Below are 210,620 nucleotides of genomic sequence, written 5' to 3'. Positions count from 1 at the left end.
AGATAAATATGAAGGCATGCCGGCTCGGACGTCGCCCGGATCAACAAGGTCCGCGTCAGGTGTTGAGGAACCAGGGCACCCTGACGAAAAGTGGGCTACTGGAACAAGAAGGCATCGGTGGGCAAGGGACGAAAACAGGGCGTTGTTGGAATGCTACTACGCAAGTAACCCCGGCGGAAGGGGCTACATGAATAGGATGAGGGACCTATGGATTCTTCGATACCCAACATCCACAATGACGGCGAAACAACTAGTAGCTCAGTGTTCCAACATTCGAAAGAAGGGACTGCTCTCACAGCTAGAGATTGACGAGGTACAACACAAATGCTACGGCAAGGAGGAGTCAGGACGCCAGGTCAGGGGGGAGATATCATCACCCCCACCCGAGATTGGGTACATAGCCCCAAGTGCGATAGGAGAAGGATCGTTGAGTGCGAGAGGAACTGACCTGAAAAATAGGATCATGGCCAAGCTTGAAACCTGGATCCCCCGTAGCCGGTTACCAAGATTACGTGAAGTACCCTCAGAAGGTCTGCTAGATGATGTTAATGCAGCACTACGGGCAATACCTACAACCACGATTACCGACACTAACAAGCTGATCTACAATACGGCAGCAGTGATCAGTGAGATGCTTGGCTACAAGTTGAACAGCCACAAGGGGCAGTACCCTCCATGGAGAAGGAGGCTAGAGGGCAAGATCAAAGTAGCACGGAGGGAGGTTAGCCAACTAACGGAGTTGCAGAAAGGTGCGACAAATAAGGTGCCTAAGAAATACAGCAAGTTGTCCATACCTGAGGCCTTGGAAACTGCCAAGCAAAGACTCACAGCCTTGGCCAGCCGCTTGAGGAGGTACACCAGAGAGATAGAAGGCAGGAGAATAAATGAGCTGTTCTCCACAGAACCAGCAAAGGTGTACTCTCAGTGGCAAGGGAACAATAAGAGAACAGCACCACCAAGGCTGGAGACGGAGCAATACTGGAAGAGCATATGGGAGAAGGATGCAACCCATAACGGCAATGCTCAGTGGCTAGAGGATCTGAGGGCAGACCACAGCGACCTCCCTGAACAGGGTCCAGTAACCATCACAGTGGCAGATATCCAAGAAAGGGTCTCCAGTATGAAGAGTTGGACAGCACCAGGGCCCGACATGGTTCACGCCTACTGGCTGAAGAAGCTGACTGCACTCCACGAGCGTCTGGCAGCACAAATGAACCAGCTGCTAGTTAACGAAAGACACCCGGAATGGCTAACTGAAGGCCGGACGGTCCTGATCCCCAAGGACCCCAAGAAGGGACCGGTCCCCTCCAACTACCGACCAATAACCTGCCTCAGTACTACATGGAAGCTCCTGTCAGGCATCATATCGGCTAAGATGAACAGGCACATGGGTCAATACATGAGCGGGACACAGAAAGGAATTGGCAAGAATACCAGAGGTGCAAAACACCAGCTACTGGTAGACAGAACAATCAGCCGAGACTGCAAGACCAGACTGACCAACCTGTGCACTGCCTGGATTGATTACAAGAAGGCCTATGACTCAATGCCCCACAGCTGGATACTGGAATGCCTAGAATTGTACAAGATCAATGGGACCCTAAGAGCCTTCATCAGGAACTCAATGGGGATGTGGCGTACAACACTAGAGGCCAACTCCAAGCCCATAGCACAAGTTACCATCAAGTGCGGGATCTACCAAGGAGATGCTCTGTCCCCACTGCTGTTCTGCATAGGCCTGAACCCCCTCAGTGAGATCATTAACAAGACTGGCTACGGATACCGACTACGGAACGGAGCAGTTGTCAGCCACCTCCTGTACATGGATGACATCAAGCTGTATGCCAAGAGTGAACGAGACATCGATTCACTGATCCACACTACCAGGCTATACAGCAATGACATTGGAATGTCGTTCGGACTGGAGAAGTGTAGTCGGATGGTAACAAAGAGAGGGAAGGTAGTCAGAACTGAGGGGATTGAACTACCAGAAGGCAACATTGCAGACATAGAGGACAGTTACAAGTACCTGGGGATCCCGCAGGCAAATGGGAACCATGAAGAGGCCGCTAGAAAGGCTGCAACCACCAAGTACCTGCAGAGGGTCAGGCAAGTCCTGAGGAGTCAGCTGAATGGTAAGAACAAGATCCGGGCCATCAACACATACGCCCTGCCCGTGATCAGGTACCCTGCTGGGGTAATAAGCTGGCCAAAGGAGGAGATAGAAGCCACTGACATAAAGACAAGAAAGCTCCTGACCATGCATGGAGGGTTTCACCCCAAGTCCAGCACCCTGAGGCTGTACGCTAAGCGGAAGGAAGGGGGCCGGGGACTGGTGAGTGTCAGCACCACAGTCCAGGATGAGACAAGGAACATCCAAGAATACATTGGGAAGATGGCCCCAACTGACCGAGTGCTCAGTGAATACCTCAGGCAGCAGAAACCCAAGAAAGAGGAGGGAGACGAGGAACCATCATGGAAGGACAGGCCCCTGCACGGTATGTACCACCGGCAGATAGAGGAGGTGGCTGATATCCAGAAATCCTACCAGTGGCTGGACAAAGCTGGACTGAAAGACAGCACAGAGGCACTAATCATGGCAGCACAAGAACAAGCTCTGAGTACAAGATCCATAGAGGCTGGGGTCTATCACACCAGGCAAGACCCCAGGTGCAGGCTGTGTAAAGATGCCCCAGAGACTATCCAGCACATAACAGCAGGGTGCAAGATGCTAGCAGGCAAGGCATACATGGAACGCCATAACCAAGTGGCCGGCATAGTGTACAGGAACATCTGTGCCGAGTATAACCTAGAAGTCCCGAGGTCAAAATGGGAGATGCCCCCAAGGGTGGTGGAGAATGACCGAGCTAAGATCCTGTGGGACTTCCAGATACAGACGGACAAAATGGTGGTGGCTAACCAACCGGACATAGTGGTGGTAGACAAACAGAAGAAGACGGCCGTAGTGATCGATGTAGCGGTTCCCAATGACAGCAATATCAGGAAGAAGGAACACGAGAAGCTGGAGAAATACCAAGGGCTCAGAGAAGAGCTCGAGAGGATGTGGAGGGTGAAGGTAACGGTGGTCCCCGTGGTAATCGGAGCACTAGGTGCGGTGACTCCCAAGCTAGGCGAGTGGCTCCAGCAGATCCCGGGAACAACATCGGAGATCTCTGTCCAGAAGAGCGCAGTCCTGGGAACAGCTAAGATACTGCGCAGGACCCTCAAGCTCCCAGGCCTCTGGTAGAGGACCCGAGCTTGAAGGATAAACCGCCCGCAGGGGCGTGCTGGGTGTTTTTATATATATATATATATTTTTTTTTTTTTTTTAGAAAGGACTGACTGTGACCACAGTTCACCATGCCATCCACAAATCTATCATTCATTACATATTTCATCAATAAAGTGCTAAACAGCCTGCTGCATATATTACAGTAGTGTAGATTGTAGTTGAAGAACTAGCCTTACCAACTACTGCCAACTACTAAAAAGAATTTCATGTATCATGAAACAATGAATGAAAAAGAAAGATGACACAGGACTGTTGAGCAGCTAGAATCCTACACCTGGTGAAAATGGGAGAACACTGCTCTTTAAAAGGTCTAGAAACTAATTTCCTCAGAATCCAGATGTTTATGGACTGTTGTTAAAAGAAGAGGTGGGGCTACGTAGTGGTAAACATGGAGATGCGTACGTTTTCTCAGTTTATAAATTTAATGTTTTCTTTTGAATAAACTATAAGCTTTTGAGATTTGTGAATGATTACTATACGTCTTAACATTTTCAGAATTTGTCATTTGTAATTTAAAAGGTATACTGAGTTGTGCTCTACTACTATCAAAAGTTCAAAGCTTTTCCTACTTTCTAACCAACATTTAAATGTAGGTGTGTAAAAATGTGTTTTTGATGTCTCAAATGAAAAAGAATATTCTACTTATCAAATACACAATTTCGTTTTCAGCAGGTACCTTTAAATCATGCCAATTTCAAAACTCTCTGACCCTACCCATAGCCAGAGGGTGTTGACCTACAATCTCCTTGTCTGAAGATTTCTAAACAGCTCTAATCCATGTACCAATCCAACAATCTTTGGAATTCCACTTGACCACTTAATGATAAATGATTTTGTTCATTCAGTCTGACCTTGATAACTTAAGGTAAAGGTTTTCCACTGAAGGCCTGATGGGAGGTCAACGGTTGCTTTGTGTGTTTGAGTAAGTATAACTCAGGCACGATGGAGGTATTTGTTCAAAAATGACCAAAGGTTTTATTGACATTAAGAAGTACCATACTCCAATCTGTGTAAGGTAGGTAAAAACAAGCATGTACTCAAACACGGGTCATCCATGACTAAAGGCTGGCAACTGGAAAAAGAGAATGCATTGAAACATTCAGAGTATTGCCAACACCAAATGCTGGATATTAATAAAGGCTTTAAAGCAAGACCTGGTAGCAATATTAAGACATACTTTTGCACTTTTTCTCAACGGGTTATTATCTGTGGGTAAACTTCATTTCTTATTCATTTAAAAATTGCAAAATGTGAACATGTCTAAATACCTTCTACAGAAACTTTTTGTGAAACATTTAAACTATAACTAACATGTGCATAATTAACTCGTTCAAAATGTTCTCGTTCTCTTAACTGGGACTAGTAGGTTTGAGTCTATTACTCCAGTTCTTTCCGACCTGCACTGGCTCCCCATTAAATATCATATTGATTTTAAAATCTTATTGCTCGCTTTTAAAATCATAAATAATACCGCACCCAGCTATCTTACTGATCTCCTCAGCTTAGATCAGCAGGCCAAATGCTCCTGGTGCGACCTAGATCTCGGCTTAAGACCAGAGGTGACTGTGCATTAGCCTCTGTTGCACCCTACCTCTGGAATAATCTCCCTCAAGCTATTTGCGCGTCTGATTCAACTAAATCTTTTAAATCTCAATTAAAAAGTTATTTATTTAGCCTATCCTTCCCGGCTTCCTAGAGCTCGCATGCTGTAATTTATCTTTTTGCTCTGATTAATGTTTATAATGATTTCATTTCATTTCATTGCCTTTTGGCTTGTGTCTACTGTATTCTTGGTTAGTTATGTCTCCCTCCTGTCAATATATTTGTATCTTTTATTGCTTTTATTTGATTCTGTGAAGCACTTTGGCATACCTCTGGTTTTTAAATGTGCTATATAAATAAAATTGTATTGTATAATTTTTAAAAAATACACTGAGACAAATGGGTAGGAATCGTGATGAAGTTTATTATGGAGTTTTTACATTCAAGAAAACAGAGAATACATGCCTTCATAATAGCAAATCATTCACTTTATTTGATATAAAACTGATTCAGCATTTACTTTATATAAGGAACAACATTTTAATACATTTAGTTTTCATGTGACAGTCTAATGGATAATTCTTTCTTTCATCTGAGTTTTATTTTTCAGCTTGAGCCGGAAGATCTACAAGCACAGCTGGTGATGTGCTTGTAGTAGTATTGTCTCGTACTGAGGTCAGAGCAAAGCAGAGTCACGGGCCTCCTCTCTGATATCCAGTCCAGACAGCATGTGTTGCGCTGCTCCAACAGGTCACCATGTAACTCCACCCTGTTGCAGAGGAGAATGGGAGTGGGTGAAAGTGGGATAGAAGAGAGAAACAAAAAATCTAAATTTCAGAAAAATATCCAAAGTTCGCACAGAATTCATACAACGAATCTAGATGCACTTTTCTTTGGTTAGTGATTATGAAGTGAATAACAAGGGCCTCAAATGCATTAATTTGCATCATCACTATTGCTCATCTCACCTTGGCTGAGATTCACATTTCCCCTGACACACAGGCATCTGCATGACAGTGGTGCAGTTATCTACGGTGATGTTGAGGGTGGACATCCTAGCAGCACAGCCCTGGTTACCTGAAGTTTGAAGTAACAAAGTAGAGGTGGAACAATGTAAAGAGTGTGAAATTAAAATAAATAAATTATAGCTTTCATTTCTATGTGAAATGTTAGATTTAGGGTCTGACTTACATGTAAAGCAGCAGTGTTGGTCATCCCAGATTCTGTCCTCCTAGAGAAAAAGCCCCACAAGTTGTAGACTTTAATTCTTGCGCTTGTTCACACAGTATTTAATTGTAGTTTCTAAGCATCTTTTAAGGGTAAGTCTTTCTTTCTCACAGTGCTTGTTCTGACAGTGTTATTCTATTGTTATTATTTGACATTTAAATATTGAATATACATGAATTCTAACACTTTAGCTTTGAAAAGCTCTGCAAATAAATGTAAGTACTGTGTAAAGCTTCACCGATATGAGCTTATTATTGTAGAAAATCAATCTAAGATTTTACAGTTTACTTGAACATTTTTACCTCAGAGCAGCTTTCATTGGAGCAGACTTTGGTCTCAGTCTGAATGCCGTCTTTACTGCACTTCAGTGACCTGCAGGGATGGGCAGGATCTGTCCACTGATCTCCCACCTACATACACAAAGAACATTTTTAATTTAAAATGAAGAATCAGACAATGGTTGACAATGATTAACAATTTCAATCAATTTAGTACAAAGAGACATTACAATAAAATTCAATGCAGCATACCTTGTATATCTTCTCATTATAACTGCAGGTCTTGTCAACTGAAAAAAAAAGACACGTTTTTGTGTGTGTGTTTGACTTTGCTATGTTTTTAACAGCAGACATTTTGATATGAAACACAAGTGTTATTAAGGTTTAACCTAACATTAGTTAATGTGATTTGCAATAAATGTGTGTGCCTAATATTTCATGTCAAAATGTTTCCTAAATGATTAATTAATTAAGAAGAGGCCACTTTAGGCTTCTCCCTCGATACAAGGGGTCACCACAGCAGGTAGCTGCGTTTGAGTTTATGCTGGATGCCCAAATGAGATTTGTGGATGTGAACTACAAACCTTTTACATTCAAATGCATAAATCATTACAATATGGAGCCATCTATTAAACAAATCACCCAAACAAACAAATTAAAAAAACGACAACAAGTAACTGACTCTTCAAATATATTCTGGGTCACTAACAACATCAAAGATGCAGCTTCACACAACTAAAATATATCTGCTAATAGATATGGTGTTGTTCTACATGTATTTGTGTATTTGTTACTTGCTCTTCTGCGATGCATTATCACATAATTGCCAGTTGAGATTTGGAAGTATGAACATGTATGCCAAGATATCAGCAGGAATCTCTTATCTCGTATATATGATATTTTTGAAGCATTACCAACAACAAAGTTTGTGAAAACTACTCCAGAACTACTTCTTAATGAATGATGATAGCGATAGGTATGGAAACTGGTATTGGCGGAATCATTCTACCATGCCTATTTTTTAAAACTTTTTGCTGGTAAACTGGTAAAAATGAAGCTTTGGCTTCTAGTTTGGAGTAATCATTGCTGAGAACTAGAGATCACACTTGTTGAGATTAGACTGTATCTAGAGTCAGGGTTAGTTTGTCTATGCCAATTTTTCCCTTTCACTGTCATATTTTCATCATTTTGTGCAACAAATTCCAACTAATTAAAAGCTGAATATTGTGCTGACATTTTGTCCTCGCTTGGAGATAATTTAAATAAAATGGCAATTTATGAAAAAAATCAAAATTTGCAGTCCTGTTTGACCTTATAGTTATGGAATATAATAATTAATTGTTTGTTTTGTGGGGAGGTTTGCAATCATACACTGCAAAATCTCCAGTGTTAAATTGACACTAGAAAGTGTCTATATGTGTCCACTCTTTTGAGTGTTAAATTAACACTTTTGACAGTGTTATATTTCTAACAGGAAGCTAGTCAGTGTTGAAGATTAACAATGACTAACACTGAGCAGTGCTGATTTGCTATCATTTGCAGTGTACTTCAAATATAACTTCCAAATTGAGTGTACAGGAAAGGAAAATACCTGGAGGTTAGACAATGTTAAGCCAGTTCATAATATACCCAACCCCTGAAAAGTAAGTTTACTTACCAGGTAATATTGGAAAATATTGTTTGTCTTTCTACAAAATTACCAAAAAATTATGCAGTGCTTTAAATTACTTATGAAGTACTTAAATTGACTTATAATACAATCATTTGTTTTCTGTAAAAATCTGATTTGTTACCCTCTTGTTCCACTTTACCTACTTTTAAGTATTTGTACTTTATTTAAATATATTGTCATTTATTTTAAATACATTGAAAATCTGATTAATTACAAGTGAATTGCACCTTTAATCATGGGCCATATTAAAGATTGTTACCCAACATACTTATTTGATAAGTACGGCTAATGTGATTACCAATTTTAGGAACAGCGCATTACCTTACTTTGTTGCAAATACATTTGACTAAAGCACATGTCATTACGCAAAAAAAAAAAAAAAAAATACAGAAATTCTATAATTCTAAAAGATACTGAAAACTTTAAAAAATCAATCATTAACTGAACTAGAAAATATGAAACACCTTTACTTACCACAAATCGCATCACCACAGCAGGAAGTGTTTATCAAAACTGCATTGGGGCCACAGAGGGGAGCTGGCTTAGGAGGTGGTGGAAAGCACTCTTCAGTCATAGTCTGGTTGTTACATCTACACAGTTTGCAGTTGGACTGCCAGACTTCACCAGGCTGAAACACACATACAGAAATATTTGTAAATCTACACTCAGATCTAATACTAATACGCTTAAATTATTTGAGCTAAACTGTTGATTACAGAATGTGTCACATAACAGCAGCATCCCTGTGGAAATTTGTAGCTTTTACTTACAAGTTTAGGTTCTCCACTTGGTCCTTTGCAATCTTTAGGGAAAAAAGAAAGAAAATCCTTTATTTATCTTCCTGTAAAAGACTTCAAACAAAAATTGTCTAGGTGTCATTGTCATCATCTTAGGCTATACAACTTACAGGAACAAACAGGCAAACAGATGTTTGAGTGATTTCCTGCTCTGGTCAGGTTGCTGGGACAGAAACAACCTGTGCTTTTTTTTTCAAGCAAAGCTCCTGGATAGCGCACGCTAAAAAGCCGGAGAAAAGCATGAAAATGGTGTAAATCTTCAGAATAGTATATGAAGGAAAAACATGTGGAAATTACAAGGTGCAATCAGAAAACAGCTTCCCCAATAAAAATCGAAACATATCTAATTTCAGATATGGGATGGCCAACAAACACATTGTTTCAATGCACCAGACGTGAAGCTGCCAGACACACCAAATTTCATAAGGTATCCCTTAAATGAGATTCCTCAGAAAATTATAGTAAAACTCAGCCTTGAAAATCTTACGTTGATTAAATTCATGGTGCGAAACTCCACTGATTGTCAAACAAGACAGTGAGGTCACATTCAGAACCCAGTGCATTCAAGCATTTACACTCTGGACTCTTAAAAAGTGCTGTTTGGCTCCTTGACATAAAAGTTATTCCAGTTTGACACAGAAGTTGATGCAAGTGGTAAAACTAGTCTAAACCTAGCCTCCCAGGAGGCTTTCCTAATGTGCCTTGGAGAAGACCACAAAGAGATCAGTCTTATATGACCAAGCTGATTAACTTTTTATCTGCATCACACCAAAAGTAAAGTTTCCTAACCCTCCATAGCAGAAGTCATCCAACTTTGTGCTGCATTCTCTGTAAACCAATCCTTCTGGACATGGCACATCTGAAACACGATCAAGGACACTGACGTTAATAATACATCAATTTAAATTAGAACTTGCAAAGAAAGCAAATTTATTCATAAATCACTTAATTTCTAGCTTTACTGGTTTGCCATGTTAATTGTAAGACAAAAAAAAGACGATGCATACCACAGGTTCCATTAGTCAGTCCTCTCCAGTCAATACAGAAACCAAAGCTTTTACATTCTCCTGCAGCTTGCTCCAGAGATGAGCAAGAACCATTTAGGTTCCTGCATGAATCAAACTCACAGTTCTTCTTTTTAAGGTTTAGATCCACGTAGTTGCTGCAGTTTTCAAAGACACTGGAGAAATTGAAACAAAGTGAATTTAAGAATATTTGCTGAAATTATACACAAAGAGACAGAGAGCCACACACTATTACAATTAATAATCAAAATAAAGCAGTATATAACATGTACATTTATCATGAAGTACACTTGAAGCAGTTTTAACACAACAAATCCATGATTAGTAGGCTACATTCATGTGTGGACCTTACGGGTGGAGTAGAAGTTCACATAATGGGTTTGGAGGGCAGGGAGGCGGAGGTGGGGGAGGAGGTACTGAGGTTGGCCCAGGAAGACAGGGTACATCCCTTGGTGCAGAATTACAGGCAGGCTTCAGAGGATCTGGATACACCCAGTCATAGGCCGTCTTATCACAGCAGCTGTCATCCTCAATCTGCCCTCCTTTACGAATACACGATGCTCCACCACACACACCTGGAGGGAGAATTGATAAGTGAGCTCTGATAAGCTTATACTTCTAACACACTTCTAGCACTCCATCCAGTACTCACCGCATTGTCCCTGGGTGTTATTGACGAAATGCTCCATGGCCAGGTTCACAACCAGGGTATAGGATGGAGTGAGGGAGACATAAGAACGAATCTCTGGGAGATGAATTGACACCATGTACCCCGTGGTCTCAAATCTGAAACCATTCTCCTCATATGGTGGTTGGACTGTCACATTGTTCAGTGTAGCCTAAAGTATAATAACATTATCATCAAAATTAGCTGTCTTTCCAGTGAGTATTCTCAGTTACAAACTGCTGTATAATTACTGAATATGGATGCATGATGAAATCCTACCTGTACTACAAACAATTGTGTGTTGATGTTGAGCGCAGCTACATTGTTTTGATATTTCAGAATGAGTCCTTTGGCACAGGAGCCTTGCAGGCCCGGCACGCAATAAAAGTTGTCCACAGCAATGGTCAGATTATGACGTGGTGACTGCTCCTCCACCAAGACGTAGGAGCACTGATCCAAGAAATCAAAGGGTATTCCTTGGAAAGAAACATAGTGGGGATCCCCAAACAGCTCACAGTGACCTGGGAATGGATAAAAACACAATTTGGATTTCAGCTAAAAATAAGAATCTGTCAAAATGCCAACCTGAGCCAGCTGCACAACTCTAATAATGACATTCTGGGTTAGTCAGTCAGTGGTATGGTCACTTACAGTCACATTTCCATGTTTCACAGCATCCATCCGAGACCTTTACGGCCCGTTCTCTGGGACAGGGCAGAGCTGTAGACTTTGGGCAAACCACTGGGGTCAACTCTATCTTTCCACCAACACAGTGCTTATCAAAGCAGTCCTCTGACCATGTCTCCCCACAAATCCAGCTTTTTTTACTCTTCAGGTCTACACATCTACAGACTGGTGCTGTGGCAGAAAACAGGGAACACAAAAATACAGAAACATTGATTAGGTTATTCTCGTGAATGACTACTATGATCATAAATGAAAATGTCTAGTTGGTAGTTAGTTAGGTGGTTGTAGACATAGTAAATATTGTGGGAGCTTCTGTGCTGGTAGCAGTCATACCTGACGTTACAGTAGTTGTTGCATTGGTTGCAAACGTGCTTGTTGGCCGAAGTGTTCCAAATGTTGTGGGAAATACTGCCAGAGATATAATATCGTTTAGGTTACTCACATAAACGACTGCTATGATGATGAATGAAGAGTGCAAAACAGATACATAACATTTACCTTGGGAGTTGTTCTGAGGTGGTGTTGTTGTGATTGGGGGTCCTGTATTAATTTCGGGTGTGGATTCTGTATTAATAGATGAAAATGTTGTGGTGCCTACTGAAGTGCTATGGTTTCCCATTGTTGTAGCACCTGTTTCTGTTATTTCTGTTTGTCCAGACGTTGTCACAGTATTAGTTATCAGTGGCGACGTAGATTTAGATGTTGTTGATTCAGAGTGGGAGGTAGTAGGTTGGGTGGTTGTAGTAAATACAGTGGGAACTTCTGTGCTTATTGCTGTCAGACCTGAGGTTACAGCAGATGTAGAATTGGTTGCAAAGGTGCTGGTGGACTGAAGTGTAGTGACTGTTGGCTGCGTATGTTTTGTCGATGGTGGAGGTGTTGAGACATATGTTGATATAACTGTGTTTGTCGGCTCTGATTCTGTGGCCCGTGTTGTTGAAGCATTAAGGAATGAAGTACTTGTAGGTAGGTAAGAGGTTGAAAGTACTGTACTAGCAGATTCAGTGGGAGTCTCTGTTATAGACTCTGTTACTGTTGTAGGGTGTGTCGAGTGAGTTGTGGATGTTGAAGAAGTTGACAGTGATGTGGAGAGTGTGCTGATAGTAGCTGTAGTTGTGTTAGCTTCTGTAGGGGCTATTGAGGTAATGGTGGTAGGTAAAGTAGTTGTTGGTTTAGTGGTGTAAAATTCAAATGACCGATTGTTACCGGTCACTGGATCACTGGTAAAAGTCGCCATTGTTGTAGCAGTGGTGGTGGACCCTGTGGTTCCAGTTGTAGTTTTAGTAGTTGCTGCAGATGTAGTAGTGGGCGTTATTAACCATGTTTCGCTGGTACTTGAAGTAGTCGTAGTGTTTGGTTCAGAGGTGGTGGGGGACCATGTTACAGTAGTAGTTGAAGTAGCTGTAGTTGTTGGCACAGGAGTTGTTAATATAGCAGAAGTGGAGGGCATTGTTGACCATGTTTTTCTAGTAGATGAAGTTAGTAGAGAGGTAGCAGTGGGTGTCGACCATGTTTCAGGGGTAGTTGAGACTGTGGTAGTGGTAATCACTGGTGTAGTAGTAGTAGTAGTTGTTTCACTTGTAGTTGAAGCAGTTGTTTTGAGAGATGTTATTAGTGTGGTGGTAGTTGTGGGCGGAAGTGCTGTTGAATTAAAATTGATAATAAGTGCAATTATTAAAAGAAGGATCCATAAAAGCACATATTATTTAAAAATAATAATAAATTTCAATAATATTTCCTTGTATTCTCTATCATTACATTACATATGTTTGCCTTCACTAACGTTTTTTACCCATTATCACTCCCAACTCCTCACATGTAGACACAATTGATCCCATACACATCACATTTTAACATGCTGGGTATTACTTTGTATTTCAGCATAGAAGATAATTTGATAGATTTAAATAGTAGTCGCACAATGTCTGAAATAGAGACAAATTTTCTCTGCTGGTTTGTAATGTAATGTCACTCATGGTTACCAAGGAAATGGTGACAAATCTAGTTGAAGATGAAAATCCAAATTCTCTTTTCAAAATGTGGATAACATGTTTTTCTACAACTAGCCAAGTTATGTTGCTCCCTGTGCTTTTACTATCTCATAGCCCTGATTGGTCAGGAGTCCTGAACAAGCACCAATATGTTGTGAGTTAGAATTGAAAATGAATTGTTTTATCGGCCACGTATAGTACACACATGAATGTATTTTTTATACTTACGGCATTTAATTGTTCCATTTTCACAGGAGCTGAATAAAATAGGAGAGTAAGAAATAACCAGCCGTCAGTGTAACTAACAACACAACTTCATGACAATTGCATGGAAAATGTAGATATTTGCATGCCATATATATTGTGAATGTGTCAACTTACCATTCAAAAGAGTTTATTTTCACCACTTGTCCAGGTCGTACAGTCGTGTCATTAAAATAACAAGAGCAGTTCCTCAATGTGGTACAATCACCAGTATTCTCATCATAGTATGGCTTTTCCTTTGGACATCTGGGGTAGCAGCCTTTTCCAAAAAGTAAATATACTCAGTTGTTTGTGCAAGCTGAACTTTAACATGTTAGACTATAACTGAGAAACATTGGTTACCTTCCAGCTTCTGAGTGAAGTCTTTGCCACAGGTCAGAATCCTACCACAGGCTTCATAATGCCAGCTACACTGGCCCTTTTCATTGTAGTAGTCACAGTAGACGGCTAAGATGTAAATGTTCACAGTTTATGTTTTGTTGTATTCAGTGTTTTGTAACCTTCAAAAAACATTGATCGCATCATGCAGATTGTTGTACATATCCTTTGATAGTGCCATATCTATTGTCGCTCATGAGTATATTGACAATAACTAAAATACAATAAAATAAAACTGAATTTAACATTAAGCAATGCAGGGTGTGTGTTGGCAAGAACTGAAGCACAGAAAAGAATTTATATAAGCTGGACTGATGATTGGCTGACGACATGCACACCTTATGTGGGGAAAAAGCTTAAAACTTACGGCACATATCAGGTGTCCTCCAATCTATGCAGACGTCCTGGTCACTGCAGGCCTCTGCATAAGCTGCCACAGCTGTGCAGAAACCCAGGAATTTCCCTTCAAACTCACAAGAGCAGGATTCCTGCACACAGGCATGGTAGTAGGGCTCTGGATCCACCTGAGGATCAGTAAACATCAGAGTTGGGAAGTACCTGACTGCAAGTTGTACTTCAATCACAACAAAAATGCAGATGTAATGTTTAACTTTTACCGGCATTAAAATCAGCACAAAAACTTTCATCATGTGGCTTTCCATGGTTGTTGTAATGTGTGGGTGGCTCAGAACCTTTATCCACAAAGTATATTATAAATTCTCGTGAAAAGTTTATGTGCATAATAACATGCCTTTTTAAGGGGCATGTTTTGGAACAAATTTCAATGCAACACCATCAAAGGCTGGATGTTGATGCCTTAAAGGTCTCGACAAGCTCCTTTTTGTTCACAGTTTGTTGATGTTGAGCATTGTTTTTTTAATTTGTGCTCCCTTTCATCTACTAGTTTTCATTGCCCTAAGCAGTGCTTCTGGATATCCATGTGCACCAAAGTGGTTTTCCTTGCTGCACCTAGAAATGCCTTTTAAGTCTAGGAACTCAAAAATTATTATAATGTTTGCATTACAATTGTTATCAAAAAGCTGTGGAGGAGGGTTTTTTCTCCTTTTTTGCCCAGTTTAAAGATATTTGTTAGGAAAGTAAAAGCAAGAAATGTTATTTAGTTTAATCAAATTAGCTGCAATGCTTATTAAATTTAAAAGAGAAACTGTAATCTAATACATTTTGACAGCAACACTGGTATCAAATTTTCACCGTATACAAAATAAAAGTCCCAATCCTCTCTTTGCGACTCTGCTTAAAAAGTAGTTATTTTTAAGCAAGCACAAGCAACTTGTGTGCAATGTGAAGAACATACTTTCAAGTGACAGTCTTTGAAGGTGCCTCCTTTAAGGATCATACAGCGCCTCTGGGCCCAGGCCGAGCAGTAGGAATTGCGTTCACATGGAAATATCTCAGTGGTCACATCAGTACAAGGGGGAGTTGCTGCCTTCCAGCTGTTGCCAAAGGCCATTGGACTAGAAACCACTAAGAACAGAGTTTTGTTTTTAGTTTGAGTGTCACAGGTAAAGTGTTGGTGTCACTGCAAAGACACCACCCCTAGCAAAAAAGGAGAAAAAACTGACTGGTTTACCTGCTGAGCCACTGATCTGCAAGTCATTCAGCTCATTGGAGTCAAAATTCCCACAGAGGCCACACACTCTGTTCTGCAGGTGAGACGGTTTGAAAAAGAAAATGAGTATAAAAAGTACACAGTGGATATGTTATTAATTCAGTTCTGCATTTTTGAATTCTACTTCTCTCCTTTTCAAGCTTTATAGTGAGGATAACAGTATTCTACTACACAAGAATGGTCACGTTTAAAATCCTTCTTAGCATTTTTATTACTCACCCTCCAGTCTGGATGAAGTTCTACGGTGATCCGGGTGTGTTTGTCCCATATTAGAGTTAGACCTTTGCTGGGTACTGAGATTATGATATAGAGTCCCACTGTGTGTATTGTGTAAAGTGGATCTTGCTGCAAAGTCCAGCCTTTTTGGATTTGCTTGGTCACTCTCATGTCATTCAGGATAAGGGTGACTTTGCTCTGGAAGAGCAAGATAGAAGAACAAGATAAGGGATTATTTTACTGGTATATGGGCAGCTACCTCATAATGCACACCATTAATTCTGCAGCAAGTTATGTTCCATGATTCATGAACGACTTGAGTAAATAACCATCCTTTGACTGAGGTTGATCATTTCCAAGTAAGACAAAAAATACACTAATAAAAACTAGTATAACATGACCACCAAATAAAGGTCAAGGAATATTTAGGGATAGAGCCACTTACCTGTAAGTCCAGTATGATGGAGCGTGAACAGGTGAGTGCCTCATCACAGCAGGGCACACTCTCCACTCGGAGAGAAAAGGTGCCGTTTTGACTTCTGCAGTAATCCTGAAATCGAAAAGCATGGTTAAAACTTCCTTATTATATATCAAAAATCATGCATTTTGTTGTAGTTATGAACAAATGGTTACCACCATGACTGAAAGTCAACAGCTACAGTTTTTGTAATAGATAGAGAGAGAGAGAGAGAGAGAGAGAGAGACCTGGACTTTGTGAAAGTGTATGACTTATATCTCCTACATCATGAATCTGCAACTTTAAAAATAGAATTTACATATCTACATTATATATAAATTTTATATCATGCATGTGAACACATTCATGTTTTGTGATTTTTCTGGCTCTCACCTCTACAAGTGTATACTGGCAGTGACCACCAAAGCGATACCATTTAGCGTCAAAGGTCTGATAATGTCCATTTCCATAGACTTGACATGTCCCGGGACACGGCTCATCTGTGCAGTCCCACTGACCCTGACCACAGACACTGCAAGATAAAGTCATAACACTGAGTTTACAGAAAAACAAAACTTTGCGACTGAACCGGTAAAGTAGCGTTACCATTTTTTACAGTTGGTTTTAACAGTCTCTCCTGCCCTGAAGACTTTACCACTGTAGACACAGGTGCAGTTGTCCCTTGATACACAGTTTCCATGGTGATCTTCATATTGATCATGAGGACAATAACAGCCACTCTCACAAGTCACACTGGCAACCTGAAAATCACACCAACCTGAAAATTACACCTTTGTGAGGAGCAAACGTGTTTATTCTAATAACTAGTCACCCTTTAAAAAAAAAAAAAAACTAAAGATGAAGCCACATTTACATACAAATGGTAATAATTATAAATATACATACCAGTGGTTTGCTGAGACTGTCGCAAGTTTTCTGAGCTGTGTTAACTGGGTATTCTGAGCAGTGCACGCACACCTTTCCATTCCTGCAGCCTGATGCGAACAAATTCATGTATTAAATATATTTCTGAAAGTTTGATATAATAATATGTTTACTGCCGTGACTCTTGCTCATATAGCAATGTATGTCTAGTACAAAAATATAATATATTTACCACAGTCCTTGGAGCACTGCAGTTCTCCATTCTTACAGTTGCTTTTGAAAACACAACATAAGATTAATAAAACTGGAACCATTGTATTTATCATACACCATCAGTTTCATGCTAATACAAAATGTATTTGATCAATTTGAAATTCCTTAAAAAAATCTTTAATGATCAACTCACCACTGTCGTCCATCGATAACAACAGGCCCTGGTGGCGTTATACCGCCGTGATGATGGCATACACATTCAGTCTTTGGTGTACAGATTTGTCCTTGGTTCAGGTGGGTTCCTTCTGGGCAGCCACAGCCCTCCACGGGAGCGTCTTCCTGCCCACAGCGAGGATCAGGAGCAGACAGGGAGCGGCATGTATGGTTGCAAGCTCGCACATTGTAGGAGAACTCTTGGTTCTTTTCACATGTCAGTGCTGTGACAAAAATATTTTGATTCACATTTAATAATCTGCTTATACAATGCATCCTGCAAAAACAAGGCAGAAACTGCCTACATAAGACTATAAGTCGTGTGCAGTAAAAGGAAAACATATTTGCATTTTTAAATGCTTACAGCAGTTGGTAGCCTTCCTCCAGTCACCAAGTTCAACTCCAAGACTGGCACATGCTTTGGCATAGTTGCCCAGAGCAACACACAAGCACTGGACCAAATTGGTACCACAGTTACAAGTTCTTAGGATGCAAGCCTGTAAAAATATAGTCGAAGAGTGGAGTAGAAATATATGCACCGGGGTAATGAGTCAAACAAAAATGTATGCATCTGTATGATCAACATGTTCGCCTTAAACTGGTTTAATTTTATATGCATAATGCAGGTTTAAGTTTTCAACTTGTTATAAAGTTATAAATCAATATGTCAGCACGAGTTAGCTTCAGCAGTTTCTTCAGATTTGGTTGAGTAGTAAAACAATCTTACCGTATGGAACTGATCAGTTGGGATGTAGCCATGGCACTTTGCAAATATCCCAGCTGGGTTGTTCAAGACCGAACACTTTTCATCAGCAAATATTTCTGCAGAAATACATCAAATGCTAAAATAAGTAATGATTTTGCAAAACAATTTAGTATAAAACAGTTTTCTGTGTGTTAAAGACAAAATATAAAAGCATCTTCTCATCTGTGAATTTATAGGACAGTCTACTTTATATGACTGATTGATACCGTTGTCGGTATTAATGCAGGTTGGCGGTATGTTCGGTGTACAACGGCCCACGCTCCAGGACAGCGCAAAAGGTTCAGGTGAGTTCTCGATGATCCCGCTGCTGCTGGTGAAGTCATCTGTGGTGTCCTTGTTGTTGTTGCCACAGAGACCTGAAAGACAGACTTATTATTTTGTCTCAGATTTTTAGAACATTTCCTGCTCGGCAGCCTCCAGTTTGCATAAATACATTTTTATGGTAGAAAATTTGAACATTTATAATGTTTGCTGTGAAAACTGCACATATTTAACAACTTGTAATTTAAGTGCCATTTCTAGAATTCTGTTATATTTGGGTTTTTGTGGTACGGCTTGAGAATTTAAGTGAAAATAGCATTTTCTTTACTTTTGTGACTGAGAATTAAAAAGTATTCTGTATGTCAAAATTTCTGCTGTGAAATCTTTACACAAATTGGAAGAACTGAGCAGAAGGCTTGGTTGTTTCAAGACAGAATAAAATGCTTGTTAAGCTACAAAGATCACATAAAGTTTAAAGTTTGAACTAGAACATTTTTCTGTTTTACCAATAATTTGACAGTTCATAAAATAAATCATGATAAAAGTAATTCCAGGTTTAGTGTGTATTTGTAGACTAATGTACTAACCTGAAATCGTGCCTGTGTGTTTTCCTGGTGGTGTAATGTAAAGTTGGATTTCAGGAGACACCTGGACTTGGATCTTCATACCAAAGGATGTATGGACTTCAACATACATAGAGGACTGCCAGAAAACCAGGGCATGATCTAAAAAGTGAGAGAAATTAGTAAGAGATTTGGTGTTTATGTATCGAAACCATTCAGTATATATTATGAGGCTAGCAGACTAACTAGCATTCTTTTACCTACCAGACTGATGAAGTTCAGTAATTTCTTGGTCTTCAAATTTAACCATGCTGCGTGTGAATGTGTACATTTCCTGCAAATTCCAAATGATGTGCATAATCAGGCTCATTTTTCCTCACTATTAATTGATTTGATAGTTTGTATAGTGTGTGGGATATATACCTGGAAAATCTGGAGAACGACTGTTTGTATAGATGCATGCTTCCCAGAAAATCCAACATTTATTGTCCAGTTTAAGCCCTGCATGTGGTCATGAAAACAACATAGCATCACAATCATGCACAGTCGTCCTAATGTCACATATTTGTGCTGTAGGCTGTGTGTTTACCTGTGAGGCCACATATGTGCATTTACCAGGAACAACATATTTTTTGCCATCGAATGTTGTTACAAATTGCCCTTCAATGTCACATCTGCCTAGGCAAGAATTCTCTGAGCAATTCCATCCTCCACCATCACATATACTAAGGACAAAAGTTTAAAATGTGTTTTAAAAACTTCTAAACACTTTTATGATTCTAAAGTTAAGGGTTTTTATGTATTAAAATTCCAGTATCATTTTATTTTATTTTTTGGCCACTTACCATGCCTGACACTTAGTGTTACGTCTGTCTCCAGTTAAGTAAGTCCTACCAGAGAAGACACAGGGGCAGCTAGGCACACTCACGCAGCGGAAGTCTTCTGCGTGATCATCAAGCACCTTACCTACAATATAATTCAGTAAATTTTTGATGATGAGTTCTGATTAGTTTCATGTGACTTACCAAGGCAAAAAACAAAATACAGTTCATAGTATTCACCCTTTGGACAGACACAAGTGCTGGTGATAGCCTGGCTGGAAAAGCTGGGGTTAGGGTTGGAGCAGCTGGGAATAAATGCATTACCCTCTTCTTTATAAACCAGGTCTCCAGGACACGTCGGCTCAGCTGCATTCATAAAAACAGAAAGGTAAATCCATCATGAAACTAAATGAAATGTCAGTTAGAATTCATCCTTTATCCGTAAAAGCTTAAAAATCCATAAACAAACAACTTTGCGACTACTATTATGAAGCTTTTAACCCTCTTTAAGACTTTAAGAATGATGATAAATGATCACCTACCACATTTGGTTATAGCTCTCCATTTCTGCCACACATAGCTTTTGTTTCCACAGTGCAGGGCAATCTCTTTGAAGAAAGCACAGCGAACGTATTTGCTGTTTTCAAAGCTGTAAATGTTCTCTTCACAGAGTTGGATATAAAATGGTGTTTTAACTTGCAGACACTCCATAGTGTAAGAAAAGAACTCTCTGCATACCTGCAAATATCATTGGAGGAACATTAACATTTTAGACTAACATCTTTTGTACGGCAACATTTATACAATATGATTATATAACTGATCGATTCCTGAAAACATGAAAACAAAAACAAACGAATAAAGAAAAGTGGATTTAAACTATGAAAATGATTGAAAAAAAACTATTGTAACATCAGCTTACTTGGTTAGTGACAAAGACAGGATCTCGCGTTTGACACGTTTCCTGGGTAAGCTTGCTCTCTGTTATCAGCTGCTGCTTGTTGCCTGTTTTCACAAATAAAATGTGCATTCAACTTTGAACAAAATATGCAAAAACAAATGTTTTATATTCCTAGAGATTGTATTTATCTTTTTTCATGAAAGTATGATACATAGAATTTTTAGAGCAACATACTGTGCTGGAAGAAACGGATGACAGCAGTTAGGTAGGGTCTTGTGCATGTCAGTAAATTAATACCAAATTACTTTCTGTACCAATTACAACATTGCTGCAGACTGAAACAGCCAGAGTGCTGGCCAGACTAGAGCCCAGAACACTGAACAAACAAGTGCATATGGCAACAAAGGCCCAAAGTTGAGCAACTGAAAACTACTTAAAGCAAGAATGAGAAAGTATTTCACTTTTAGAAGTTTTCTTCTTTTTCTTCTTTTGAAATGGCCTTCCCAAAGACTCAACCTCAATCCGACTGAATATGTCTGGACTATGCTTAAAAGTCCATACCAGGAAACCAGAGACGAGGTTGTATAATGTATGTAAAACTGTCCTAATTTTCCTCTTATTTACATCTAGCATAACCGATACTATATATTAATTATAATTACTATTGAATTAAGGCCTATATTAACCGCTATTTCAATTATTTCTGCTACCACCAACATTACCATACCAGCTTTATTTATAAAGCACTTTAACATAAAACCAGGGTTCACAAAGATCTGTACATATACAACAACAACAACAAAAACCTTTATTTATAGAGCACATTAAAAGCCTTAGGCATACCAAAGTGCTTTACAAAAAACAATAAAATAATACAGTTAAGAGCATTAATATCAAATATAATAAGAACAGCAGACAATGTTCACAGTAGAAAGCCACTAATAAAATGGACTGCAGCACATAGATTATAGCAGACCCAGTGCCGCATGATAGAGAACACCAAGAATGAAGGAATAGTAAAAAGTTAATGTAATAGGTCGCAGTTAACAGTCAGCATTTAACGGGTAGAGAAGGCAAGTTCAAAAAGATAAGTTTTAAGGCGTGCTTTAAAAGAAAAAATAGAATCAGACTCCCGAATGCCAATCGGGAGGCTGTTCCATAACTCAGGTGCAGCAAAGGCAAACGATCGATTGCCTCTAGATTTCAACCGAGATCTGGGCTGAACTAACAATAACTGCGAGGATGACCTTAAAGCCCTGGCAGGGACATAAGGGTTTAAAAGTTCCTTAAGATAGGTTGGTGCAGTATTATTGATAATTTTAAACGTAAGCAGCAAAATTTTAAATTGAATACGGTATTTGATAGGCAGCCAATGCAGCTCAGCAAGAACCGGAGTAATATGGTCAAACTTCTTGGTTTTAGTTAGAATACGTGCCGCAGCATTCTGAACTGTCTGTAATCTATGTAGAAGGGTAACATGGAGACCAGAATAGAGTGAGTTACAGTAATCTAGTCTTGACGTTACAAAAGCATGAATGAGCTTTTCTAAGTCATTATACGGGATATAGTGTCTGGCCCTGGAGATGAGACGAAGCTGATAAAAACTAGATCTGACAACAGCAGACACCTGTTTATCAAGTTTAAAGGAGCTGTCAAACAAGACACCCAGATTCCTGACAGTATCAGAGATATACAAATAGCATAAACAAACACACAAACAAACAAACAAACAAACAAACAAATAAATAAATAAATAAATAAATAAATAAATAAATAAATGAAATCAAACATGTTAAAATAAATTGAGTCAACCTCTTAAAAGAGTGCCAAAGGCTTCAGCAAATAAATATGTTTTAAGAAGCGTAGCTTTATTAAGATGGGCTTTGTTTTGACTAATTGCCTCAAAGGACAAAAGCTAGATAGATCTTACACAGCTCTGACCTGGCTTTCAAGTTTAAGATCTGCCTTCATTTTAACTCCCGGATTAGTGATGATTGGTTTAACATACTGTGCCAGGGAACCAAGATCCGTTTAGTGGTCTCAGAAGTGCCACAAAAAAACCATCACTACTGTTTTATGCTCAATAAAATGCAAAAAGTTCAAAGCCATCCAGGCCCTTATTTCATCAAGACATTTAAGCAAAGGGTCTACGGAGAAACCATTTATCTTTTTAGGAGGGAAATAAATCTGCGAGTCATCGGCATAACAGTGGAAAGAAATCCCATGTTTCCTGAAAATAGAGCCAAGGGGTAGGAGATATAGGGAGAAAAGAAGGAGGCCTAAAACTGACCCCTGTGGTATCCCACATTGAAGAGAAGCAGCAGAGGACACAAACTCCCCAAGTTTCAAAGAGAAAGTTCGCTTTGCCAAATAGGATCTGAACCACTGCAGTACAGCACTCATAACACTGCTCCAAACGGGAAATTAACATTTATGATCCACTGTATCAAAACCAGCCGTTAAATCTAAAAGCACGATAATAAACCACAGTCACCTGAGTCAGTTGCTAAAGACAAATCATTAAAAACTCTTAAAAGGGAAGATTCAGTAGTATGTAAAGCTTTAAAACCAGCCTTTTCTTCACTTGTGTACAATATTGTGCTGTTGCTTATGTTATTAGACTTATACTACAGCTATTAGTTGTTAGTTTATTTGTGCTGTAGGTGACATACTTGTTACGTTGTGTTTTCCACACAGTCCAGTCATGTCAGTGCTCAGCTCTTGCTGCAGCTCCACCTGAACAGCAAATCACATAGAAGCTTCAGGAATTCTTCTTAGGGATTTATAGATTCTGTACATTTGACTTTGTTTAGGCTTTCATACATTATGTATCCTCTTACCCACAAACTGTCTATTCCTCCAGGTACACTATGCCAGGTGACAGAAAGTGGAAGCAATGAGCTCCTCAGTCTAGTGTAGATGCCGTACTGAAAAATATGCTGGTAGGTGTGATCGTATGGAAGGGAGACACTGTAAGAAAATACACAAGGGACACCTGCTCAGAAATGATCGGAGGTCTCACTTCTTCAGTTTTGGAAAATAAGTGAAAAACAGGAAATAATAATACAAAACAGCCTTTGCAGAGAGTGAGAGTATCTAGCGAATAGAATATCGTGTGTTTTTTCATTAAACTCAACCACAAAGACAAACACTTAATAATGCACAGTGTCCCAGGGCCAGCGCTAATAATGAACTAGCACTGATGGTAGAAGTGCTGAAATACCTGCGAGCATGATCGGCTTGGTTAGGTGGTTGAGTATGAGTGACATTTGAGTTAATGAACTAAAGTGTCTTTGGACAAAACACTTTGCTGGTGCCTCACATGCTTACGCTAACTGGTGTTCTGGAGCCAAAAAATGAGTAATTTAAGATCAGATGTTAAGAAACAAGGATCAGATTGTGTCTCGTGCAAATGGTATTAGGTTTCAAAGTCAAGCAGTTTTCTTCAAATGAAGCACTAACTTAGTGGATCCATATTTGAGGACAAACCTTTTCTTCTCCACCAGGATGCTTCCATTCTGCAGAACAGTCCGGACTTTGTTCATTGTGATCTCGACTTGAACCAGCAGCCCGCTGTCTCCTCGCCGTATGGTTATGTCGTATTCCACACGATTGTGGGTGAAGCGGGTGAGAGTGAACGGGCAATTGGACCTCACGTAGTAACCCAGGCCTTTGAAGGGCTGGACGACTCCACTGCCATACGTCCTGCAAGTAACTGATCATGGCAAAGTTAAGTTGCTTACAAATTTATCGTTCAGAGATGGACAAGGGACCAAGTAAAGTAATGAAGACTGTGTAATTACTGTAAAAAGGATTGACTCTCTAAAATTAAGTTATCAAGCGACGACACTGACTTATACTCACATTTCTGAGTTTCTTTTGTTGTCACTGATCCACCGGTCCCAAAAACTGAGAGGTAAGGAAAAAAGACAATGTAATAACACTTTAACAACAACATTCAATTACAAGGAAAACTCCTTGTAAATATGAAAATACAGTGCATCATACTGTAGACAGGACAGTATACATCAACATTTTTTCTCTAATGTTTTTCTAAGATAAGAAGGAAAACCATAGTAATGCATGAAATCAATATATAACAAATATTTACACTGCTTTGATTTGTTACTTATTCTGCTTAAAATAATTAATTAATATTCAAAATATATAAATAAATGCATGGTACCTGAGACCAGTAAAAAACAGACAGACAGCATCCGTTGCTGAGGGGTCATTTTCTTCTTTCTGTGCAAGTGCAACCAGGAGGATGTGCCCAACCACCCCACTCCGTCCCTTATATATGCAACGACCATACATACACACACACTGCATGAATCACCACCACCACAGGGATGTGTGAACTAACATGCACACACCTGCTTCTTTACCAGGAAACTAAAAATTTCAAAGAAAATATGGTCATTATGTGATAACAAGGAAATTAATACACAATGCTGAAAAAACAGCTCATTTAAAGCATGCCATTATTCTATAATATAAGGTTACATCAAGAATTCAACAATTCCCTGTACTGATATATATTCCTGTGGGAAATTGCTAGTGTTGCGTATCAAAGAATTTGGCAAAGGAACCCAAAAAGCAATTGGTTCACAAACAAGCTAAAAAGCAGAAACTTAAGACTTTAGATCTTGTGTTTCCTTGTTGAGCAGGTGCCACAAATTAGAAGTGCACAAATCCGTGGGTTTTTTTTTTACATTTCCTAAACTGGAAACCGGTAATTTTGTCATGATTCATTCCTTCAGCAAAAAATAAGGTACTTTCTTAAATAATAGCAATATGTCAACTCCATCCTTAATAGGTGAGATATTAAGTATTGCATTATGTACAAAGAGGGATGCCTACTTTTGGCAAACTTCACCAGTGTTGAAGGTCAATACACGACAAACAGAATAGAATGAAAAGTGAGCGCTGGTAACTGATGAGAGTGCATGAACCAGGATGTAGTTAATTATTTTTCATTGCTAGATCGGAGGGAAAGCACCACAGAATCACAGAGATGTCCATCAGATCACGCATCAGATGACCTCAATAGGTCACGTAATAGGGTGAGGCAAGGTCCCACAGTGGTTTTAACCTGATACCTCTAGTGGTAATGACCCACACGTTTTTTCACTGCTTGGGTCATGTGGACTTAAAGAAGTCTAGTCACTTTCTTATCCCAGCAGGTAGAATGTGAAAGGCAGTGCACACTCTTAAAAGGTTGCCAGTGTTTTGCAGGGATGCAAAACTATTCAGTGGTAAATATATTTTTCTTTTAGTTACTTCCTGTTGTACTTAGTGAGTCAGTTAGAACTGCAGAAGTTGTTTGTTTTGGGGTTTTTTTTTGAATGTGCACTCTTCTCCATTAAGTGCTTTAGCCAAGTTAACATATGCACAGCATACTCATCACAGGTGGAACCAGGAACACTGACTAGCTTTGTTCCTTTGAAAACCAAACACAGCCACTACGTATTAGACCTGTGCTTTCATGTAATGACAAGTCACAATGCCTCATCTGCACATGATCCTGGAACTTGGTAATCTGGATTTAAATGTATTCTTGATTGCTTATAATTGCTGTTAATAACACCTCTGCTGTTTGCAGGTACCCAGGCCACTTGGCTTAAAAGGTTGTTCAAAATACTACGGTCTCTTTCCTGTTTTACTCTTTTTGAAAATTCTTCACACAAAGACTGGGGATAGAGTTCTCTTCATTCTTTCCTTTTGTTCCTGTAATTCTATAACTTTACTTGAGCTAGCCTATCCATTCTAGTGCAAATACCATATACAGTGGTGTGAAAAAGTGTTTGCCCCCTTCCTGATTTCTATATTCTTTGCATGTTTGTCACACTTAAATGTTTCAGATCATCAAACAGAATTAAATAGTAGACAAAAATAATACAAGTAAGCACAAAATGTAGTTTGTAAATGAAGGTGTTTATTACTAAAAGGAGAAAGACTGACACAGCTGGTCTCAGTCAAGAAATCTCTTAAACACGACCTGCCTGACAAAGTGGAATAGATGAAAAGATCCTCAAAAGCCAGACATCAAGCAATGAAAATTCAGTAGCACTGAATCTTAACGTGGCTGAGTGAATGTACGGAAACCAGCTTGGACTTTCCCACCAACTGAGTTCAGCGAAAGTGGGAAACAGCATCTCCAGTTCCATCTCCCTGTTCATCAGCTTCCCTCAGGGCTGTGTCCTGAGCCCACTGCTGTTCACGTTGCTGACACGTGCATCACATCATCAGATGACATAACAGTGGGACAATAACGACCTGTCCTACAGAGAGGAGGTGAATTAATTGGTGGACTGGTGCAGTGTTATGAAATTGTTCCTGAATGCCGAGAAGACCAAGTCCTCACCATCAGACCTGAACTCTTCAAAACACAGTGCTACCTGTGTGAAAAAACGGTAATTTTTTCACATAGGGCCATATAGGTTTGATTTTTTTTTCACTTTCATGATAAACACATTTATTTAGAAAATGCATTTTGTGTTTATTTGTGTTATCTTTGTCAAACACCTTTTTACTCTTTGCTGTTTGTATTTTTGATCTCACCAGTTAAACTTTTTAATTAAGACTTGGTCAAAGAAGGAAATTTCTCAATTATACTAAAGAAATAAATAAATACCCAGAGAAAAGATACTTTAAATCAGGACATGTGTCTCCATTTTCTGCTGCCACCTGAGGCTTGGCAATGTGACAGCCTATCGCGATTTGTCATCTGCATTTCTTGCTGCTGGAAGCAAACAGTGCACTGGTTAGATCAAATGGAAACACAGTGAAGAAACAGGAGAAGCAGAGTTGTAAACAATGAAAGGAAGGTGCACAACTCAGGGTACTCGTTTGTGCACATCTTAATCTAATATTTTCTCCTTAATAACCATTACCAAAACAAATCTTTCTGGTATTTAAATAATAAGATTGATGGTGTTGAGTACGGTTTGTTTTCATGGTTTCTTTGTCTCCATTCTTAAGTCATTATGACACGTTACAATGTGTAGGGTTTTGTCCATATAATATTAAATTGCTTAGCTAATTATAGGCCAATCTCCAAACTTCCTTTCATGTCAAAAATTATAGAAAGAGTAGTTGTCAAACAGATTGTCTGCAGAGAAATGCCTTATTTGAAGAGTTTCAGTCAGGTTTCAGAGCTCATCAAAGTACAGATTTAGTGAAGGTTACAAAAGATCTTCATGTGGCCTCTGACAGTGGACTCATCTCTGTGCTTGTCCTGTTAGACCTCAGTGCACCTTTCAATGCTGTTGACCATAAAATTCTATTAGAATGGTTAGAGGATTACAGGTACTGCGCTGCAGTGGTTTGTATCATATCTATCTAATACAGAGGTTCCCAAAGTGTGGGGCCCACTGAGCCATTGCAGGGGGGGAACAGTGCTTGGACACTGCTAGCATAATTGACAGGTTTTTGACGGGGCTCCCACGCAAACGCAAAGCAAGAGATGAAGCATCGCCAAATATGTTTCTAAACCAACTTCATTTCAAAGCCAAAGACTAGAAAATATGGTGAAGCATGTCTTCCCTTTGGCTTCACCTCATCAGAAGACATAGCATACATTTTCACTGCTATGCTGATGACACCCAACTCTATCTATCCATGAAGCCAGATAACACACACCAATTAGTTCAACTGCAGGAATGTCTTAAAGACATAAAGACCCGGATGGCCGCTAACTTTCTGCTTCTAAATTCAGATAAAACTGAGGTTAGTGTACTCGGCCCTGAAAATCTTAGAAATATGGTATCTAAGCAGATTCTTACTCTGGATGGCATTACCTTGGCCTCCAGTAATAGTTTGAGGAACCTTGGAGTCATTTTTGACCAGGATATGTCCTTCAATGCACATATTAAACAAATATGTAAGACTGCTTTCTTCTATTTGCACAACATCTCAAAATTAGAAATATCCTGTCTCAGAGTGACGCTGAAAAACTAGTTCATGCTTTTAGTACTTCCTGTTGAATCCAGAATTCAAAATCCTGCTCTTCACATACAAGGTCTTAAATAATCAGGCCCCATCTTATCTTAATGACCTTGTAGTACCATATCACCCTATTAGAGCACTTCGCTCTCACACTGCAGGCCTACTTGTTGTTCCTAGAGTATTTAAAAGTAGAATGGGAGGCAGAGCCTTCAGTTTTCAGGCCCCTCTTCTGTGGAACCAGCTTCTAGTTTGGATTCAGGAGACAGACACTATCTCTACTTTTAAGATGTGGCTTAAAACTTTCCGTTTTGCTAAAGCATATAGTTAGGGCTGGATCAGGTGACCCTGAATCCTCCCTTAGTTATGCTGCAATAGGTGTAGGCTGCCGGGGGATTCCCATGATGCATTGAGTATTTCTTCTTCAGTCACCTTTCTCACTCATTGCATAGACCTCTCTGCACTGAATCATATCTGTTATTAACCTCTGTCTCTCTTCCACAGCATGTCTTTTATCCTGTCCTCCTTCTCTCTCCCCAACCAGTCGCAGCAGATGGCCCCGCCCCTCCCTGAGCCTGGTTCTGCCGGAGGTTTCTTCCTGTTAAAAGGGAGTTTTTCCTTCCCGATGTCGCCAAAGTGCTTGCTCATAGGGGGTCATACGATTGTTGGGTTTTTCTCTGTATGTATTATTTTGGGGTCTACTGTTCTTGTGATTTGGTGCTGAATTCAAAATTGGTATTACTTATGGTGCTTCTTTTGAGTTTCCGATTAGTCATGCTAATTATTTTAACTTTCAGAGAAAATGTGCTCATTAAATATTCTTTCACTAGAAGGTAATTGCTTAATTTGATATGATGTAGCCTAACTATTCTATAAAGTGGCATCATCTATGGCAGGGGTCAGCAACCTAATTCAGCTCTGAGATTAATTGAGCCTCAAGGCTCAATTAGCTGGGGACAAAAAGGTAAATTCCCTAAAAGACACATTTCTTGGTTTGTTCTATGTAACTATTGTATATGCATGGAAACCCTGTCTCATTATTGATCTTCTTCTGTAATCGGTTCAATCACAAGTCATTTTCAGGCCATGTTAATTCTTCAGGGACACCGTTGTCCACGTATTGATCCTCTGAACTCATGAATGCTTTAACTGCTATGCCATTCTGTGCACTGCAGCTATGTTTCATCAGTGGTGAAGGACAATTATAGGGTTTGAGTGTATGGAGAAGATAAACTGGTTGGTATGGGTCACTGATAAACCTTTTTTTTTAGCTTCAAGCAGACAGATTATGACACATGTATTGCCAAAATAGATTAATTTAGATCAATCAAATTGTTTTTAAACAACAATCAACATTTAAAGTGAATCAGAAATTGTGCAAATGTAAATATTTTAATAGTTACAGAGTTGATTCATTAAAAATCAGCTGATCCTACTTAATTTCAAGAGCACTGAAATATACTCTGCTTGCTTTGTGGCGGTGTTAAAGCTAATCAGCAGTACAGATACTATAATCCATAAAAGTGGATAGCAGCTGACATGTACAACATCATTGTACGACTGTCTGCGCTTGGAGTTCTTCCACCTGTAATACAAAGCTACTGCCAGTAGGGGGAAGCCGTTTTTCAGTTTTGCCAGAGGCTGCCTGTCGTAAGAGTAAAACGTGTTGAAAATGTTTAAAGCAACAACATTCCGGTTTTTATATCTTTTAGTTAACAAAGGTTTTTCTTATTTTTATGATTTTATGCTTTAGCCCCACAAAAAAAGTGTTTTTTCACGAGGCTTAAGCATCATCATCAAATGAAATTATACAGCAGACATTTACACATCTTTGATGTGTATTAACGAGCATATTAATCCGCCTGATTTGGTCAGTTAACAACTGCAGACCGCATATTCCCCATAAAAGATGGTGCTGATAAGTCTTCGCTCCACGCTTCCAAAACAACATTTCTTTGCGTCACGCCGACGCTGGTAGTGACGATGTGATCCACTACACTCCTCCTATCTCACCTTTCCTACCCTACTCTTCTCCAACTCTCCCATCAGGACCACAGGGATGTCATGCGCGGATAAACAAGGCTGGAGCACAACTTTACTCAGCAGCGGGCTTCTTTTTTTTATTTGGAAGTGTCTTAGGACAGTCAGCGTGACTTTAAGTCTAAGCTGAGTGTAGTGGGGGGTAGGCCTGTTAGTTGGGTGGGCGTGTGTGTTTGTTTTGTTGTCAGACGCTTCAAATACAACTCAGCAGCCCTGTCCTGTGTTGTAGTTCCCATATGTCGCGAAGGCAGGCCGACCATGACTACAACCTCCGGAGTATGAACAACCTGATGGGCGAGAGGTGGAAGAAAGTGAACGACGGAGGTGAGCGCAGTCTCATCAAGGCTCCGTCCAACGCCAGCATCAGCAGCCAGGGCGCCTCCACTGGAGCTTCCGCCGCCGCTGGTGCCCCATCAGCCCCCTCCTCCTCGTCCACTGGAGACCTGGAGAGAGCTGCCCGCAAGCAGTTTCAGCAGGATGTTACACCTGGTTTCGTCTACGTCCTGGCCATCTTCTCCGCCCTGGGGGGCTTCCTTTTCGGCTATGACACCGGGGTGATCTCCGGGGCGATGCTCCTATTGAAGCGGGAGCTGGACCTGAGCGCCCTGTGGCAGGAGGTGCTCATATCAAGTACTGTGGCCGCAGCCGCCCTCTCCGCCCTGCTGGGCGGCTTTCTCAACGGGGTGTTCGGGCGCAGAGTGTGCATACTGCTCGCCAGCTTCTTCTTCGCCGTCGGGGGGATCGTCCTTAGCAGCGCTCCCGGTAAAGAGGTGCTCCTGGCGGGTAGGCTCATCGTTGGATTGGGGCTCGGTAGGTTTCAGGGGCGTTTTCAGGTTTTTGAAATAAGGGGGCGCAAAAGGGGTGGGTGGGGTCTCAGAAATTTCAATAAAAAAAATTCTGAATTAAGAAAATTAAAAAAAAAATGTGGAGGGAATGGAGCTAACAAAATCAGTGTAGATACGGATATAAATCAATTTCATTCTACCAAGTAGCAAAACTATAGATGTCGAACATACTTTGTTCTAAGTTCAACTTTGAAAAGTAAAGCACCTGAGTAACTGTAAGCCATTATATTTCTTTTAAGTCTCCTTGTAGTCGGCTACCTAGAGTTCATGTATAGTTTGTGCCTTGTAGTGGAGATTTTCCACGGTGTCACAAAAAAACTGGCAGACACACGGACAGCCATGGACCCTTAAAGCCATTAAATATTTACCTCGTGAACAGCACCATACTACAAAATTGACATCATGGGCGTTATTGGTAGCTAGCTGCTTTTCTGCAGGTGGTGCACCTCTGGGTTTTTGTAACCTGGCATGCCGTGCTGCCGCCACCACAGCTGGGTTGAACACACGAGTGTTGGGTTTAATAGCTCCTTTTACAGAATTCCTGAAAAAGTTTTGATTTCTCCTTCTGCATCATGGCTGATGTGGCAGTATTGCCTGAGTGGCGACGCCTATGATTAAGGAGAATATTGCAGCGGCTACCTGAGCCATAACAGTGAGCATAAATGGATTTGACTGTGTGAAAATGATACTACCGGCATTGTACAAAGCCACCAACACACCAGGGCCTTCACACTCACTGCCTGGTGATCAGTATTCATTTTGACAGCAAGTTTTCTGATTGCATCTCGTCTCTCCACAATATTTACCTTTAAAAGATTTTGTCTTGTATTTGGAAGGCTCATCATTCCACTTTATAATATTATCTAATATTAAATATTCGTATTTATATACCATGAGGAGAAAAGCCCTGCTCCTAATTAAACACCCTGAGCATGCTCCCAGAGTCTTTGTTTAAGAAAAGTTTTTTTTTACCAGTCCAGAGCAAGAAACAAAGCCAACTGTAGCTTTAGACAAATTGCTATTCCAATGAAATTACTTCAGCCTGCCCGGCGCTAATGATAATGTGATTTATTGATTTCTTCTTCAACACTTCCCCTCGCTCGCTCGCCATTAGAAAGAACAGAGGTGGCACTCGGCTTAAGTGCCCCTTGAAGTCAAAGATCTTAAAGCTTTTGGTGGTTTTGGTGATGCATTGCTGCTGTAGCTCCTCCTCCCCCACCACAGGCCTGAGGTTTGCAATTACTCGCAGCGTCTAATTACGCAGCGTGGCCCTCTGCTTCCTTTATCTGCATGCCACTGGCTGTTAGACAATTTGCAGTCCCCATTATCATCATCATCGTTCTCATTATTAGATTTGGTTGGGTATCATTAGGTGATAAAGGGGAAACTCATTCTGAATGATAAATATCACCCCATCAAAGGAAGCCCAGATAAACCTACAAAGCACACAGGAGACACATAGTGCCTCTGATTTTGCCTTTATTATTGAGTTGCACTCGTCTTATTGGCTGCCTCGTCCCTGCTTCCTTCCCTGCAGCCCACCTTTGCACATTGCCTTTCTCCTACTTCCTTCCGTGCATGAATATTTTTGCATTCTGAGCTTTCTCCCCTCTTGAATCATCCATCTCTCTGCGTGGTCTTCCTTCCACTCTGCGTGCCTTTCCACGCAACGCTTCTTTTGATCACAATTCAATATGCCTCACATTATTTATAGCAGCTGCTGTTACTCATGAGTCGCATCTCTGCTGTTAAAAGTGGCTTTCAAGGCTCGGTACTCGTCCATCACCTCTTTTGAGACCAGTAAGCGCTCCTTTCAGTGATACATGGAGGACTTGCACACCATTTTTATCATCTTCGGTCAGGGATCCTTACTAAGCTCTACCCGCCTTAAAGAGCTCGGTGTGTACCCCTTTAACAAACTAAAGTCGTTTATTAATTTGCTCCCCTTTTCCTGCATTTCTTTTGCTTCCTGTGAGAAGCAACTCGAACTTGGATTCTTTTTGTGTGATTAAAGACCAGTCGTACTCCAATTTGCATGTTTGTCTGGCACTGGAAATGTGCAGATGATGACAGCTTCTTGGTTAAATTTGCACTACTGTAAGTGGAATGATGTAAGACAATTTTATAATGAATGAATGGAAGTTTTAAAGGTTATGCTGGAAACCCTTGTATTTATTTCAGATTTACATTTTTGCAATACATGCATGTTTAGGCTCTTTTCCAATGAACTGCTCTCATAGATAACAGTCTAACCAACTTAAAGTGTGAATCTTCTGAAACAAGGTGCCACCAGCAGCATTATAGTGCAATAATAGTGACACAGCAATATAATAAGTGACTGAGCATAAGGGAATATATATATATATATATATATATATATATATATATATATATATATATATATATATATATATATATATATATATTTACAAAAAGTGGCCTGGGCAATATTTTACCAGGAAAATCTAAATAAAAGATTCATCAGAATCAGAATACTTTATTGATCCCTGGGGGAAATTATTTAAAATAGCTGCTTAAAATTTTAATCTAACGATAGCTAAAGTAACTGAACTATGCTACTCTGCAGAAGTTGTGGAATATTGTCATGTGATAGAACTGAAAAATATTTTTCAACTTTTTAACCAGTTGCTTAAAACCATGCCTTTCCATCATGCATCAGTAATTTCCATCCACCATTTGCTCTTCCTGTTACGTGGAGCACAACTGGAGTGCTCCGGCGACACTCGGCAGAGTATTTGTTTGCATTTGGGTCGCTCGTCTCCACCTGCTAGTGTCCCCACCTTGTTGTACTCAACAGTGTTTTTGCCTCAAGTAGTGAAGCAAGTTTGTTGTTTGCACATTTAGTGAGTAGTGTGGAAGTAGTTCCCTTTCAGATACTAAATCACCATCAGACACTGACAACAACTCTGACTCTTAGACACGTGCACTAGGACCACGCACATGCGTTGTGTTGCTATAGCCATGATATCCTGATAAGATACTTTCATATCGTGCAAACATTTATAATGATATTATTGTGGACAATATGATGTAGCACAGCCCTAGTTTGTAAAGCTATAATGTGTATGTAAAGGTGGATGGAACGTGTTGGTCTGAAAAGTAAAGACCAATCCTGAATTTATTTTTATTGTCCATCAGGGGGCGACTACTCTGATCAGTGTAATCGGGATAGGCTTTAGCACAAGCCTACCTAGAGATATCGCTGTCTTATCTGTATACAGTGTCTTTGGCTTTGCTGTCAGATCCAGATGGGATGGGATAATACATTGATATGCCAATATACAGTATTGTATCACAAATATCAAGAACTTGTACTAAGTAATAATACATTTTTGCTTTTATTCTCTTTAGAGTTATTTTTTGCGTTCAATGAAACATATATAATGATTTGACACAGGTGATTGTCTTGCAACATATTGTTTCGCAGGTATCATGATACCATGGGTATAGTGATGTTAACTTAACATTAGTACGATGCTGTATTGTATTTGATATCTCGCAGCTGACTGAAACGTTTGTCCTACAGTGGCCACTAGGGCTGCACGATTTTGCATAAAATGAGAATCACGATTTTTTTTGCTTAGAATTGAGATCACGATTCTCTCACGATTTTCTTTTCCAATATAAATATTTATTGCACTTATTAACTGCACATCAACTTCGTAACAGTTGAGACTGAACATAAAAACAATAAATAAACATAAAAACAACAAATGTCTCACATTTTGTCGGTGCTGCAAAATGTTGTACTGCTTGAAATTCCATCTCCACCGTTGCTCGACACTGCGTGTATAGAGCAGTTAGTGCAACAATAGAAAAGTAGTTGCGGGACGGCACTGTGTAGCGTTTGTCTACGGTGTTGATCATTTTCCTAAATCCCTCGTTTTGCACAGTGTTGATGGGAGCCATATCTTTGGTCAGGTGATAAGTAATAGCCTCTGTAATTTCTTTGTGCCTGTGGGAGTTCGACGGGTATAGGGAAGCGCTGTATAAGGTTCCCGTTATTGATGTTTGGGTGGTTGACCGGGACGGATTTTCTCCTGTCACTTTCACTTTCACTTTTGAATTTTTTTGTAAATGTCACTTTCCAGAAGTGTTTTTTTTCTTCTTTTTTTCTCGTCATTTATTTAGACTGCTTACGGGGAATTTTACACAAACAAACCTGACACTTGATAGAGAAAGGGTTTCTTTAATGGCAGCAAATAGCTGCCACTTTGTCTGATTAAAATAAATTGAATGTGTACTTCTAATTAGCTAGCATGGTAAATTAGACAGGTGGCTCTGATGATCTAATTGCATACACAGTGTGAAAGTGTTGAGAAAACTCTTCAGTCTCAGTCGTTGTGCCCTGTCGAACCTCCATCCACCCATTTTAGGCATGTTTTGAGTTTGTGCTTGACTCCCTGCTTCAAATGTGGAAAGGTTTCTAAATGATTTCTATGATTACTTCATCTGAATTGTAGAGGATTTGATTTCTAAAGTATTGTTAAAGCATGGCCATTATTAAGTTAGAGAAAGTTGGATTAAGAACCTCTATTTAAGTACAGTAAATACACTGTTTGACATTTAAAAGTACAGGGTGGGACACAAGGTTTACAATGTTCATATCAGTAGGCCTGAAAGAAAGAAAACTCGAATAACTGATTAGATCATGACGAGAAAAAGTGTTTTATGCAAATATTTTTTCTGTTTTTCTGTTGTAGACATGTAAATGGAACATATTTATGCATTGTACTGCTAGTTGATCAAAATAAGATGCTGGAAAAATTTTAATTTATTGACTTCTTGTAAAAAAATAATATACAGATTAATTAAAAATGAATAAATGACAAATTATGTATTTTGTTTGCAGCTCTGTGTGGAAATTACAATATGAGAAGAAAATAGATTAAATGGGTAGCTTATGCCAAAGATCCCGGAGGGTTTGTGTCAGGAAGGCCATCTCATTTAGAAATCTGCCAAATCAAAGATGATTGGCGCAATGGAGCAACCTGCTGTGGTGATCATTTTTGAATAAGGGAGCAGCTGAAAGTATCTTATTCCACTTAATAAACTGATGATGTAGTCTTGTTGTTCTCTCCATATTGTGTCACTCTGAAGCGCACATAGGCCTGAGATACCCATACTAATGTTAACATGTGTATATGTGTGTGTATGTATATGTATATATACTAGGGGTGCAACGATACACAAAATTGACGGTTCGGTTCGATACTTTGGTGTCACAGTTCGATATTTTTTCGATACAAAAAATGTTCATGCCTTTTTAATTTGTCATTTATTAAAATTATGAATATATATTTTAACTCAAAAGTACAGTTTTTAAATTCAATGTTGCTGAAACATCAAAATAATAAAAAAATAAATCCATATGATCGAGGAATCACTCATCTTTGGAAAAGAGAGTTTATTACAGAGAAATGGCTCTTTCCAAAATAAAAGCTATACTATACGCTTCTTCTGGGGTATACTCTCAGCAGCATATTAAACATATCAGGTCCCCATAAGGAGCATCATGTGCTAACGGCTGTCTAAATGACTCGGGTAAAGTTTGTAGCATGCGTGCTTGTTGTTTTTGTCTGCTTCCACTTGTCTTTGCACTAGGATGATGTCGGCGTAAATGTGCAGTCATATTCGTTGTGTTCCCACTAGTGCTTTCAGGTTAATTTCGTTAAAATGACATTAACGCCATAACGCCGCAAATCTCCGTTAACGGATCGCCCCGTGTGTGGGGCTGGACGGCGTCAATACGTTAACAAGCTAACTGCGCTAACGCAGTAGTTCCCACCCATGTAATTGAGCATTGCCTGGCACATCCGACATACTGTTTTACTTTTGTCCATGACATGCTTACCATCAGGGTCATGCTTCACATGAAAACCAAGATAGTTCCAAACGCCACATCTGAATGAGGGTGGGGGAGGTTCAATTTGCCATGTTGCAACGAGCTTAGCTTCTGTCTTGCTAGCTTGCGCTGCGCTCAGTGGATCTGCACTGACAGTGCAGCCTAGGTGGAGTAGTCGAGCGCAGATCCACTGAGCGCTCAACACAGACAGCATCGTCAGAAGAAAAGTTGATAAAATAAATTTTAAAAATTGTATTGTTTGATACATATGCGTACCGAACCGAAAGCACTGTATCGAACGGTTCAATATCGATACGAGTATCGTTGCACCCCTAGTATATACCTGTAAGTACATACGTGTCTTGGTTTGTTATTCGAGCTACAAAGCCAAATATATGTAGCAAACTGTATGGAGGATTTATGATTGGGTAGGACATAAACAGAAAGTAAAAATAATAATTAATTGTTACTAACTAGTGGTTAAATCAGCTCATGCTTCTTTCTATTCTGTTTTAAACATATTAGGTTATTTTATTATAATCATTATTTTCCTTCGGTTTTACATTTTATTTGTGTTTTTTATATCGCAGTAATATGTTAATACGTTCAAATTAAAGCCTGATTATCATTATTATTATTATTATTATTATTATTATTATTATTATTATTATTATTATTATTATTATCATCAAAATGGCACTGTGATACAATGATATGCAATAATAGTAGATTGCAAGACAATCATCTGGGTCAAACCTTGATCTGTTTGTCACTGAATACAAAAAAATAACTAAAGAAAAAGAAAAGAAGACATTATTTATATTTTGTGTCATTTGTTTATAATTGGAGTGATATTTTGCTGTGTATTGCCGTATCAATACATTAGCCCATCCCTAATACACATAGGTAATGGGCAGTCAGCCGCAGTAAACACCGAGAGTGAAATACCAGTCTATAAATATACTGTGATATTAACACAAGCAGTCGTAACACTGATGCGAATCTAAAGGAATTTATTGAGTTGGAGTTGTTTTTTTTAGAAACAAAAGTAATAAAAACTGAGGGAAAAGCAATAATTGTTTTCAGAGATTTTAAGATAAAGTGATGAAAACAGCAAAGAAATGCATGAAATACAGAGACTGCTAAAGTGTCAGCTGCACACTATCATTAACTGAACAAGCTCTGATTGCTCTTATGAGGGAGAGAACTAATCACATGGGTCATTTCAGCTGTTACATCATAAGTATCCCCTCCCTTTTGTGCTGTTACATTTTTACCATACAGAGATCTCCATTAACCAAGCACGCGTGAGCCAGACACTCAAAGATAATGAGGCAAACTGAAGGTGGAGACGCTAATGAGGCAACCTGTTTTGCATGCAATTTTTCTGGCCCAGTCCGATCACCTGCACATTAACATGAATGTCAGTTCTCAGAAAAGCCAACTGTTGAGCGTTTTTGAACAGGACTCACCGGAAAGGTCATCAGAGCTGTTTGTCAAACCAGGAAAGGCCATACACCGCCATGCCATGCCTTCTTGTATTTCTACACATAAACCTGGTTATTGTTGAGCTGACCTTTGCCTAAGCACATCGACTGTTGTGCGATATGAGCTGGTGCTTGCGCAAGCAGACAGACAATGTTGAGCCAGACTTGCGGGATTAACTCTAATTTATTATTTGATTTAGTATTTTCAAATTCAGTCAAACAGTTATCCACATCCAAACCATAATTTCCGATAGATAGATAGATAGATAGATAGATAGATAGATAGATAGATAGATAGATAGATAGATAGATAGATAGCACTAACCCTGACATTGACCAGGCAGTCAATGTTTCTGCTTTTATCAAATTGTTCTCTGAAGTTTTGGTAGTCAGGGAGCCAAAAAAAAAAAATCATAATTCAAAATCAAAACATCAGAAAAAATTTTCATTAAAAAAAAAAAAGCCTAGAGGAAGTCTAGAGCTGTTACATGCAGCTCTTTTGCCGTCACCAGTGGCTCTCTGTGGCTTTGAAAACAACATTTGGTGAATATGAAAATTATCCTCTTAATTTGCCTAAGACCCAAACTCTTCCACGACATGCTTTTTTAATTTCTCTTTGATATTTGGGCCCGATGAATGTAAAAACAAAGAATTACCAGATTTTTTTTTAAGCCTTATTTTTGTTTTTAAGAAAAATGAGAGCCACATATGAGGATATTCATTTAAAATGTTGATGCCCATGTAGAGCAAAATTGAGTATTTTAGTCTAAATAACCCAAAATGTGATGTCCACATATGTGGACGCCAGGTCCTAGGAGGATAAATTCAATTGGCCATCATGGATATAGACACATAGTTGGCTTATCCCCCTAGCTATGCATTACAAATCCAAAAAATAAAAGTAAAGGAGAAAAACTGAGAATTTAACTGTGTGGGGGCAAAACAGTTTGGTTTCATCACCAACAACTTCAGATGTTCTCATTTTTGTTTAAGCTATTAAACTTAAATTAAAGTTTAGTAAAGCACCATCACACCATCAGAGATTACAGCTTTTAAACTGAGTGCTCATAAAGAGCCAGCTGGTCTTTCTTCTCCAGTATATGATTTGCCTTGTTCCTTGTTCTGCACAGAGATTTCTTCAAAGTCTCTAAATTATTTGATGATACTTACGGTTTGGGTTAGGTTTTCACAGAGGCTGACTTGGAGCTCAGCGGGTTAAATAGGTTGGCACTACAACTCGAATATGCTTTGCAGCTCCATATAGACTTCTTGTTCTTAAAAATGTCTCTTTTTAGTAAAGGTTGGATGACGGTATGGTTGGATTATGGCTAAAACCTCAGAGAGCAAATCGTGAATGCTCCGTCCTCCATGCTCCAACTGAGAGGGGCAATTGCTTTTATCAGTTTTATCAGTAAAACTCAGTTAAAGTTGTACCCTCTTCAATAAAAGTGGGCAAACTTTGCCCACTTTTGACAGGGGCAAAGAGGAAGCATCCAACTGAGTACACATGTTTAACATGATGTCCTAAAAGTTTATGATATATTGGGGGAATTATTCAGCTCTATCCTCAGTTCACCCTTTATCAGGGGTCTCCAACTCCAGTCCTTGAGAGCTATTGTCCTGCAGCTTTTAGATGCATCCCTACTCCAACACAGCTGAATCAAATGGTTGAATCACCTCTTCAGCATGCCATCAGGTTTGGCAAAGGCCTGCTAACAAGCCATTCATTTGATTCAGCTGTGTTGGAACAAGGATCTATTTAAAAGCTGCAGTAAAGTAACTCTTGAGGACTGGAGTTGGAGACCTCTGCCCTACAGTGAAGCAACCAACAGCTGTAGGCATCGGTGAGCGAACAATGCTTCCAAAACAGAGTAACGTTACAGCTAACAACGCTCATGTTAACATGCTAGAAGACATCCCCACGATCACGAAGGAAGCGATCTAAGTTTTCCCTCTTTTCTTTTTACATTTTCAAGGACAAGGTAGGTCATTAAAAATTTAATCTGCGAAAAACTTTCCATTTTCAAAACTTTTCCATTTGTCAGATTTAACCAATCAGTGGAGAGCTTGCCCCAAGACAATGCATTTCCATTTGTTCAACAAAGAGCCATAAAAATGTTTCTTTTCTGCCTTAAGCCTCTGATGCATGCTGGCTTAGTTAGTCATAATCCAATGCCTCACACACAGACAAAAAAACATGCACAAATAAAAGGACACACAGACACCCTCATAGTGACTGTATAATTATGTTTTCTGGCTAAATTATCTAGCAGTTGCAAGCGTTGAAATGTTTTGTTCTTTGACAGAGGAGATAGGCCCGCTTAAAAATAGTACTGTTAATTACACTGAGATAACATTTAATTACAACCTGCAGGCTTGCTAATTAATTGGTTGGTTCATATAATTAAGTCGCAATTCTCTTCCTAACCAGGCGAAACCTAAATGTAGACTTAATGAGAAGTTTGTTTATGCGCATATTATTGTTTTAATGTGCAAATTACATCACTTAAATGTCAAGTTTTTAAAAGATGAGTTGGGTTCGGCTTGACATTTGCGCATTTTGACTCTCCAGAGCATGAAATTTAGCAGTGGCTAATTTCTGAATTAAGCCTTCCAGAACAAGTCTTATTATTCCATAACATGCTTTTAGAGAAACCAATCAAAAAATTGTTACTTTTTTAACTGAATTAAATTACGAAAGGTTACAGCTTTTCCTGCTTTCACTAATCCGTTCAATCACAATTCACAATTACACACATTTAAAAGTATGTATCAGATTTTTCCCTTCCCCTTACTTTGCATGTTTAAGGATCCTCTGTTAGAGGATCCTAAAAAACCGGCTTCCATTACAAGAACAACATCATAACAACAACACATCCAGAAAATGTTCTGTCTGTCAAGATCATAGTCGTGGAGATTCTGAAGAAGTATCTCCCTCGTTCTTCTGATCAAGTCTCAGTCCTAGCCTTTGTACTGTGTGCCTAGAGCCCGCCTTTAGAAGACCAGACAGATCCTTTGTTAAGTGTGCTGCTTTGAGGCTGAGCCTGCCCAGACAGCAACTTCAGACTGTGTATGTGTGTTTGTGTGTGTGAGTGTTGCGAGCTGTCCTCAGTGCTGAATAGAGAGCTCATTAATAAGAAAAGAAGCATAGTGCAAGTGTCTTGGTAAAGAGACTCACACTCAAGTAAAGAAATATACTCATAACACGAGTTAATTTGTTTGTTTTTTTAGTTTTATTACTATTGAGAATTATAAAGGAATACGAATACTTGACATTACTCATATCCTGTCACTTCTTTTTTTAAGTATGTGTGCTCTAAAACAGTGATACTGATGCAGAGAGAGGCTGACACACAACAACCTGTGTTAGTTTTTAAAGACAAATATTGTATATTCATATGCCTGGAATAAGCTGGTGTAGGAAATACTAACCTTTCAACCTACTCTTCAGACATCTTGGAAGCAAGACTCTGTACATAATATGGATCACCTACACATTAAACCTTATGGAAGCTGCTCAGACATGGAAATTCATGCCGTGAAGCTCCCAGTGCACAGTTCTCATGCTGATGTTAATGCCAGAGGAATCATTGTTGCAACAATGCCATCCTAATCATAACAATACTAATAATAAAAACAATAATAATTTTATACCTGTTGCAATGGGACAGAAAATACCTGAATTCATAGATTAACAGGTGTGGCTCAGTAATTTTGTCTAATCTATAGTTTTCTAGATAAAATTATAATTTACATAATCCATTTGAAATATGATTCTGAAAGTAAATATATTATCTCCCTGAATTAGCTGGTCTTCTGTATGGCAGAGGGATCTATTTCCTGGGTAAGGAGTGAAGGAACAAAGCTTGGTTTTCCAATCCGTATTTTATTGGATCCAGTTAGATTTAACATACAATCATGATCTTTAAAATGGAATGCTGATTTCAGTGCAAATAAATGGAAAATTAATTGCAAATCTCTTCTATATTTTGACCTATATGTTATTAAGAATAATAAAAATAGTGTTTATTCTTTTAATTTTAAATTGATATCAGTTCAACTGAGTCAGGAGCACAGACTGAAAAAAGTACCATTAACAAAGCATCTGGTTGAACATCTCACAACAAGTTAACTGAGAGCAGGTCAGTAACATGATGTGGAGCGTCCCGGAACGTCGTCCTAGAAGTGTCTGTAGGGTGGGAAAACTCTGTGAAAGACTGATAGGACAAACAGTTCAAACAGTTTATCGATGTCAAAATGCAGAGGTATATAGAATCATTTCAGGAAATTCAGAGAAATCCTGCAAGCACAGTGTGCAACAGATAACCTAACATTAGAGGGAAATCATTCACAGGTGGATGCAATAGCTATCATACACGTTTGACAATGTGGAAGTCAACCATAGAAGTTCCATCCATTCGCTTACGTTTATCCTTTTCATGGGGGTGCTGGAGCCTATCCCAGCCATCTTTGGCAAGAGGCAGTGTACACCCTGGACAGGTCGCCATACTGTCGCAGGGCTAACACATATACACAAGCATTCACATCTATGGGCAATTTAGAGTTTCCAATTAACCTATCCCCACTAACTGCATGTCTTTGGACTGTGGGGGGAAGCCGAAGTACCCATGGAGAACCCACGCAAACACGGGGAGAACACACAAACTCCACACAGAAAGACCCCGCCCTGATGGTGGAACTGAACTCAGGACCTTCTTGCTGTGAGGCAACAGTGCTTACCTTAGCTTTTATTACTTAATATTACAAGTAATGTTATGTGTTTTAGTCAAATACACTTCACACTGGTTATCCAGTTCTCAAGTACAGCTCCAAAAACCTTATTGTTTTTGTTGACTGAGATTTTGTAACAGGTTATCTGCTTTTCAGAAGGTCGTTGGTTTGTTCCCCAGCTCCAGCAACCCTATGCTGAGGTGTCCTTGGTCAAGGTACTCAAACCCAGTTACCCTCTAATGGATCAACGCATTCAAAAGTGTCTGTGGATGCAGCTTGCAGTGTAAAAAGTGCTCTGAGTGATAGATGAGATTAAAAATGTGTTAAAAAATAAAATCCATTTATCATGAGCTAAACTATTAGAGCGTAGGACACAGAGAACATTTACAACTCACTGGTCTCAGGATCACCTCAGAAAACAGATGTAAGTGTTCAGTTAATTACAAACCCAAGTTGAGACTCTTTCATGTAAATAAAATAAATGCACCCAGTGTAAACATTTGGCTCGTCATGTAAAGAAAAATATGACAAAGGCGGCCCTAAACTATAGTTGTGAATTTCAACGTATATTAAAAAAGAAGAAGATATAACTGTTTTCATATTTACACTAGTATATTAAACAATTTCCAAATCATCTTTCTGTGCATTAATGAAAGAAAGGCATGTTGTACACTAATAAACAGAAAAAGTCACTGCGATGTTGGACTCCAGAGACTCAAAGTCAAAAATATTTAATCACAGATGACGGATAAGCCGAAGCGAATCGGTACACTATTTAACCTTTTTCCTGGCCTGTATGCTCAGATGGGCTCTAACATATTTTCCCCGTCACCACCTGCAGCAGCATGTGAAATGGACATGATTCATTGCTCACTAAATGTAACAACATCAGCTGTTGTATCTCGCCGGCAGGCATATGGCGGGCTATAGCAGCAGGCGGGACTTGGACGGAGATATGGTAGTGATGCATAAGGCTAAAACAGGTAGAATGATGGGAGGTGTGCATGAGGCTAGCACACGCAACAGAAGAGGAATTGAAGCAGACAAACCGCTTTGGTCATTTGTGACTTTGTTTCTTTTTGGGTTTAGATGACTTTAAAACTACAATTCCCAGGAGACTCTGCAGTAGTTTCTGTATGTGAGATGGCTCAATGCCACTGTTTTAAGTTGCTGGATGTTCCATCAGTTTTATTAAAAGCCTCCTAGCAGCACAGTTCAAGTACACGGAGAGTAATAGTCATTAGACAGGCTCAGTTCTATGTCTTTAACACTGATGGGATTTACATGTCTATTTTAGTGTGGAAAGGTTCCGGCTATTAGTTAGTGAGCCAACGATAAATAAAGACTTTTACTTCTAAGCCCTGCTAAAGCCTAGATGAACTCTCCCTGCTGAACAGCTCTGTTAGAATGACAGAGGGTTTTTTTTTTGTCACATTTTTTCTTTGTTTTCCTAATTTAATGTCCAGAAGAGAGGATAACACAAAGGCTTTGGCTAAAGGTGCAGCAGAGCGTGATGCTAATGCTCCTGAAGATCAGACAGGGACCGTAACAACTGAATGCTAAAGCTATAGGGAACGGCAGTACACACATCTATGCTTTTTCCCCCAGATATTTATGGTTATGCTGAGTTACACAAGGCAAAGTTTCAGAATCCTAACTTTAGTGTAACCCGTGGACGCGATAGGGTTTGTCTTGCATTCATCTTTCGGCAGGACCTCTCCAAGGCTTATAAATGCATTTCTATTAAATTGGGCTGAGCAGACAGGCTTCATTGCCAAAGAGCACTTGATTCGATTTCAGGGGGTGTTCTGGATCTCGGATTTCCGTCATCCGATGGTAATCCTTTTTTTAGCCATAACAAAGATAAAGACTTGACTCTAAATCCTTAGGGTGTGTTTGCAGTTCGAGGTTGTGTGAGAGCAGAGCGGAGTGTTTCCACGTGTGTTTTGGCGTGCCCATCCCCCAATCACGCACACGGATTTCCAATCTGACATTAAACCACAGTTTCTCTTGCAGTTCACCTTTTATTAGTTTGTAATTTGGGGTTTTGTGCTCTTTTATTAAACGTCTCAAGATGCTGATTTTTTTGTCCTTCTTGTTTGAGAAAAAGCAGTGAACAAATTAATTTTAAAAAAGGGGGAGAAAGAAAAACATAGTAAATTTCCTCCTATCTTGCTTATTGATTTGTCTTCCCAGAGCTGCCACAGTGTGGTGCCCGCTTGGAGACAGCATGGCTCGTTTCCCAGCAAGTGGTTTCCATGGCGACGGGTAGCCACGTAGTCATGGCGGCCGTTCAGGCCAGGGCGGTGGCTGTAGGGAGGCGAGGGGTGGAGTGGGGTGGGGTGTGTAGATGGCAGACTATTAATAGAGCTTATGGGGAGCCAGCTGCAGAAAGCCTCAGCCTCATGGCACCTCGTCAGACATCCAGTCACACACGTTTTGGTCTGTGTTTTTGAGAGTGTAGAAGTGTGCATTGCCCTGTATGTGTTTGTGTGTGGTCAGCCTGTGTACCGTGTGTGAGTAGCACACTGGAAGACACTGCAGTATGCTTGTTTCTGTCTCTTGGATTTACGTCAACATCTTTGTGACATCACTGTTGGTACCGTTGAGCAAATATGGTCAAACTTACTGAAGAAGACCAAGCGTAACTTTTTGTAGGCGTTGCAAACATTACCCAAATAACTTCAATAAGTGTGTACATTTGTTTTTGTAAAAGTCGCTTACTGTATTAAAAAAAATGCTATTTTGCAGTTTAAATCATTTTCAAATTGTCCTAACAAGCCAAAGCGATAACATGTCAGATTAGTGTCACGATGATTAGTCTAGGGCCACTGCAGATTCCACAAAATTTAATTAAAATCTGTAATGTACGCTTTATTTCTGCAATTACCATGTTCGAGTGTGCATGTCTGTGGGAATGAAATGGCTGAAATGTATCACAGAAATAAAGTGATTGTGAAATGGTATGTCTGCTAACTTTAAATATGGTTAAACCGGCGTAAATATTGTTTTTCCTGATACTTGAGTGCCACTTTTGGGTCATCGGTTGGATTGAACAAAGTCTAAATGAACAGAATCAACTTCCTGGGATTGCCTTACCTCGATGACTGAGCATGACCAACTCAGTTCCTTGGGTTTGAATCCTGCCTAGGACCTTTAAGTTTGCATGTTCTCCCTGGGTCTGCATGAGTGCTCACTAGCCGCTAGGGCTTCGTTCCAGAGTCCAAAAACACAGGGATAGGTTAATTGGTGATTCTAGATTGCCCATAGTTATAAATGTGAATGTAAATAGGCTGTCTCTGACTTTTAGCACTGAGGCAAACTAGTGACTTGTGCAGGGTGTACCATGCCCCTCACCTGTAAGATGTGGAATATGCTTCAGTCCCCCCTCGACCATGAATTTCAATGCAGAAGAAAATGGATGGATAAAATGTGTTATCCATTTTGCTATATAAACTTGTAAGTCGACATTTGGAAATTCTACTTCAGCCAATAGTTCCTACTCCTAATCATCTCCTTTCCCTCTCTTTCCTCTACTGTATAGGTATTGCCTCTATGACAGTTCCCGTGTACATCGCTGAGGCCTCTCCACCCCACCTAAGGGGTCAGCTAGTCACCGTTAACACCCTCTTCATCACGGGGGGGCAGTTCACAGCCAGCCTCATCGACGGAGCCTTCAGCTATCTGCGCCATGACGGTTGGAGGTCAGACACACACTGATGAACTTTTCACATACACCTTTCACCCCCAGTGGTTATCGAACTATCGTTTGAAACACTCGACATTCACAAGTTGTCAGCCAATAATAACGCTCATTCCTGAAACTCAGTCCAAGGTCAGTTTTCCCAGTTTTCCCCTACTTTTCCAACCATTCTAGTGGCCATTTAAAAAAAAAATACAGGGTTAAGGAATTCACTCTTCAAACCCCAAAGCTACATCCAAGCTCCACCTTTCACTGCACGCAAAATGTGTTATAGCACCTTCCACACCGCAATTTGTATCTCAACAGAAAAAAGAATACAGAAGCAGAACTTTTACACTTCTCACAGGATGTAAACAATGCCGCCTTCGTTAATGATAGTCATATAATCAGATGTGATAGCATCGTCTCTTTTTTGGCTTCTTAGCATATGAAATGCCAGAAAATCTTTTCATTCCGGCTCAAACCCTCATTCAAAATGTCAACACAAGCACGGGTCAGTCTTTAGCATTTACTGGGAGCAGCTGTGCTGTTTATTGGAGCGATACTCTTGTTTTCTCTTTCTTCTGTTCGCGTCCTTTCCTCGTGTCACGCTGAATGCAGCTTCGCGGTCTTCTGAGTCTTTGAGCGGCGAGCTGCGAGATACTGTTGATAAGAATTGGTCGTTTTGAAAGGATTTGCCTCGGCTGCAGTTCTGATAGACACAAAGGAGATTGTTCGGCGAGCCTTAGATTTGTGTGATTCATAATGATAATGGAAAACCGATTGAGTTAAGATTACAGATGTTCTCAGATTGATGTTGTTGCCTTCGCAGAAGAAGAAAAACCTTGTACTTCTGGCTGTTTACTGCAGTCTCTAGCAATTTGTCATTATTACAGCCTCCTTTTACCCTTTTACTTTTCTTATATCCTCCTATTCTTTGCCTTACTGGCACATAACATGTTATGCTTGCAGAGCAATCCTGCAGTTTTTTACACTTCAGTGCAGCATAGTGTGCCTTTGCTAGGGTAAACTAATTATGCAGTGATATTAGACAGTGACGCTTTATTGTTTTGATTTTCTTTCTCAAGCAAGGCTTCTAGCAAGTGGAACTTTATCTCTAATGTGCAGCGATTAATCTAAATGCTTAATGTACATGTTAAGGTTATTTTAAGCAGAGGAATCTGAAAAAAGCCTTGACATTTTCCCCAGTGTTTAATTTTAATGAAGTAAACCACGTGTTGCTAGCTGAACTTGTCAGCATAAAGTGAATGCAGGGGAGCGTTGCTGAAACCTGATTGTTCTTGCATATGCAGTTGAATTTTGCACATCAAACCTTTTCAACCTTTCAAACCCTTCATTAGTCAAAAGCTAACAAACAAACAAAACTAAAAACAGCATTTCTGTGATCATAATTAGTCTCACTCCATGTGTTCCTTCTCTCCTCTCGCAGGTACATGTTGGGTCTGTCTGTGCTCCCCGCTGTGCTCCAATTCATGGGATTCCTCTTCCTGCCAGAGAGCCCTCGCTGGTTAATTCAGCGTGGGCTGACCCAGAAGGCCCGCCGCGTGCTCAGTCAGATCCGAGGCAACCAGAACATAGACGAGGAGTACGACAGCATCAAAAACAGCATCGAGGAAGAAGAGAAGGACAGCGGAGGAGGTGAGGGGAGGAGTCTTTTTTTCCTGATCCCTGTGTTTCTGCAAAAAAAATCAGCCCGCATGAGCAGCATAATGTTTTTGTCCTCCTTTTGTTGATTAACAAATCAACAAAGCAACATGTTCGGATTGTAACAATGCTCCAGATCCAGTGTGCTTATGGAAGGAGAAGAGAAAAAAAATCATGGAAAAAGTATATTTTTACCGCAGGTGTGATTGGATCACCAAAAATAAGCCGCAGTTAAAGGTTAGCTTGCTTTAACTCGCATAAGCAGCATGTTGTTAATTGCTGCGGTTAAAACTGCACACACGCAGTTTCCATAAACACAAAATCTGCCCTTTCATAAAATGATTAAGCACATGCTGTTGTGCATTTCACCACAAAGCCTGGCTCACATACGAACAGTTTCAGTGTAGTCGCTCGTTTCAAAGAGCACCTCACAGCTATGTTAACACCTCACATCTGACAGAGTCACAGCCCAGAGCCTTGAAGGCAGCGTCTTCCTTTCCAATCATTCTAATGTGATCTCAGTGAGCCTGACGTGACTGTTTATGCTCTCCTCCTGCTGCGTGATGAGGTCCTTTTCTGCTTAAAGAACAATAGTTGCCCCGTTGCGTGCCCTTGACTCCTACGGCGCTGGTGGTGACCTGCCAGTCAAACAGCGCGAGCTGTAACGTGGCATTATACATCTGATGATTCTGTTGACACAATTTGAGTTTCTGAAGGGGGAGTTCTTATCTTTTGTCTGTCCTTGCGTAATGGGGTTTGGTGTTCAAGATCATTTTCATCACTTCCTTTAATAAATTAAATGAATGCTCCATTTTTGACAGTATTTGGAGCGGCTTTGTGCTAAATAAAAAGAACTGGGCGTAGGTTGTCTCTTTTGTTTCAACAGTGCTCTGAAAATGTTACAGATTACTTTTTTTTTTAAATTTCGACATCCTGTGCTTCACACTGAGATTATTCAACAGTGCAAATAGAGATCTCAGGTAGAAAGGGAGCTGAAGGGAGACAAGGAAAAGGCAGAGAAAATGCTTCCTTCTTCACGGTCAATTATTGTGTGAGCTGACCTTTGCTCGACCAACCACATCATAAAAGGCTCTGCCGGCGTGAGCCGACAATATTGGACTAGGTTGGCAGAATGGGGCCGACTGAGCTTCATTAGCTAATATTTTGGAAATCAATACATTTGCTGAGTTCAATGCCTGTGTGTAATGGACACTCACTGCCTGAACCTGCAAATCATTTTCCCAAAATCTCTTTTTAAATCTTGCTCAAACCGGGCTATGGGTACACAGTCTCTTAATGCATGCATGCGCACGCACAAATACAACAGTGTTTATTCACTTTTATCTCACTGTTTATCTGCACTCTGCTCTTTCTTTCGTTTTTTGGTGTGTGTGTGTGTGTGTGTGTGTGTGTGTGTGTGTGTGTGTGTGTCTGCATGAGAGAGACACAAATGCACCGGAAAAACTCTTGTTGTTTCCCCACAGCAAGAGTAGTCAGTTTCAGTGGCATGCACAAGACTGTTAGTGATGTGGTAAGCCCAGACCATCAAGTGTGCATGAAATTTGATTTGTAGGAACTGCAAAAAAAATGCTGTCCATACAAAATCTCAATTTAGACAAATCTCTACTTTGAATCCAGGGACTGAATCAGCTTCCATTGGGAAGAAAGAATGCCGCTGCTATTAATTGGCAATAAGCTTTACCGTTGATTTTAATGGCCAGATGTAAGACAACAAAGATGGTTGCCGTTGGTTTTATGCCAAGCTTTAGAGCTTTTAAAAAAATAAAAAGCAGCCAGAAGCAGAGCACGGGGTGAGGAGGTGGTTTTAAAGGCTTTTTGTAAAAGTCTTTGAGGTGCAGATGGCACAGAGAGAGAGCCAAGGGTCGACTGAAGGCAGCTTCCCAGACAGACTGCTACCAAAACAGGTTGGCAGTGCGGTAAAGGAGCAAAGAATGACAGTGGCAAGTTTGTGCTGCTGGTGAATAAGACTGGGAATGCACTGGGTGTTTGTCTCTGTGCACAGTTTTATTGTGTCTTTTTGCACAGCTTCAAGTCTTTTGTTTTCAAAATTCAAAATGCTCCTCTGTCTGACTTCCTGCCCTCCTCATCTGCTCCATGCAGTATGAGGCAAATTTTGTTCAAAAGGAGAATGGACATGTACTTTTTGCAACACAACTTCTCCTCCTGGGACTTTTCTGAAATGTGCTGCAGGGATTCTGGTGGAATCACAAGCACTGACTTGAGTTACTACGGCCAAAGCCACTACCCTTGGTTGGATTTAAGGAGGAGATTAAGCCAGCAGGCTAGCTGTTAAAGGGCACTGTTACTAGGTGTAGATTAGGAAATGATTAGCAAGTATTTCATAACATAAGGTCAAGGTCAAGGTCAAGGTCAGATTTATTTGTATAGCACATTTCCAACAGCCGATGCTGCACAAAGTGCTTAACAATAACAATAAAATTAAAAACTACAGTGTAATACAATAATAACAATAGAAACAATAAAATAGAAGAATTGAAACAATACTAACTAATTCAGATAAATCCAAAATGCTTGGGTCATAATGTGTTAAAAGCCAGAGCGTAAAAGTGTGTCTTTAGTAAAGATTTAAATTGCTCAAGAGTTTGAGCAGATCTAATATTAAAGGGGAGACTATTCCAAAGTCTGGGACCTGCCACAGAGAAGGATCTATCACCACGAGATTTGAGGTTAGTCCGTGGAATGGACAACAATAGTTTTGAACTAGATCTCGTGGGTTTTCCTGGAGCATAGGCAGAGAGGAGCTCTGACAAGTAGGGGGGGGCTCGGGCGTTGAGTGACTTAAAAACAAAAAGTAAGAGTTTAAATTGGATCCTGTAGGGGACAGGGAGCCAGTGTAAAGAGGCTAAAATTGGGGTTATATGCTCTCTCCGTTTGGTACCAGTTAGCAGGCGAGCAGCAGCATTTTGAACCATCTGAAGGCGATGGATGGTGGCATGATCTAGGCCATAATACAATGAATTGCAGTAGTCCAATCTGCAAGTAAGAAAAAGGTGGATGATACGCTCGAAGACGTCAGCCGGAAGGTATGGCTTTATCCTGGCTAGCTGTCTTAGCTGAAAAAAACAGAACTGAACTACTGCACTCACCTGCTTATTCAATTTAAAAGAACCATCAATGTAAACTCCAAGGTTTTTTACATGTGTTTTACAATACGAGGAGAGGGTACCCAACGTGCTGTCGATATGATTGAAATTGCCAAAAATGACAACCTCAGTTTTGTTTTCGTTTAGCTGTAAAAAATTTAATGATAACCACTGTTTAACGTCGTCAAGGCAGCGTAATAAGAGCTGCGGTTGATCTGATCCTGATTTTAAAGGTAGATAAATCTGTAGATCATCCGCAAAGCAATGAAATGAAATGCTGTACCGCGAGAAGATGGAGCCCAATGGCAGCAAATAGAGTGCGAAGAGGGCGGGACCCAAAATAGAGCCTTGAGGAACGCCGTATTTAAGAGGAGCTAATTTGGAGTTGTGGGGGCCCATATTGACATAAAAGAACCTTTCTGTCAAGTAGGAGCGAAACCACTGAAGGGCAGATCCTTTTAGGCCAGCATGCGATTCTAGCCGTGATAACAGGATGTCATGGTCAACCGTGTCGAAAGCTGCTGACAAGTCCAACAGTAAAAGGGCAGCAGGGCTGCCAGAATCCATAGTTAAGAGAATATCGTTAAAAATCCTTAAAAGTGCTGTCTCAGTGCTATGTAATGATTTAAAACCAGATTGAAATTTTTCTGAGATCATATTAGAATCGAGGTGTGCCTGCAACTGTAGATAGACCACTTTCTCCAAAACTTTAGATAGAAAAGGAAGCTTTGAGATGGGCCTGTAATTAGACAGAACAGTTGGGTCCAGGTTTTGTTTTTTAAGAAGAGGCTGAACTACAGCTTGTTTGAAGCATAGTGGGACGCAGCCTGTAGTAAGGGACGTATTAATCAATTTCAGAATAAAAGGGCCAACAATATTAAAAGTGTTTTTGAGCAGACTCGGGGGAAGAGAATCAGAGGGGCAGTGTGATGATCTTAGGCCACTAACTATCGCGGTCAGGCCCTTAAGGGAGACGGGATCAAACTGCTCTAAGACAGCTGAACACACAGGTGGAGGGCTTTGAACTGAGACAACAGACAACGAAACAAGGGCCCTAATCGATAAGATCTTGTTATTGAAAAATGCTAAAAAATCATCGCACATACTTGGTGAAGAAGTAACTCCAGGATTATCACATAAACTAAAAAAGCGATTAAGAATGTTAAAAAGTACCTGAGGCCTATGACCGTTTGCTGATACTAAGTTTGAGACAAATTGTGTTTTTGCAGTTTTTACAGCTTCTTGATAAGCAGAGAGACAAGTCCTTAAAATCTGTAAGGAAACATACAATCTGTCCTTTTTCCATCTCCTTTCAGCGCGTCTGTAGTCGCGTCTGAGGGAGCGGGTGTAATCGTTCAACCACGGTTCTGATGAATTCTTAGCGCGCACAGTTCTGAATGGTGCAATAGAGTCCAAGATATAAGTGCAAGTAGAATGAAGAATAGCCGAAAGGTCCTCAACATTTTTACAATTGGAGTTCAATATTCCAGAGTCCATAAAGGCAGCAGAAAAGGCAGGTGCTGTTAGTACATTAAGCGCTCGCTTTTTGCGCAGTGGGGCGTTCGACTTGTCCATCGAGCAGCGCAGTGTTAGAGTGAACAACACAGGAAGATGATCGGAAATGCGTAATTCGGATATATCCGTGATGCACACTTCCAACCCGTGGGAAAGCACCAAGTCCAGTGTGTGACCTTTTTCGTGCGTGGGACCAGAAACCCACTGGGTCAAGTTAAAGGAATCAATAATATTTAAAAAGTCCTTGACCAAAAATTTCGAATCACAACAGACATGAATATTAAAATCGCCAAGGATCAAAAAGCTGTCGTATTTAAGAGCGATTCCAGCCATAAAATCAGAAAACTCTTTGATAAAATCCTTATTAAACTTGGGAGGGCAATATATAAGGGCACACAGCAGAGGCGCAGCAGGATTAAGGTGTAACTCAAACAGCTGGAGTTCAAAACTAGAAAATGAGTCATGCTGTAATATTTGATGGCAATGAAATCGAGGATTGAACACAGTGGCTAGGCCTCCCCCCCTGCCAGAGGACCGAGGGAGGCTGAAGAATGAGAAATTGGGAGGGACCAGTTCCGAAAACGCTACAGACTCACCGGGTTGGAGCCATGTTTCCGTCAGAAATAGAAAGTCCAACTGTTGTGACTTTATGAAGTCGTTTAATACAAACGTCTTGTTTGCTAATGATCTTACATTTAGCAAGGCCATTTGGAATGTGTAGATCCTAGCATCGGACGCTCCAGCTCGGTTAAGTGTGCGAAGATTTCTGTGGTCCACACCGCATCCACGGGTCCGAGGCCGCTTAGGAAAATAAAAAGCTGAGGACGGGGGATCAAGTGACGTGGAAGTTCCAGGGACAACAGGCAGGATCCATCTCGAGATGCACTCTGCTGGTCCAGTAGTTCCGCGAGAAGCGCGGAGAACAGCTCGGAGTTTGATGAGTGTACCAGCCCGCTTTCCTCGTTTCCTCGGACGCTTTTTCCAGGACGTTGTGAAGGTGTGTTGACACAGGTAGGCCGGGATACAGGGCTCTAGGAGTGGTGGAGGAGGCCCATAAGCATTTCCTACCACCGATTGTTTAAGAGCGAGGTCATATGAAGCTTTGATTTCAAGGAGTAACTGGCGATTATACACACGCAGAGCGAGAGCATTTTGGGATAGAAAGGAGAAGGATAAGGCTAGCCAAAGCCAAAGCAAAGTTAGCAGGGTTAGCGGACGTGTCGCCGTGCATACTGCTGGCGCCATCTTGTCCTCCATATTATCCTTAACATAAAGATACACTATGGACAAAAGTACTAGGCCACCTACACATTACATCTACATGACCGGCTCAGCTAGTTTTATTGTCATACACAGTAAAGAAACGTGTTTTCCTGAACAATGCGATTCTTCCTTCTGAAAAAAATATAAAAATGATAAGAAAAATAAACCATAATTTAAAAACTATATACAACAGTTCTAAAGAAGCATACACACAATATAAATAAAATAAAAGAATCTGAGCTGCAATAAGCTACGATTACTGTGCACTTCAGAATGCTACATCAGCTGTATGTGCCGTAGACGGAACTCTGCGATAGTAAATACTGCAGAGAGGGCAGTGGAGTCCTAATGATCTCTTTATCAGTCTTCACCACACTCTGCAGGCATTTGCAGTCCAAAGCATTGGCGTTGCCATGCCACACTATGATGTAGCTGGTCAAGAAGCTCTCAGCTATGCCGCTGCAGAAGCTGAAGAATGCCGAACTTCCACAGCTCCTGAGAAAATACAGTCACCGTTGAGCCCTCTTGATCAGCTGTGTGCTGTTAAATGTCCGGGTGAGGTCCTCACTGATGTAGACGCCCATGTATTTAAAGCTGCTCACCCTCTCCACTTAAAGCTCCCGGATGAAAACTGGCCAGTAGGGTCTCCTCTTCTTCCTCATGTCTGCTATCATGTCCTCTATCATCTCCACACTATCAGACCTCTTGATTAAGTCAGAGTTGCGTCAGCAGGAGTTCAGAATTTGGGTTGTCATATGAAACATCAACATAAGTTCAACTTCACTACAAAAAAACGACCAGAACTTTGAATCTCTAATTCTGTAACATCGGGTAAATTGGCATTAAAATAACAGAATATACAAACAACAGACTGTGACTACAGTTATGTCCAGTGTTGGTCAAGTTACTTGAAAAAAGTAATCAGTAACTACTTATCGATTACTTCCCCAAAAAAGTAATCCCGTTACTTTACTGATTACTTATTTTCAAAAGTAATTAATTACTTAGTTACTTAGTTACTTTTTAGAAACACGATTTACAACCTGAATAGGTGATAAAGCGATAGATCTTTCAGCCCAATTCTACATTTTTCTACATAATCCATCATATAAAATGTAATCAAATGGAAAAGTCTCTTTTTAAAACTTGTTTTATTAGTTTTCTTTTAACTTTATGCATCAAGCAAAAAATTTAATTATATGCAACATTCTCTGACTGGAAGAAATTTGTTTAACATTTAACCCTTTAAGACCTACCATAGAACCAAGTCCGCCAGAGCTTATATTATATTTTTACATGCTGTGGAGCCATTTTTGGGAGCATTTCAAGTTGCTATACATCAATACAACCATTATAGCCCAGATTTTAATAATATGTATTCATTAAGTGCATAGTAATTACATAAATTGCAAAAAAGTGCAATAAACTACAAAAAAATTGAAAATCGTTTTTGATTTTTTAACATATATTTGTAGTTAGAGAAATTTAAGAGGCTTATCCCTCAAAACTGTAAATACAAAAAAGTTGCACAAAATAGTTTCCTACCACAGGAAATTTATTTTGAGTGTCTTCATAGTTTTATTTTTGAAATACACCAATTTTTATACACTGCAGGAAAAACGAAAATAAATATTATACTGCAAATTTGCAAAAAAGCAGCATATGCATCAAAATAAACTATTTCCAGCAGTGCAATATGAGTCCTAAGCATCCCAGAAACGACACAGAAAGTCATAAAGTCAAAGATAACTTTTAAAAAGAGCAGGATAGGCCCTGAGGCCCTGATCGCAAAAAAGACTACATTTCCGCGAAAATGACGTCACTTCCGGTTTCGGGCAGGTAATGGCGGAAATGCAAAAGTTCGCGCTGACGTCTATTCCAACGTAGGAAGTGTTTTGAACAGCTGATCAGATCGGTAAAGCGTGTTTCTGGAATATTATGTTTTTGTTCCTGCAAGCGCTTTTTATGCAGTTTTTGCAAAGCTTTATGTGGAAGGAAACCGTGACCTAGGACAAGCTGATGGCATCAGATGTAAGTACAACTCCTCCGGTTTCATATGCAAAAAAATTTTTTGCGCTAGCTTACGTGGTTGCAGTGCTACTGGGATTTAAAAATAGTTACGCATAACAGAGCGTTCCCGCTCCGATCGGCTCTAAAGGGTTAAACCTATTTTCTGCACATTCCAGCACATAAAATAAAATATTTTTTGTGTTTACACTCACTCTTTCAAATAGATGCAAGTAAAACACAGCAGAAAATAAATAAAGTTAAAGACTCAGCGGTCCTGTCGCTCTATTTTCACCTGTAAAGCAGGAGTGGGGTAGGCGGAGGTTTACCCTGGTGCAGGTGTGCCGCAGCGGTCAGTGGAAGAATCCGCGAGTTTCTCTGTGAGTTTCCCATTACGTGGCAGCGCACTCCCGGAGCTTGCTTGGAAGTTTAGGGTTTTTTTTGCTGTAAAAAGAAGTTTTCTTCCCACGCACAACGGACGCTAATGTTTTTGTCACTTTTTATGGAATCAAACTCAAAATAAGGTCAGTACTTCCACGCTTTAAACGCTGCACGCTCATACTCTCTCCTGCACTCGATATATGATCCATTGTTGATCTGCACACAGCTGTTGTTACGAACGTCACACTCGCTTACGTCACTGTCATGAGACATTCGCGCAAAAAAATCACGGTTTTAGAAACGCAGTAACGCAGCGTTCCTACGGGAAAGTAACGGTAATCTAATTACTGTTTTTGCAATAGTAATCCCTTACTTTACTCGTTACCTGAAAAAAGTAATCAGATTACAGTAACGCATTACTGCCCATCTCTGGTTATGTCCTGCTAACAGTAACCTAGACGTGGTGACCGTGGTTCAGAGGGTTGGGAACTTGGGAAGCTACCACCTACTGGTGATGGTTAGAGGGACCGATGGAGCGATATGGCAGCCTTGCGTCTGTCAGTCTGCCCCAGGGCAGACTTAATTTCAACATCCTGTGCTTTACACTGAGATTATTGAACACTGCAAATAGAGATCTCAGGCAGAAAGGGAGCTGAAGGGAGACAAGGAAAAGGCAGAGAAAATGCTTCCTTCTTCACGGTCAATTATTGTGGAGCTGACCTTTGCTCGACCACATCATAAAAGGCTCTGCCAGCGTGAGCCGACAATATTGGACTAGGTTGGCAGAATGGGGCCGAATGAGCTGTAGTCGGTCAGCTGTAGCTACAACTGTAGCTTCCCACCACCAGTGTGGGAATGTGAGAGTGAATGAATAGTGGAATTGTAAAGCGCTTTGAGGGTAAATGCAGTCCATTATTAGTAGTAGTCTGTTATGTATTTACAGTACCCAAATCTCAAATCTAATATATTTGAAAATAACCTACGAATATATTGGGCATGCGGTGTATGGCACAAGTTAATTTTATCTGGATGTTTTGATAGCATGGAGTTTTACTATAACATCTTACCTTTAAAAAGAACATCTCAATCTCTGTGCTGTTATATCTCTATGGCACGGCTAGTGTATGTTGCTCACTTCCATGATTATTGCAAGGCTGATCCGCCATTGCTGTAAAAAAACAAGGTCCACTGGTGTGAATGGAGATGCCACAACATTTGGTTTCTCTGCACACCATGTACTCCATAGTTTGTAAGGCAGTGTACTGTAACTTTCTGCCACTTGGTGATGGAGTTGCCATGGCTGCTTCCACTTTGCATTAATACCAGTTACAGTTCATCATGGAATATCGGAGTGAAGAAATTTCACAAGCTGACTTCTTGCAATGGTGGAATTCTGTTCAGTGACCTCTTAGAAAATCCCATTCTGTCACGTATGTTTGCAAAGCCAGACTGCATGACTTGCTGCTTGATTTTATACAGGGTATGAACGCTCAGGAGGATATTAGAGTGGATACACCTGGACACACAGCTGAAGAAAGTCTAACTAAAGAGACAGGGAAACAAAAGTGAACATAGTGCACACATGATGAGGGATTAAAAAAAACAGGAAGTAACACTGAGACCAGGACTAAGACATATGAACTTGACAGAACTACATTGGGATAAGACTGGGGAAACAGAAAGGTAAGCAAACATGGAAACAAGACTGACTTCCACAGGAGATGCTGAGCACAAGACACAAAGGCGAGACTAGGACAAGGACAGAGGAACTAACACAATCAAACAAGCAAATCAAAGCTATCAAACAATGAATGATAAATATTGATACCAAAACCCAGAACCACTTGGAAATACTACACTCAAGACAAAATAATGCAGTGTTTTAACTCAAATGATCTCTCAAATCCTGAGAACAGAGAAAACTGAGAAAAATATGCTCACAAAAATGGAAGAAATAAAGAATACAAAGAGAATCAAAGTGAAGACATTGCAAGCAATGTATGTATTCACTTCATTTAAAAGGAACAGTTCTTGCAAAGCAAAATCATGTGTGCAAAGATAAGAGCTGGAACCATATGAGGGATAAAAGAAAAAGACATAAGTGTATAGCATATTAAACCGATTTGAAAACTCACATGAAGACACAAAAGCCCCTGAAGGTCACAGCAGATTGTGACACATTTGATTATTTAGAAACCACCACTTTATTAAAATAAACAGTGAAGATGTTATGGTTTGTATTTTTGAGGGTAAAGTCTTTCAGGGATGTGCTGCCCAAAAAACACCTTTTTCTTAATGAAAACAGTGTCTTAAAACAACAGCTGAAACACTTCTACGTCCATCTAACTACTTACAGCTTGGAGATCATAAAATCACAAATATTTGCAGTATTTGTGATGTTTTTTAGCTGTGTTTTGATATACTGAGCCCGGAGAGCAGTGAAGGAGAGCAAAGAGCACCCGTGTTTAGCGGGCAAGAGGAAAATCAAGTGAAAAGCCGAGAGAGCTGCAGAAGAAGAACGAGAGTATCAGGGAGGGAAAAAACAGCTGGGGCTAAAGGAGAACAGAGGAAATTGGTTTCATCCTCCAGCTAATCAACCTTGACAGGAGAGTACACCATGTCTCTGGAAGGAGTGGCATCCATAGATCCCCTGGGTCCACATTGCAAGCAGTGAGGAAGAGCCTTTAATCTCGTGCTCTCGCACAAATAATCACACACTGATGTACAAAAGCAGACACTCACACAAGCAGCGCCGTGTCTCTTCTTGTGGGACTCAGTGTGTGTCCAGCGGTTTTGTTTTCATTTCAGTGTCTCTCCTCCCCATCGCTATAACTCAGCTGTGCAGCCATCGCCAGTCACACAGCATGTAGGCACCCCACACTCCGGCTGCTTGTTATCTTGTAGCCAGCAGTTAACATTTGGGCTCAATGTGAAATATGTGTCATAAAGCCAACACCCAGACTTTTAGGAATGTTGTTGTTTCCGGTTTTGTCTTCTCCCCATTTCCAATCAGTGTGGTGGAAAAGAGAACAATGGTTCGGGTTTTTCGCTGCTACTGTGCACACAGTCCCCTCTTAATTTAGTTGTTAGGATGATAAAAATGGGTCGAGAGGGATTGAACTGGCAGGATGCCCATTGCACATAAAGTGAAACTGTTATAAAGAAATTCCAGATAATACAGTTGCTTTCTACAGAACTCACTCAGCACGTAGTCTTCCAACACACATACACTGAATCTCCCCACTCAGCATCAGCTTCCCCCTGAAAGTGCATGAACTAAACCAAAATAAAACTGACAACTGCAACATTTGCAGTAAGCTTGAGCTTATCTGGACTAGAAGATAAGCCTCCGTAGATGGCTTCTGACAAGTCAATCCATTTTACCATTAAATGGATTTTTTTTTAATAAAGAAAATGAATGCCAGCAAAAGCAAATCTTAACAATTATACTGAGAGAAGCATAATAAATTATTTTTAAAATAATGCAGTGTTCTTTGGGTCATACTTCTCATAATTATGCTATTGTATTTATTTTATTATTATTATTTATCATTTTTTGCCTTAAATAGATAGCACACCAGTGAAGATAGACAGACAGGGAAACAGGGAGAGAGAGGGGGAAGACATGCATTGAAGGACCCGAGAGCTGGACTCAAACATGGGCGGCTGCACTCGGGCCATGTGGCATTTGGCCGCTTGTTCACCCAATGAACCGAACTGACATCCCATATGGGAAGATTTTAATGTCTGCTCAACTTTTATTGGGAATTGTTAAATACAATCAGAGTCTAATATAACTTGTCAATCAAATGTGCCAAACTTGTGTCGTTTTACTTCTAGTCCTAGTTGGTGGCACATGTACATGATTTTTGTCAGCCGAGACTGTAAAAATCTTTTTGCGTGACATTATCATAAGCAGGCAAAAGGGTAGATGCAACACGACACATTATTTGACTTTCACTTCTCTGCTGAACTAAAAACAAATATTGCTCTTTTTTTCCACTTCAAATTCATTGTAGGTTTTCTTTTTCGTGATTTTATAGCACATGTGCAGAAAGTCTTTCTTTTCCTGATGATTTGTAGCACTAATTGGTAAAAGCAGCTGTTATTTTGTTTTAAGGTTACTCACTAATCTAAGCTGAAGCACATTTTAATTCATGACCACCATCTGCACATCATTTCTTAGCTGCATCGCTAGTACCATTTGCAATTTAAATGCAGGGTCGACATATGACCTGTATACCATCTGTTGCTTAGCAACAAGACAGATGAAAAGAACAGAGAGATTGGTTGAGACAAATGGATAGCTAACAAAATATGTTATTTTACAAAATAACAAATTAAAAATAATATAAAGAAAACATCTGGCTACTCAGTCTAGACTTAGGTGACTGACTGATGGGTTGAAGCCAGGACAGTCCAAGTTCAGTCATCTTGCCTGCCGATCACATTCCCTTTCAAAAGTCTGTGAGCCAGTACAAAGAAACTTGCTTGTTAATTTTGGACCCAGATCAAATCTATTTTTTAATTTTGTCCAATTTATGTATTAATTCAAGTGCAAAAGTACACATTTATATGTACTGTATGTGTGGCCAGTCTATCCATAAAAACATGCTTCAGTATTTTACAGGAGAGAGATGGAATGACTAGTGAGCCATCTCATCTCAGCAGCTAACAGCCAGGTCTCTACAATAACCAACACATGATCCATAGAAAACAAAGTCCATGATTGATTAAAAGAATTATTTGGCAGTAGACATCAGTGCAAGTTGTTTGCAACGCACACACCAGAAAAACATATGGTAATTCACCTTGTTGTGACAGCAGTGGGGAGGAAAGACCTGCGAAATCTCTCCATCCCACACCGTGGGTGCCGCAGTCTCCCACTGAAGGAGCTGCTCAGTGCAACGTCTCCCACCCCATGGTACCTTGTTTTTAAGCCTTAAGCCAAATGAGAGCAAAAGCCCATTTTGGTGGCAAGTCAGAGAAAAACATAAAAACAATAAGTGTTCAATTCACATGCTAAAATAAACAAACCATAAACTAAAAGGTGGTTTGAGCTCAAAAACAAACGTATGCTGGTAATAATCTTAATATAACATATGATCTGGTTTTCATAGGAATATTCACAATAGATTGAGTCATTAAGTAAAGAACAGTGCTATCAAAGCCTTTTTATAAAATGGCAAATATGGAACAGCATCAGTGGTCACAACAAAATCGGTAACCCTCTTTGTCGAGCTACACAAAGGTGTAACTTACCTTTAATAGTACTGCAATGCGGCAAAGCAGCAAGTACATCTAGAAAGAAGGAGCAAAGTAGCAGAGTTGGTGTTTTGGGTTTTTTTAGCCAGTCTTGTTTATAGCCTTAAATTGGAGACTATGACTATCAATAGTCATCACTCTCCCCTAGGAGCATTTCTCCTGGTTGTTAGCAACACAAAAGGGAAGATGTTACTAATGGAAGCTAGTTTACAGCTGAGAGATGGATAGCTTATATTCACTGATTTTAAACACTTACAAAATGCAAGGATAAATATTCCACATAGTCTGTAGACCCTTTAGTTTCCAAGAGCCTGGCATGGGCGGAGGCTCAAGGGCAAGCATCTGGTGGCCAAACTTTAGCCCACGAGGTCTGGCTGGGCTCAGCCCAAAAAAGCTACATGGGTCTGTCCCAACACTAGAGTGAGGAACTAGAGGCCCTGGCTTCCAAAACTGTCTTGTGGCACATGGAATGTCACCTCTCTGGTGGGGTAGGAGCCTGAGTTAATGTGTGAGGTTGGGAGATACCAACTAGATATAGTTAGGCTCACCTCAATACGTACCTATACCAATACCTTGGGCTCTAGAACTAGTTTCCTGGGGACGGACTGGACCCTGTTCCATTTTGAAGTCAGCCTAGGTGAGAGGCTGCCCAAGGCCAAGGATCAGGTCCTGGCTGTCGTTTGTGCCTATGCACCGAAAAGAAAAAAAAGAGTTCAGAGTACCCAGTCTCCTTAACGCCCACATGGGAAGGATACTATGACTTGGAGGGCTTGATTGAGCGGCAGTGCTCTATTATTGGAACCCTTGCTAGGCATAGCTTGTCCATAATGAACGCTATGTTCAAGCATAAGGGTGTTCGTAAGTGCATGTGGCACCAGGACACCCTAGGTCGCAGGTCAATGATTCATTTTGTAATCGTATCATCAGATCTGCGTCTGTATGTCTTGGACACTTGGGTAAAGACAGGTGATGAGCTGTTAACTGATCACCACCATTTGGGTAGTGGGTTGTGAAGAAAGGGAGCAAAGAAGGGAGGAGCAAGATGCCCCTCCCCGGGGGAGCTGGCCCCAGGGAGGGGCATCTTGCTCCCCATCCCCGGCTGCCTCCCTCTTCCCGCTCCAACACACCCACCCACACAAGTAAGGCCTTGGGGTGCGGGTGTGTCACCAGGGTGCAGGGGAGGCATACCCCCCCCCCCCCCCCTCTTTCCCCTTCTGGCCACCTGTGCCTCAATTTAACTCCACAACTTAGACATCCACATTACTCACACGCTTACACTTACATATAGGGCCTTGAGGGTGGGCACGTTAACAGCGACGGTCTGTGTATTCAACCCCACCTCTGGCGCCGGTGCCCACCTCTCAATTTTAAATCCATGTAGACATTGAGGGTTCTTGGGAGGGGCCGTGCTAACACCTGCTGCTCTCTGGCTGCAGCACCATGCTCTCCCGTGTTTTAAATGCACCTTAGAACAACACTCAGCAACACTACACATGAGCGCGAGGAGGGAGGTTTGGGGTCTTCACACACCCCTGTTCTCTGCTGGCCATCAGGGTGGGGGGGCTGGGAGGAGGTGTTGGCCATCCAATTGGGATCTGGGATGCGGGGCCTCCCTGCTGCTGCGGAGCCTGGGGCAGTCTGCTTGCCTCCACCCCGGGGGAAAGGGTAACATCTCCTGGGTCTAGGTGCCGTTTCCCCCTCTAGGGGCGAGGGTACCTGGACCCGGGGTATAGAGTATGTTTGGGGAGTGTGATTGTGTGTACAGTGTCCATGTATGTCTATCCTTACGTTGGGTGAGTGCTGACTATTTGTATATGTGTGCATGAGGGTGGGAATGCATGTTTGTGTCTGTGTGTGCCTGTTTGTCTGTGTTTATATGTGAGGTCGGGTCTTACACTCCACCTCTCTGGGAACTCCCAGGCCCTCCAAAGTATGGAGGCCTATCTCCCCTCACCACACTCCCTGCCAGTAACTGATGCCCTCAGGGGTCGGTGCGTTGGTGGTTCTTGGTGTCCGGGGCTGGGCGCTCAGGTATGTACCAGCTCACTCCCGGTGACTACTTGGCGGGGCCTGGTGCCTGTTGCTCGGTCAGGCCTCTTCCGGGGCAAAGGGGGCCCTCGGGCCTCTGGGCCTGCGGCTCGGTTCACTCTGGCACAACTGGCTGCCGCCAGTGCAGCCCCCTGTGGCTTTTGCTCCGTGGTTACTGGGTGACCCCTCATCTGGGGCTCTCCTCAGCTCTTCCCAGGAGGGTGGCACGGATGCCCCTCCGGTGGTCCTCCTTGGGCTCTCGCACTCTGGGGCCTCTGGATGTCTGAAGCCTGGATCTCTTCCATGCCGGCTTCATGCCCTGGGGGACGGGGCTATGGCTCTCTACATCCCCTAGCAGATCGTTACATGGGGAAACCTTTTGAATACAAGCGCGCTGATCCACACAGATGAGCACACGGGTGTTCACTGTTGGTGTTGTGTTTAGTATGTTGCTCTGTTTTTTTTTTTTTTGCTTGTTTTCTCTTCTTTTTCTCTCAACAGGTGATCCAGGAGATTTTTTTCTCTTCTTTCTCTTTTTAAGTGCCCTTTCTCATTGTCCCTCTTCCCTTCTTTTTTCTTTTCCTTCATCTTTCTTTTTCCCTTTCATATCCCTCAGTCATGTCTGTCCCGTCTGTAACAGCTGAAAATAAAATAAAATAAATGAAAAAAATTAAAAGGTTGGGTAGTGGGTTGGATCAGGTGGCAGGGGGGCTTCTATGCTCAGATTGCTGCACCTGTGACCCAAACCAAGCGATAAAAGATGGATGGATGGATGGATGGACATATTGTTGCTGCTGTCTTGACTATTTTATTCTTTCTCAGAATTGTGTAAAATAATAGTGGCTTGAAATAGTTTATTTTGAAATGTGATTCTGTGGCAGAAGAAGTTCAATGTAAGAGTTTTTTTCATGCAGTGTAATGGGATTTGTGCTAAACACTACTCATTAAAGGTTGTAAAACAACATAAAGGCCAGAATGCAGGTTAAAAGAATAGCAAGCATTCAATCAATGGGTCTTTTTTGCCCTTTAGAATAGTTTGAAGTCATCTGTTACTTTGTAACCAAGGAATTTAACCAGAGCAACCAGGTTCACTCCTCAGACCCGATAATTAACCTTCTTCTATGGTGACCGGCCCTTTGTCTTTCTAATTTATGGCCAGTGGCTCAATTCATGTCTCCTGCAAGGACAATGTAGATGTTTACCTGTAGTCCATGGTGTGTGTGTGTGTGTGTGTGTGTGTGTGTGTGTGTGTGTGTGTGTGTGTGTGTGTGTGCGCATGTATCTATGTGTTGGCAACTGGTAAAAGAAAAGCTCACTGGTTGCCATAGAAACACTTCTCACTTCCCTTCTTCCTCTCACCCCAGACATAACAGTGATTATCTGTGTGTAACCTCTCCCTTTCTTCCCCTCTCACACAAATTTACACACTTAAAAGATGACAAAGTGTCAAAGATGTAAAAGGCCCCATGGTCAAAAAGCTGCAAAGTGATTATGGGATTATGATAAACGACAGCAGACAAAGACTAGCGTCACCTCGTACCTAGATGGAGGTACTATGAATATTATTTTTATTGTTGAAAAGAGTGCTCAGTCACAGCTGAGTCACTCAAAGAGTTTGGGGATAGAACCTTTTGAAGAAATTAAAAAGTTTATTTAAATTTTGACATGCAAAATATTGTTTTTGTCTTTGACTGATTTTTGTATTTTTGGTGCATCAAGCTGATGTGGAAGGGGGGGATATATAAAGCATCTATTTTGATCGTTTGAAACACATTCAGAGATGTGGTGATTATGTGTTGTCAGCTCCAAGTCAATGAGGTCTGATTACTGTCTTTTCAGCCTTAGAGGTGGAGAGGAGGTGGGAGGAAAAGAGAGGAGTGGAGGACAGGTCGAAGAGAAAGTGAAGTGGAAAATGGAGGTGTTGGGGCAGCAATTATGATGGAGCAGCAATATTGTGGCAATACCACAGGCCAAGTCTGTCAGCCATTATATTGCCATTCTTCACAAGCAACTTCATATTGCGCAGCATTGACCACATTGATTTCTTTGGAAAGCTTGTTCATAACAATTCTTGTTCCAAACAACACATGTAACGTTACAACAGCAAAGGGCACGTCTGGTCACTGAGTGAACGAGGCAGCATCAAGCAGTAGATCAATTTACCCACAGCTACATGACATTTCTGTAATGAAGAGCTATGGAAATTGTTTTTTAATCTAAAGCTATCAAGGCTAAAGTAAAAGCTACACCAAAATGTTTGGATATTCTTAGTCTAGAAATGCTTTGTTTTTAAATTTGTAATACTGTTAGTTTCTAAACATCATTTGACAGGCAGATGGCAAATACCTATTGTCAATATAAAACACTTAACCCTCTTTGCACTGGAAGAGTGTCTTTAAAAAAGTGTCTTTCTACTTTATTGTGCCTGCGTGTCTTGGTATGCATTTACTTCCTTTCTTCATTTTGTTTGCACAAACTGTCACACAGAATTAGACAGTAGATTCTCCTCAAGTCCTAAAGCACCACCCTGTCAACCCTTTAAGAAAAGAAGCATTAAAATTTGTGCTCTTTCTTTACCTAGATTGACAACTTCATTGTTTACCTGTTCTTTAGACTATTATTAGTATTTGATTGGCCCCTAGATGCTGCTTTAAAATGGGTCAGTACTGCTTATAAAGTCAGTAAGTTTTAGATGTTGACACATTATCGGAATGTTATGTTGTTGTGGTAAAAATACAGCGGCATTCATGCCTTTATGTTCAGGTAGTGCGTACTGGATGAAAAACAGCAGAGTGTCGTAAAACCAAAACAGTGAGCTGAAAGAAGCTAAAAGTGTCTATAAACTGGAGGGAATGGAACTGAGACACAAATCTTTCTTTTTTATTTATTTTTCTCTCAGGTACAAACATACAATAGCTTCGTCAAGACTCCTAAATAACTATACATAATAAATAATCGACAACAAGCTGTTGATTATTCGTTTACGCTGTTTTAAACACATTTGTTGCCGACAGGAGAGGTGCAGAGTGTCCTCTGGTGGACAAACTATGCAACATCAGCACTCATAGCATGACTGAAGGGTGTTTCTCCCGTCTCTTCTTTACTTTTTAAAATGTTGATTCATTGGCAGATAAAATTACTCGCTCATACAGATATTAGCGTATAGCTATTATTGAGCTGGGTATTAATACATGAGTACATGGTGGTATTAATACATTTTTCCTGAAATATCTCTTTAAAGAATGTTTGCTTTTAGTCTACTTCCACAGAAAGAAAAAAAAAGTCTAAGAGAAAAAAGAAATCAGCCAATGTCAAGCACTTCAACACCAGTTTGGAGCACTACAATCACTGCATCGCATAAGACATCCTTGTGGGCACAGGTAGGAATAAAGATGAATGGATATATTGTTTCCAAATGAATATGGCTTTATCTGAAAGCTATAAAAGCAGTGAATGTTCACGCTCAATAGTCACGCATAAGCACATCGGTCAAGGCGTAGAGTCAAATGGAGCCTTGTATCAGTTGCCTTTTTTCAGTATTTATTGGTCCAAAGCAATCTCCTCTTTAACCTGCTGTTCTGGCTTATTCTGGACTCGTTTCCAACCATCTGTTTCCAGGTAATTAAATGGTACACTGTGTTAGCGATCAACAAAAGAGCGCTGGATTTATGTTCCTGCCATGATTTTCTAAATTACTGACTGCACGCCATTATAATCACTACTTACTCATTAGGAACACGCGGGTACGAGCATGCTACACACAGACACACACCTTGCGCGTGTCTGTGGGAGTTACTAGACCTACGTATCACACTGATCATTAATAATGCAGGCTATTTGAACATTTTATGAAACTTTACTGCTGCTCTGTCTCTGCTTAAATCCGTGAGGAAATCAATATGATATCAAGGCTTCAAACAGTTTGGAGCTACAACAGCATCTTCAAGCATAGCCCGTTTATATTTAAAATTAGGTTTATAGGACTGGTATTTGTTCAAATGCATTACCGTTTAAATGTTTAATATTTGATAAATCCAACGTTTCAATGGGAGCAGCAGTCATCTGACGTCCACGCTTGTAGATATTTTCTGCCCTACTCAAAAATAGGACTTAATTGGATGTAAACACAGATTTCTCTGCTGCTTTTCAAATAACTGTGCTTTTCGCTTTCCTCTCCATGTGCTACAGATTATACGTTCCAAACTAAATGTTTTGATAGAAGACTTTCATGGCAATTACACATTTTTGACCATGTTGCCATTCATTTCAGCAATAATTTGCTGGTAAGCAGGGTGGAGTGCAGGGAAATGAAACTGAAAGTCCCAACTGGGAATTTATTATAGAGGCTGCATTAGTATAGGAGGAAAAGCAAGGCCAGCTGCTCCTGATGAAAGCAAAGAGGGGAGATTAGGGACATATCTCTCTCTTTATGTCAGTAATTGCTTTCTATCTAGGCATTCTTGCAAGTCCCAAAAAAACACAACGACCCATCCATTCATCCCCATCCATGTTCTCTAGTATCTTATTGCTGTTCAGCTGCACAATTTCAAAGATCTTTTGCCAGCAGATATTTTTAGGTGTCTTCATTTCATCCCGAAAAGTCAATACACTGAGCGCACACTGAGGAGGATGCGAATTGCCTATTATTTTCACAAGAATGAACAGGTAAGCTTAAAAACTTCTTAGGAGACTCATGGAAACATTAAGCAGCTTACAGATTCAGGAGATGAGTTGATGAGCGAATGCAGGCTTCTAGTAATCGCATTTTCACAGAAAAACAATTAATTGACTGTTTAGGCCACTGTAAGGGAAAACGAAAGCGCAAGCTTGAAGTTTTAAATCTTTCAGAATTACCAAAAAATCCATATTGTTAAGACTAAACTGAAAGCTTTAAGAAATACTGTAGTCATTTTTTTGTCCCCAGCTCAAGAATAGTCTAGAAAAATCTCCACTGAGTTATCTGCATCTGAGACTCTGAAGACGTGCATTTTGAATGTTCTGCTGCATTCTGGCCTTGATTAATCATCACTTAACTGAAAATGTAAGAAGAACAAAAAGACATTTTTAATGGCACCGCTGGAGCTTTTCACCGTGTTGAATCCAAGAGCACGATTTGATTGAAATCAAGGCTATTTTAATGTGACGATATAAAAAAGATGCTGTTCTTCAGTCCCAGCTTGAAGATGCAGTGAAAGTGTGACTCATCAAGAGGTACTTTATTCAATTAAAGCATGCCTATTGATTTAGCATGTTTTGGGTTCTGAACCACCGGGGAACACTCAGTGAAATTAACAAGCACAAAGATTGTATGACTCATACGTTACATCCATAGTTCTGGGTTTATTAGGTCAGTCAGTTATCTTTTGAAAAGTTATTATCTGAATAGATTTTAATGGGAAATTGGGAAATGAGACATTCAGATGTAAAGGGAAGAAGGCCTTTGTTCCCTGTTTTCCCAAAGCCGCTCTGACTCAGCACGTCTTTGTTCTCTGTGTGCCTTGGTATCCATGTCTCTAAGGAAGACCCCTGTCATTTGCATTAGGGCAGGTGTGCGTTTTGGAAGTCATGAATCTCAATAACTCATTAAACTGAGTGCCAGTAGATTTCAAAATGGCGCCAGAGATTTAATTACAAGCCAAAACACTCTCAAGTCATTAACATCTTTCTCAACTCTGCTATACAGCATATGGCATGAAAGTGGTGTAACTGGAGGCAGGAGGTAGAGATTAATCTCATTTTTGGTAACGTAGGCAGGGTGGTTTTAATAATTGCAGTGACAAGTGTTCAGAATTCATGACTGCTGGGTTTTTTTCCCTCAGTTGGTTTCCCTTGCATAGTAAAACAAATGTTTTCAACCCACTTGAAGCCATGAATTTAAGCTACGTGAAAGATGGATCTCACTGCCTAACATATTCATTAGTGAGGGTTCCTCTAGTGGCCTTTTTGGGTGTGGCCATCACAGTTTTTGAAAACAGGCTGGACAAGTAGGCGGTGGACTAAGAAACTGAAGAAACAACACACTCGATCACAAGGTAGCCAGGCTCTAAAGCATACTCTGCACATAACTTTAGGGATGAATAAAGTATTCTGATTCTGAAAAGGATGATAATTAAAAAAACAAACATCACAGTGAGTTGAAAAGCTTTGAACTAGAAACTAACACCCTAAACTAATTGAAAGCAGTCTTGAAAGGTCACACATCCAATGAGAAGCAAGGTGATTTTCTCACGCCAGACATCTTTTTGCAACCCAAAGAGATGCTCACTACTGGCTATTAGAAAAAGAACCGATTCATGCATTGGCTTCACGTTTAGCAGCATCTTAAAACCCCGATCTTTAAAAAAGCCGGGATGCTATGTAAATGTAAATAAGTAAAGTCTCATGTTTTATTTACAACAGAAGATAATGTATTTATAACACATGAAATAACATATGAAACAATTAAACTGAAACACTTTACCATCTCATGAAGCATTTTAGAGCGGCAGAGTTTCTCCGAAGTAAAGATGGGCAGTGGTTCACAAATTTACAAGTTGTGGAACAATATCAGAATACTGTTACACAATGTCAAATTTTTAAGACATTACAGTACATAATAGCATCAAAAGATTCAGAGAATCTGGAGAAATTTGTGTGCAAGGGACAAGACTGAAAATCAGTATTTGATACTGGGAAGCATGTCCCTCACTAAGGTGAAGCATGCACCCACAATGTCTCACAGGAAGTTTTGATTTTGCTATGCTTTTGTTTTGAAGTCCATTAACTACTCTCTCCGTCTTTGGAGGTCAACTTCCTGAAAGCCTGAGTCATGCAGTGCACACATCATTACAGCCTAATGATGTTCACCTGAAAGGAGTTCTCCAATTATCCACTGATAGTGTTTGTAGTTAAACCATCAGATGAGAGCTGGGGGGGAGTGGGCTGAAGTTTCAGTTTCATTCGATTTAGTTAGTTTGTATATAATTTAGCTGGGTGTTTGTAATCAGATATATGTGAGGTGTGTTAGAATAACTGCAGTATTTAACTGTATAGGTTTTTTGTAGCTGGGCTATGTCGGGGGAAAATCTTTTAAATTTTATTGGTGGTGGTATGACCAGCATCTATTTAAGGAGATTATTTTTAGATGTGTCGATGGTGAGCATGTTAAACCTCTGTACATGGATAAAAGAATATATTCAGAGCTCTGAAAAATGACTGAAGGCTCGTGTGGTTGTTTTTTCCCGCCTGGTCCCCTTCACATTACCTTGTGACCGCTACAGATGCCAAAAAACAGCCACGATTCTGTCATGGAAATCACTACATGAACTCAGAAACCACTTTCTGCGAACACAGGTCAACATTCCAACCACAAATGCAGGTTAAATGCAGGTTATTGATCCAGAAAGAGTGCCATCGTCAACTGAACATAAAATGAGGCAAAATGGAAAACTGTTCTGATGTCTAATAGTTAGAAATGTGACATTGTTTTTGGAAAACACTGACGCTACATCCTCCGAACTAAAAAGAAGAGGGGCAATCCAGTTCATTATCGCGCCTTAGTTCAAAAGCCTGCATCTCTGATGGCCATTAATGCCTATGGAATTGGCATCTTGAAAGGCGCCATGAATGAAAGGGACATATGCTCCAACCAGGCGATGTCTTTTTCAGGAAAAGTCTTAACTATTTCAGCAAGGCAATGCCAAACCACATAGTGCATCTATTACAACAGCATGGCTTCATTCTAGAAGAGTCTGGGTGTTGAACAGGTGCTGAACCAGGGTGCAGAGGAGGCTACCCCCAAATGTCTGTGTCTATATGTCAGGTTGGGTATCAGGCGCCACCTCTCTAGGGACATCTCAGGCCCTCCAAGGTTTGGAGGCCTATCTCCCCCCACCACCACTTCCCCTGCCAGTGGCGGACTCCCTCAGACATCGGTGCGTTGGTGGTTCTTTGTGTCCGGGGATGGGCGTCCAGGTACACACCGGCTCACTCCTTGGCGGCCGCTTATCGGGGCCTGGAGCCTGGGGCTCGCTCGGGCCACTTCGGAGGTGGGGTGCCCCCGGCCTCTCGGGCTGGGGCTCGGTCACTCAGGCACAGCTGGCTGCCGGCAGAGCTCACGGGCGCGTCACTGCAACTCCCCCTGGCTTCTGCTCCGCAGCTGCTGAGTGAGCCCTCATCTGGGACTCTCCTCAGCTCTTACTGGGACAGTGGCGCGGCTGCCCCTCTGTTGGTCTTCCATGGTCTCTTGTGTTCTGGGGGCCTCTGGATGTCTGGAGTTTTGATCTCCTCCATACCTGCTTCATACCCTGGAGGACGGGGCTGTGGCCCCCCCACACTCCCTAGCAGATCGTTACATGGAGAAACCTTTGGAATGCAAGCATGCTGATCCACACAGGTATGCACACAGGTGTACACACGGGTATTCACAGACGCGGACTACAGCTTTCTTGGCTGCTGCCTCAAAGCACATTGTGCGCTGTCTATCTTGCGTGCTGCACAATATCGTTTATTACTTAGTATCTACTGATATCTACTGCTAGCTAGTTTATTGTGATGGTGCCGTTTTTTTTATTATGTTGCTCTTTGTTGTTTGCTTTCTCTTCTGTTTTTTTTCTCCATACAGGTGACCCAGGTGTTTTTTTTTTTTGTTGTTTGGTTTTTTTTTTTCTTTCTTCCCCCCCTTCTCACCGTCTCTTCTCCCCTTTGGTTTTCTTTCTTTCTCTCCCTCTCTTTCTTTCATTCTTTCCCCCTGTCCTATCCCCCAGTCATGTCTGTCCCGTTTGTAGGAACTGAAAATAAAATAAATTCATAATTATAATAAAGGTCAATCAAATGGACCAATATGGCAAGGCCATGATGATCCACTTGGTAAAATAAATCCGCTTGGCATCTGTCTTGGCCTTAAGACAACAATTCTGATGGCTAAAGATCCAAACGGGACACAAAAAAAAAGAAAAAAAAGAACAGGTGCTGAACATGAAATAAAAAACATTATTCTCTATCACTCAAGAATGGGACGTCAGTCCTCTATTTTTTATTGTGAATAAAATAGGGTATAGCAAATTTCCAAATCATTCTACACAGCATACCAACTTTTTTGGAATTGGAGTTGGAACATACAGTATGTGGTTGAAAGGTCCACCAAACATATATTTTCCCACAGTTTTCTGTCTCATTTTTCTGGAGGACTTAGACATTCTCTGAGATCATCTATGTCAGCTGAATTTTAATAAATTCACTGAACTCAAGAGTTAAGTGACTGTATCAAGCTCTTTAGCAATGATTAATTATGAAAGACTTGCTATAAAGAGAAGAAAACAATAGCGACTGTATGGCTTCAAGTTACATCTGCGTGCTCTCCATTCAAAAACAATATTTGAACAGGTACTTGTCTAGTCCCCTCAAGTATCACAACTTCCACTTTTCTTTAAGCCAACATAGTATTCTTTTTTTCTCCTTTGTTTATGCAGCTTGTTCAGATGTCTCAAACCTCATTTTATGGTAACCTCTAAACAAAGTTCAAAAACATAAAGCCATAACAGAAAACCACAGATTGTTGCCTGAGGTGACAATCCCGACTCTGTAAAGCAGCCCATTTCAGATGTGGGTTCGATCAGCGGGGTGTGTTGGCAAAAAGCAATTACTGACTTTGTGATTGGCAAGATAATAACTTCTGACACAAAGTGCTCATAGAGTTCCTGGGTTATCATTTAAAAGTCAGTAGTCATCACCGGCCAATGTTGCAAAGACCTAAACTGCAGCAGCAGGTCACCTGCCATCAGGCAGGAGTATTACTCAGCTAACATATCATAGAGACCATTTGGATTATGGACACATTTAGGCCAGACTAAAACGCAAGTTGTTGTATTTTCATTATTGTCACCTTATGTTTGGTCTTCATCTGTTATGAATGCGCTATGTGTTTTATGGCTGAGAATATTGTTCGGTTTATCTGGAAATAGGCCACCATGACTGAGACTACTGTGGCTTCAGGCCAGTCATCCTCAATGTGTGTTCATGCCTAATATAGCTTTAGCTCGAGAGCTGTGTGGTGTATACTTTATATATTTTATGTTTGCCTGATTTAATTCACATAATATATTTTAGTAGAGAAGAGGGAATGGTTGACATGGTAGGCTTATAAAATGTGGAAGAGGGCCATAGACAGCTCATAACATTAGCTCAATAACTCATAACAACAGTCACCTTAAGACATTTTATACTACAAAGTAAACCCCCAAAATATTAAAGAGAAAATGCAACAATCAAACAATCCTCCAAAGACTTGGCAAGAGTGGGAAGGAAGAACCCTTTTATAGTATAAAAGGACCTCCTACAGAACCAGACTCATGACTGCTTTGATCTCTAGCCCGTAGTTTGCATGGAAAATGCCATTAAGTCAAGTACCTGCTCAACTCAACTCTAATCTCCTTGGTTTCTGTCATTTCCATTACAATTAAGTACCACCTCAACGTGCATAGGGTTGTTATAGCAATGTGGTCAAAGGTCCACTCATTTGTATGTGACACAAACGCAACACAACAACGGAAGATGTCGAGGTGATGGTATACCTGCTGCTCTGTCTATGGCTTTTTGTCAGGGACCACGGTGTTGGTTTTAATGCAGCGAGTTCTTTCATTGTCAGGTTTTAAAAAAAGTTTTGATTTTCGTGAAGGAGTCGCTCTCATGTGTCATTGAGTGACACCATTGACTTGTGTCACACTTACAACCCCGGCTGTGCAGCTGTTAAAAAAGTAACGAGTGCCAGGTGCTGCCGCATAATGGACAACCCTAAACACAGAGTCGAGCTGTGTAGGTACTTGTCAAAAAGAGGCATGAAAAACTCTAGGAAAGACAATTAAACCTGCTATCTGTGAGCAAAGTGCTCCAAGGGATCATATGAAACTGTGGCATGATATGTCTATGGTATGATAGCACCTGATTATTCAAGACCTTGTATGTGAGGAGAAGGATTTTAAATTCAACTGGATTTAACAATGAGCCTATGAAGAGTCTCTGTCAGTACTCTGACTGCAGACATTGTTGTTTAACGTGTGCATTGAAGTTTAAATCCTGGTCAAAAATGAGTCTAAATGGTAATCCTCACAGTGTTACTGAGGACCAATAATGTCACCAAGAGCAAGGATTCAGCTAGACACAATGAATGAAGTTGAACCGAATAGATATTACCTTTTAAAACGTCCTTAGAATCTCTTCGTTGTTCTGATAACAAACTGATTTTGGTCCACACAAATGAACATGTACACACATCCGTCTTTCTCCTGAAACGTCGAGGGACTCAGTGCTAATAGATGTTTTCATCAGAGCAGCACAGTTGTTGCCATTTGCCTCCAGGAGACAAATCTTTTTAAGATCTCGCTGTCTCCTCAACACGCATTTGTTTCCCTCTTCCGCATTTGAATGCCTTGGGCGCTCTCAAGTCACCGAGGCAACACATTAAAAGTTATGATAAGAAGTTTATTTCATTTAGCTTCTATCTCGCTGATAGAGCTTGCATCTCTTCCCCCTTAAAACAAATTGGGCTCACGTTGAGCTTTTTGCTCCTCGTCTGTCGTGTCCGTCGTTTTCCACTGACCGTCGCGTGGATTTGCTTTGCGTGAATGGATCAATCAGACAGCAGTTTGTTTACTAAATCGTGCTTTAGAGGCTTTGTTTTTGAGCAAATATAGTTTGGCACATTGTGAACCGCCGCCTCTCCGCTGCGCAGTGCAATTGTTAACCACTCAGTTTGTCTCAAGGCTGCTCAGTTGAGAGGTGAGAATGAGTCATGCTGAGAGGAGGCATCATTTAAAAGAGATTTTGACGAGATCAAGTGTGAGAAGTTCCTTACCACTAAACTCTCGTTGCCTCCCAGCGAACGTTTTGAAGCAGACGCGAGATCCTGCTGCACTTGTGAGAGCAGCCGTGTCAGTCATGAAGCTTTTTGAATGTCACTGTTCCCATTCTAAAGTTCTCCTCAGTTTAACGCGAGGAAAAAGTACAAGTTTTACAAGACTGGCATGCTTATTATTTGTTACCTGGAGTCATAGCGGATGCCTGTTTAGACGTTCCCTACCGTGTGCTGTTTCTGCAGTCACACACAAAATTAATTAATGAGAAGTTAAGCAGCACATTAAGATGCCATCTGAGTAAAAATAACTGTGGATTACATATGGATGGCAGCTGCTTAACATGAGTTTCCAATGACAACAGCTCCATTTTCCCCACTGTAGCTCACATATCACCTGTCTTGAACTTCCAGCTCTATGACAGCTGCGTTTTTCCTTTCCTTTCCTTTCCTCCTTTTTCTTCATGTCAGTTTCTTTCCTTTATTGTCCTTCCTTTCTTCCTTTTTCTTATCCCTTTTCCTCTCATTTTCTGTAGTCCTTTCCATTACTTCCTTTTCCTATGCTTTTCCCTTCTGTTCCCTTGTTTTCTTTCCTTCTCCTCTTTTGTTTCCTTGTCTTGTCAGTTATTCACTTTTCTTTTTTACTCGTCTTTTTACCTTCATTTAATATCTTTTCCTTTCTTCTCTTTTATTGCTGTATTACTTTTATTTCCTTTTCCTTTCATTTTATTTCCTTTTCCATTCCTGTCCCACGTCCTCTTTACCTTACTCTCATCCTTTTTTATCTCATATAAATCTCTCTTCTTTTCCCTTTTTTTAATTTCCTGTCTTTTTTCTTATTTGTTTCCTTCATTTTTCATTTGCTTCCTTTGTCTTCCTTTCTTTTTATTTTTTTATTTTCCCTCTCCTGTGTCATGTTTACCTTACTCACGCCCTCCCTATCTCACGTAAATCCCTTTCCTTTTTACCATTCCTTGCTTTCACTTCACTCCTGTCTTTTCCTTTCATCTGCTTCCCATTTCTCATCTTTGCCCTCACTTAGCTTTCCTTTCTTCTCCTGAACTCTAATCTTCTGTCCAATAGAAACACAGCCAGATCAGATTTAGGTCAGGTGTCACTTTGCTCAGCAGATACAAAGGTCATCTCCGCACCTTGTGCAATGCGTGTCTTTTACCAATGAGTCTCTTAGAAACGCCACTGTCACCAATCACTCTGCTTTTGTGAGTCATGTTTGTTATTACTCATGTTCTCCACAGATCGGTGCACAGATTGGACCCACTGTCTGCATCCAAAACATGTGTCATTTGTTTAGTGATCGACTGTTGACTCAAGTAGAATAAAGCAGCACGATCATGTGAGCTATTGCTACATATCTTGCCTGGTGCCATCTACATATACCGGATGGTAGCCTTTTAAATAGCATTCATCAGTACTCCTTATTTTTACAACAAGTTACAGTAAGCAGATCAAAAACCTTGGTGCACATCCACTGGGACATTTTTTGACACTACAAATTGAGCTGCTTCTCAACACTGGACACTAGATGGATGTGCCACTAGTTGGTCTCAAGATAGATGATTGACAGGAAATCTCTCTAACAGCCTAGCTGGACTTAAATTTGACAGTCTGCTGCCTCAAACTGGAACAGCGTGACAACTTGGTAGAAACTTTGTCTCATACTATGAAAAGAGTTTTGTAGTATGGCCACTGACCCGGTGGACCTCAGATTGAGTCATGTAAATAACCTGTCACTTGAAATGTCTTACACAGTCTGGTTACACAGACAGTGAATGAAAAGCATAAAAATGATGGATTCTGCTGACATGGACATGATGTGGAGAATAAAGATTAGGAATGAAATTTTGGTATTTCATTCCTGGTGAAAAGATGGGAAAAAGTACTGCCAGCCGGGCCCTGGCAGCCAGTGTGTTTACTCGACTCAGCTGGGATAGAAATGACACAGAGAGACTGAATGGTAATGAGTCAGGAACACACTTGCAGCATCACAAACAAGAACCTAGCACAATACAAGATTCATGCAGGATATATAATAACTGGCTTTATCGAGTTCTTCTATCTAGCTTTACACCATATCCCAAAGTTCACAGAGCAGAGGTTTCAAACATAAGGCTGCCTTATATTGCCATAAATAAGTAAATCAATATTGTTTGAGTGTGGCTTCCAAATTGCAATAACTGTAATCTGATTGAATGGGAAATAAGTGAGACATACTGATTATATATTTATAACCTTATGACATATCAGGCTTTTTTTTTAATGCCATTTTGCAATGTTGGTGCTTATCTGTTAAACTTGAGATCAAATTGAGCTGTGTTTTGCCCGTGAACTGTAATGAGTTTGACACCACTGTGCATGTGCATCAGCTGTACGTGAGACAGAAAAATGTGTTTTATGATGTAATACGGGATGCATGCTTATCTGCACACCTGTGCACAGAAGATTCCCTAGTTTGTATCACTCTGAGGCTCATTTCCTCTCTGATTGGAGTTGTCTGGCTCCGTTATTGGATTCAATCACTTAATGCAGATACTTAAAAAGCTGCATTCATTGTCTGGTTTGTACTAACCCCTTAAAACCTCCCTAAAATACTGCACTCAAACTTTTAAGGGCTCACAACATGTGTCAGCCCAGACACAGTCTTTGTTCACCGTGTAGCAGAATAACAAACAGGGTAAAGCAGCACTGACAAATTGAGGACAAAAAAGCTCCTTTTTGAGCCCCCTGCTCTCCTCTGTTCCCCTGTAGGTCCTATGCAGCTTATTCATAATTGAGCAGGGTGAGTTGTGCAGTGGCTGTCATGAATCCCTCTCTGCTCCTGTCATAAGTCCTATGTGGATAGGCGGTTATTAACGAAATTCTTTCACAGTCTTTAAAACAGAATTTTTGGGGGTGGGAGGGGGAGACAGGCAGGCAGGCGTTATTACTTATATTAAAAATATAATTGTGAAATTTCTTTAGGGATTTAGACTGTAGAAGCAGATCCCTACAAGCCGTGATAAGAACATGATGTTTGTGCAAGTAGTTCAAATGTAATTTTAAAAAATGCAAATATACGTGCGTGTTGACAGAAAGTGTAACTCTACAGTCCTAAATAATAAGCTATGAAATTGAAAGTGTGCGTGGATAGTGGTCTGTGAGTCTGTCGGTGTGTAATTCTGTTACTCCTTACAATGCAGTTATGCTTTCCACATATGTGAGTGCTCGAGCTTCCATTTCTCTATTAATTTAGAAATAAAACGGCAAATCAAAATGCTAAACTGTGCACAACGCACAGATCTAACAGAAGTGCAACGAACAGCACAGCACGATACGGATGATTAAGCTGCCAAAACACTCATCCACCATGCAGGGAACCAACAAAACACCAGTTCTGATTTCAGCCACTATTAACAAAAAACTGGAGTTACTGACATGTGCACACAAAGAAATTAAAGGACTGTGTGCTAGCCTGAGATACAGTGAGAGAAATGATTATTTGGTCCCCTGCTGAACTTGTAAGTTTGCTCACTTACAAAGAATTAAACAGTCTTTCATTTTAATGGAGAGATGGAACCAAAAATCTGGGGAAAACACATTACTTACATTTTTATAAAGTGATTTGAATGTCACTGAGTGAGACAAGGATCGTAAAGCACAGCACGACTTACTACTTGTTGGAGAAACCCTTGTTGGGAGGCACAGCAGTAATATGATCACCAGGTCTGCACGCATCTGAGGAGGGTTTTTGGCCCACTCCTCTTTATAGAAGCTCAATAAATCTCTTGGGTTTCTTGGCTGCTGCTTGACAACTTAAAGTTCAGCTCCCTCAACAAATTCCCTACAGGGCTGAGGTCTGGAGATTGTCTAGGCCACTCCATGGCCTTAATGTGCTTCTTCCATTGCTGTGTTGCCTTGGTGATATGTTTTGGATTTTTGTTGAAGGATAGAGATTCTCATCCAAGATTTTGCAATACCTGGTCCCATCAATTGCCTCGCAAGGCGGTGAAATTGTCCTGTACCCTTAGCTGAAAGGCAGCCCTAAAGCATAATCTTCACACCCCTGTGCTGGTCTGTGGGGGTGGTGATCTTGGTGTCATACGCATTTTTCTTCCTTCAAACGCAGTGAGTCAAGTTGGTGACAAAGAGCTCGAGTTCGTTGGAGCACTGCACTTTCTCACAAGTCTTCTCTGAAACATTTGCATGTTTACTGGCAAACTTAAGATTGGGGACATGGCAGGGGACGCTGCGAGTGTTCAGTCCATTACAGCTTAGTGTGTTACCAATGGTGTTCTTGGTGACTGTAGTCCCAACTGTCTTCAGATTATTAATAAGGTCCTCTCGCTGGTAAAACAATTTGAAAACACAGCTTAAACACCCTCAGTGTGTATATGTCTTCCCATGATGTGCCTTTTGGACTGGAAATTGACCATTAAAGAGCTTGATTTCTGTTTTTGCCATCTGCCTCCTGCATTCTGGGTCCGCCTACAGCCACACTATGACAGCACTGAATCCACCATATCAGTGAAAGGACCCACATTTAGCAGGCTCTATGCAGACATCAGCATACTGTCCATTTAGTTTGGACTGTGCAGACTTGCATCTCCACTACAAGGGCACCAACTGCAAAGGACTACAAAGTGGAATAAGAGCAGCCACTCATCCAGATTTCCAATGTGCACAGAGGAGTGTAATCTCAGCCTTAGGCAATCAAGACCACTCTCATGTTTTTCTCTCTCTCTCTCTCCTGCCTTGCATGCACGCTCACCCACACTTGTCTCTATTCCCGTCCCTTAGGAGTAACTACCCACCAGTTTTGGTTCAAAGCTGCCAATGGTAGCTCATTAAATAACAGTAAATAACAGCTGTGCTGTAACCTGCAACAAGTGCTAGATAGCCGGGTTTTACCCACAAAGCTATTGCCTGGAGGAATGAAATTACTTCTAATCACAACATAAAAAATATCCGTCAAATTTCTTCTGGGTCACTTTGCATCTAATGATGCACAGTGTGCGGGGAAAGCAGTCTGACTGCTGAATAATACAAATCTCAGTTGGAAAATCAGACAGTTTAAAAATGCATGCGCCTCTATGTCCCTGTCCTCATCTCAACCTCAGGTAGCTGTCTGCCTCTCTGCTCGCATGAGCTCAGTTACATAACAAGGCTTTGACTTTTCAACAATTTTCAAAACCAAAATTGGAAAAGTAAAACTGTCTGCCTCCGTTTTGATTTCCTTTTTTATTTCCTGCCTTTTGCTGTATGTTTCCACCTTTGTGCAAACCTCTTCCTCTAGCAACAGGTTACAGAGAGCTGAAAGCAACCTCCTGTGCTCTATCGATTGATCTCTTTGATGTGATTAGTTTCAAACCGGAGAGATGGAGGTTTTGTTGAACTTGCACCGAGACTCTGAAGCTTTCAAAACGTTGTAAGCTTCAGTTGTGACAGCAGCTCCCTCTGGTTCAGAGTTTTCTCTTTGTGACATTATATTGATCCTCACTACCTATAAATGTTAGATATCCAAAATGAAAATTGCTTTTTTTTCTGGACATTGGCTCAAGGGATGAAACAGACCACATTTATACAAAAACCAATTGCAAATTTGAACTTTTTGGTTTAAATAATCAGTATTTACATGAGGTCGAGAGAGGTGCAACAGTAAGTGTTGGGGATCTTGTCAAAATAGGTGGAACACACACGTTTTGATCCATCGTCTGCAAAGCATCTGACTGGAACATGAAAATGATCTCAAACACACTGCAAGTGCAGTAAAAGCATATGTGGATAGAAAATCACTCAGTGGAACACTGACAGTCATGGATTGGCCTCCCCAGACCTCGTACCTCAACCTAATTGAAGTGGTGTGGGATCAACTGGACAGGGAACACAAGAAAAGGCAGCAAACGTCCAAAGAAGAGCTTTGAATGTCCTTCAAGAAGTCGTGAGAACCATTCCTGAAGGCTAGTTAAACAAATTACATGAAATTACAGGCTCCGTTGAAGATTAAACACCAAATATTGACGTTCAAGCCCATTAGAATTAAGTCTGTTTTTGCCTTATATAATGTGTCTTCGCATATATAAATTTCCTTTGCACGATGCTTTGTGTGTTTTTGCATAGCGATAATAGAGAACCGCTGATGCTCCATATGACTTTGGTACAGTTTTTTCCCTCATTATTTAGGTTTTCTTTGGTTCTGGATATCTGGGTATGGAATGCTTGTCTACAACTATGAGGTCAAATGTGAATCCTAACATCTCTCTTATCGCATATGTAAAATGTTTGCAGAAGATTTTTGTGGCACCAGAAGCAGCCGGTTCTTAGCATAAGCTAGAGCTTAAAAAAGAAACATCTGTAGGAGTGGAGCTCGAGAGAAATGAGCTTACATGGCCTGAGGAAACACTAGCCTAACAGCTTCACAGAGCTGTGATTCAGGTTTTAACACAGAATGAGTGGCACTGAATAGAGATGGTCGTTCTGGTTATGCTGCATCAGTTTTTAATCTATTACTGTCTCGTATGAGTCTGGCAAAGTTACAGTGCAACGCTAAATGATGTGAAGTGCTCCTTTGGTCCAGGTGGTGATAAAGTATACGCAGAAGCTTTTTATGTGTCAGTCATCCTGAATGAAACTGCCAGAAGGAAGAGTTTCTACTGTCAGTGCTCAAGGGTGTCATATTTATGTTGAATTAGTGTAAGCTCCCTTGCCACTCTTGTGGATTTTTCTTTCATGTGTGTGACTCCATTTATCCGTCCATCTATCCATCCATCTGTCTGTCTGGTTCTCAGCTCCTGGCAACTGCTGGCCCCTCAGTGCCCTTAGGTAAACACAGCTGCTACCCTGCATCTGCAGACGGGAGTCTGGTCTACCGATAAGATTTCATCAGCTCCACTTAAAATGCTCTTTCTCCCAAGCCCTACAGGACCTGAGTGATTCTCAATTATCTCGGAATGAACCAAATGAGATTCCTGCTTTCCAAAAAGTATTTTAGACTTTGAAGCCCTGTTGGAATAGGATTTACGTCCACCAGCTAAAACAATGGGGTGCACATGTAGGATACAGGTGACTTAAGTTACCTCTGGCTGACACAGGAATCGCCTCCCTAACCAGTACTTGAGAGCATCCTTCTTGCAAGATTTAATTTTCTTCGACCTCCTCTCAACATACCATTTTTCCTCTTGATGTCAAAGTGGTTGTTATTATTTGTGGGTAAAAAAATCAGAGCACATAAATAAATTGTTCTCAAAAGGTCGTCTGTGTTCTGAAATGAAAGGAAGAATGAAAACAAGTGGAAGGACTCGGATGCCAGCTTAACTCTGAAATCTATCATTTTATGAGGAGTTTGAGAGCTGACGATTATGACACCAATACTCTCACTTAATAGTATAATAACAAAGGATTTAGAAGACAGAGACTGATACACAATCTGTATGCTGTAAAAGCGATTGAAGATTGAAGCAAATTTGAAGAGATCTTCTATAATAATTTAGGTTTGTTCTTTCCAAACTGTCTGTATATGTCACGGGTTGCCGTGTGTGGATTATTTAGGACCCAAGATGCAGCAGCTCTGGTGCAAGTGAGTTTATTAACCAAATGTGGATACAGCAGAGATGACGAGGGTGAACATGGAACTAAGAAAACCTAAACTGGGAAAAACTAACAGAAACTAACCAGAAACAGAGATGCAGGGAGGCACAGGGAAATACACAGAATGACGGCCGGAGAGACACAGACGAACCAGCAACAAGGACGAGGTAACACACACTATAAATACACACACCAGGAATCAAGGGATGGGAAACAGGAGGGGAACACACCTGGAAGACATCACAGCTGACGAGGCAGGGGAACGTAAACAGAACGCACTGACATCAGGCAGGGACCTTCAAAGTAAAACAGGAACACATACACGCAAAGACACAGACTAAGAAATGCTTACTAAACACAGAGACCTAACTACACAAAAGGGGATACACAGGCAGGGATGACACCAACCAGAGGGAACACAGCTAAACCCGGGAAACCAAGGCACAACAGTCATAATACATAAAACTATCAAAAGTAAAAGTACAACAACCAAAAACACTGGGTCACTGACCCAGGACCATGACAGTATAGGGCTATAAAAAATGCATGAAAATTATTTTTTTGTGATTTAGCATCTTAGAAGAGTTTCCTGTACTGCAAAACTTGTCCCTGTTAAATTACAGTAAATTACTGGCATTTTTCATTTCACAGTTTCAACTGTAATCCTGCATTATAAACAACAGCATGTTACAAAATCACAATTTTTGCTTATTTTTTTTTTGTTTATAGTGAATTGATTGTATCTGTGACTGTACTATTATATGCTAATAAAGCTTGAATTTAAAGCACCACCATTTGCAACTTTCACCATGATTTTACGTAGTTAAAGGAATAGTTCTGTTATGGTGAGCTGTGTGGCAGGCTAGGTTAGGACCCAAACGCAGGACTCGGAGACAGGATGCTTAACTAAAGGCAGAAGCTTTAATGTTGGCCAAAAACAAACTAAAAACAAAATATATGAATACTAAAGAAACAAACCAAACATGAACTACAAGTAAGAAACTCCTGACTGGTTGTAGGTGACTGGAAGAGACTTGACATGACTGGGAAACATGGAAGTACACACGACACACAGGCAGAATAACGAGAGGATGGGGAACAGGTGGAAACACAGCTGGGACGAATCTGACATAACGAGATAGAACGGAAGCAAAACTAAATGCACTGCACACAGGACAAGGACTATCAAAATAAAACAGGAAGCATGACAAATACATAGACGCGGACAAGACACGCAAGCTTTACACTGTGACTGGAGAAATTAAACAGAGACAAGACTCTCAAAACGCAAGACAAGGCTAGACACTGAGGGAGGTAAAACATAATCACTAACAGCAAGAAACTAAATAACCTAACATGAAGACCAAAAGTACAAGAAAAACATAAGCCAATCAGAGAAACTAATCCAACTTAGAATATCCTTTTAACCCAAGAAAACACAGTCCAACAACAACCATAACTGATACAAAAGCTAGAAATATTAACCATACTCAAAAACATGGACACTGGGGCACCAGACTCAGGACTTTAACAAGTTCATTTACTTTCCTGCCATAAGCTAAATGTAAAGAGTCATGCATACAGTGTACTACAAAGAAAAAAAATGAGAAGGGCATGAAAGTCCCCTGTATTTTGGATTTTGAGGTGTTACTGTGGGGATAGGTTAATTGGAAAAAATCCAAATTACCACTAGGTGTGAATGTGCGAGTGAATGTGAGTGTGAATGGTTGTCTGTCCCTGTGTGTTGGCCCTGCGACAGACTGGCGACCTGTCCAGGGTGTACCCCGCCTCTCGCCCTATGACAGCTGGGATAGGCTCCAGCACCCCCCGCGACCCTGCAAAGGATAATGGATGGATGGATGGATGGATGGATGGATGGATGGATGGATGGACACACAAAACATAAAAAGATTTATCTAACATTTCTTATGAACAGCTATTTATTCTGGTCTGCTGCTCGGATTAGCTTGTTGTTGTTTTTGTGGTTCCAATCATGTGATGCCACCAGGAAAGTTTCAGAGGTTGGCACCCGTAGCATGGCTGAAGGGTTTCTTTTGACTCTTCTTTATTTTCTTTCCCCAAATGTTTCCAGTGGTGATGCTAATCTAGCCAAGCTTCCCCTAGATTCTTGTTGAAGGTTTTAAAAGTTTAATCAACTTTCAGAGAAAAACTTTATTTTTCCAAAAAGTTAAATTCTTTTGTGCGTGAAAATCCTAAAGTTGCTTTAATGATCAAGAACCTTAGAGGCTACACCGTGCTTCAGATGATGTTATTTATTCTCTACTAGTTTTGACTTTCGTTCAGGATTCTTATTGTGACATGTGAGATGTCATGATCCTACTTACATAAGGAAGCAGAGGAGAGGAGAAAAAGTATGAGGAGAGGGAAAGTATGTGGAAAAAATAATTAGAGGGGGGATGGGGGTTGATGTAGAAGGGCTACAGATTGGCTGCCAAGGCCTCGGTCCTTGATTGCAGCCTGCTTGTCTGAGAAGTGTAGCCTGTTTCCTGCCACTTACTTCCCCAAAGCGTGGTGATTGGATGGGATAGGAGTAGCTATTCCTGTCTAACTTAAATGCAAGACCATTCCTTTTAAAAGTCTGAACCTGCATTTTTATGCGCTTCCATCGAGCCTCTTTGTTTTCTTGATTGGGCATTGCTCAGTCCCAGTGTATCCCTTTGTGGTGTATTGACCATGCACTGACCCACAGACTGAAAGGATTTCACAGATTTACAAATCAATGTGGAAATCTGTAATTATAAGTCCCGTCAGTGGAAGCATTCCAGTTTCCTGGAAAGCAAGCTTCCAACAAAGTCTTTATTCCTCTCCTTGTATTTTTCCTCTTCCTGCTGCATATTTCATGGAGCTGAGTATGGCACGAGTTTGAAGTATGAATAAAAAGAAACATCTGACTGGACTAGCAATGTTTTCCCAAAAAGCAAGTAGCCAAGGGAAAACACTAATTGGACGTTCCTTCAAAGAATATCAAAGATTATGCAAAGAAGTAGTTGGAGACATTAAACACACATCCCAGGCTTCCCTACTTCACTGCACAAACAAATCGGATTATAGTGGTAGAGTGGAGCTATTTACTGAATTGAAACCCGATAAGATGAGCAATCAAAGGAGATCTGTGCAGGTAGTGATGCTGGAAGTATAATCACAGCTTGTGTGGATAGTTGTGTTCCCCTGTTGAGCTTGGTGTGAGTGTCTGTGTGTCTAAGGATGTTTCTAAGTGCCTCTTTCTACTAGGAACTCTTATCCCATCGTGTATATTTGCTTGCTTCATGCTCTCAGCTATGATCCACAACTCAACTGAACTTCTGTATGGCTTGATCAAAAGACAACATGAACTGTATTTCATTTTTTTAGGCTAAATTGTTGTGGATAGATCGAATTCAAGTGATGCAGATGTAACTGGAAAGGTTCAGTGTGGAAAACGAACGTGCAATTACGGCAGTATTATGAGACGCAATCACTGCGCTTGTGGCTCACTGGTAGCCCGCTGGCTTGTTTTTCATTGCCATCCCTCTTTTTCAATATCTCATCTGATTAAATTACAGCTGGGTGGTGTTCAGCTGAGGAAATGAAGCTGTGTGTTTTGCGAGTTTGTCTGAGAGTCTGTGCATAACCCTTTTCTTACACTGTTTGCTTGATCTCGTGGTATTCTGTGGGGAAAAACCAGCCAGGAAAAATACACAGCGTTTCTTTAATTGATTGCACGTGAACGTGTGTTTTATCTCGCCTCCATTCGGCCGTTAGGTTTCAAACCTCTCGATAGTTCATTTGTGATTTCCCTGTCGGCTAATCAGATAAGAGTCCCATGGTCTGCTCAGCGGGGATCAAAAAATCAACCTGTGCCATGGACGTGGCTTGGACCATAAACACATTGCTTTCTCTTTATTTTCTCTGTGGAGAACTTCCTTTAAACATTGACTTAAAAAACAATAACAGGGCTGCTTAGAGAAACATATAGTGGCTGTGTGAGCCGAGTAAAAGGAAGCTACAGTAAAGAAATATTTTACATAACCTGAACACATTTGCTAATGAGTCCAGCAATTTAGAATTTTATGATCACAAAAGTGGACCCATGAGCACATGATTACAAAACAGTTTAAATCTGGGCAACAGCGACTGAGATTGCCTGATTTTTCTTTTTTAAATCTCTAGTAAAAGTCAATATGCAAAACTTCTGGAATCCTATATTTCCCAGAAATCAGCTGGTCTAGTAATTCTCATTAGTGGCCCTGTGTTTCATTAATAACCATATCTTTTGTGTTAAAGTCTAATATTGGCTCACATTGTCCTTTTGGAGAGGAATGTTGACCCATTGTGTAAATTCCCAGTCATGCAGGTTGACTGGACTTCTGTAAGTTTGTTGAAGATGTTTCACCTCTCATCCAAGAAGCTTCTTCAGTTCCCATGTTGTCCCATTCTTGTCTGATATACCATATTTTTGGGACCATAAGGCGCATTAAGCGAAGCAAAACAGTCAGATAAAGACGAACTAAAACATTTTGACAGATTTTTGAGCACCATGTACGCATACGCACATAAAATCGGTTCGAGGTCAGTAAACACAACCAGAGTTCATACATAAGGCACACCGGATTATTGGGGCACGCTGTCAATTTTGGAGAAAATGAAAGGATCTTAAGTGCACCTTATAGTCTGAAAAATATGGTAGTATTCTCGCATCTCAACAGTCTTTGTGGTATTTTCTTGTTTCATTATGCCCCAGATGTTTTCAGTTGATTAATGCAGCGCTGCAGGGCACAAACATCATGGATGTCCAGTACTGATTTTAAGCCTTTCCCAATGTGCACAGAGATTTCTTCAGATTCTCAGAATCGTTTGATGATATTATGTACTCTAAATAACTTGCTATTTAAAGTCACAATTTTATGTTGAGGAACATTATCCATCTATTTATTAACCTGAAATAATTCCACAACTTGTAGATATTGGTTTTTTTTGCAGATTGGTGAACCTCTGCCCATCGTGACTTCCAAGAAGCTGTTCCTCTACAAGTTATATCCACCTACATGAGATATAGTTGGAAAAGGAACTTAGTTTTCCAGTCTTTTGTGACCCCATCCCAACTTATTTGAAGTATATTTCTGCCTTCAAATTCCAAATGTGCTCATATTTATTCATGAAAGTTTTGGAAATGATTGCATTCTGCTTTTACACAATTTCTTTGTATTTTGGTTATTTAGGATCAGCATAGTCAGACCTTATATTTGTGGATTTTAATGCAGACATTTTTATTCAAAGTCCAGTTTCAGAGGCTCAAAAGTAACTGGACAAACAAATATAAGGACTGTTTTTAATACCTGGTTAAAAATCCTTTGCTGACAATGACTGTCTGAATCGTTTTCTTACCTTGAGATGTTCTAATTTATTGCAGACACCTTCAGGTGCCGCTTATTTGTGCGTCTCTCTTCAGTATTTTATTTAATAGTCGAAAAAATATGCTCCAGTGACGGACTTGGGAATTGAAGAAAATCCCATGTTTTTGCTTGGAGAATTTCTTGGGTTGCCTTTGGATTATGCCTTGAGCTATCCATTGGTGCTGTACACCACTGACTAATCAGTTTTGCAACATTTCGCTTAATTTAAGCAGAGAGTATACCTTTGTACACTTCAGAAGTCATATGTGTAAATGCCTCCTCCATGTCTGGCAAATGATGTGATGTGATCTGGATCAGAAGTTGCTCCTTTCCTTCTTCACTTTATGGTTCCTGTCATTCTGGTAAAACTTTGGTTCCCTCTGTCCAGAATTTTCTTTTTCTTCTTAGATGTTTTTTTGATGAGGTCTAATCTAACCTTCCTATTCTTGAGTCTAACCAGTGATTTGCATCTTGTAGAAAACACTTTTCATTTCTTTCCATAAATGTGATATTGTGGTTTTTCATAACCAAGAAAAGAAATCAGTCTTTGGCCACTCCAAATTAACAATCTATGGTTATTTTAGTTATTTTAGTTTTTCAGTCTAACGCAGGCCTCGGTCACTTGCACAAGTTTAACACTTGAAATCAAGTCCAAACCTTCTACAATATCTGATTTGTCTGATTCGTTTGTCATTAAATAACTAGAAAACAATCCTCAATATTATGAAACTGCCTGACAGTTAATTATTTCATTAATGTTTAGCCTCTGATAATAGGAGACTGTGTATGAAAGTATGATTTTGTTAAAACTTCAAAGTCTGAACAATCCCATATTGTATATGTCAATCCCATATTGACATATATTAAGCATATAACAGTGCTTTTATTACTAAGGTACAAGGTACTGAGAATTGCTTCCAATCTCTTCAAAATAAAAAGATGAGGAGAAGTCTTCTGTGAAAATGTGGAAAAACAGATGAAAGTTAAAAAGCCTCTCGCGGCATCTCAGGTTTGAAAAGACTCAAAGTTGATGATAATATCCTCCAACGAGGGCTGACAGGCACCCATTAAAAGGTAGGCTTAAGTGTGTTTGTGTGTCAGCGGGAGCCTCCTTTACAGAGTCTGATCTGCTTGTCAAACAGCAAAAGGAGATGTTCACTGGTCCAAAGTCCTCCCACACACAGCTGCTCCAAAATACTCAGTCTGTGCGCATCAGCTCATATGTGCAGGCTCATGCATCCTTGTTTGTGATACGTTTGTATTTTCTGCCCGTGTTTGCACAGTCACTTGTGTATCCTGATATTACCTGTGTGTGTGTGTTCAGACTTGTTTGTCTGATCTGTTAGCACTCTGGATGTCTCCCTCTTCATCCCAGAGCCCCATGCCTGTCCAGCCATTCTCTCATCCTATTAAGACTTCTCCTCCCGAAGGAATCACTAGTCTGCGTGCGTTGGAAATCGCAGTCTGGCTCCGAAGATGAGCCAAGTAGGACTCTGTGTGGCCAAAGCCAAATTCAGATATTTGCTCCATCCCACAGTGAGATATCCGCCATCTGAAAGAGGAAAATGGCACTAAGAAAATAAGGCAAATTTGCATGTTTTTCCAAAACATTCAAGAGCAACAGGACGGCATCACTGGAACAAACAAAACCTCAGCATCTTGTGTAAGAGATCTTCGCTTGGTCACATGGTTGCTTCCGCTATGCCTTCCAGCTTGAGGAGAGTGTGACTCATGATGCTAACTTAAACACTAAATCAGAAATCTGTTATGGATAACTAATGGTGACAAACCCACTGAGTTTCCTGTGTGCGGTTTGAAAATATTTGGTGGCATTTTTTTAATTAGATCATGGTTAAGCTGAACGTTGTTCCACTCGTGTTAATGAGAACGGTTTGACATTTTTTAAAGCTGTGTGGTTGACAACACTCTCATCTATATGTGTTAAATATTAAAGCAGCAGCAGCAGCCAGCTAACGTACTGTTACTTACTGTTCAACTGCTGACTAATGCAAATATCTAATTAGCCGATCACATGGCAGCAACCCAGCGCATTTAGGTCCAGACAACCTGCTGAATTTTGAATTGAGCACCAGAATTGTGGAACGGAGGGTGATTCGAGTGACTTTGAACGTGGCGTGATTGTTGGTTTGAGTAATTCAGAAAATGCTAATCTATGCAACCAAACAGAGAATAATCTGAAAAAGAGAAAATATCCAGTGAGCACAGATTCTCTGGGTGAAAAAATTCCCTCGTTGATTCCAAAGGTTAGGGGAGTATGGTTAAAGTAGTTCAAAAGGCAGCTCAAAAGGACTCATTACAACAAAGGTTTGCAGAAGAGCATCTCTGAAACACAAAAACACATTGAACCTTGAAGTAGATGGGCTACAGCAGCAGAAGACCACACTGGGTGTTACTCTTGCCAGCTAAGAGCAGGGAGCTGAGGCGACGATTTGCATGGATTCCCCAAAATTGGACAACAGAAGATTGGCTTTCTCTCATGAGTCTCAATTTCTGTTGCCACTTTCACAAAGTAGGGTCAGCATTTGACGTTAACAACCTGAATACACCCACCATGGACCGATCATCTAATGTATCAATGGGCAGAAGTGTTGTTGTGATATTGTAGGGAATATATGTTGGCACACTTTGTGTTCCTTAATAACAACTGAGCATCGTCTCCACAGCTTACCCACGTATTGTTGCTGAGGCCCATCCCTTTATGTCCACAGTGTACCATCTTTTGATGGCTGCTTCCAGCAGGATAACACACCATGTCACATCTTCTAAAACTGGTTTCCTGAACTTAACAATGACCAAATGACCGATATGGACCAAAATATTTGTGAAATTGTTCTAGTGAACAATTAGCGAACAGGTGTGAAATGTGTGTGTTTAGTTAGTTTGCTTGTTTGCTTGTTTTAATCAATTTTAAATCATGCTTTTTATTTGTTTTTGTTTCTAATGTCTCTGTAAAGCACTTTGAATCACCTTGTTGTTGAATTGTGCTATACAAATAAATTTGCCTTGCCTAGTGCCTTGTTGAATCTGTGCCAAGAAGAATTAAAGCACTTATGAAGGCAGGTGGTCCTGTATTTCTAGCACCTCATGCCATGTTCATAAATCTTTATGCAGTTTTATAGCACCTGGGGTCAACCATCCAAAGCAACTGATTGCATATAAGACATGAAAAGAGCGTGTAGGCAGGATTGAGTGGGTGGAGACGAGTGTCAGGGGTGATTTGTGACAGAAGATAATAGCAAGAGTCAAAGGGAAGGGTTACAAGAAGGTTTGAAGATGGTGGTACTGACAAAAACACAGGAGAGTTAAAGGTGTTAAGACAGAATTGACAGGATTACGAATGATTACATCAGAGGAACACTTCAGGCTGTGAGGTTCGGGGACCAAGTTGGAGAGGCAAGGCTGAGGTGTTTGGATATGTGCGGAGCAGGGATGGTGGATATACAAACAAAGGATGTTGAAGATGTCAGGCAGGAAGAGGAAAAAAGGAAGACCTCAGAGAAATTTCATGGATGTAGTAAAGGAAAACATACAGTTGATGACTGTAAATTTGGGCAATTTAACACAGAAATCTCTGGTGATGGAGCCAGCCAGTGGCCATTTGAGGAACTGCACTTTCACGCCTGGTTTCTTTTTCACATGTCGCCCTTGAGATACTGTCTCAGCCTTGTTTTCCTCATAGCAGTTATCTTATCTTGTGCTGCGTGCAAAACTCATTTCTGTACCTTTGCTTGTGTCTCTCAGACGGCCCGGTGATCTGGCGGATGCTGACCTACCCCCCAACACGACGAGCCCTGGTGGTGGGCTGTGGTCTTCAGATGTTCCAGCAGCTTTCAGGAATCAACACAGTCATGTGAGTGGAAACATCACCAAACCTTTCCGTCGGGTCTGGCGCACGGGTCTGATTTATTCTGCTTGTTCTCCCAGAGCAACAGACTTTTGTAAAATTAAACAGAGCCTGCAGTGTTCAGCATCAAATGAGCAAATAGATAAAGGCGATCACCCAAAACAACTTTGCACTGATTTTCAGTAACCCTTCCCTTTAAGGGATGCTGATACGTGCCGTATAGCCTTACAAAGCCAGTGTGTCAATGAAGGGGTCAAGGGTTCAGGTTTTTCCCTTTAATTTGTCAGCAGTCTGTAACTGCCGAACTTAGAGGCCCTTTCATGTGTAGTATACTGGAAAAAATTGACCTGTGTCCATGTGTCATCTTTTCAAGAGCTCAAACGGCACAGCCTTTATTATTTCTACATCGCATTGGCACCGAAAGGGAAAAGTTCAAGTGTGTTTTTATCAGTTTTGCCCTCAGAGTTAATGAAAACAATAACGATGCATGGCACACGATGTCACATGCCTCGCCTCTCAGCACCAGAGATCTCAGACGGGTGCATTCGCTTCAGCGACACGCTATTAAATCACAAAACATTTCTGTCATCTGTCGCTTCACGTCGCCCAGTGGGGAGCAAGAGGACTCATTGCATTACTGCCCACTTGCCTGCGAAGGGATGGACCAGCTTATTCTTTTCATCTGAGGGGATTGTGTCATCGGTCCCTGCCTCGCCTCCCTTTAGAGATGAACTATATTGCAAGGCTCCGTAAACAATCTGTGGATATGTGCTGTTGCTTAGCAACCACCGGAGGTGAGAGCAGCAGGATAAGTGTTCTTGTACGGGCGTGTTTGCACACATGTGACTAAATGAACGAAATGTGACCCTATGGACTTTGGAGTCTGTGCAGGCGCGCCTGTGTGGCACGTGCGTGTTTGTGCATGACATCTGTGCACTCGCGTGGTTGTGTGTATGTAAGCGGGTGCGCGTGAGGCTTTAGGTATGGCCGTTTGCCCGTGCGTGATTAGATTTTGAGAAGTAAATGGACAGAAATGTGAGGAGAAAGGATGATAATAAAGCAGCGGTGAAACTCTGGATGTCTTTGAGCGGTTGCTTCTGTCTCTCTCGCAGAGAGATCTGGTTACTGAGTGTCTGCCTCTCTTACTGTATATTTATCTTCATCCCTGTCACCAACATTATGAACAGCAGAGCGGACAAACTTAATCTGTCATAGCTCTGTCCCTATCCACCTTTCTGACTCTCTGATTTATGTATCTGCCAATCTTCTAGTTGCTGGGCGACCGTGGCTCAGGGGGTTGGGAAGCGTATCTGTAACCGGAAGGTCGCCGGTTCGATCCCCGGGCTCTCTGTCCTGGTCGTTGTGTCCTTGGGCAAGACACTTTACCCTACTTGCCTACTGGTGTTGGCCAGAGGGGCCGATGGCGCGATATGGCAGCCTCGCTTCTGTCAGTCTGCCCCAGGGCAGCTGTGGCTACAACCGTAGCTGCCTCCACCAGTGTGTGAATGTGAGAGTGAATGAATAGTGGCATTGTAAAGCGCTTTGGGTGCCTTGAAAAGCGCTATATAAATCCAATCCATTATTAGTCCTCCCAAAAAGGTCTACCTGCTAGTTTATCTGTGTCGAGAGATGACCCATTTGCACCGAGCATCATTACATCCTCAGCCGAGACTGTTTCGGGCCTGTTATGTTTACAGATGGCATTAAAATGTGTTTTCCTGCCTGCAAATTGAAATCTGATTGCCCTTTCGTTTGAAAAAATAAGTACTGCGGCTTACTGTGGTGATAATGACATCACTCAAAATTGACATTAAAGGCCTCACGCTGGTGACAATCAATTTTTTGATGCCAGCGTCTCCATTTCTGTTGTTTGCTTTGTTTTAGCTTCGCATCGTTTCTTGGCTGGAAAAGTCCCAGAGACAGATCAGAATGCAAGTTGGCACAGGTTATAGTTATTTTCATCTGGAGTCAGGCTGAAAGAGAGCAGATCTGATGAAATCGCCAAAGTACAGCCCAAATCAGAAGAAGCAACATGTTTAAGAGAAAGAGTCCAACGCAGCAGACGCACAAATAACAACAGTTGTCTTTGACATAGCAAATGAATCGAATCCGTGGGCCTCTTTCCCATCCGTCCCAGATGTGTTCACTCCAGATGTACGTGTGGATAAGCCAATAATAAATCACTCGGTTGGTGTGTGTGTTTGTGTTTTTCGTATCCAAGATATTGAACTCGAGTATGTGAATTTAAAACTGTATAATCAAAAGCAAGTTGTTATTTTAGGGCCTGTCTTTGTGATGTCTCTGTAGTGTTTCAAAACCACATAAGACTAAGCCATGGTTATAATATCAGCCAGAATCCATCTATTTTGTTGTCTCCTTATACAGCTCAGAGTCATGGGGGGTTACCAGCTATCCAGCTGCCATGATAGTTCAATTCAATTTTATTTATATAGTTCCAAAACTGTTGCCTCAAGGCACTTCATACTGTAAGAGAAAGGCCCGACATTAATGCAGGTTACACCCTCAACATGTTTCCAGTCCTTCACAGAGAGACAGACGACTGCATAGTCGCACTTCCAGAGATCATTTACAATCAGCAGTTAACCTAACATGCATGGCAATGTCCTTTTCCAGCAGGAGGTCCACCCAGGAACCTCCTTCCAAACTAAAATACTAATCAAAATGCAGCCATTGGACACTGTAAAGGTATAATTAAATTAACAGTCAGTTTTAAGGCCACTCTTTTTACACCAGACTGAAAAAATATTTCCTGTGTTATAAAATTAGCCAATCAGACTGATTGTGTCATTTTTCAAATTTTTCCAAAAAGTAGACCAATCAGATCGCTGCATGTGGCAACAAGTGCGCTTGTAGCTCAAACACAGTCAAAACATCAGGACCAGCTCATTGTCGCTTAATGTCAACTTTTTTTCACCGCGCGTTTTTGAGGGCGAATTTTTCACAAAAACATAACGCTTTAAGTGTGTGTTTACGTTGCATGACGAGAAAAAGAATTAAGAAATTTTACATTTGCTGTACAAGGAAAAAGGATCAGATGCCAGTGACGGCCTACTCAAAAGGAAATCACAAAAACAAAAGGAGAAGAGATGTTGCAGTGGTTGATTTGTTGGTATAAGCTTGAAAGTTCATAATACTCATTGTGCTCGACATTTTAGGTTTACAATTATAGATAATACCAGCTAATTGCTACAGCTATGGAAGCTAGGCGTTTGTCCTTTTTTGCAAAATAAAGGGTAACTGAATAATTCAATTGTAAATAACTAGACCAGCCTTTTTAATTGCTGTAGTATGTCATTATAGAGGTGCCACCTGCCCACTTTTTTAACCACTTATAAAGTCAGTATAAAGTGGACCAGTGTACATATTTTGAAAGGTAAAGGATCTGGGTTTAGAAGACACTGTTTAACCCAATTTGGGTGTTAAGTGTCTTGTCAAAGGACATTTTGGCACATAAACAATAGGAAGGATGAAGCAGGGGAGTCATGAGCCATGTATCACAGGTGAACACCCAAATAAAGAAACAGCAAGGTCTATTTGATCTACAGATTGGTGTTACAATTCAAAACAGGCCTAGGGGTTAAAAATGAAAAGTCCATGCACTGATTGCAAAAATGGTATTAATTTTATTAATTTTATTAATTAGTACATTTGTTAGGGTTTCAGAACATGTAGTGAGAACTGAATCCTGATGATGACGTTCACAGTTGTAACCTGAGAACTCACACACTGGGCTGACAGAGGAAAATGTGAATCTGGATGATTGATATTAGGTGATAGAAACAATCTGCCTGCTCGCTGAAACTGAGGTGAATAATAAAAAACTCAGAGGGTTGCTGGATGAGGCGAGGACAGACTACAGAACATAGAGAACAAAACGAAAGGGGGAGAACACAGCTGTTACCATGACAATACTCACCCTTCAGTGATGAATATAATGTAAAGATATGAATGATTAAAAACTATATTTGATCATCTTCCACCATACGGAGCATGGGCTACTTTAACCACAGAATGTGCACTGTGTGTTGAGTTATTGCTGACGCCTCCCGTCACTCGTCATGTGTGCTGTATGCTTTGCTAAGCTCCCTGTCTACTGCCTCTTTTGTCTACCTCCAGTGAAGCTGCCAGGCTAGCCCCATTAGCCGGTGAGACATAAAGAAGGTCTGAGGAGCCAGTAAATCAGCCAGGCTTAGAAACAAGCTCCTCTCCCTGTCCCCAGCTGCTTTTTCTGATTAAACCACCAGGCTGGCACAGGCGAAGAAGGAAAAGGGCAATGAGACAATCTGGCAGACAGGCAAAAAAAAAAAAAATCCAGACCAAACTAGAAAAGCACATATTGGCTGCCAGTTCTAACAGTCCTCTCTCTCTCAAGTTAGGAACTTGACAGGAACGGATTGACAGTGTTCACTTTTTTCCTCCCTCTCTCCAAGTCACATATGTTCACACAGAGGGTACATTTGAGACCCTATTAGCACATTTTCCCACAGAAAGCCTCCCTCCTCCCATCAGCCTTGGAGTAAAATATCTAACAAAAAAAGTGAGCTCTTCTGGTCTTTATCAGAGGAATTCAGGCGAAAGATTGACTGAGATTGTAACTGACCAGCCAGTTCAACCAATAACATCTTGATGAAGTGACAAAGTTGCGTTTCTCACTTCATCAAACTGACAGTTAACACGTTTCCCTCTGATTTGCCCTTTCATATCTAACATACTTATGGAGATCAGTGCTGCGTTAGGGGATATCTGTAATTATAAACCCCAGCCTGTCAAATACAGTTACAAACCTCACACGATCTAAATATTTTTTTTTCTTTTCAGTCCAACTTCACAAAGGAGCAGTGGTTAACAGCACCTAAGTCTCTCAGAGATTCTGGTTAAATGAGAGCTTGAGATCTAGTCTAAGCATCGCCTTTGCACCATTTATTCCTGTGCGGTCTGTGTTGGCATGTGGTTGCATTTCGTCACATTTCTGATTATGTTTCAGAAAGGTGTAGCTTGAACAGAGAAGTATAAATCCGCCTTTACACCTGCTCACACACTAAACTTGGTGCATATTAGTATCACTTGCCTGAATGCTAATTTGTGCTCTGTTCTGTGTAATGTCCATTTATGCAAGCAAACGTACTTGAGCTTCATCCACAATCCCAGTAGGTGAATTTTTATCATGCTCAGCTGTTTGTGTTGCAATAACATTTCAGGAGTCTGTGAGATCAAACTGTATACAGGTGTTGAAGCTCTATCTGGCAGGTGAGGATTTTTCTATTTGTGCTAGCAAGGCAGTGATCAGCTAACCTCTGCCACTGTTCTATTACTACTTTATGTGTATTTAGCCAGCTGTACTCTACAGTATATAAATAGATGTTATGTGAGCTATCGTGACTACTTTCCAGTATGAAGCTATTATAAAATGAAGGAATACAGCAAGTAATACTTTATATTAATATTTTTTTATTTTCTTCTCCTGCCCTATTTTCTTTGGTCATCAAATTACTTACTACTTTATCTTTATTTACTTATGCGTGCATTAATGCAAAACGGTAATAAGAAAGGAAAACGGATGTGTGTAGAGTGCCCAGGCAGGACCGTGGGGTTATATTACTGGCTGATTTGTTTAGCATGTGTCTCCATGGCATCAGCTTCCTATCAAATCTAATTCTTTATTGAAAGTGCCTTAACGTTCTCCCAGATTGTCCCTGCCCACTTCAGCCCCATAAGCTGTTAATTTAGCACTCCATTCTCTTCATGCATGGTCACTTAAAAAAAAGCCTATTGCTTAAAATTAGGAAAAATGCGCAAGTGTATTTTTAACGGAAAGGTGCAGGGAAAAAAGTTTGCACATATAATATGCATACATGGAGATACTGATTATATGGTACGTACACCAGCTCAGTGGGTAGCCTGCTAAGGTACTGATTTTTGCTGAATGACCATCAGCTGCTCTTAATCCAGTTTGTTGATCACTATAATGACTTGTAAAGCCTAGTTTGCACAATAAAATCATTATAATTTATGATGGCATGACTTTTATTTCAATAATGGGCAGTAAGCTTATGTAGCTTTGTTAACCTAGCTATATCTGCTTTTTATTTATTTATGTATTAAAAATTAAAAGTCCACCGTTGTGTTAGTGGCTCGGCGAGGGTGTCCTTGGTTACAGTACCAACAGCATCGTGAAAACAACATAATCTTTAGAGTTATATTCACTGTTTGACATTTTAGCTTCACAATTATAGATAATTGTAGTGGAACCCCGACGTACGAAATTAATTCGTTCCCGAGGGTCTTTCGTAATTCGAAAATTTTCGTAAATCGAAGCACCCATCAAGCGCTTTGAGTGAGGCGATGCTGAACGATAGGCTATAGGCTAATTGCTAACTAGAACAACAATACCTCGTTCAAGTGGAACAGCGAATCACAAGTACGGAAGCCAAGGGGTTGTCACATGATTCGGAAGGCATTGTTGGCATTGTAGGCTCAGCCAATCAGAGCCAGCGGATTTCGTTACTCGGGCATTTTGCCGTAACACGGGCAAAAATATTGCTGTTCAGTGCCTTCGTAACTTGAATTTTTCATGAAACGGGGTATCCGTAAGTCGGAGTTCCACTGTACTAGCTAATTGCTACAGCTATGGAAGCTAGGTGTTTGCCCAATCCATAGAAAGCTAACCTAAGCCATAACTAAAGATCTACCGAGCTTCTGTTGCGCAAGATTTAAGACATCAATAGTGCTGAAACTGCAGAAGTATCAGTAGTGGTTTAGGGTTTGTTTGCAGAAGATCAAATAATTTTTTTTTGTTACTTCAAATAGATTAAAAGGCCTACAGAGAACTAAAACTGGCCATGAGTATGCGTAATGGCCGTGGACATGGTCCCATACGTGCCATTATTATTTTACAGCAGCTTGATTTAAACTCATGTGTCAGGTACTCTCCCTGAGCTCTCTTGGTGTTACATGAATAACCTCCTTGCTTTCACTCACTCACACACACACACGCGCACACAAACATTCAAAAACTGTCAGAGAAACCTGTGTGATGAAAAATGTATTTATCAAGAATGCATCACTCAGGAAAAAAAAGAAGCTGGATGGATGGCTGTGTGGATCACATCAGTAACATGCATCCTGCAGGAGATTTTCTTTTTTTATGGATCTCCCTTCCCATCTCTGTTGTTTAGCTATAAATGCAGAACAATGTGGTACAGCAATTGGTCAAATTAGATATCATCTTTATGCATTAGCTGATGGATCATTTCGAATGTAATCTTGCACGTAAAGGTCACTGTGTACTGGTGGGAAATGTGTGTGTGCATCCTGTGAGTGGTGAACGAACTATCTTAAAAGACAGGAAGATCTTCCAACTGGGCTGGAGAGTAGAGTAAAAGCAGAGAAGAGGAAAGCAGAGGGCAGAGGGAGATCTGACATTGATGGTGATGAGGTGGAGGAAGGGCCACGGAGGGGGATCAAGGCAGATGACAGGAGAGGAAGTGTAAGATTTATGAAGGAAGACAGAGAAAGGGGACAAGAAATATTGAGCTGTGGATGAAAAGACCCGTGTTCTTTTATTCTCTTTGTTTCTTTGCTGCTTTTTGCAACAATCATGCAGAGAGGGTTTTTTTGTTCTTCGCTCCAGGTTTCTCAAAAAGTAGCATCAAGGACTTCTAACCAAGTACAAACAATGCTTTAGACTGCACACTTACCAAAATAGTGGTTTGATCCAGAAGTTGAAGCAATTATGTGCAAAAAAAGAGATGCTTTTCAGGGTATTAATGACCAGTGGAATGTGCATACTTTATCATGCAAACACTGCAAACATTTCCTGAAATCGTTCACGTGGCATGTTTCCTTTTCTGCTTTTATTTTCTCCTGCTTGCACTTTGTAAGGTCTCTCATGGTGTGAACTGTGATCTTTTCCAGAAGATGAGAAAATAAGTCTCAGAAAGTCCAGAAGTGACATTTTATTCCCAACACCTTGGCCAAATTTCCTTCAACCAGCACTATAATAATGGTTAATTATCACCACAAGTAGAACAAACTACTAAAACTAAGTGCTTTGTGAAATATATGAATTTAGGTAAAGGGGGCAAGACAATCTAGCTTGGCATAGAAACTAGAGATTTATACCAGAATACAATGGCAGTTGGTATCCAGTATATGCAACAGACTTCGATTCTATTTGTCAGAATTTAAATTGCCAAGTACGCTGATGACAAATTGATAACACAGCAATTAATAATACAGTACAAGCTCTGCAGTCTCAGTGAGCTTGATAAATTCTCGATCTGCCAGATGTTGTAGTTCAGCGGTCCCCAACCTTTTTTGCGCTACAGACCGGTTTAATGTCAGACAATATTTTCACAGACCAGCCTTTAAGGTGTCGCGGATGAATACAACAAAATAAAATGATACAACCAAGACAATATTTGTAAATATAATAATAAAGGCGAATTCACTGTGTAATTGTGTAACTTTATTAGCAGCATCCAGCAATGATATCCAGCAAGCCACCCAGGTAAACATGAAATTGGAAGACCTTAGGCTAGTTAGCTAACAGTGGCAAAATTGTCCAAATAAGAGCAAGGGAAGTGCCCACTATTAATTGGTGGCAGATGGAGTTTTTCTCTGGGACAGATGAAAGATAAAAATGCTAAAAAGAAAAAGCCACTTAATATAATTGGCCAACTGTTAATAGACATCTTACCCAAGTACTCTTTGCGTGGTAAACTCACTTCCTTACTTCCCACTACCCAGGTGCTGTTAATAATGTATATGTATGGTAGTTTTCTGTGGTTCTCATCTTAAAAACAACCTTCTCTAATGCTATGACATCCTAATAATATAAGATATCAGAGATACATCTTTGCCAACATGCAGTGCAAATCACTACAATTTTATTTACCTCATGGAACAACCACATATGTATTGAGAAAACCAGCATTGTGGTATTAAATTTAGCTACTATATGAATGCACATAATCTCAGTGTGCTTTGTCATGTTGCCAAGTACTCATTTTGTTGTTGCAACATGCCAGTTGGCCCTCGCAGATGGTCCCACAGATAAATGTCATGTTGGAAATGTCACAAAAAACAGTTTTACGTGGTCACTCTGCTGGCGGGCCGGCGAGGAGCTGGCAGAGCTTGCACTGATCTGCGTGTGTTTTGTGTGCATGCAATCCAAGAAGCTAGACCAAAAAATAAATAAATAAAAAATACTGGGTTGTTTTTGCCTGTGTGTGTGTGTTTTCAAGCATTCATAAGCAACCTAATCGTGCCAACATCTTCTGTCTCCCACCGAGACACAGCCAGACCTTTTTAATGACAAATATTCTAATTTAGCTTCTAATCAAATGCATACAGAAATGCATCACACTCGCATGCTCCTCACAGCAGGATGTCATGTGTGAAGCTGTCTTATTAAGTAGCTGGATTGGTGTTTACTACACATGACAACAAATACAACCAGTGGAACATAGTCCAACGTGATCACTATTTGCAGTTATTTGTGTGCTAGTTTTGATACGTGACATGGGTCAAGTAATTAAAAATAAACTATGTTCAATTAGCTAAAATATTTCCAGTGGCTAACACTATAGAAATGTGTTAACTAATTTATTATCACTAACACTGTACCTTGGAATAATGTTAATAGGCTACTTGCAACCATCCTAACACTTGAGTCTGTGACCTGTCTACAAAATATAATGTTAAAAATTTAAATAAATCATCTGCCCAATAATGTCTTTGTTGTTGTTACATTTTTTTGTTTGTTTTTGCACTCTGGTATTAAATTGAGTATTAAGAGTCATGTAATTTTTCTGGTATTGGTACTAACTACTCAACCTGTGGTATCCTGGTATCATGACATTCCTAGAACAAGCAAAAATTTCAGAAAAATCTGCATTTTTAAGATTAAATATACAAATTAGCAATATACAATGTGTCAAATTTGCAAGAAACAGCTCTTTCCACTTATAATACTACTTTCCCCCCCATAAATCTGTACTTTTTGTCTCATAAATTTGCCATTTTGGGTGGAAGTTTTCAGCTTTTTTAATGTTTCAGAGACTTTTTGACCCTATTCATCATCTACAGTGGGGAAAAAAAGTATTTAGTCAGCCACCGATTGTGCAAGTTCCCCCACTTAAAATGATGACAGAGGTCAGTAATTTGCACCAGAGGTACACTTCAACTGTGAGAGACAGAATGTGAAAAAAAAATCCATGAATCCACATGGTAGGATTTGTAAAGAATTTATACGTAAATCAGGGTGGAAAATAAGTATTTGGTCACCTCAAACAAGGAAAATCTCTGGCTCTCACAGACCTGTAACGTCTTCTGTAAGAAGCTTTTCTGTCCCCCACTCGTATGAATGGCACCTGTTTTAACTCATCATCTGTATAAAAGACACCTGTCCACAGCCTCAAACAGTCAGACTCCAAACTCCGCCATGGCCAAGACCAAAGAGCTTTCGAAGGACACCAGGAAAAGTATTGTAGACCTGCACCAGACTGGGAAGAGTGAATCTACAATAGACAAGCAGCTTGGTGTGAAAAAATCAACTGTGGGAGCAATCATCAGAAAATGGAAGACATACAAGACCACTGATAATCTCCCTCGATCTGGGGCTCCACGCAAGATCTCGTCCCGTGGGGTCAAAATGATCATGAGAACGGTGAGCAAAGATCCCAGAACCACACGGGGGGACCTGGTGAATGACCTGCAGAGAGCTGGGACCAAAGTAACAAAGGTCACCATCAGTAACACACTACAACGGCAGGGAATCAAATCCCGCAGTGCCAGACGTGTTCCGCTGCTGAAGCCAGTGCATGTCCAGGCCCGTCTGAAGTTTGCCAGAGAGCACATGGATGATACAGCAGAGGATTGGGAGAATGTCATGTGGTCAGATGAAACCAAAGTAGAACTTTTTGGTATAAACTCAACTCGTCGTGTTTGGAGGAAGAAGAATACTGAGTTGCATCCCAAGAACACCATACCTACTGTGAAGCATGGGGGTGGAAACATCATGCTATGGGGCTGTTTTTCTGCCAAGGGGACAGGACGACTGATCCGTGTTAAGGGCAGAATGAATGGGGCCATGTATCGTGAGATTTTGAGCCAAAACCTCCTTCCATCAGTGAGAACTTTGAAGATGAAACGAGGCTGGGTCTTCCAACATGACAATGATCCAAAACACACCGCCCGGGCAACAAAGGAGTGGCTCCGTAAGAAGCATTTGAAAGTCCTGGAGTGGCCTAGCCAGTCTCCAGACCTCAACCCCATAGAAAATCTGTGGCGGGAGTTGAAAGTCCGTGTTGCTCGGCGACAGCCACAAAACATCACTGCTCTCGAGAAGATCTGCATGGAGGAATGGGCCAAAATACCAGCTACTGTGTGTGCAAACCTGGTAAAGACCTATAGTAAACGTTTGACCTCTGTTATTGCCAACAAAGGTTATGTTACAAAGTATTGAGTTGTATTTTTGTTATTGACCAAATACTTATTTTCCACCCTGATTTACGAATAAATTCTTTACAAATCCTACCATGTGGATTCATGGATTTTTTTTTTCACATTCTGTCTCTCACAGTTGAAGTGTACCTCTGGTGCAAATTACTGACCTCTGTCATCACTTTAAGTGGGGGAACTTGCACAATCGGTGGCTGACTAAATACTTTTTTGCCCCACTGTAGCTCATTACACCTCTGATTTTTTTTCCCAATAGAGCTATTCTGTTACCTGCGCTTGCAAAAATAAACACAAAGATAATGGCACAGCAACATTCAGAACATCCCAAACTATTCTTTTTCAGAGACTTTGGTAATTTTGCTACTTGTTGCATAGATAGCATGCCAGCTACTGAAGTGAGCTTAGTCCTTGCATCCCAGCTAGCCACATACATGCTAGCTTAGTTACAAAAGCTTCTCAAACTCTTGTCTATTATATTTATAAGATTTACAGGTGTAATTTGTTCTAAAAATGTTCCATCCATCCATCTTCATCCGCTTTATCCGGGGCCAGGTCGCAGGGGCAGCAGCCTAAGCAGAGAAGCCCAGACCTCGCTCTCCCCAGCCACCTCCTCCAGCTTATCCGGGGGAACACCATGGCGTTCCCAGGCCAGCCGAGAGATATAATCTCCCCAGTGTGTCCTGGGTCTGCCCCGGGGCCTCCTCCCAGTGGGACATGCCCGGAACACCAACCCCAGGAGGCGCCCAGGAGGCATCCTTGTCAGATGCCCGAACCACCTCAGCTGGCTCCTTTCGATGTGGAGGAGCAGCGGCTCTACTCTGAGCCCCTCCCGGATGGCTGAACTTCTCACCCTAGAACCCTAAAAATGTTCTATACTTAATTTAACAAACAGTGTAGAAGAACTGTCTGTAAAAAAAAAAGTTGTTATAAAAGTCTTTTAGCTCATCCCGTTCGCTAACATTGGTGCAGTTGTCTGCTGCCTCTTAGCTCTCCTCCGGATATTCATCCCTCTATATATTTTAACTTCAGATGAGAATGGTATAAAAAGGAGGACATAGATGGCCATCTATGTCCACTGTGAGCGAGCATCTTTGAACACCAACTGTCTGACATCTATAATACAGTTTTGAGTCCCTCCCCAGACGCCTGAACGCCCACTCACATCCTGGGCCATCCGACCTGAGGAATTCGCATGATAAGGTGGGGCCAGGTTTCACAATGAGCTCACCCGAAACTCTGGCTGATTGGGACCCACACCCATTTTCACACCTTGGCTCAGGCGATTAGAGGATCATCAGGGGGTCCTTTTGTCCCTCTGTGGGGGGTTACTCCCACTAGGTTTAAATCTGGGACTCTCCACCATTTGACCTTAGAACTGAAGAAGTTTCTCGGATGAGAGGTGAAACGTCTTCAAGCAACTTAAAGAAGTACAGATGCTTTTCTTTGCAAGCTCCTTTGACAAGCTACAAAGTCTTTCTCCATTCAGCAATTAACATCTCTCCAGTCACCCAAAGGTCAGTACTGTCAAAACACTGTTGAACAGCACAAAGCAGCAATTTCAACAACATGATAAGCTAAAACTTGTGTTACTGTGAACTACTGTTTTTCGCTAGTGTTGGCTACTTATCACTTCCATTTCTGTAGAGCTTTTGCCTTCTTTTTTACAGCCAACCAAATTAACTAAACATTAACTTCCCCATGTGTTAAATGGACCCCTATATTTACCATTACTTCTGAATGACTGGGCCATATTAATTTAATGTCATTAATTTATTGATTGATTTAGGAGTTTTGTATTTTCTACTACTTGAGGAGTGGGGAAACAGGAGAGTGCAAAGTGTGTTTGATTCTGTGATAGTGGCAGACATCTGCAGATGTTACACTTGGTGCTTTGTGAATGCGGATTTGTGTGAACGTGTATGTGTGTTTACAGAGTTGCCAATCAGAACATCAAGTGTGAGGTTTACCTATTTGGGCTGAGCCTTTTTTTTGTTCCGGAGCGTAAATGTAATGCAGTTCTGCGTTCATATGCATTCATTTGAAAAATAGGCCAGTTCCCAAGAGAGTCACTGTCTCCCTGTTTCTGTCTGTCTCTCTTTCATGCACTCCCTCCCGATATATGTCTCTCTTTCTCTCTCCCCATATCTTTTCTTATCTGTCCAATTGTTCTTGTTTTCACACCCACGTCCCTCATTTTCTATTTTCTCCGTCCATTCAGTCTTTTTCTCACCTTTCAGTCTTTTTCTCACTTACTTCCTGCTTTCTCTCTCTCTCTCTCTCTCTCTCACTATACATGCCTCCTGCTGTTTCTCTGCTCTGACACCTTGTCTGTTACACTCTTACTCAGTGAATCGGTCACTCAGTCACGTGCAAACACTTGCTCGTACATGCGCACCCACACACTCACTGCATTCCCACTCACACACACTTAACACTTGTTTGCTCGCTTCATCTCATAATTTCACTGCTGCCTTATAGCTGATCCTTCAGCTGCCTCTAAATCCATACTATTAGGTTACATAATTAGATCAGTGCTCTGTCAATAAGTAGCACTCTGTTAGAGCTTCCTTGAATATTGGAGAACCCTTCTCTCTACTCTTCTTTCACACCCCAACGCACATGTTTACTTTTCTAGCCTATATATACAGGTAATAAAGCAATATGTAACTACTTGTATTTGAATACAGGTAGTTATATGTCTGTCTTCAAACTAAATAAAAGATAAAATGCCTTCTTACAGGGTCTGTTTGGCAGTTTAATTAAACGTTTAAGTGTTGTCTTGTCTGATTTACATTCAGTTACATCAGCTGTATGAACATAAAAGTTTTAGGGTTGCCAGTTTTGATGGAAGGGAGGACATTTTTGCTTGTATATTCTGATATGCATCATACATAAGCTATAATTATGCTTAGATTAAAATTAACCAAGTGATGAATAACAAAGTAACAAAAAACTTGTTACTTGTTGCCCAGCTATAAGGTTTTTATTTTTCTACACAGACAGTGTGAAAGATGGATAGAAGGAAGGATGTGGCTGTAAAACACTCCCTCATTGGCAAACGTCTTGTGACAACAGATAATCCTTCATTTTAAAACATGGCATAACCAAGATCTATAAACCCAACTTAATTCTTTATTCAGTATGACCCAACACGAGTGTCTGGCCTCATAAGCCCATTAGGAAAGTGTTTACCCATAAACCTCTGGGGGACCAGAAGGCTTTTTGGAACCACAGCTATCGCCACCTGGTGGTCTTCAGATAGAATGCAGGTTTGTAGGCGCTTCTACAGAAAAGGCTGCAACCAACTGTAGACTCTGCAAAACTATAGACTGTAAATAAAACTCTTTTAGGAGCCATAAGCTAATGCTAGTGTTAGCTAGCTATTAGATTTTTTTTCCTTTGGTTGTTTTTTTGTTTTGTTTTTTCCTTTTGTTGTTGTTTATGGGGGGGGGGGGGGGGGGGGGGGTTTCTTGCATGCAAGCAAGTCTGCATAGGTTGTTTGCCCATAATCCTATATTCTACCAAATATGTACAAAACATTTTAGTTAGCAAGACACATCCATGAATCACCCATGAAACGCTGAAATGCATCTTTAATTATCCAAACACTGAAGACAACCCTGCTGACACATAATGTTTTACTTTAGATAAGTTATAAAAAAGTGCCACTAACAAGGTTTTGTGTTAGCAAGTAAACATGCTTATTTCTGCTGTTTAGTATTTCAACATTGAGGCGGGGGAGCATTAGAGCTAGACAACCTCAAGGTACACAGTAAGGAGCTGCAGTTTGTGTTTTCACTATGTCACCAAGAATGACTGCTTTTCTGTGCAGCTTGCTTATTTGATAAAACACTGTTTGTTTTTACTATAATATAATATTTTTTTAAAGACAAAATGGCTTATGCCAGGGATGGGCCACAAAAGGAACTGTAGCTTATTGTTTATTGTTGTGGCCTTCCACAACAGTCCCAGTTTCTTATGGTGGCCATTTGAGAAAATCAACTGTCCATCCCTTGCCCATGCTCTCAACGTCAGGAGCAAACTGCACAATTAATTAAACTCTATAATTCTCTGGAACATACGCATGTCTTCAAAACTTTTGGGATATTTTGTAGAAATGTATAACTGACTTGTACTTAATAGGCTTAAACACTAAAAGCTACCAGCATGGCACTTTAAGAAGACCTCCAAGAGAATCCTGTAAGGTGACAGTAAATGTCAAGCATGAGTAAGAGGTGTCCTCTCATCACCACCCATGTCAAATGTGCCAGGATCAGTAGGGAGCCATCGAATTCAAGAGTGAGACAGTTTTTGTCTGTTGTTTTAAAAAAAGAAACACTTGTATTCGTTTTAAAAAGGAGTGTTAATCCATGTTTCCATTTTCAGACAGGTCAGGGCCAGATCACACCTTCTGCTATGTGCTTTACGCCAACACTTCACACCACAGCAGGGTCAGACTGGGCCTGAAAATACTGTTTTGTTTTGCTGTTTTACCCAGACCAACCAGCCACAACCACACCACAGATATTCCACCATGCCCACCTCATCAACACGTATACAAACACACCACCCCTTAGCACACTTACAGACATAATGCATGGATACTCTAGGCCATGGTAACACTACATACATCTATTTTAGGAGCGAGGGAAATGTTTGAAACCAGCAGCTGTAATGCATTATTTACAGTATTTGGACACAGGGAATCGATCATAAAATCATTCCCATTCTTTAGTTGCACAAAAAAAAAGACTAATAATGTTTAATGAAGCTAAAAAAAAAAAAGGAAACCACTGCACCTAACCACTGCACTGCCCTCGTGTTGCAAAAACACTGAGGGCCTGGAAACAGAAAATTCTCTTACCAGATCTTACTAATTAAAAGTTTCCTACTGTAGCTTTTTCCAGCGCCACTTTTTGTGCTTTGCTTCTAAACTGTGTCTTTAATTGAGAGACTTTTATGGCACAGAATGGCTGCATAGTTTCGAAAGTTTGCAGATGATGTAATAATTACAGGACAGTAAAAGATGGGGTCCTGACTCTCCTGTGACTACGCTATAGCCTGTTTCCACTAGCTCAGCTCTTACAGGTGCTTTGAAGTTTTTCTCTCAAAGACTGCTCTGATTGTTAACAGAAATGAAAGCACAGAGATTTTATGAAACAGCCCTCTGAAATTACCTCAGACTGCTGTTTCATTCAAACCCTACATGGAGTCTTTCCTGTCGCTCTGTGATGTGTGCTAATAGCCGACAACTAGTGGGTGTTTTAGACTGAGAGGTGTCACTTTGTATGAGAAGTGACACCTGAAACCCTTCAGGTTTGTAGCGCTACAGAAAAGCTATGAGAAGTACACTGGAAAAAAATGCAATAGGATGGTTGTTGAATCTGCATAGAATTACTTCATATATCCAGCATGACTAATTTAAATTTCACATCTAAACATATTTTTGTCTTTTAATTTTCACATATTCTTTAAGAATATAAATTCTTTTAGAACAAATCATGTTGAAAAGAAACAAGTTAGTCGTGTTTTATCCTCAAGCTCCGCCCCCTGGAAAGGAAAAATCGGCTGCACTGTCCGCCATTTTTGTCTCTCGCTTTGGAAAATCTACTACCATCTGGAGTTTTACACTTGAAGGTAAATAGGATTTTAAAGCTAACACACCAGTGAGAAAGAATGTAGACCCTTTATATATGTGGACTTTTACTGGGGTGTTGTTATTTTACAGGTATGTGGGCTGTTTATCGAAAACCATGAAAGGCCAATGTTAGGCTCCAGTTAGCTAATGGTAACCGAAATTATGCGATAAGCAAATTAGTAATTATCATATATAATGTGAGTTAATATTGTTGGTATATTCTTTCAGTCTAAATTAACAGACTATTACAAACTTGCATCGGTGTCTGTAGTAAGTGGTGGTACCTGCAGTGTCTTAACCATTAAACAAGCTAATGTAGGGCCGGGATATGACTAGTTTGTTCAAACATGTCTGCTGCCAATGTGACTGCTCACACACGGTAACATTACCAGCACATAGCCACAGCCGCTATAAACATGCTGAAAGGTCAATCTAGCTTCTGTAGTCAGCAGCTGGAAGACTCAACACAGACCCAAGATTCAGTGTAACGGTTATCTAAATGTTGTGTGTCCTGTTTGTAAGCCCAGAAAAAGAAAATAAATAAAATGACGACCTTGAGCTTCAAGCTAATGTAAGCGTAATGCTATAGCATAAAGCGACTAATGCAATGATGACGTTGTTAAATTAGTAAAAATACAGTAAATATATCCAACATGAATCAGTTATATTTTTGGTCTAAACATAATTAAGTCTCACGCCTTTCACTTGTTTTAGAAGGATGTTCAGTCTTTTAAAACCAGTCATATCAAAATAACAGAAAATAGTTACGTTTTCTGTTGAAACTCCACCCCCCAGGGCGTGTTCTGCGAGGGAAAATTCACTGTGGCGGTCCGCCATTTTTTGTCGTTGCTTCGTTTACGTTTGGTGCTGAGCTTTACTTTGTCGAGGTAAACTGAAAACTACATGTTTGAGAGGAAACGAAGAGAACATCCATTATATGGGGAAGTTTTTCTCATGAATTCCTGTTGAGCAACATAATGGAAAAAACAAGTCATTCCTTAAGTTAACTAACGATAATGCTAGCTTAAGCTGCAGGACAATATTATGTGCATTAGCTTTTTTTCAGTGTGTGTCCAGTCACATTCGCTTGTTTTTTCTCAGTGAATACAGACTAACAAACTCGTGTCCATTTAGTTAACTGATTGTACCTAAAATGTTTTAGTTAAACATTTCAATAAGCTAGTTTGCCATGGGGTGGGCTCTGTTGGGGGGGGGGGTGAAGATTTGCATATGTTATCTCACATTCTGTAAGGTAAATTTTCTGGAAAGGTCAAATTAACTAATTTAACTAAGTATTAATGAAAGACCTTGATGTGTATATGACAATAATAGATGTAGTTTCTGGGTCATTTGGCAGAACTGCAAAATGGCCAGAAGGAGGCAACAGGCTTTGGGTGGTATGGAAGTAAGGGCAACTATGGAACTGCTCAGCAACATGGGACCCATAGCTAATAAATAGTAACATGACAAAAAATAACAACTTTGTGTGGATGTAACCTTGTGAGATTTGAGATTTTGACAGCATTTTTATGTGACAACTTCTCTTTTTAGATAAATGCAGAGTTTAAGCGCATTACCACCATGCCACTGCAGTCCAGATTACTCTCGCAGATAGATGTGCTATCTGACAAACTCATAAAGGTCTTCGAGGAGGACAAATAGGAAGAAGACTGCAGAACATTCTGGAGCCCACGGCCCAGGTAAGAAAAAAATAATTTGTGTATACACTTTAGGGAAAATAATAATTTTAACAAAATGCTGCTTGTCACTCTATGCCAGGAGTATGTTGAAAATCACCTGGGATTTTCACAATTTACCATGGGTGCGTTTTTTGTTTTTGTTTTTTCTTTTACCTGCATTAGAACGATGTGTGGAGTTCATAGTTGAACACCTCTCTATGCTCTGACAGTATTCTGCTTCTTTGCATGGAGATTTCACTTCATGCATTACCTTTTTAAGCATTCTGAGGACTCAAATCACATGCTGTAATGAATCCATTTTTGTTCACCTAATGTGTTAATGTTAACATTTTTTGGAATAGTGACACAGATTAAAATAAGATTTGGTATAATGTTCTTTGACCAGTGTTCTGTTTAATTAAATTTTGGAATTCTGCATTTTCTAGGCCACAGATGAAGCCATTATCCAACGATCTAATAAGGAAACAACCATGGGAATTTACATCATAAAGTCAAGAGATGCCAATGGCAGCCCTGAGGACATCGGGATAGTCCTTGAAGGCCAGAGAGTCTGGCAGGATTTGGATAACTATACCCTAGCAGCTGCAATGCTGTTTGGACTAATGTACACTTTGAACCTCACCTACCCACTGGAAAAGTATACCTTCGAGGTATTATAGAAACTGGTTATGGAGCTCAAAAGGAACAGCCTTTCAAAGAAGGCCCAGGTTCTCAGGACCAGACTGTACGATTGAACAGTTTTCCAGTTATGATGTGGGAACAACATGTTTACCTCTTTGAATATGTACCATCCTTTCTTTTAAGCCAGCACTGGTAAAGTTGCAGTACATAGTGAAACTTATTTTTCTGGCACTTTTCAACTTGGGGCCTTTATTACTGCAGTTTTCACTTTTCAAGCCATGGTTTTTGTTTTTTTTTAAAATTCAAACTTTGAATGTGCATTTTTCTCAATGGAAATGGTGCCTTGCACCAATTTCACCAATTTGCAATTTTTTTCCCAAGGTGCACCACTACAAACAGATTGCATCATGTAGTATTAGTGATTGTGATGTTTAGTGATAGAAGCAAGCCAATACTAATCAGTTTAGGTCTCTTGGTTGTGTGCCTGTGGGTTATAATGTTATTTTAAGTCTCTTCTTTGTGTCATTTTAATAATTACACCCCTGTTGCCATATTACCTTACCTTATGGTTCTTACATTTAAAAAACTATTTTTTACATAAGTGCGATGTCATAAGGCCCCACAATGTTGAATTCAGGTTCCAGCAGATAACTTTGAGGAATGTTGTGGAATGTTTTTCAAGAGATGCATTGTACAAATATGACTCATGTATATTTTGGAAGCCTGAATTGAAAGTCCATTTTTACAACTGTGTAGTATTTTCAAAAATACAGGTCATTGTTCAAAAATGTTTTGCTTATTTCTTTGATTGAGAGAAAGTGTACAGTACATACAGTAAGATCAGCCTTAATTTAGTTTTATTTATTGAACACTCAATTATATATTAGATTATATATTATATATTAGAAATTTGTTATAAAATAAAATAAGCTTACCATAAAATAATCTTGTCAATATAACACATAGTAGTCCAATACAATTAACACAAAAAGTTCATGTCTGATAAACAAGTGGTTTCTATAAATATTTGACCGGAATGAAAAACATAACAACAACATAAAAAAGTCATGTTCGTGTTACCAGAAAAATGTGTGCAGGTATAACATAAAAAACTAAGGTTAACCAAACATAACTTAATTTCGTGCAACCGATTACAATAATTTTTTTATGTTTATCCCACTGATTATTTTTTTCAGTGTAACAGATTTCCCTGATATCATAAAGGGGGAAAATGCCAAGAAACAACACACATATAATACAAATATTTACACTTAACCATGACACTACAAATTGATTTCATTATCAAATAAACAGACTGGTTTAATTTGGAACCACGCTGTTCATACACATAAGGTAATACCCAGAAATTAACCGAAGAACATTACATCCCAACATCCTCCACTACAGTGCTCTCAATGTGACACCATGTCGTCCAGTGAGGAATGTCCATGGGAATACTGAGCTGCTTCACTTCTTTGTACATTGATCTCTTATACCAGAGTATCAGTCTGTCTCCTGCTCGAGCGCTGTCATAAGCAGCCTGCTATTTGCAGGTGAGCAAATATACAGAAGGAAAAAGAAAATATTCTTTGTTTTCCTTTTCTTTGCTGTGGAAAGACATTCATTTCAAAATTAGATACTTCAGTAACTACCATCCATTCAAATGTTTTTGTTTACTCTTATTAGGGTTGTGGGGGGACTGGAGCCTATCCCAGTTATCATAGGTTGAGAGGTTGGGTACATCCTGGTCAGGTCACCAGTCTGGTGCAGGGCTAACACAGAGAGACACACAACCATTCACACCTATGGGCAATTTAGAATTACTGATGAACCTAACCCCAATAACTGCATGTCTTGAGCCACACCTCTTTTCTTTTTTTCTTTTTTTAAAGATTGCTGGAAAAATGGGAAATATAAGAATGTATTGAAATACCTACAAGTAATGTTGTAAGTAATGTTGATGTCCGGGCTCTGAGGAGGCCAGTCCATGATTGTTAGTGTTCCATTGTTTGTTTTTCTCAGGGTATGCTTTTACAGCCATGACAGGATCATTGTCATGCTGAAAAAGTATGCAGTCAGTTGCTTTCCAGATGGTATTGCATTGTGGATCAAAACCTGATGGTACTAGTCTGTCTTTATATCAGTTTTGACAAGAGCTCCAACACCACTGGCTGAAATGCCGCCCCAAAACACGACAGAGCCTCCGCTGTGTGTTAAAGATGGCTGTAGTGTAGACACTCACATAAATAAATAAAAGTAAAAACACGATTTTGAAATTTTTTTTAGCCCTATAATGCCCTCTGTATCATATTTGATATATGAGTCTCTGAGACCTCTATCTCATCAACATGATCAGTACTTGCCATAATTTCAAAATGTTATGGACAAAACTCTTTTTTTGTCTAAAATTAACATTGTAGTTGACAAAAAGTTGCCAAAAAAGCCCAATGTATCAAATGTGATACAAAAAATATATAATACATATATAATAGAAATATATAATACACAACATGATATAGCAAAAAAAAGTGGATTTTGTTATAAGAGTTAATAAACATCTCAGTTCCAAAAAAATCTAAATTTTCTGGCTATTTTTTGATGGGTTGGGTCTTACAGGGTTAAAGTTGATTTATCAACTTATAGATGAGTAGTTCTTTATATATTATGTTCCTCACTTATTTCTTTTTTTTTTTTTTCATTGAGATTTCATCATGACACCTTAGAATGACACTGTAGCACTTGATGATGGATAACGATGTCCTTTAGAAATCCGAGAGGCCATGTTTGCCTCTCGAGCGTCTCTTTGGGGCTTTTAAAAGCCTGAAATGCCAGTTCGGAGATGCTTTTAACATTTAACACAGGCCGTGCTTCTTGGCACTGTGGTCAAAAAATGATCATTTTGTTTCTGGAGGCTGTTATTCACAGTACTTTTTAAGTCAGAACACAATGTGTGCGCATGTGTGTGCATGTGTCTGTGCTGTAATCAGGAAGATGCAGGGCTGGAGATGGAGCACAGCGGGCTGTACTGCTGAGAACAGAAATAGTGCTTTTACTCCTGCTGCTGCTCCAAAACCGACTCATTTCTCGCGTGTGTGTGAGTGTGTGTCCATTAAGCACGTGCATTTTTGCCGGCATATATCTCAGTCTGCAGAAGCCTAATAATTCCATCAAAAACATTTATCACCTCATGCACCTTATAAGACTGTAGGTCATGCTTTTAAACCCGAGTTTCACACCATCTCATTTCCTTTTCTGTTCTCGTTCTGTCTGAGTGGATACCATGGCAGAAAAAGTAAAGTGTTATTATGCAAATCCCTCAAATGAATGTCTTTGTTTTGGGAGAGAGAGAGAGAGAAAGCCAAGAACATGAGAGAGAGAACAAGAGAGAGATAACGATGCTTTTGAAGAGATGAAAAGCAGAATGCTAATTCTGAGCTGCCTTTAGAGACACAGGCAGGCAGACAATGCTGTAGATTTATTTGAGCTTTTTCTTAATGAGTCTTACCTTCTTTGTGTTTGTGTTGCATTCTCTCAAGGTTGCTGAGTCCCTATCTATTGAATGTGCTTGCACGCGTTGTGTTCATTTTGGGTAATGATGTGTTTTCTGCCAATGAGCGCATCGTTTCAATGGCTATACTTTAAACAGACTGCCTGGAGGTGTTTACTTTAAAGAGTCCCTGCAGGTGTGTGCATTTTGTTTCATTGTTTTCTGCATGCATGTCCTTTTGGTTTTTTTCACTCATCTTTCTTAGTTACAAAGTAGCAAAGTTGAAACAGGAAATGGACTCTGTGCAGGTGTCTGTATTGTTGACCGCAGCCTGCTTAGAGCCTTGTTGATGATGATTGCTGTTAATCTGCACACGTGGAGCAACATGGTGCCAGAGTTGCAAGTATAATTATATTATATGAGAGATGAAGAGAGAGCCTATTTATAACTGATCGCTAGCTGTCTCTAGTGGAGCGACTGGTGCTCAAGTAGAGAGACTGGGGTTGGTGGATGAGTGAATTGCTCTTACGAAGAGAGGCTGTGATTGGCTTGTTGACTTAAAGATTGATTACAGTTTTGTATATGTTTCTGTTTGATATTTATACTTTAATGTAGCCATAATATTGTGCTGAGACTGCTTAACATTTCTCCAAATACAATTATACAGTACTTGAAATACTTTGTAGGGTTTTTGCCTTACAATACGCCTTGAGGCGACTGTAGTGATTTGATATTTATAAATAAAATTGAAATGTATTTAACTGAAGTGTAATATGTGTAATAACAGTGTAATAACAAGTGTAATAATGAAAAATGAATATGCCGTTCTTGTGTTTTGTTGACTCTGCACACTAACATTATCCAAAATGTTTCCAACTGTATTCAAACCAAGAGAATGTAAGGCAGTTTGAAATGTGTATTTTCATAAAGTGGTTTAACTTTTAAATTCTGGCACAAATTCAGAAATTCCTCCACAAATAGTTGCTTTAGGACAATGATTTAACTGCAAACTTGTTTATATGCAGAAATATAGCCAGAATACAACCAGTTGGCAGTCAGGTAAGTCAAGTCTGTTGCAAAGAAACATGTCACGGACAAGTTGGACTCATAGGCACAGACTAACTAAGACTGACTGCAATGTGTTGCCAATCTGTCTGTGTTTATAGACAAGAAGGATACTCTTGACCTATTTTTATGCTTCGTTTTTCTTATTATTATTCTCTTAACTTTGCTTTTTCTTTCTTCTCTCATGTCACATAGGTACTACAGTGCCACCATCCTGCAGATGTCAGGAGTGCGCGATGACAGGTTGGCAATCTGGCTGGCTGGACTCACCACCCTCACCAACTTCCTGTTTACTCTGCTGGGAGTGTGGCTGGTGGAGAGAGTGGGGCGTAGGAAGCTCACCCTAGGCAGCATCATAGGTAAGGCTAAAGGAGGAGGAGACTTGAGCTGTCCAAATCAACAAAAAATATTAAAAGTTGTTTTTGTGCGCTCTTTGCGTTATTTAATTATTATATTTTTTGACAGGCACGTGTTTCAGTTTGAGTCTGTTGGCCATCGGTTTCTTAATGTCTGCACAGCACAGTCCCCCTGTCACCTACCACCCATTAGACCCCGCCATGGCCAACTCTACCTGCTCCAAGTACCAGTGAGTACTTTATCTACAGGCCTGTGGCGTTTCAGATGTATCTTACAGTATGTGGTATTATTACATCAACAGAATCTATCAGTGTTAAGTTCTCTTAGCCTGTTCCAACAACAGGTTGTCTTTTCTTTTCTGCAGTTATTCTGATTGCTCCACCGTTCACCATTTTAGCTGCAGAGTGTTAAAAAAAACACCATTTGAGCAATAAAGACCATTTACCCAGAGGATTTAATACGGTGGTATCAAAAGCAAGTCTTTTAGGGAACACGTTAAAACACTAATCTGTGGTGTAATTACTCAGTAACAATTACAGTAAACTGTGGAATTGAGCTTTACTTTATTATGGGATTATGATAACAACAAGGATTTTCATTCCAGTATGAACTTGACATTAAATGGACATAAAAGCAAACAGCATGGCTGTGGAAACCCATGCTGTGAAGCTCCCAGTGCACAGTTTTTGTGCTGATGTTAATGCCAGATGAGGTTTGGATTTCTGCGGTTATTGAGTTAGCAAATCAGTGGTGACTTATATGCACTATGAGCCTTAGCATTTGGTGACTCGCTCTGTAATTATGCACAGTCAGGAACTGCTGTGGTTCCTAAATGCTTCTACTTTGCAATAATACCACTTACAGTTTATTATGGAAGAACGAAGAGGGAAAAATGTTAAAATCTGACTTGTTTCAACGGTGGCAAACTATTACAGCACCATGCACAGATTCGTTGAGCTTTTTGTTAGTAAAGGCAGACTGCATGGCTAGGTTGATTTTACACCTGTGGCAATGGGACTGAAAGCACCTTAATATCACATTGATGCTTGATGTCAATAAGAAGTCCTTAAAACTGAAGCATGCAAAAGGACCTGGATCACAGAGGCGCCAAGGCTCAATTATTCCTTCTTCCTATCTACCCATGCATGAATCCATTCGTCAATTTCAGGTCATGGGAGAAGTGTAGGCAGAGATACTCAGATCTTTCTCTCCCTGGCCAACTCCTCAATCCCCGATGGAAGAGATGGCTGAGGAGACGCATTCCCTCCTCTCTCCTCTCTCCTCTTGGTCAGACATGTCCATCCTATTCAGAGGCACTGAGACCCTGAGAGCCTCTGTTTTGCCAGCACTTATGAATTGGAACATGTTGACATTCCAAACCGTAAGTGCTCAGCTTCCATTACCATATTAATACAGAAGTACCCATGCATCGGAGCACACCAGTCTTCAAACGTGCCAAACGTGATCTCAACTGAACATAAATCACCTTGTGTTTTTTTCCAACTGGATATTGCATTTTTATGGCTTGCAACCAAGTTCTGGGGTATAACCACTAAAGTAGCTTTCTCCAGGACCAAAAGACATACTGAGACACACATGTACGTACATGGTGGAAAGAAATCCAGCTACACTATCAAACCTAGTAATGAGGGTTGTTATTTCCCTTCAGGATGTGAGGAGTAGGTATGACTTTAGACCTCCGAGTCCCTCTGAATTACTCCGTCTGATCATCTAGCACATTTGAAGGAAAATACAGATTTCTGTGTTTGTATTAAGGTGTCGCACTCTGCAGAAGGTTGGAGGAAAACACAAAGCGGTACATTTGGTATTGTAGCATAGCTTAAAATGGTAAACAAGAACCGAAAATGGGGGTGCTGGCATGAGGAAGCTACTGTTGACCTTGGAGCACTTCTGTTCTTAGTAAAGGCACTTAGTATTTTGCAGTTTTAGAGCAGAGGACACTAAGTGGTGGAAAGAGAATAAAACCCTCCTAAAAGAATTTTTGTGGTGAAGTTCTTGCAGGTTTTTACACATACATTAATACAGATCTAGATTTCTCTGAGTACTCAGAGGTCAAAATTAGTGCCAGCATAGGTGTTAGAAATTGTGGTCAATTATTTCACATAATAAATGTAATTAAATGATTTTAACAGTTACGCAATTCATCATCTAACATCTGTCACTCCCATTTCACTCGGCTGTCCCCAGCAGCAGCAGAAGGCAGGCGGTGAGCCAGAGTTTGTTTCCGAATGAAACAGTCATCAGATGCCTCCGTGTTGCAATTTACTCTCACTTACACAGACACGAGATGAAGATCATGTGTAACGGCAGTCTTTCATCACAACGACAGGCAATGCCTAATGCACTCGCTGTCCTGCGACCGCGTGCTATAACCCACATAAACGCAGGGATAATTTGAAGAGATGAGTGCTTTTACCACACTGGAAAAGCTTTACTGAATTCACTTTGCTTCACATGAACCCACACGCATCCTTTCACTGACCACAGCAGCATCAACAGAGCACCAGAACCACCAGTAGCCTCTTAAGTGCTTTGGTGCTCAGATGTCCCATTTAAAGATGTTTTCTTAACGTGCTATTTTGGGGTTTGACTAAGGAGAGCTAAAGCCCTTTACGCACTGGACACATAACATTTGTGCAAATATTTTATGTTTTACAAATTTTTTTTTTGACTCACCTGGTCTTAACTTAGTCATTTATACTGACTGCGTACCTTGAGTTGGCTATCGTTTGGTGGAGTGGGTTGTCCACTAATTTAAGGGTGAAGGTTGCTCCTGATGGAAAGCACTAAGGTTAAAGGGGAGCTATCATAGATAGAGAATTTTACTGATAGGGATTTCTAGACGAGCTCCCTGCTTTTCTATTGGGAAAGGGTTTGACCCTTTTAGGACCTAGCTACATTATGCTTACTTTTGTCACCAGATAAATATCAAATATGGTATAAAATATATGTATAAAATATACATCTTAGTCTCCTGAACTGTCTCATTGCATTACACACATGGTAAAAGGGAAGTCCATGAGTAGTACAGTGGTGAAATTGCCATCTATGACATAACCAGCCTGCAATGCTAGCTAACGCTAATAAAAACCTTAGGAGTGCTAAGGTATCACTAGCATTACATTACTGCTGGGCTAGTTAGCCTGACCTGCTAATGTCTCTGGGATTTTTTCTTTTTATAAAAACAGATGTTTAATGGGCTTTAGCTTTACTAATACTTAACAATATCTATATCAGTGTTACAGATACTTCTAAGCAGCTAATGCTAAGTGGTTATATCTTTCTCCTCACCCTCCTGCAATAGTTACTTTTGAATACATGGTGTTATTTTCATCCTTAACCTCAGCGTGAAATTAGAGAAAAGCTTCCCTGGAAGCTACGGACAATAAAAATAGATCTCTCAAGCAGAGTGTGCATTTCATGACCTACCTCGAACCTGATTAAATAGCACGGGGAAAGATGAGTGCACCCTTGTGAAGCTATTCAGTTGAAACACTCAAAAATAAGGACTGCTCATCAAGAAACAGACCGCAGAACATGATAATGTGATAGGATGTAGTTTAAATTAACAAAGCTGGGAACAGGATAGGAAAAGAAATGTAATGATAGTGAATCCCACACAGTGGGGACGAATGTCTCATGCATTTCCTGATTTAGGTGAGAGATGTGTGCCTCAGTTAGATGGGTGGGTAGCTGTTTTTCTGTTATATTTGCATCTTGTCCAGTAGCAGCAGGTACGTTTACATTCATATTGAAATTTTACAAGGAGTTTCTCAGCATCCTATAGAGGAAAGGCAGACGTAAAAGAATGTGATTACAAGCTGCCGTTTGATTGATTGTCTTTAGAGCAATGAGAGTTAATGCGTGTTGCATCTGCTGTTAGGGTGTGCGAGCCGTGCATGCTGGATCCTGGATGCGGCTTCTGTTACCGTGAGAATGGCTCGGCGCTGCTCGCCTCCTCCTGCGTGCCAGTCAATAAGGCCTCCACCGAGCACGCAGCATGGGGCAGGTGAGTCACAGGATGCAAAGTGAGCATGTGGAAGTGCATTAGGATGCAGTGAAATAACACATCTCACCTTTAACCTCCCCCCCCCCCCCCCCCCACACACACACACACACAGTTTTAAGAAGGATTGGTAAAGTCTAACTAACTAAAATGTGCATGCCTCTTATAGATGCTCCAACTCTACCCTGATGAGAGATCAGACCTACTGGGCCTACAACTACTGCCCCACCTCCTTCTCCTGGTTGGTTTTACTGGGACTGGTGTTCTACTTGGCTGCCTTTGCGCCGGGTGAGAGACTGAACCTTAGTTTTAGTCCCCATGAGATCCAACACCAGGATGCTTTTGGGGAAAACAAAACAAACAATAACAAAAAAAGAACCATAAATTGAACATAATTTTTTTGAATTCTGAAAATGCAGTGTGGGACAAAGCATACTATATTCTGATATCCTGCCAAAGCTAAACCTCACTGTGTTGGACTTGTAGCTGCAGATGTGTTTGTCTGAGTGCTTACCAGAGTTAACAGGATCCATTATAATCCTAACAAAGCACCAACCCATTGGCTGCTGTCTAAACTCCTAGTTGGTGTACTGTTCATTGTTTAGAGTCCAGAAATGCAGATACAGTTTTTAAAACGCAAATAAACAGGTAGATCATAGTCTCATAGCTAAACAAGAGCCAGTAGTTATAAAACTGCATTTTGGCGTATATGTTTTTATTTTATTTTCCACATGGACTGTTTACCTGTACGCAGCCAAAGCCTGCATAAATTTGCCTGGTCAATACTACTCAACCTACAAAAGGAATCAGAAGCTGACTGCAAATCAAATCAAATATCTTTTTACTTGTATGTAGATGCTGCATATTGATAGAGCTTTTCTGCTTCTGTCAAATTCAACTACCGTCTTTGTTTCTATTATAGGCACGGTAGCACTTCATAACACAGCCCACGACTGATTATGTAATTTTTCTACATTTACCATGTAATTCTTCTTAATTGAGAGTCTAGGGAGAAGAAAGAGGACGCAAATCACACTTCATGTATTTTTTATTTAATTAGTAACTTCGGGGTATTTTAAAGTAAAGGACAACCAAAATTTCCTCTTTGTGGTATCCTGTCCTTGTCTTCTTGGATTGGAATTCAAGGGTCGGACAGGGGTATGGGCTGTATTATAAAGCAGCAGTCCCCAACCTTTTGCTCCACGGACCGGTTTAATGTCAGACAATATTTTCACGGACCGAGGTGAGGTGTTGTGGATAAATACAACAAAATAAAATGATACGACCAAGACAAAAACTGTGGTATTTTGTAAATAATAATAATAATAAACGAGAATTCACCGTGTAATTGTGTAACTTTATTAGCAGCGTCTTCCTGAAATGCGCCAACAACACTGAGAGTAACATCCTCCTCTCTGCCCCTTAATGCTCTCTGGTCGCTATGGTAACGCGTAAATATTTCTTTCAAAATAAGACTCACAACTACAACACGGGAAAAGACCCAGGGAAACCGAGTTAACGATAAAAACCCTGAAAACCATAAATTTCACATCCGAGCCTTAACTCTCACAGCCCGGTACCAAACGACTCACGGCCTGGTACCGGTCCGTGGCCCGGGGGTTGGGATCTGCTGTTATAAAGTATCTACACTTCCCTTTCTTCTATTGTAATCTCACATCCTTTTGAAATATACAGACTATAGAACATTTGAGTTTTGAATTTTTTACATGACAGAAGATGAAATAAGTTGTATGAAGTGCTGCTGACAAGACTTAAACAAAATATAGTGCAATTCTCCATCCATCTCACATCTCCACCTCTTAATCAAATGGTCCCACTGCTCATTCTCACTTGTCTGTCGCAGGTATGGGTCCAATGCCATGGACCATCAACTCTGAGATCTATCCTCTTTGGGCAAGGAGCACAGGGAACGCCTGTGCAGCAGGGGTCAACTGGACCTTCAACATCCTGGTGTCTCTTACCTTCCTCCACCTGGCTCAGTACATCACCTACTATGGTCAGTTTCTGTGTGTAAGGAAATAATAACCTTGAAAGATTTTATCCTTTATTTTTTTTACACGTAAGAGGTATTTTTGTGTTCCCATTAAGAGCAATAAGGACAGAACAGCTTGCTGATACCCTGAAGTGATGCTTTCTTCCACCCATCTTGCATAACTCCTCAGTCAGTGTAGCACAACAGCAGGTTTCCCCTCACACAGGAAGGAGCTGACCTTTGGCGGAGTTGGAGATCAATCAATCAGGGGTGATTGTGGAGGCATCCTGAGATCCACTGGATTAATTATCGATTCTGAGTCATTCACCAATTTATCTGCTTGATAGCAATCATTTACTAAAAGTGGGGCAAATAATATCAAAGCTGGGAAAACACAAGATGTTGTCTTGTTAAATCTTAAAGTGCACTCGGCTGCAACTTAAAAATGTCACTGTGCGTTGACAAGAAGAAAATACGGACCACAGTTGCGACAAAATCTCATTAAACCTGTGTCAGTCTTTTCGTATGAACCCTTATTCGTCACATAGTTATTTGTTTCCTGTTAACCCTGCTGTAAGGCCACATTGACAGGGACATTTTACTTATACTCCACATTTATCGTAGGGTGACCAGCAGTGTGAAAGCAGTGTTGCAAAAGCATTTTCATTCTTCACCACACACGTCCCTAGAAGTGCGTGGGCAGTCGTGGTCTAATATTAGCTGCCCGCGGGATCTGTTGTCACCATCGGTGTTTCTTTTTCTGGCAGTGAATGAGAACAAGCAAATCATTTCTCATAAGAAGTGTGAAGTTGTGCCATTGTGTTTCTCATCTTTGTGGGTGGCTATCCTCGGTGACAGCGTGTTCTTTTGCTTTGTCTTCTCAGGAGCTTTCTTCCTGTACTCCAGCATGGCCTTGCTGGGTTTCGTCTTCACATATGGCTGCCTGCCAGAAACCAAATCCCGCCGTCTGGAGGAGATTGAAGCGTTGTTCGAAAACCACCTTTGCTCTTGCGGCGCCTCTGATTCGGATGAGGGACGGCAGGTTGAGTACATCCGGGTCAAAGGTTCAAACTACCATCTATCGGACAATGACGCATCAGATGTAGACTAGAGGAAACTTGGGTGTTGCTTACCTCCCTCTGGGTGTTTCATTAGCTGTTTCACTGGAACATGCAGAGCGGCTGAGTCTGTATTAGTGTTCTTTTTCCTGTGATCTGCGGGGCCACTGGTTTACCTCCAACATAGATTGGGAATTACATTTTAGAAGACTATGCTTCTATCAGTAACATGTATCAGTTCACTTTTCAAGCAGTCAGTTGGGGAAATCCCAATCAACACTAATGCTTTAGCATGAATGTTTCCCATTAGTTCATTCTCTAAATTCAGGGGTGAACTGGCACCTTATCTGGTTTCAGACCTGCTTATTATTTTCAACCACAGAAGTCTATAACACTGGCCTTCTACGCAGATAATAGGCAAAGCATAATACATAGAAGTCCAGTGTCTTTTTCATAGAGACTAGTTATGACTGTTTAACAGATGCAAAGATACAAAATACAAGGGACTGGAATTTGTCCCTAATATTTTGTGCATTTGTTTTATAAGCACCATTTATGATTTATAAACGGTTTTATCCCAGAGCTTTGTGTCAGAATACAATGGCAACTCCATTCAAAAAGTTACAGTAAATACAACCACAAAACTTTTGTTGACTGGACAGCAGCTGTTGTTGTCTTTCGTACCATTATGCCTTGGTGTATGAGACACATTCTGCTGTCTCGTTTTTTCAGCTTGTAGCGTAGCACACTTAATGTCAGTCCTTGACCTGATGTTCTTCTGTTTGCAGTTTGAATTTTTATGAAAAGCAATTGCCAGAGACACACGGTATATCATTACGGTTGAGTAAACTTGTATTGTCGACGGGTGCCGAAACAAAACCATTCTTACAAACTTGGTAGCCCTGAAAGGACTGGAAGTCTTCGTGCTACAGTATGGTTTGTGTATTTATATATTTATTTAAAACAGATCTTTTTGTGAATCCACATTTCGACAAATTACAAATTTCTTAACGTTGCTTACTTTTTCATTTAAAATGTGCTTCGCAAAACCTACCCTACGAACCAATGTTGCAACTCTTGCAATGAACTTTTTCTTGTTGTTATTTCTGGATATAGTGTCTGTAATATCCAGCAAAGAAACCGGGCTGTTCTGTCTGTAGCAGTAAAAGTAAGCTTTAGCTTGATGACTGAGATTTTTAAGTGTTTCGTTCTATCTGAACATTGATATATTAGTGCCTGTGTATTGTGAAGGTGCCTAATGGCCATTTTTCAGTCACATTTCCTGTAGGTCTACATGGCCTTTTTTTAATTTTAACATGTGCATATTTGCATTTCACCTGTGATGGAATTTTATTGACTAAAATTTCATGTATTTTGCTTTGTGTCTTCCTTCACAGCCTTATGTACAAATAGCCGAGCATATCATTTATGTAGTTCTTGTGTCAAAAGTTGAGGAGTAGGCTTTAGCGTAATTTGGCAATGTTGTTTTGTAAAAGTGTAAACTGTGTAAGGTTACACCTTGTTAGTTAAATACACGTAATTTTCTGTGTAGCAAAACTGTTGGAAAGTAGACAACTGTGTAACAAAAAATATAAAAGGGTAAGTAAGGGGTATAAAGGCTGCTGCTGTGCTTAGTGAACAGGTTTCTCATGGCAGACACCCAAAATAAACGATTGTAAAAATACAGTACAATGCAACGTTTAAAATGATGGAATTTTCCATATGATTTCTTCTACCTATATTTTTAACCCCACATTAATAGAAATACCCAGAAACCTCAGTAAAAAAACGGATAATGTGCTAGCAGAAAATTACCATTTAATTTTTTTTTCCCAACAGTCCATTATCTATAAATCTAGTCTATTTATAGACTAGTACCACTTTTTAAAACAAGAAACAGACCATCAAATGCCGTGGGACAATTACACCTAAGTGATCCATTAAAACTCGGTGGTATTTGCAAGTATTGTAGTAATTTTGGTGTTTTCAAGGTGTCATGTGGATAGCTATGGGGAAAAAAGGTTTTAAAAAATTGATTAGAAACAAATTCCTTCAATAAATGGAAGAACAGTGATGGCATACTGTAGCACACAAGCACCCTCATGTGGAAAACCGGCTGATTTTTTGAAAATAAAAAAAGCTTTCAAATATCATAGTTGCCTCTTTAGTTGCAAGTTCTTCAGTGTTATAATAGCTGATCATTTTTCAAAGCAAACACAAACAGTAGTATCAACATGTACAGACTACAATAAAATCATATCAAGAATTGAAGTCAGCACAAAACACGGTCAAATATTCAACTTGTGTTTGAAAATGATAAGCTATTCTATTGTAAACACTTGTGATTTGTAGTTATGGGGCTAGAATATTCCAGATATTGTCTTTTTTAACCCAGAGAGGTAATAAAGGGATCCTCGAAGATGAGCACTGATTGTTTATTTCAATAAAAACAAAACATTGCGAAATATAGTTCAGAGTAATAACTTAAACTTCCAAAACTTTGCTTTTCAACTCATTTAGCGCAGCTTCTCTGGAGTGAAAGGTGTAGAAAACACTAGCAACTATAATTTAGTATAGGATTGTATTTGACCAGTTTCACTTAATCCAGGAGAGTTTTCTTAAAACTTCACAAGCTAGTTTTGTACTGAAAGTATTACTACACACAAAAACCACAGATTTACTTGTCCACGGCACAGACTGAGTAACGAAAACTTGTGTCAACCAAATATTTAATGTGATTGTTTTAGGCTGCACCTGTGTCAGAGATAATGTGGTGTTCAGCCCTTAACCTCCGGTTAACACTGTCCTCTACCACAGCTGAGGGCATTAAATGTGTACTTATCAGTAAAATGGTTACATTTTTTTCTATGTGAACCAATTATGTGTGTTTTTGCTAAAGTTTGTGGGGTATTACAGAAAAGCAAATTTAAAAAAAAAAGAGTGCTGTATATTTGATTATTGTTCAAGCTGTAAATGTTTTGCTAGAGTTTATATTATATAAAGATAAATATCTTCATGAAATATTGTGTATATGGGGAAAGAAATAAATGTATGAGTCAAAGTCATGTTTTGGAGCTTTATTTAACTGCATAAACTGCATCACAACATTAAGAGCACTGTAAGTATTTTAATCTACTTTTATGACTGTTGCTGTAAAATAAAGGAAGATGCACAGCACAGAACTGATTTCCTGATGTCTTCATCCATCTGTTCTTAGTAGCCCTGAATTTTCCTCTGCTTCAGGAGGAGCAAAATGTTGACTATTTCTTGAAGCATTTCAGCCTCCTTTGAGACTATGTTAACTTTGGTGCCAGATGTGCCCTCTTCCCTCCCTTGATCTGAAAAGCTTGTCATTGGAGGGCAGTTCTCGTGTTCTTTATTCTCCTGACCTAAATTAGAAACATTAGAGCAAAATTTAATGTGATTTTCTATCTCAAGTTTCTCTCAAACGACACATAAAGAGAGCTGACTATTTCACTTTCATGTCATACCTCTGACATTAGTCGTGCTCAGGTCGTTAGTGAGAAGAAGGTTTGTGGGTCTCTGTAGAATCGTTTTGGCACCGTTATTAGCAGTGATCATGCTCCTGCCTGACAGGGAAACCGCCTTTGATTTCTTGTTGCTCCAGGGCGTCTGCTTCTCTTCGCTCCTGGAGTTTTCTGGTGAAGCTGTGAGTGCATCTGGCTCTGTGGCAGTACCGGCCTGCCTCCCTGTGGCTGGAGGCAGCTCCGACATGTCAGCGTTTGATAGATGCAAGCTGTACCCAAGAGCACTGTCTGCAACAAAGCTGCACTGAGTCGAAGCATCGCACGCCCCAGCTGGGGGGCTGCGTACTGTTTGAGTTCCTGCATCTCGAGTTTCACTTGATGTTTTCTTGCATTTGCAGACATCTGAGCTCTGAGTTTGAGCTGAAGGGTGTGGAGATAAAAGGAGAGCTGTGCTGCTTTCTTTCTCCTGCCCTTTACTTTCAAAGGCCTTATCTGGGGTAGCCATGTTCTCAGTAACTTTTAGGTCAACTCTGAAGTCCATTTGGGATCTTATTCGTGGGGTGTGAGACCTGAGCTCAGAGAGTGTTTCATTTAAATTCCCTTGTGAGCCACTGAGGCCAAAGGCTTGATCCATGTAAGAAGAAGATGCTGGGAGGCATAGCTGATAGCAGTCTTCATCCTAATATATAGTTTTAAAAGTAGAAAACAGCAATTCCTGTGTCAGATGGTGTGAAAATATGTCCAGGAAAGAGGTATAAATCAGTGGCACTGTGCAAAGAACACTGTGCTGTTAATGAGTGTTGCTTTTTGGTGTTAACTATTTGGGACAGGTGATGATCATCTGTTTAATAGTAATTTACTCATTTGTGTTTAATTAAAAAGGAGGCTGCAGAAACTGGCAGAGTGCTGATAGTTAATCTACAGCTTAATTAACATCAGTACTACAAAAATACAGCATGAATTTGCTACAGTTTTGAGGGGTTAGATGAAAGATTACTTTAATGTATTTCAAAGATAACTTTCCAAGTAGAGCACTTCAGATAGTTGGAATAAAGTTCACAGTGTAGCTTCACTCACATCATTTGAGTCTGGACTCAGGTGACCTCCTCTAAAAGAGTAACTTGGCGAATATTCAGAGCCATTCACTGGCCCAGTGTTGTCTCCAAAACATGCTGTGGAATTAGAGGGGAAAAAAACACCCATTTACGTTTTGGTTTTTCCTCAAACATGTACATAATAAATGAATTTCCTTAACGTGAGACTCCTTGGAAACTTACAAAACCTTGTGTCAGGGCAGTTGCAGGGCTGTGAACAAAACATAATCAATATTTGACACTTCTGCTGTACCCATGTATATAATCCAGTTATGAAAAATATTAAACATAAACTGTTGGGAGCTCTATATGACAGCTTATGATGACTGGAGAGCCTCATTAAACTTTGTGATGATTTACTTTCTACACATTTAAAGTTAATTTCGTCGCAGTTCCAAACTTGACCACTTGGTGGCAGTAAAAGGGCAACTTTACTCCCACATGTAGTTTTTAAAACCCGCTTACCTCTGCTCCCATGCACTGTGAGTCTGGCACAGTTCTGGCAATAAAATGATAAAACCCAACATAAAATGGATTCAAAATTTGCTTCATAATAATGCATTTCGTTAGACTGGAAGTGCAAACACTTACTGAGGTGCAGAAGAGTTTACCGGTGTCTGATCTGGGAGACATATTTTTGATTTTTCACTCCCAGAATGAGAGTGTCCTTCACAATCTTCCTCACAAAAGCCTCTAAAGACATTGTTCTCCAATTGCTGCTGAATTTCTGACTGGTTAAGCGTGAAGTCCAGCATGGACTCTTTGGCCTTTGGCCGGTTGAGAAAGATGCTGTCCACATATGTTGCATGGTCTTCTGCCTTGCTTTTACTGTGGCAACACACACGGGCACTGATTGGTTAAAAAATTGAAACTAAGGATAGAAAATAACCAATTAAAATGTAAACTTGTTTTCACCCTGGTTGTGGACTGCCAAAGAGGACTTGAGATGCTGTGGGGTTCTCAAGTTGGAAGAAGGGTTGGTTAAGGTTGTGCGACCAGGGAGATGTGTTTGTCATACTTCTGGGCTGAGAGAAAGGATGAAACTGACAGAGAAACAAATCAGCATTTGTCAGAAGAAAGACACATTATTGTCACATTTTATTAGATACTATTTTCTCTTAGCAAGAGATGCTGTTGCTCCAAAGACTATAAACTGGTCTAAAACAAGAGGTCACATACTACTCCAGTTTTGGTTGCCGGCAAATTTTAGGTTTCATTTTAAACTTTTAGTTGTAACTTTCAGAGCTCCACATGTTGAAGCTCCACAGTATATCTCTGACCTGTTGAAACCTCATGCTTCTTCTTGAGCGCTTCAGGTCAGAGGTTACTGTTGGTCACATGTACTGGGTTCAAAACACGTGGGGATCGGGCTTTTCGGGCAGTGGCACAAAGGCACTCTTTACACTTGACCCCTTTTTAAAAAAAAAAAGCAGCTGAAGACATTTCTATACAAACAAGCTTTAATTTTTTTTTCATTTTATTTATATTTCTGGTTTAATTGTGAAGCACTTTGTGATTTTTAACTGTGAAAAGTGCTATATAAATAAATTTTACTTACTAAAATACTATAGTGATATGATAAAATACTGGTACCTTTAGTAATACCAAAAGTAATGCTACATTACTTTTTCTTTGTTGTTTTCAGCTTTTGTATTGAACAAGAATGCCTGAATTTTAGGCCTGAATAGCCTGAATAAATATAAATAAGTATTTATAATTAGGCACCTGGGATTACACTTGTGTAGGTGTGCAAAAACCATGTTTGTAGATGAGGTCACTGGGGGACAGGCTATCCATTTCTCACAATCTGAAGAAAGCCAATGCGAAAAGGATGGCATGCAGCTTCAATTTTCATCGAAGTTGGCCATCCCCCACTCATGGCAAAATTACCAGTTTTTAATTCCCATGAATGAAATCAATACACAAAAAAAAGATTACATTCACTGTGAAAGACCTTGACACACATGACATATGTCACATTCTATAATTAAAGCACAATATGATTTATTGTAAAGCAGAGTTCTGAGAAGTTACCAAAATCTTTGTTGGCCTGTTAAACAACACCAACATAAGCCATTTTTCCACACCAACTTTAGATAAGTTTCTCAACTCAAGTCAGAGTTTCCATACTTTTCCTTTCTTACATATGAAACCACGTGTGGGGTAAAATGTGTAAAAACTACAACTTTAACCTTAAAGTAGTGATGTAATTCTAATAAGAGCTATCCCTTACTGCATCGGTCTGCGATAGAACTGAGGTGTCCCAAGGTGTGGGAGAAGAGGGATGCAGTGCTTGGCTTTGTTTCTGGAGATTCAGCTGCAGGGTGAAAGTTCCTGTGGAGAACAGTTGGATTTCATAAGATATCATCACGCAAAGAAGAATACGCAGTACTGTAACTGAGTTATAGTTGTTAATAGTCTATTAGTGTTACACAACCTTGGCCTGAGCAGGCAGATGAGGTGGAAGAGAAGGGGCTGCGGGCATCAGGTATGGCAGGCAGGTAGTCAGAGGCACTGTTGTCTGAGAAACCTGACTCAAGTACTGGCGACAACTTACAAAAACAGGGATTTAGTGAGTGTCTTTACATTTGTTCATATTAAGCACGTTTCGCTAACTTGAAGTAAAACCATGAAGAGCGGGAAAGTGACTTACACGCTGAAACTTGAACCCTTGTGGAATTACCTTCCTTCTTTCTCTGCTTTCTTGAACACTGTTAAAATGGAAAATATAATACTTTTAAAACCCTTTTCATTCCATTTATTAAGAGGATTATTATTATATTAACATAATTGGCTACAAGAACTGTTAACCCACAGTGGGGCTATACCTGTACTCAGACTGGCCCTCAACAAGACACAGCCGTGATGGGGAACAGGGGCTCATCGAGAGCACCAGAGGATCTTTTCTCTTATGCCTGGCTCCTGCCTTACAGCTGCCAAGAACTGCTGCTTTAGGAGGATCTGAAAAACAAGAACACTTTCTGTTTACATCATTTGCCATCCTGAGGCTTAAATGTATTCGATTATTGTTTTCTGGTGATCTGGGGCTGTGAATCTCACCTTTACGTGCTTTTTTAGCAGCAATCTGGTTGACGATAAACAGAGTCATTAGGTCCAAACTACCAGAACTAGTGTTGCCTAGGGAAGGGGCTGGGACAGGTATTCCCATGTTTTTAAGTTTTTGTTGCATTTTTCTCTTTTCAAAGAATTCCTGGAACAGAAAAAGCACAACCAATATTTAGGCACAGGGACAAAGGCTTTGTTAATTTAATACATTTACAAAACTGATTACAATGAAAAAACATCAAGCTTGAACATTAGTGATTGTTATTTATTTAATGAATTATCATTACACAAGGATATAGATCAGGGGTGCTCAATCCCAGTCCTCGAGAGCTACTGTCCTGCAGCTTTTAGATGCATCCCTACTCCAACACAGCTGAATCAAATGTTTGATTACCTCTTCAGCATGCCATCAAGTTTGGAAAAGGCCTGATAACAAGCCATTCATTTGATTCAGCTGTGTCGGAACAAGGATGCATCTAAAAGCTGCAGGACAGTAGCTCTCGAGGACTGGGATTGAGCACCCCTGATATAGATTTTAATGTTTATTACATGAAAAATAAATAAAATGTTTGTGAAAAACAAAGGCAGCAATTTGGGCTAGTGATTATTAATGAGTTATTTTGGGGTATTGTTGAGTTTTAAGACTTCACATCAATGAAACTTCAAATAGGCCATGTCTGGGCTTTTCAAATGGCTAAGTTGCCTTCTACTAAAAATACCAAACAACAAATAAGTAATTAAAGTTGTGAACAAGTACAAGTCCAAAGTTACACACATTATAAACCATGTATACACACACACATATATAGATAGATCTTGTCATTGTTCTACTATGTCTTTTATTCTATTCTAAGTGTCCTTAGATGTCTTGAACGTGGCTTTTAAATAAAATTTATTATTATTATTATTATTAAAAGTCTTATTCCACTACTTTAAATATATTTTCAATATGCAACCTGTGCACTATTGACCTCCTTATGTAAGAATTTAACTTATACTCAAAATTAAAAGTCAAAACAATTCTTTCCATTTTGTAAAACAACCCTGGTTAGAAATGCATCCCTTTAAAGCAAGTTTTCTTCTGGATACAATATTTTATGGAGTATACAATTAAACATTTAATATTTAGCATGCTACTTGCACTTAATGTAAAACAATGTAAGTTTTATTTGGTTGTCTTACCCTCTGCTTTTTGGCATTATTCCTCATCACTAACCGGTTTCTGAAATGAGCAGTTACATGTCTAGTTAGCTTAAACATTTATAGGCTAATATGATATACATTAACACATCAGCTAATAACCAAAATTTGCTTTCTCTTACCTTGAACCTCCCACCCAGTTCATTTTTAACAGCTCTTAATTACTATAGAAACGACAAAATCCAGAAAACTACAAAGCTTTTGTGCCTGTGTCAGCACAAAAATTCAGAGTGCGTGCATAGCTTATTGTTTTGTTTCAGCTAGGTAGCTAACTTTATCTTAGCTTTCAGAATACAATAGAAGCGCGAGGACGAACCACCAGACTTCCGACACGTGCTCAGAAATGCTCAAAGAAGAAAATATATATGTGTAATTTTCATGGAGTTTGTCTGCTTTATTTCTGTATTTTATTTCACTGTGCCTTACGTTTGCTTAAAATAAAATACTGTAGTATAGTAGAATAAATCAGTTGGGACTAATTTATTTACGTCTGTCAGACAACCAATCATATTTTTGCCGGGGGCTCGACCAATGAAAAAACCCCTTTGCAAACTAAGTCGCCAGGGACGACAGCAAAACCGGATGTTGGGCTGATTTTCTTTATAAAATAAAAGCTAACACAGACACGGTGGAGGTAGGAACGCCTTTAATTTGGCAACAATAACCGGAAGTGCACTTGTTCTAGTTTGAAGTGCTTGTAGCTGGCGCAAAAAAAAGGGGAGCAGGATGTAGCGGCACAAGTATCGGGCTCGCTTCACATCAGTCCGGCCATCCTCTCGCTCTTTATGTCGACGCGGTGAGTCAGGTCTGGGGGATGGGTGTAGTAAGGGCTGGTTGCAGAGACGACTAACGGTTGAAAAATGTCCAACATCCTCGATGCGGCGTCTAAAGTGAGATGGGACCGCACGGCCGCGGCGAAGCGAGCCGTGTTTCTTGCGGCTGCTGCATACGGTGTCAGAACGCTGTACCCCATCATCTGCAAGCAGCTCTGCAAAAACAAAGGTCCTGGGAGCAATCACCGGGCTTCAAAGGCGGAGAACGGCTCCACTTGCTCGGGAAAGACTCAAACGGATGCTGTGATTGATAGGAAACCATCCCCGGGGGTAAATACTGAGTTTTTCATGCAGATCCTGGAACTTGGTAAAATCCTCTTTCCCAAGCTCGTTTCCAGAGAGCTCGCTTTGCTCTCTTTGCACTCGGTGGCGCTGATATCTAGGACGTTTCTCTCTATTTACGTTGCCAGCTTGGACGGCAAGATAGTCAAAACGATCGTGGAGAAAAAACCCAAACGCTTCATCATCCAGCTGATCAAATGGCTCCTCATTGCAATCCCGGCCACGTTCGTCAACAGCGCCATCCGGTACCTGGAGTGCAAACTGGCTCTGGCCTTCCGCACCCGGCTAGTCAACCATGCCTATCGGACCTACTTCACCAATCAGACCTACTACAAAGTCAGCAACATGGACGGGAGGCTCGCCAACCCGGACCAGTCTCTCACCGAGGACGTGATGATGTTCTCCCAGTCCGTGGCCCATCTCTATTCTAACCTCACCAAGCCTATACTGGATGTGATGCTGACCTCCTACACGTTGATTCAGACCGCCAGGTCCAGGGGGGCCAACGCCTCCGGTCCGACCCTGCTGGCAGGGCTCGTGGTGTTTGCCACGGCTAAAGTCCTGCGTGCATGCTCGCCCAAATTTGGCAAGCTGGTGGCCGAAGAGGCTCACAGGAAGGGCTACCTGCGCTATGTGCACTCTAGGATCATTGCTAATGCTGAGGAAATAGCTTTCTACAGAGGACACAAGGTATGCAGAGACGGATGTGGGCATGTGAGTGCTAGCTGCAGAATGGAAGCGGTGTGGGAGTTATGTGCAGCCACACGATCATTATTGTGTTTATTTATTAGGAAGTGTCTGTGCCCGGATGTGCCACGTTACGTGTGAAATGCATAACACATTTACAATCTGTAGACACCAATGTAATTACTATGGGTGAAGCGGTAACTTTAGAGGTAGGTCTTTGAGGATGGCCAGCTAAGATGAATGGTCATATCCATAACAATGTTCCATCTACTGCTGCTTGAGGCTGTTAGGATCACAAATATGCTATAAGAGCCGGCACAAAGATTAGCAGCAGAGTTAGTTTTAACTTTATTGACTAAAGCTATTTTTATTCTGAAAGAGCATCAGTGTGAAAGACTTTACTATTATCTTGAAGAAATTCTACTGCACGGCCTTTTTCACAGATCACACAGAGATTTGGGAAATGCCTGTGTTGCTTCATGTTCTGATGTACCGCCCGCTGCAGGTGGAGATGTGTCAGCTGCAGAAGTGCTACCGGGCTCTGGCAGACCAGATGAACCTGATCCTGTCCAAACGGCTCTGGTACATCATGATCGAGCAGTTCCTCATGAAGTACGTGTGGAGCGGCGCCGGGCTCGTCATGGTGGCCGTGCCCATCATCACAGCCACCGGCTTCGCTGACAGCGGTAGGGAGTTGGTTAGGTGTAGCGTTACCCTAGCACGCGTCTTGTGCTTGTTAAGCCTTTTAAGTGCAACTATAATAACTGTAGTTACTGCTTACTTTACCAGCGGGAGCTGATTAGCATGTGTGAAAACAGTAGCTGCCTCCCACACCTCCCTGATGAGCTCTCAGCATCAATAATAAGCCTGTAACCGAGTCCCTTATTACACTGTACCTACAGATATTTAATGAACCTTTTTCCATCGTATCCTTATGCTCCCAGGTGAAAGTGTGAAAATATGTTTCGCACCGCTGACACACAAAGCTCTGTTTTGTCTTTTGAGGTCCCGAAGTTAATTGTTCTGCTCGCTGTCCCATGTCTTGTGCCTGTCTTTCCACCCTTATAGAAACAGCTGACGGTCAGACCCAGGTGATGGTGAGCGAGAGAACAGAGGCGTTCACCACCGCACGTAACCTCTTGGCCTCAGGAGCTGATGCCATCGAGAGGATCATGTCCTCCTACAAAGAGGTGCACTGTAGTATGCTGAATTTAACACAACTTTGCTGTCATTTTCAATCAGAAAACTTCATAACTGAGACTCACAGGCCCACATCTTACACTGATCTCTCATGCACACCTGCATTTCATACTCGTCCATTCTGAAAGTTGCAGCAACTCTGATGTTAATAATCTAGTCATCTGAGGCACACAGCTCTGGCTGTGAGTCCAACCTCCTGTCCAGACCTGCTGTTTGCAAAGGCCAGCCAATCAGAAGACAAGCTGGGTTAAAGGGAGAGGGGACTTCTTTCATCCTGTGCATGAAGTGAATCATGCAAAGCGGCTCTAGTAGAGTCCAGAAAAGCAACATGTGGAATGCTTCCCTTTTAAGGCATTAAATTACAGATTTTTCATTATTTTTGGATAAGTTAGAGACTGTATGAAGAAGTGATTAATCTGTTAATAACAGATTTTCGCTGTTTAAGATGGAAATTTATGAATGTTGCCTTTTGAATACGTGTTATATCCTGCAAATGATGTGTTTGAGAGTCAATTGCAGTGCAGCAGAAGTTTCATACAAGAAAAGGTCTTTTGCGCTTATTTAAACTTATAATGATTCAGCATTTTGTTCTTTCACAACATATCTGGCAGCTTTTTAGGTTTAATTGTCCGTCTGAACAGTAGGAAGTACCCAAGACTGTACAGAGTGTCACAACTTTGCAGTTTTTTGGCTCAGATGTCAGTAAAAATGTCTTCTTGAAGAAATAAACCGGCCAGGTTTGAGCATCGGTGGGTCGTTCCGGTGGCCCATGTGTACATGGACGAGTGGACATCAAGAATGTCGGATTGATTTATGTCCATCTCTCTCCTTCTTCTTCTTGCAAAACTCACCACGCAGCATGAAAAAGGAAAAACAAGAGAAAAAAAAGCTGAATGAAAGACCTTGTTCATTGATAGCCAAATCCCTGATCTTTCATTGCACTTTAATCCAAAAAGAAAGAAAGAAAGAAAGAAATTGCAAGACCAGTTCATTCTCTCTCTCTCTCAGGCTACATTTTGAAGTCCATAAGAGGATTTGGTTGCAGCACATTTGTGCTGAAGCTGTGTTGCACTGCAGCTCATTAGTACTGCTGCACTTTTGATCACGTGCCACCCTGTGTGTTGGCGTGTACTATCCCAGGCTTTTTGATAATTCCCTTTATAAAAATGTGGAATATTTGAGCAAAGATCTGGCGGGTTTATCTCATGCCTGTCAGCGAGTAACTTGACTGTCAGCGACGGTTCAGCAGCCCGAAACAGCGTCAAAGAGGAGGAAATGAAACTGGTTCGATGTGCTTGCGGTTGGCTGTGAGCTTCCTTAACTGTTTCACCCGTGCTAAAGAATTTCCCATCATGCCACCTTCTTCACACCATGATTATCATTTTATTGTGAAAAACACGTTCCCGGGGGATACGAGTTTAAGCCTGCATGCACTTCTGTTTTGAGCACGTGTGCGCACGTGGCTTGAGATGCATTGCGGCGTGCCCCTGCGTGCAAGGCCAAGAGATGTGTGTGTGTGTGTGTGCAGTTTGACAGACAGCAGGGATGGAGCACATTCCTGAGGCAGCGTGCCCAGCTCACGCCTCCACACACTCTGCCTATTTAATATGGAGGAGTGTGTGTGTGTGCAGTCAGATTGGCCCATGACAAGTCCTACCTTGCAGTAGTTTGTTATTCATCTTAAAAAGCTTTGCTGTTGTTTTTGTTCTTTGTTCCACAATAACAAGGTAAGACTAAAAGTCCCCGTTTTGTTTTTTATTTTTATGTGAAAAGCACATAAATATCTACCAACCTCACACACAACACAGTAGTTCACTCGTGTACATTAAAATTGGCACCCTGTTCTATCAGCACATGATCCAGTGACTAAGTAAAAAACAGAACTGGGTCAGGTTGGTGCTCTGATGCTGTATGTGTTACACTGCTTGGAATTCTATTATGGGAACAGAACTGAACACAGAGGGCTTAAATAGGCCTCACTTCCTGAAGAGTGAATCCACCATCACTCTCGGGTCAGTGAAACCCAGCGCTTGTGTGTTTGTTTTGAGAGCTCCTTCTCTCAGAGCTCAGCTTAGCTGCAAATAATCCTCCATCTGTTGATCTTTCAGCTCTGCACTTCTGCAGAGCTGGAAGATCAACAGCATTTACTTGAACTCTTTTTAGGCCAATCAGAAAGGATGAAGCGGCTGTATTTGCTAATACACCTGCTGAGCACACCAAAAAACCCAGCAAGCACCAGATTACAGCACCTGCCTTGTCTGGTCTTCAGAACAGGGCCGTGTTTACGAGTGGGCAGTCAGGTCTCATTTAATCTGCAGCTGGGTGTTAGTTAAAGGGATCTATTCTGCTGCTAGATTAGCTTCATGTGAGTCACAATTCAAAATAATCCTTATTAACTTATACTGGAGGGGGGCATTTTCATGTGATTGCCCCTCTTCTGAGATGACCATATTAGGGACATCCCCTCTCACTGACATCATAGAAACCCAAGATTTCAAAAAAAGAAACACACAGGGGTTACTTGCACATATGCTGACTCCAGTATTTGAAAATTTCATCACGTTTAAAAAGCTCAAGCAAAGAAAAGCTCAGGTTTGCTTGATTCTAAACCAGAATAGTGGATGTGATGGTTTTAGTGGTATTTAATTTGCCCCGGTATGTTTTTTTGTGAATTCAGGACAAATATTGCAATGCTGCATGAATGTCTAGGCTGGTTAAATATTTAAACTGATTACTTACGTATTGTTTACTTATATACAGCCATATCAAAAGGATCTCTCTTGCATAAGATGTCCAATTGCTTTGTACAAAACGGATTTTGCATTATTACAGCGTGTTCCCGGCTTTAGGAGGTCACTTTATTTTAGCAAAAGCAAGAAAAATTCAATCGGACTAACATTTGGGTGATATATCATGCAAAAGTTGAACTAATTACTAAGACAAAAATGAGTCAAACAGCATGTTTTCATCAGGGATTTTGAACAAAGGCAGACTATAAAGAACACAAATGTGTGTGTTTTGTAATCATTGCTATACTTATGTTGAAATGTCAGATGTCATTATGCAGGGCTGTGGTTCTTTTTCCCAGTGGGTTTTTTGGTGCTGTTAATGAGGCTCATAATAAAATAAACTGAAGCTGCATATATATTAGGGGTGCAACGATACTCGTATTGATATTGAACCGTTCGATACAGTGCTTTTGGTTCGGTAGCATATGTATCGAACAATACAAAATTTTTAATTTATTTTATCAACTTTTCTTCTGACGAGGCTGTCTGTTGAGAGCTCAGTGGATCTGCGTTCGACTACTCCGCCTAGGCTGCATTGTCGAGCGCAGATCCAGTGAGCGCAGCGCATGCTAGCAAGACAGAAGCTAATCTCCTTGCAACATGGCAAACTGAACCTCCCCCACCCTCATTCAGATCTGGCCTTTGGAACTATTTTGGTTTTCATGTGAAGCATGACCCTGAAGGTAAGCGTGTCATGGACTAAAGTAAAACAGTATGTCGGATGTGCCACGCAATGCTCAATTACATTGGTGTGAACTACTGCGTTAGCGCAGTTGTTCGTTAACGTGTTGACGCTGTCCAGCCCCACGTACGGGGCGATCCGCGGTAGCTCGTTAACGAAGATTTGCTGTGTTGTGGCGTTAACGTCATTTCAGATTAACGCTGACAGCACTAGTGGGAACACAACGAATATGACTGCACATTTACGCCGACATCATCCTAGTGCAAAGACAAGTGGAAGCAGACAAAAACAACAACCAGGCATGCTACAAACTTTACCGGGGTCATTTAGACAGCTGTTAGCACATGATTCTCCTTATGGGGACCTGATAGGTTTAATATGCTGCTGAGAGTATACCCAAGAAGCATATAGTATAGCTTTTATTTTGGAAAGAGCCATTTCTCTGTAATAAACTCTCTTTTCCAAAGATGAGTGATTTCTCGATCAGATAGATTTATTTATTTATTACTTTGTTGTTTCAGCAACATTAAATTTAAAAACTGTACTTTTGAGTTAAAATATATATTTATAATTTTAATAAATGACAAATTAAAAAGGCAAGAACATTTTTTGTATCGAAAAAATATCGAACCGTGACACCAAAGTATCGAACCGAACTGAACCGTGAATTTTGTGTATTGTAGCACCCCTAATATATATTGCTATGCTGTTGAACTTTGGCAGCCACTGGGCTAACCAGCACACGAGTAGAAATATAACTGGTTGAATGAGTTTGAGCTGGTCCGCTGCCCCGCACGGTGTCCATGAATTCTCAGAAATGGTGCTCGATGTTTAAAATAATCAAGCTGTGTCAACAGCCGGCATTGTCTCGCTGCAGGGTGCACCACAGAAAGCGAAAAGAAACACTCTCCAGGTGCCTGTAAACACATTTGGCTCCTTTCCTCTGTTGCCTCAGCAGTAAATGTATTCCATCCATCCATCCTCATCCGCTTTATCCGAGGCCGGGTCGCAGGGGCAGCAGCCTAAGCAAAGAGGCCCAGACCTCCCTCTCCCCAGCCACCTCCTCCAGCTTATCCGGGGGAACACCAAGGCGTTCCCAGGCCAGCCGAGAGATATAATCTCTCCAGCGTGTCCTGGGTCTGCCCCGGGGCCTCCTCCCGGTGGGACATTAGTAAATGTATTATTTTACTAATTTTATGATCATGTTTACAAAAATCTCTTTTTAAAATCCAGGAAGAGGTAGATGAATACAAGGTGAAAATACAGAATAAGTAGTAATTATTTAAGGATGACATTTAGAGCTGGTTAAGTGAAGTGAAATTATGATCTCAGTGAGATGTGGTCTGGATAAAAATTGAACATTGGAAGTGGAAGTAGGGTTTGTTTGTTTTTTTTCTTTTGAGCTATGCGGGGAATCTGCGTGCGTGCCTATTATCACGGTGCAAAGAACCACAAGAGGAAAAGCAAATATATGATCTATCTAATCCAAAAGCACACACAAACAGTAAGGAAAAGTTGCTACGCCTTGTAAGATGTGAGTAAAAACAAAATGCAATGATTTTTGAATCTTATAAATCTGTCATTTTAATTCGTTTCAAAATTGCATATGGGAAACAAAAAACATCAAAACACAAACTGAGAAAATGTAGCAGTTTAAGAAAATATGAGCTTATTTTGAATTTGATGGCAGCAATGCCTCACAAAGAAGTTATGTTTACCACTGTGTGGTATGTGTGGTACAGCCTCTTCTTTTAACAACTGTCGGTAAAAGTCTGGGAACTGACGAGAGCGGCTGCTGGACTTCAGGCAGAGGGATGTTGTCCCTTTCTTGTCTCATATGATTCTAGCTGCTCAACAGTTCTGGGTCTTTGTCATCTGATAAAAAGTTCAGCCTCCAGATTCTGAAAGATATTTTATGTGCTTTAGTATTGTCTTGCTGAAATGTGCAAGGTCTTGCCTGAAAAAGACGTCATCTCGATGGGAGAAAATGTTTCTCTAAAACCTGGATATAGCTTTCAACATTTATAGTGCCTGTTCAGATGTGCACGCTGCCAATTCCACAGGCACTAAAACACCCTCATATCATCAGAGAGGCTTTTAAACTGAGCACTGATAACACTCCAGATGGTCCCTGTCTTTAGTCAGATTTAGATTCCCCTGACTGCAGAAAAGTTTCATTTTGAATGAGTATCCACTTCAGCTTTAGCGAATGAGTAGTCTCAAACATTTGATATGTTTTCTGGGGGGGGTTTTGTGAGTAAAATACAGGTTTATGCAATTTGTACATGATTTCATTCTGTTTTTCTGTTTTTATATTTTACACAGATTCAAAACCTTTTTCTAAGTCTGCTTGTCTACTGACACAAACTTTAGGGAAATGTATTGACAGATCTTCATTTTGCCAATTTGTTTTGGCCATGCCAGCAGACATGTTAATGTTATAGCCTTGTGGCCTTCATCAGAACATATAAAAACCTTAATTATTTAATATAAGCAAGCACCAGGAGATATTGAGGAGGAACAGCTTCCTGTTAACGGGGGCACTGAATGTACTTTATGGCTATTGCAGATGCAGCAGCCGAAGTTAAAATGAAACCTAGCTTAGGATCAATGTTCCAAGTCCTGCACTCATGGGGTCACATTTTTATCAGGCACATCACCATGATCGTGATCTTTATCACAATGGTGGTGACACTAACATCTACCAGAGATGGACTGACCCGTGTGTGTTTGTTGGGACAGGTCACGGAGCTGGCAGGCTACACTGCGAGGGTCCACAACATGTTTGTCGTATTCGAGGATGTCCAGAAGGGCATTTACAAGCGCTCTTCTGTGTCAGCCACAACGACGACGGAGAAGAAGAGCAAGCCTGAGATGCACATAGACGGACCGCTGGAAATAAAGGGTAGCTAGCAGTGTACACACAACACCTCTTTGTCTGTACAAAAAAAAAAAAAAACAGAAGAGGAAGAGGTTGCCATCACAACAACCTCTGTTGCTTTTACCACTTCTGCTACCTGAAGCCCAGAGTAAGCTTTGATTTGGTTCAGGTCAAAACATAGTCAATGGTAAACGCTCAGTTCACTCCCCAACAACATCTGTCTGCCAACAATTATTCGATCCATTCTGTTGTCCAAATTAGCAACAATCAGCAATGAGTTATAGCCTATAGCTTCGGCAGTTGCCTCACTGAAATCAATAACAGAATTTGTCTTACATGCTAACTTCAGGCTCAAGTTTTGCTGCTAATTTATAATGTTTGACCAGATTTTATGAATTGCACAAACCTTATCTGGGCCAGCTTACAGATCAGCTTACATTATAAGAAATCAATAAACTAAATGGCCAAAGGTTGGATACACTCTAATAGAAAGCATCTTATGTTGGAGGGTAATGCTAAGCTAATGAATAAGTGAAGTGGTAAAGACACAGAGTCCAATCAGTTACTCTAATACACAATCACTGTAGTTCCTGATCCTTTTTCTCTGTTTCTGTGTTTCTGCAGGCGAAGTGATTGATGTGGACAAGGGCATCGTGTGTGAGAACGTCCCGATTATCACACCAAACGGAGACGTTGTAGTATCTTGCCTAAACTTCAAGGTGGCTGATCTTTTTTTCCTTCTGAGCTCTACTTTAACTGATAGTTCAGGCCCCTCTGACTTCACTCCTGAGGATTTTGGTCCGTGTAGAATTTATTAGCATTTAAAAACAATGGCCCAGGGTCTCATTAGAAAGCAGATACATCCTTTGGGTGTCAACTTGTTGCTCCCCTCTGGATTTTCACTACTATATTCACCTCATGAGGATTTCATGGTGGTGGAAATCACAGATCAGACGTTCCAGTTTTATTTGGATGCAGGGTATAATGCATAACGCTCATATCATAGATGTGAATCTGCTGCAAAGATCTGCTCATCCATTCAGCACAGGTTCTGTTTTTTTCACTCAAAAGTGGCTGAGGGTCTGCTGATCCTTTCATCTGTTTCTTGTATGTGGATAATTGAGTTAGCATGATTTCATCGCTGATAATTTGATACCAGACAAAACGTGTCTCTTATTCCAGTTCTGACCTGCTGACTTCTTTTGTTAGGAGGCAACAATAGGAAACACTGACATGATGTTTTTGATAAAAATGCTTTTTGAGACATCAAAAGAATCAGCTTTTGTAATTATTACAAATGAATAAGAATAGCTTATCTCTTTCAAACACCACAGGCAAACAGACCTCTGTGCAGACTGCACCAGGCTCCAATTATACATGTTGGCCTGAGGTCGTTACACAAGAGTACGCCGCTGACATTGAGCTGATAACGGAAAAAGACGCTGATGCTGTGCTTAAAAATGTCAGCTTCAATATAAATATCATACACAAACTTTAAATGGCAGTTTTTTTGAAGAACTGAAGATCTTTTTCTTTTAAGTTCTTTTTTTTAGTTCTTACCCTGCACGAAAAAACAAGTGCACATGCAAAACTACTGCAAGATTTATGGGACAGATCACTGCATGTAATCTGCATACAGCAAGCTGCATACAGGTGAAGAGCATGCTCACTAAGGCAAAAAAGCAGGATGGGTAATAGTGTCTGAGGATGAAGAGCTGGCTGAAATAATGGGGGTGATGAATATCATTTAACTTGAGACACTCACTGTGGCAAGTAAAAGAAAAAAGGAACATTTTGACATTTAGGTTCATATGAAACTTAGAGTGACCCATATGATAAGATAACCCTGTTAAAGTGTGTTTAAAGTCTACATATTTTCAATTATTAATTTGCATTGTAACACGTAAATTAATATCATATTATTAAGTTTTGTATTCTAATTCTAAACATTTTTAGCCAATGTCGTTTTGTAAAGCTGTAAATATTGACCAAAATTAAATAATAATAATTAGCAGTAGTATAAGTAGCAATAAGAGTGGTGTGTAATATTTTTTCAAATGCATAGTCGTGCATGAAAATAGAGAAAATAAGAATCATAAATTTGTGTGTGAAACGTTTTTACCCATCGTTTATGAATGAGGCTCTATATTTGGTTTCTCGCCATGGAAACCATGGTTAACCACTTTAGCAAAAGGATTAAAGCTATAAAAACTAATGATAGAGTAGTAATGTGTGCTGTGGCCTAATGTTTCAAAGGATTTGCCTTATAGACATCACTACATTTTTAATCTTGAGCCAGAATCAGCGTATTTATGCGAGATTGGGGCGTGCCAAGTTATCAGCTAACACAAGCTAGTTTGGCTAGTAAGCTGTAGCCATATACCATACTTACAAATTAGTACTTACATATGAATGAAGTAATACTAGAATTTCATTCACCAAAAAAAGAGCGCTTCTTAAACAGTCTGTTAGTGAAACTAACCACATAAGCCTTATTATGAGAGCTCAGTGACTTTAATTAGCTAAGGTGACGCTTGAGAAGCTAGCTAGCGCCTGTAGCGCAAGTGCCCAAGCCCTTAAATATGTAGAACTTTAGCCTTGATTAATTAATTAATCAGGCTTTTTTACTTTTATTAGCCACAATTTACTGAAATCTAAAGATACTTAATAAATAATTTCATTTATTATATCAATATGATATTAAATACAAATTTTTGACAGGTGCAAGATAATATTTTGCAAATTCTATATATTTTCATCTGGATTTTTATTTTTTTTTTAAAGTTGTGTTCAATATACAAAACCACTTTTCAGGGACAGTTCAAAAAAGTGCCCCTCCGACAGCCAAACCCATCTGTTCTCTGATTGGATAGTTACATTTGTGATTGACATGACATTGACCAATCAGCTGAAAGGAAGAAAAATACGGTTAAAATTCATATTTGTAAGTTGAAACTTGAGTGCAGAGTTTCACCCGTATTTTTTGGATATACATACAAATCTTTTTTACACACACAAATTCTTTTTACTCATACAAATCCTGATTTACAAGTACAAAACTGATTTACAAATACAAAATATTTATGACCACAATTTGAGCCCATATTTTCTGTGTGTAACAGTTTAACACCACTCCTGCTTTTTCCACAGCTTTATGGCCTAGTGATGCATTGTAATTACACTGACAGCCCGCTCTGCTTCAGGAGAATTAATAAATTGTCTCTCCCGTTCAGGTGGAAGAGAGCATGCACCTACTGATCACAGGGCCTAATGGTTGTGGAAAAAGCTCTCTGTTCAGGATCCTCGGCGGCTTGTGGCCTGTCTACGGCGGCCGGCTACACAAACCCTCCCCTCAGCATATGTTCTACATCCCTCAGAGGTATACGCACAAATGCACACTCTCAATAATCGCAGGGCCCACGGCAGACAAAACAAGTGCAGGGTTTGATCATTGTACCAGTGAACCGTAACAGTAATCTAATCCATTGTAACAGGACCTGAGTGTGTCTGTGCAGCTGAGAGAGAAACCAGAGCTGTGGACAGAGTCAAATATTTACTGTCCAGATTAAGTTTAAAATACTAGCTCTGCAGAATGATTAGATATGATAAATATGATCAAATTAAATATTATTATAGTTGTTTGGTAATTATCCATTATGCGTAACCTCTCTCCTTTATTGCTATATAGCAAGAGCTGCAACAGTTGGAGCAGCAGCTGTTATCATGATAACATTTTTGTCATTTTTATGTTGATTTTAGAGCGAGACAGTGAAATAAATATAGCAACTCTGACAGGAGAGAGTGAGGGTAACAGAGAGCACAGGCAGGTAATGGTCCAACCAGTCGAGATTCAAACCAAGGATCTGCCGCCCATGTGGGAAGCAGTCTTACCCAAACCTTCAAATGTAATCGTACCCATAGCTGACTCCCTCCTGCAGTGCGGTAAATATTTTATACATAGGATGAGATGGCCAGCTGGCAGCTGTAACAGAATCCAACACACTATCTATAAAACAGACATCTTTTTCTTTCAGCTCCTCCTCTTTAAGTGTCTAAAAATGCTTTTGTCACACAATTTGTGAGCTTTAGTGCTCATAACGGATACAACTTATGTGCATTTATGTTTCCCCAGGCCGTACATGTCATTAGGTTCACTGCGGGACCAGGTGATCTACCCAGACTCGGTGGAGGACATGGCTGCCAGAGGGATGAGTGACAAGGACCTAGAGGTCATCTTAGCCATAGTCAACCTCAATCACATTGTCAACAGAGAGGGAGGTAAGACAGCTTTTATTTTTATTTATCCATGAAAGAGCAGCAGTTCACCACATAAATCAAAAGACACACAATCACCAGATAAGAAAAAAAAAACTCAACATACTAAATTAAAATCAACTACTGAGCTAAAGGAACCTTGTCACTAAATCACAGCACAAGGTACTTTATATTGTAAGTTAAAGACCCTACAATAAAACAGAGAAACCCCCAACAATCAGATGACCCCTTGTGAGCAAGCACTTGGCAACAATGGGAAGAAAAAACTCCCTAAGCATTTAATTATAAACCTTTAATTGTGAAGAAAAGGTTTGCTGGTGTTTGAGATCAAACACATTGTGTGCATCAGCCAGGAGCTTGAGCGCGCGTTTCCTAAACTTGAGTGTGTGACAAATTGGCAGCCGTTCTCTCCCTCCTGCAGAACAAATGGTTACACTGTTGTGAACCAACTACTGTACCAAGCTTAGCGCCGCAAGAAGGTTTAATGCGTGAATAGTTGCACTGTGAAACAGTTTAGAAAGGTTTGCATTACTCATGGTAATTAGCCCACGTGTATGCAGTCACATTATTATGGGCTCACAAAGACATGCAATATAACCAAAGAGGATATGATGATTAGTCCGTTACACAGTCTTTGTCTTCTCTTTAAGTCTTTACAGTTTAGTCTAGTATTTAATGTGAAGTCATGTATTGCAGTTTTCATTTTCATGGATTTTACTCATTAGTTTTTGTGTGGCATCAAACTCTAAGTGCCTTCTCCATGTTTCATATAACAAAGGAGAAAAAATATTTCCTGTCATCATATATAATCCCACAATATCCAACTAACACCACCTTAAAATGTGCTTGTTGTAAATTCCTGTGGTTGCTTTTTTAAAGCTATCAGCAGACTTTGAAAAAGTGCTATTACTGCTTCTCTAAAACATCTGTGTAGAGCGCAACAATGTAATACAAAATGCAGTTTTCAAATGATTTTGTTTATTTTTTATGTTTAAAGCTATCCTAACCTACCTGGCCTTATTTGAAAAGGTGGGCAGGTAAGTTAAATCAGCGGTCCCCAGCCTTTTTTGCGCCACGGACCGGTTTAATGTCAGACAATATTTTCATGGACCAGCCTTTAAGGTGTTGTGGATAAATACAACAAAATAAAATGATACGACCAAGATGAAAACTGTTATTTTTATGAATATAATAATAATCTGAATTCACTGTGTAATTGTGTAACTTTATTAGCAGTGTCCTCCTGAAATGTGCTAACAACATTGTCACGGTCTCGCTGGCAGACCGTGGGGATGTGGGGAAAGGAGGACCCAAAATGCAGGACTCTACAGTGCAACAGTGTTTATTTACAGTGGTGACAATCCGAACAACAATAAATCCCCCCGTGCGATCCCAACTCCCGTTCCGTGTCTTCTCCTTTATCCCGTGCTCCGTGCTCTGTCTCCGTTCCCTGTGTACTCTCCGTGTGCTGCCTCCTGGTCGCCACAATTCCTCCTGAGGAAACACGCATACCAAAGGCAGCCGTGAGTACAAAACCTAACAGTAGGCTTGCACTAACCTTGCACAATACACTTAAGACTGACGGGAAGTCACTCAACGATCCAGCGTCGAGGAGCTCTCAGCCACACTGTTTTGAAGCTCCTCTGACGAGGCTTGATCGTACATTTGATATTTCATTAAATTTTATTGTTTTAGCTTCGGGGTGGCACCTGGGGTGGCCAGTCTGGTTGGGGGGGTGGCCACCCCGCTGGACACGCCACTGGAGCCTCAACTCTCGCGGCCCGGTACCAAACGACTCACGGCCTGGTACCGGTTCGTGGCCCAAGGGTTGGGGACTGCTGTTATAAAGTATCTACACTTCCCTTTCTTCTATTGTAATCTCATTTTGAAATATAGAGACTGTAGAACACTTGAGTTGAGGGTTGGGGACCGTTGGTTAAATCATAAATTAAATGTGATTAGACACATTTTTTGGAAAGCTGCTTATAATTTCACCAGTCACACCCACAATAATGCCAAACGTGTTAAATCTAGAAATCACTTAAATAGGACATGAAGTGAAGTGGGCTAAAAGATCTCGAAAGCAACACATCATGTCACGATCAATTCTGTGAAGAAAAGTGCAACAGAATTCCTCCACAGCGTTGTGAAAGAGTCATTGCCAGTCATCTATCTCTACTTTTAAGATTTGGCTTAAAACCTTCCTTTTTTGCTAAAGCATATAGTTGGGCTGGACCAAGTGACCTTGAATCCTCCCTTAGTTATGCTGCAATAGGTGTAGGCTGCTGGGGGATTCCCATGATGCATTGAGTATTTCTTCTTCAGTTACCTTTCTCACTCACTATGTATTAATAGACCTCTCTGCACCGAATCTCTGCACTTGTTATTAATCGCTTGCTCTCTTCCACAGCATGTCTTTTATCCTGTCTTCCTTCTCTCAGCCCAACCGGTCGCAGCAGATGGCCCCGCCCCTCCCTGAGCCTGGTTCTGCCAGAAGTTTCTTCCTGTTAAAAGGGAGTTTTTCCTTCCCACTGTCGCCAAAGTGCTTGCTCATAAGGGGTCATATGATGTTTGGGTTTGTCTCTGTGTGTATTATTGTAGGGTCTACCTTACAATATAAAGCGCCTTGAGGCGACTGTTGTTGTGATTTGACGCTGTATAAATTACATTGAATTCAACTGAATTGAACTGAATCATCGCAACACTTGATTGCAGCCCTGCTGACAAGGGTGGCCCAGGATGGTTAGTTTGGATAGCTGTTTTCCCTTAATAGATGACATCATCATTTAAAAACTGCATTTTGTATTTACTCTATCTTTGTATAGTATCAAAATTTGTGCGATGGTGGTTTGAGACGTGTAAGTGTGACAAATATACAAAAATAAGCAATCAGGCAAATACTTTTTTGCAGCTCTGTACGGTGCTGAAGGGATAACAGCTGATGCTGAATTAGGGTCTGGCTGTGCTTTCATGTTATACCAACTTGTACTACAAGATGGTGCAGTGAGTGATCTACACAAGTGTTTACGAACATATTATTTCCTCTCATGGTCAAGGCTAAAAACAGTTAAATCCTGCCCCCTGGTGATAATCTTTTAGTTCAGAGGTTCATTACCAAAAAAAAGAACACTTAAAAACACTTGCTTACTCTGCAATACCTCCTTTTTTATTCAGGCTGGGATGCTGAGCTGGACTGGAAGGATGTGTTGTCAGGAGGTGAGAAGCAGAGGATGGGTATGGCCCGCATGTTCTACCACAGGTAAGGAGAAAAAGCCTGTGGGTTAACATTTCTTAGCGTGTAGCCCATTGGCTGTTTTCACAGAAGGAATTACTGTTAAGAAATTGAATGCTGAAGAGTAAACTAAAGTGTGTTTTTTCAACGTTTACATATTTGCACAACTCTATAAATGGTGAATGCTCATAATGAATGTGGCCAAATAATGAGATCAGTATATATGCAGGTAATGCCTGTGAGCCAAACTGCAGGTTTTAGATGGTTTCTTGTTTTGTTTTTTTGCTTTTGCTTTTAGACTAATAGAGAGGACTTTATTATGACTATCACAGGCACACAGCTATGGCTGGGAGTTCAGAGGCCACACCCTCTTGTTTGCAAATCATGTGTTTTCAAATGGCAGCCAATCACAGGAAAGCTGCCCTAAAGAAAGAAGCTAAGACAGCTTGGTTCAGAGGATAAAATGAGCTCCATTGAAGCCTAGTACGAGATAACATAGGCTTACTTTGAACTTGGAATCATGCTAAGCTACTCTAGAAGTTGCCCCTTTAAAACTATAGTTCATCTGCTGTAACAGTTGGATCTTGTTTATGGGTGTATAGCATAACCAATCCGATTGCATGGAGTGGATGCATAGCACCAACTTAAAACCATTTCTCTGCCTCTGTCAGGCCTAAATATGCCTTGTTGGATGAGTGCACCAGCGCTGTGAGCATTGACGTGGAAGGAAAGATTTTCCAGGCTGCCAAAGATGCCGGCATCTCCCTGCTCTCCATCACACACAGACCCTCCCTGTGGTAAGCCTCGTCACACTGGGGGAATATTTTGGTCCATAAATGCTAATGTAGTTGGGAGTTGTAGTAGGGAGCAAATCTTTTCTTTGTTTCTAATCCTTCTTCCCCACCTCCAGGAAGTACCACACCCACCTGCTGCAGTTTGACGGGGAAGGAGGCTGGCGCTTTGAGCAGCTGGACACGGCAACGCGCCTCTCCCTCACCGAGGAGAAGCAGCGGCTGGAGACCCAGCTGGCCGGCATTCCCGAGATGCAGAATCGCCTCAACGAGCTCTGCAAGATCCTCGGAGACGACTCTGTCCTAAAAACAGCTGAGGAGTGAGGGGGGAGGTGTGAGAAGAGATCCGAGGGGGTAAAGGAGGATTGAGACGAGGAGAAAAGAAGAAGCTGGGGGTGGTGGAGGAAGTGCGAGGCAATGAAAAGGCAAAGAAATCAGTTTGTTAGTACAAATTTTTTTTCCCTTTTTTTTCTTTTGCCCTGAGCCTCTCGGTAAAGCAGGGGAGCTCTTAATGGCAGCTTTGCCTCTGAGCTCTCCCTTCTCTCCCCCCTCCGTCTTTTCACCCTCTCCTTTGCCCTGCTCCAGTCTGAGAGGCGGGGGAGAGTGAAGTGCATTCGCAAGTATTCCTGCTGCTTGTAATGCACGCTGTTTGCTTCCACTGCTCAAAGTGGCGTGACTGATACACCCAAATTAACCAAGACGATGAATTTGTTTGTTTTGTAGCACTTTACTCTGCTTTCAGAGGTGTGCATGTCACGGTGGCTCTGGGAGCTGCTATTTAGCTGGAAAACCTTTTAAAGGTTAGAGCCACTTTGATGTCCAAAGCAGTATTCCAGTTTAGCAGCAGATTTTCGTTTTCCCGAATGTAATTTTAACTTTTTTTTTTGCAGAGCCACAGTACAATCTGTTTCCTTATACCTCACGTTAGCTTTGTTAGGTTGCACGTCCATGAACCACTGGAATGGGCTCAGATGCCGACTCTATTATTAGAACGATTAGTGACGCAGGTCTGACTCCAGAACTCTAAGTTTCTGGTTTATTGAACAAATACAATGAGATAAAGAGGTCCAGTGAGGAAGGGCAAGCTCATCCTGCTCGGAGAGGGTTTTTTTAGCAGATGAGTGCACACACACACACACACACACAAACACACAAAAGGATATCAAATTAGAGGAAAAACAATAACAGTAATTAGTAGTGACCATGTAAGGCTCTGGAAATCTGCTGGAGAGATGCACGTTAGTCATTGTCGATAGTAGATAGTTCATGATTTGGCGTTTTGACAATGTGTGTTTGAGGCAAGTCGTTTCATACACCGTAGACAGCATTCATATTTGCCAAGCAATGAAAGGATGACTTTGTGTATTTAAATACTCTACCATGTTCCAGAATATGCTCCACGTTACAGCTGTTTAAAATTATTAAGTTATAATAGATAATAGGTTGTTTTTACACGTGAAGTTGCTGGTAACAAAGATGGAAAGTTGTGATACTGTTAAAATGTTTTTTTTCCTTTCTTAAAAAAGTTGGGAATTCCGCGCTCCTGCGTGGTGACGGTAACTTGCGATTACAACTGCTTTTATAAATGTACTCTCTTTACACGGTTCGAACCTGGAATGCTCCTGTTTGATATGGTTCACCAGCTGCAAACAGGACTGCCTTTGCTTTTCAGATTGGGCTGAGTTAAAGGGGACCAATTACGGTTATTCTAATGTTCTAATAATATTTTTATTCTAGCGTAGCTTTGCATGATTCACAGTTCAAAATAATCATTTTTTTCAACCTGAAAAGCTGTTCAAGCGTCTTTCTCTGAAAGGCCACCCGACCTTTGAGCCAACTTTACTCTGATTGGCTGCCCCTCATAAGCAAGCCTGAACAGCAGGTGGGTGGGGCTTTAGTGCCTGAGATTACTCTATAATGATATCGTCATTCTGGAAAAGGTAACACCCACCTTGCGTTCCTTTGGCTCATATAGATAAATAGAAGTGTCTGAAATCAGAGCTTTTGGATGACAGGGATTGTTTGCACATATTTGAAACTTTGGTCATGTTCGATATGAGCCTCCCTCATGTTTTAACTGTGTGGCAGAAAATCTGTAAATGTATTTTTTATTTGTGACACATTATGTTAATTAAAACAGGAGAAACACTGGACTTCTCTGTGAAACTGTCACACTGTGCTGGATATAAGCCTCAAACAGTGCCAGTTCCATGCCTGACTAACTAGCACAATCTAATGATACCAAGCCATCTCACTGATTACGATACCACTATATTGTTAAAACGCCTCTGTTTTGTTAACATTCCACCATATGTGTGTTCAGAGCCTCAGAGCATGGACAATCAGGTACATCATCAACAAGTGCACTGCTGTATTTCCGTCTACACAAGGACTTCTTAGAATCCTCAGACAAAAATGGCTAAATGACGTCTAAGTTTAGGCATATAAGCAAGCAGGCATTATCTAATCTTTTATGGAACCTTTAATGTATATTGTTGGGTTTGCATGCCAGGATTTGCCTGAGCCCCAGCTGCGTCCCTACCATGCTTACATGCCAGCAATGAAACCTCCCCTCTTGGCTTTTGGGGGACAGTTTAAGAAAAGAACTTCAGAGCATTTAGATGCAGCGCTGCTCTGCTCAGGGTGAGAGTTGCCAGGTTTCTGTGGGACAACCCCCCCCAAAACCCCAAAGAAATGTGACTGGAAAGCAAAAACGGATTTTGAAGATTTGAGTCACTTCTTTTCTTTAATGTCTAAAGGTCCTATCTGGGATGTTCTCTCTATTAAAGAGACTGTTTTCTTCTGGTATGTAAGGGAGAGCATCACGGGCATCACCACAGCCTTGCAAAAACGGCAAGATGGCATACGTTTCTGACCCGAAACACGATCGTTTTGTTCATTTGGACTCTGTTGACAGGAAGGCGCACGATCCGCTGAATGACACAAGAGTCTGCCGAGTAAAACTGGAACAAGGAGGTCGGCTCAAAGAAGTGCCTGCTATTTTCACAGGCATAGTGAGACGATAAATCCAGTATTTCATCTTGAATAGACAGGAGAAGAAATGATGAGGTGTCTTCTTCTTTTGTCAGATTTTTATTTATTTGGGGTTTTTTTTTTTTGCATCATTTTCTTCCAATCATCCTGCAAAACTGAGGCTAAACCCAGTCATTTACTGTTGAGTGGAGTTATTCATTGATGAAAACGCATGATAGGGGACAGGATAGTGAACATTGGTATCAGCTGGACGTAAAATTCACCTGCTGGCAACTAGCAACACAGAGAAGGCAATAATCTGACAGTGTAGTGGTCAAAGCATGTTTCTGCTGCCCCCAAGTGGCCAAAAAAGTTAAAGCAGCTACAGTGTTTGTGGTTGCCTTGGTCCTGGTCTGACTATGAACATTTCTCTGCATTGAATTTTTGGCTTGTGAATGAGACCTCATCATTTCTTCCAACCCCACGACACAGCAGGCCTCTGCAGTGGCTTACTGAACTGTTACTTGCTAGTGCAACCCCCCCATACCCCCCACCAACCCCCTCCCAGCCTTTCTCACCCCATCGTTTATTAAGAGACTGAATGTAAGTGAGAGATTATGTATGAAGCTGGATCATACAAGTTTCTTCTTTGTTAACAGCTTGTCGTTTTATAATTGTGTTAATAGTGCATGCTGTTTCATTTTACAAGAGCCACAATGTGGTGTTACATTTCAGAGCTGCTGTACAGCGTGGTATGTGAACTGGAATTATGGGAAAGGCCATTTTCATGTTATTCCATGGCTACAGGGCAGCCAGATTCAATCTTTTCAACATTGTCAAAAGCAGATGGATGACTATATGTAAGTTTGAGAATGATGTTGTACTTTTGTGGGATTTGTATTAGGCTGCTGTGTACCACAGACCAGCATGCATTGATTCTTCCTTAAATCCAGGGATTACTACGCTTTGGAATTATTACATAATTATGTTAAAGACATAATTTTCAGTAACAGTAGCCCAGGTCATCTTTTGGGGATCTCATATGACACATGTGTAGGAGTCTGTGTATTTTAAGCCTTTACAGCAAGAGAGCTTGAGCGACATTAAGGTCATCTGATCAAAAATCACTTTATGTTGAGAGATGAAGATGTATTTTCTTGTAAATAAAACGATACAATGCAACCTCAGAAAAATGAACTTGCTTCTTTTTCAGCTTTTAAGTAAATGCTTGAGTTTAGCCCAGCTTTCAGCACTTAAATAAATGATGATATTTGTACCACATGATGAGCTTTAATAGTTCTTTAAATTTAGCACAGGTCAGAGAATCATATAGGCTGGGCAATACTGGTCTTTTTGGAATTATGACAATGTGTCAGGAGTGCACGAAAAGACGATTTGGTTATTTTAGCATCACATAATGTGTCCAGTACAGCAGCATCAATGCAACTGTCAACAAATCAATTCAGTTTTATTTATGTCTTACAAAATAACGACGCCTCAAGGCGCTTTATATTGCAAAGTAAAAAACCTATGATAATAGCACTTAGCAACAAGAAAAACTCCCTTTTAACAGGAAGAAACCTCTGGCATAACTAGGATCAGGGATGGGCAGCCATCTGCTGTTACCGGTTGAGCATGAGGGGAGGAAGACAGAGATGAGGACTGATTATTCAAGACCTCGTTTGTGACAAGAAGAATTTTAAAGTGAATTCTGGATTTAACAGGAAGCCAGTGAAAAGAAGCCGGTATGGGAGAATCATGCCGTCGCATTCTAGTACCTGTCAGTACTCGCTGCAGCATTTTGGATCAGCTGAAGGCTTTTCAGGGAGCTTTAAGGACATCCTGATAATAAAGAAATTACAGTATTCCAGCCAAGAAGTAATACATGCACAAACTAGTTTTCTAGTTTCTGTGAGACAGGATGTTTCTAATTTTAGAAATATTGTGAAAATGTAATTCTAGGCAATTATCGGCAATCACAGGGAGTAGAAAAGATGGATATAGCTACTGTGACAGCATCCACTGCTTAGTGGTTTTCAACAGTGCTATCGTGGTATTTTGTAACTGGACTTTACAGGAGAACAGCAGCTACCGCATTCTCATGTGACTGGCATGTTGTTGGCCAATGAGAACCCTACTTTCTGAATAAATAATTACTGCTCTTTTGTTCCTTCTAATATAGCTCTAAATGTGTATATATACACCATACAGAATAATAGCCAGTGTATAAATATCGGCAAACTGGGATTTTCCCCAAAGCTTCAGTGTCAGTCAGGCTCCAACAGAGGGTGCAGTGAGTGTCTGAATACAAACAGGAGAATCCCACAGCTGAAGCTGTCCTATGAGTCAAACTAACACCCAGTTGATCTTTCAGACACCCCAGACATTTTTTTTTGTCTTATTATCAACAAAATGAACTGTCATGTTCAAAAGTGATACATAAATGGGAAATAATGAGTCATGTTCCATGTTGCACAAGTACATAGTGAAAGGGGCTGTAGATGGACACACTAATGTAGCAAATAGACAGAGTACATTGCATATACAACCAAAGAATGCATTTACTAAAGAAAATGCAGCCTGAATGCTGATAGATAAAAGGTTTGAGTTCATTTTTGTAATTGCTGAATCCTTGTTGAAAAGCTTGTTGAATGAGGTGAAATACACTGAATCATTCACCTGAAAGCCAAAGTGCAGAACTGTTGAAAACTGATGTTCACCCAGAAGAAGTTCTTTCAAATTTGGAAAGTTACTGAACGTCTTTAAAATGTACATTAGAACAACTGACCCAAAAAAGTTAGAATGAATATTGAAAGCTCATATTCTTTAAATCACTGGAAGAGCGGAATTATGGATGTTAAATGTCTAAACTCAAGAATCAGAACATTTGCAGAATATGTGCTCTGTGTGTGTCTGTATGTGAGTATCACAGAGTGAGTGACATACAGAGAAAGAGGGGAACTGGCACCAGTTGAAAAGGTAAAATAGTTTTTAATCTTTAACTGTTTTGTGTGTTTCATTTCATTTAATTTCTTTTATTTTTATTCACATATTACACAGACTGCATGTGCAGACTGAACAGGCTGAAGCAGAGCAGCACCTGGCCTCTATTCAAGTATCATTAAGGTTACAGCGTGTAACATTTCACCATTACATGTCAGTAGATTGCAGATTGCAGTCAACTGAATTCACTTTTCTTGTCCCAGAAAACCTAAACTCCTCAGCAATATCCACAATTACATTGGGATACTTAAAGAGAAGCAGCAGGAAGCACAAAGCTCCAAAATGCTCACAACTCAAGAAGTAGTGACAGACATAGTTACCCACATCCTGCAGAGTTTCTGGGAGCTTCCTCCTCGCCCCCTCTTAAACATGGCCTCCCAAAGGCTGAGCATACTCTCCATCAGTGTCACAAAGGCCACTTTGGATCGAATCTCCAAAACTTTTACAGCACTGAAAAGCCAGACCATTTTCTCCTGCTCCATCAGGGACAACGTGGTCCAGACCATCATGAGAGAAATCTGATTTAAATGTCTAAACTCAAGAATCTCAAATGAAAAACCAGCATATTTACCAAATATCTGCTCTGTGTGTCTGTCTGTGAGTATTAGAGTGTAAATTACAGAGAAAGAGGGGAACTGGCATCAAATGAACAGGCAAAATAGTTTTTAATCGTTAAAGATTTTGTGGGTTTTACTTTAAGAATAATTGTGTGTTAGTGTTTAGACAAAGTATATACATACAACAGCTTTCAGTTGGACTGGAGTAAATACAGAGATACTGTTGCTCTGTGGCAAAGCCCTGTTAAATCTGCCGCGATGCACCTGCTGAAAAACTGCTTCTAAAAGTCCACGTTTTGAGGGTAAAATAATGACTGTAGACCAAAAACTGTGGACAAAGCAGCTTCTTACTGAAACAGCCAACATTTCATCCCATTGACACCCATTATAAACTCTGAAACGGGTGGGGGGGGGGGGGGGGGGCATTAAACTTAAACTGGAACTGAAGAAAAACTATAAAAGACATTGAAAAGATAAATCCAAGCCGAATAGTTCAATGTCTTGGCTTATTTTACAGTTTAAAAGGTGTCTGTAGGTCAATGTGTGTGGAAGTAGAGTTGAAAGAGGAGTAAGTTGAATGAGGATTTGAAAAGTCTCCATATTGACATACATGATCAATTTTTGTTGAATACAAATCTTCAGAATTATAGTTCACGGGTGTAATAATAAGAATTCACCAGTAGATGGCAACGTGGCCAAGTTCAATTTTGTGCCCTATAACGTCATCTAATTATTACACACAGACAGAAGAGGCCAGGTTTATATTAAGTGGAAGTTTAAAATCGCTTCACATCGCCATGTTTAGGGTTTCAAGGACTGCAGGCCATGCATATATTCTGGAGTTTTTAGCGATATGTCACTATAAAGTCAGTTTCACTGAGTTGACAGTCGACACAAGTGTGTTGTTATTATTATTATTATTACTTTTATTATTGCTGGTGTGTGAGGTTGCCCCCTGCCTGGATTGGTACGGCTCTCCTGGGGGGAGGAGCTTGGTTACGTCCGGGGCAATCACAAGCCAGGCGGATCCCGGCTCCTCCACACTCACACAGCGCGCTCCACCCGGGCCGGAGGAAGCGACGATGCCTCCCAGGAGGTGACCACGGCTGAATCCTTAGCCACATTTTCCTGAACATGGAATCCAAATCTATTCATATAGAATAGATTGAGCCTTTAAAATGGGGTTTATTTCCAAGCGGGCGACGAGGTGAGGCGAAAGCGGCGGCCGCGGTGGAAGCTCAAGATAGAAAGCGCTTTATTGAGAGGAGCAGGGAGGGAGGGAGACCGCGACGCTCTCCCGTCTAAGAGGATAAAGGGAAAAGAAAAAAAAAGCGAAACTGAGCTATATTTAAGCGGGCTGTTTCGGGCCAGCCTCCCGTGCCACCATGAGCAGCAGCGGGCCGGATGAGAGCTCGGTGCGCGTCGCCCTGAGGTAAGGATGCAGACGCCTCTCCTGAGATGCTCTCGTGTTACACCTGCTTGGGACCATGCACATGTTACTCCTGCTTTTATTTTGACTGGGCTCTCCTAAAACAACAATACTCCTTTACTAAACCTGCTTTTATTTTGAAGCTGGCTGGCAGGAGCTGCTGCAGTTTTCTTGCATGGTGTGCAAAGCAAATATAGCTCTCGATTACATGAGCTGCTCTTGTTAATACCTGCATGCTTTGTACTGGATTTATGAATGAGGATGCCATATGTGTCTGAGGGATTAGGCCTTCCGCTTCTTCCCTTGAAGACTGCACCTGTAGTAAGAGTGAGCCACACGATTTCAAAGGATGCACTCACTTCTCAGAAATGCAGGTGCATTTGAGCCCCTTGCAGTCACTCATTGTGATATTTCGCCTTGCTTTTGTGCGTTACTCCGTGTGTGTGCGCGCGCATTCGCTGTATCATGCTGCTCTGACCCTTGTCCCTGAGGCCAGTCCTGTCCTGTCACTTACACAGCACACACACTGAGATAGCCGTCATCTGGTCACAATACAACAAATCAATAAAGACACCAGTATAATGTTGGAAGCCACTTGCATGGGAATGTGTGTCTGTGTGTGTCTGTGTGTGTTTGGATTAAAAACCTGAACTGTCATGTGATCTCGTTGGAGGAGAGGACAAAAAGCTCCCGTCCCTCTCACGTTTCTCCTCGTCCCTCTCGCTCCTTGTTGTGCATTCAGACTTTGACCCAGAACTCTTGTTTACTGAGCCAGCTCAGTTTACAAGCTCTCTCTCTCTTCTTCATGGATAATAAATAATCTGTCTATCTGTCTGTACACCCCCACCCCACCTCACCCCCCAATCACATGCTCTGCTGCTCTCTTTAATAATACGATTCAATTCATATTGGAACATTGCATTTGTCTGGCTTCCTGTCTTAGCTTAATGTGAACACACAAAACAGCCTGAGCCGCATACGCAGGCTGTTTGATGTGTGGCAAATAAAGATCTGCATGTTTTTGTCCTACCTGCTTTTGTATCTTGTTAGAAAGGTCAGGTGCAGTAATTATTTAAAGCGCCTTTGTTGTGTTTGTTGGTCTGTTGTCCTATTGAAGGTCAGACAAAAAGGCTTTTCATTGGTTTAGGTTTTCATCTGTAAGTTTGTTCATGATTTGTTTGATTTTCTTTACTTCTTTGACGTAAGTAACCTCTATTCTCACGAAGAATGCTATGGCACACATATTTATGTCTCTTCTTATGTATTTGGTTAGATGAATTTAGAGGCATGTTTCATTTTTCTCAGTGTAAGTACATGAATACAACTTTAGTTAAGTTCAAAACTAGACTAAATTGCACTTGGGGGGGTATCCTAGTATTGTGAGTCTGAATTGTAAGTGTGAGAAGAGCGACAGGCTATTTTGATGAACTTATAAAAGGTCTAATGCTTAAACATGACGTTTTATGTTGGCCTAATATTTTTACTTAAACCATAAGTCTGATGACCATATGGCACAGATGTCAAACTCGAGGCCTTGAGGGCCGGAGTCCTGCACGTTTTAGGTGTGTCCTTGATCCAACACAGTTGATTTAAATGGCTAAATGACCTCCTTGACATGTCTTGAAGTTCTCCAGAAGCCTGGTAATGAACTAATCATTTGATTCAGGTGTGTTGACCTAGGGTGATAGCTAAAACCTGCAGGACACTGGCCCTCAAGGCCTGGAGTTCAATACCCCTGCCATATGGGTTATGAAAGTGGCTAACTCTTCATGAATTACAACCCAGCCCTTTAGTTAGAATCAGCTCCGTGAAACATTTTATTATTTGGATTTACTGTGTTCTTCTTGGCACTGTTGCCTTTCAGAGCAGTGGGGTAATTTTAACTAAACTGATAATAATCCAGCCACATGCTATGTGTCTAGCACCAAACAGCTAGTAAATCATGTTTACTAGCTAGCTGCTAACTTGCGTGTCCACAAACAGCCTAAAGACAAGTTGCTAGCTAGTTAATATGCTGGTAGGATTCAGCAATATTATCAGAGGACCTTTCAACAAGAGCTCTGTTCACCAATCCCACACCAAACAGCCAACAAGGAGTATTAGCAGCCAGCTAGTTAACACAGTGGAATATTAAGCAAGTGCCAGACCGGATTTTTGTGTTCACCAAAGCAGAACTGAAAGGGCAATGAATCTTGAACATACCTCCAACAAGAACACTGATATATGGCTTTAAATGGCCTTTTGTGCGCTAACATGCTAGCACAAACCGTCATTGTTGAGATTTCTATTCGGAAGCTCGTTTCCATCACTGAAAAAAGTATTTTTCTTGTTCGTAGGTCAAACTTAAAAGTTTTGAGTTTACCAACCAGCTTACCAACTCAAGCTTAGGAGAAAACTTGAAATTGAAAATAGAGTTTAAATAACTTGAAATTTTCAGTTCAGTTGAAATTTTGAGATAATAACTCAAAATTAGTCACAAACCTTTAGCTAACGACTTATTACATAGTGTAATCTTCACTTGACTGCAGTACCAACACGGGGAGACAATATATTTAAAGCTAAGGAAGACCAGGGAGACCAAGGAAGGTATAAGGTACATTCCAACATTGTTCTACGCCTGAAACGATTAAGCCAGGTGGCTAATGTATATTTACATGTAAAAGTGTTACTAATGTCTCTTTAAATGCTGTCCCACAATTATTTTTATGTTGGGTTGAAATAAAATATCTCCCTCTGCTGGTACTGCAAGTTACTGCAACTTCTTCATCTGTGTCCATTACACCAGCAGTCCCTAACCCCCGCGCCATGGACCGGTACCGGTCCGTGAGTCTTTTCGTGCCGGGCCGCGAAGGTTGAGGTTCAGGTGTAAAATTGATGGGTTTTTTATGGGGGGGGGTTTCATTGTTTTTATTGTTAACTCCGTTCCCCTGGGTCTTTTCCCGAGTGTTATGAATAAATGTTCTTTTTTGGGGGTACTGGTACTGGTTTTATTTTGTTGCATTTATTCACGGCACCTTAAATGGCAGTCCGTAAAAATATTGTCGGATATAAACCGGTCCGTGGTGCAAAAAAGGTTGGGGACTGCTGCATTACACGGGGTCTATTGTCAACGCGTTCTCACTCCCAAAGCGTAACATTTTACGCTAGGTGACAAATCGTCGGTATATTACGCTTCCAGGAACCCAACATGTTCCTATATTATGAGATCGGAAAAATGAGAACCGTTTGGAATCAATCTACACGTGTACGTTCATTTTACTTAGCTAGTGTTTTCCAAAGCGATTTAACTTCATTAAAGTTGTGGTTAACATTAGGGATAAGGTTATGGTTATGGCGGAATACAGGGCTGGAACGTGTATTACCGCGGGAGGATCATTCTACTGGATTTCATCCATAACCCGGCACGAAAGGTGACCGGACTTGACAAACCGTCGGTATATTACGCCTCAGGAGTGGGCTGGGAATAGGGCTGTGTGTTATGACCAAAATCTCATATCCCAATATAAGTCATCTATCGTCCCAATAACGAAGGCACTACAACTAAGCTGTAGTGCCTTTTCACTGTGTAATACTTTTTGTTAATAATAACCAATTCCCTTGTATTCTTATTCCTATTTATTCTATTTATCCCTTTTGTATACTCTTTATTTATATGTCTCTGTATTTATATATGTGTATTAGGGGTGCAACGATATTCGTATCGATATTGAACCGTTCGATACAGTGCTTTCGGTTCGGTACGCATATGTATCGAACAATACAATTTTTTTCAATTTTTTTTTTTCAATTTTTTTTTTTTTGTGTCCCGTTTGGATCTATAGCCATCAGAATTGTTGTCTTGAGGCCAAGAAAGATGCCAAGAGGATTTATTTTAAGTGGATCATCATATTGGTCCATTTGATTGACCTTTATTATAATTATGAATTTATTTTATTTTCAGTTGCAAACGGGACAGACATGACTGTGGGATAGGACAGGGGGAAAGAATGAAAGAAAGAGGGGGAGAGAAAGAAAGAAAACCAAAGGGGAGAAAAAAAAAAGAACAATACAAAATTTGTAATTTATTTTATCAACTTTCCTTCTGACGATGCTGTCTGTGTTGAGCGCTCAGTGAATCTGCATTTGACTACTCCGCCTAGGCTCGAGAGTGCAGCCTAGGCGGAGTAGTCGAACGCAGATTCACTGAGCGCTCAACACAGACAGCATGGTCAGAAGGAAGAGCGCAGGGCAAGCTAGCGAGACAGAAGTGGACCTCCCCACTCTCATTCAGATCTGGCGTTTGGAATTATTTTGGTTTTCATGTGACGTATGACCCTGAAGGTAAGCGAGTCATGGACTAAAGTAAAACAGTATGTTGGATGTGCCATGCAATGCTCAATTACATGGGTGGGAGCTAGTGTGTTAGCGCAGTTAGCTCGTTAACGTGTTGGCCGTCTAGCCCCTCTGTATAGGGTAGCTCGTTAACGGAGATTTGCCGTGTTGTGGCGTTAAGGTTATTTCAACGAGATTAACCTGAAAGCACTAGTGGGAACACAACGAATATGACTGCACATTTACACCGACATCATCCTAGTGCAAAGACAAAAACAACAAGCATGCATGCTACAAACTTTAGCCGAGTCATTTAGACAGCTGTTAGCACAGGATTCTCCTTATGGGGACCTGATATGTTTAATATGCTGCTGAGAATATAGCCCAGAAGAAACGGATAGTATAGCTTTTATTTTGGAAAGAGACATTTCTCTGTAATAAACTCTCTTTTCCAAAGATGAGTGATTCCTCAATCAGATACAGGGCTCGCAATATCGCTAGCCCGTTGTCCCGGGGCTATCTCTGCCCTGCCTGTCGGGCTATTGTAGGAAGGAAAAATATATGTCAATGCTTTTGCATTCTTTCAGAAATGTAGCTGGGTAATTATGTCATTGGCATTGGTGAGCCACTGTCAATATGTGACATATTGAAATCATGTATGAATTTGCGCTTGTTTTTTTGCTTTCACTTTGCAATCGCGCGAACTGTGTATAGAGAGTGACAGCACTGATCTGTGAGTGATGATAATTTGTGCACCAATTCCTCTGACATCGTCTTATTAATTGTTAGCTTACTATGCAAACATGACAAGTGAAATCTCCTGCAGCTTAAACATGTGAGAGGTTGATCGCGCAGAGAATCGCTGAGCTTATGTGAGTGCGGCAGGATATATATTTCACTAAGATGACCTGGATGATTGAGAACCTTCACAGACAGATATATATTTTAGTTCTGCTGAGCCAAATAAGACAGGTCAGGGTGAAGAAAGAAAGTGCAGCTTTATGGTTTCATGGACAAAAGAATTTCTGTGGCTGCAATATGACGAGCTAAAAAACAACACGCACAAGGGTTAGGGTTAAATTTAAAAACTGTACTTTTGTGTTAAAATATATATTTATAATTTTAATAAATGACAAATTAAAAAGGCATGAACATTTTTTTTTGTATCGAAAAAATATCAAACCGCGACACCAAAGTATCGAACCGAACCGTGAATTTTGTGTATCGTTGCACCCCTAATGTGTATATATGGTATTCTGCTCACATTCTGTAACTTCTGTCGGTGCTGTGCTATTGGAAACCGAATTTCCTAGAGGAACCCACCTGAGGGATTAATAAAGTTCTATCTTATCTTATATAAATCACAAAAATGTAACATTTTCTGTAAATTCTGTGAATCTCGGGCAGCTCGACTTGCGTGAGGTGTTTCCAGCTGGGTGACGTGTACCTGGAGTCGAGTGTTTTAACCGATGCATGAAATGATAAATTTTTAGACATAAGTTGTAACGGCTGCCATTTTCTTTGTGAGTATTTATTACACGGCGTGCTGCGGGGAAAAGCCTGTTCTAACGTTTGAGTCTAAGGTTTATTTTTTAGCACCTGACAGCTCTTTGTTGCTTTTCATCCGTAAACACTCTGCATCCTCTTTCACGTCATTCAGTTTATTTTGAAAAGTCTCAACAGGATCTTGAGCTTTATTGTGAAAGGTTTATGTGGAAAATAAACAAGCGGACACGCGATGGTTTTACCGTCGTTGTTGCTAACGACAACGCATAAAAACAGGCGCTTGTCCGTCCGTAGTGTGGTTATATTAAATATAAGAGAAAAAGAGAACTTTAAGTAATTAATATAGCCACTACAGTGACCATGAAAACGATGAAAAAATATTGCCGTAAACAGTTTATTTTGCGACACCACGAAACAAACGATAGCGTAAAATGAAACGATAGACGTTTTTATATCGTTAATGGGCTGCTATTGTACACTTTGGCATTACCCATATGGAAAAGATATATATAAATCTTATAAAGTTTGTATCTGTCTTGTGTGAAACTTGTATGAAAAGCATATAAGTGTGAAAACAGATATAAGATCCCTTGAAAAATTATATAATGAAACTTGTATGTTTTGGATACTTACTAAAACAATGTATGAAAGTAATGCGAAAGTGGCCACTTTCATGAGTAATCACATATAAGTTTTTACTATTTCTTTTCCGTATGGGTATACTGGGTTGCAAATGTTTAGTTAATCCTCGGCCTCCTTTAGTAGTAATGATAAAAATAATAATTGTAGTCTGTTTGTTGCTTTAGAAGCCAGACTCAGTTAATTGGAGATCCGGCTCGGCACCCTTGAAATTCCTGCAGCTACTTTATAATATAAACTGCTTTGAAGGGACTGTTGTGATGTGGCAATGTAGAAATTGTAAGAATTATTTATTTTTTGGCAGCCAGAGTAATTACTGAATATGAATACATATGTTAGAATTCAAAAACATACAGTGCAGCAGTTGAACTGAGCTCTTAGTAGGCAGATGTGCAAATTTACTGTACTTTTCCCAAGAATGAAAATCCACCGTTAATGCTAAACATAACTCTCAGCAAGTCGCTCAGCCTCGTGTTTCTTTTGCTAATCGTGTTATTGTCACGTGACTGCCTCACACCTAGCTGTTAAAACAACATGAAGACGAGACAGAAGAAACAAAACCTCCAACTTAAAAAAGCTTTGAATTTCCTGTGATAACCAATATGAACGAAATACAAATTGTCATTATAAAGTCTGCATACTTTTCTTAAGTTGTCACACCTGTTTCTTTTTTTGTGTTGCCGATTAATACGAAACCTTTAGAAAATGTCCCGTCTTTGATTAATTTTCACAGACAGTCACTTGCAGGTCACACCTGAACGGCTCATTTCACGTCTTTGAACATTCAACCACAGCTTCGCGTTGATGTTTTCAGCTCATTAATCGCCGTGGCAACATTCTAATTATTTTGAAATGTTGTGGTGAACTGTGATTCTTACCTCTGAAACATTTTGACTGCCAGCTTTCTCCCAGCTCCTGTAACAGTCTAGTTAGCTTCATCTGTGTGTCTCCAGTAATCAGCCAGCAGGTTGCCAACCTCTACCTGCCTCAGCCTGCGTGGCTAATGCTGTCTGTGAGCGAGCGCCTAATCCCCCGTCCCATACGGTCCAAAGTGATGAAATGCACTTTTATCATCTCTTCTTTTTTCTTTTTTTGAGTGGTAACAGAAAAGAACAAGAAAGAAAGACATCTGGAGATCTAACAGGGTGTTCTTGTGTCTCCTTGATTTATTACTGGAAAGATGATATAACATAAAAATCAATTTGTTCTTTAAAAGAGAATGTGCTTTGTTGATGGATCTTAAGATGTGTTTGCTGTTCTTTCCTTTGTGGTTTTAAAAAAAATTTTTCCACACCTGACAGCATACAGATGGGGCACTTCAGTGGTACAATGTTGGGTGATTTAGCAAATACAAAGTGTTTACTGGCCTATCCCCATGTGTAAGATCTATCTTCTTATGTAACAGCCCATCTGTGTGTGCATGTTTGGGCACAATGGTGCACAAAAAATCATGCAAAACCTTAATGATTTATCTGAGAAATAATTGATTTTACAAAGTCAGCCCGAAGGAGCCGGCCAAGAGATCTAATTAGATTGTCGATGTCCTCGAGGCGCAGCTTTAAAAATTCAAAGCCTACAGGCAGAAGTGGTGAGCAGTGAGGTTTCAGGTTTCGTAGTCACTTTGGAATCCACAGCAGATAGCTTTTCCTCATTAATTAGATGGGCTTGAGTGAATACTTTAAAATAATGTACTTATTTTGAATGCACCAAGAAGCTATATAAACTTAGGCAGCACCTATTGAGCCAACAGTTTGGACAAAATACAGCCATAACCTTAAAACTTCTAACAGGTAACGTGAGTAACTTTGACCTTCTCGTTACTCGTAATAAATGCCTTATTCCAGTAAATAAGCAACAGTCAGCTGCCTCTCCAGTCTTTACAGTTTCTCTGTCAGTGGACGCCAACTTTAACTTCCAAAAGCAGCAGCATCATGCAGCCCCACTGATTTTGGTAAAGCAGCACATAAACCAGTTCTAAAGAAGAAGGGGCTGCCATAGCCAACTGTAGTCCATCTGCAGTGGATCTGGAGTCTGTCCCACCATGGGAAGAGAGACTTTCTGGGGATTGACCGCAAGTGGATTGTTCAGTGATGGAAAATTTTTAAAAAAATCTAACTGCAGTCATAAATCATCCCACTCTATTAAAGTCTGTGTGTGGGAAACAGTGCAACGTCACCCACCACCCTGCAGAAACTGCTCAGAAATAAGAGTAAAATGTGTTAAGATGGCCTTCAAATATTTCACATCCCAATCTGATAGTGCATCATTAGAATACACTGAAACAAGCCACATCCAGTGGCTTTAACCCACCTGAAGGAATGGATCAGAGCTGCTTTGGTGGATGAGCAGGACGTTTTTAATATTTGGTAGGTGATGTTAATGTTGTCGCTGAGGATTGCGTATGTGATGTCCATTTAACCTAGTAGAAATGCCAAAACTATGCTTTAAAACAGTGCATCTTGTCCATGAGTTGGTTACTTACTTGGTTACAAAAAAAACCCAACAAAAATGTAGCCATGTTATCAAAATCTAGTTTTTATTAAATGAGTTAAGGAAGGATAAGCGGAAGCGGATGGATGGATGGAGTTAATGTTAGTGCAAAGATGATTTAAGACCATCGTGCTAGATTAGATCACCACAAATATTCTCTTTCAGTCACTGACCTTCCTCGCAGCAGCCATTATGACCTGGAGTAGGAGACAAACACAGGTGTGACTAATCACATTAATAAAGGCTCAGTGCTCATGTGGAACAGGACCCCCATTAATGTGATTCATAACACCTGCGTCCATCATGGCAGTGGGGTTTCTGTCAAAAAGATCTAGTATAGAAATTCCTCATGGTTTTTACTCTACGCTGTAGTCAGGTGGCGTGTGCTCTGACTGTCCTCAACATAGACAGGACATTGAAAAAGCATAGGTACCAAATAAAGTTTCTGTGTTATAACAACAATAAAAACAAGTATTGTTAGAAACCAGCACCCAGCTGCTTTTTCCAGATTGTCTGACGCCTACTGGCTCCTCCTCTTTGACCTTTGTGGATTATGTTTGAGGGCAAAGGCCCGTGCGTCCGCTGCGGTGAACCAAAACCTCCCTGTGTGTGTGTGTGTGTGTGTGTGTGTGCCTCCTCTGACCAGCATCCATCCAAGCGTATTCACGATAAATATTCATGAATCAACTCAAGTGAACTGAGACACAAAGAGAAGCATACTGCAAGCCATCTGCCAGCTTCTGTCATGTGATCATGTTTTTACTGATATTCAATAAGTTCTGTCTAAATAGCGCAGAGGTTAGTTCAGTATAGATTTTTCCTAATATTAGTATTTATTTGTTTACTGTAGCTTCATTTCAAAACTGTCCTGCTTGTTTCATGCTTGCTGTGTTTGTGTTGCCTTCTTGAATTTCCGCGTGACTCCCACATGTGCCATTATGGGCCGAACTGTCCTTGTCAAAATGGAATGTTTTTATTAAGCCGGTATCAGTGCTGGAGGCCTGTGTGTGTGTGTGTGTGTGTGTGTGCGTGTGTGTGTGTGTGTGTGTGTGTGCTGATATGCTCTCTCTGGCTGCCTCTCAAGGTGATAACCACCATCCTCTTCCACCTTTCCCTCTTTCCTGCCCGGCGATCTTTGACCCAGGAAGCTGTCAGAACTTTCATCCGTGACCCCGTCGCATTTTTCCTTTGGCAGCCTGCGTGGACTCATGTTAGCTGTTACCATGACAACCTTGGGTCCTTTTACGTGTAGGGGTGTGCAGCGATGCCCCTGTGACTGGACTGCCTCAGATCTAAGGGCAGCTTGAGGGAGGGAAACAAAAAGCCTGAGTCAGCAGAATGCCCTCTTTTTTCTTCTTTCCTACTCGGTCTTTTCCGACCCCCCCCCCCCCCCCCCCCAACCACCATTGTCTGGTGTTGTTTCCACACCAGATTCCAGAGAAAAGAATGATTAAAGGTGGGCTTCATACAATACTTCTTTATTGGCTTCTGCAAAATGACACGAATGCATCGTTCACTGAGAAAGAATGGAAATTCCCAAGATCTTTTTTCTTTTTTGTCTGAGGTGGGAGAAAACTGTGGAGCACATATCATCTTGCAAAGCATACTAGAGATGCATGTTTCTTACTGTACTGCGATAAATTATCAGCTTGATCCTTTGACAGTGATAATCTATTTTAAACAAGATATTAAAATAGAGAAAGGCAAACAAATGTTTACCCTGACAATGCCAAATGTGAGGGTTAAGAGCTTTACAAACATTCACTACCAGAGGGACAGAACGGCATTTGTACAAAAGTTATGACCTCATTTTGGTGTTTTGATGACAAAGAAGGACAGTATATCTGTCCAAAATCTCTCAAAGGGTTGACTTTGAGTTAAAATGTCACCCCTGCAAAGGCCGTGCGATTCACATCATTGTCGTACACTTTGAGCAATTCTGTGATCCTGTGTATGGGGGTACTACTACCTTGGAAAAGTCTATCTCATGAGGATAGAAATAATTTAACTCTTTGTACTGACCATAATCTGTAAAGGTAGTAGACCCAAACTGTGCCAAAAAAGCTCCTGGATGGATGGCTGGATAGATGTCCTTCTGGTGTATGGTATTCTTGTAGTTACATTTAACTGCACCTTCAATTTTAATGCTTTACAGCTGTTTCAAAAGATGTTTAAATTCAACCCAAATTATCGGCTTTAACTTGGAGGGTTTTTTGGATGTAACCTGACCATTTCATCTGTGCACACGTCCCACATTTTAACAATGAATTTCTTGTACAGATGAATCTCTCGACTGACACTTTGACTCTCTCAGCACACTGAAGAGAGTGACCCAATGAATTGGCTCTAGATCTCAAGACGAGCTGCTAGACAATAGAGGCTGTTACTAAAAATGCAGCCGTGCTGTGTTGTGGTGAGTTAAAGCAGTAGCTGCTCGTTGTGGCTGGAGGGTTCGCTCTGTACTTAGGATCTACTTTCTCTCCTTGTGTCATTTCTGTACCTCCTTGTTCTTCCCTTTGCCCAAGGCTATTAGGAACATATTACACAAGCTAGTCTACACACACACACACACACACACACACACACACACACACAAATAACGGAAAAACACAACTTGTGCACCTGCTGGCTTAAAGAGGCGTACAGTGTGCGTGTTGTTATATAAGGTAGTCATTATGCTGTACTTGAAGGTGTTCTTGATGCACACTTGCACACGTTTAAAAGAATGTAAATTAGAGCCGCACTACAGTTATGTTTCCTTTTTAGAGCACGGAAGAATAGAGTTTCGGTGTTTACCTCCCAACAGAGAACTTTGGCTCGAAGAAAGTTGGGAAGTGTCACTGAAATCTGAGTGTTTGCAGTTCCCTTGTCTCAGTTACATTAGCATCAAATGACGAGGTAGACCTTGTGCATGAGATTGTATGCACCAGTGAGTGGTGTGCATGTCTGTGACTTGCTTATAGCCTCATTATCCACTATTGGGTAGCATCTCTCTCTTCAATCTGCAGTTAAAGCACTTTAAAAAACTACAGTCAACTCAGATCAACAACTTACGGACAACTTCAACTGTTTCACCCGAGTTTTTACAGAGGATTTCTTTTTAATTTGAGGTGTCTAGAAAAAGAACAAAGAACAAAAAATGATTACAAGTAGCCAAAACTCTGCTTTCACTTGTAAACTCAGTTTTGAAACCAAATTTCACACCCTAGGTTTATGCCATTAGCTTTAGTCTGTAATTTTCTCAGTTGCACAAAAAATGCAGCTCACAAACTTAATTATCTAAACTTTGAATAATGTGTTACTTACTTACTTACTTAATTACAAAAACCTAGCTAACTACAGACATATAGTTAGGCTTTTATTCTTTTACCAGGTGGACACTTTTTACATTTGTACATGTGCTATGTTTGACAGTGTTACATTTACTTTGGGTAATTTTCCCAGTTCGCTTAAATTATTCCTAATAAGATTATTAGACTCTACTAGCATTAAATTAGAACATATTTTTTATGTCCTAAAGTAAATTTGGACCTGGGATATGTCAGTTGATGAATAGCTCATTTGTAATACTTTTGTATTTTAAAGAATAGAGTGATAGTCTATTCTTTAAAATACAAAAGTATTTTTTTTCCACTGTTCAACATTTCAGGTTTTTATTTCAAAACTTTGGAGTTACTGTCTGAGTTATTTTGAGTTACATATCTCATAATTTTGACTTCCTAAGTGTCTCGCAATTGCTACAACTGGCTAGCCGGCTTGGTTAGCAAAGTGCCTTCATAATTCATTGTTATCAGTCTTGGGGTTGACCCTCAAAAAAAGTAACTTATTACACAATACTTGTTACTTTTCTGAAAAATAATGCCTTAAGTTACCTCATTAAACTCTAACAAAAGTATCTCATTACACTAGTTGTTATATTACTTTTGTATTTCGTATTTCTTTGTGAAATGACCTGAAACACATTGCTACATAATTACCAGTCAACAGTGTAAACCTGAGGCTTCAAATCCCTAAGGAGGACGCACACGGTCTTTCTTGTAGTTTTTAGATATGCCCATAAAACTAGCAACACAAAGAAGTCTCCACAGTGATTCTATTGTAGAAACATATACTCTTAAAGCTATGCACAGCTTAAACAGGTGAGTTCTATAAAAATTCACGTGCTATCTGTCATAAAGGGGGAACTTGGCAAGAGAAATTACTGCAGCTTCTTAAGTTGCCTCAAGTGGCCATGTGAGGAACTGCAGTTTTGCCAGTTGATGTTGCCTGGAGGCTTCTACTTGTATAATAATCAGTATGTGTTTGATTATAATAATCTGTAACTAATATACTAATATCACATGTAAAAAAAAAAAACAAAAAAAAAACAAGTCAAACAAATATAAAATTTGGTTATACTCATTTTGAGTTAGCAGTCAGCACTGCTCATACCAACTAACTCCAAGTGTTTCGGGATCTAAAAATATATGACTGTGATGATGTGACTGTGACTCTGCTGGTTTCACTGTGAAATGCGGAGAAAAGAGTCGTGTCTGCTGCCCTTTGGCTCAGATGTGCCTTTCTGTTTTTGCTGAATCACTCAGTGCCCTCAGCTGTAAGTGGTGCTTAAAGCTAAAAATAAATCACACAGGATTAAATTAAGTAGGAATCGGATGTCGAGGTTTACTGTTAATGTTGATTTGTTAGTGATGATGCACAGGAACTGGCTCTAGGGAATTGAATTGATTTTCTTATTGGCAGTAATACTGATGTCAGCATTTGACTGGCTGTGTTTTAGGAAAGATGAGATAAGCAGCATGGTGGTCATGGTGTGACTCGCCTCCTTTTTATTAGTGTGTCATCGTTTCTTGTTGATTCCTTTTATCAGTCACAATAGCAGGTCTCAGTCAGTCTATAGTCAGGCTATATATATGAAGCCTGTGTTTTTGTGTGTGTTTGAGGAGTTCACTGTTTCTCAGGCTTTCACCATAATTGCAATAATGAGAGTGAGAGCAGGAGCCTAGCAGGACTTGTCACATGGAGAGAGGCTGACAAATCCCCCCTGTGTGTTTGTGTGTGTGTGTGTGCGTGTGTGTGTTTGTTTGAATAGGTATGTGTGCATATAGGGTAGTGTGTCTGCCTTTCTCCTTTTCATCTCTTTAATGGTTCAGTGAACGCTGTCTCGGTCGCTAAATTCCCCTCATCAGTCAGTGACAGGCTGTGGCTTCTCTTATTGAACTGTGCTAAAAAGCTGCTCAGTTTTCTTCCATATCTTTAGTCAGACTTGATCTGCATAGTGATTTGATGAGTGAATTAGTAATGGATGTTACTATTTTTCAGCACATGCTCTTTTAATGTGTCTGATAGCAGTATACCTGAAGCTACAATAGCCACAAAGTGCAACTTTGAACAATAGCTTCCTTTGACAGCACCTTCTGGTGACTACACGGATGTTTTCAGGACTTTAGCAGAGTATGCTAGCACAGCTAGCATTTAGCTGTAGCGTAACTCCTAGGTAAAACTGGTCAATGGTAGTTTGCAATGGAGCATGCCCACATGTCTGCAAACACTTGCTAGCTACTATCTGAGCGGTAGTAAAACGTTTTGCAATACAAACCAGAAACTGAGGGTATTTACTTTGAAAGTAAAATTTGTGCTAACATTTTTCAAAAGAAGGAACGTTTACTTTGAAGACAAATGGTGTCCATTTCCAGTTTGTGTCTCGGTTTTTACTGCTCAGAGAATAGCTGGCAAATGTTTGCAGACAAGGCGGCGTGTTCCATGTGAACTACATCTGCTAGCGAACAGTGCAATCACAAGGACGTATTTGCAAAGAAATTTTTTCCCATGTGACTGGGGCTTTCAAAATAATTGAAACGGTGACTGCCGTCAACCTCCAGCAACAGCTTACCAACCGGTTGGTGAATGCCTATTTTTCCTTCACTGGTTGCCAGATAGTCACTATGTGACTAGGGCATTAGTCACTTGAGACTACCAATATGGTGGCCAAGTTAATGTGACCTGGTTAGCGGTTATGTGACTGCAAAATCCTCAGTAGAAACTATTCTCACCTTTGTCCAAAAGCCAACAAGCTAAACAAGTGTACATATTAGATCAGTGTGGCAGTGTGTATAAGTTAAATTACATAACGACTCGCAACCTACAAACTTTTAGCTGCACATGTTAATAGCGAGATAGGTAGCTAGCTTAGCCAAGCATAAAGAGTGAAATCTAGATTTAAAAAAATTAATCTTTCTAAAAAAGTTAGTCATATTAAACAAACATGTTTACTTTTTTCCAAATTGAGATTTTCAGTATGCATTTTGTCTTACAACTATTTGTTAATCTAACTGTAGAGCTCTAGTTTCACTATGAAAAAGTTATTTATGTTCCTCACAGAATTAAAATTAAAGGTAAAATCATAAGATGCACCTAAATTGTGTGTAAAAAGCTTTGAAAGTGTGTGTGTGTGTGTGTGTGTGCGCGCGCGTGCGTGCGTGCGTGCGTGCGTGCGTGCGTGCGTGTTAATGCATAAGCAGATAACTGAAATTTCCTGGAGAAACAGCCGTGCAGAGCATGAGTGTGCTGCTCTAAAAGGTGGATTAGTGCTCTAAGTCTGCACTGCGCTGAAGGGCAAACCTTTATTCAAACAGATGAAGAGTGTTTTGGGTTGAACCAGAGTGAAGGTTGCCAGATTATAATCACTGCTAAAGTCAGTCAGTCGCACTAATAATACACCAGCAGAACACACTTCACACCTCTCACTTCTGTTTATGTTTAGCTGAAATGCCCGATGCCAGAACTTGCATTAGTTGTGAGTATGCACACACCCAGTGACTACTCATAATAGAGGTGTATTTCATATAAACATTCAAAACTCATTTCTTTATACTTCTTAACATACCAAAGTAAAGTGTTGCGCCTTTTTGCCTTTTATTCTGCATAGCAAGTGTTGGAAACATTCCTCGGGTTTTGTTGATGCACATTTTTCAGCAGCACATCCATGACACCAGTCTCCCATTTCACTATATCCCAAAGGTGCTCTATTTGATTGTGATCTTGTGACTGTGGAGGCCATTTGAATATAATTAACTCATTGTCATGTTTAAGGAGCGTTACACTGCTAGAAGCAGCCGTCAGAAGATGTGTCTTAAAGGCTTTAAGGTACTAATGCGTCCCAAGAAAATAATCATCATACCACCACCAGCAACTTGAATCGTTAATAGCCCAGGATGGATTTATGCCCAATTCTGTCCCTACCACCTGAATGCTAGAGCAGAAATCAAGACTTCTCAGACCAGGCAGCAGTTTTTCAGTCATCTGTTGTCCAATTTCAGTGAGCCTGTGCAAACTGTAGCCTGACAGGAGTGGCAGGTGGTGTGGTCTTCTGCTGCTGTAGCCCATCTACTCCAAGTTTCAGTGTCATGTGTGCTCAGAGATGCTCTTCTGCATACCCTGGTTGCAATGAATGGTTATTTGAGTTACTATTGCCTTCCTATCTGAGTGAACCAAAGTGATCACTCCCCTCCGACCTGCGGCATTAATGACATTAAGATTACCACATCTTAATTACCACATTCAGAATAATCTTTCTTTCTTATTGATGTTTGGATTGAACCTCAATGCACTGGGTTTCTGCCATGTGACTGACTGATTAAATGTTTTTGCTAACAACCAGTTCAACAGTGTACCTAAAAAATGTGCCCAGTCATTGTGTATTTAGATCACAGATGTAGTAGTGGTGTTACTCTTTGCATTTAAGTCTTAGAAGGTGAGAAAGTGTACAAGTGTACTTAACAAACGTGGGTGTTGGTAATACTGTAGTATCATTGGTTTCACTGACAGGATTTAACAGACTTCTGGCAATGAAAAGCAGTGCTTCATTGCCATTTAATCCAGAATTTTTTAAGCATAGCAAAATATGGCACAGTTTTTACTGGAATATTCTAGCTGTATTCTGTGAGCTACAAAAAAAAACATGCCACACCCTCTGAATACATAAGTTGGTTTAGACACAGGCAGAAGCTCTTCTTTACAGAGCTTGTTTCACTGTTGTTGAAGTTACAGGCCAAAAGACTGTGGCCCGAGGGTGTGCCAGGTAGAGGGCTGAGCTGGTAACAGCGCTTACCGGCTCACATTAGTGTTATTTCCTGCATTGCCTAGAGTGATGACTTGAGCCTATTTTCAAATATCTGTGTCTTGCTGTTTTTGGATAGTTAGCATACTGTAAAATGGAGATAGACTGGCATTATAGAGCATTTTTCTTGTCCCACTGAGCATTCAGAGGCATCCAAGCATGGCTTCATAGACCAACATGACCCAGAAAACATGAATTTATTCTATTAACTATTACTGTTTTGTCTAGCTATCATGCAGTTTTCACCAGCTGCTCCCAAAATAACGTACGACACTTTTACTATTTAAATATAAGCTGAGACTGCAGTCTGTGCTTTTGGATCCAAACAGAACCGAGCTTAAAAATCCTAGGCACATAAAATGACACGCTCGCCCTCCTGAACAGCGAGGGCAGTGCATTCAGTGTGTCGTTATTCATTTGCAGTGGTGCATCTTACTGTGACAAGAAAGAAAAAATGACAGGCTGAATGAGATCAGTATAAAGGTCTTGTTATGCAAAGATAGATAATGAGTTTGAGACGAGATGCACTGTGGGTGCAATTTCCATCTGTAGCCATCATGTCCAGTCTTTCCTGGCCCTTTGTTTTTCTTTATCTTTTCCTCAGACATTTATTTTCCTCTCTCTGGTCCATTTCTAAATGGAGGACCCCGGAGATGTCGTAACAAGCAACAAAACAAACAGTGCATCACTGCTTTGTTAAGGCGAACGTAATCAGATAGACTGGGCATTTATTCTAAATGGAGACTACATTTGTAGAAGCTTTTTTTGTCCCTCTTGGAGAAAACACTGATTTAATTATACTTAACTATATTAGAAAAAATCCTTTTTTTTCTAAATGTGTTTGCTGTAGTTCATACTTTGTTACATTTTTCTTCCCAAACACTCAAAATGAACAATAACTGAGTGACTTAATGCCCTCACTGTAAGCTGCAATGAGTGCCTCTATTGTTACCTGGATTACAGCTCTCTGACAAGTTTTGGGAAGCTAGCCAAAGGGGATTAATGCAGATTCACTCCTGTAATGCTCTCAGCCGTCGTGCCATTAAGTCACAGTCTTCTCAGATGACCTGATAGTTACGTCATCTTCACCTGGAGCCACCTCTGATGTATGTAGTTTTTAAAAATATGCATTAACTTGACATTTTCTTATCAGCTTTGTGTCAACAAGCCTTGTAGTGTAGTTGTACACACACTTGTTAAACTGCCAGGTTTTTCTGATGTTAAAAAAATTAGATCACAATAAATCATTTCAAAAATTTTCTTACCTTTAATGTGACACTATAAGACAGTAATAAGCTAGTTGTACGTGTGCGCACCCTTATGCTAAAACTGTGTTGAAGCACATTTTGATTTAATTGCAGCATTCAGTCTTGTTGGGTAGGAGCGCATGTCTTGCACACAGCCCTCTTTAGCTCACAGATTTTGTACTGGATTTAGGTCTGGGCTCTGGCTGGGTCATTCCAAAACTTTAATTTTCTTTTTTTCCGGTGAAGCCATTTATTTGTTGATTTGGATGTATGCTTGGGATTTCAGATCAAAAGTTTAGTATTTGACTAAAACCACAGTTCCAGCAAAAGAAAAGCAGCCCCAAAGCATGATGTTGCCACCACCATGCTTCACCAACCCTGCATCCCTACCCCACAGACCAGACATGTGGAGACTGTTAGTTTTTTAGTGTGTAGTACACAACCAGTTCTTGTCTGAAAGTAGGGCTGGGCTATATCATACCGTTCACGGTAATACCAGTGTAATGTTGGGCAACGATAAGAAAATGAAATATCGCGATAGAATATGGGTAAAACGCGCATGCGCAGTGCCTTTGTTTTCATACGCACATGGTGGCAACACAGAATGAGAAGGGCAAAAGTGGATCGTTGAATGAAACAGATGAACCAGAATTGGTTTGTAAAAATGCTGCAACTTCAGTGGTGTGGAACTGGTTTAGCGTTCATCCGTCAGATACACAACAAAGCACTATTTTTGGTAGAGCATGCTAGCAGGCCGTCGTTATTACTGTGTTTTTTGGAAAATACGGCACACTTAAAATCAATCCTTTGCTTTTTCTGAAAATCGACAGTGTTCCTTAAAATCCTGTGTGCCTTATGTATGAATTCTGGTTGTGTTTACTGACCTCGAAACGATTTTATGTACACGGCGCTCGAGAATCTGTCAAATGTTTCGGTACGACTTTGCTAAGCTACGAAGCCGCACTGCTTGATGGATTGTTGGAGCATTAAGGCTATCGTAGGCAGGAGCCTCGCGGAGTGATACGTCCTGCGCTTCAACATAATATTACCGTATTGTGTGTGTATAACCTCTTTTGTGGATATTATACATGGTTATGCTGAGGATATGTCGGCTAGTTTCCACTGGAAATGCCTTTTGGTTAAACTGTCAGCAAGGAATTTGCATTTGCACTGTTAATTTTTTTAATATAACTTTAATGCACTTAAAAAAGCTGCTTGTTTAAGTGAAAATACATTGATTTTTTTTTTTTTGCACTAATAAAGTTGAGGAGTTGTAAAGTATTTTGTCTAGTGTCAATTATATCGTCAGTTATATCGTTATCGCAAATTTTCAAATGTATATCGTGATAAATATTTTTGGTCATATTGCCCTGCTCTACCTGAAAGTACTGGTTGGTACTGGTTCTGGTACTCTTTCAGTGGTGCTACAGGTCTGTTGGCAGCCTCCCTGACCAGTTTGTCTTGTCTTTTCATTAACTACAGTGGTCCCTCGTTTATCGCGGGAGTTACGTTCTAAAAATAACCTGCAATAGGTGAAATCCGTGAAGTAGCCAACTTTAGTTTTTACAATTATTATAGATGTTTTACGGCTTTAAAAGCTGTCACTACACACTTTATACACTTTTCTCAGACAGGCATGAACATTTTCACACTTTTCTTTCTTGTTTAAACACTTGGTCCAAAAAATACAGTAACTTCTACCTTCCTTTAGCATGTCCAGAAGTTCAACGTTTTGTGCGATGGTTAGCATCTTCCTCTGCCTTCCGGGTGCTACCGCAGCTGCCTACGTTTCGTCAACATTGTTGTGTTTGTTGGGGAGAAAACTTAGAAACATACAGTTCATACATTTCAGAGTCACACTGCTAGCGATCAAAGATTTATGTAAATATAACAAGCTGAACGCATTCTGTACTGGACAGGAGACACGGCACAGAGGAGATTGATTGACGATGGTCTACAGCCAATCAGGACGCAGAACACAAAAAAAGCATGCAAAATTGCACAAAAAAATCTGTGAAACAGCAAGGCCACGTTAAAGCGAGGGACCAGTGTACAACTGGACATGTCTCTGATTTTTGATGACTGTCTTCACTGTGTTCCATCCAATGCTGTGGAAATTGTTTTTGTATGAGATCTGATGCTTTGTAAGTTCTCTGTGCCTTTTGCTGTAGCATGCAATTGAGTGAATGTCAGGAAAATCCTGCTAGGAAAGCTGAACTTTTTGGGACTTCTCTTCACAACACAGAGCTGACAGTTATAATACTCTTACGGGAATACAGTTACTGCAGGTAGGACTGTCTGCCTCTGTCCTGCTTTCATCAGTGCTGTAATCCCAGAGAGGGAGCCTGCTAAATAGCTGGGATCTGATGTCACGCACGCACAATGACACCTCTGTGGACCTTTGCTACTGTAGCTTCACCGACATCCTTCTTTTCCTTTCCTTCTAAGCCTTTTGCTTTTTTTCTGTAGACTCTTGCTGTGACTAATGTGATATAGTACAGACTTCATGCAAAGTGCCACATCCTCACACATACACTGAGAGTTAATGAGCACCAGAGGACACCAACAGTACTGACACTTTTCTATTCTGAGAGTCTGTTTTTTCACTGTTATTCTAACCTTTCTGGGGTTTGACTGTGGCCTTTGAAGGAATCCATTTACTTCCTGCTAACTGTGAGGTTTTCCTTCACATGCCCATCATTATAATTTACCATTTATTTCTACGAGTATTGCAGTATTGATACTAATAGAACAGTTTTCTATTCCTATTTTCATCCAGGGTTTGCTATAAACAGTTTTCACCATTTTAATTCCCTGTCCAAATATTTCCCTTCAGCATTTCCACTTCCTCTTCAGGTCGACTGTTAGTGCAGTGATAAAAAGCGGAGGAGGAAATGATGTAACGGGGAAGTGTTTTTATTTGAAGGAAGGCAAACAGAGCAATTCCTTAATGAAATCTATGGGTGGGACTGTTTACCCAGAGCTCGCTCGCTCTCCCTCACTCCTGAACAGTGCGGGCACTGTACGGTGCACGGGCAGCATGCTGACACTGGTTTCCACATGCATAAAAAGACATGCTCAGTGAAAACTGTTTCTGTCTTCAGCTTAGCTGCACTTTCACCATTAAGCCAATAAAGTCAATGTTATTTATAAGCAATAAATCCACTTGGTTAGACATAGGAGATGATCATTGGTTGGGTAACACTGTCACATTAACAACAGTTAAAGCTCTTCTCCCAGCTCTGAAAGGTAACTTGCCCATACGTGACCTCCACAACCTATCCCAAGTCTTGAGCCACGTCTCACCTCTACTGTGGTCTCTTTCTCCCTCTCTGTCTGCCAGGATTCGTCCTCAGCTGCCCAAAGAGAAGATTGAGGGCTGTCACATCTGTACGTATGTGATGCCAGGAGAACCCCAAGTGGTCCTGGGCAAGGACAAGGCCTTCACCTATGATTATGTCTTCGATATGGACACCCAGCAGGAGACGATCTACACCCACTGCACCGAGAGGCTCATCGAGGGTTGCCTTGAGGGCTACAACGCCACAATCTTTGCATATGGACAGGTTAGTCAGCAGGCTTTTGCTGCACACGTATTGGTAGAAGGGCATGGAGCGTTGCCTTTTTTACTCATGTTAACAGCACACCGGTATGGCATGAATATACACAAGCTCAGTCACATATTCACATTCAGTCAAAGTTTTTCTCAAGGGAGCGGCACTCCTTCCAGAAACAAAAGATTTATGGCATCATGTGATATGAAGCTGATTTCATTTTCACATCGGTAGGCAGGCAATAAAGGAGCCTCGGCAGCTCTGTGCTGCCAATATGTTCCAACATGTCCTCATCACCACAGCTTTGTATTGCCTCTAATAAATTAGAATAAGAGGGAATGATAGATATGGAAGTTTGTTATCCAATCAAAACAAAGTAGAAAGTGTCTGCTTCACATTATGCCAGAGCAGGAAAGTAAACCAAGAAGTCAAAACATATTTTATGGCTTTAAACATTATAGACTAACATGCATCCTGAAAGCAGTTGATTGGTGCCACTCTCATCTCTGAAGCTATGGCAGCCAGTTCCACAGTTGCTTTGCAAAAAGACTGGAAACAGAGGAAAGCAGCAAGGTCATTTGTCCACCTTGGTTTTGAAATGGACAGATATGCAAAATCCTTTTGTTTTATGTAGAGGTTATAGTTCTGCAAGTGTATAATTGTGAAAAAAGTGGATGATGTATGTATTGTACGGTAACATTAAGGCCTGTGCAATGCAAAACAGCTCAACTGTCTGAAGTGTTAGGCTCAATTTTTTCTTAGCCTGTTCTGACCAGTGGCGGTGATGATCCAAATATCGGTAACTTCCGATACCAACAGAATTAATTGCACAGTGATTTAGTGTTCATTAAAGTGCGTTCAGATAATTAGCCTCAATGTCATAGTAGTCACAAATCAAAAAAAGAACAACATTAATTTAATGCATCAGTGTGGAAACAAAGTAAAAATCACCTTCAGTGGTGAACCGGTCACTCTGATCATTGTTAATCCTTGCTATCGACACAACACCATGTTTTGGCCTTTGTGAATATGAGTGAAGGCCTGGAACAGCCTCAGCATGACACCAATGCTTTACTCACAGGCAACGGAGGAAAGGAAGGTGCAGCCACACTGAGGACTATAGAGGCAAAAAATAACAGCTTAGTTTTATTCAGTGTGATTTAAAGGGTTTTTGTATTGAAATTCAATGTACAAAGAGACACTCTGTCATTGAACAACTGCTTTTTAAACTTCCCTCTTCTTACCCTTCCTCTGAGCTCCTCTTTGTGTTCATTATTCTGTCCTCACATTGTTCCCTCGCCCGTTATTTTTCTGACAAAGCGCCTTTCACGGGGCACGGCAGCGGCCCAACACACTCATTCACACGCATGCACACAAACACGGTAATCACACAGGTGCGGCCGTGCAGAATAAAACTGTCTTTCTCGATCATCTGTCGGCACAAACACGCACGCGCTCCTGTCGGGGCCTCTCTGGCGTTTCGGTGGGGAGGAGAGGGGTGACGTGTGAATTTGAACCCCAATGTCTCATTCCTCTTTGTGTCACCATGACTCCGGCCCATCCCCCTGTCTTTTCCTCCCTGTCCAGACGGGTTCGGGGAAGACGTACACCATGGGAACTGGCTTCGATGTCAACATCGGAGAGGACGAGCTGGGCATCATTCCTCGGGCCGTGAACCACCTGTTCAGAGGAATCGAGGAGCGCAGACAGGCCGCCACTGAGCAGGGCAGGCCTGTTCCTGAATTCAAGATCAATGCACAGTTCCTGGAGGTGCAGAAACACACACACTCACATCCACAAACAATGCAGAGCAACTCAGTTGGTAACATCGAACATCATCAGCAAGCTGATAAATAACACTGAAATAACTTAAAGTCAGTTTGTTAGACATAGCGAGAGCATGCAGACAGCAAGAGGTCAAAGGTCGGCATAGGGTGTATCAGTTCAGGTTGTTAAAGTGCGCAGATAACCCGACTGCCATTAAACTGTCATTAGCCTGTCTCCGAGGTCGCGCCCGGCTTTATTTTTAACTGCCAGCAAGTGGCTGCTAACAGCTGGTGAGGCAGCAGCTGAAGAGAAAAAATGGCGCTTCCGACAGTGACATAATAATTTACGCTCTGCACGACGTCGTCTAATCTGTCGGCTGTTTGTTAATTATTTATGACTTTCTTGTTTTTTAGCTTTACAACGAGGAGGTGCTCGATTTGTTCGACACGACTCGAGACCTCGAGGCCAGGAAGCAGAAATCCAACATCAAAATCCACGAGGACGCCAATGGAGGCATCTACACGGTGGGGGTCACCACCCGCACCGTCACCTCTGCAGCCGAGGTCAGTTTCGAAAACCTGGAAAAACGCTAAAAGCGGCTCAAATATACTACTGCTTTTTGGGGGGGATTTTGCGAGGGGGGTCACAATAAGTAGCTTTAATGGACCAAGATGATGAGCCTACGCAAACTGGAAGTTAATGATCTTTTTTGTAGAATATAGTTTTACATTTTGAGGGTGATGTCTTAAATTGTGATAAAAACCCACTCAGAAAGTGACTCATGTTCTGAAGATTTAGGCTAAACGACAGGACCAAAGCTTTCAAAATAACTCGGATGGCGGCAGCACAAATCCTGTTACAATGGTGGTAATCCTAATTTAATTCAGCGGTCCCCAACCTTTTTTGCGCCACGGACCAGTTTATGTCCAACAATATTTTCACAGACCGGCCTTTAAGTTGTCGCGGATAAATACAACAAAATAAAACCAGTACAGGTACCAAAAAAAAGATTTATTCATAACGCACGGGAAAAGACCCAGGGAAAGTGAGTTAATGATAAAAACTCTGAAGACTCACGGACCGGTACCGGTCTGTGGCCCGGGGGTTGGGGACCGCTGATTCAACTCATTTCGTTCATAACGCTGTAAAAATACACTTGTTACACTGTGCAAAAGTTTCTAGCCACCCTTCATTACTTGATAGTTCACCTACATTTAGTAGGTTTTTTTTAATGGGATCTTTAGGAACAGCTCTTCAGGCCCTTCTATATGTGTATTTTTTTCCCCCTTTTCAGTTCAGTCCTTGAGCTGACCACTTTTAGAGGAATATTTTGGGGGTTTTTGTCAAGCCATTTAACACCAATCTACTAAGACTTTAAACATGAATCACAGCATGAAGGTCCTGAGTTCAATTCCACCATCAGGCTGGGGTCTTTCTGTGTGGAGTTTTCATGTTCTCCCCGTGTTTGCATGGGTGCAAACATGTTCCTCCAACAGTCCAGAGACATGCAGTTATGGGGGCATAGGTTAATTGGAAACACAAAACTGCCCATAGGTGTGAATGCGGGAGCGCATGTGAGTGCAAATGGTTGTCTGTCTCTGTGTGTTAGCCCTGCGACAGACTGGCGACCTGTCCAGGGTGTACCCCGCCTTCGCCCTAAGCCAGCTCGGATAGGCTCGAGTGACCCTGAAAAAGGATGAGCAGAAACAAATGGATGGATGTATCTGTCAGATGGCTCGATAAACTCTAGAATCGTCTGGCAATTTTTTCATATTGTATCATACAGTGTTTAGTTACTAGCAGCCTATTTAGTCCTCACATGGAAAACACAGAGATAACAGTCTAACAGGCATAAAGTAGAATTTTTACAGCAACAAGGTGATTCCCAAAGAGCTATTAGCCAAAAACATGTGCAGCATGTCCTTTAAAAAATTTGAGGAACCTGGACAAGTGGAGGATAAAACATGAACATTATCTGAATGCTGTCATCCTGTTAAGAAATAGAAAAAAAGCCAATAAAGACCTGACACAGGACCTGAAGATGCATCTGGCCTGAGTCTGATCCCAAACACTGCCAATGCAGTAACAGTGAAACACTACCAGTCATCTCCAGAGCCTGGGCCTCAACATTATTGAAGCAGCGTGGGATCATGCTGACAAAGAACTGAACAAAAGGCAGAAACATCCATAGAAGTAGATTTTTTTCCCTCGCTAAATAGAAAAAGATGAGTGCTGCTCAAGAGTTTTGCACAGTAGTGTTTCCATTCAGTGAGTAGGATTTCTCTCCAGCAGAGACTCACATCTCCCAGTGAGGAAGTCATCATTAAGTTCTTGTAGTCTTTTTACCTTTCAGCTGCTAAAGTGTCTTAACTGAACTCTTCAACGATCACAGTGGTTAGGAACAGTCTCTATGTTTAGATTTCTGTGCAGCTCAGAAATGATATGAGAAAGCACACAATTTTTTGTCATCTGTTTCTTCCACCTCTCCTCTAACAGATGATTCAGTGTCTGAAGCTGGGCGCTCTGTCTCGCACCACCGCCAGCACCCAGATGAACGTCCAGAGTTCACGCTCCCATGCCATCTTCACCATCCACTTGTGCCAAGTGCGAGTCTGCTCCCCTGACAACAATGTAAGTATTGTTATGAAAGGCAACAGAGGACTGGTGTGTTTGCATCAGTCGCAGTTCTGTTTATTTACTTTCCTTTCCCTTTTCGTCCAGGATAACGCGACGGATAACCGTCTGGCTAACGACTCAGAGATCGATGAGTTTGAGACTCTGACGGCCAAGTTCCACTTTGTGGACCTGGCGGGTTCTGAGAGATTAAAGAGAACTGGAGCTACAGGAGACAGAGCGAAAGAGGGCATCTCCATCAACTGTGGGCTGGTGAGGAAGCTCTACGGAGAACTTTAAACAGTAAACACTGCGCTGCTGTCATTGGCCACTTAATTTAGTTTGAGCTGCATTTAATAGGACAGTGATGAAAAGCAAGTAAGAGACCAGCATTTACCAGTGCGTGGTGCAGGAGAGACCCCTGATGGACAGAATAGGCATTACACTGTTGATTTCTTCCACCATAACCTTATTTATAGTGAATACTGATGGCAAGGTAACTAAGGCTGAATGCTTGTTCTCCTCTTCCGTGTCCTTCCTTAGCTCGCCCTGGGAAATGTCATCAGTGCTCTTGGAGACAGGAGTAAGCGCTCCACTCACGTGCCTTACAGAGACTCCAAACTGACCCGGCTGTTACAGGACTCACTAGGTGGCAACAGGTTTGTGGGGAAGAATCTGCTGTGATATCTCTTCAAATAAATATTAGATATGCATTTAAATGTCCATACTAGCCGTAAGAAATCAACGGGCTTGATCGTTATTCTTGCATCCTCCAGTCAAACTGTGATGATCGCCTGCATCAGCCCGTCAGACAGGGACTTCATGGAAACCTTGAACACACTAAAATACGCCAACCGGGCCCGGAACATCAAGAACAAGGTGATGGTGAACCAGGATAGGGCCAGCCAGCAGATCAGCGCCCTGAGGACAGAGATAGCACGACTGCAGATGGAGCTGATGGAGTACAAGACTGTAAGAGCGTGGCACAGGCGGGAATGCATTCACAAATACAGTCCATGTAGAGGACATGAGCAGAGCAATATTTGGCCCTTTTGTCGATTGTTTAGGGAAAGCGTATGGTGGGTGAGGACGGCATGGAGGGCATGAACGACCTGGTCCATGAAAACTCCATGTTGCAGACGGAGAATAACAACCTGAGAGTGAGAGTGAAGGCCATGCAGGAGACCATTGATGCCCAGAGAGCCCGACTCACTCAGATCCTCAGTGATCAGGCAAACCAGGCTCTCGCCAAAGCAGGTAGGACATTTTCAAAAAAGCTCATACAACATATGTCTTACACAGCCTCATGACACAGCTGGTTTTGCTGATACTGTATATGCTGTATCATATTTTTTATATAGTTCTAATCTTTGTAGAACTGGGATTTTAGTATTTAAAAAGTGGTTGGTTGGTTCACAGTGAGACGTCATCATAAGAACCAGTCCGTTTACTATGTATGGCCATATACACAGCAGGGCCTTGGGCTAAATGCTAATGTTAGCATGCTATAACGCTAGCATGTTGGCAGGTTTTTGTCCACCCTTGCAGTTTTACGTGAGTAAGCTAACACGTGCTAAGATAAGATGTCATCAGTTCTGAAGTGTTTCTTCATAAATCACTCACTGTCTATTCTGAGCTGAGCATCGTGCCTACTGCCATGTTGGTTTTCCACCGTAACCCTGTCCTAGCCTAACTGGATGATCTGATTGACAAACCCAGGACGTACAGTTGTAATATGTGAGTTTCAAAGTAACCAGTAGTCAGAGTAGAGCTGTTACCAGTTGAGGTGGTTCAGGCATCTGATTAGGACGTCTCCTGAGCGCTTGCTAGGTGAGGTGTTTTGGCCATATCCCACAGAGAAGAGACCCAGAAGGATTGGAAGAATCTCAGTGACAACCAGGAAGAGCTTGAGGAGGGGGCGGAGTGAAGGAGGGTGTCTCTGCTTAATCGGACCCAGACGATGATGCTTATTATGGATAATTAGGCTTATAGACTTCTTTTTTGGAACCCAAATCACTATCCCCTTACTGATATGTCGGTCTTTTATATACAGTTTATGTTTTAAACCAGTATGTCAGATAAAATAACCACTAAAGCATGTTTCTGAAATGATTTTAAGCTATTAGTTTTATAATTAACATAGTTTTATATCATTTAAAGTCCTAACTTCCTTTAATTGTAGGTGAAGGTAACGAAGAAATCGGCAACATGATTCAGAACTACATCAAAGAAATCGAGGAGCTCAGGTACGAAAGGAGACCAGATTTTAGCCTTAGCCAGATCACAGGAACGTGTCTGCAACAACAGTATAACTTCACATTAAAATGTGCTGCAAGTGTTTAGCAACAGTAACGTTTGTGTAATGTAACTCGTTCCTCAGAGCCAAACTTCTGGAGAGTGAGGCCGTGAGCGAGAACCTCAGGAAGAACCTGTCCCGGGCCTCCACTCGTTCCTCGCTGTACGGCGGCCCCGCCCTCCTCGCTCCAGGGAAGGAGGCCAGGGACGTCATCGAGATGGCCAAGAAAGACCTGGAGAAACTCAAGAAGAAGGAGAAAAAGAAGAAAAAGAGGTACATGTTCAAGTTGGCACACAGTTGTGAAGCTCTAGTCCGTTCCTGGAAGTGCGTAAGAATAACAGCCGCTTTGCCAGGAAGTAGAAATTGGAGAGCTGTTAATGTGCAGCCAGAGTGTCGCCTCTTGGCGTGTTGTAATTATCTGCTGATTCCCTACATTAGCAGTTTACACCCTGTTGTTTCTTTAATGGAATGTGTGCTGCATTCAGTCGCCACTTCTCCAACACGCTGGAGGCCATTGATCGCTTATCCCTTTGCTGCATGTGTCTTGTATATTTTTATTTCTATACATGCTTGGGATCTGCAAGTTACAAAGAACTGTTTATTTTCTTTAAATCAGGTTTTCTCACATGAAATCTGCCTTTCTTTACGTCTCCATAACCAAAATCCATCATTTGAGCTGCTGTTTTGGGGGTTTTTGTCACTCACCTCTTGCTGATCTCTCTCGCCCTCTCTCTCTGTCTCTCTCTTATAAACATCCTTCGTTTTCCCCCAAATTCTGTGGCCTGTCTGCTCTCTTTACCTCCGCCGTCCTCACCCTCCCCACCTCCATCCTTCTCACCGAAGACTGAGGCAGTACGAAGAGAATCACCATCATGAGCTTGAGGACGCCAGGTTTGCCGCCTCCCATCAACAAATGGGGTTCAAATACTCAATCTGAAACTGGCAATGGAATTTGTGCCCTTCCCTTGAAGTGATTTTAGCTGATTGTCGACCCAAGTCTTCCTTCTTTTCCAAATTCCCGAAGCGACTAACTTTTTCTGCACCTACAGGCGGTTCACGGTCCTGCAAAGGGAGCAGGGAATTTAACCAGCTCTTTCCTCGCCCTCTTTTTCCCTTTTCACTGCACACTGCAGAGTGTTGATCAGATCACGTTTTGTGATACCAAAACCATTGAAAACATATGAAATTTGGAGCTGGAGTTGATAAATATCACACACTTTGCTGTAGCGTGTGGCATTTGGTCAGCAGATCTTTGCAGTGTGCGGCGGCTCCTAATGTAATGTGGATGGTAGTTACTGATCGTTTAATCTCTTCGTCTCTCCCACTGTGTCCTCCATGTTTGTGAAATCACAATGAAATCATTCATTAATCAAGCCTATAATCATTTGCATGTGTCATTCATCTGTATTTGTTGTGATTTAACTTCCTGTTAGTCCGAATTTGACTCATGGGACTGTAGCATTTCCTTCTTAGACAGAGAGCTAACACTCTTTCCCTCCTTTAGTGTTGTCAAAGAGGAGCTGCCGGACAACGATCAGGAAAGAGGAAACGAGGAGGCAGAGGTGGTAGGTTGCTGGATTAAATAACTTAAACTGTAAATATAATATGTAAATGTCACATATTACTCAGCGTTTGTTACCATTTTACCAGGAGGGCAGCGACCATGAAGAGGGCGAGGATGCTGATGGAGAAGAAGAGGACTTTGAGATGGCGGGAGATGAGACATCCGAGGAGTCTGACTCTGAAGAACTGGATGAGAAAGGTACAGCTATCCAGATGGAAGGAAGTATCAAAATAAGAGCTCATCTTTGTTTCCCCAGACAAAACTGTGCACAGATTGTAAAGAAACTGCACTCTGAACTTCATGTTTCTTTTTGGGGGTGTGCAGAAAACGTTCAAGCCGACCTGGCCAACATCACCTGTGAGATCGCCATCAAGCAGAAGCTGATCGATGAGTTGGAGAACAGCCAGCGGCGTCTGCACACTCTCAAACAGCAGTATGAACAGAAGCTGATGATGCTGCAGAACAAGATCAGAGACACGCAGCTGGAGAGGGACAAAGTGCTGCACAACATGGGTAAGATGGAGAAATTAGGATCTGCCTGTTCAAAGAGGATTAAAGAGCAAAGGAAATGAAACCTACTCCATCCACAGGTTCAGTGGAGTCCGGTACGGAGGAAAAGGCCAAACGGATCAAAGCTGAGTACGAGAGGAAGCTGACCTCCATGAACAAAGAGCTGCAGAAGCTCCAGTCTGCCCAAAAGGAGCACGCACGCCTGCTGAAGAACCAGTCGCAGTACGAGAAGCAGCTCAAGAAACTCCAGCTGGATGTGACCGAGATGAAGAAAACCAAAGTAAAGCTCCTTCTTTTCATTTTGGGATAAGCAGCACTTTTCACACTTGTCTTGTAGCTGCGATGCTACACTTGCTGTGTTATGCTTGTCCACCAGGTGGCACTGATGCGCCAGATGAAGGAGCAGCAGGAGAGGAACAGGGCCACAGAGTGCAGGAGGAACAGAGAGATAGCCTCGCTGAAAAAAGACCAGCGCAGAGCTGAGGTAAGAGGCACAGAAACACTCATGTCTTATAAAGTTGCTTTTGGATCATAAAGACAAAACTAAAATCAATCTTGTCTCACAGCACCAGGTGAGGCAGCTCGAGGCCCAGAAGAGACAGCAGGAGCTGATCCTCCGTCGGAAGAATGAAGAGGTAAAACGCAGTTGAGGGAGGCAATGATGACTATGTTACATGTGGCTTTGTTATACCTGTTCTCTGTCTCAGGTGACCGCTCTTAGGCGCCAGGTGAGGCCCGTGTCCGGAAAGGTGAGCAGGAAAGTGAGCCTACCTGAACCTCCTCAGGAACCCTCTCATAGAGCAGTCCCAGGACGGCTGCAGTCCTCTAGTGCAAGCTCTTCCAACGGAGCCAGGTAAACCGTGTTAGCGCATTTACAGCGTGAGTGTGCATGTCAGCTGAGTGAGACGTCTGAAAGAATGCCTTCTTCTTTAGGAGTTCCCCGGTGCGGATGGGAAGTATCTACCTCAACAGATCAGCCAGGGCCAAGTGGCAGTCACTGGAGAGACGCATCAATGACATCATCATGCAGAGGATGACCATCTCTAACATGGAGACAGATATGAACCGACTACTGAAGGTAATGTTTAACGGTGGTCGTGAGCCCACATCAGCTGGTCGATACAGTATTACAGTTTTTTTTTCAATACTCAGCAAATGCAAAATGGTAAAAATCGCAATAACATGAAGTATTGAGAAGTATTGTGATAATATCCAGTTTGCTGAACTCACATAGGCCCCACTACTTAAGCTGCTTTAGCCTGCACACAGTTGTTGCCCATCTGCAAGCTGCTTTGCAACCCACTTCCACCCCAGCTGTCATGCTGTTTCTGTTGTCACTGATGAATACTACAGGAGTTTCACTGCTACTCTCCTACTTTAGAGCCCAATTACTGCAGAGAGAGAGATGTTTGTGTGTAGTGGCACCAACTAAAATGCTTTTAAAATGCTTCTTTGTCCTCCTTTCCTTCTAACCTCTGTTCTCGCCTTTTCTCCAGCAACGTGAGGAGCTGACTAGACGACGTGAGCGAGTGTCTAGGAAAAGAGAAAAAACGGCAGTAGACGGCGCGGACGCCGACCGCTCCCTGGCGTCTCTGAACGAGGAGCTGGAGTCCCTGAGCGCCAACATCGACTACATCAACGACAGCATCGCCGACTGCCAGGCCAACATCATGCAGATGGAGGAGGCTAAGGTGAGAGAACAGCAGCAATCGGCCGCGCGTGATCCCAGTGTTTATTCGAGTCTGTTTGTAATGCTTCATAAAAGAAGGGCAGTATGATGTTCGCACACTCGCACGCAGCTCATAATGATGCAAACACTATCATCGCTGCCTCATTAGCGAGAATGGGCTTGCATGGGGCTGTCACCCTTGGGCAATCAATTTGGGAAATAATTGCAGTTCTGCACCGCTGACAGTCCCAGAGCATTTTGGGCCCCACTTTGACAAACAAGCATCAGGCGCCTATTTGTCAAAACAACAATGACTCAATAAAACAACAACCCACCGGCAGCACAGCCCATTAATGCAGCCAAAGCAGCCTAATGGTGGCAGCTGATCAGCCGTGTATACATGTAACTTTTTGTTTGCACGTATAACGTTTACACTCTGAGTTTTGTACCTCACATTCATGCCATCAGCCACTCACGATGCTCTTTAAGCTGCTGCACAAATTGTTGAGTTTAAAGTGTGCAATTTAGGAATTAGAGAGCCGCGGATCCTGAAAACCTCTGATTTGCTGCCGCTTGGGTTAAACTGTGCAATTATTTATCAATAGTAAGCCTGGGGTCACTAATGAGATAGCACTGAGAGCGGTGGTATGTAATGCTGTGTTGGCTGAAATGTGCGTTGCTGGAAATCTCTGCAGGCTTAGAATTGGGTTGCTAACTGATGGTTAGTGTCAGACTAGTGATTCATTAAATTGCATCCCAGCCGTGGGTGAAAGTTTTATAGCAGCTAACAATGTTTGCTCTCATAATCCAGGCAGTTTGAGATGTTTTTCTGTTTTAATTGTCCTGTTAAAAAAGAAGTACAACTCTAATCAAATGCACTTCAATGCACCTCTATAAAAGCAGATGTTTTGGCAATTTGGAGGTCTGGGAATGTCCGCTGTGTTTTAACACAGTGCCCCCCCAATATTGCCAGGAGTAGACGTTCCAGAAAATTATCCCCAAATTCAGACTATGCAATCCTCAATAAAGACCTACACCAGAGAGTTGCTGCAGATTTTGCATCTGAACAAACTGCAAGACTTCCGGAACAGTGTCCTTTAGACGCAGACGAGACCAAAGTGGAGATATTTCGCTGTAAAGCACAGCTTCACATTTGGAGAAAACCAGACCAAGCACTTTTGGTGGCAGAGTAATGATTTGGGCTTGATTTGCAGCTCAGGACCCGGGCACCTTGTGGCCATTGAGTCGACCATGAACTCCTCTGTATACCAAAGTGCTTTAAAGTCAGAAGTGAGGCCAACTGGGTCATAGAACGGGATGATGATCCCAAGCACATCAGGAAATCTCTCACAGAATTGCTGTTTATAAAACTTGTTTGTGTTAGCAGTGCTGATAGCTGGTGTTAGCTATGGAAGAAGGTTGCTGTCCTCATTTTAAATCAAATCACACTGTGTGGAAATAAATTGTCAAGTTTCTCGCAGCAATGTTTTATGAAATGTGTCATCGCTGTGGGCTGCAGGAGGAAGGAGACACCGTGGATGCTGCTGCTGTCATCAGTTCCTGTAACCTATCTGAGTCCCGCTTCCTACTTGACCATTTCATGACTATGGCCATTAATAAGGTACCAACAGATGACTCACACCAGACATGTCAAATAAATATTACAAAATATCACAATGTTTATTTTTTATGATACCAACCTTTCTCTAAGTAGAAGTGCTTTATGAATTTAATTGCATAGCGATTATTTGCAGTCGTCGTGGTAACTCGTTTGCAGCTTGCCTGTTTATCCCGAGCCCGTTTTCTTCGTAACCATGGCTCCTTTATGAGATTGAATCTAATGAGACCTTTAATGGAACAACATGATTGAATTAAGTCTCCATTAGATTAGATAAGATTAGATTTGGCGAAACCTAATTGGTCCAGTGAGGAAATGCAGTCAGCCCAGCGGCAAAAGGAGGAAGACTGAGAGCACAACCGAAGAAGCGGAGGCCGAGCCTTTATTATGTTTGTTTCCTGCGCTGAACAGATGCGGAGGTCGACCTCCGTTATACGAATACAAACAATTAAAAAGAGCTCTGTGATAATCTCTCTGCTGTGCCGGGACTCAGGGTCTGCAGGCGGCTCAAAAGGACTCCCAGCTGAAGGTGATGGAGGGCAGGCTGAAGCAGACGGAGATCAACAGCGCCACGCAGAACCAGTTGCTCTTCCACATGCTCAAGGAGAAAGCTGAGATCAACCCGGAGCTGGACGCCTTGCTGGGCAGCGCTTTGCAAGGTAGCGGGCGCCGACAGATCGACTCGGGTCCGAGCCCGTCGGGCGCAATCACCTTTTTCAGTCATCTTTTTAACCGTGTGTGGCTACTTTTTTACTTTACCGGCTTCCTCAGCTTGTCCAAAAGAGATGTGAAGAATTTGTCACTATGACACATCAAATTGTCACTGAAGCCAGTAAAATAACGAGTAGCCTTTTTCCTCATCTTTGGGTTTTGATTTTTGATTTCTGTTTGTTTCTTTCTGTGGTGTTGCTGTGAGCTCAGAGTTAGGTTACCTGTCTCCAGGTGAGTGACAAAAATACACAGCAGTACGTTAGTGCGTGAGAGAGCAAAGCACGTGCACACTACACGATTTCCATTAAATGTTGCTCCCAAACTGTGAACTGTTTTCAGTCTGATTTTTTTTTTGTGCAATTAGTTTCCAAATTAGAAAGAAAAAAAATCTACATTTGAAAAAAATGATGGAATCTTGCCGTGTGCATCACGTGCATCGCAGTCCTGATAAAAACTAACCCGGCTGTCGTAACTGTGCCAGTAATATGCATGACGTGTCACCCCACCTGCTAGCCAGTCCCACTTCATGAGGATGAGCTGCGATTATGTGGAAGCAGCAGTTTGCGTGTCAGCCTGTCTGTGTTTGTCTTCTTGCGTTTTCCTCCATTTCCTTCTCTCCCAGATCACCCTTTATCTAAAACTACACTAAACGACCCCCCGACCTCGTTTATGAACCGCTGCAGCAACATTCTGAACAGTCCCTGACATCTAAAATGTGCCATCAAGGAAGTCACACATGCTTTCCACACTCACAAAGACACATTTTTCTTTGTTTTTCCCTTTTTCAAATGTGTCTTTATTTGTGTCTGTCATTATTGCAGAGAACGGAAATGACAGCAGTAGTGATGAATCCACCCCCAGTCCAGCCACAGAGGGCAGGTAAATATATACACCTGCACAGGTTATCAATTCAAAAGCACTTTATAGGTTCACAGTTAGAAGAAGAAAAAAGTAATTCATGATTTCATGCATCATGATCGCAGAAGTCCCCTTTTGATGAGCATTTTCGCCCCTTGCCGTCTTTGCGATTTAAACGAGTGATGCCTGGATCTGTGAAATCCCACGTTCATTGCATGCTAACGACTTTGTGTCACTAACTACTTTGTTGCTTGTACAGAAGCCGGATATAGACAAAGCAAATACTAGTTATTGACGAGGCCTGTTTTTGTTTGTACCATTGTAGCTCACGTAGTTGAGCAGGCAACTTTTCCCTGCATGTTATTGTGTGCTGCCGTTAGCCGTTGTTAGCTGCTGTGAGCCTCTGTTAGCTGCCGTTAACCTCTGTTAGCTGCTGTTAGCTGGCATTTGTGAAACCTTCGTTGAAGTGGCTCTAACATTATCAGACTCAGATACAGATAGCGAACAAGCTGTAATATGAGCCAACTGTCACATGTGTGAAAGCAATCAAACTGTTTATCAGAGACAAAGTGTGATTTTTAGAACCCTTGAAAGCCTAAAATTAGCTTTCGTAATGTTGAGGGGTGCGCTGGATGTCTAATCTGCTGAGCGTGTTTATGCACAAGCGTGTGCATTAGAGTCCTGGCTTCAGTTCTGGAGATAAATTTGAGGTGAGGAGGAAGAGGATCACTTTCTATCCAGACGCCAGTTGTGTTTTCTCTTTCCTTTTTTTCCCACTTCTTTGGTGAAGAAGAAAGAGCGTTCTCAGACAAAACATAGGGATGATGCTGCATATCTCGAGTCTGAAAGTGCAGGTGCAAATTAAATGCTAATATCATAAAATTGGTAAACATTGTACTGCCTAACACTGCTAGCCTAACATGTACTGGGAATAACTGGTTGAAAATTCTGTGTTTCAGCACACTGGCATCAGATTTAATGAAGATGTGTGGTGAATCCAGACCAAGAAGCAAGGTACTGTACTCTGCCGGGCAATGTGCAGCATACTGTTTAAGCCCCCGTGTTTTTTACGTTTAACAGTTAAAAAATGCTTTTAAATTTAAAACTGAATTTACTTTATAATATTTGATCCATATTTTTCCAATTCCCCTCCTTTTTACTTCATCCAAAGTTAAGCAGAAGTTCCACAATACTTTGTTGAATTTAGGATAATTACTAGCTGCTTAGTGAGTTGTGAGTCCGTGTTCCAAACTATTCTGGTCCCCCAGGCTCGAAGGCGAACCACCACACAGATGGAATTGCTTTATGCCGGCAGTGGAGATTTGTCCTGTGAATCCCCCACTGGAGACTTTTCAGCCCCTCTGCTGCCCCTTGCTGAGCGCCTGGAAGGACCGGCAGACATGCAGGGTCAAGCGGTTGGTCAAATCGCTGACCGTGAGCAAACTGTTTCCCCATCTGCGCTGTCTGCCAGGCCAGCTGCCATGTAAGTGGTAAAAGCAACATTTCTCTGCAGGGCACAAAAATATCAAAGTTCTCTTCTGAAATGCCAGATATTTCCGGTGCTCATCATTCAGCATTCTGAAATATTGAAGACTGTTTGTGTGATATCTTGCTGCTAAAATGTTACGTGTTATTACTCCAGAAAAACAAAACCCCTTGTGAAATCTTTACCGTCTGTAGTTCCAGATCCAGATCACCTACAGGAGCTGAGAGGAAACAACTGGAGCGCTCGCCGCTCAGCCGCAGGAAGATGCACGAGAAAGGAGGCGTGGCGTCGCAGATCCCAGGACCTGTACATGCAGCTCCAGTTAGCACAGCGGAAACTAAAACCAAAGCCAGTGACTACAAATCCCTGTAAGTGTGAACTTCCTTTAATCAGAAGAACAGGTTTGTTTGTAGTTTTAGCCATGTGTCAGTCAGGCCGCAGCTGGATAATTACAACAGAGCCATTCATGAACCCCTGATGAGCCATAATTTAATTTAGGTGATTATAAAAATGACATGAACCCAGCAGCCTGAACTTCACTGCTTTACTGAGCAAACTGTTGCAAAAGGCAAATGTTAGGATGCTAATACGCCCTTTAAGTTTAACTGTGTTTATTTAAGTTTTAAATAACCATTATTATTTTGTTTCAGGCTGGAGGACTCGCCTGCGTTTGAAGGCCACAGGTAATTCATGCCTCTTTAATATGTTTAATTAAATATCAAATGTAAGCTAAAATCAGAGGGAATAGTTAACTCTGTACTTCCTTTCCCTTTCATTCTGTCACTACTTTAACCACTTTAATCTGTCAGCTACAGTATGCCACTACAAGGCTTTGCTGGTGCAGAAAGCTGATTAGTGAAAGTCTAAAATGTTGTGTCATGTTTGTAGGGGTGTCATCAACCCTGTAACAAGCCCCAAGAACAGCCGGGGGGGCAAACTTCAGTGTGTTTATGTAGCTGAGGGCCACACCAAGCCTGTTCTCTGTGTAGACGCCACTGATGACCTGCTGTTTACAGGGTCTAAAGGTAAAAACTGCACCGGCTTTCAAACGGCCACCACGAGAAGACTGTTTTCTATGATTTCTTTCCTTTTTGTTTCTTAATCTGACCTGTGCTCGTGCGTCTTCTTAGACCGGACATGTAAGGTCTGGAACTTGGTGACAGGTCAGGAGATCATGTCTTTGGCTGATCATCCCAGCAGTGTCGTCTCAGTCAGGTACCAGAATACTAGAATCACTAGTAACGTTGGTTTTTGTATTTAACCTTTGGATAGATTACTTACTTGTTGCTGTTATTATAGGTACACTTCCAGCCTTGTCTTCACCGTTTCCACTGCTTACATCAAAGTTTGGGACATACGAGACTCTGCCAAGTGTATCCGCACACTCACGTAAGTTCACGCGCCCCTCCGTCCAGCATCTGTCATTACGTTTTATCACCATCTTATTGTTTTGCATTTTTGTTATACGTGTAAGGTCGTCGGGACAGGTGGGCTCAGGAGACACCTGTTCTTCTGCTCGGAGTTTATCCATCCCACCTGGAGAGAGTCAGATCAATCAGATTACTCTCAACCACACTGGCTCTTTCCTGTATGCTGCTGCTGGCAATGCTGTCCGCATGTGGGACCTCCGCAAGTGAGTTACAGTAACATCGATAGGAGTTTTAGCTATAAGCAGTTTCATAGGAGGTATTTATTTTGGTAATGATTTCTTAATTTGACTCCTTTCTTTAGATTTGCATCTACGGGGAAGCTGACCGGCCATCTGGGGCCTGTTATGTGTCTGACAGTCGAAAAGTTGGGCAGCGGGCAGGACCTGGTGCTCACCGGCTCCAAAGACCATCATATTAAAGTAGGAAGCTACACAAAAATGTAGCCATATATGTGTTGTAGCAGCGTCCTATATATATATATATATATATATAGATATAGATATATAGTCTGAATAGGATTTTCAACTCAAATCAGTTGAATTATATTCTGTTTTTAAATAAAACCAAATTACAACAGTTCCTTCAAGGCTCTTTATATTGTAAAGTAAAGACAAAGTCTAAAAACTATGATGATATCTTGCCTTCACCTGCACAACGGTGGTGCTAAGGTAGGCATCCCCGCCAGAATTTGCTTCCCCCTGCGTCGCGCTAGGCTGTCCAAATCACGGACAAACAATATCCCACGTTCTTGATTTTTATTTCACAAACACTTCTTATAATGAATAACTACTCCTGAAAATTTGAAGATGTTAGCTCTTTAAACAGTAAAGTTACAGTCGAATGTGAATAATATCAGGCTGATCCTGCCACAGAATGTTTTTAAACCCATTCTGCACAGAGGTGTTTTTTTGAAAAATGTATTGATACCAATGTTGAATATTCTTACACAATTAAAAAAAAACCTAAACGTAAAATAATTACACCATAAAGATGGTTTGTTTTTCTGTTATTTAAAAGAGGTAGTAGTTTATTTTAATTTGTTTAATTGTTTAAACAAATTAGAGATAGGGTGAGAAGTTCGGCCATCCGGGAGGGGCTCAGAGTAGAGCAGCTGCTGCTCCACATCGAAAGGAGCCAGCTGAGGTGGTTCGGGCATCTGACAAGGATGCCCCCTGGGCGCCTCCTGAGTGAGGTGTTCCAGGCATGTCCCACCGGGAGGAGGCCCTGGGGCAGACCCAGGACACGCTGGAGAGATTATATCTCTCGGCTGGCCTGGGAACGCCTTGGTATTCCCCCAGATAAGCTGGAGGAGGTGGCTGGGGAGAGGGAGGTCTGGGCCTCTTTGCTTAGGCTGCTGCCCCCGCGACCCGGCCTCGGATAAAGCGGATGAAGATGGATGGATGGATGTTTACAAAAAAATTGAAGTTTGTGTGAGGTTGGAGGATGTGTTTGTGTGTGGGGGGGACCACTGCTCTACAAGATGCACATGGTGTCACCGAACTGGAGCTCTGGGAGAGACGTCCCCACTTTCAGGGATTTAAAACTGCGGGGGGGGGGGGGGACAAAAGTGTTAATCTGTTAGATTAACACTTTTTTCCTGCAGTACTACCAACTGTCCGGAATTGCCTGTTTCAATGGGGTAATATTTTGCTTGCCAGGGTAGTGAGGGTTGCATAACCAACAGCATAACTAAGGGAGGATTGAGGATCACCTGATCCAGCCCTAACTATACTTCCAGGGAGCAATGAACAGAGTCGTCAAACTTTATGATAACCACCATATATATAAAGAACAAATGTGCTTGTTTTTCAGATGTTTGAGGTGACAGAGGGCGCTCAGGGTAGCATCACCTCCTGCCATACGTTTGACCCCGTCCATCAGGACAGCGTGGAGTCTCTCACTGTGCATGGAGACTTTTTCTACAGCAGCTCCAGAGACTATTATATTAAAAAGTGGGACTTGGCCAGTAAGAAACTGTTACAGGTATTGTGCATCAAAGATTTTTCCCAAGATTAAAAAGTTTATATCAGTGACTTAAACTTGTAAATCTGATAAACTCTACACTAACTGTTGGCTGTTATTGCATCTACTAGTCGGTCAATGCCAAGGCAGACTGGGTTAGTGCTCTGGGCGTGGTGCCAGGCTCCCCGGTTCTGCTCAGTGGATGCAGAGGAGGGCTGTTGCGCCTTTGGCACACTGACTCGCTTGCACCCCTCGGTGAGGTCCAAGGACACGACAGTCCAATCAACGGCCTGGCTACTAACAGCAGCCAACTGTTCACTGCCTCTGAGTAAGTCTCCTAACATAGTTGAACACTAGTCAGTAGTGTTGAACTACGATCCTGCCATGTTAAAATTACAAATTTTGATTATTATCATAAACTTTACCTTTGTGTTTTCGACAGTGACCGAACTGTGAAGATTTGGGAAGCCAAAGCATCTCTGGAGGATGGATTTTAATGACTGCTGGATTTAATGACACAGGATTGCTCACTGGCCATCAGTCAGTCAACATGAATTATTTGCAAAGTTTCTATAACATCTTCGACTTGAGAAATTACTGACTGGGAAACCCAGAGAGGGTCCCAAATCAATAGGTATGGCAGGATAGGCCCACAATAACCTTAAAACATCCCTGATGCTTCACTTGGAATAGTTTCAGGGAAATCATTCTTTCCAGCTGAGTAGCATTACTGACATTTTAGGTCAAAACATCATCCGTGAACCTCTCAAGCTCCTATAATCATAGAACTGCTGCAGTGGCCAGCTCATTTCATAGCTGTGACTGTAATAGAGTGAAAAGAAAAGTATGGATTTATTGATCCAGGAGTTTGTGGTGTATTCAACATTCCGTCAGTTCAACGCAAGACAACATGGATACTGTCTATGCATATTATTCATTTTTGCCAGAGCTACTAAGAAAAAGGAAAACAGATTAAATTATTTGCTTCATTGCACCAATTTTTCTTCATCAAAACCAAGACTGCTGAAAACGTCTATGTCCCAAGACAAGACACGGAAATATTTAAACTCCAGCAATAACTGTCTTTTTGTTCACGTGATGGGTGGTTTATTGTGTCTTTCTGGCATTGTTGTGCTGGTCTCTTTATGTATGCATGTGTTCTCAGTTACCAAGGACCAACTGAAGCTGCATATGGTCTTAATATTGAGCTGTTACTGCCAAGCCCATCAGATTAAAGTAGAGGCCTCAAAATAAGGCATACACCATGCTCCTTTAACACGGTTCTTATACAGTTTAAATTTACCCAGGCTTAGTCAGGATTAAGCTTTTAAAAAAATAAGTAAAATAAAGTGACAATGTTGTATCTCTAACAAACTGCAGGTATCATAGCTGAATAGCACTATTCCTACATTACATATTGCCTTAAAAAGCAGAGAGTACTATCTGCTGAAACATTACCTTTGAAAAAGGCTACTTTGTCATTAGACATAACAGCGAAAGACATTTCAAAACCCATAATAATTCAAAGTGTAATGTAATATTTTTAAATAACTATATAAATCTATAATTGTATAAATCTGAACAACATAAAATAAAGTTAACTTTCCTAGCTTAAAAGGCTAGTACCTGCTAGGCTAGTTAGCTTTTAGCTAGTTTAGCTGATACTTTTCACGGTGACCAGAAAACATATCCTGCCCTGTCTTTCTGTAAGACAGCTGAATTATGAAACTACTTAAACATTAAAATATATTTGAAATTTAAAAAACAGACGGAAAAATATGCTAGCTAGCTAGCAGCAAATCTATTATTTATCGCATTTGCCCGCACATTGATTCTGCGTGTGGCAAAACACTTAATAAATGTTAGATTGTGATCATTTTTGAATGTGCATGGTAGCACATTGCAACAGGTTTTTAAGAAAGAACTCCTCTGAGCAGGATAACCATTTAAGAACAGGTAATAATGAAGATTTGTTCACATTTCCAACTCAACAGCTTTTTCTGATTATAGTCGGCCATCAGCTCGGTTTCTCAATCCTCTGGTTGATGCTTTTTTATAAAGCATCTCTTGGCCTTTTACTTTGTACTTCCCGTTATTTTTAGATGTTATGGTAATCCACTGACCGTAATTCTCTGCCCGTCTTCGATAGTTGTACGACACTTGCACAGCTGAAGCACTGCTCTGGCAGCAAGTGCTTTTATGAAACATTCTGATTTACAGTCAGTGATTGTAAATCATTCATCTTGATAGACTCAAGCACCTTGTAATTCCCAAGTCATGTAATACGGTATGAGTTACAGTCTTGTGAAAGCATTTCTTTTTCAAGTGTGTATATGTGCATGTTTTTCCAACCAAATTGTGTGGCAGTTTCTTGTATATTACTGTTTATCTCTGCTGTTTTAGTACTTGTAAACTGCACATGTGCTGCAGTTAAGCATTTGAAAAGAACATTCAGTCTGTTAAATGTGTAAAAATGCTACGACTATTTATTTATTTTTTTCTCTGATTTTTCTGTGGTGTCTTATCCACTGAAAGTTTTTGAACTCTTTCCATCTGATACCTCTGTTATCTTGCTGTTGTAGACGACTGACTCCATATACAGAGGTATTATCAGTGCCTGTAATTAATCCTGAACTGTATGCAGTGACTGAGAAATCACTACCTGATAAATGTTGGCTATCCCTCATTAAAAAGGTTAGGTAAACATTTGCTCCTGAACTACTCTATCACAAGTATCTGTTAAATAAATTTGCTGCTCTTACTGGGATACATGAGGTAGAAGTTGTTAGCAAAGGTAAAGTCAGTGGGACTCAGGTAATTGCACTGAAAAATCTTTTTATTTTGTGAGTTGAATTGACTTTCCTTCTGTCTCACAAGAAAGAGCTTAAATCGAGTACAGAAATCGGTTTTCAGTCCCATTGACTAAATAATCCCCTAGAAACCAGATGAGCTGTAAGTGTTATCCCTCTAATTGTAATATTATATTTTGAAATGTGACTGTAAATTTCTTCTTCTGTAAATACGCCGTTTCATTCCTGCTGATTCTCTTGTGAACAATTTTTAAGTGATTAAGATCGGTTGCAGCGTGGAAATAAATTTTAATATTTAAAAAAGTTTTGTTTGTTTTGTTTTTTTTAAGCTTCATGTCTGTCTTGTTTTTTTTCTTTAACTCATGTATTAATATGTTGTGACCACATGGTGGTAGTACTGTATAATGACACCTGAGTGATTGAGTAGGTAAACACAGAGACTGTGCTTCATTTGATGTGCATACAAATGAGGCTTTCTTTCTGTATTATTTTAATCATTTCTGTCATGACTAATTACAATTTCAGGCAATACCCACATCCAAACTCCCCAAAAAGAAAACCGCAAATAAATAAATGCACCATTGGATGATGGAATAATTTGGCCTATGGCTCTATGAATAATTATGACTTTAAATATGTGTAGAATCTTAAACACTGTGTGTCCTCAACATGCGATATATATGTTGTGCAGTATCTTCCTCTCTGTACCCATTGAGTCATTATTTGTCTGCCAGCTTATTTCAATTGCCTTTTAATTATAACTCCAGGCAGCAGCACTGCCTGAAGTGTACTGCTAAAGACAAAGCAGGAGGCAAAAAAGATTAAAAAATAATAATGTAAAGAGTGATAGAAGGATCGATCTCCAAAAGTTGATTCTGTTCATCTGGACGTAGCTTTTTTGTAGGAGAAACGTTTCGTCACTCATCCAAGTGATTTCTTCAGTCTCAGCTGACTGCAGGTTTCCCCAATCTTATAAACAGAAGAAGGATCGATATTCAATGTTCAGAGGTAGTGAGAGCAGCAGCGTGTTAACTGGCCTCATGGCAGAGGAACAGTGTCTGACACTTTCTTATATGTACTGTGTTGAACTTTAGTATAAAGTGGAACAGAATTAATACGCCTCATAAGCGCAATCAGATGACATAACACCCACACAATGCCACTTTCAACTTCATTAACTCAGCATAACTTATTTCCTTTCTCTGCTTTTATTTTGACAGGGAATTGATTATGTTTCATTTGAGATTCTCCTATAAAATCGCACTTCACAAACTGATTAGTGGATGATTGATCTCGCTTAACTACATAACATTTGCAACTTGTAATTAATTTAACTTGTATGTCTGTAAGTTGTGAATTTGTGACAAGCCACTGCATGCAGCAGAAGCATGCGTGCAGCTACATAATATTCTGACAGATACTGTAATGTCGGGTATGACACATGCTCCAGCACATTTGGGGTTGAGGTGGCATGGAAAACAGGTCAGCACTTTTAATGGGGAATTCACACGGAAAGGATTCACGCATCACGCGGTGCTTTATGACTGACTAGTTTTTGAAAAACAACGTGACAGTTTTTATACCTGACACCGGCTCTCTGTCCTACCAGCTCCTCTGGAATTTACGGAATTTAATAAGAGCCGAGTTACTGTCGCATAAAGTACAACCCTGATGATCAGGTTTCACCAGAAATCAATTACAATCTGTCGGGCTGAAGGTGTGGACTGGGAATTCCACTTTCAGTTTAATTGCGACGTAATGTATGATGAGTTCAGATAACATATCCTCCTCTAATCTGCTCAGTGAACGCACTGATTGGTGATGTGTGGACCTTAAGCAGGTGCTCTTGTTTCACAGTTAATTCTGTCTGAATAATGGGATTTCTGCAGCTGCATGTGCTCTGTATTTATCCAGGGATTACAATCAATACCGGTTCATTTTTGTCTGTGAAATGGTCCTGGGCGAGGGGGGAGATTTCGCTTTTTCTCTTCGTGGCTTGCCCTCTTCAACACTGGTCAAAAAATTAAATTAAAACAAGCAGTGGAATACCAGAGGGAGACCAGAGGCAGTTCTCTGTTTTTATCTTTGGATGATTTCCTGAAATAAACGTGGGCGTGATTGGTAAGAAGAATGTAGATTAGTATGCGGCGTGGAAAAAAAAACGAACACCTAAAGCACCTAATGTGCTTTTCATTTCTTTTAAAGCCATATGAAAACAAATCTAAAGACTGAATCAGCAGGACAAGATGAGGGGCGAGGAAACCGACCACTTGGTAGTTAAAGACGTTTTTCTCAGCAGCAATGAGGATCTGGAGGACACGGTCAATAACCACCATCAGTTCCATTTTCCACAGAGTGAATCCTCCACCGGCGCCCCTGTTTTATGACCAGAACTGATGAGCCACTGCTGCCTCCTCTCCTAATGCGAGCACAGAAATCACCCTATCTCAGTGGATCTCAGTTATGATGCAAAATAGACCGGAAAGAACAACATTTTTAATACGTCTATAAAGTGTTTTAGCATGAAATTAGAGAGCGGTGGCTTAAAAGCTTTGACACCGTGAGCCACTTGGAGAATGGAGAGGTTGGAAACTAGGCGAGTGATCGTGAATAAAAAGAGGGCAACAGTGAGAATTGAGAATGTAAAGTGCTTGTTGACAGAATGGACTTGGACTCTGAATTGAATCATCTACTGTAGATCTCTTTGTATGAGTGCAGATCACTATGAATTATGTAAATGTCAGTGACTATTAAACCCAGAGAATTCTCCAGTCGAACCCTGTACAGCGAAGAGTCAATTAGCACATCATAACCACATAGGATGTTTCACAGGGGCAACATTCCTGAGCTGAAAGAGAAACATAGATGAGCATTATCTCCTATTTACTGTAAAACGTACTCTAATACTTGAGAGCCAAGTTGCTAAGGGGTCATCACTGAAGCTAATACATACATTATGTCAAAAATTGCAGGTGACAGACGAGGTTGACGAGTGAGGGTTTGATCTCACAGTGAAACTGGGGACAGCACATGCTAGCATGACACTAATTAGGTGACAAAATGTGGGGAAAGTAAAAGAAAACTCGAGAATGTGTATAAAAAATACCTTTAAGTTGCTGGGGGTAATTTTATCGCTTAAAGAATGATATTGGTACATCACTACCAAACACTCATTGGTTAGCGACTTGTGATTGACGAGGCTTTATACATCAAAGTACGCCATGAACACCATGGTTAGTATTGCTAACTTCCCCATTCGGGTAAAGAGGCTTTTAACTCACAGGTTTAAGTGTTACTAAACACTAGACTTATAACACTGGAGTTATAGGACCGTCACACTGACTGGCAGGTGTATACAATACAAGTGAGTGCACCTGGCAGTTTGTAACCTAGTCAGCTAAGCTCTTTGCTAATTCAAGTCATGGAACGGGAAAGCTAAACCATACTTAGCTGTACTAAGAGCGTGTCTTACGTCATGTTTGTGAAATTCTAGTAATTCATTTTAGTTACTTTTTACTACTACTACTTTTATATTATTTTGTGCTAATTAGTAAGCATGGGTGTCCATGTGACGGGCTCATGCAGATTGTAGATGCAGCTTGCTAGCTTGCTAGTTTTACCTGATAACCATTGTGCTCTACAGTTTCATCCAAATGTGAACGCTTCTGACTCCACTTTTTAAAAAAAAAAGAAAAAGAAAAAAGAAGAGAGTAAATAAACATGGGCAAAAAAGTGACTTTCACACAATCTCTGTGAAGGTTCTCAGTCATCCAGGTCATTGTAGTCTAAGGAGCTTAGAAAGAAAAGCGTCTGAATTTCTTTAAGTTGCTTGAAGACGTTTCACCTCTCATCCAAGAAACTTCTTCAGTTCTAAGGTCAAATGGTGCAGAGTCCCAGATTTTAGCACTGTGGGAGTGTTCCCCAAGAGGGACATAATTTTGGACAAAGAGAAAAGATGGTTTGAAAGATGAGTGAAAGAAGCCATCTATGTCCACTGTGAACGACCATCTTTGAACAGAGGCGGTGGTTTACGACACCAACTGTCTGCCATCTATAATCCAGTTTTGAGATCCTTCCCAGACACCTTAATGCCCACTCACATCCTGGGCCTTTTGACCTCAGGAAATCACATTATAGGGTGGGGCTAGGTTTCACAGCGGGTTCACCCGAAACCCTGGCTGATTGTGACCTACACCTGTTTTCACACCTTGGCTCATGTGATTAGGTAGTGGATCAATAGGGGGTCCATATCCCTCTTGGGGAAACACTCCCATAGGGCTTAAATCTGGGACTCTCCACCTTTTGACCCTAGAACTGAAGAAGCTTCTCGGATGAGAGGTGAAACGTCTTCAAGCAACTTAAAGAAGTCCAGATGCTTTTCTTCCAAATGTTCTATTTGTTAAAGTTATAAAGATTTAAAACACTATTAAACGCTATTAAAACACTAGCTATTGGGTAGATTTTTTTAGAAATGGAAACGTGGGCTAGTATAAAAAAGAAATATCTTTTCTTCTGTTAATTACAATGATTTCTACTCAAGGGAAAAAGAAAAATACTGAAACACTAATGCTTCTATGAACACCAGTGGTTACTGTACAGTATGTAGGTGGGTGCTTTAATAGAGATGCATTGGTTAGCGTCTTCTTCCTGTGCCTGCGTGGGTTTTCTCAGGATGCTGCAGCTTTCTCCCACAGTCCATGTTGGGTTAATTGGTGATTATAAATTGGCTGCAGGTGTGAGTGGTTGCGTGTGTGCGTCTGTTAGTTTGTGATGGATGGTGAGCACATTGACCCGTCCAGTATGTACCCTACCTCTTGCACACTGTCAGTGGAGCTAGGCTTCAGTAACCCCGTGACCCTCGATGAGACGAGCACGTGGAATGGATAGCCGGTAACACAGTTGTGTGCAATAATTACTATATGTGGGGGATTTATTGGTTATAATTGGCTTCATGTTTTATGCATGCGCAGGGACTCAGCTGTTCAATTATGATTAATGGATATCATCATTCTGACAGCATGGACCGAAAAGTTTTTTGTGTACCCGTGCATGTGTATGTGCTTTTGTCTAACTGAGACAGTGTTGCTTCCTGCGGTGCTCATTCTTGTGGTGATGATGTGATGTTTGCGCCTACATTGAGCTTCTGTCTTTCTGCAAATACTGTATGTTTGTGCCTGTGTATTAATTTTTGCCCTTGCACTTTTGTATGCGTGTCCGTGTGTGTGTGTGTGTGTGTGTGTGTGTGTGTGTGTGTGTGTGTGTGTGTGCGAACCCATCCACCGCACTGCCCACACGGACACAGGGCAGGGGTATGATGTTTGCCCAAAGGTGCTGTAATAGTTTTCACCATCATGCTGCACATTCAACTCAGGGCGTGTCAGTGTGTGTGTGTGTGTGTGTGTGTGTGTGTAAGACAGCTATATTTAGAGAAGTAGCCAGTAAACACACTGACTAATACCAAGATGCGTCATTTTAAAATCTTCTGACTCCATCATCCCAACACGATGCTTTCACAAACACACACTCGTGTGATATATACCACAAGTAGACACTTTTTTTTTTAAACATGCATTGCACTCGGCCTTGTGACATTCCTTACATTATCTTGTGCCCTTGCTGCCTTGTTTACTAGCACAAACGTGTTTCCTGATAAGCTCTTACAAACTCACACACATATACACGCCTCCAGAGAAACATTCAAAGTACTGTAGAGCTACTTTTGGAATCGCACACTCATCACACAGTGTCCTCATATTGCGACTCTCCTCCTTATCCCTTCACATTCATCACGCTGTCATTCTATTCTCTGCTAGCGGAGGGTCTCCCTTTCAGTTAATTAAATCCGATGCTTATCCTCCTAGCGTGGAGAAAGGGGGAGAGAGAGTGAGACGGTTATTAATGTTTCTTCACAAACACTAATAATAATAACACTAACAATCTCCTCACAGGCTACAGAGACTAGAAGAGTGTGTGTCTAGACACACGGACAGACATGAAGGCTGGATTATCCACAGGGAACAAAACAGCCAACGAATCTGTGGGGAATCAAACCACCAGGGACAAAAAAGGGGGGGATTGGAGTTTTGGTCCTATCCAGTGATTTGCTATTGCACTTACAGCAAATACTGTAGTTCACTGACTTCGAGCTTGAAGTTGCAGATGCCCTTTAGTCTGTATCTCAGCTAAAAAATAATAATGCAGGCTTGATGCTTGTTTTTCCTGGCATAATAAAACTTTTGTTTGATATAATGCTGAAAGAAATCACATAGCAAATCATAATTAGTATTATTGTCATCTTTGAGCCCATTTCACACAACCATGATAATATAAGAGCATAAAAATGGACCAGGTCAAAAAACAACAATCTTTAAATTTGTCTGAATATTCAGAAATTGGATTTAGAATGTAAAAAAAATATGACAAGAAATAAAAACTAAATAATAAAATGAAAATAATTATCTGGTTTAATTGGATATTAAACATTTGGCACATTTATTCATTGGCATTAGCTATGCTTTTGTATGTTTTTATAACCAAGCTTGTGTCAATATATTGCTATACTGACTTCATTTATGGACTCCGTCATGATAATTTAGTCATTTTACAATAGGTTGCTCATTTTTGTGACAGACAGGGACAAATCCAAGGTTTGGCTGCAGACTGATATCTGGCTATTACAAACAATTAATTTTGAAGCCTGTCAGAGAGCTTGGCACATACTGGTAGAACCAGAGTTAGGTCAAACAACTATTACATTTCTGGGAGAACATTTTTGCATAAACCTTTCTCCATAGTCATTGTCTCCACATATATATATTTTAAGAGCACCACCACCTACTGAAATGATTTTGTGAGTTCTGTCTATACTAAAATTTAACTTAAGCAGCAGCCATTACAGGTTGTTGTTGTTTTTATTAATTGAGGACTACATGATGCAAAAGCCACATGATGTACTTAAAATGGCAGTCTTGCCTAGACAAGGAAATGATAAGAGAGAGAAAATAGCAGTGACCAGCTGACAGCCACAAAGGAAAGCAATAAAATAAGAAGATATCAGTTTAATTGCTACCAATGAATGGTATGAAAAAAAATGAAGCTTGTGTTTAATAAATACAAACAAATTTTCCATCATGTTGCAATCAAGCTGTGCAGGCCAGTCAAGTTCTTCCACACCAACCCCGCTCATCCATGTCTTTATGGACCTTGCTTTGTGCACTGGTGTTCAGTCCTGGTGGAACAGAAAGGGGGCATCCTCAAACTATTCGAACAAAGTTGGGAGCATGAAATTGTCCAAAATGTCTTGGTATGCTGAAGCATTAAGAGTTCCTTTCACTGGAACTAAGATGCCGATCCCAGCTCCTGAAAAACAACCCCAGACTTCGCGATTTGTCACTGTAGAGAACACATCCCCACTGCTCTAGACTCCAGTTGTGGCATGATTTACACCTCTGCATCTGACGCTTTGCATTGCACTTGGTGATGTAAGGCTTGGATGCAGTTTCTTGGCCATGGGATCCCATTCCATGAATATCTCTGGGGACTATTGATAAGCTAATCTGAAGGCCACATGAAGTTTGGAGGTCTCTGCGGAAAGTTGGTGACCTACGTATACTATTAGGGATTTTATGTGGCCTCCCACTTTGTCACTGAGCTTCTCTCGCTCCCCATTGCTTCCACTTTGTTATAATACTAATAGTTAAATGCAAGGACATTTATTGACTGGACTTGTTGTACAGTCCATGCTGTACAAAGCTGGAATTCACTGAACTTCTGATTGTGACCCATTCTTTCACAAATGTTTGTAGAAGCAGTCTTGATTTTATATATCTGCAGCCATGAAAGTGATTGAAATGTCTGAACTCAGTGATTTAGATGGTTGAATCAGTTCTTTTGGCATTATAGTGTATATAAAAGCAAGGTTGCCCAGTGCTTATGTCATTATAGATGCAATTGGTGCCTGGAGTTCTGGGTCTTCTACAATCATCTAATTGCAATCAGCAACTCTGCCAGTATTTGTGCCAGAATTTCTGAATGTGTATTTCTTTGAGATTGTAGCTGAATTCTGAATATAAGTACTTAATATGGATTTCTGTTTAATTTGAATTTCGTGACCCTGATATGGATAAGCAGCAGAGGATGGATCGATTGTGAATTTCTGTTTGTGTAGATGGTAACAGATTTGCAACAGCCAACAACAGATTTGTTATTTCTGACAATTTATCACAGTTAATTGCCATATTATCATGAACAGATTGCATGTATTGACACTTTGACCCCCTTCAGTCTGGTAACTGGTAAGCAGACTGGTCTGT

General features: G+C 40.8%; 5 protein-coding genes across 9 annotated transcripts; 3 read left to right on the top strand and 2 right to left on the bottom strand.

Moving 5' to 3' along the window:
• Positions 1-13,258: 13,258 nt before the first annotated feature.
• On the bottom strand, positions 13,259-24,981 carry LOC309692314 (mucin-19; the record flags this gene model as incomplete). Its single annotated transcript, XM_082510666.1, has 27 exons — positions 13,259-13,311; positions 13,785-13,889; positions 14,188-14,344; positions 15,136-15,305; positions 15,412-15,484; positions 15,670-15,864; positions 16,112-16,216; positions 16,517-16,655; positions 16,730-16,884; positions 17,030-17,118; positions 17,241-17,281; positions 17,415-17,658; positions 17,799-17,931; positions 18,162-18,256; positions 18,407-18,556; positions 19,049-19,186; positions 19,289-19,358; positions 19,614-19,749; positions 19,870-19,990; positions 20,086-20,211; positions 20,388-20,583; positions 20,768-20,850; positions 23,419-23,482; positions 23,587-23,716; positions 24,236-24,461; positions 24,611-24,655; positions 24,933-24,981. 27 exons carry the CDS (start codon positions 24,979-24,981, stop codon positions 13,259-13,261), a joined length of 3,288 nt encoding a protein of 1,095 aa, XP_082366792.1.
• Positions 24,982-30,414: 5,433 nt separating this feature from the next.
• Positions 30,415-126,598, top strand: slc2a13a (solute carrier family 2 member 13a). Of its 2 annotated transcripts, none has more exons than XM_082512008.1 (10): positions 30,415-31,495; positions 47,207-47,366; positions 48,795-49,003; positions 93,157-93,265; positions 117,450-117,613; positions 117,720-117,840; positions 121,516-121,641; positions 121,808-121,926; positions 123,503-123,655; positions 124,516-126,598. In XM_082512008.1, the coding sequence occupies exons 1-10, from the start codon at positions 30,970-30,972 to the stop codon at positions 124,740-124,742; spliced, it is 1,914 nt and encodes a 637-aa protein (XP_082368134.1). In that variant the 5' UTR covers positions 30,415-30,969; the 3' UTR covers positions 124,743-126,598. The 2 variants fall into 2 exon arrangements, with proteins under 2 accessions (XP_082368134.1, XP_082368133.1); XM_082512007.1 differs by having other exon boundaries at positions 30,418-31,543.
• A 1,153-nt stretch (positions 126,599-127,751) lies between these two features.
• redic1 (regulator of DNA class I crossover intermediates 1) lies at positions 127,752-134,023 on the bottom strand. Its single transcript, XM_082512000.1, has 14 exons — positions 133,660-134,023; positions 133,520-133,559; positions 132,332-132,482; positions 132,100-132,232; positions 131,925-131,982; positions 131,709-131,823; positions 131,505-131,605; positions 130,187-130,314; positions 129,863-130,099; positions 129,737-129,770; positions 129,455-129,482; positions 129,255-129,349; positions 128,181-128,856; positions 127,752-128,078 (listed from the first exon to the last, which is right to left on the bottom strand). The coding sequence occupies exons 1-14, from the start codon at positions 133,680-133,682 to the stop codon at positions 127,903-127,905; spliced, it is 1,995 nt and encodes a 664-aa protein (XP_082368126.1). The 5' UTR covers positions 133,683-134,023; the 3' UTR covers positions 127,752-127,902.
• A 182-nt stretch (positions 134,024-134,205) lies between these two features.
• Positions 134,206-152,098, top strand: abcd2 (ATP-binding cassette, sub-family D (ALD), member 2). Its single transcript, XM_082511993.1, has 10 exons — positions 134,206-135,342; positions 135,845-136,025; positions 136,408-136,529; positions 142,753-142,915; positions 143,516-143,610; positions 146,125-146,270; positions 147,024-147,169; positions 150,341-150,425; positions 151,070-151,195; positions 151,309-152,098. The coding sequence occupies exons 1-10, from the start codon at positions 134,398-134,400 to the stop codon at positions 151,511-151,513; spliced, it is 2,214 nt and encodes a 737-aa protein (XP_082368119.1). The 5' UTR covers positions 134,206-134,397; the 3' UTR covers positions 151,514-152,098.
• A 6,624-nt stretch (positions 152,099-158,722) lies between these two features.
• LOC309692390 (kinesin-like protein KIF21A) lies at positions 158,723-202,612 on the top strand. 4 transcript variants are annotated; one of them, XM_082510813.1, is made up of 37 exons: positions 158,724-159,154; positions 180,804-181,026; positions 182,602-182,784; positions 183,195-183,344; positions 185,278-185,412; positions 185,503-185,667; positions 185,938-186,053; positions 186,171-186,366; positions 186,462-186,651; positions 187,577-187,640; positions 187,775-187,963; positions 188,534-188,581; positions 189,195-189,255; positions 189,341-189,452; positions 189,579-189,767; positions 189,845-190,044; positions 190,141-190,248; positions 190,331-190,399; positions 190,472-190,617; positions 190,698-190,842; positions 191,261-191,455; positions 192,953-193,054; positions 193,545-193,710; positions 193,973-193,993; positions 194,584-194,641; positions 195,580-195,634; positions 195,889-196,103; positions 196,301-196,474; positions 196,757-196,789; positions 196,995-197,131; positions 197,237-197,321; positions 197,406-197,495; positions 197,581-197,739; positions 197,838-197,955; positions 199,349-199,519; positions 199,630-199,826; positions 199,941-202,612. In XM_082510813.1, the coding sequence occupies exons 1-37, from the start codon at positions 159,108-159,110 to the stop codon at positions 199,993-199,995; spliced, it is 4,767 nt and encodes a 1,588-aa protein (XP_082366939.1). In that variant the 5' UTR covers positions 158,724-159,107; the 3' UTR covers positions 199,996-202,612. The 4 variants fall into 4 exon arrangements, with proteins under 4 accessions (XP_082366937.1, XP_082366939.1, XP_082366938.1 ...); XM_082510811.1 differs by having other exon boundaries at positions 158,723-159,154; positions 185,278-185,667; XM_082510814.1 differs by lacking the exon at positions 193,973-193,993 and having other exon boundaries at positions 158,725-159,154.
• The last annotated feature ends 8,008 nt before the right edge of the window (positions 202,613-210,620 follow it).

This window comes from Aulonocara stuartgranti (genome assembly GCF_965226115.1).
Source record: "Aulonocara stuartgranti genome assembly, chromosome: 17".
NCBI classification, from domain to species: Eukaryota; Metazoa; Chordata; class Actinopteri; order Cichliformes; family Cichlidae; genus Aulonocara; species Aulonocara stuartgranti.
Note: the sequence above shows the minus strand (reverse complement) of the source record. Positions and strands in the feature narration are given on the sequence as shown.

What these genes read in the sequence shown, in the direction of transcription:
- LOC309692390 (XM_082510811.1), top strand. Translation starts at nt 159,108, where the DNA reads ATGAGCAGCAGCGGGCCGGATGAGAGCTCGGTGCGCGTCGCCCTGAG. An exon ending in CAAAGTGCTGCACAACATGG is followed by an intron (nt 189,768 to 189,844) that starts GTAAGATGGAGA and finishes CTCCATCCACAG; the next exon opens with GTTCAGTGGAGTCCGGTACG. An exon ending in AGCAGTGTCGTCTCAGTCAG is followed by an intron (nt 197,322 to 197,405) that starts GTACCAGAATAC and finishes CTGTTATTATAG; the next exon opens with GTACACTTCCAGCCTTGTCT.
- abcd2 (XM_082511993.1), top strand. Translation starts at nt 134,398, where the DNA reads ATGTCCAACATCCTCGATGCGGCGTCTAAAGTGAGATGGGACCGCACG. An exon ending in CGGACCGCTGGAAATAAAGG is followed by an intron (nt 142,916 to 143,515) that starts GTAGCTAGCAGT and finishes GTGTTTCTGCAG; the next exon opens with GCGAAGTGATTGATGTGGAC. An exon ending in CATTGTCAACAGAGAGGGAG is followed by an intron (nt 147,170 to 150,340) that starts GTAAGACAGCTT and finishes TTTTTTATTCAG; the next exon opens with GCTGGGATGCTGAGCTGGAC.
- slc2a13a (XM_082512007.1), top strand. Translation starts at nt 30,970, where the DNA reads ATGTCGCGAAGGCAGGCCGACCATGACTACAACCTCCGGAGTATGAAC. An exon ending in CACCCTAGGCAGCATCATAG is followed by an intron (nt 117,614 to 117,719) that starts GTAAGGCTAAAG and finishes ATTTTTTGACAG; the next exon opens with GCACGTGTTTCAGTTTGAGT. An exon ending in GAGCACGCAGCATGGGGCAG is followed by an intron (nt 121,642 to 121,807) that starts GTGAGTCACAGG and finishes TGCCTCTTATAG; the next exon opens with ATGCTCCAACTCTACCCTGA.
- redic1 (XM_082512000.1), bottom strand. Translation starts at nt 133,682, where the DNA reads ATGAACTGGGTGGGAGGTTCAAG. An exon ending in AAGGGTTCAAGTTTCAGCGT is followed by an intron (nt 131,824 to 131,924) that starts GTAAGTCACTTT and finishes TGTTTTTGTAAG; the next exon opens with TTGTCGCCAGTACTTGAGTC. An exon ending in TGAGTCCAGACTCAAATGAT is followed by an intron (nt 128,857 to 129,254) that starts GTGAGTGAAGCT and finishes ACTATATATTAG; the next exon opens with GATGAAGACTGCTATCAGCT.